Source organism: Neomonachus schauinslandi, chromosome 3 (assembly GCF_002201575.2).
Source record: "Neomonachus schauinslandi chromosome 3, ASM220157v2, whole genome shotgun sequence".
NCBI classification, from domain to species: domain Eukaryota; kingdom Metazoa; phylum Chordata; class Mammalia; order Carnivora; family Phocidae; genus Neomonachus; species Neomonachus schauinslandi.
This window is the reverse complement of record NC_058405.1, coordinates 158,404,545-158,692,902: the sequence shown is the minus strand read 5'-3', so window position 1 is coordinate 158,692,902 and position 288,358 is coordinate 158,404,545. Positions and strand designations below refer to the sequence as shown.

Genomic DNA, 288,358 nt, shown 5'->3' with positions numbered 1-288,358 from the left:
CATATTTAAAAGAATAAGTAGAACAGAAGAGAAAGAAAGAGGAGGAGAGAACAGGAAATATCAGACTGTATCACAGTGGTAAGTGTTCTGGGTAATTTAGGTTCAGTATGCGTGTGTGCGTGCACGTGCGTGTGTGTGCATGCATGCGTGTGTGTGTGTATTGGGTCCCATCATGAAATAGATTTTATCGACATGGTGAAACAGTTTGAAAGCTGGCCTAAAGCACCCCTTCCTGTTGGCTGTAGGAACGGCATCAGGGAGGCAGTTGTTCTTACGTTGGCCAGCTCTCATACAGTATGGAAGTCTGCCTTCGACTCGTATCCAATTTTCCCCGGTTGCATCTTCCATTAGACCCAGGAATGGCTCTACTCCTTCCTTCCACAGCTCTTCAGAACTTTGAGCAGGGCCAGCCCCCTGGATGGGCTGCACTGGGGTCCTAATCCCGGCTGCCTAAATCAGCTGAAGATGGGTTTGCCGAGGGTCAGTGTGGGGAGCTGTTATGTGCGACAGTAGCTGCCAGAGGGTTGGGGCAGGGCAGGGGAGGAAATCCAAAGCCCCAGCTCGGAGACTGCGGGGAGGGGACGGAGGGGGGGTGAATTCTGTCCTGGCTGACCAATAGCTGTGTTTTTGTTTTGTTTTGTTTCCAGCATTCACACATGCAGCCCTTCCTCGCTGGAGAACTTCCTGTATCTTGACTGTACCTCAGCTCTTTCGTTCCTCAGACCAAGCATTTTGCGTTTCTTCCATTGTTTTTAATGATATTGTTCTCAATCACTGTTCTGGTTGACTTGATACTCTGGTAAGTCCTATCAAAGGACCCTCAACTGCTTATCTATCTGTGGAATGAATGATCACTCCAAGGAAGGCAGGCATGTATGACTTCTTCCTCTCTGACTCCCTGACTGCTTTATAGTGTGCTCTCACATGCTGCATTTCAGCACACACTCATTGAGAATTTTTTATGTGTATTTTATGTGCTAGATACTAGGAAAATAGAAATGCAAAGACAGGGACCATCTTCCCACAAGAAGCCAATGGTCTGGCAGGGAGACTGGCCTATAATCAGACCTTTGATTCAGATTTGGAAGTTCAATGCTAGAAGTCTGTACTAGGTACCAGGAAGGAGAGACAGCATCTGGCAAGTGGGAAGTGCTCATGAATTCTGATGCTGAGGGAACTAATTCTGTAGGGAATCCAGGCTCACTCAGGGAGATTTCCTAGGGAGGATGATACCTGAGTAGGGATTGCTTCTAATCTGTGGTGGCATGGGAAACCACCCATGCTTGTAAATTAGGCTCGATAAAGCTCTGATTGAGAACCAAAGAGCCTTTCTTACAGCCTGAACTCTTCTGGGGTTTAGTGCTGCAGCTTTGCAATGGTTATTTTAGATTCTTAGTGGTATTTTCTGCTTCCTTCTAGATTCAAAGCTATATTCCACAGTGCTTAAGTTGCCTGAAGAATATCCTTTAGGGAAGTGGGAACATTTATATAACTAGGTTACAAATGCATTGGATGAATCAGGCTTGTGTAAGTTTCACCCCAAATCCTAGTATATCTGTATTCCTGAGGGCCTCAGAAACTGGAGATCTGTACATGCCATAGCTTCTGCTCACATCTTCATCTTCTCTTAGCTTTTCTCTCACCCCCTTCTCCCTTTGATGTGCAGTGACTCAGCTGTCATATAGAATAGCAGCAGTGAGGCTTGATAAAAAGGTGCAGCAATCCACAGTTTGGCTATTGTGGACATTGCTGCTATAAACATCGGGGTGCACGTACCCCTTCGGATCCCTACTTTTGTATCTTTGGGGTAAATACCCAGTAGTGCAATTGCTGGATCATATGATAGCTCTATTTTCAACTTTTTGAGGAACCTCCATACTGTTTTCCAGAGTGGCTGCACCAGCTTGCATTCCCACCAACAGTGTAGGAGGGTTCCCCTTTCTCCGCATCCCCGCCAACATCTGTCACAGGAAACAAACTGAGGGTTGCTGGAGTGGGGGGTGGGGTGGGAGGGATGGGGTGACTGGGTGATAGACACTGGGGAGGGTATGTGCTCTGGTAAGAGCTGTGAATTGTGCAAGAATCTCAGATCTGTACCTCTGAAACAAATAATGCAATATATGTTAAGAGAAAAAAAAAAAGAAGGTAGCAGGATGGGAAGAATGAAGGGGGGGAAATCGGAGGGGTAGATGAACCATGAGAGACGATGGACTCTGAAAAACAAACTGAGGGTTCTAGAGGGGAGGGGGGTGGGAGGATGGGTTAGCCTGGTGACGGGTATTGAGGAGGGCACGTTCTGCATGGAGCACTGGGTGTTATGCACAAACAATGAATCATGGAACACTACATCTAAAACTAATGATGTAATGTATGGGGATTAACATAACAATTAAAAAATTAAAAAAAAAAGGTGCAGCAATCACACTGTCTGGGGAATCCTGGTGAGCACAGGGCTCTGCAGATATTTGGAACTTCAGGTTGGTGAATCACTGAATTTGTATTAAATATAATGACTTTCCACTTACCTTAACACATACCAAGTAGTGGAAGGCATTCTCCAGTTATTAACATGCCATCCTCATGCTCTAGAATAAAATGGATAGGTCCTAGAGAGGAAAACAAGAGAATCACAACTTTATATGATTTGAGATTGGCAGTTCAGCTTTGTGGAATGTTCCAGAAATCACTGATATCCTCTTGAGTATACAAGAGACGAAGAGTAGAATTACTCCCAGAAAAGAGTAGGAAGCTATGAATTTCTTGTTTTTCATAATAAATGAGGCAGCTAGAAAGCTATCTTAATGCTTAAGTTCTTTTTCTGTAGCTCTTTCTTAGGAGTAATGATAGACCACTTTTTGTGGTTGTTTTTGTGCACAATTCTCAGTTTTTAAGATTGGTCATCAATAGCTGTTCACTGGATACTCTCTGAATAGGTTAAGATTTTTTTTTTTTATTCCTTTCTGATACCTTTTGGCCAGATTCTTCATTTTACATTAATGACATCAATGATTAACTGCTTTGCAAAATTTAGTTTTAAGTCCACTTTCTCACATTCTTCATCCAAACACTGATCCATCTTCAAATCCTGCCATTCATTTCTTCTCCCACAGCATTTCCAGGATCCAGCTCTCTTCTTTCAATAGCCATCCTCTTGTCTGAGCCTTAATTTCCTTGCATCCCAACTGCAGCAGTTGTTCAAATTCCAGAGGCTTCTCTGACCATTTCCATCTTCAATCCACCCCATAAAAGTAGCAGAGGCTGCCTTCTAAGGAAACATCCCTCGGATTATGACTCCCATAACAGAAACCTAGTGGTTTCCCTTCAGTATACTGAACCTCACTCTTTTCTTTTCAATATTTCACTTAATATTACCTCCTTTATGAAGCTCTTAAGTTCCTAATTTTAGTTGAACTACTAAAATAGAACATATGCCTCATGCCTTTTTAATTATGTTCTTTTCTGGAAAATGGCACAGCAGCAGCCAATGTGCTGCAAAGATAAACCTGGGTGTGTGGCAGATGCAGGGGCAGGGCTGGAAGTAGGTGGCCAGACGGAAGCTGGAAATGGTCCCACTGCTGCAGGTGAGAAGTGGTGAGGGTAACTCCACAGCAGCAGGACGGGAGGAACTTTAAAGAAAGGAGCCTCCTTTTCTTTCTATGATGTCTATGTTTCTGCTTAGCACAGGATCTGTGTTTAACCAGACATCAATCAGAAAATGATTCCTGCCACTTTGTTGGTCTACTGGTGTAGAATGCTCTGCTGGGTGACACTTGGCATAGAGAGGTAGGAAGACCTGGAGGTTCCTCTGGATTAGAGGCCACAGAATGAGCAGGAGGCATTCTTTACAGTGAGTGATGATGGGAGCAGCCCCTGGGGAAACACAATGACAAATGGACTGGGTGTCTGTAGGAACTGAGAATAATCTGTGGAGTGCAAGCGGGCCATGAATCAGACATCCACAGAGCTGTGGGAGATAATAAAGACACCAGAGACATAGACATGGTATAGAATTGGGGCAGAGAAAGAAGATAAGGACAGTCTTTAGCTAAAATGGGCTGAAGACTCGCCAATTCTTGGATGAGGAATTAACTGAAAATTAATATCAAAGCACCACTGCATATAATTTTTATTTTATTCACTATAATGACATCTTTTTAAAAAAATATTTTATTTATTTATTCATCAGAGAGAGAGCACGAGCAGGGGGAGCGGCAGGCAGAGGGAGAGGGAGAAGCAGGCTCTCCGCCAAGCAGGGAGCCCGATGCAGGGCTCGATCCCAGGACTCCAGGTCATGATATAAATGTTAATTTTTAAGGCTTTTGCCAATTGCAAAGCACAGGTGGGTGCTATTAATTCTGCTTTCGGGGCAGACGTGTTTGCTGACAGGGCTCTGGCCTCAACAGTCTGAGTTAGACTGACTATAGCATTCCCAGCTTTTCTTATTCCTTTTTCCATGAAGCTCTTGTCATCAGTAAACCAGCTGTCATTTGTATTTTCAGTAGGGGCATCTTTTAAATCTGGTTGACTAGCATAAACAAAATCGATAACCTCTAAACAGTTATGCTCTATACATGTACAATGGTCAGGTCCAGGCATGAAGGTAGGTTTAAAGTCTGACAGGTTTCAAGTATTATTTCAGGCATATCTATAAGCATTGCCTGGTGCTTAATAAGTTGGCCTCCTATCATCTATTGGTGGCCTTTGGTCTCTAAGACATTCTGCACCTGATGTGAAGTCATTACAGACAGGGACTGTCCCATTGTGAGATTTGAGGCTCCTACCAAGAGGGCTGTTGTATGCTTGGCTAAAGCCTCTACTTATAACTGTACGTCCATAGAGGTGGCTTCTAGGATAAATATAACTATGAGGGATGATGCCATCAAGAAGCCCTCTTTGAGGTCTAGCCTTAATATCTTAATTAATGAGGAATGACTGGCAAGTGGGGGAAGACTTGTCAAGAGATAAGGGCATCCCCACGTCATCAGCCAGTCCATTCACAAGGAAAGTGGGGTCATCCATTATCTACACAAGTCCATAGTTAACCCTCTGGAATGGGGTATGCCCTGGCTTTTAGGGAATGATTTTGTCATCCCAGCCACATGGAATTGGTCAAAGTGATAGCTGAGTTACACAATCGTTGGGGAATCAATCCCATTTTCCAGCTGTTTAAATAATCATGTGTCCATGGGTTCCTGTTATTATCCCCACAGAATAAAAAGCACGAAGATTGTCTATATGAACTATTGTGCAATTTCTCGGAAGTTTACCTCAAGTTGTCTAGCTTAGGTAAACAACAAACATTTAAAGACAATCAGATCTTAAGATAAAGTTTGCTTAATCTAGGAGAGCAAACATTAGAGAACCAGCAGTGTTTCAAAAAAGAGTACAAAACTATAATCAGCTTTTAGTTCATTTAGTCCCATGTTACTATTCTTAGTTAAAATGCAACTTTAGTTAGTCTGTGTTTCCTCCAGCAACCTGATTTGGAGGAGGCCTATTTAGATAATTATCATCCAATGTCAGGAGAGTTTACTAGCTGACCCATTCAGGCAAACACATTCTGCAAGAGGCCCTTAGGTCAGGGTCCTGGTGTAGAGCAATGAAGGCCCAGGTACAAGCAATGAAGGTACCCTAGGTCCATTTGCCCTATTTCCTGCAGAGATCTAACTGATAGATCCCACTGAGGCCATGCGGTGTTATAGGAGCTCAGTCCTTTCCTAAGTTTTGCAAATGCAAATTGTTTCCAGTGGGTTAAAAGGCACCCCAAAGGAGAGTCCTTGGGAACTGAAGAAGCCTACTGAGGCCATGCTTCCAGAAAAGTAAAGAAGGTCCGTTACCAAATTCCCCCCAACTCTCGGGTGGCGTCCCATGCAGGATATGTCAGAGGTTCCCATGTGTCCCTCAAACAAGACATCGCTAATGATCACAATCCTGACTTCCTGTGAAGGCATTCCTGCTGTAAAAGGCCCTGGAGAGATGCCAGCATCCCTCCCCTACCCCACCGCACCCTAGGCTGTGCCGTGCCATCATATGCCCTGAAGGTTGCATACTATCCTGCCATTTTAACCCATGGAAAATACTAGAAAAGTTTTCCAAGGGGGAAATTACCTAATTTTGTAGCCTAAATAGTAGAGGGCCTTGACGAAAAACAGTAAAGATGGAAATCCATCATGACCTAAGCTACATTCCAACACATGTGGTCTTTACAGCCAACTTCCCTAGGAAACGGTCCCCGGTTGGGCTTTTATTCCATTGGGTACTGGTTTCGGCCGGCCCCCGGTGGAGGTCCCTCGGCCAGAAGTGGCTAGACCAGGGATGTGAAGGGGATCACATTAGATCAGTCAGGAGGAAACCTCATATGGAATCTTAAGATTGGCAGCTATGCTAGTCACTTAGGTGGCTGTCCTGTGCCCAAGACAGACAACTTTGCATAAGGACAGGAATAAAGAGAGGGCATCAAGTTTCTGGGTCTTATTACCATCCCGGCCAGGGTACTAACTTCCAGCCAAAAGGCAGGCTTTCTCCTCCCCATAGAGTAGCCATGGGCTAGAGGATTGCAGCAAGAGCAATCTATATGAAAGTGTTCCAATAACTCTTTGAAGAGCCCCAGAAATGAGAGTAAAGGAAGAGAAGAGAAAAAACTCACCAATTCTGCACCAAAGCTCAGATTCCAGATGTAAAGACTCAAAGCCCCATGTTGGGTGCCATATGATGTGGTTTTGGAAAGTAGGTGAGGTTCAGTGGGGTGGAGTCCAGAGCCAACGACCAAGAAAGAATTCTTGAGACATCTTTGGTGCAAAATGGTGGTTTATTAAAGCACGGGGACAGGACCCATGGGCAGAAAGAGCTGCTGCACCGGGGTGGTTGATTATATACTATGGGGTTGGAGGAGGTAAGGAAAAACAGAGGTTTCCAAAAGAACTTTCATATGCTAAAGAAGACTCACAGGATAACAGAGGCCTTGCCATTGTCAAGTTAAGGTTGTTTACCCCTCTAGTAAGGCATTAAGATAGTTGGGAACTTCCTGGAGGAACATTATACTCTGCCCACTTCAAGTATCTGTTGATGGGCTGCAAGTTATAAAGACATTTAATTATATTTACATTCCCTGCTGGAAGCTATTGCTAAGGCTTTTGTAAGTAAACTGAGGGAGACTCAGGTTTTGCAGGATTGTAATCTCTACAGGTTAACTATTTGTTTTTCCTTTAGGACAGCCAGGAGTGCCTGAGGAATGTCATATATACCCCATGGGGGCAGGGTTGGTGGGGTGTCAGCTTCTGCTTTGTCCTCAGATTGCGTTCTGTTCCCTCATCAGCCACACCTAGATAATCATGGTAGGTTGGTTGGTAGGAGATGGTATGTCACAGTCTCAGGTGTACAAGGGCACTGGGGGAAAACTAATTCCTAATTATATTTGTGCAAACTCTCTGGGGCCCCTGAAGAAATCCTTGTAAAATCTGAAATTAAGCCAAATATCTTGTTAGTAAAATCTCAATAACTGAAGCATTATATACAGTCATTAATATTTATTTTTATTTTATTTTTTTTATTTCATTTTTAAGTAGGCTCCACACTCAGCATGGAGCTCAATGTGGGGCTTGAACTCAGTACTCTGAGATCAAGACCTGAGCTGAGATCAAGAGTCAGATGCTCAACTGACTGAGTCACCCAGGTGCCCCCAGCCATTCATATTTATGAGGATGTTTTTATAATAAAAATTTAAGTAAATGGCAATGGAGAAAATACTCTAAAATTGAATGTGTAACCAGAAACAAATGAACCTAGCTGTATATAAAATTGATATTACCAAAAAACATTAATCCAAGTAAACTTTGAACTTGATATTTGGGCTATACATTCTCACTGGGAAAGACTGTTAGAATAAAAAGAAAGCTTAACTGTGTTTAGTAAGTTTGGATATGGCAGTGTTGAGTGTAGTGATTCTGAAACCATTTTGAGTGTATTGCATGATTGAACAAATGAATAAGTACATGTATATTGCTGCAAACTAGGGTTTTCACTGTGGGCAAAGGTAGATGCAAATATGGAATGGCGAAAAGTGAGGAAGAATCCTGTGGTGTCAGATTGGAATTAGAGGTATCAGTATGGCCTCATTTCTTTAAAAAATATATATATTTCCTAGCTCTGTTCACTGAAAAAGCCTAAGAGCAAAGATAGACCAGTAGCATCAGATCTGGTTTCTAAACACTATTTCCCACTAAACGTAATCAGGGCTCCTTGGAGAAAAGGCCAGTTCCAGGCTGATTATATACTCAGAAGTTGGGAAGGTGAGGACAAAGGCGGTGTCCAGAAGGACTGTCATATTCTAAAGACTCTCAGGATACTGGGGGCCTGGTTATTGGCAAGCTAAGGCTGTTTTTCCCTCTAATGAGGCACTAACATGAAGACAGTTGGGAGTTTCTTGGAGGAATGTTATATTCCTCGTATCACATGTCCTTGTCAATGGGCGGCAGTTTCAAAAGAAATTCAATTTTATTTTATTAGAAGATTTTATTTATTTATTTGACACAGAGAGAGACAGCGAGAGAGGGAACACAAGCAAGGGGAGTGGGAGAGGGAGAAGTAGGCTTCCCGCTGAGCAGGGAGCCCAATGTGGGGCTCGATCCCAGGACCCTGGGATCATGACCTGAGCCGAAGGCAGACGCTTAATGACTGAGCCACCCAGGCACCAGAAATTCAATTTTATTTACATTTCCTTCCGCCTCAGCCTCCCTCAATTTCATGGAGGGGAGGGTGATGTTACGGCTCCAGAAAACTGAGTTACGGGTCTCTGGAAGTTAGGCTATTGATAAGAAAGCTTTTCCTTGTAAATCACTAAGACATTTGCAAACTGAGGGAGACTCCTGTCCTGCAGGACTGTGATCTCTATCAGTTAACCATTGTTAACCATTTGTTCTTCCTTTAGTGCAGCCAGGAGTGCCTGAGGAGTCATACATGTCCCCCCTTGAGGGTGGGGGGTTGGGGTATCAGCTTCTGCTTTGTCCTCAGCTAGGCTTCTGCTCCCTCATCAAGAAGGCTACAGGAACTAGCTTGGAGGGGCTCCTACTGGCCACATTTAGGACAATTTGAGCATCAAAAATAATGGCCAGAATGGATTTTGACACATTAATTAAAAAAAAAAGACTCTGAGTCCACACTGACACAAAAAAATTTTAAAGCTCTTTATAGAAGAATGTCAAGTAATAAATATAAAGTGCATAAGAGGGTTAGAAGAATTGCCAGGCAAGACTCATCAGTGACATGAAAACTAATGAATGAGGGGCGCCGGGGTGTCTCAGTCAGTTGAGCCTCTTGATGAGGGAGTAGAAGGCAAGCTGAGGACAAAGCAGAAGCTGATACCCCAACCCCCCACCCTCAAGGTGGGACATGTATGACATTCCTCAGGCGCTCTTGGCTGCCCTAAAGCTAAGGAAAGGAAAAACAAATAATTAACTTATAGAGACCGCAATCCTGCAAGACAGGATTCTCCCTCAGTTTACAAATGTCTTAGCAATCTACAAGAATAAAGTACTTCTATCAATAACCTAGCTTCCAGAAGGAAATGTAGATACAATGAAATGTCCTTATAACCTGCAGCCCATTGACAGATACTTGAAGTGGGCAGAGTGTAATGTTCCTCCAGGAAACTCCCAACTATCTTACTGTTAATGTCTTGCTAGAAGGAAACAACCTTTTTTTTTTTTATTTTTTTAAAATTAACATATAATGTATTACTTGTTTCAGGGGTACAGGTCTATGATTCATCAGTCTTACACAATTCACAGTGCTCACCATAGTACATACCCTCCCCAGTGTCCATCACCCAGCCACCCCTTCCCTTCCACCCCTCTCCACTCCAGCAACCATCAGTTTGTTTCCTGAGATTAAGAGTCTCTTATGGTTTGTCTCCCTCTCTGGTTTCGTCTTGTTTCATTTTTCCCTCCCTTCCCCTAGATCCTCTGTCTTGTTTCTCAAATTTCTCATATCAGTGAGATCATATGATACTTGTCTTTCTCTGATTGACTTATTTCACTTAGCCTAATACCCTCTAGTTTCTTCCATGTTGTTGCAAATGGCAAGATTCCAATTTTTTGATGGCTGCATAATATTCCATTGTATATATATACCACATCTTTATCCATTCATCTGCTGATGGACATCTAGGCTCTTTCCATAGTTTGGCTATTGTGGACATTGCTGCTATAAACATTGGGGTGCAGGTGCCCCTTTGGATCACTACATTTGTATCTTTGGGGTAAATACCCAGTAGTGCAATTACTGGGTTGTAGGGTAGCTCTATTTTCAACTTTTTGAGGAACCTCCATACTGTGTTCCAGAGTGGCTGAACTAACTTGCATTCCCACCAACAGTGTAGGAGGGTTCCCCTTTCTCCACATCCTCACCAACATCTATCATTTCCTGACTTGTTAATTTGACTGGTGTGAGGTGGTATCTCATTGAGGTTTTGATTTGTATTTCCCTGATGCCGAGCGATGTTGAGCACTTTTTCATGTGTCTGTTGGCCATTTGGATGTCTTCTTTGGAGAAATGTTTGTTCATATCTTCTGCCCATTTCTTGATTGGATTAGTTGTTCTTTGGGTGTTGAGTTTGATAAATTCTTTATAGACTGGACACTAACGCTTTATCTGATAAAACATTTGCAAATATCTTCTCCCATTCTGTCAGTTGTCTTTTGGTTTTGTTGACTGTTTCCTTTGCTGTGCAAAAGCTTTTTATCTTGATGAAGACCCAATAGTTCATTTTTGCCCTTGCTTCCCTTGACTTTGGAGATGTTTCTAGGAAGAAGTTGCTGCAGCTGAGGTCGAAGAGGTTGCTGCCTATGTTCTCCTCAAAGATTTTGATGGATGCCTGTCTCACATTTAGGTCTTTCATCTATTTGAGTCTATTTTTGTGTGTGGTGTAAGGAAATGGTCCAGTTTCATTCTTCTGCATGTGGTTGTTCAATTTTCCCAACACCATTTGTTGAAGAGAGTGTCTTTCTTCCATTGAAGAGACTGTCTTTTTTCCATTAGACATTCTTTCCTGCTTTGTTGAAGATTAGTTGACCATAGAGTTGAGGGTCCATTTCTGGGCTCTCTATTCTATTCCATTGATCTATGTGTCTGTTTTTGTGCCAGTACCATACTGTCTTGATGATTACAGCTTTGTAGTAGAGCTTGAAGTCCGGAATTGTGATGCCGCCAGCTTTGCTTTTCTTTTCCAACATTCCTCTGGCTATTTGGGGTCTTTTCTGGTTCCATACAAATTTTAGGATTATTTGTTCCATTTCTTTGAAAAAAGTTTATAATATTTTGATAAGGATTGCATTAAATGTATAGATTGCTCTAGGTAGCATAGACATTTTCACAATATTTGTTCTTCCAATCCATGAGCATGGAACATTTTTCCATGTCTTTGTGTCTTCCTCAATTTCTTTCATGAGTATTCTATAGTTTTTCTGAGTACAGATTCTTTGCCTCTTCGGTTAGATTTATTCCTAGGTATCTTGTGGTTTTTGGTGCAGTTGTAAACGGGATCGACTCCTTAATTTCTCTTTCTTTTGTCTTGTTGTTGGTGTATAGAAATGCAACTGATTTCTGTGTATTAATTTTACATAGAAGGAAACAACCTTAACTTGACAATGGCAAGGCCTCCAGTTATCCTGTGAGTCTTCTTTAACATATGAAAATCCTTCTGAAACCTCCCTTTTCTTTAGTCCCCCAACTCCCAAGTAGATAACTAGCTACGCCTCACAAACACGGGGCAGCTTTTTCTGCCCATGGGTCCTGTCCCTGTGCTTTAATAAAACCACCATTTTGCACCAAAGACGTCTCAAGAATTCTTTCTTGGTCATTGGCTCCGGACCTCACCCCACCAAACCTCACCTACATTCCAAAACCCCATCACTCTGACTCTTGATTTTGGCCCAGGTTGTGATCTCAGGGTCCTGGGATAGAGCCCCCGCTCAGCGGGGAGTCTGTTTGTCTCCTTCTCCCTCTGCCCCTCCCCTCACTCCGTCCCTTTCTCTCTCTCTGAAATAATTAATTAAATTAATTAATTAATTAAATTAAAATGAGTGAAAGACTCCTGGGGAACGGAATATTCATTCAGCCTCAAATGAACACTTCCAGAAACCTTATTCATCTCAAAGGGGAAAGTCACCCTTACATACAATGAACCTGGAAGTACCACTTTAACCAGATCATCAAACTGAACATCACTGATAATGGGCCACACAAATGTCATGTGCCTCTAGGTGTGATGCCCTCAAAAGACACCCCTGCCAAAAATAGTTATCCTGAATCTACTCAGGAGGGAACAACCATCTAACCCAAACTAAGGGATGTTACGCTGAACAACTATCCTGGCTTTACAAAAATATTCATGCCATTAAAAAAAAAAAAAGTTTGGGAAACTGTTTTAAAGGAGTTAAAAGAGACATACAGTGCATAATCCTGCATTTAGCCCTGGACCAGAAAAAACAAATAAACAAACCTCAAGATATTATCAAGCCAATAGGAGAAATCTAAATAAGACTCATATATTACTATTATATCATAAATATTATTCTATCAATGTTAAGTTTTCCAAGAATGTTGGCTGTGACTATGAAGGATAATATTATAGGAATATGTGTGTATATATAGATATTTAACATTTTATTTCTTTCTTATGTTTTGCTATTTTTAAATCTTTTATTTTGAAAAACTTCAACCATTCAGAAGAATGAACACTGATAGAGGAGGGTGTGGGGGGGAACAGAGAGAGAGGGAGGGGAGCATAGATGAAGCAAAATATTAACAACTGGTGAATCCAGGGTAAGAGTGTCTATAGGTGTTCATTTTTCTAAATGATTGAAATTTTTCAAAATAAAAAATTTAAATAGTAAAACATAAGAGAAATATATTGAATAGTTAAAAAACATTTAAGAGGTAATTGGGAGGGTTTTCTGCAGGAAGTGAGGGTGAGGGAGAGATTAAAAATGCCACTTGGTTTTCTGCCTTATCTGAGTAGGTAAATGATAAGGTCATTGTTTAAGGTCAAAAACAGAGTAAAATTGGCTTAAGGAAGAAGATGGTTAGTTGAGTTTTGATCTTGTTGATTTTGAAGTGACTATGGCCCAACCAAATGAAATATCTTAGATATGAAAATGAGATCTTCAGGGGAAAGATCAGAGCTAGAGATGCATAGCGGGTAATTTTCAGTATGAAGAGGGTAGAGAAAAGATGAGAGGCAGTGAGAGCACCAATGAGACCTTGAAAAAGAAGGGCAAGCAATGGACTATGGGGATCCAATGGAACTCTAACATTTAATGTAGCTCTTGATCTAGGCTTCAAGGAGTCTGGAGACCCCCAGCATTGTGTTCACTGATATCCAATTCTTTTCCTCTCTGAGCATGTAGCTAACTACATTTTTCAGCTTCTCTTGCTTCTAAGTGACATTGTATGACAGGATCACAGTCATCTTTGATCCGCCCTGACCTCCCATCTGGAAGCCAAAGAATCCAAGATGGCTGAGCCACATAAAAGGAGGTGGATCCCTGAGTCACGCTCGGAGGAGACCTGTCTAGGAGAACATCCACATTAGACTTTGTCCAATCAAGAAATCAGCCTTGGTTGTGCTAATCTGTTAAGATTTGGGGGTTGTCTGTTGTAGCTGGTAGTGCTACTTACATAGAACATATGTCCTTTTTATCTGGGAGAAAGGTCTATGCCTTCAGACTCTCAAAGGGATCTGGGCTCCCAAAAGAATAACAGGCCCAGACAGAGATGGAGGAGCCCAGAGGGGAATTAAAGCAAGAGCAAAGAGGCCTAAGGAGAAACTGGAGAGAGTAGTGTCAGAGAAGCTAGGGTAGTAGAGTTGTGAGGACCGAATGGTCTGCAGTGTAGATGGCATTAGTGTAGAAAGGGCAGAAGAGTGTCTCTTTGATTGAAGAACTGTTGAGCCACTGGTGGTCTTGGCAGAAGCAGTACGTTGAGGCATAAATGGGAAGTAAGGAAGTAGAGAGGGTAGGCAATTGATACAAAAATTTGTCTCAGAAGGGAAGGAGACAGAAGCCATAGCTAAAGGTTAAAGGAGGATTAAGAGAGGGTCACTTTTAAGGATGGGACAGACTTGAATTTATGGACTGATGAGAATGAGGCAGTAAAGAGATGAAGTTAAAGGTATAGAACACAGAAGGGGTAATTATGGACAGTGAGTGGAACCAAAGGCACAATGTAAGGGTTGGCCCTGAAAAGGAGGGAGGACCCCTCACCTTCTGAGACTGTGTGTGTGCTGGGGGTGAGGAGAGGAAATGGGTGATGGTGGTAATGGAGACGTAGGAGGCAGCCATCATTTGAGAAGAAGGGGAGGAGTACTCTTGGGGGGACTAGAGGAAACTGGTATAATTTGGGGCTGGGCTTTGCCCCATCCTGATGTTCAATGTTTAACTGAACGTTATCTCTTACACCTGGGTTCTACAGCTCTAAAGCAAGAAAATGACAACACCTCATTTAGAAATGCATCAACTAGGACCCCAAAATCATGACTGGAAAGGAAACCCACCTGTGCAAATGCTGCATCCTGGCTTGACATGTGTATGACCGTTTCTCCATCCTCTGAACCACGTTCACTTTGAGTTTCCACATAAAAATGTGCCTGCCCTCCAAAGTGCACTTCCCCTGTTAAACACAGCGAGCAGATGAGGCTCTGGTTTTTAGAGATACTTAATTTAAATATATTCTAAACAGAATGCAGTGCTTTTTATTAACGTTAATATTATTTTCTTCCAGGTAATGGGGATAACATTTGGTTTCCTGTGTTGATTTCAAAGAATCATTATAATTTGGTGAAGTGTTCACAGGCAGCTGTTAATATACACAAGATACCTGAGGAGTTACATGTAATTAGAATGTCTCCTACATGTTTGGCTCCATTTCCCTACATACCCACAGCGGTGTGTTGCCAAGATTTACAACTAATTACTACTGGCTTGAGCCAACTCTGCTATCACATAAGAATAAAGAGTAAGATGGTCTTTCCTAAGAGTGAAGCCATTTCTACGATGAAACGGCCTGGGCGCAGAGCTGACTTCCCATAGCACGGAGAGACTTGTACTTCAACAGTGACACCCAGCCAGTCGCACACTGTTCGCTTCCCTGGAAAGATCAGACTCCCAACCACAATTCAGCACCCACTGAGAGAGGTGCCCTGAAAACCCCCAGGGACCTTATCTATGAAGAACACATGGTTCTATGGGAGCGAAGTGGGGGCATGGTGGGGAAGAAGTGGAGGATGAAAGCTTTTTTAAAAAACAAATTTCACCCAAGTAGGAAGTAAAAACTTCAGAAATCTATCATTAATCATAGGTATTAGAAAATCAAGTTTGTTTGCATTCAAGAAGCAGGAGATGGTGCAGAAAAGTATCAGGGCAATTGAAAAGACTTGGTGACGCATTTAGTGATCCACCTGTCAATATAAATTTTAGATCTATCTGGTATCAGAAAATATTTATATAGGGGCAGCCCTTGAATTCGTACCCTTGAGTGTCCAGAATGGGCATCCTGAAATGACTATGTTCATCCAGTTTTAGTTTTCTAGGTGACAGAAGTGTGGGAATTAGTAATAACTCCAACTGGAAGTGATGCTAAGGATTCTATCTTCAGGCCATCTCCCTTCTCTCTCCTGCTTCTGCCATGTGTATGGTGGCTATAATTTTCATTAATCATAGTACCAACTCCTTCTCTCTCTACTTTCTTTATTTCAGGTTTTGGTCTTAAAGCACTTGTATTTTTATTTAGAAATATTTAAAAAATAGATTTTCAGATATTATTCTCTCCTTTGGTGACTTAATTCACTCTCATGGCTTCTCCCAAACCTACAACTCCAGCTTCAGTGTCTCCCAAAGCACCAGAACTCCCTCCTAACTACTTGTGGGCAATGCCCCTGAATGCTCTGCCAGTCCCTTGAACCTTCATCTTCTGCTTACTTCTAAACAGGTTCATGATGTCTCCCCATGTCATTAATGATAACCATCTTTTTCCCAGTCAACCGACCTCTAATCTCAAGGTTTTCTTTGATCCTCCTTTGCTCTTCACACCCAGTCCCAGTCATCATCTCTACCTGACAGACGATAATGACCCTTATCTTGCTTCCCATGGACACTCCCTTCCCACCTTGCTCCAGTTGCACTGCCGAATTCACTAAAGGGAAATTTTGATCACATCACCCTCCTATTCAAAATTTCAAATGTTTTCCGTAGTCTACAGAACCAGTACTAACTTTTTGGCCAAGGAATCAAGGGTCTTCATAAAACCTCCCCCTCCTCTCTGAGTCTGATGTCCTGGATGGTCCATCTCTCTACTAATTTCCATGAGAAGAGTTAAGATGAGTTGAATGCACCCAAGTTCTATAGAATCAGCATTATTGATTAAAATCTTATCTATATATTAAAAACTCTGATGATGAAAAAGGACTTAAGAATTCACCTTCAATGATTTGATCAATGGATTGAAATGCACCCTCAATATTTCCTTGTTCTCAGTTTTTTTTTTCTTTTTTTTCCCAGGCCCAATGAATGATTTGTGTTGTATTGCATCTTGAGAGATAAATAAAAGGTATTACCAATGTAGTGCAATTCAAGATTTCTGACTTGGATCACCTCCACATCCCTCACTCTGAAAATCATACATGATGTTAACCATTACTTCTAGAATTCCCTAGGACAGCACCAATATTAGATATGACCTCCTAGTGCCTCACCGGGTACAGCTGCACTTCTCAGACCATGAACCCTGGCCTGGCACAGTTTAGAAAATATCACTACCATATCATGGAATCCCATATCAGCTGCTTATTTAACTTACCCATTAACTTCAACCTTCACTGAAATTGGGAATCCTTGATTTCCTTTTTTTTTTTTTTTAAGATTTATTTACTTATTTGAGAGAGAGACAGAGGGCAGGCAAGGGGTGGGGAGGGGCAGAAGGAGAGGGAGAGAGAGAATGTCCAGCAGACTTTCTGCTGAGTGCAGGGCCCCACCCACAACCCTGAGATCATGGCCTGAGCCAAAAAATCAAGAGTTGGACGCTTAACCAACCGAGCTACCCAGGCACTCCCCTCTTCTCCTGTTCTCACAACAACAAACAGGCTTGTTTTGGAGGTTTGGTATTAGATTAGTCTAATCCCTCCAGGCAAGCAGGTGTTTTTTAGAATTCTCCACCCACTCCCAGCCAGGAATTTGACAGGTATGTTAAAGGAGAATGATTTCAATACCCAGATACCTGCATAGCAACTTAACCTTTGTTCCTTATTTTAGTCAAGTTGTTCTCAAACTTAAGTTGCATAAACATTATGGAATAAGATCATATGTATGAAACCTTATTTTCTGTACTTTATAGACAACTTAAGGGATTTTTCAATGTTTTTTAAAACATTATTTTTCAGAAATAGAAACACATTCAAACAATTTAAAATGGAAAAAAATAAAATGTATTTGATGAAGAATCTTGCTCTTCTCCCTGTCTCTGTCTAGTTTCTACCTACTCCTATCAAAGCTGACTGCCATTGTTAGGTTGTGTGTTCTTCCAGAGTTTCTATATGCATATATAAGCAAAATGAATATTTTTATGAGCCTCCTTTGTACAAACATTCTTCTGCATTTTCCTTTCACTTACCATTATAACTTGGAGATCTTTATATATCTGCATATAGAGAACGTCTTTGTTCCTTTTTAAAATATATATAGCTACATAAAATTCCATTGTAGAGATGGATGGGCATGAGTTATTGCATTAGAAATATACATATAGAAATATATATTTTACTATTGCAAATGATGCTGCAGTAAATAACTTTGAAAACATTATTTTGAATGTGTTCAAGCTACATTGCAGGATAAATTCCCATAGTGGGGTTGCTGGGTCAGGAAGCGAAAGCATTTGGAATTCTAATAGATACTGCTAAATTTCCCTTCATAAAATTGTTCCAATCTATGCTTCCATCAGCAACATAGGAGACTACCTGTTTTTTCCCACAGCTTGCAACTGAATTTGTCAAACTTTTGTATTTTTGCCAATCTGATAGGTTAAAAATGGCATTCCTTTCATTGTAGCTTTTGATTTGAATTTCTCCTACTAATCAGACTTAGCATCTCTTCATTTATAAAAGGGCCATTTATATTTTCTTCCTGTGATCTGACTGCTTGCATCCTTTGTCCACTTTTTTATGGGCTTTTTCTTTATGACTTCTGGGAGATCTTTATATACTTAGGAAATTAGCTTGTTGTCTGTGTTGTGGTTTGCAAAAATTTTTCCAGTTGGTGCTTGTCTTTGAACTTTATTATATTTTTCTTTATGCAGAAGCGTGTTATTGTATGTAACTGAATTATTAATCTTTTCTTTTACGGAATTTAGAGTTTGAGTCATAGTTAGAAATACTATAAAGGAATTCTTCCATGATTTCTTCTTTTATTCTTTGGATTTCATTTCTACATTTAAATTTTAATCCTTTTTATCTTGGTTTCTCCTGGTGTCACGGGACAGTATGTTAAGGTTAATTTTGATCATTCTTGATTTTTCACTTGGAAGCTGACCCCAGGTGAGATGTCATTCTACTGTATTCATTTGTGAACAAATCTTCCGTTTCTGTCCTTAAGTAAAAGTGCCAAGGGCATCTAGCAGGCTGCTACCCAAGCCAACGTAATGCAAACAATTCCGATGACTGCTATTTCCCTCTTCAGTGGCATCAGGAATACACAAAAGGAATCACTGCAGCTTTACCGTGGAACCTGGCAAAAAGTGCAGAAAAGCCCTGGAAGAAAAAGGGACATTTCTCACATTTAGTGGTGAGTAAGCTGGTTTTACATGGAGCAAGAGAAAACTTAAGGGAGGTAAAGATGAGGGCAGGTGAAATATGGGGCAGGAGCTAAGAGAAACAAAGTTCAAATTTAAAAATGTAAAGGGCACGGATTTGAACTTTCTAAGGTCTGAACGTCAAATCTGGAACTTGGGGCTTTCTGTAACGGTTTCCCTTTAGGACAAGCAGAGCATTTCAGGAATATTTAAGGGCAGTAGGCACAATTATGGATCCGCTGTGGGCTGAGAGGACATATTTCCAGGTAGCAGTAAGAGAAAGAAAGGCAGACTGAAACTTTTAGAAGAAAGTATGCTTCGTGGTCTGTGTTGTATCTCTGCAGCAGCTGGGAAATGCCACACAAGAGAAAGAGGTTTCACAAACATATTGCTAATAATATGCTTTGGAACTTTCCAGAAAGAATCATCACCACCAAATGACCAGAGACTGACTGAATTCTGACTGAATGCCCATAATCACAGGCTCCACATCTTGGTTCACAATCTTTGCTTTGTTTGTGACCTGCCTGGCATAAGCATATGAATCAGCAGCCACAGTACAGTCTGATCCCCATAAATCACCTGCAGAAAAAAATAGAACCAAGTAACATTCCAGAAGGGAACAGAAACATACACTAGCAAGGTCCCCTTAGCCAGGGACAACATGCCTGGCTGTGATGTGTGTGGGGCTACCTGCAGGATAGAGCTTGGGCCTGGGTTTGAATATTGGCTCTGTCACCACTAACTCTACAGCCTCAGGCAATTTACCAGAACTCTCTTAAAATGGAGACATCTGTGTCAACTTAACAGGGTTCTTAGCTGCCTTAAATGGGCTTAGTACAAATAAATCATCTAAGGTTGTCAGGAGGGCTCCATGGGGTCATGTGTCTAAAGGCACCTGGCAAACTACCAGGGAAGAGCAGCTGCTACTATTATTAAGGTGCTGCGAGAATCTCCGACACTGTCGTCATCCTACCTGGTCCTGTGCGTACAGTCTCCTCTTCTCCTCCGTCACCGCCCCCGGGAACGTGCTGAGCCCTTATCACGTGGACCCCACCAGGCAATGCCGGGGCCTCAGAGGCATCAATGGAACTGAGAAGAAACAGAACCCCAAAGGTGCCAAGTGTTACATGGGATGATGTGGCCCTCTTCTGTGTGAATGGAAGCCCAAGAACCCACCGGAATTCATGGGAGTGCCCCCAGGCAAGTCCATAATGGGAAGTGGAAACCCCTGGTTTCATTGGATGCAGAGGATGAGGGGGGAAGGCGTCCTCCGGAGAGAGTGTGTCATTCTCACCTTCCACTGGGGGCCTATCCTCGAGTTTCCTAAACCAATACTCAGTCCGTGGCACTCCGAGGAATTCAGGCTCCTTGGAAGATGGACATTCAGAAAAACAGTGGAGAGAATTAAAGCTCTTTGGGGTCTCATGAGCTGACGGAGTTGTCTTCACCCTTTACATTCTCAGATAATAACCGCTGGTTCTTCAGATACCAGCTTTCTATCTTGGCAGGGGTCTACTTTTGTATCCACTCCCAAACCCACAGTTTTCTTTCTTTTAAATTTTGTTTTATCAAGCTAAATGTTGGGGTTGCTTTTTGTGAAATACTTCAGTCAGTGTATTGAGTTGAGTAGGCTGTTGATAGATAACTATGCCTTTAAGTGCCTGCCGGGTATAACTGGCCTTCCAGCTCTGCCCTTTGTGTAATTTTAGCATGTGGCCAGTGCTGGTTACCACAGCCAGGAAAGGTTCTCCTGCCAAGGCAGCATGTCATTACAAGATGCACCCTTTCTTGTGCCATATTTAACACCTGGATGATGCATGATGAGGTGTCCAACTGGGTCTTGGGGGTGCTGCTGGGGATCCACACACTATGCTTAAAAAAACAGCAGATGGGGGGTCCCCGGGTGACCCATTTGGTTAAGCATCTGACTCTGGATTTCAGCTCAGGTTGTGATCTCAGGGTCGTGAGATTTATCCCTCGTCGGACTCTGTACTGGATGTGGAGCCTGCTTAAGATTCTCTCTCCTTATCCCTCTCCCCCCCCCCCCTTCTCTCTCTCAAAAAAAAAAAAAAAAAAAGCAAATAGGAGCACCTAGGTGGTTCAGTCGGTTAAGCGTCCCACTTTCCCACTCTTGATATCAGCTTAGGTCTTGATCTCACGTTCAAGCTCTACATTGGGCTCCATGCTAGGCGTGGAGGCTACTCTAAAAAAAAAAAAAGAAAGGAAATTGACCCAGCAGGAGTGTTTATAAGATAGAATATCTGCTAAGAAATGCAAAGATCTTCCCCCATGTGATGGGGGACTTTCCAGGTGAGTTTATTTAGCTTAAACCAGATTTTTCTTTTCCTCATTGTCAATCTGTGTGAAGCTAAAGAGGGTAGGTGTGAGGAAGAGGAGAGCAGGAAGAGACTGGACCACGTTTATGATACACTATTAAGTGAAAGAAGAAATATTTATGATTATACATGCCATCTAATCCTCACTTTGTAAAAATATGTGTTTTATTTATTCATATATTTATATGTGCTCTAAAAATTCTTAAGAATGGAAGAAAATTTATTAAAATAAAAACAATCTAGAACTTGGAAAAAAAGCGAAAACATGACTATATATCCTTTCCATGTGATATGGAAACAGTCTAGCAGACCCACCCAAGGATTACCTGATTCTCCGCTGGGACACTCCTCTAAGGAACGTTATTATTTACTATTGAATAGGACCTAGACCCTGTGAGCTTGTATGATAACATTGGATTTTTTTTCCAGTAGCAAATCAAATCAGTTCTGCTCTCAGAGGTTACAGGTGTATTCTCTATAAGACGTTAACCAGTTTTGCATCTAAACTAACAATTTTCTGCCACTGTTTTGTCAGCGTCTGTACCCTCAGCCTCTCAAATCCACTTCCATTCAGTTTATCCTCTTGCTGCTTTCCTCATTAATGAGATTTGTATGAGAATCAAATTTTTAATATTTTAAAAATAGTTTGACAATGGCCGTGAGATTTAAATTTTCTCCTTGATATTGTTCTTATATATGTCAATCTCTTAAAGGCCATGTTTTACTTTTATATTAAGAAAGTGCAAATATGTATGTGTTTATGTGGACACACACATTCTATATTGATTTCTCAGTCTGTACTTTCCCTGGCCCTAGACCCACTGAAGGACCTACGTCCCCAGGACTTCTAAAAGCAGCTTTGCAGGTGGCAGGGTGAACTCTGACTCCAGGGGACATAGAAGAAAAGGTGTTCCCTGAAAACGACTGTTTGCTGGATAAGCACAGGTTAAAGTTGACGAAATCCATTTCCACAGTCAGCTAAGCTGGGCATAGGACTGACTTCTTCAGTGGGAGCTGAAGACAAGTGCAGGAATAGGCCCTGGCCCTTTATTTGTGGAAATTGGGGTCTGAGTCCCACGTGAGGGACCGGGAAGCACAGGAAGGTCTCAAATACGAGACCCAGGGGAGGGCAGAGAGGACCCCAGGAGGAAAGGGGCCGAAGCATGGGAAAGAGCCCGGAAGCAGCGGACTGGAGAGGGAGCCTGCACTGACACCCATCTTCCCCGGCCAGCCCCACCCCTGCACCTTGTAGGAGGGAAGGGAACTGGTTCAGTCTAGTCTTTTTTTTTGTTCTCACATTCAGATTTTATCTTTCATCTTCCCCTCCCAACCACTCCTCATTTCCAACCCAGAAACCACGAGCCAACAGGACTATGGTTGCTGGTGTTTGCTTAGAAAGGCAAATGAGAATTTATGGCAGTTTCCTACTTTCGTTGCTCTACTTTGCCTAATTTATTGACTGTTGGAAAGGATTCTCAGTGGAAAACCCAGATTAGAGTGCTGGTGATTTAAAGGCCGGCTTCCTGAAAAGACAGTGGCACAACTCAGTAAACCTAGGAGCAGAGGTGATGTCATCCATTGGGCTCTGATGGGTGGGACTGCAAGATTCCAGCTATGTAGGATGTGCATATTTAATTACAATAAAATATGGAGAGAAGGCCCCAGAGATACCACCTTGCCATGAGCCACTAGTAGATGACAAGAACTCATCACAAATCTGCCTTCTTGCTACACGTTGTCACCTTTGAAACCCCGTCACGGAAAAAGCCACATTCCTAAACTGGGAACATAAAATATGTGCAGGCAGAAGAGGTCTCTGCTGCCCCCTGTTGTTGGGTTCTTGTTAACCCTAAGCATTTTACTAAAAAGATTTTAAGAATATGCTATTCAGTTTCAGTATTTTTATTATATAAGAATTGTGGTCCTGGTCTGTCTCCCTTTCACCATGAAACTTCATTGAAATAATTAAATTTCTTTGTACTTCAGTCCCTCTCCTGTACAATTAGCTAACTACTCCTTTCAATGACATGATTTGTGATTTCAATGATCCTAGGTTTGCAGAGTGTTTGAAGAAAACAGTGCAATGTCTTGAAGTTCTCTAATGAAACAGATTAACATTTAACCTGTTGTTATTGTTTGCACCTAGGCATGCATGAAGTATTTGCTGAAAATTCTATTTTTATTATGTTAAATTTAATTCAAGATAAAAATAAAGCCATTAAAACAAACAGATCAAAGTGGACATCATAAACTTCATAATCTTGTACCTTTTTAGAGACAGTAATGAAAACAGAAACCAGGGCTTGTCCTGGCTTAAGGCTTGCATTTGTTGCTCCATCAAGAAAATAATAATTGCTGGTATTCCTTCTGTTAGCGGGGGGAAAAAAGAAGCATTTCATTTAAAGGTACCATATACTACAGAAATGATTTTGTACTTTATTAAATCCAGTAGTATTTTTATTATAAAAGTGCATTCTAAAGTTAAAGTGAAATTGAAAAATAGCCACACGTAATATCATGACTCTCTCATGATGTGGTCCCATCCAGATGTATCCTGGGACCCTGCCTTGGGAAAACAGTCTCCTGCTGTGCTAACAGAGCAGACCTCCTCCAGTTTATGGGAGGCACTGTGCCAAAGTTACGATGTGTGATTTACAGGCCAGAATGGTCTGAATCAGCAGGTAAATGTGACAATAAAGACAGATGGGTGTGTTGTGGGAAGAGCATGAGGGTGAGTTCAAAGAGTTGAAATATCTCAAGAGGGACAGAGGTGAACATGGGTATATGACTCAGGAGCATAGTGACATCACCAAATGATGTACAGATGACAAAAGGAACATTAGTACATGAAAGATGGCCAGAAAGTCATGTGATTATTTTCAACCCAATCCCGAAACACAGACATGCGAATAAATGGTATTCCTTTTGAAGTGGCTCCTTAAGAGAGATTACACATTTACCTCAATAGTGCTGGCCTCCTCAGGACATTTTGGGAACTCTTTTGGGGGGTGTCCTTGCAGAGCCTATGGCCCTTGTAGCGATAAATCTTTATCCTTTGAAGGTGGGTTTGAGTGGTAAGAAGTAAAAGACATTCAGAAGCCAGCTTGATGGGTAAGGCAGGAGTCAGACTGGCCATTACATTTTTTGGTCAAAAGTCAAGTGAGAAAGAGACATATTTTGTGTAGCCCATTAACCAAAAAATGTTCTGTTTTGTTTTCAGTTTCACCTCATAGGGGCCACTTTCCCAGGCTGGTCCTGTTGAAACTTTCCTTTCCAATTAATGTATCTGACAAGCTCAGTATAAAATTAGATATTTTATATTCAGTTGGCTCTTGATACCCTGCCCTCAGGGTCTTGTAATCCTCACGAATCTTCTCCTGAGGATTCCACTGTAGTTAAAAGTTTTTCCATAAAAGATTCCAAAGTATAAAAAAAAAAAAAAAGGAAATTCTCTCTTAAATCCTGAAAATATAAGTCCAGGACAGAAAGTCAAAAAGATATTAAAATAAATCTGCCCCTAAAATAAAACTCTCTGCTCCACCTACACCGCTGGTGAGCAACAGCCTTGCGCGCTGTGGACGGGCACAGACTCGCAGACCGGTAGCGGTGGGGAAAGGACTTTAGGGCAGCCCCTGGGGTGGAAACCCGGAGCGGCGGGGTGGCACCTGCGAACTGCAGCCCCCGGGGCGGAAACCCGGAGCAGCGGGGTCACTCAGGAGTGAACTGGGAGCCACTGGCGGTTTTAGAAGCACAAAGGGCAGAGACGTGCCCCGACCTGGAGGCAGGACTGGGAGTGCTGCGGAGGGGCGCACAACCCAGGACGCTGCAGTTTATAGCAGCATGGACAGAAACGGAGATGGTGTGGCCTGGAGAGCTCACTGAAGAACAGACTGTGGTCTCTCTGCTCTGAGGCAGAGGGTTGGAAACGGTCTCGTCTGCTCTGCTCATGGAAGAGACGTGGAAAGCTGCCAGGGAAAACTGCTGGAGAACAAAAGCCCCCCAAACTGATTCCCACTGAGCCCATCCCCCGCCACAGGGGTGCAGGGCAACTCCGCCCCAACAGGGTTGCCTGAGTAACAGCATGGCAGGCCCCTCGCCCAGAAGACAGGCTGGGAAAACAAAGAGGCCAGCAACCCTAAGGTCCCAAGAAAACAGGTGCATCTTGCTTGGGTTCTGGTCAATAATTTGGACTCTACACATTCCCTCAAACACCCATCAACAGAATGACTAGGAGGAGGAACCCCCAAAATAGAAAAGACTCAGAGATTATGACTTATGCTGCAGATTTACAAATGGATGCAGATATAACCAAGATGTCGGAGATGGAATTCAGGCTAGCAATTGTGAAGACAATGGCTAGAATGGAGAAATCAATTAATGGCAACATAGAGTCTCCAAGGGCAGAAATAAAAGGTGAATTGGCAGAACTTAAAATGCTATCAATGAGATCCAATCCAATCTAGATAATCTAACAGCTAGGGTAAGTGAGGCAGAAGAACGAATAAGCGACCTGGAAGACAATATAATAGATAAAAAGGGAAAAGAGGAGGCCAGGGAAAAACAACTCAGAATCCATGAAAATAGAATCAGAGAAATAAGTGACACCATGAGGCGTTCCAATGTCAGAATAATTGGAATCCCGAAGGGAGTGGAGAGAGAGAGAGGACTAGAAGATGTATTTGAGCAAATCGTAGCTGAGAACTTCCCTAATCTGGGGAATGAAACAAACATTCGAGTCCTAGAGGCAGAGAGGACCCCTCCTAAGATCAAGGAAAACAGGCCAATACCCCGGCATGTAATAGTAAAACTTGCAAATCTTAGAACCAAGGAAACCATCTTAAGGGCAGTTAGGGGGAAGAGATCCCTTACGTACAGAGGGAGGAACATCAGAATAACGTCAGACCTATCCACGGAGACCTGGCAAGCCAGAAAGGCCTGGCAAGACATATCAGGGTACTAAATGAGAAGAACATGCAGCCAAGAATACTTTATCCGGCAAGGCTTTCATTTAGAATGGATGGAGAGATGCAGAGCTTCCACGACCGGCAGAAGTTGAAAGAATATGTGACCACTAAGCCGGCCCTGCAAGAAATATTAAGGGGGGTTCTATAAAAGGAGAAAGACCCCAAGAGTGATATACAACAGAAATTTACAGGGACAATCTATAAAAACAACGTCTTCACAGGCAACATGATGACAATTAATTCATATCTTTCAATAATCACTCTCAACATGAATGGCCTAAACGCTCCCATAAAACGGCACAGGGTTGCAGATTGGATAAAAAGACAGGACCCATCCATATGCTGTCTACAAGAGACTCATTTTGAACCTAAAGATACATCCAGACTGAAAGTGAAGGGATGGAGATCCATCTTCCATGCCAGCGGACCTCAAAAGAAAGCTGGGGTAGCAATTCTTTTATCAGACAAATTAGATTTTAAACTAAAGTCTGTAATTAGAGACACAGAAGGGCACTATATCATTCTTAAAGGGTCTATCCAACAAGAAGATCTAACAATTGTAAATATCTATGCCCCCAACATGGGAGCAGCCATCTACATAAGCCAACCGTTAACCAAAATAAAGAGTCATATTGATAACAATACGTTAATTGTAGGAGACCTCAATACTCCACTCTCAGCAATGGACAGATCATCTAAGCAGAAAACCAACAAGGAAACAAGAGCTTTGAATGATACATTGGACCAGATGGACCTCATAGATATTTATAGAACATTCCACCCTAAAACAACAGAATACTCATTCTTCTTGAGCGTGCATGGAACTTTCTCCAGAATAGACCACATACTGGGTCACAAATCAGGTCTCAACCGATACCAAAAGATTGAGATTATTCCCTGCGTATTCTCAGACCACAATGCTCTAAAACTGGAACTCAATCACACAAAAAAATTTGGCAGAAATTCAAACACTTGGAAGCTAAAGACCACTCTGCTCAAGAATGTTTGGGTCAACCAGGAAATCAAAGAAGAACTTAAACAATTCATGGAAATCAATGAGAACGAAAACACATCGGTCCAAAACCTATGGGATACTGCAAAGGTGGTCCTAAGGGGGAAACACATAGCCATCCAAGCCTCACTCAAAAAAATAGAAAAATCCCGAATTCACCAACTAACTCTACACCTTAAAGAACTAGAGAAAAAGCAACAAACGATGCCTAAGCCACGCATTAGAAGAGAAATAATTAAAATTAGAGCAGAGATCAATGAATTAGAAATCAGAAACACAGTAGATCAGATCAACAAAACTAGAAGTTGGTTCTTTGAAAGAATTAATAAGATCAATAAACCACTGGCCAGACTTATCCAAAAGAAGAAAGGACCCAAATTAATAAAATTATGAATGAAAGGGGAGAGATCACGACTAACACCAAGAAAATAGAAACAATTATTAGAAATTATTATCAACAACTATATGCCAATAAACTGAGCAATCTGGATGAAATGGAGGCCTTCCTGGAAACCTATAAGCTGCCAAGACTGAAACAGGAAGAAATTGACAACCTGAATAGGCCAATAACCAGTAACGAGATTGAAGCAGTGATCAAAAACCTCCCAAAAAACAAGAGTCCAGGGCCTGATGGATTCCCTGGGGAATTCTACCAAACATTCAAAGAAGAAATAATACCTATTCTACTGAAGCTGTTTCAAAAAATAGAAACCGAAGGAAAACTTCCAAACTCGTTCTATGAGGCCAGCATTACCTTAATCCCCAAACCAGGCCAAGACCCCATCAAAAAGGAGAATTTCAGACCGATATCCCTGATGAATATGGATTCCAAAATCCTCAACAAAATCCTAGCTAATAGGATCCAACAATACATTAAAAGGATCATCCACCACGACCAAGTGGGATTTATCCCCGGGATGCAAGGGTGGTTCAACATTCACAAACCAATCAGTGTGATAGAACAAATTAATAAGAGGAGGGAGAAGAACCATATGGTCCTCTCAATTGATGCAGAAAAAGCATTCGACAAAATACAACATCCTTTCCTGATTAAAACTCTCCAGAGTATAGGGATAGAGGGAATATTGCTCAAGCTCATAAAATCCATCTATGAAAAACCCACAGCGAATATCATCCTCAATGGGGAAAAGCTGAGAGCCTTTCCCTTAAGATCATGAACACGTCAAGGATGCCCACTCTCGCCACTGTTGTTCAACATAGTACTAGAAGTCCTAGCAACAGCAATCAGACAACAAAAAGAAATAAAAGGTATTCAAATTGGCAAAGAAGAAGTCAAACTCTTTCTTTTCGCAGTTGACATGATACTTTATGTGGAAAACCCAAAAGACTCCACCCCCAAATTACTAGAACTCATCCAGCAATTCAGTAATGTGGCAGGATACAAAATCAATGCACAGAAATCAGTTGCTTTCTTATACACTAACAATGCAATGGTAGAAAGAGAAATTAGAGAATCGATTCCATTTACAATAGCACCAAAAACCATAAGATACCTTGGAATAAACCTAACCAAAGAGGTAAAGGATCTATACCCTACGAATTACAGAACACTCATGAAAGAAACTGAAGACACAAAAAGATGGAAAAATATTCCATGCTCATGGATCGGAAGAATAAACATTGTTAAAATGTCTATGCTACCCAGAGCAATCTATACCTTCAATGCCATCCCAATCAAAATTCCAATGACATTTTTCAAAGTGCTGGAACAAACAATCCTAAAATTTGTATGGAATCAGAAAAGACCCCGAATCGCCAAGGAAATGTTGAAAAAGAAAAACAAAGCTGGGGGTATCACGTTGCCCGATTTCAAGCTATATTACAAAGCTGTGATCACCAAGACAGCATGGTACTGGCACAAAAACAGACATATAGACCAATGGAACAGTATAGAGAACCCAGATATGGACCCTCAACTCTATGGTCAAATAATCTTTGACAAAGCAGGAAAAAACATGCAATGGAAAAAAGACAGTCTCTTCAATAAACGGTGCTGGGAAAATTGGACAGCCACAGGCAGAAGAATGAAACTCGACCATTCTCTAACACCGTTCACAAAGATAAACTCAAAGTGGATGAAAGACCTCAATGTGAGACAGGAATCCATCCAAATCCTAGAGGAGAACATAGGCAGTAACCTCTTTTGACATCGCCCACAGCAACTTCTTTCAAGATACATCTCCAAAAGCTAGTGAAACAAAAGCAAAAATGAACTTTTGGGACTTCATCAAGATAAAAAACTTCTGCACAGCAAAGGAAACAGTCAACAAAACAAAGAGGCAACCCACAGAATGGGAGAAGATATTTGCAAATGACACTACAGATAAAGGGCTGGTATCCAAGATCTATAAAGAACTTCTCAAACTCAACACCCAAAAAACAAATAATCAAGTCAAAAAGTGGGCAGAAGATATGAAAAGATACTTCTCTGAAGAAGACATACAAATGGCTAACAGACACATGAAAAAATGTTCATCATCATTAGCCATCAGGGAAATCCAAATCAAAACCACACTGAGATACCACCTTACACCAGTTAGAATGGCCAAAATGAACAGGGAAAGAAACAACAAATGCGGGAGAGGTTGTGGAGAAAGGGGAACCCTCTTACACTGTTGGTGGGAATTCAAGTTGGTACAGCCACTTTGGAAAACAGTGTGGAGGTGCCTCAAAAATTTAAAAATGGAGCTACCCTATGACCCAGCAATTGCACTACTGGGTATTTACCCCAAAGACACAGATGTAGTGAAAAGAAGGGCCATATGCACCCCAATGTTCACAGCAGCAATGTCTGCAATAGCCAAACTGCGGAAAGAGCCGAGATGCCCTTCAACAGATGAATGGATAAAGAAGATGTGGTCCATATATACAATGGAATATTACTCAGCCATCAAAAAAGATGAATACCCAACTTTTACATCAACATGGATGGGACTGGAGGAGATTATGCTAAGTGAAATAAGTCAAGCAGAGAAAGTCAATTATCATATGGTTTCACTTATTTGTGGAACATAAAGAATGGCATGGAGGACATTAGGAGAAGGAAGGGAAAATAAGGGGGGGGAATTGGAGGGAGAGATGAACCATGAGAGACTATGGACTCTGAGAAACAAACAGGGTTTTAGAGGGGAGGGGGGAGGGGGGATGGGTTAGCCTGGTGATGGGTATTGAGGAGGGCACGTACTGCATGGAGCACTGGGTGTTATACGAAAACAATGGATCGTGGATCACCACATCAAAAACTAATGATGTATTGTATGGTGACTAACATAACATAATAAAATTAAAAAACAAAAAAAACAAAAAAAACAAACAAAAAACCTCTATGCTCCATTACATCATAGTCTTGCTATATATAACGCTAATCATAAACTTATTTCAATCGCAAACGTTTTATCTCCCGATAATAGAGAGGAAGGACAAGTTGAGGTGCTTCACTCGTACTTTCTGATTACCTACGGTGTCTCATTTCTACCCACTATCCTCATGACGCATGTGCTCTCACTGCTATCCGCAGCAAGAGAAGAGCTAGTTCTGTATCCAGTGACGTAAATGAGGGTTCATCTTATCCCAATGCTCTGTGTTCAATATATTTATAAAACTGACATCAGCACTTAAAAGGGGGTTTGGCAGCCCGCCTTTTGAAACCACCTTGAGGATGCAGTTACCTATACTCCGAATGGGTTGGCGTCATAAGTTAAAAGTCTGCTCATAATATGGCTTCCTAAGGACCAAAAGACAGATGAATCCGCAACCTTGGGGCTTTTACTGTGAATGCTGAATTAAATAGAGGATGGCATTTCTTTTCACTCTGGGTAATTAGAGTAAAAAATGCCAGCAGGAGAGATGTCCTTGCAAATCCTAAAAATGTCTTACCGGAATCATGAATCCCTTTACTTATTTATACAACAGAAACTATGAAGACAAATAGTGAAAATCACTTCAATGCCACCCACTTCTAACTTCTGAGTTAGAGGGACTCAAATTATGATTTATGTATGAAGAATTCATTCTGAAATGATGCATGTGTAACTTGCATAAATAGACAAAAATGGTTAAACAGAGTAAGTAAGCAGAGTAAGTTGGCAGTGGGCAGGTGGGGATAGCAGGGTGGGTAGCGGGTGGGGGGGGTGCTATAGACTGAATGTTTATGTTCCCCTCTCCAATTCATATATTGAAATACTAACGCCCAAAGATGATGGTATTAGGAAGTAGGGCCCTTGGGAGGTGATTAGGCCATAAGGACGGAGCCCTCACGAACGGGATAAGTAATTTATAAAAGAGGTACTCATCCAGAGAAAGCCCTAGTCCCGTCCACCATGTGAGGACCCAGTGAGACGGCACCAGCCATGAACCAGGAGGAGGGCCTTGGTCAGAATGTGACATGCCAGCACCATCCTGGACTTCCAGCTTCCAGAACTGTGAGAAATAAATTTCCGTTGTTTATAAGCTCCAGCCTGCGGTGTTTTGTTATAACAACCTGAACTAAGATAGGGTAGGGGTGGGGCAGTGGGGAGACGGTGGGGTGTCGGGTAGGGCAGGAGGATGTGACTGATGGAGGGGACAGGCAACATCCCTGAGGCATGGAAATCTTCCTGGCCGGGCACTGTAAAATCCTTCCCACGGGGGCAGTAACAATGCAGGCGGCGCAGAGCTGACCGGTGACAGAACCCGAGGAGAGTGGGGGCGGAGGAGAGATGGCCTGCAGGGCACACGGTCCTGGCCTTCCATCTGGGGAAGCTGCACGCCAGGAAGGCGGCTGATGAGGGCTTCCAACTCTGAGGAGTTGGCTCTGAACGATGACCTGCAGGTACAAGGACTGAGACTACCCTCCCCCGCCTGGGGCCCTTGCAGACAGATGCAGCCTCTAACTCAGGCAGCTAGAATGCCAACGTCACGGGGTCCCCGAGGAGCCAGCAGAAACACAAGGCCACCACTCTCACGGAAGGGATTTAGACTGGGCTGCACACACAGCCCAACATTCTTTCATGCAGAGAGACACGGAGTTAACAAGGATAACTGTGCCCCTAGTGATAGAGCTATTTGCATGTGTGTTATGTACAGTCGCTACTTCATAGTTACTATTATAGATTGCAGTTGTTACGATCTAGAATTACCCTAAAAGGCTGAGTGAATTGTGTTGGACTCCTTTGCATTTGTTATGAGGCCAGTTACTCTCAATGAAACCGTTTGTTTGTCTTTCTAAGGTAACAAGTTGAAGAACCCCTTTGGGACCCATTAAATATAGATCTTTCTGGACAGGACAGATCCTAACAGACAACCACAGACAAGATTTGGGTCATGGGTGGGGGGGACCAGGGAGGCAGTCATTTAAGTGGCTTATGCCACAATGATGTGGAATTAAGGAATCCATCTGATTCAGCCATGTGAAAAACACAGATGGCTATATCAGGAAATAGTAAAAATATGAAATGATAGAATATCCTCACTGAAGTACCCATACCTAGGTGGTGGGTAAAGAGAACCTACTGCCATGTCCCTGAGGTCCTCAGATGATTTATGTTTGTGTCTTCGTGACTGGGAGCTTTGGGGTGGCATCTCCCAGGATGCCCTGTACCTGGCCAGGCTCGGGCCAGTACCTGGGTTCAGCCTGAAAGTGAGATACCTTCATTAATTCTGTAAGCCTGACAAAGCATAAGGCAAGTAGGGCAAGAGGGCTATGGTAGGCATATAATGCCCCCTTTCTCTTTCATAAATGTTGCGTATTTCTCATTTTTAAGTAACACACACTTGTAGTAGACCATCTCGTAAATACAGGAAATAGGAAAAAGAGTAAAAATAACTTAGAATCCCTGAAAAACTGAAGGAAACCATTAGAACCACTTCTTGCTCCTGGGACGAAGACAGTGCCCCCTCCCCAAGCTGTGAAGTCACTCTCCTGTCTTCTCCTCCCTGACTCCAGCAACAGTGCTCTTTTCTGTCTCTGGCCCTTGGCACACGCTGCGCCCCCTCCCCCTTCTTTACCTGGTTGCTCCCACTTACCCTTTGATTACCGCTAGGAGAAGTCTTCCCTAACCCCCCCTACCCCATTTATTTGGGTGCTTATTTGTTTGAAATCCATCTTCGTTGTCAGCCTGTAGGCTTTGTGAGGACAGTGTCCATGCCCTCCCCCCTCCTTTTGTTAGTAAAACATCGTATCCCCAGTGCCTAGCACGATACTTGTTTCCTTGTCTAAATTGACTAAACCCTTCCCACCTTTAAGGTTGGGTTTGAATTCCACAGCTCTTTCACCAGGCCTTCATCAATTCTCCCCTTTCTCTCAGTTCCTACTAAGTTTGTATCCAGTTCCATATGATTAGCCCTGCATCGTCTGTAATTGAATCATCATCCTAAGTGACACTGTAAGTAATTGCAGACCTGCCTGCTTGCCTTCCTCCTTCCTGTTTCATCGACATATATTAATTCACTCAGCAGAGGGAGCTCATGCTTTAATTTTGGGAAACTGGACAGAAAGCAAGGCTCTTGTAAAAAGAACCTGAAATAAACTTTGCAGCTCTCATTTTTTTTTTTAAAGATTTTATTTATTTATTTGACAGAGAGAGAGACAGGAGAGAGGGAACACAAGCAGGGGGAGTGGGAGAGGGAGAAGCAGGCTTCCCGCTGAGCATGGAGCCCGATGCGGGGCTCGACCCCAGGACCCCGGGATCATGACCTGAGCTGAAGGCAGACGCTTAACGATTGAGCCACCCAGGCGCCCTGCAGCTCTCATTTTATTTTTTATTTTTATTTATTTATTTATTTTTAAGATTTTATCCATTTATTTGAGAGAGAGAGTGAGAGAGAGAGAGCACAAGAGGGGGGAGCGGGAGAGGGAGAAGCAGACTCCCTGCCGAGCAGGGAGCCTGATGCGGGACTCGATCCCAGGACTCCAGGATCACGACCTGAGCCGAAGGCAGTCGCTTAACCAACTGAGCCACCCAGGCACCCTGCAGCTCTCATTTTAAATAAGGTTTCCTTTTAGTGCTTCTTGGAGCAAAGACCATTTGATTAAGGATAATTTAATTTTCATTTGCATAAATAGATGTGACTAATGAGTTCATTTGGGGGCAGAGTTTTTTTTCAATAAGGTTCTGTTTTGCTTACCAAATAATCTAACTTAGAACAAGTATCCCAGCTGAAGAGCTTAAGGATTCATCTAGAAAGACGACAATTATTTACATGTCCACATTTCTATGGCCTTTTATATTTTGCCCTGAACTCAGGACATAAACTTATTTGATTTGTTTTAACATGACTATGATTTGACATTGAACACTTGCCCTTTGAGATTATAAAAAAGATTTATTTAGCCTTCAAAGGATGTTTACTACACATGATCCAAGTTCAAAGGCAAAGTAAATAAAGATTGAGAAAATAAATTCATCTCTCAGATTAAAAGCCAGAACCACGAAGGGACTCTGCAGTATTGAAATCAGAGGTGAATCAATAACACTAACAGATGGGTGTGTGTTTGTGTGTGTAAGCTACAATTTTCCAGTTATCCAAAGAACTGTAATAATGACAGAAAACAGCATATTAGATAGAAGTTTCCCTAGTATCACCCCTGCTCTTGTTGTACAAATCTAATTAGTATATTTCTATAAGATAGAAAACACAATTTTTTAAAAAACCCTATTTTTTCTCATTATCAAACAGATTTGTTAATAGAAAATACAGGGGAAAGTGTGAATAAGGGGATAAATACACAAGGTATTTATTTTACTTAGTGCTTATAACTTTATATCTAGCTTTACAATTAATGTATGCAGCATCTGAAATGGGTATTTGTTTTCGTCTTTTCCTTCCTTCAAAATCCCCAAATACTCCTTAATTGAAATTAAACATTGCTATAACTGGGTTAATGCAAAAACAGTAGAATTTGGAAAGCATTCCTTACATTGTGGGGAAGAGTCCACTGATGATAAAGGAAAATATAAAGGTCAAATATCACACTTATATCACTTTATAACTATCTTTTAAAATATCTATCTTTCCCATAATACCATGAGTTCCTACGGAAGAAATCCTGTCGTTCTCAGTAGGCATGATTTACTGGCCTACAACCCAGGGCCTGGCACAGGGTAAATGCTGAATAATGATGACGTTCATAAAACAGAGCCATACGGACCTAGAGAATTGAGTCCTAAATTGTGGGAAAAAAAACCCAACAAAACATGGCTCTTGCTGTTGGATACCTTTGGGACAGTCACTGAAATTGGTCCTGCTGAGTGGGAGGAGGGACACTGAAGAAACAGCTGGTGGCTGGTGGGCCAGCAACAACGCTGCGGGTGATGTGGGAGACACTGTGGCAGCTGTTCTCATCTGCTGCTGGGGGACAAACAGCGTAAGGACTCTGCGAATAATGGAGGTGGCTAGCGACAGCTGACTGAGTTTCTGGATGAATCGACAAACGTTCGTGGAACCCCAGCTATCGGCAGAAAATGGAGTCTCAAGAGAGGATGAACCATCTTTACTAGGATTTCCTGAATCCAAGGACATCCTCTTTTCAAAAGATCAGATGTGGGTCAGCATCACAGGACCAAATATGTTCTCCTCCATCTGCATGATCCTGTGATTCAGTTAGTGTCAAATAGCCTTAGCTTTCTTTAGCAGAAACATCGGCAACATGAGGACTTTGTTATAATAAACGGAACATACCTTCTTTAATGCGAGTCACTGTAAACAATCCCTAAATCCTTGCAAGAGAGATAACCCTTGGATGGAAAACTTCTTTAAACTTTAAACTTTAAACTTCTTATCAGGCCCTAAAAGGTAGAATTATCATAAGAGGAAAAGAAGCAAGTTAGGTTTTGTGTTGCAAATAATGCTATGACCTAGAAGTGATTATTATAAGTCTAATAAGCAAAGTGAAATAAAATTATGACAAATAAGCCTCTTTGCCTCAGCAACCTCCCCCATATTTGCGTGGAATTTGACCCAAGCAGTAAACCCATCTGCAGGTTTCTTCACTCTAGAACCTGAGAGAACCATCTGTTTAACTATTTACTGATACTTTAAAGAATGGGAATTTTAACCTCAGAAAAAATCCAATTGCATTCCAGAGTAGGAAAGAGGTGCTCAATTGCTGTTGAGGAGCTAGAGATATTAGTTATATAACAAGTCGGCTATTAGTTGGGCAAAATGGTAGGTTTGACTCACCATGCATGTAGTTTCATTGGTGACTGGATGCTACAACTCACATCTTCTTTCATGAGCTTTGATTTTCAATATGGGATGTGGGAACTGTGGGTTCTTTGCTGCCCACCAAGAGAGGTGTTCCCCATCACACGAGGGGGGTACTTCATTCTTGGAAGGTCATTTAGGGTTTCTACAGTGATCCGGGCAGTCTTCTCCCAATGGACAGTCAGAAATTTCTTTTTGAGATCTTCTGCCATCCACTACAATAGATAAATGCAGACTTAATGCTGATCTCAATGACAAACACATAGACTTCATTATAGCTCACAAACTAAACAAGAATGAACAGAACCTACCAGGGTAACAAAACGAAGACAAAAAAAAAACAACAAAAAACGAAGACAGACACTTAGAGAACAGTGGCCTAATCAATTCATAATTAAATTCACTGCTTTGCGTATTTTTCCATCTCTTGTAGCTTAAAAAGAACTAAGTGAATTTTAATTAAATCTTAACTTATAAACAAATAAGAATCTTATGTGCCAGAGATGAGATTTCTAATGTGAACTTCTCAACCGAAGAAATAATTGTTGGCTAAGTTACAAATGATGATAGAACATCAACAGACAATGAACTACATGTGTACTGGAGTGTTTATGCGATTTATTATCAGACAAGCTTGTAGAGTGGAAAAACACGGAGTACACCAGCGAACACGAGACCCGGGTTCTAAGTCCAGCCTGGCTGCAAGCTAGCCAAGTAATTCAGGAAAACCCCAGAATCTCTCTAGGCCTGGCTTTGCTTTATCTACAATTACGGATTTGATTAGAAGCTCTTTTGGCTTTCAGAGGCTATTTGTTGAGGCAAAAAGCCTAGAATGTTGGACTTTTTAAAGCCGATGAGGAAGGTTTGTTGTTTCCATTGCAAAATTGAGGGGTTTAAAGCTATAGTTGAAAACTGAGACTTTTCTCAATTAGCACAGGTAGTTAATGGACAGACTTTCTTTAAAGTTTTCCTCCCATCCTTTTCTCTAAAAGCCGAGTCTCCACAAGTGATAGCTGACAGTAAGATGTACTAAACAAATAGAAAATAACTCTTTGTGAGGATAATTCGCAGCTAGTTGACTGTGCAGAATTGCATGACTTTTTTCTTTTCTTCCCCTTTCTCTTCTTTTCTTTTTAATGAACTTCTGTGCCCACTGGTTTGATCCAGTACAGGGATCATAGAATTTTCTAAGTCTAAAACTTCCTTTTCCACTCAGTCCAACTAAATTTGCCACTATTTTATGGTGCTCAGCAAAGAATATGGTATTCAAGGAAAAGCCCTTGGCTTCCCATTGCTCCTTCACACGAGGATTAGAACCACTGGCCTAGTGTTGCAGAAGAAAGTAACAGTGAGGCCCAGAAAAGGCAAGTGACCTGGTGAAGGTGCCACAGATGGTTAATGTGAACAGGACCATGACCCCGAGGGCATCAGGCTCCCTGCCCAGTGCCCTGAAACTGAAATGGCTCCATGCGTCCAGAAGAAACATGGTTTAAATCATTTCTGCCGGTTAATAATAAACAAGGGAACCATTTCTCAAGGGAGTTGAACTGTTTACTTTCCTTGGAATTAAATTTGATAATACCTTTGTAAAAACATTTTATGCAGAACTATTTTGTTCACTGTGGGAGCCATCGAAAGGGCAGATCTTTTGGTGAGAGTTCCGTGTCTTCATAAATCATTTCACACTGAGTAATTTCAACACTGAACAAAAATCATGGTAGAAGCTGCTTAACAGACTAAAGAGATGGAAATGGGAACGATAATTAAAGGCGGACTAGCTACACGAGAGGTTCTTTATCATAAGGGTTCTGTCATTGTTGCCTTCGGTTGTGTGTTCTGTTGGAAAGGATGACAGAGAGCTGGAAGTCCCTGGGGACGTAGTAAAAGCTCTGGTTAATGAAATAATTCACATGCTCCTCTCCACAGCTCAGGGCACTGGTTCCCTGAGGGGGAACCAAGGATCGCAGAGAGTCCCTGAGACCCTTCCAGGGGTCTCAAGGTCAAAACGACTTTATAATGCAACGTGTTATTTGCCTTCTTCCTTCTCATTCTCTCATGAGTTTACAGTGGAGCTTCCTAAAGGCTGAATCTTGTGTGGTATCATGTCTTGCTGAGTGTAGACACAGACATGTGAATTCAGCCATCTTCTCTTCAGCCAGTGTTGAAGAGATAGGCAAAAATTGTGAAACAATGCCACTCTTCTCAATGATTTTTCCTTGGAAAAATATAGTTATTTTTCATGAATAACATGTTATTTATGTTAATGTGCAGTGGGTTTACCCACGTTGTTTTCAAGTAAATAAATAAATGTTTAAAATATTTCCCAGTTTTAATTACAAATACTACAAACATCCATTGACCCACCTAAACAAAGGCTCTTTAGGATCTTCAGTAATTTTTAAAGGTACAGGGGGCCCTGAGACCAAAACCTTGAGAGTCACTGTACTAGGCCAATGGTGACGCAATGGTGAACACCACACTTGCCTCCCAGAGCTGACTTGAGCTCACAATCTCATCAGAAAATAGGCAATGCCATCGGGCAGAAAATACCCTATGGGAAAAGGCAGAGTTCTAGGGGGCACTGTGGGCCTCCTCCCAAACTAGGCAAGAAGGCTTCAGTGAAGGGTTTCTGAAAGAAATGGAGAAGACTTTTCTCAGTCCATGTCTTGGACCCACTCCTTCCATCTCTTAAGTATTCAGTGTCTCCCTTTTACCTGTATGCTTCCAAACAACAGTCAAACTTCATAACACAAGAGGCAAAACTCAAACGCTTCCATCCCAGGTCCCTTTCAGCTGCCGTGCTCTCTATTTCCTCTCCCTCAGCTAATTGTGTAAAGCACTCTGGCCTCCCTGACTCCACTTCCTCCCTTCCCACGCCTCCCGCAACACACTCCTTCCTGCTTTTGTGATAGTTGACATCACCACCTCTGTCACTGCTTTCTGTTCTCTTCCTATTTGATCTCGCAACAATACTTCATGCATTTGACCACTCTCCCCTTCTCAAAACGTCCTCTCTCAATGCTTCTGGAATTCCTGTCTTCTGATTGGTATGCCCTTTCTGACCTCTCATTCTCACTCTCTTGAGTCCACTCATCCTTCCACCTACTCATTAGCTGTTGGAAACCCCTAAGGACTTTGATCCAGGGCCTCTCTTCAGCTATGTACTCACCATTCCCCTGGCTTTGGGCCCAAATGGCTTGTAACTGTAAACACTCAATCTCGACCTCTCCTCTGAGCTTCCAACTACCTACCTGTCACTCCTCTTTGGATTTTTTAAAAAGGATGTGAAAATCCCTCAAAGGAGCTTCTGCTCCAGTATCTCATCTCTAACTTCACATCTCCCTGTGCAGACTGAAAGCCAGGGAGTCACTCCTGACCCCTCCTGCTCCTCTCTCACCCACTTACATCCAATCTGCCACCAATATCCCTCTTGATTTTGCCTCTTAACTATCTCTCCCATTTGTCGTCTCTCTCCATCTCCACTACTAGCACCCTAATCTGAGATAACCACCGTCCCTCTCCTGGGCTGCGGCCATACACACTCGTCACCCTGCATTCACTCATAACCCAATCTTCTCCATACAATCGCCAGAGGGATCTTTCAAAACTGTAAATATCCTTTATCAAAATCCTGTAATGGCTCTCCATTACGCGTACAAAAACTCCATGCCCTTTAGGTCTGTATTATAGGCGTATCAGGATCTGGCCTCCTCTTCCCTGCCCAGCCTCATGTTATGGGGTAGGAGTGGGGTTACAGCAGACCTTCCAACATGCCATGGCCTAGTCATTTGGAATTGCTTGTTTTTCCTGAAAGTTACGAGTTCTTCAAAGCCACAAGCCAATATGCATGATTTCTACTTTACCTAGAATTCCCTCTCTATGTCCCGTTCATTCCCCCTTCCCACCTCCTGATAACTACTATTTACAATTCAAGTTTCAGCTCAAGTTTGGCTCTCTGGAGAAGTCTCTCTCTTCTCTCCCTATCCCACCTCTTGCTCTCTGCTCTACTCCCAGATTCTGCATGCTCCACTGTTAATTGTTGCTGGCGCATCTGATCTCTGCATTTGACTGTGAGCTCCCAAGGGACGGGCAGTGTGTCATTTCTGTATCCCAAGTGCCCAGCTCAGTGCTGACATTTGGGAGGCTCTCAACAGAAGTTTGTGAAACAATTACAAGTAGGTCCATGGACGCCTGGAGGAACAAGTGAAAAAATAAAAAAGGGGCACCTGGCTGGCTCAGTCAGCGGAGACGGAGACTCTTGATCTTGGGGTCATGAGTTTGAGCTCCACCTTAGGTGTAGATTACTTAAAAATAAAATCTTAAAAAAAAATAAAAAAAAATAAAAGGAGGCAGTTAGATGCTTTAAAAACTCTACCAAACTCTCAGGAAGGTGAGATCTGGAGGTGGTAATTTCCCTCACCTGCCTAGTATTTGTATCCTGGATTTTCCTTGGATTTTTAATAAAGATGCTTGTGTACCAGAATCGACTGTGACTTTCCTGCTTTGGTCACAGAGGGAGAGTTGTGCTAGGTGAGAGTTCAGGGACAAGGTGGGTCCACCCAGGGGCAGGTCCTGGGAGAAAAAATGCCTTTCTCAGGTTACTGAGAGTGACAGTAGCGCAAAGTTGACCGTGGGGACAAACTGATGTTAAGCCAATGAACATTCTAAGTAAAATTTGCTATGAAAGATATTAAGTCTTTTTTCACCCTGGCTTTATTTTTAATGGATGAAAACTAAAAAAAACAAGTTATAAGGATGAGTGTGTTTTGCCTTGAAGATGTTTCACATTTTCCTTTTGACATTCAGGTTAAGATATCTGAGTAAAAGATGCTGGAAAGTATCAACTGGGGATGAGCTGATGGGACTGTTTATTCCCTCATCGTTGGCATGAAAAGAGAAAGAAGGGCGCCTGGGTGGCTCAGTTGGTTGAGCGACTGCCTTCGGCTCAGGTCATGATCCTGGAGTCCCGGGATCGAGTCCCGCATCGGGCTCCCTGCTCGGCGGGGAGTCTGCTTCTCCCTCTGACCCTCCCCACTCTCGTGCTCTCTCTCTCTCATTCTCGCTCTCAAATAAATAAATAAAATCTTTAAAAAAAAAAAAGAAAAGAGAAAGAAATCAGGAGAAAAAGAACATACCATTAGTTCAGGTGGAAACGTGTTCCTGGGTTGGGTCCAAGGGCAGAAATCCTTCTTTTTCATACAATTTGACACAAGCCTTAAGAAAAAACAATTAATGTTTTAGTCTTTTGGTAAAAACAAAGTCAAAGTTTGATAAGCATCGTGGGCATTAGCAGGCAGGTGTTGAATTCGTCTTGTTTGAAAGGCAGTGGGCTGGGGGCGAGGGCACGAGGTGGTGCAAGACAAGACCAGCTCCTGGTTTCACTCTGGCCGGAGGAGAAGGTGGGGATGGGAGGTGGGGGGGGAGAGGAACCTGAAGGCTGCTAAATCCCTGCTCCTGCCGGGCTCTGGGCCCAGCTGGAGAAAGATGAACTGCAATTAGGGGTAGCAGAAGCTGAGTGGCAAAAGAGTGAGTCAGAATAGGAAATGGCTTTCCACAACAGAGCTGGCCCTGGGGCACTGCCGGCTGCAGCTCTCTGTGCTGGCTGGGGGAGCTCCAGGGAAGCTCACCACTGAGAAGTGGATGTTCTAATAGGAATGAAACATGATTACTTGACACACGGCAGGAAGGTGATGTAGGGGAAATTATAGCTGAAGAATGAGTAATGGTTCGATTAAGCACTCTATTAGATTTTCTATAATGTTATTTTTTTAGTCATATAAACTGCCATCCTGGAGTTCATTCTTATTTATATACCCCTAAGCCTGTGTGGTGGCCAAGAGGTGGCTGTCTGGGGGATGGATGGAGCTTGGACATGTGAGCATCAGTGCAGGGCAGAGCTGGTCAGGAAGAGAAGAGAAGCGGATGTCTTCTGTTTGAACTCTTGCTTCAGCTCTTGCAAATGCGAGGGGCAGGTCTGCCCTTTCCTGCCAGCCCAGGCAATGATATTTGGTGGTCACCAATAAGCAGCCATGCCCATTTTAAAATTTCTCTTCTCCCCTTCCCAATCTATGCTGGAAACCAAGTGAAATTGGTTTTCGGAGGGAATGTGTTCCTTTTTTTAAAGATTTATTTATTTATTTGAGAGGCAGAGAGGGAGAGAGTATGCGAGTGAGTGGGGGTAGGGGCAGAGGGAGAAGGAGAGGAGAGAATCTCAAGCAGACTGCACTCAGTGCGGAACACAACGGGGGGCTCGATCTCATGACCCTGGGATCATGACCTGAGTCAAAACCAAGAGTCAGATGCTTAACTGACTGAGCCACCCAGGTGCCCCCAGATGGAATGCATTTGTAACTACTATATCATCCATAGGAATTTCATTTTGTTTAAACTTTTTCTGTTATAAAATTTACAATGCATGTTCATGTAAAAAAAGTCAAGTAGAGTTGCTATAAAATCGAGAAGATAATTTCATAATGCAATCATACAAAGAGAACTACTATTAATGTATTCCCTTCCATTTCTATTCTTGCTGTGTATATGTACACATACTGTGTATATTGACAAGTTTTTCCTTACAAATTTGGTGTCAGAGTGCTCAATTAAAAACTTTTTATTTAAATCATTTTTATTTTCAAATTCAATTATTACACAAAAAAGATTTTTCAAGATAGTTGAAGTTCCAATCATATGGGTATGATTGAACATGATTTATTTAAATGATCCCCTATTGTTGAACATTTATTTCTAATTTTTGTTATTACAAATAACATTGTGACGAGCATATATAGTAAATCTTTGACCTACCTCTAATTATTTCTCTGGGGTACATTCCTGGAAGTGGAAATACTGGTTCAAAAAGGGTATACATAGAAATTTTTAATTTTTAATTTTATAAAATTATTTAATTTATAATTAAATAATTATATAATGTATTAAATCATAATATTTAATAGATAATTAAATTAGTTAATTTCTAATTTCTAGAAAGCCATCTCTTGCCAAGACTGTTCTAAGAACAATTCCAAACATCAGTCATTAGGAAAAACTGGCATTGACTATGTAACAGCAATGTGCTTATCACAGTGTCTGGGACTTTACGTACATCACTCATGTGTGTCATCTAGTCTTCCCATCTAATACTTCCCTTGAAGGATTATCCCAAGTACACCGAGGAGGAAGTTAAACCCAAGCTGGAAAGTTTCAGGGCTGGGACTTGAGCAGGGTCCTGTCTTCCCAAAGTGACTTCCCAAAGTCACCATGCTGGAACCATCTTTGGCGAGTTGTCATTTCCTACAGGCCTGGCACGGGGATTCCTTCCTCCCAGGAAGACTTGGGTTTGTGGTGGTTGAGGGCCAATGGAAGGGAAGGGGTAGAAGCACTGGGAGAAGGACAAGTGCTTTTAGAACGTTCACGAGGTCCCCACCAGCCCTCCAAGCCCTGTTGGTCAGGTTCCTCCTTACAGACCAAATATGGAAAGTTGCAGATAAAAGAGGAGAAAGAAAGACACACTAGCTTTGTTCTCAGGCTTCTTTTCTTCTCGACCCAAGCAACATTTCCCTTCCCCATTCATTTGACAGCAAGATGAACTCTATTAAAGAAAAACAAGGATGGCAAAGCAGGATTCCTACAGTTGTAATATCAAAAGAGGTATTAATGATGATGATGATGATGATGATGGTGGGGGGGGGTAGCAGCTAATTGTAGTAGACATTTTATTTAGCACTCGGTATGTGCTCAGCCTGATTTGTACTTTACAGACATGATATAATTTAAATCCTCATGATCATAATCTTCTTTTACAGATAAGGAAACAGAGGCTTAGGAACGTTAAATAATTTATCAGGTTATATAGCTAAAGAATAGCAGAATTTGAAGCTATGCATTTTGATAACGAAGTTCATGCTTGTAAAACATAACTGTATTGCCTGTAATTGTTAACAACAACTATAATTTCCTGGCTGTCTACCACAGTCCAGCACTTCCCACTCATTAAGGCCTCTAATGCTCAAAACAACCGAGAGATAGGAGTGGGGAGCAGGCTGCCCAAGAGAAGACCGATCCCCGGCTGCCACTGAGACCCAGGGGCTGGCTCCCCTGAAGGAGTCTTCCTTCTGCCAAATCTATAACCCCTCCATCTATTTCAGCCTGGGAATCTGACACAGGTCTTTCCTCTGTGTTTATCTGATGACAGTGTTCTGGCTAATTAAATTGACTCAAGTAATCTTTAAATTCATGAGGAAACAAAATGAAATATAGGTGACAATGGAAGGTACCTAGATTCTAGAACACATAATTTCAAATAAATAATGAATGAATAAATGACTTGAAAAAGAAATGAACAAATATATAAATACATCTTACTGCAATTTGTCTTGCTTCCCCAGCTCAGGTAAATTGTAATACTAATATTTACAGCTGCAATGCACCATAACAGAAGTTTTACATGGATTATTCATGTCTATTTTGTTTACATAGTTCTCTAGTCTCCATTCCTCAGTCTTTTCTGTGGACATACTTCCTTGCATGTCCCCTTTGGCATCATCTTAACTCCTTTCTCATTTTCCACATCCTTTTTTTTTTTCCTTTTTAACAATTTAGGAATCCAAACATCTCTGGCTATACAATTTCTGCAGCTTATAAGGTATATTTTTGCAGGAGAAATCTGTATTTTTAAAATTAATAATTCCGTCTTGTCTCTCTTAGTTACTTATCATAGGTTTTTGGGGGCTGTGTGTGGAGGGAGTGGGCAGAGGAGGGTCTGACGCTAATGCTCTGTGGATGTTACATATGCTCAGTGGCTACTGATTCTGCACAACATGAAAGATGGAAATGGTTTCTCCTCTCTTCCTCATAGACCATTAGTACTAATCAGAGATGGAATCGGATTCAGAGAGGACAGGCATTTATTTTGCAAAAATGTTTTACTTTGGCTGTGATTCCATAAAATGTGCAGCTGAAATGGCAATGTGAGGAACAGACTCTTCTCTGCTTCTCCTCATCACAAAGCTAGACATTAGGAAGATGGCCTAATCCGTTTTCAGTCAGCATATGGTATTTTTATAACCTTTCCTTTTGAATAAGCCATTAAGGTGCTACCTGCCTGCGTTTCTGAAAGTTATCAGTGGCTACCCTCACTGAGATGGGCAAAATGGTAAACCTGAGTCTCTAATGCACAATATTGTGCTTTCCTTGAAAACCAATTCCACGTCATGGGTGTGATGCTTTGCTACTGAATGCAGAAGAGCAGGCTCAGCAGCTGCCAGTGGTTTCCCACTCCCAGGACTAAAACACTCTTCACAACGGGTCTCTGCCCAGGACTGCAGCAGACATTACCCAGGGAGAAGGAAATGCATGATCTTTCAACCCAAAGGCCACGTCTCTACCCTTGGCATGTCTCCCTTGTTCTAACTGGGACTCTCCTCCCCTACCTCCAAAATCATATATAAAATCCTGGTAGTTTTTCTAGATTGAACTAGTATCCTCAGAAGACATTTAGGACACAGTTCTGGAGTGCACTCCATGGAACTGTGCAGAGCAGGAAATCAGTGACGAGGAAGGGAAAGGACTGAGGAAACCCCTCGCAGGGTACAAGTCACATGCCAGAGATGAACAGTCTGCATGAGCGCAGGCGCTGACTGCTTCTGTTCCAGACTATCTTTCCAAGGATGTTGTTATGGCGAGCAGCCGTGTCTCTCTGTGAAGGAATTAGCAGGAATGCTTACGGTCCAGTATCCTAAAGAGAACATCACCTTGTGGGTAGCTTACGACCCATTATAAAAATTTGAGCTCCCTAATCTCAGGGTTCTTCTGCTGAAATGCAACCTACTGCACATCTGGTGTCACCTGGCCCACGTTGCCTTGTGGGAATTGGGGCTTGGGGAGCTAATAGGAAATGCTAAGACTCTAGCTATACTCTTCCCGTGAAGAATAAAGTCTTTGTCTCTGACTCAGGAGTCCTGTGTGTTCTGCTATCACCCATCGAACTGCACCAGCCCAACTTGTTAGCTTGTAAGTAAAATCTCAGACCCTTTAAAGTTCCTGACAGTCACTAGATGGTATTAAAAAATCATAGAACATTGGAAGGACTGACCCGATCAAAGAGGGAGTACTCTCACATGGTTGGGAAAGCATGTTTGGGAGCATGGCGCCTTGATCTAATCAGGATGTCACTGTCCTTTATAGTTATTTCTGTGTTCCTTTAGACCAGTGATTCTCACCTTTCTGGGAGGCAGTCACAGACTCTTGAGAATCTGATGATAGTTCTGTTCTGTGAATATACCCTCAAAGTCACATGTGAATACACACACACCTTGCGTAAAATTCTGCATATTCATGGGTCCCTTGATGACATGAATTGTCCCTGACTCAGAAATGCTGATTGGGACTGATTCTCCTTAAGCGTATGAACCATGGTCACACTACTCATAGCACAGAAGGCACTCAACTAATGCTTACAGAAGGGTTCGTGAATAAGTGTGAGAAAGAAGTAAGTACATTAGAAGACTAAAACCTTATCTGGATGATACTCCAAAATATGAAACCAAAGAGGACACTAGCTATATTGTGGGGGGGGGGGGCGTGCAGGGAAGTAATAATCATAGTAAAGGGGTGCTGGTAATTCTCCAGGAAAAATAGCAAAGAAAACGGTATCGGGAAAATAAGTAGATTCAGATGAGGAGGTTAAGAACACAGATTCTAGGGGCGCCTAGGTGGCTTAGTCATTAAGTGTCTGCCTTTGCCTTGGGTCATGACCCCAGGGTCCTGGGATCGAGCCCTGCGTCAGGCTCCCCGCTCAGCGGGGAGCCTGCTTCTCCCTCTCCCACTCCCACGCCCCCCTGCTTGTGTTTCCTCTCTCGCTGTGTCTCTCTCTGTCACATAAATACATAAAATCTTAACAAAAAAAAAAAAAAAAAAAGAACACAGATTCTGCAACCAGATTGCCTGGGTTCAAGTCCTGACCCTTCCACTTGCTAGTGGTGGGATCTTGGGCAATAGCTTGAGCACTCTGGACTTGCATTTTGTCTTCTGCACAATTGGCACACAGCCAGTACTACAGGAAGTACTCGGTACAAAGTAGCCACTTGGGGGTGTCTAGAAAGGAAAGCACAGACTGGGGTATTAAGAGAGAGGACTTGAAATTTTGGTGCAGTGAAGCTACTGCTGTCTACTAGACATCACCCAAACCCAGAGGGATGAGACCCACTAATGGTATCTGGCCATATTAAAAAAAAAAAAAAAAAAAACTAACAAAGAAGGCGGAGACCATATGATCGTAAAATATAAACATGAAAGGAAATCCAGGAACCTCAAAGGAAAGAAGAGGGTAGAGACTTTGAGGGCGAGAGCTTAAAGAGAAACAAACAAATGCACCCACAACTCTCTTCAGTGCTTGCTGAAGGTAACTATCTAGATTCACTACTTTTTTCCTTCCTGTTTTTTAACTGGACCCTCTGATCTTTGGTCTTCCTTGTTTTTTATATCAATCGCTAGGCCCCCAGTTTTTGGCTAAATGTTGAGACTCCTACTTCTGGCTTATTGAACCCAGCTTCCTTGGTCGGAAGTATCCTCGGCAGCCGCAATATGGGATCTCTTCATAACTCCAATCCCATCTTATCTGTTGAACCAACATCTAGCTCTCAGCAGGGTGGACAACACAGGTCACTCGGTCCAACCAAAGGTGTGGATGGGGCTTCCCTAAAGCAAATTAGAAAACTGAAACAGAGGAAGGATACAGCTGGGAAGGGGCCCTTCAATTACCCAGGTTTAAAAAATTCTACCATTTCTAAGGAAGAGGGGATTAAAAAGTTCTTGCCTGGCTCAGAAATGAGAGGAATAAATGAGGGGAATGGCTGTCAAGCTAACCACAGAGCCTGTGACAGAATGTTTGGGGGAGAACTTGTTTGGGTTTATAACAAGAGAAGGAGAATACCAGTGTTGTTACTCAGGGCCACAGGCTTATAAAAAGCCAAATTCAGACAGTACAGAACAGTGATGGACTTTTTCCCACTTACCAGAAACTGTAACAAGAAAATATAGCATAAAATGCACAGGAAGCGCTCAGAAATGTAATTTGGAGGATATAATTATAAATGAGGAAGAACTAAGGACTTGGGAAGGCACTGTAACCAGACTGCTCTCTGACCAGCAAAAACAAAGAAATGATGTGAGCAAATGATGGAAGTACTGGGGCAAACTGACAACAAAGGCAAAAGTGTGGTGCAGAGCAATGTCCAGTTGTCTAAGGGATGTATTTTGCAGAAAATACTGCCTAAAATGTATCAGAGACTCAATATACTGCTCAATGAAGATAGAATATTAACAGAAGTCAGAGAGAAGGCAGAACTTATTCCTATTTTTGCTTCCATATTTCTCACTGAAGGAATGTTTTGTAAATTAAAAGCGTCAGACAAGCATAGTTAAAAAAAGACTTGAAGCCCAGGATATGTGGAGATTATAAGAAAGGGCTTAGCCTTTAAATTTATTCAAATGGTCAGATCAGTCAAGGCGAATTATGTCCCATGACCTTAAAATAATTTGTGAATGAGATTGTGAAGCCATGGTCAGTAATCTTTTAGAAACATCACAGAAAACCAGAGCAGGGCTAGAGCACTGGAGACAGGTGACCATGGATCCTGGTTTCCAAAAAGATGGATTTAGGTGAGGTTGACTTTGCTCTTGGATAGCTTTCTGGATCTCTTTTGGAATGGAGTATTGATGAGAGGGCCTAGGGCAGCAGTCCCAAAGAGGAGACTGGGTACTCAGGAAAACTAGCCTCGATGCCTTTTGAGATGCGATTTCTAGACTGAGAAATTGATCTGTGCCGTAGACACAGTGCACGGGGATCTCACAAGCCACCTGATGGTGTCTGTGCTCCCTCTGTGGAGGGGATAGAGAAATCTAAATGCATGATACCACAGGAAGGTCTGTACTTGACTGAACAACAGGTCTATGTTAACAGTGTTGCTTAATTTTCTCAGAGTTCTTTGCTTGGCTTACTGTGTCTGATATTTTAATCAACAACTTATGTGCAGATCGAAGGCAATGTTCATCAGATTTTCAAATAATAGAATAAAAGTTAAAAAGTATCTTAATAGAACAGAATGAATATTTGAAACTTAATAAGAATTTAAAAGTTTCCAAAAGGCAGAGGGGGAAATACCACTTTAAAAGTCTTAAGGCATTTCAACTGAATGTAAGTTTATGAGTCATAAGTGATTTTTTCCAAATTCCTAACTAAAAACTACGATTTCCTAAGCATTAATAATACTTAAATAACAAGTGTAGCAGCAACAGCTACAACCAAAATAAAAACAACCCAAAGGTCATTGCTTCTTTTAGCTAGCTTTAAGTACATAATTAAAAGATTTCTCAAGTCCTAATATTTCCAGACACCCCCTTCCATTAACACTGCAATTGCATCAAAGTCACCCATGCACACGGATTCAATAAGCATATGCTTTCCAAACATACGTTACACTAAAATGATTAGGAACAATTGATATGGTGCCAAGAATGTAATAGTCATATGGAAAATTCACTTTATTTTCTGGCTGGCTGCCTCAGTTTCCCCTTCTGCTAAACAGGGATGGATAATCCTTGCCAACACTGCTTGAGAGGCATGGATCATAAAGATCAACAAATAAATGTCAAGTCCTTTGGCCCACTTCCCTGGAGGAAAATGTTCAAGGGTCTCTGGTCCTCTTGTTAAAGACAATATTCCTTCTACAGTGTAGGGGTTTGTGACTCACCCCCAAGCTTCCCATGGACCGCTCTGTGGAGGGCTCCAGATGGTTCCTTCGGAGTGTTGATGCTCCTTACCATGCCTGGGGTGCAGAATCCATACTGGGTGCCATGGCCATTAGCAAACTTCCTAAAAACAAAGAACACAGAGGATCCAGGCTAAAAGTGATGGGCCGAAAGCTCTCAGAAATGAGACAGAAGCTTCTGATTGGTAAAGGCAGAGGTAGGCACAGGCCTGTCAGGAATCCACTAGAAATGCTGTAATTGTTCACATTTAAGATGCTGACAGAAGCTTTCTGGGTAGAGACTCCATGGAGGCAGTTGGGAGAGGGAGCCCTCAAAGTCAATTCAGGGCATGGCTTCAAGAGCCCAGTTTGGATTCAACCAAGACCACAGACATTGAGATCATCTGTGTCTACTTTGTTGCCTCTCTCATTCTGCTACTGCTTGGGGGGAAAAAAAGAATTGGAATTGGAGGGATTTATTGTAAAGTCTTCTGTTCATAAAGAGAGCTCCAGCTTTTCGACTTTTCATTTCCTGTTCTGATGTTGGAGGGTTATCTGGTGTTCCATTCACTTTGGGACATTTTCACTAGTGCATCTTCAGTACATGAGTTAAAAAATCCTCTACAAAATCAGCCTTGAGATTAATGCACCTGTACCTCTGATGATCTGAGGAGTTTCTTGAAGCCAAAAGGACAAAAAGCCCCGTGATATTTCTTCCTTCTGGCCTCTGGCTCAGTGGCCTGCCAGCAACCTTTAGGTCAACCAATTCCTTATGGTCTGGGAAGGTATTTTTAGAACAGACATAATCCTCACTCCCAAGGGCTTTAGAACTCAGTTTAGGGAATATTCAACAAATATAGTCTTGATTAAAGACTATTACATAACATGCGAAATTCAAATATCCAAATCACAGAAGTATTTTTTTTTTTTCTGGTAGAATTTGTAGCATGACTATTTACACGGACCAAACATAGAATATGCCTCCTTATTTTTCTCATTTTATTACAGGAACCAAGATAAAGGTGAATTGTCCCCTTTCTGTGTGCATAGGACCCACAGCCCTCCTGAAGGGAGGATTCCTCCCTGAGGCAATGAGATGGTCCAAGGTGACACAGATGGGGTGTCACTCCCTCTGGACCACCTCCCCTCACATTTTTACAGAAGTATAACAAACTTCAAATGGTAATACAGAAATCTGGAGAAGGATAAAAGAACTTAAGAAAAGGGTAACTTTTCTTCCTATAAAAGGGACGAAAACCTTCACCTGCCATCTTGGTCCTCTAAAACCCTAACCCATGGCTCAGACCACTAAAGAAGCCCCCTAAATCCATAGTTATTCTGAACTTGTTAACATATACTCTTACTTGAACTAGGTGAATCCTGGTTTTGCTGCTTCTTGCACCTTCTGCAGTGGTGACCGTAGCTCCAAAGAGAGAGCAGAAGATGGGCCCCAGGCAGGCGGGGACGGAGACGTGGTTTCAGAGTTTGGACAATGAAGCTGAGCATTGCTCTCACTACAGCAGTGGTTTCCCAAAAAAAGGAAAAAAGAAAAATGCATTTAGGTGATTATAACAGCAATTACTTTGACATGAGTCTAACTAGTTGAGTACATATTAAAGCCGAGCTGTTACATAAATGATTTTGAATTTGAGTATGGCTACCTAAAAATAAATCTTTTATTACTTGGAATGAAGAAAGCCATTTCCTCCTCCAAATGATCTTGTTAAAAATGTATTTCAGGAGTTGAAATGATCTCTATTTATTCCTATGTCCTTTTCAGTTTACCGGCTGTTATGTTTGGTCAAATCATTAACTCGTTACCCTCCAATCTCGAGGTTATGTGTGATCTTATAAAGATCCAGAGGATATGAGGAAGAGTCAAAGCAGACCACCTCGAAGGCAAGTCATTCAATAACTTCACCAGAGTGTAAGCTCCATGAAGGCAGGTAACTGGTTCCCAGGGCCTAGGACAGGGGAGCTTAAAAATACTGGTGGGAGGAAGAATGAGGATAATTAAGCATTCCCCCAAATGGTCAGGCTGCTGAATGCACATGAAATTCACTGTACCTCTCAAGGGGAGAATGAGAGAACTTGAGTGTGCCCCTGACTGTGGCCATCTGCCTTCAGGAGGGCTGTGAGGAGGGTGGAGGGCAGAATTTTAGACTTCTCCTGGGGTCTGTTTCTGCACTGAGGAGTCTGCTCTCTGTTTTTCCTCTAATCAAATCCTGTCTGTCTATGCTCCCAATCCTCTTTTTCCCCATCTTCCTCTGCTACCCCCATTTTCTTCCTGCCTTAAGCCAAGTTGAACTTCAATCTCAATGTAGTTCTTAAACAATGCATAATTTTCCTGCCCTGGAATAAAATTTCTTCTAATAATCAGCAACAAAACTTTCTTTGGTCAGTGAAATGGAACTAAATCAGGCAGACACAATGCATTCAGGTGCATTTTTAGGTGTTAATGTATTTGCTTTTAAATTCTAAAACAAATGCTTGTTTTTTTTAAAAAAATCAAAAATACAAAAGTGTATAAGGCAGAAAATGAAAATACTCCTTCCATGGGGCGCCTGGGTGGCTCAGTCAGTTAAGCGACTGCCTTTGGCTCAGGTCATGATCTCAGGGTCCTGGGATCGAGCCCCACATCGGGCTCCCTGCTCAGCGGAAAGCCTGCTTCTCCCTTTCCCACTCCCCCTGCTTGTGTTCCCTCTCTCGCTGTCTTTCTCTCTGTCAAATAAATAAATAAAATAAAATAGTAAAAAAAAAAAAAAAAAAAAAAAAAGAAAATACTCCTTCCCAATATTCACTTTTCATAGTTAACGATTACCAGACTCCTCCATATATATACAGAATTTCCCTACACACATATGTTTACATACATGAATTTTTTTGTTGGTTTCTAAAAAGTGAAATCAACTATTCATACTATTTCAAATTCTGCTTTTTTTCAGGTTACTTAGGCTCTCTGTGCCTCAATTGCCTCGCCTGTGAAATGGACAAAGAGGCTGTACCTCTCTCGGGGTTGTTGTGAGGATTAAATCAGCTCATACATGCAAAGTACTTGGAACAGTGCCTGGCACCTAGTAAGTTTTCAATAAATGTTACTTTTTTTTTCTCTTTTTAAAAACATTTTTAATTTAAATTCAAGTCAGTTAACATATAGTATACTATCAGTTTCAGGGGTAGAATTTAGTGATTCATCAGTTGCCTATAACACCTAGTGCCCATCACATGATGTGCCCTCCTTAATGCCCATCACCCAGTTACCCCATCCCCCCACCTACCTCCCCTCCAGCAACCCTCAGTTTGTTCCCTATAGTTAAGAGTCTTTTATGGTTTGCCTCCCTGTCTTTATCTTATTTTATTTTTCCTTCCCGTCCCCTATGTTGTCTGTTTTGTTTCTTAAATTCCACATATGAGTGAAATCATATGGTATTTGTCTTTCTCCGACTTATTTTGCTTAGCATAATACCCTCTAGTTCCATCCACGTTGCTGCAAATGGCAAAATTTTCATTTTTTGATGGCTGAGTAATATTCCATTGTATATATACCACATCTTATTTAGCCATTCATCTGTCGATGGACATCTAGGTTCTTTCCATAGTTTGGCTATTGCGGACATTCCTGCTATAAACACTGGGGTGCAGGTGTCCCTTTGAATCACTAATTTTGTATTCTTCGGATAAATACCTAGTAGTGTGATCACTGGATCACACGGTAGTTCTATTTTTAACTTTTTGAGGAACCTCCATACTGTTTTCCAGAGTAGCTGCACCAGTTTGCATTCCCATCAACAATGTAAGAGGGTTCTCCTTCTTCTGCATCTTCACCAACATCTGTCGTTTCCTGACTTGTTAATTTTAGCCATTCTGACCGGTGTGAGGTGGTATCTCATTGTGGTTTTGATTTGTATTTCCCTGATGCTGAATGATGTGGAGCACTTTTTCATGTGTCTGTTAGCCTTTTCATTATTGCCATAAACTGTCCTCTATTAGTTCACATTAATTTGTTTTCCATTTTTCACTATTACAAACAATGCTGCAATGAAAACTCTTAGGCTTTAATGTGGCACATTGAGCAAGTATTTCTGCTGCACAAATTCTGAGAACTGGAATTTCTGGGTTGAAGGGTAAGCATGTTGCTAGGTCCAAATCACTCACCTTCCAAAATGTGTGTGCTAATATGGCAAATCATGTATGAGAGATTGTCTGTTCCCCCACAACCTTCACCAACACTGCGTATTATCCATGCTACCATTTTTCAAATATGTAGGGGAAGGGACAGTCCAAAATTGGCATTTCTTACTATTTTTAGGTTTCTTCCATCTTGCTATACATTTAGTGAATATTTGTATTTATTCTTCTGTCCTTTGACTATTTTCTATTAGGTTTTTGACTTACCAATTTGAAGAATTTAATTATATACAATGGATATTAACCATATTCTGCTATAAATGTCCAGATATTTTCTGCCAGCTTGTTAACTGTCCATTGGATTTCAAGTATCCTGCATCCTGGAGGATGGAGCTCCATCCTCCCAAGCCTCCTAGCTGGCATTTCTCTAGGCCATTCCATTGCTCTGTTGGAGCAATATCCATTGCACTTCTGAGTGGTACAGATGTGAAAAGACCAGTGGATCACATGTCACACTCTCACCCCGTTGCTGTAGGATAGCTGCCCTTACTTGGCTGTAAACTGGTGTGATGCGGTGTTTCATCGGGATCTCACGAGGGTGCATGTAATATTGCACAGGCCCTTAGGTGGTAAAAACCTTTACCCAGAATGCGTATCTCTTTCTGTTAAATCACTGCTCCTTGCAGCGTGGAGTTGTCAGTGTGCCCCCCAGGGGCTAACTGGTCTCCTGGGACCATGGTGCTAACTTGGGGGCTAGTCCTGGCTTGTGTTGGGGCAGGTTGCACATTCAGCTGTGGCAGCAGCTACGTGGAAGCATAGCACCCATCCCTGCTGTCATGACTCTTCCCATGCCCACTGTGTCAAGCAGTGGGGTGACCAATGGCAGAGAGGGCTGATGTCAAATGCCATTTTGTGTACATACTTGGTTGTTTAGTGCCTCTTTCGTGGTGGGAGATTTCAACAGGAACTGGGCTTTCTGGGTGGGACTGCTGAGAGGCCCAACTAACTCACTTTCCAAAATGTGTGTACGAGTCCAACAAAGCCTGCACGAGAGAGTCTGTTCCCCACAGCCTTCACCAACGTGGTCTCAGGCGGACATAGCAGCAAGTGCTTTCGATGCAACTTCATAATATCCAGCCAATTATTTTGGCGTAATATCTCATTCTGAAGAGTCAGATGAACTTATTTTGTGAATGGAAGAAAGTAAGTTTTCCACATTGTTTTTTCTAAATTTATGTAGCGAACAGTTTATATTTCTAATGTGCAATATGAACATTTTGACAAGTTGTGCCCATTCCCATATACCCATTCATGAGCCTCTTGTCCCCCATCTTCCAATCCTTCCCCTTCCAGGTCCTGCCCAGCTGGCCAAACCATTTGCTACTACACATACATGCCCTAACCTTGGGCCACTCTGTTTCCTACACAGAGTGGATAACCAGGTGCACTACCCAAAACTCTGCCCCTTGGGAGAATTTCCCCTCACCACCTCTGAGTGGGTCTGTAGTGCAGTCACTGCCCATATCTGGCTTGTATGCACATACTGATTTGTGAACCAAGCTTGGACTTTTTTCCAACCAACCCATTTGTGAACCAAGCTCAGACTTTCTCCTTCTTCAGCTTGTCATGATGGGCCTCTCGCCCCACCATCTAGCCATATGTATGACCTGCAGGAGGGATGCTGATATAACAGCAGGGGATAACTGGGTTCCTTCTGATCCTACTTGTGCTTGATTCTAGATGGACCACTTCCATCACACCTTCTTGCTTCTGGGATCGCTTGATTGCATTTTAACAACATCTTCAAGTTATTTGTGTGCATTTTAAAATTTAAGAAGCTCTACATAGTGGTAGACAAAAGGAGGGATGGAAGTGACAGCACTTCTCAGGCAGAGGAACAAGGCTCCAGAGTGAGAAACAGAATGGGGAATTCTGATGACAAAAATGGGGGATGTGAGACAACACTGGAGAGATGGTCTGGGGCCAGATCACAGAGAGAACGTATGCCACCTTAGAGACTTGGGATACTATTCTGGTGCAATGAATAGGAAGCCATTGAAGGGTTTTAAGCAAGGGTGTAACATAATCATATCGTGTGTGTGTGTGTTCCTAAACTTATACATAACATTCACTTTAATCTGAAGAATGGTTTGGAAGGGAAACAGAATGAATGCAGGACAGTAATAAGGAGACTACCACATAGGTTAGAAATAATGGTGGCTTGGAACTAACATATTAGCCATGGGAATAAAGAGAAGGAGGCACAGATGTAGGAGATTCCTCTGAGGTGGGACTGACAGGGCTTCATGCCTGAACAAGTGCATGCACCAAGAGAAGGGAGCATCTTGGATCACTCCCTCATTTCTGGCTTAGCATCTCGGGGATGGCTGTACTGACGAGGAGATCTGTTTGGGACCCATTAAGTTTGAGGTGTCTTTGAGACACATCCATGTGGCAATGAAAGGCAAACATGAAGAACTGCTGCCATCTTAACTTGGCCTTGGGACAAGAGTTCTTGAGTTGAGAGTGTGACAGGGAGAAGGTGCCATCCATTAATTTCTAGTATTTTATACTTCAGTGTAGATATTTTTTTTCCTGCCTTTAATGCAAATGGAATCTTCCAGTGATTTTTGTCCTGCTGCTTAGCCCCCATCGAGGTCTTGTCACTGAAGGCCATTGGGATAAATTTCTTATGATTATCACAACTTCTCAATCTTTCCCACATTTTGTTTCTCTCCACATATGCTTTTTTTTTTAAATTGAGATGTAATACACATACCATAAAATTCACTCTTTTAGAGCGTGCAATTCAGTGGTTTTTAGTATATTCACAGGTTGTGCAACCACCACTACTATCTAATTCCAGAACATTTTCATCACCCCAGAAAGAAACCCTGTAACCCATTAGCAATCACCTCCCCATTTCCCTCTCCCCCTCTCCCCTCAGCCCCTGGCAACCACTAATTGACTCTCTGTTACCATGAATCTGCTTATTCTCAATGTTTCACATAGATGGAATAATACAATGTCGCTTTTTGTGTCTGGCTACTTTCATTTAAAGTGTTTTCAGGGTTCATCCATGTTGTAGAAGATATCAGTATTTCATTCTTTTGTATAGCTGAATGATATTCCCTTGTATGGATATACCACGTTTTGTGTAACGTATTTTGTTATCAGTTGATACAGTTGGGTTGTTTCTACTTTCGGTTATTAAGAATAATGCTATGAACATTCGTGTATAAGTCTGTGTGTGCATATGTTTTCAAATTCTCTTGGGTATATACTTAGTGGTCATTTGGTAAGTCCATGTTTGACTTTTTGAGGAACTGCCAGTTTTTTTCCAGTGTCTGCACCATTTTTATTCTTCCCGGCAATGGATAAGGGTTCCAATTTCTCCACATCCTTACCAACACTTACTATTATCCATCATTTTGATTATAGCCATCCTAGCGGGAATGAAATGGTTTCCGTTGTGGTTTTCATTTGCATTTCCTTAATGACTATTGACTTCAAGCATCTTTTTATGTGCTTATTGGCCATTTATATATCTTCTTTGTGGAAATGTCTGTTCAATTCCTTTGCCCATTTTTAAATTGCATTATTTATCTTTTTATTGCTGAGTTTTAAGACTTTTAAAAATATATCCTGCATAATACATCTTTATTAGATATATGATTTGCAAATATTTTCTACTATTCTGTGGTTTGTCTTTCAATTTCTTGTAGTATCTTTTGAAGCACAAAAGTTTTCAGTTTTGATGAAGTCTAATTTATCCATTTTTTTTTTTCTTTAGTCCCACAGATGCTTGGATACAGTGCCTGGATCCATTTTGACAATAAAAGGAGGCTGATAGCAAATGGGGACATATGAGAAAATGACAACTTTACAGTTCACACTACTAATAAAATTATTTAGAAAATTGCCTTTCACTAGACAGTGTAATTTCTGTTGGTGGATACAAGCCAAATATGAATCACATACAAATCATCATCTTCTATTCCATTCAGCTGGATGGATTTAAGAAACAAAGTAATGGAGAATATCCATTCCATTTTCTAGAGGAAACCAGTTAGTATTTGTGCTATTTAAAATATGATTTCTAAATTGCTTAAGCATATCTATCAAAATCCAAATGGAACATTTAAAATCAGCATCATATAAAAGCAATACTCTGTGAAATGGTTTCTAAACTATGAACGTTTATCTTTCAGACCTAGCATCTTAAAGCATAAAGACCGGATAGACTGTGATGGTGGAAGAGTCATCCCATTTCCCCAGAAGTTTGTATTTGATTCATATGGGTACATTCCAAGGAACATAGGATCCAGGTTTGTCTTTTGGGATCTGGAATAAAAGAACAAATGTAGACGTTTGCAACTTGGAAAACATTTGTGACAGGTGAAAAATAGCATAATAAAAAAACCAAAACAAAACAGGATAAAAACCACCCAGAGGGCAACCAGGACAAAGCAAGGTCTCAGAATGACAGCATGAGCAGTATGGAAGAATCTGGGACAGGACTGTGAGGCAGGGCAGGGCAGCTTCAAGAGTCATCATTTCACACTTGAAGGGGGACAAATAAAAAGTGGAATTAGTCTCTGTGTTCCTCCATAGTGAAGAGATGATTCATGGGGCTTGGGACAAGCTGTAAGGGGTACCACACAGAGCCAGCACTGAGAGGAGGAGTAGGAGGGGCTCTCCCTTCAGTATAAGGAATACCTTGTATATAGTCAGAGGGGTCAATATCAACAGCATGACTTTCTCCCACAGTTAAAATCTCATCAGTGAATGTGACAAAGGGGAGCTGAGATGTTTGCTCTGCAGGGGTGTTGATGCATGAGGGATTCTGCTCTTGGGCTTGGGCCAGAAAGGGCCCTTCCCACTCTACAGTTCAAATCAGGAATTACACGTACTTTCTCAAATATCTGACTGGATAGAGTGGGACAGACTGTTGGTGTGGCCCATATTCTTGGCCTGGGTGTCTTAGGTTCAGGGAACAGTTCCTGAACTCCCATTCCTGACCAATATATCCTGGGAAGGGAACAAAACCAAGGAGGAACATGTAACTGATGAAAGAGCAATGAACCTTCATTTTCAAGTGGTGTAGAACTGAGCCCCTTTGTAGGGCAGGCAGGACCAGGCTGATGAAAAACTGCACTCTAAGGGTCAGTCTACTCTTCCCATGCTCAAATGCCCTCAGGATTCCTGTCACCTTTTCTTCCATGGAAAAACACCATGGTGAGTTAATAAAACTTGACTACAAGGACAGGGAACAAAAATTCAGAATTTTATGAGCAGGTCATACCATTTTTGTGAACTTATCTTCACAGGCCATTCTAATCTTCTCTGGGGTCAGGGGACTATTGAGCTTTAATGGTCCAAACAGGCCTCTCTCCTGTCGTGCTGCATTCACCGCATCATGAATGGCAAAAAACACTGAACATCCCAGGAATATCCCAGACTCTCCTAGACCCTTGAAGAGAAACAAGTCAACCAGATTATGACTCTCTCTTTGTATCTCTATGTGTATATATGTATATGTGCATCTATAGGTAAACATGTGTATAGATGCCTATATAAAATGTTATTACTTCTCAAGATTTATTTATTTTACAGAGAGAGTGAGTGTGCACATGTGTGTGGGGGGAGGGGCAGAGGGAGAGAATCCTCAAGCAGACTCTCCACTGGGAGTGGAGCCCAATGGGGGGCTCAATCCCACAACCCATGAGATCATAAACTAAGTCAGAACCAAGAGTCGGATGCCCAACCAACTGAGCCACCCAGGTGCCCCTATAAAATATTATTATACATGTAACTTTTTTCTTTTAAAAAAGTAATTTGATACTTTAACCTAGTATTCTCATTCTTAGGATTCCTGCCTAAGGAAATGATGCCAAATGGAGAAAGCAGACGTAGGTATGAGATGATTATTGCAAAACAAAAAATCAGATACAACCTGATGGTAACAGTAGTTCATGTTAGGCTCCAAAATTTGAAGTACTTAAAAAAAGTTGTAACAATGTTAAATTAATTTAAAATTAAAATGTTTAATAGGGCCTTTTCTTCTATAAGTCTGGTAAAAACCTCAAACAAGGGCGCCTGGGTGGCTCAGTTGGTTGAGCGACTGCCTTCAGCTCAGGTCATGATCCTGGAGTCCTGGGATCGAGTCCCACGTCGGGCTCCCTGCTCAGCAGGGAGTCTGCCTCTCTCTCTGACCCTCCCCCCTCTCATGCTCTCTATCTCATTCTCTCTCTCAAATAAATAAATAAAATCTTTAAAAAAAAAAAAAAAAAAAAAAAAAAAAAAAAAAAAAAACCTCAAACAACACAGAAATGAAGGCACCTCCCCCAGCCCCCTGCACAGATACCACAAATCACATAAACATTCATTTATTTATCAAGCACAGCTTACCTTCGATGAATACAGGGTATTGGAGCTTTGAGACGGAGGCAGTAGAGAAATGTGCAACTCTGCGGGGATGTCACAGATGGTGGGGATTTTATACTGGTTTGGGCCACGAGTATACAGGACACCCTGAGGAGAATAGTGCAGCTCCTCGATTGTATAAAGTCCCATGCCTTGAATAAATGCACCTTCAATCTGGGGGAGGCAGGAAGAAAAGAATTTCCATATATGAGAAAATACAACCAACAGGAGCATTTCAACTTCATGCTGTTTATTTGAATTTTTAAAACACAGCACAAGAAGTTTGCAGCATGTCCTGGAAGATGTCTCTGAAAGCTTACTTAGAAGTTTACCTCATTTTTGAACATCTTATTCGGTGCGCAGTTCAAAGTCAAAGAAGTTGACTTTGAATCTCAATTGGGCAGTGAAAGTCTAGCTCTAGAAGAGGCCTCAAATAGCCTGTGGCCCAAAGGCCCTCCTTCTTTTGGTCCATGAGCCAGAAGGAACCCTCTGACCGATCTGTCCGTAGCCCCCAGCACACTGACAGGGCTCAGAGCGTCCCCTCACCTCATCACAATCCTGGCTCGCAAGTGGGCGTGGCCTCTCATTCCTGTCCCCTTTCCTCACTTGTTAGTTACATGAACTGTGTTGTGTGCTCTCCAAGCTTCCTACACAGCTTTAAAACGCTCCAATTCTTAGATGTCAGCATGTGGGCAAAATTGGCTTTCCACACATCTTCTGACTTCTGGGTCTCCTCGGTGTGCCGTTTTCTCCACCCCACCCTCCGGCCTACCTTGTGTCTGTTTACGGGGAGATTCTTCTCTAACACAATGTTAGATGAATCTTCCTTTTAAAGGCCTAGACCATGCGCCAGGCGATGTCACCTCCACCTTCTAAGGCAGGCGCCTGTCTCTGGGGCGCCTCCACCGACCTGGCCCCTTCTGGTCTCTGCCTGCAGCCGCACCTTCCATTCCACTGACAGAGGCCACACGGGCACTCGCCACTGTCGGCACCCCCTCCGCCGCCCCCCCACTAGCCCTGAACACAGAGTAGGCTGAATTTCCTGTCTTTAGGTTCTCCCCTCTCCTCCCACCCAGAATGCCTTTTCCTGTTCATTCCCTAAACTGGGGCCTCCCTGAAGCCCGTTTTGACTTCTCCAACCTACCCATTCCTCCCACTCTCCAATGACACGTGTCATGATTGGAGAGTACCGCCAATTATGTTCTGAGCTGCGGGTAGTAAGCTGAATTGCCCACAGGTAGGAGACAGGTGAGGAACGTGAGTGAAGCTTCCAGGTGAGTCCTGACTCCTAGAATCACAGAGTACATGCTTCTCTTAAACAAGGGAGCCAACTGACTTTTCCTTGTGGAAATGCAGCGTCAGTGTTGGCAAATTTTCTGTGTTTCCAAGAAACACTAGCCAGTTGAATACTTAGGTAACACAGCTGGTGATTTTTTAGTCTTGTCAATTATTTCACATTTATTTATTTACTTTTATTCTATTTTATTATGTTAGGTTTTAAATTTAAATAAAAGATAACTGTGGGCAAAACAGGCTACCTATTATTAATGGCTACTGCTGTAATTGTTTGATGTTATCCCAACCTGACTTTAAACTCCTCGAAGCTAGAGCCCATCGTATGCCCAAGGCTTCACACTTAGCCTCCAGTCTACTTTTAATCCCAGAGGTGAGGGGCACATCTGACACCTCTAGGCTTGCTTCTTCTGCCTCCTTCAAGCTCCTCAGTCACAGACCGCATGTCTCTTCAGAAACCACTTAAAACTTCTTTGTTTCCTCCCCTTTTTTAAACAGTAAGAGATTTGAGTTCTGTGGCTGGCCTGACGAATGGATTCTGACTTAATAGGGGTAGAAAACTACGATGACGAATAAGCCGGGTAGAATGTTTTGCCTACAGACCCCCACAGCGGTTCTGGCTTTCACAAATGGGGTTGAGGCAAAGCAGGTACACATACCTGGCCTATGTCAAGGGCTAGGTTTATGCTGCAGCCAACATCCATGACGATGTCTGTTCTGATGTTCTGGTAATAAAAAAGAGCAAAAATGTTTATTTTACTGAGTCCAACGTAGGAGAGAAGGCTGAGAAACAGTTCCTGCCAGGATGCCATTGGTATAGGACTTTCCTGGGGCCACAATACATTTCAGGAGAAAGAATCAACAAAGAATTTTATTGGGTCACCAGTCTATCTATAACTTTCAAAATTATACACATACTCAACCAGCTTAAGCACCGATTTTTTTTTTTCCTTCAGGAACAACAAGAGAGAAAAATATTTGACTTTGTTCCGGCTGAGTGACGTAACTTATTGAGTTCAACCCAGCGCAGCAGACATAATCTATGACACAGAAAATGTTTACAGTCCTCGTGATCCTTGTTGAAAAACCCTGTGGCTACCATACAACCCAACATCCAGAGTCCAGCTGGCTGGGTGACATTGACTGAAGCACAGAACTCAGGGTGCATCAGCCAAAAAGTCTCCGAAACTGTTATCTGCTATTGTAGATTCTTCATTTTGAGAGCAGAGGAAAGATAAATCTAAAGCACAACTTGGTGACCAAAAGTTCCTGATAAGCTACAAATGAGGACTATGGCAGGCCCAGCCAGGTTACTGGCAACACCTTTGCTCTCCAGCAAGTCTGTACCTTCTTTTACTTGACATAATGACGTCTGCCATGACAAATAGATTCTATTTATAACTATTAATGGAACAAAGGAAACCCAAGAGTTTTCTTATTTGATTTGGGACTTTCATCTAACATTTTTCTTAAGAAAATTAGAGAGTGATCCAGAATGTTTTATTACAATAAAATAATAAAACACCTTTCTTCTTTAAGGACATGATGAAATGTAAAGTTCTCTGTGACACCGTTCAGCAAGGCTGGCCTTCCGGCAGACCCATGGCCTCCATTACTGGTGAGGGGAGGTGCTCTCAAGTCTGCAGTGTTAGTAAAAGTTTTGTTTTTAGAGCCATGGACTTACTGTTTGTCACTGTGTTTTGTTAGGGCTGAAGAGAGCAGTTCTAGTTGTGGTAGCCAGCCTCCAAGATGGCCTATGACGATCCCTGCATGCTGGGTTCACGTCCTGATGGATTCCCCTCCCACACTCTACCAGCGTTAGTTTGTGCGACGGACAGGATATGTGGAAGTGCTAGCACATCACCCCGGTGTTAGGGTGTAAAGGACTGTGGCTACTGTCTGGGTGCTCTCTCATTTGCTCACACTCTCTTCTTCCTTTGCATCAGTCCCTCTGGGCTTGGGGGCAGCCTGCGTGTCCTGAGGACACTGAGACATCCCATAGAGAGGTCCTTGTGCTAAAGAATGGAAACTTCTGACCAACTGCCAGTGAGAAACTGAGGCCTCCTGCCAACAAGCAGGTGATGGAGCTTGGATCAGATTTTCCAGCCACTATTGAGCTTTGGGAGGACTGTGGCCCTCTTTGACAGCTTGATGGCAACCTTGTGAAAAATCCTGAGTCTGAATCACCCAGATAAGCCACTCCCAGATTTCTGGCCCTCAGAATGCTGTCGGTTAATAAATATTTGTTATTTTCAGCTGCCAAACTTGAGAGTAATTTGTTACCCAGCAATAGATAAGTAATATATAGATGTAGGTTCAAAGTGAGGGAAATTCTGTAGGAATAAGAACAATTCTAGGGGCGCCTGGGTGGCTCAGTTGGTTAAGCGACTGCCTTCGGCTCAGGTCATGATCCTGGAGTCCTGGGATCGAGTCCCACGTTGGGCTCCCAGCTCAGCAGGGAGCCTGCTTCTCCTTCTGATCCTCTCCCCTATCATGCTGTTTCTCACTCTCTCTCTCTCCCTCAAATAAATAAAATCTTAAAAAAAAAAAAAAAGAACAATTCTAACAACATAAGGAGAATGACTGAGAAACAGGCCTCCAGGGAGGGCCCCGGGTGGCATGTTACATTATAGCCCTTTACTTAGGGGTATACCTAACCTGAGCTACAGATCTAGCTTTTTTGAATGCATCTGATAAAAAGACTGTTTAGCACATCTCTTAAGATTGTTCAACTAAGTCATAAGAACACACTTTAGAATTTCATACCAATTATTCATACTAACTATTACCTTGTTCTTAGATCTTAACAAGGCCAAGGCATATACAGATAAAGAAAACCCAAGTGATTAGGTTTTCACCAAATTTTTCTTTGAGGGAGAAGGTGATGTAGAAATTAGTTAGCCTGAGAGAACTTTCTACTGAACTAAAAGATGACAGCTACTCTAGCATGAAAACCATGCTTAGAATGATCATTGTTGTGTCCCAGTCCAAGATTCCCCAAAAGTGGTCTGGTCTGGGTTGGAGTCTGAACAAACCAGATACTTTACCAGGCAGGTTCAATAAAGGTATATACAGTTTCAAAGATTAGGCTGACTATAGTTTTAAAAAACATACATGCCAGAGACCTATTAAATGAAAACTTACATCTTATCATAATCCAAGATACAGTCACAAAGTATGTTGGGAAATATAAAGACCTAGAGCTTGCTTCTGGGTAGGTTTTGGGACAGATTATCACATGACAGTTGTGAGGGTATCACAGTCCCATTGAATGTATTAATGATCATTTATTATTATAAACAGTGGCCAGTAAGTAGCTTCATTGTAGCTGGGTCCCACAAGGACCGAGATACAAGAGGAGAAACTCTCCTTGAAACAGAAGTGCATGTGTGTGTGAGAGAGAGAGAGAGAGAGAAACTGTGTGCATATCTCCTCACTGCATCCCTTAAAAGCATAGGGATGCCCTTAAACTATCTAAAAAGCAGGATCTAGCTAGATAAAAGATATCAAAAGCTGGCCACTAGCTTCCCCGGATTGGCCCTTGGTGCTTGTTAGCAGGTTATGGATGCTTACAAAATCCTTCAAAAATGTCATATGATGGCATTTTATGTAAGAGTTCAGGACTGCTGGTTAGACCAACGGTCTACATGAAAACTCTCTTTAAGCTCTGTTTCTTCCTTGAAGTGGTTTCTTTCCTGATTCCATTTAAAAGGGCCAGGAAAATAAAGAAGAGAGGCCGCCGGTCATTTTCCATGGAAGCAACCACAATACCAAGGCAATTGCTGAGCTTCTAATTTTTTCTGGTAACAGAGAAACTATCCTTAGCCAAATACATGGTGCTTCTACAGTGCTCAGACAGATGTCATGTGCGGAATTTAGGTGTATCTGGGGTACAACTGGAAGACCTTTCCAGTTGGTACTGACCTTATGAGCACCTGTCAGGCAGTCTATTTCAACTTCGGAACAGGCAGCTCCATAAACAAAATATTCAAAAGGATGGCCTTCGCCTGTCTCCCAGTTCATGCTTGACTCATAGCCCCTGGAAGAAACAGAATTCTTGAGGAGCGTTGTTAAGTGACTCAGTCCCCTAACTGCAGACCCTGATGATTAAACAGACCCATAAGAGGCTGTGTTCAGTTTGCATGTACAGCAAACCAGCGGAACACACTTGTACAATGATGTGCCAGCATGTCGTGCGTGCAATAAATCTGTTGAACAAATGTATACTTCTTTCTTATTAAATTTGCTTTGTCTGATAAAAACATTCAATTGCTCCTCACCAATGAATGACTCCTTATGCCTGGAAGTTAGGTGCTCACTCTGTGATTACCCAATCTATTACTTTTCGTTAATATTGAATCATGTCATCCTACTGTCGTCAGACTTGGGGAATTTCACCTGCATTTTAGACCAAACACTATTTCAAAGCTGCACATTCGCCTGTTCGTCTGTCTTTCCGGCTCCAGGATTCAGCCTTCTGTTTGCAAGACCAGGCCCCTGGCTCTCATTCTTTGCTACTTCTCTGGTTTCCACGCCTGCTCTGTTCCTCACTCTTCCTCAAGGACCAAATGGATGTCACCATAGAAGAGGCGCGTGCAGGCCAGCAGCTTGCCCGCACTTTCTCCCCTTCTCTCCTCTGCTTCCCCGGCCTGGAGGTGGCCGTTAAAAACGCTTCTCACACTTACTCCTGATAGCCGACCAGTGCCCTGAGACTCCCTGGAGAACTAGCAGCATGACAAATCAGTTGAGACTTTCTGATTCACCCTGTTCTCTGATGGCTTTCATTTTCCATTAAAATAATCTGATAATTATTTTCCAAAGTAGGTGAGTGACAATTGTTCAGCGTCTTGACAACACGTGCTTATTGTCAGCTTTCTTCTTTTTTGCCAATCTAGAAGGTGTGAAATGGTGTTTATCTTATTATGGGTTTAATTTGCATCCCTTTACCTTTGTCTCTTAAGGATACACTAAGTTTTCAACAAAACCTCAGCTACTGCTGTGGGTTCCAAGCACTAACCTCAGAGAACCCTCCAGTACCGCCCAGTAGGATTCGAATCATCAGCTCAAGCCGTATTTTATTTTATGTGCCTATTTTTCCCAACAGAAGCCTCTCTGGGCATTTGGATTAAATAGAAGCTAAATGTTGTATATAACAGTGGGTTAATAGAAGGTCACCCAAATCAACTTTTTTCCAAAATTGCAAATGGAAGTGAAACTCTTCCTCAAGCAACAGCTGCTATTTTTCATAGCATGTGATCAAAAGGACTCTTTACCTGAAGTATCCAGTAGCTGAAAGACTAATGCTTTCATCAAAAGCAGCTTGTGCCTGGGAAATAAGAGGAAAGATGATGTGATGATGATGTTTCAAGAAAGAATCACTTGCGGCTTCAATCTTGGTTTCGCTCTAGGTGAAATGCAGCTATCAGTACTAATAACCAAGAAGAACCAAGATTAAGGTATTCCCTTCTGCATTCTCTGCCCTCGCGAGCACTCGCTGTCGCTGCCGTGAGTAATGGCATGTGTTCGGGGCCTGTGATGTCCCGTGACTGCCCAGGTATGTTACACCCGTAGTCGGGACTAGAACAGCCCACAGGCCTTCTGCTGATGAAGAACCTCACTCGGTCTTCTGAAAAGACAGCCTATCCACCGGGAATGTTTCAGGAGACAATGAGGTGGTTGTTGTTTTAGTACCAGGTATTCATTGGTCTTGGGAAAGTGGCATAATTTTGGTACATTGTACCACTGACATGGTAAGTTCTCCTGACTCTGCACTGCACGTAGTTGACTAATAGACAGAAAAATGGGGGTTAGGTCCACGTCCCCAAGTCCGAGAAAGGAAAAGGTGAGGAGTGCAGCAGAAGAAAGCACGCTGAATGGTAGCATCTCTGAGGGCAGAGGCCCGGCTGTCTTGCACGGTATCCCTCTTCAGTCAGGCTCTCTCTGCCTTTTGTTGGCTCGGAAAGCACAGGGCAGAGGGCAGAAATAAAGATGCCCCAAAAGGATTGAGAGCTCCCATAAATATGAATTATAGAATGAGTCCTAACTCTGTGGAAGAGCAGGACCCATTTCTAAGGAGGATTCCCCAAATGCTATTTCCCCCGACCGATGCTTTTAATGCGACATCCTCAGTCAGCCTGACACACACTCTCAGCTTTTACTGACATCCATTCCACACCATCTGGTACTTTATAACCTATTACTTTAAAAGTATGCTAGTTGACTGCAGAATGTGCGTTTTCTCTTCCAACGGGGTTGTAAGTACATCGAAGGAAGCAGTTGAAATTTCCACTGCATTTAATGCCTACTACTGGTTGAATACATATCCAGTGGCTTGGTTTCCTATTTCTACATGAGTGCTTATGTGATTTTTTACTTTTATAGAAGGATTGTAGTGTTGGCTTTCCGTTTAGGAACGGTGGAACCCAAAGGAGGAGAACAAAGAGATTTACAGCTATTATCTAGAAAATACCTGGGATCCATCGGAAGAAACATTAATTTGTTCTGGCTTAAAAACAAGGGCTTTGGGTAGAAAAACAATCTTTCTCTCTAATGGAGAATTTTCCCAGATGCAAGAGTTCCTCTACCATATTATGATAATGTTTCCACGTGCAGAGAGCCAAAAGGCCTCTACTTACCGTTATGTAACTGTAGTACCTTTTAAAGTGCCATTTCAACTGATATTTAATTCACACATTTTTCCTCCCTCCTTTTTTCCCCAACATAAAACACAAAAGTAACAGTGATTCTCACCCAATCCTTCCAAGTGCCTTGAGGATTCTTGCTGATGATGGGTTCAAGGCGTTTTAGAAGAGTCTGACAAGCATCCTAGGGATTATTTTTTAATTAAAATCATTATCATAATTTCAGGCAAACACTAATTTCAAAACCACAACATATGTGTCATTACAGAGTTTGTTTAGGAGGCCCACAGGCCCTCAAAAACAAAGAGAAGGTAGAGACCGACCCTTTAAGAGGTGATGTGAAAGGTTTCCCAGGGGTGGGGTTGAAGTGTGAGCTGGTCTTAACGATGAACCGTCTAGGTTGGGGGGCCTGTAATCCATGCTAAGAGGTCAGGACTTAACAGAAAAACTGATGGCAAACCCCCAACCGCTGTTTTTAAACACGGCATGGTCAGATTTATTTTGTGGGAAAGCTCACTCTGTCAACATGAAGCCAGAGTGAAAGGCAATAAAACTCCGGTGGAGAGACAGAGCCTTGTAATGGTCCTGGCAAGAGGTGTGAGTCTGAATCCAAGCAGCGATATTCCCGGAACGTGGATGTCAAAAGACACAGAGATATTTCTGAGTGGAAGGGAAGGATCCATGAGATGTCAGGAGTGAGGGAGGAAAGGAGATGGATTTCCAGCCCAGGAGAGCAGCTGGTTATTGTACCATGTACTGAACCTGATGCTGGGGGAAAGCACGTTTTTCACCAGGAGGGTGTGAGAAGGAGGTAAGAACTGGATTAAACCTCAACATCTTCTGAGCTCCACCCACGTTCCTGGCCTGGTGGGGCTAATGATTTGGATGCCGTGGCAATGATTTTTACCTTTACTGCCAGCCCGTTGAGATCGGCCACCACGGAACCTCCAGAGATGTTTGTATTAGGGACAGTTTCTGTGCTTGTCCCATGCAGGTGGATATTAGACATTGGCATCCTTAATTCACGACTAACCACCTGAATTTTAGAGGAGAGATTCTTTCCACGTTACTTTGCTTAGTCACAGACTTGTGCACATACCCACAGAGTGGCCCACGTGTGAGCCCCCATACACGCAACAGGGACAGGCGGGTAGAACTGTGAATTCCTCCAGCCACAAAAAGTTCTTTTCTAAAGACCCTGTATAGCTAGTCTGGACCCTAAACCTTGAGCACACATTCTTGTTTCTTTGACTTTCTTACGTGCAATAGCATCAGGAAGAGGAGGCAAAGCCCCAAGCCAACACAGGAGATGCTTCACGTCTTCATGAAATCAACACCTTGAGGCCTTTCCTATCACCTCACTCTGCAAAATTCTAGCAAAGTCCCTATAATCAGAAAAATGCAAATCAAGGCAATAATGAGATATTATCCTTCACAACTATTAAATTATCTAAGGTTTTTAAAAAAGCCGTAACGGATAAAGTTGGTTAGTGGTGTAATGAAAAGCATACTTTCTGGAAAACAATTTGGTAATAAGTGTCTGTGATTTAAGGTACACTCTATGACCCAGCAATTTCATTTCAGGAAATCTATTTTAAGAAAATAATCATTAATTTGATGACAGGCTTACATACAAAAATATTAATTGAAGTATTCAACAACTGGGGATGGTTAAATAAATTATACATACATCCACAAGCAGCCATTAAAAAGCGTGATTGCAAAGAATTCTTAGCCACAGGAGGAAGTGCTCACTCTATATCAGATAGATAGGTGAAAAAAAAAAAAACAAAACAGAAACAAGCACAGGGGAAAAAAGAGAGAGAGAGAGGCAAACCAAGAAACAGACTCTTAACTATAGAGAACTGATGGTTATCAGAGGGGAGGAGGGGTGGGGGATGGGTTAAATAGATGACAGGGATTAAGGATGCACTTGTCCTGATGAGCACTGGGTGTTGTATGGAATTGTTGAATCACTATATTGTACACTTGAAACTAATATTACCCTGTATGTTAAACTGATATAACTGTATGTTAACTAACTGGAATTTAAATAAAACACACACAAAAAACCAGGATACAAAAAATTATATAAACAGCATGTTAGCAATTTATGAAAAAAGAAAGACAGAAAGACCTCAAAACAGTGCTTACTGCTAACTGGTGAAACTGTTCAGAGTCTTTTTAACAATTTTTTTTGCCCCTTCCAAATGTTTTAAAATCTTTAATATTATTATTATTTGCAAAATAGAAACAGTACCTAAAAATTAATCTAAAGTGAATGAGTCAAAAAACAGGTAGACTTTGATTAGAAATATCCAATGTGATTTATATTATCGATTACACCAAGTCCTAAAAAGGTCGAGAAATGATGCAATACATCAGCATCTACACATCTTCTTATTAGCCAGCAAAGGTTCAAAAAAGACAACTCGCTTGTTAATACTGGTGTCCGCCTCTTTGTATGGAATTGTTGAATCACTATATTGTACACTTGAAACTAATATTACCCTGTATGTTAAACTGATATAATTTGAGAGTCTCTTGGTTTTTACAAAACACCTACATTGGTACCTGTTTTCACTCACTGAAATAAATCTGAAGAGGATTTTCACTTTTAATAAAAAAGATGAAGAGCCAAGATAGCGTTCAGTGTTTGCTTGGCAGCGGACGGCTGCGGAAGCAGCGCTGACCCCCAGCAGGGAGAGCAGAACCCCAAGCTCCTGCCCCGGAGCCACACTCAGCATCTGGGCATCAAGCTGCCAGAGCTGTGAACTGCATCTGTCACCATCTGTGCTTTATCTCCATTTATGTTTACATCCATCAGCAAATCAGAAAATATTAAGAGAGGTTAATTTGGGGGGGGTCTGGAAAGGCTCAAAAATATTTTCATATAAAATTTTTTTTTCGATAGAGAGCACAGATAGGCAGAGCAGCAGGCAGAGGGAGAGGAAGAAGCAGGCTCCCCACCGAGCAAGGTGCCCGATGCGGGGCTCCATCCCAGGACCCTGGGCTCATGACTGAGCCACCCCTATTTTCATATAAATTAATGGTAATTACAACTTTGCTTTACTCCATTTTGGTTTACAAAAGGTTTCAAAGCAATACTTTGTTTGCAGATGGTGGGAGAGACCTGCTTACCCAAAGGAAAGCAACAAATAAAGACACAATCTTCTATAGCAATAAGACAACCTGAGACTCTTCTGCCACATTCTTTTAGGACATTCAGTTACAAAACCGGCTGGTTTATCCAGTTTCCGTTAACAGCTTAACAGTTTAAGCTGTCAAAGCTAAAATCTTGTATCTTTTTCATTTTGGAACACAAAATACACATGCTTGGTTTCTCTCTCATACACAGCTTACAAGCACACACCCAACTTAATCCAACTAGTTGCATACTTACCTGAATCATTTTAGTGTGGACCCCCTGACCCATTTCGATCCCACCGTGAGTCACCAGCACAGACCCATCCAGGTAAATGTGAACCAAGGCAGCAGCCTATCCAGAAAAGATGACAAGAGTTTCCATGATCTTTTGGACTGATATTATCACATGTCTCATCAGTTAAAACATTTTCCCTGGAGAGCAATGTATAGAATTGTCAAATCACTATATGGTACAGCTGAAGCTAATATAACACTGTATGTTAATTACACTGGAATTAAAATGAAAAACATGTAATAAGCTGTTCTAAGCTCAAAGACATACAGAACAGGGCAGAACCTGACCTACTCTGTCATTTGCCAACCCTTACTTTAGTAGTTTAATGTTAACCAGGTATCAGCATAAAAACTGTCCTCAAAAACCAAATATGTGCTTCACTGTCAGTCTATTCTAGAAGGTATTAAAAAGTACCAGATGAAAATAAATAAATAAAGAGAATAAAACATTTTCCCTGGAAATGATCCCCTCCTTTCCATCTCCTGCTGAAATACGCACACTTTTCCCAGTGCCCTGAGAACACTGAGCAGAGCCAGGCCAGTGCTGGGGCTTTGAGGCTGGGGCAGGACGACCCTCCGTAAACTGCTATTTCCTCATGAGGACATTTGAGGATCTCCCCAATCCAGAGTGGAACAACAATCTAGGTTTGGGGTTTGGTTTTTTTTTGGGGGGGGGGTCAGTTGTAAAATGCCAAGTTAAGTGCAGATAGGTTGGGGCAGGGGAGAATTGTTTACATGAACACATAATCCCATAGTGGTAGGTATGATAGAGAGAAGCAAAAACAAAAACCCAAATAAGATGGGACAGACAGACATTGTTTGCTGCAAAATGAGCCAAGCCTACCCCAAATAATCCTGGCACAGAATTATAGGGCTTTAGTTGGAAGGGAACTTGGAAGTAATCTTATCTAACTGTACAGCTCCCCACAGGGACCGAGAAAGAACCAAACTGCTAACACAGAATTAAAGGCTGCTATAATCAGAAACATCCAGACTCTAGCTAAAAATGTTTTATAATCAACACCAATGTGCCTTCTTGCAATTTTGTCCATGCTAGACTAAGGGGGATGAAGATATCCCAGGAGGCTGCAGAGAACAAGGATGGCCTTTTCACTTTGTATTTCTAGTGTAAGAGTAATATTAACAGCATGTGGTCCTGGTGAAAATGTCCCAGTGGTTGCACTGTGGTTTAGGAAGCCCTGCAAGGCACACTTCTGTAGCTGTTCAACTGGGAAATGCTAACCTCATAGGTGTGGTCTGGGCCAGCAAGGGGTGACTTAAAGCTCTGTCAGCTAGTTTCTTAATATCTAAGCTTGTAGGCAGCATGGCACAAAAACCTAGGATTTGTAAAGGCAGGGTCTTCAGAAAATTCTAGTAACAAGCGAATAGGTATACAATGAAGCAAAAATTTTAGTAAACCTTCATTACTCAGATTACCTATAAACAACCCTGGTCATAAGTGAAAGTCAATGAAATTGCATGACAATCACCAGATGCACCTAAGGAATGAACTACATTCCTTGATCGATTCTCTGATGACCAGAAGAACTTTTATTGCCACTTGTGGGCCCTGAGCCACACTTGGAGGACTGCCTCTTTATTGATACCCAAAGGTTTACATGACTCCAGTGAAACAGAAGCTTCTAAGACACTGACAGTGAAAATGGGCTCTAGTTACCTGGGTCAGCGGGTGTACCCTAGGGATGTATTGGTCAAATAGGGACATAGGAATAACCTTTCTCAGCCCAAAGGAGAATCTTAGAACCCTGAGGAAGGCATTGTTGCCATGATAATCACTTGGACTTGGAAGGATGCAGCAGAGTGTTTTACTGTTTGTTCACTCATCACTCCTGGAGATGCCATCTTGTGATCCCGACCATTTGTTCTCAAAATAGTAAAGCTAGGGAGTGGCATCCCCTACAGATAGCCTGGTGCTGGCTGCCCCAGCTGCTCATCAGATGCCGGGGGATGGGTGCAAGGGCTGCTCCAGGCTCCATTCTCTGCCACTTTATTGCTCTCTGCTAGAATGGAAGCCCCCTGAAAGGAAGGGCCATGTCCTAAGGCATCCTTGGAATGCAACATAGTATCTCCCACATAGTAAGCGCCCAGTAAAAGTCTACAGCGATTTGATCTGTTTCTGAAGCTTTTAAAGTCTGTATTTGGCCTCCTGTATTTGGCTCTGCAAGCAATTTAGAAGTTGCTTGTGGGAATTTGTAGCTGCCACACGCCCCAGAGCCACAATCCCAGTGGCTTGTGCAGTTCCTCCATGCGTGACCCTGCTGGCCACGGGGCTCTGCCCGCATGGGACTGCTGAGGAATTTGTTCCCTGTGCTGCTGCCATCCCCTCGGGGCACTGAAAATATCAAATCTGGTTCAGTTAAGTGGCACCACCGGAGGGTCCACTGTTACTGCCACAAAGGAAAATTCTGCAAAGCTTCATCTGTGAAATTGGCACGACTGGAGCATGAGAACAGATGGTTCTCCGACACAGATTGGGGACCTAGTCTGTGAAATCTAAATCATCCAGCAGGGGCTGCCGGGGTTGGTGAGCAGTTTGCTTTCGTTCCACGGATTCCCAAAATGTCTCAGCCACTGGAGCATTTGAATTTCCACCCTGTGTCAGGCGCCATGCTAAGGTACCGGGGATGCAGAGCTTAATTAGGTCTTGTCTGCTTTTCCGTGTCCCGGGGCTAGTCCTTAAATACATCGGAGGGGAGGTACGTGTGAGCCCCTCAGCTGTCGCAGGCACAGGGGCTGCCCCTGCTCAGGGAGACGGCACGGGAGGATGAAGACATGTGATCAGACAGTCTCAAAGTCCACTCTCACGTTCTGTGGCTCAATAGCTGGATATCCTTGGGCCAGAGAGTGAACGCCTATGGGCTTCAGGTTCTCCTTCTATAAAACAGAATCATACCTATCCAACGAAGGTGAAATGGGGCATTACGAATCCCCCAGCCTTGGGCCTTCTGATAACCTTCCTAGTTCCTTCCCTCCTCTGTTTGGTTTGCTTTAGGATCGCCTTTTGGCACACGGCTTCCACGGAGCAGCTTGCCCGATTGGACTCCTCGATTCGGCCCTACACCAATGTTTCCAGCATGGATGCTGGCCTCCGGGGAAGACGGGAAGGGCTGGTGGTCTGAGAATGAAGTCGTACTGCTGGCTGTGGTCTGGTTTCCTCCCGGCTGAGCTGAATCCCACCTCAGTTCCCACCAAATGGTGCCACAGAGGGGCAGCTTGATGGAGCTGAGAAAATACTGCTCCTGGAGCCTCTCAGACATGAATCTCCAGCCTTAGTCCCCCACTCTCTAGATGTGGGGCTTCAGGCAAATTATTTTAGCTCTTGAAACCTCAGTTTCCTCACCACTAAATGAGGCTACAAATCTTATAGGTTGTCCTGAGGGTTGAATGAGATAAAATCTAAAAGGGGTGCTCAGTAATTATCATTATTTCTTAGATAAAAAATTTTTGAGAAATTTCTGATATGGGAAATGGGCCAGGTCTGGTCTACTGTGGAGACCAGATGTTAGGTAAGGGCAGCAGTTAAATCGAGACAGCCTACCGCATCTACCACGGTTATGTCCTGGGGTTGCCAGGAGATCTGTAAACAACAGGGACTATTTTACCCAGGGATCCTGACTGGTCTGCTCAGGGACAGATGGACCAGACTCATGTCTTCGTTAGCTGCCCGCTAATCAGTCTAACCCTCAAACCAAGATTCACTGCTCACTAACACTTTCCTAGTGGTGGTTTTCTCCTCTCCCCTCCTTCTGAATGATCTTTATTCCTCTACCACAGCCTCTTGACTGTCTCTCTCATCTGGGTAAATTGCGTGCAGACGACTAAATGTCTCTGTGTTGTTTCTGCTGTCACAAACAGGCGAGGAATGGGACGGCTGCAAAAGAGACTACCACTTGTATTGTTACGATGCTCCTCTGAGCTACTACTGGTCTAAGCAAGCACGGAACATTCTCATGATCATACCACAGTTGAGCCAGGATGGTTAGGTGAATGGATCAGCATGCGAATGAAGGAAGAACCTTCCTGCCCATTTTTTTGGGGGGGGCCTCCTCTTCTCCCTCTACACACAGCATACTTACTAGTGCTCCTCACAGCTCCATTCCCATTTATCCCTAATCTGTCATTACTCAAAGCACCTGCCATTCCTTCTTCATAGTTCAGGGGAAGGTGTGAATTCTGCAAAGGGGGGTGACCACAGTTTTGAGGGCTCTGCCATCTTCTCTACATATACGTATGCATACGCAAACGTATGTGTAAGAATGTAGATAACGAGGGTCCCACATCACTGCTGTAGAGTGAGCTAGAATAGCACAGACCACCAGCTGTTCGGGTACGTTTCATTCAAGAATGAGGGGGCAGATGCATGCACCAAGTGGGATTTAGCAAACAAAAACAAGCAGGGAATTTATTTAATCAATTGAAGAAACTACAAGAACAAATTTCTTCACATTTTTAACAGCTAAGAAGGGAGCAAATTTCTAAAATTCTGTTTTTAAAAAAATTATTTAAATGAGTTACTCTTCTGGGTTTAGTTTATCCCACCCTCCAAAAGCCAAATGCTGTGCAGCTTCCCATTTCTATTTCACGGTCCAGTGACACTGCAGCACAGAGGGGCTGGAAGAGGAGTGCTGGCAGTCATCCATCTCACCATCTTACTTCATACTTGAGTGATCTGGGCCCAGAGCAAGTTGACTCAGTTGCTTAATGCCAGGACCAAAAGCAGATACCAGCTATCCCGATTTCCCAGCAAGAATGCTTGTCACTAATCCTGGGGATTCCTGCAAAGGAGCTCTTATCTCCTCTGGAGAAAAGCTAGCTTGACGGAGGACAGCTTTGGGGAAGGTTTACAAACCGGCATTGCAACCCTATGGCTAATCCACCTTCACAGAAAGTCTCCTCAACACCTTCTGATTGGTCTGTTTGGAGAACTGACCTGACCAAGAGCAACTGAGCCAAGGCCAACAGGAAACTTCAGGGGTACCATGGCCAACCCTTTCTTCTTCCAATAATTCTCTGAGTTGAATTTTTCCACGACCGCTTTCCTTAGGGAGTAGGAAGACATGGCCATACATTCTTTCCAACACTGAATCAGGTTCTTGGCATTAATCTCTTGTTTGTAGGGTGTCTGATCAATTTCCTTGTACATGTTTATCATTCGGACCTATAAAAGAAAAGGAGATCAAAACGGGAGGAGAGGCAACAGATGTAGTCTCTTCCATCCACTGTCCTCCTAGTCAAGTTCTGCTCATCCCATCAGGCCCAAACTGAGTTCCACTTACTCCTTGTTGAAGCCCTTCCTGAAGCCTTCTCTACCTGAATCCTCTATCTAATATGTTAGCACTTAACATGCTTTCTATGCTGCTCTGGTATAAGTTCAAAGGGAGGCATCCTTTCATTATATTTCTTATATAACTCAGTATAGTCCTGGTACACTGTAGATTCCTCTAATTCGAGTTGCATTTGTGAACATCTGTTGAAAGGTAATCCTGAATTTAACTTTCAGGCTACATGATCTACACAATTTGGATTGTTCAGATGCTGTGGCAAGATAAGACTGCTCATCCTAGTTATTGGTTATGTTTAAACAGATAACTAGGATGAAGAACAAATTAAGATTCTTTTTTTAAGATTTATTTATTTATTTATGAGAGAGAGAGAGAGAGAGAGCAAGCGAGCAAGCGAGCATGAGCAGGATGGGCAGAGGGAGGGAGAGAGAGAATCTCAAGCAGACTCCATGCTGAGTATGAAGCCTGACTTGGGGCTCGATCGCTTGACCCTGAGATCATGACCTGAGCTGAAACCAAGAGTCGGATGCTTAACCAACTGAGCCATCAGATGCCCCAGGGAAGGCGGTATTTTTTTAAGGGTGGCTGTTTTCTGCTCTGACTTCCCCAGGGGTGGAGGGAGGTCATTATCTAATTATCCCTATGCTATCAAAGGCGCCAGCACATCTGGGAAGGAGGCTGTGCTGAGACGACCAGAAGGGAGGAGCAGGGACCCCCAGGAGTTCAAGAGACATAAAGAAAATGGCTCCTGCCTAAGGCCACCGATTCTAATATTGAATGGAAAGAAAGAAGGCAGATGAAGTGGGGACTGGGGCTTTCCAAGGTTTGCTGCAGCATGAGGCAAAGAGGCATGAGGAAACCTGCCGGAGGTGCCAGCTGAGGGTGGCTGGAAATGTAACCCACCCTCACAGAGGCTGTCCATTTGTGAGAGAGCTAGCAGAAATGGAGCCCACAGAAACATACTTGAAAAGTGGCCGCATCTCAGCAAGGAAGGGCCGAGAGCTCGCTGGGCAGAGGCTGTTCCCTCTGGTCCTCCTCTCCCTCTCTGCCCCAACAGCACAGCAGAAGGCACAGAGCCGGGGGCAGGCGGGGGAAGCACGCCGTGTCTCCCCACCCTAACTTGGCTCCAGGATTCTGAGTGCAAGAGGCATGGGGGTGGGGGGGGGAACAGAGCTTGTTAATGAATGAAACTGGGACCGAGACTTCAGGAACAGAAAGGAAACTATTTTAGTAACTGAAATGACTGAAACTTTCTGACAGCTGCCTGAGACGTTCAGGAAGCAGAAAAAAGAAGGGCTTGACAGAACTCGTTGGCAGCAGTTATATCCCTGGCCGATGGAGACTTCTCAATGAATGAGCTGGAATCCAAAGCTCCCTCTTCAATATACTCTGTCTCCAGGATTTTTGGGAAAGAGCCTGAGTAGGATCACTGAACTTTGGAGTCCAGGCTCTGTCTTAACTAGTTAGCTGGGTTACCTCGGGCACATCATTTAGCCCCTCTGGATCCAAACTCTTCAACCTGAATGACCCCTGATGGTCCTCCCTGCTCTGGAGCCTGATGTCTTGTGTGTGAGAGACTAGTTTAGCCGTACCTTCTCAGGGGCCAAACCACACCGGGCTGCCACTTCGGTGATACAGGACTCAGTGATGAGCCCCGCCTGAGGAAAGCCAAAGCCACGCAAAGCTGTGTTGGATGGAAAGTTTGTTCTGCACACCCACGCCCGGCAGCGCAGGTTGGGAAACTTGTAAGCATTTTCCATTTTCAGAAGTCCCATTTCCATCACCTGGGAAATCCAGAGTTGGTGTGATCAGATTCTCATCCTTCCATACCTATTTTGCCCTCCTGAGACCTAAGACCAAAACCAGGCAGGAAATGACCAACCCTCTCTACATCACATCAAACATGCTAGAATAGATCCATGTCCTAAATTAAAAGAATTTTTGTTATGAAATAATTTTTAAGGATTTGAATAATTTTTCTTTTGAAATCATCCTTTTTTATTTTCATATTTTAGGGCTAATGCATTTTTCCCCCAGGTTTCAGACATCTGCCAAAGACTTTGAGGCATTCATAGGCTCTAAACACTGGGTCTACAGAATGTAATGAATAAAATATCCTACAGAGCATGAAAAAAAACATTTTGGTATTTGGTCTAATGCACTGGTTCTCAACCAGGGGTGATTTTGTCCTCTGTCTTCCCTGGTAATGTCCGGAGACACTTTTGGTTGTTGAGACTAGAAGGTACTGTGTCACTGACATCTAGTCATAGAGGCCAGGAATGCTGCCCGACAACCTACCATGCACAGGACAGCCCCACAGCAAAGAATGATCCAGGCCAGAATGTCAATAGAGCCGTGGGTGAGGTCTAATGCTTGCATTTGGGAAAAGAACTCTAAGTACGGGAAACATGGCGATAATATACAGACACAGACTGAGCCAGTATCTCTGGGCTCACTCTGGGGGCACCAGTAAGTAACACATGGCTATCCCTGCAATGTGGGTCTTTATTTATTTATTAAAATATTATTTAACTATTGAACAGCTTCTAAATTGTATCATTTTATGTAATACTTTCCAGAATGTGAACTTGCTTCTTAAAGCACTTACAAGTAATGACTCATCCAGGGAGGCGCCTCCATTGCTATAATGCTCCATATCCAGGGCCAAGATTCTGCCATCGTTCATGAACCCAGCCTAGGAAAAGAGAACTGATCTTTAATGCTGGTGCTGGGGACCATCTCTCTCTACATTTTACTTTGTCACTTGGAAGTCCTCCTCACATGGATAAAAAGCTTCATGAAATTGGATTTGGTGATGATTTCTTAGATATGACAAAAACACAGGCAACAACAACAACAAAAATAGATAAATTGGACTACAGCAAAATTTAAAACTTCCATATATCAAAGAACACAATCAACAGAGTGAAAAGGCAAACCAGAGAACGGGAGAAAATTTTTCAAATCACGTATCTAATAAGGGGTTAATTTCCAGTATGTATATGAACTCCTACAACAACAACAAAAAACCCAACCTGACTGAATAGACATTTCTCCAAAGACAGTATTCAAATGCCCAATCAGCACATGAAAAGATGCTCAACATCACTAGTCATTAGGGAAATGCCAATCAAAATCACAAGATACCACCTCACATCCATTAGAATTCTGGCTACTATAAAAACACAACCAAGCAACCAGCCAGGAACTGAAAATAGTAAGTGTAGGTGAGCATGTGGAGAAACTGGACTGCCTGTGCACTGTTGGTGGAAATGTGAAACGGTGGAGCTGCTGTGGAAAACAGTATGGCCGTTCCTCAAAAAATTAAAAATAGCAATATAATCCAGCAATCCCACTTTTGAGTATTTATCTGAAAGCACTAAAAGCAGGGTCCCAAAGAGCTATTGGTACAGCTATGTTCCCAGCAGCATTATTCCCAATAGCCAAGGGGTAGAAGCAACCCATATGTCCATCAATGGATGAATGGATCGAAAAAATGTGGTACATACAATGGAATAGTATTCAGCCTTAAAAAGGAAGGAAATTCTGACACCTGCTATAACATGGATGAACTCTGAGGACCTTATGTTAAGTGGAATAAGCCAGTCACAAAAGGATAAATACTGTTCGATTCCATTTATATCAGGCACCTAGTGTAGTCCAATTCCTAGCAAGTAGAATGGTGGCTTCTGAGGGGCTGCTGGGGTGGAAGAAACGGGGACATATTGCTTAGTGGGTGCCAAGTTTCAGTTTTACAAGATGAGAAGAATCCCAGAGATGGATGGTGATGATGGTTGCGCAACAATGTGAACATGCTTAATGCCACCAAACTACACTTAAACGTGGGTAAGATAGTAAATGTTATGTTGTGTGTATTCTGCCACAACTGAAAATAATTTAAAAAAGGAGAAAGTAAGTGTAGAGAAAGATATAAAAGCAAAACAAACGAAAACCCCTCCTGGAAAATTCATCACTATTGTTCTTACCAACCCTTTTCTTTCCTCCGAAAGCAAATCAACCACATAGTTCATAACCTCCCTTTCTTGCCACAAGTCCTTGAATTCTGGCTCCACGTTTCTACCTGAACTTTCTCCCCCGAGGCCACCTCATCTTCTAATCTCCGAATCTGGTGGCCTGCTCCAAATGGACTCAGCACATTTTTCTCAGAGGGCCCAATTTGATGAAAACTCTCAGCAGCATTTGGTGCTACTCGAGGTCTTTTACATAAATATCTTCTCTGTGATTCATATGTATCCAATATCCATGCTTTCCATCTGCACTCTGCTTCAGTATCTCTGAATTTATTAGAGTTCACTTTGTGATTTTTGTTGAATGGAACCAAATTCAAACCAAAGTCATAGTCAAGGGCACGGCCTATGAATTCCAGAAGTTTGAGTTCTGGCTCTGCCACTTAACTAGTTCTGTGATCTTAGGCAAGCTGTATAACCTACCTGCGAAATGGCAATAAAGAAAATAATGCATAGAAAATTACAGGTGAGTGACTGAAACACAGCAAGTGTTCTAAATATAAATTATTAATATTACTATTATAAATGTTATTAATATCCTCTCCTGTCTTTACATCAGAAAGCATCATTTTCTCACAATTATAATCACCACTATGCTTAAGGCTTCTGTAGCTGTAACAAGTCCTTTTAATAAGGTTCCATATTGGTGAAGTACAAGGAACCATATTGGTGAAGGAACAAGATCCATCATTGTTCTTCCAGATTGGTTCCTCCTTCCAACTTGGTGCTTTCTCCTAGAAACCTCCAAGTCATGTTTCTGGTTTTATTCTCCCTTGTTCTTTGCCAAGTTTGCCACCAACTCCTATTTTATTTTATACTACCATGGCTCTTGGACTCATTTCTTCTACATCTTACTATCACAGCTCAGACCCAAAATACTTCATGTCTGAATGCTTTAGCTGCTTCCTGATGGTTCGCCTGCCTCCGCCCTCTCTCCTCCCTGGGCCATCCTGCCCAATGCCATCATATTACCTTCCCCAATGCACCTGTGTTTGGTTATGACACTTGACTGATCAAGGATCTACACAGTCCTACTCTTTCTTACAAGATCAAATTTCAACCCCCATCCTGAAACTCTAGGCCTCTCTCAGTCTGGCATCACTTAACCTAACCAACCTTATTTTCCACCACCCCTCAGTAATTACTGTGTATTCTAATTCGCCCTCTCTCCTTACCACCACCCCCATCAAACATGCCATGTTGATCCCTCCTCTGTGTTTTTGCTCTTACTATGCCCACCACCCATATGTCTTCTTTCTGCCCATCTGTTCTTGAAGGCCCTTTATGTTTCACCTTCTCTAAGATGTCTCATGAACATACTGCAACTCATATTCCTCTCTCCTCATAGGTTTACCACGTGCATCTCATCTTTTAACCTGACATTATGTTTTCATGATGACTTCATATGTGTAAGTTTTATTTCCCCTCATTCCCTAAAATGTAATCTCTGTCAGAACAAAGTTCACTCTGATAAATCTTTGTTAAACCAAACCAAATTCAAAACATAGCTCAGAGTGAATGTGAATTGAAATAAATACATCCATTATCTCCTAAAAATATGTATGCAGGTACACCAGTTGTGGGGGAGATGATGCTGTGTTCAACAGATGTTGTTATCTTTCATCCTGGGCACATGGAAGACTACGTTGCCCAGCCACCCTCGTAGTTAGGTGACAAAGTCCTGGCTCAACACACGTGAACAGAAGCAAGGCCCACATTTAACATACCTGGTGCCTAAAACACCCCCCACACAACACTCCATGTTCTCCCTCTTCCCTTGTGTTCTGTCCTCTGCAGAAGACTCAGTGAAGGACTCAGAGTCCCTAAGGTGTGCTCTACAATAGAACTTTCCGAGATGATGGCAATGTTCTATATCTACATGTCCAATATGGCAGCCACTGGCCACATGTAGTTACTGAGCACTTGAAATACAGCTAATGCAACTGTGGAACTGAATTTTGTTTTATTTAATTTATTTAATTTAAATTTACACGTGAATAGCCATACGAGCCTTGTGACTTCCATACCACATGATGCAGTCTGAGGGGATGATGGTGGCAGTACTGGATGGAAAAAGTTTACGTCTCTGAATAATTTTTTGGAGCAGAGTCCTCTCCTCGCCCCTTCTCCACAACCCCTGCTGATTATACTGAGCTGTTACTTGAGCAAGAAATAACACAATACAGGTTAAAGCCCCTGAGAGTTTTTAGTTATTTATTATGGCAGTTAATCCATTCTGACAAGTTAATTTATTTCTTATAAAGCAAAAGAATAATTATTTTCTGCTATGGAAATTTTCCTAGGAATTTCTGGGACAGAGTTTTATAGGAATAACCTTTATATATTGAAAAATGAGGAAACTGTTGGCAAATAATTGCAATTTCACAGAACACTATTAGGAATTATTCTATTTTTAAGAAAATGTGGAAGTAGTCCGGTTATCAGATCTCCTTTCATAGATGTATATATACTCACATGTTTTCCAGTCATTCACTCTGTATCAGCCAAATCCAGTTAGTACTTTTTCACTATAGGGAAATGGTCCCAAGACCACATTATAGATTGGTTACAAATGCTATAGGGAAATGGTCCCAAGACCACATTATAGACTGGTTACAAATGGAGGAACTCAGGTGGTTTCTGATTACCAAGTGCTCCCTGAGTAAAGCAGATGTGAACCAGCCGATAATCAGTGAGCACAAGGAATAGAAAGTTAAACAGAAGCAGGGTTTGTTGATTTGCTCATTGTTAGTCCCCAGGAGAGAGCAGCCCAACGCTGCCCTCTGCAACCATGCAATGTTACCTTGATAACATAAATCCTTTCCATCCCCACTCTTCTTCTACTCACTTTGTACTTTCCAAGGTAAGGGTGGCGGCCTCCAGTGATTAACATGTCTTCTCCTCGCTCCAGAACACAGCGGACTGCACGACCGTGTCTAAAGCAGAAAAAAAGAAAGAGTGGTAAACTGTATACCAAAGAGCTACTATCTGGGGATTATATAACTCTCAGTGAGAGCTGGAGTGGATGCCAATCCACATACATTACAGTTCAACAGAACTACTGCCCCGGGGCTGTCCTGATCTCAGGCATGCACAGTGGCCTCCCCTCCCTTTGGGTCAGGGTACAATGCCTGGCATTCGCTACTTATGCAAGGGAGGGTCTTGGGTGTCAGGGGCTCTAGGGTATTGCTTTGGGAGTATTTCCCATTGTGATAACAACCTCTGCTATAGGGAAATGGAGGAACTCAGGTGGTTTCTGATTACCAAGTGCTCCCTGAAAGGACAGATCTGGAATGAAGGTCATTTTGCCTCATGGGATACAGGAACTGACTTATATTATTCAGCAAAGAAATCAAAGCCTTCTACATGTGCCTGCTCCAAAGACAATTTCCTATGGTAATGTTTTGAGATCCTTAAAGGGAAATGGCAATGTACATAAAGGTAAGCATCACAAAAGCAAAAATCTCCATTTAAATCAAGAAAATGTATGTATGAACACATTTATTTATTTATATATTTAATATCTATATTATATAGCATATATAATATAGCAATTGTTATATATAAATACACATAAAGGATTTTATATATTGTGTTATATATATTTATAAAAGATTGAACTTTTTTCAAACCATTGAACTGACCTATATACACATACAGGTGCTAAGGACAAGTAACCACCATCCATTTGGGACTTGTTTCTGTCTACTCTTCAGGTATTTTTACTGTGGCTTTCATTCTTTTCAGTAATTGAGTCTCACTTTGGTTCTTAGTATCTGGTATGACAATATAGGATTAAAAAGTTGTAATAAAATGGCAGCTTTGTGTATTTGTATACCATATGTGATTTTAAATAATCTTAACCCAAATTCCTTCTCCTGAACCCCAATATTGAGAATGCACAGCATGACTTCATTTTATTTTTAGTCTACTTAGCAGATTTTCTCCACTTACTTGTTGGCGGCAAACGCAGTGATGGCTGCCAGGAAGCCGGTTTTGAAAGCCTTCCCCCCGAAAGCCCCACCAACTCGCTTTACATGACACATGACCTTGTTAGCTGGGAGCTTCAGGGTCGAAGCAACAATGTCCTGTGAATGATAATAGTTCCCATTAATCTGATCCATCTGCAGCAAGGGAGTGGGGCAGCCTTTACACGTTTTGATTTCAAAATGTTGTACACAATACAGAAACTGTGTAGTTATACTAAATGACAGGACAGTTGCCAATAACCTAAGCATACATCCACAACTGATCTCAGTGGCATTTAGCTATTATGACACCGCAAGAACTATCATTAAGTAGTCCTTTCAGTATCAATGGGATATTTTTGTGCTAATAATTTTTTTTGAGAGAAGCATGAGGGGAGTGTGGGGGTGGGGGTGCAGAGGGAGAGAGAGGATCTTAAGCAGGCTCCACACCCAGCATGGAACCCAATGCAAGACTCAATCCCACAACCCTGAGATCGTGACCTGACCCGAAATCAAGAGTTGGCTGCATAACCGACTGAGCCACCCAGGCACCCCTGTGCTAATAAATTTTTGAGAAATTCCCCTAGGAACCATAACCAAAGTATCCTTTACATACTAATCCCTTGGGCTACGTTTCCTGAAGCAGCGAGATTTTGAGGCCTTGCACACGTCTCCCAGACTGGATCTTTTTCCCACATTCTGCTGCCTCCACTGGAGAAATTTCTCACCTCCCATCTGGATTATTGCTGAGTTGGCCTGTGGGTCTCCCTGGATGCAGGTTTTGCTCTTCCTTGCCATCCTAATGTTGGGAGGTCATTTAATCTTAACAACCCATGTTTCTGGATGTGGAGCCCCAGGGGGATGAAGCAATGGGCCCAAAATCACATAGGGAGTGAGTAGCAGACAGGACTGGAATGGGACTCACCCGACCCTTTTTAATGTTCCACCTTCTAAAAGGCCTCAGTCCGCACATTCCCACATTTCTACCTGCTCTGGTCATAACATCGGCTTGTATGACCTACTGAATCAACCCCTTTGCTTTGTTCCCCTTGCTTTCACCCTGATGTTTCAACTAGCCACTCCTGAATGCATCCCTGATGCCAGCCTGGGCAGTCTTTGTGCCAGTCCTCCTTTCTTACATGCATGCTGCCTGGTATACAGGACAGAGGCCATATGTGTTTACAGAAAGAATGAGTGAATGAATGAATGAATGAATGATAAAGGAGTGGCGTTTGATCTTGGTGTGGAATTGCCTAGAAATGGCCTCTCTTCTCACCATCTAGATAAACCTCATTCTCATTACAAATCCAAACTGAAGACTTCATCTTCATGGACTTTCTGGATGATTCTAGCCCTCAGCAAACCCTCCTTTCTCTTAATTCTTCCGTCTGAATAAATTCTGACTTAGCTGATTAAGTATTAAGTTCCATTCTGTCCAATACCATTTCCTAACTGCTTCATGAGAGTTAGGTACTTATAATCTTTGGAGGGCAGGCTTTCCTCTTTTTCCTTTCGTATTCTTAACAATGCCAAGAGTATAGCAAAAGAGATCTGCTGACTCCATAACTGGTTCTGAAGTTATAAATCCACAAACAAAAGGTGCCTACTTTCATAACATTATCTTAAAAGCTTTGAAATTGTACAGCTATTAATACCCAAATGGATAGGGCTGTTAGTACTCCAAATTCCTTCAGTTCCTGCAGTGACACTTTTGTCTCTAATTGCTCTTGGTATATTTTGCCAGCAGAAACCATTTAGCCACCTCTCCTCTGCAATGGCCCCATGTTACCTGTATGTATTTGGGAAATTGTGTAGAAACATAAACATCGATTTCTTGATCCTCTCCTTTGGGAACAACAAGCATGCTTTGGGTTTCCATATAAAAATGTTCTTGACCTCCCATATGTATTTCACCTGTTATAGGAGAGTACACAGAGTCAAGGAGGCTTTCAGATAGAACAGGTAGAATTCCCCAGCTGTTATCCCATTACTGAGAAATTCCACCAACAGTGCTATTGCTAGGACAGCAAGCTACACAGTTAAGGGCCATGAACACTTGGCTTTCATTATATCTGCAGATTTGAAGCAGAGTTCTGTATGGGTATCTGTCAGGTCTCCCAATATGGTAGGTCACAGAGTTCTAGGAAAAGGTGTGCGACATTCTAGAGTCAGTCAAAACACTATGGAAAGGAGATTTCTGGTCCAAGATGAGATGGAGTAATGCACTTCTCTTGTTTCCTTCTACTAAGTACAGCACACAACTTTATTTATTTTTATGCAAAAGAAATATAAGTCTCTGAAAGGTAGAGAGAAGGCAGACCAGCTAGGAAGTTTGGGATCCAAGGAAAGACACATGGTGAGTTTAGTGAGTTATGTTCTTTGTTGTTGCTGTTTGCTTCATATATCCCAGACTTGGTACCAGAGAAGCCAGCAATCCCAAAATATCAATAGGAAAAGACAGAAAGAAAGGCCCCAAGAAAAGCCTACTTTCTCCAGCGAAAGGACCAAGAGATGGGAAGCCTAGCAAGAAAATTTGTATAAAATAACCACACTACCCAGGGAAAAAACTGTGGCCCCATCCCTATCTGCAAAAGTTGGATGGAAAAATCTAGACTTCCACCCTTGTCAGGCTATAATGAGATGCCCTAAACCTTGCATTGTGGTGGTATCACTGGAAACCACACGAGGAACCTGGACTTCCACCTTCACCTAGCAATAACAAGGCAGAAACCCCTTTTCCTCACCAACATGGGGTCAGATGAGTTCTGGTAAAATAGAAGATTTAAATAAGATCCAGAGTCTTAAAACAGAATAGTCAAATGACCAGGATACAATTGAAAATCACTCATTATACCAAGAACTCAACTTGAATGAGAAAAGACAATCAACAGATGTCAACACCAAGATGACACAGATGCTGGAATTATCTAGCAAGGATTTTAAAGCAGCCATCATAAAAATACTTCAGTGAGCATTTACATAAACACTTAAAACAAATGGAAGAATGGAAAATTTCAGCAAAGAAACAGAAGATACAAAAAGAGCCAAATGGAAATTTTAGAACTAAGAAATACAACAACCAAAATTTAAGAGGCTCAATGGAAAAAGCTCAACAACAGAATAGAGACAACAGAGGAAATAATCAGTAATCAAGAATATAGAACAACAGAAATTGCCTAACCTGAACATCAGAAAAAAAGAGACTGAAAAGACAATGAGCAGAGCTTTAGGACCCTGTGTGAGTATAAAAAGACTGCACATTTGGGTCACTGACATCAAATACTTGAAGGAATAATGCCTGAAAATTTCTTAAACTTGGCAAAAGACACAAACCTACAGATTCGAGAAGCTGAGTGAATACTTGAAAATACGATAAATCCATAGAAATCCATGCCAAGACCCATCAGAGTCAAACTTCTGAAAAGTAAAAATAAGAAAATATCTTGGAAGCAGACAGAGGAAAACACTACCTCGCCTACAGGGGGGGAAGATTCTTCACAAGGCAGAGTTCTCATCAGAAACCATGGAGACTAGAGGAAAGGTACAACATCTTTCTTCAACTGCTAAATGACCTATAAACTCAGAAATCTATATCCAGCAAAAATATTCTTCAAGAATGAAAAAGAAATCAAGAAATTCTTAGATGAAGGAAACTAAGAATTTGTCTTAAACAGACCTATCCTAAAATAATGGCTAAAGACAGTTTTTGAAACAGACAAGAAATGATTTTTTTTAGAGGAATCTTGGAACCTCAGGAAGGAGAGAGAACAATGGAAAGACTACAAATACAGGTAAACACAACAGACTTTCCTCCTCCTCTTGAATTTTACAAATTGCATTGAAAGCAAAATTTTAACATTGTTTCATGTAGTACTCAGACTATAAAGAGGGAATTTTTTAAGACTATTACAAATGAGAGAGTAAAAGGATGTGAAGAAAGGCAAACTTCTATGCGCAAACTGATAAAATGTTGCTACCAGATATATTGTAATTTATATATTATATATTATATATATGTAAAATACACCTAGAACTACCAGCAGAAAAACTAGACAAAGAGATAGACTCAAAAATACTACAGATAGATCAAAATGGAGTGCTGAAAAATGTTCAACTAAGCCATTGGAAGATAGGGGGGAAAAAATTAAACAGACAAAAAAAACCAGAATACAATTATGACCAGCCATTATGTTAGTTAGGTGAAAGGCAGAACTTTAAAAAATTAAGAATGTATCCAATAACAGTGATTTTCAGATGGTTTAAGGGAGATTCCCAAAGAAATCTTTTGTATTGGAGTCTGGATTTCCTATCTTATCCAAAATCTGAATAAAGAAAAAACATAGAAAAATGAGATTATGTTTCATTTATAAAATATAAAAATTAAAATGTCAAAACCCAAATCTCAATTTTATTTTTTTAAAGATTTTATTTATTTATTTGAGAGAGTGAGAGAGAGAGAGCACGGGCAGGGTAAGGGGCAGAGAGAGAGAGAGAGAGCAGCCTCCCTGCAGAGCAGGGAGCCTGATGTGGGGCTCAATCCCGGGACTCTGGGATCATGACCTGAGCTGAAGGCAGATGCTTAACTGAGCCACCCCAGTGCCCCTCAAATCTCAATTTTAATGTAAAGTTTTATCAAAGACCGCACATTGAAAAATCCACTTGTCAGTGGGCTCAAATTCATGGTTTACCATATCAGTGTTCCCACCTATCCACTCAGAATTTATTTTGTTAAATACCTACTTCACTTAAAACATGAAAAGCTACAAACTATTAGAGCTCTTTCTGCTCACACCTGGAAAGCAGGCCAAGTTTTAGAACCCTGTTACATTGCACCGTCCATCCTGCAGCCCTCCGCCCGACAGGGCCCTCCCTCTCTTCCTCTCAGGGTATTGCTCTCAACTAATTTGATCAACTAATTTGATCAGCTAATCCCCGAGATAAAATGTTATTCCACTATGGGTTTAGGAGTGATTCCTCTGGGCACATTTCCATTTTAATAAGAAGCCCTTAAAGACTGAAAAACCATTAAGATATACAGGAGTCTATCTGTATTATGCCCAGTAGGACAGGATGTGGGGAAGATAATCTCGGTTTCAGAGCTCCTAGATCTCTTGCAAATCCTGCTGCACAGATTGCCTTCTGTGCTCTCCAGTGTAAAGCCCGTTCTGGCTAACGAATTTTAAAAGAGAGAAATGAGAAGTGGCATCACGTAGAGAGAGACGTTCGCCTCAGGGTTGGGAAATTAGATCAGTTTGATTCCTGCTCAATCACACGCCTCCCAGCCTCGGCTGGCTTATTTGCGAATGGGGGCTTTTAATGCCCTCCCAGTGCTATGACATCAGGGCTAGGAAGGGGCCAAATATATTTTCACACAGAATAAAAACAAACAATAATCTCACTCCCTTCAAGAACACAGTCTAAGACTTGATGTCGTTAGTGCTCCACATAGTTTATCTTTTAAATATTTGTTTTTCTCAGAGCAGCTATATTCCTGAGGGGCAAAGTACTGTTTTAACTATCATCTCCAGTTACCTCTTGCTGAAATAAGTGGCCAAAAATTCTTAACTCAAATGACAACTGCATTGTAAGAAAAAAAAAAAAAATACCTCACACTAGTGAGTCAAGAAGATGAAAACTTAAAAGTGGTATAAATGTCCCTTTTAAAGCATCCTGTATCACTTTCGTATTTATCAGTAGGGTAAGGGGCAGGATACAAATTAAAATTCAAGTAAGAGAGAGACTGAATAAATTCCTTAACTGAATTAAATGATTAAAGAAGATGTCAAGGGAAAGAAAAACAACTGAACTCACACAAAAACACACATGGCAAGAACAGAGGCAAGAACATACTATGGTCCAAGTGGAGGAACCCCTTTAAAAATGGGTATTTCCAAGATGCTCACACCTCATCTCTTATGCTAAAAATGCTCCCTCCTTGTCTCCCAGAAAACAGCCCCATCCTTCGAGGGTTTGCCCCATTTCACTAGTCCTAAGAATCACCTGGAGCTCTGTGAAAACTCGTCAAAAGCACATTCCTGTGCTACCCTGGGTCCCCCAATTCCAGAATTCCAGAAAGGAGGCAGCTCCAGGAATCCCCAGGCAGGTCTCATAAATGGCTCCCATTGGGAGGTGCTGGGAAACACCGGGTGTGCTAAATGAGCACCTGCCAGGGTGTTAGCTCAGTAGCAGACTGTGAAATCCTGCCTAGAGAACAACAGAAACATCTCAGCCTAGGAGAAATTACTGCTCACAGTTATGGGTCTCCCTACTATGGGCCAAGCTCTATGCCAAGCACACTTATGTTATCTCTTAGAATCTTCACAACGGATCTCTGAGATCAGGATTATTTTATTTATAATAATTTTAAAGCAGGGAGACAGGCCCTGCCAAGTCACACACTGATAAGACGGCGTGCCAAGGGAATACTGGAAGGGCGATGGCGCAAGGTGTCTTTTCTACAGCTTCCAGGTGACGTCATCCAGGCAGCCCGTGACCATGTTCTGGTTTAACACAGCTGTGGAGTTAAGAAACATGATGGGCTTTGAACTAAAGTGGCTGGGCTGTTATACCTGACAGACCTCTGGCTGTACGCTCGGGGATGGTATGCCTTACGACTCTTCTGAGCTTGGGATCAGGGTTGGAGAGAAAAATTAGGGTGATGGTAGCTTCAAACATGCACTAGACACCAACACCTGGAAATTCACTTAAAGACAGACAATGCCAAATGAGATAGTCTCTGCCCTGAGATGTGGGACAGAAAGCCCATGCCCACCCAGCAACACATCTGGGTAAAGTAGACCTTGCATGGCGAGCGTTAAGGATGGCTCTCTAGCATGGATGAGAGCAGAGCAGAGCGGGGAAAGTATGTGTTATTTAAGACCCATGGTACATTTTTTTTTTTCTGCTATAAAGGACATGACTGAGACAAGTGGCAAAACCTGAATAAGGTCTGTTGGTTAAGTAATTATATTATGTCAATGTGAATGTTCTGATTTTGATAACTCTTTAAGTAAGATAATGTTCTTGCTCTAAGGAAATACACACCAGTATTTAGGGGTAAACCAACATGTAACTTACTCTCCAATGGCTCAGAAAAAACGTGTGTGTGTGTGTGTGTGTACAGAAAGAGAGAATGACTAAGCAAGTGTAGCAAAGTGTTAATAATAGGGGAATCTGAATTGAGTAACTTGGAGTTTCTTTAATGTTTCTGCAACTTTTCTGTAAATTTAAAATGATTTCAAAATAAAAAGTTACAAAAATTTTATTGGAAAATTCAAATCAACTATTTTCTAAGAGAGAAATTTCATTTTAATTACACATATACATGATGGAAGGAAGTCTGGAAGGAAGGGAGGGAGAAGTCAGAGAAAGGATGGAAGAGAAAGAAACATGGGCTTTGGAAATGCTAAGAAAAGCTATCAATTTGATGACCAGCTTTATCACTTAGTAGCTGTTGTATGACTGTTCAAGCTCTGCAAGCACTCTGATCCTGTTTCCCAATCTGCAGGGTGGTTATGAGCCGGAAAAGAGATAACATCATATAAAAACGGGGGCCATGATGGGGCAGGTGGTCAGTGCACAGTATAGGGGGATGGGCCTCCCACTTCACCTCCCTGCTGTGCTCTACACACACACACACGCACACACATGCACACGCGCACGCACATGCACGCACACACACACGCACACACACACGCACACGCACACACATAACCCACAGAGGGAAATGCATGTGTGAATGAAGTGCCTGTTCTCGGCTGATTTCTAGGTGATTTCTGAAAGGCAAAGGTAGCATTAAACTAGACAAGCTCAGAAGCCTTCTGGGCTACTTCCCCCTCCTCACGTTTTTCCAGAAAGCTTTACCTTCTAGAATTTGATCAACCACTTTAAATGCTTCATCCACATTTCCATATTCCAGTTTCCTCTCTGGTTCGAAGAAGGAACTGTGCTGTATGGCTTCCTGGACAGAAGAGAAAAGTGAGGCTGTGTGGGCCAGAGATGCAGCCCTCTGGCCGTAGCCACCCTCAGAGGGGAATCATCTGAGTCGGGCCAACATTGCTCCTGCTCTGGAATCCCATGCTCTTCCATTCAGCACAATCCCAGTGAAGAGCTAAGAACCAGCCTTCAGAGAGACTCCTCACAGAGCCAATACAAATGTGCCCTTGAGTCAAAAGAGAGTACGCCCAGGAAAAACCCCAGCATGTAAGGTGGTCCCGGAATGGAACTAATATTTTTCCAGGAAGACTGTACTGTTCATTCCACAACCCACTGTATGAAGCCAAGGCCACACAGCACATGGGTTTAGAGCTTGGACTCTGGACCCAGTCAGCATTATGTTCATTCTCTCCATTTACTACCTGTTTGACTGGGGGCCTAGTATTTCTTCTGCCGAGCCTCATCTGTAAACGGAGATAGAGCTGTGCACACAGCTCCAAGAGCACTGTGGTGTGGATAAAATGAAACGAGACATGGCATGTAATAAATGCTCAGTAAGTGCTAGCTAGCCGAAGACATTCTGGTGGTAAGGATCATGGTGGACCTGCCAGCCAACCCCACGCCCCTCATTTGGGAGGACAAGCACAGCATTTATGCAGGGCAGTAGGGCAGCTGGGACTCCAGCCCCGGAGGTGAGATTCCATTACACGCCCAGTCTGGGTATGTCAAATCCACTTACACACTGGGTCCTATCGGCTTCCTCTGGGTGCCTAGTGAAGGGAGACTGCTGGGTACACATCATCAGGGATGTAGCTACAATCATGTAGGCTGGTTTCCTTAGCTATTCAAGGAATTTATCTTGCTGTAATCCCTGCGTCCCCTGGCAAATGTGCCATCCCAGCTCCTGCCACCATTACCTACCGTGGATTATTGGCCATCCATGAAAGTCCAGCCTGTTGGCAGTTAGGAATTATCCTAACTCTGGTTCCCTCTGGCCATGAGCAGATGTTCAGACCTCCTCCCAGCATACCTTACAGGACTGATGTATTGTGATCCTGCCATTTCCCCCAAAGAGTGGGTTCATTTGTTTTTACCACCAGCGGACCCAGGTTCCTTGATGAAGGGTTTGTTGTTTGCTTCTATTTCTGACTAGCTGTGTGACTGCGTGACCCATGTTCTTCTTTCCTCATCAGAATAAAGACAGTAAGAGTTTTTCCTCACAGGACTGTTTTGAGCATTTAGTGAGTTAATGTCTAAAACCTGCTTTGACCTGTAGTGAACTCTGTGTGTTAGCTATGGTCATGCTGTTGATCATGATGACTGATGGGAGATTCTGGTCAGGAGCATATTTTCCTCACCATGGTCATCAGCCTGATCCCTTGAGCCAAGAGTTTTGATAGAGTTTCCCCACTCAAACTGTTCAACATTCTAGAAAGCATTAGCTTGGTTAAACCTCAGTGCTGGTGACAGAGATACATTTATTTTTATCCTATTTAGATGGATAACACAGTTCCTTCTAGAATGAACTTATATGCCTTTCTTATTAATCTAAGATTCAGATATTCCAGGTTGAAAACAGTAGTTAGGATTTATAAATCCTATTTTTTAAAGTTTAATCGTTTTCCACTTCACTTGCTGCTTGCTTTTTGAGTAACTTTGAGACAATTTCCCAAATATTTCTTGGTCAAAAAAGTGATTTAAAAAAACTGTAATGTGTACAGAGCTGGGCATATTTCCCTGCTAAAGATTTTGATTAAATCCACCCTGATCCAGTTGACTGACCTTGGAGAGCTTGAACTCTGATAAAAATGTGAGGCAGCTCTCCTCCACGTGTCAAAGTTTGGTGTTTGATGCTGGTATTCTCTGGCAAACAACTGAGGATCTGCCAGGTGGAGTGAGGGCAGGCGAGGAGAAGGGTGGCAGCTGTTTACTCGTTTGGAAATTCATCTGGCTGGCAGGTGGGGGCAGGGAAGGGAAGACATTTAGCCACCAGTACTGGGGAAAGGACTGTAAACAAAATTTTGATGAAGTATCATGTAAATACTTTCTTATGAAGAAGTAATTAAGGAATAATTTCTTAGTTAGGAGTACCTCTAAAACAAAATGCTGGGGACTGAGTGTGTATAGCAGGCAAATGCATCAGGCAACATCTGACTAAGAAGGGAAGAGAACGCTGGAATCTGGAACCGGCCAGGAAAATTGGGGAAGCTTTGTCACTCCTTGATTCCAGCTTAACTTCTGTATGTTTGTCTTCTTGACAGGATTTTAATTTTAAAACACTGAGGACACTGTCCAGACACAAATGCTATGTTTCTAGGAATAAAGCAGCATGATAGGAAACACACCAAGGCCAGGTTCTTCTGGAGACACTAGTCTGAGCCAAGTCAGTTTCTCATTCTCTGCCGGAGGGGAGGGCACGCTAGTCACCTAGAGAACAGCTGATTCATTTCGTTGTGAAGGTAATGTATTCCCAGAGTACATGGAGTCTGTCTGTGCTGAATCTAATCTATTCATGCTGCTTTCCCAACGTGCATGCTCTCATTATTTAGTAAATTATAAGAACCAATGAAATGGATGCAGAAGAACACCCTATCATTTCATGGAGATGAGTCTTATAATCTCTGTAAATCTCTAACTTCTTTCTAAAAAACAGGATAGAAAATGCAATTCTCCAATTGGTGTAAGTGGCCAAAATACCTACAGGCCTCACAGGATTCTATTCCTCATACTCACTTAAGATATGCACTGAAGAATCTAAAGAGGGTCTCCAGGATTTGCTGCACAGAGCATCTTGCTGGTTCCTGCACACCCCCGAGAAAGTCCGGGTGCCGGTGAACTCAGGGACCCGGACACTGCTGCCTGCCCACATAGCACTCCTCCGACCAGTCCCCTTCAGGGATCAGATTTCTTTTTACGTCTCCATCCCCTCCCACCCCGCTGTGGCCCATACACTTCAAAGAAATCTGACCCCCAGCAGTAACCAACAGGTCCGCCATTCCTCTGGCTAATCATCCAATCAGAGACGGGTGTGTGACCTCAGTGGCCTGATAAGGCTGGATCTCAGGACTGGAGCTTGGAATGCTGGGACAGTGCTGCTCTCTCCTCCCCGGTCATGGACGAGAAGCTCCTGGCTGCCATCTTGTAACTGCAGGGGCTAAGGCATGGACTGTGGGCAGCAGAGAGGAGAGGCACAAAACCAGGTTCTGTGCCAACACTGATATAGTCCGGGGCCAACCAAGCCCCTACGTATTGCACATCACTTGGAGTCAGACTTTCTTTCCTGTCACTGTAGGCAAAGAGCATTTTAATGGCTCCACTGGGGAAATGTGCTCTTCTGACCCCGCCCTTGAACTCATTACCTCGATTGTCAGGATCAGTGGCTGCAAATCTTGGTAGACAACCTTCACTCGCTGGGCCGCTCGCTTTGCCTGGAGCTCGGACTCTGCAATCACGGCGCAGACGAGCTGGCCCACACAGGACACCTACAACACAGACAGGCTTCTGTCGTCAGGGAGCGCAGGCGCCAGGCCCCCGCCCTTCGTCCCTCTTCCTCCTCCCGCTAGCACAGCGCCGGACACACAGTAGAGAACCGCTTCACATGCGCAGTGCGGCTGTTACAAGGGGGCCCTGGGGAGAAAGCACGTTTGTCAGAGCTGGCCTGCTGGCCCCAGGGCTGGAGGAGGCCACTGACAAGACTTGCTCCCTGGCTGACCCTTGAGCTTGACCCAGGCACATGGAGGCTCCTCACCCCTTCCCTGTCCTTAGAATGTACGGTTTCCACACTAGGAACTGTTTCAAGGATGGAGCCTTGAGAGAGGAAGGTGTGGTACAGACCATCTGGATGGCCCAGTTAAGGCCCCCACACATACAAACTGGCAGATGGTGCAGAGATCTACTAGTCTTGTGGCTGCCCAAGATAAGCCTCAGAAGTTCCCTTTCTTGTCCAAACCACTCCCTACCAATCTGGAGGGGTCCGCCTCTTCGAGCGGTTTCTTTTTGCCGTGTGGGTGGGCACCAACACCCAGGCTCCAGGGGAGCTCAGGTCTTTGTGCTGCCATCCCTGGCAGAGTGGCTGACGAGGGGCAGGGGTGACTGTCACACAGCAGACTCAGCTCCAGGCCAGCACACTGGGGCTGGGGCGGGGGCCGAGAAGAGCCAGTCACTTGGCTTGACCTGTGGCTGCCACCAGGATCAGGGCCATCCTGGGAGGAAGCTTCTGGAAAGGGAGGACCCAAAGGTCATAGCCCATCTCATCAGAGACGACGGAGGGAGAAAAGGAAAACACAACACTGCTAGTGAGCAAATCTCTGTCCCAAACCTTGGTGGCGCCCAGGCTCGTCAGGAAGACACAGAGCTTGTAACTAGCCAAGACATAAGCAAGCAGAGAGCATCCGCTTCATCATTTCACCTGCAGGGGGCGCAGGGGCCTAAGGAGTTCACACAGGCAGAAAATTGATGGGAACAAAAAAATAAGGCTCCAGAAAGGGAAAACAGGACTAGAAGAATTCACCATGACTGCTCCGTTCTCTCTCACCTTATACCATGATCACAATTCAAATTTAATCACTCATTTTAAAACTGACTTTAAACTATTAAATCTTTTCTACGACGAGCACATAGTAGTTTTGTCATGAGAAAAAAGTGTGGTAGTAAAAAACTTAAATCTAGCATACGTGCGTGCACGCACACCCACATCCACACACAAAAGTATGTTTGCTGGGTGTGGACGGGTGGGGACAGTGGGGAGATAAGTGAAGAGGAAAGGTGAAATGTTGACAATTGTTGAAGCTGGCTGATGGGTCTATGGAGATTGACTGTACTATTCTCTATTTTTATATATGTTTAAAAGTTCTACAGTGAAAAGATTTTTTTAAAAAGACTTTATTTATTTATTTGACAGAGAGAGACAGCGAGAGAGGGAACACAAGCAGGGGGAGTAGGAGAGGGAGAAGCAGGCTTCCCGCTGAGCAGGGAGCCCGATGGGGCTCGATCCCAGAACCCTGGGATCATGACCAGAGCCGAAGGCAAATGCTTAATGATTGAGCCACCCTACAGTGAAAAGATTTTTTAAAGGCCTAACTTTAAAAAGGAATTAAACTAACAAAGGCATTCACGATGGTTCCACGCTCCACTCTGCACAGATGCCTGGGTTTGCCCCCGTGACCTGGCACACAGATGTGCCCCTGAGATGTTCATCATCAACATCTGCACACCTCCCAGCGGAAGTACTATCGTGCAGCTCAGAAAGGTTTTGCTTGTTTAATTAACATTTGGCAAAGGCCATAATTCTCACTGTCTTCCGCAAGCCCCACACAGCCCTGCCTTGGGAGAGTTTCAACCTCCAATTTACACTCAGTCATCAAGCTTTCATTTTTATCAACTAAATCAGCCAGCAAGAGCCAGAAGTAGGGACTCTGTTACAGGAGGAAGCTCTTTGGGGTCAACACTGAACTGAGAAGCCTGAGTTAGGCAGAAAACCTGCTGAACACTGCCCTTGTTGCATTTTCTGAAAACTTAAATCACAATAGCCAGATCATTTTGAATCATCTGAAACTTTTAAATGGCTACAGTGCTATCATTGTTCCTCTACCCTGCTACATGGGAAGCAGTGTGAGGACTATGCAAATGAATCAGACATAGGGTCTCACTCAAGGACTTTTATTAGGTAGGGGAGATACATAAGACAAAGGAATAAATAAGTAAGCTTAATACAAAGTAGAAGTGCATTAAAGGTCCACTTCACCTTCTCTGGACTTTAAGCTCTGTGAGGGTAAGGACCACCTGGGTCTTATTCAGCTATGGTGGCCAGCCACATTAGATGCTCACTTAAAAACGCCTCTTGAATACATGGCAGTATACATGAATGAGTCAGACCGAGTTCAGAGAGGGAGACGGAATTCTCGTGTTAAAGGATAAGAAAAGGGGCGCCTGGGTGGCTCAGTCGGTTAAGCTTCCAACTCTTGGTTTCGGCTCAGGTCCTGATCTCAGGGTCATGAGATTGAGCCCCATAATGAGCTCCATGCTGGGTGTGGAGTCTGCTTAAGATTCCTCTCTTTTCTCTCTCCCTCTGCCCCTTCCTCTCCAGTAGTAAGATTACTACTAGAAAATAGGAAAACACCAAGCATCCTTTATAGAGCTAGTCAACTTCTTTTCTTATGTGGAAAATGAATATATTTGAGTTCACTCACCATTAGAATATGGTGTTTCAAAGAATTATTGGAATCCTTTATGATGTGCCAAATTTGATGCCATCTTTAAGAAAACAGGCAATGCCATTAACTGAGGAAATTATTTTTGAAACAGAAAGCAAAAATGCCGTACCTCCTCTCTCCTCAGAAGTTCCTCCGGTTTGGTTAAAATGCAGAAGGAGTTTACGCCACGAAGATGTTCCTCAGTCACAATGTCCACCACACCAGGCAGGCTGAGAGCTTCTGACAGATCAATAGACCTAGATGAGAACACACAGAGCAGGTCCTCAGAGAAGCCCCCAGCCTGAAGACCATGGAGAACATGCTTAATTGGAGAATAAGATATTCGAGTGGTAAGATACACCCAGCTCTAATAGTTCTTGCCAGACTATGGTAACAAATTCCTGGAACAATAAAGCTATTACTTGAACTTGAATGAAGCTGACTTTGAGCAATGCAGGGGTTAGGGATACTGATCCCCTACACAGTTGAAAATCTGCATATAACCTTTATTCCTCCAAAACTTAACTACTAATAGCCTACTGTTGACCAGAAGCCTTATTAATAACATCAACAGTGAACGAACACATATTTTACATGTTATATGTCTTATATACTGTATTTTTTTACAATAAAGTAATCTGGAGAAAAGAAACTGTTTTCACAGTACTAGCATTAAAAAAACCCACACACAAGCGGACCTGTGCAGTTTAAACCCGTGTTGTTCAAGGGCCAACTGTATCTGGAGGGACAAATTGTAGTTAATCCTACATTTCGATCTAATTTCCCTCCCAATCTGCATTGGATATTGCCAACAAATAGCCTATCCTCTTTGTACCATTCCTTATCACTTATGTGAGTTGGACGAAAAGGCAATAATTAATGTCTAATTAGGAACTTCATCACTTACACAATCTTAGCACGAGCTCTTGAACTTGTTACAAAAGACAAGAAAAGTTCCCGGTCCACCGTAGGCATGTCATCACAGTAGATGGCCTCACCTGTGGCATGTTTAATACCAGACAGATGCATGATAGGATGGCCAACTGGGTCTTGAGGAAGCTGCTTTGAGTCTGCACTCTGTTTAATCAGTAACCAACACATCATTTTTATAATCATTTTTATAATATTATGCACATCTCCCATAAGAGGGTAGCTATGCAATTTACATCCAAACCAGAAGACTTTTGAAACTGAAAACAGTCACTGTTAACAATAATACCAGGACAATAAGCCTATTTCAGTAATACAGTAGGCAAACTGGGCTGTATAGTCATGATATTGTTCTTATTTTTTTCCTCCTTTTTCTAAATATAGAACAGAAATATGTCTAATGCAAATTCCATTTATGTAAGTAAATGAATATAAATATTTCTTCCTAAAAATGTAAAATTATATCCTCTTATTAATGCTCCCATATTTCTTTCAATTTTATTATCAAAATTATTTTACCGTTGTATCTAAGCAATGGCATATATAACATTTTTCAGAAGAGCATGATGGTATCATGACTTTGTTTTATAAAATATTGAGGGCATGCTGTCATGCTCTGTTCCAAGTGAGGAAGTTAAGAAATAATTGGTAAAACTCGTAACTTAGACAATCCTGATAAAGAATGAAGACAAAGGGACCTGTATTTTGAGGAATTATTTACTAATGTTACTCTTTCTTAGAGACCCATGGAATAAAATGTCTTGCTACTGGTTCTCTAAATACCTTAAATATGTTTCATTAACCAAAGTGGACATCAAGAAGCATGATGTCTTCCCCAGTATTTCAAATATGAGAGAGTTGTTAGCTTTCCTAGTTGGTTGGTTATCGGTAGAAGACCTGGATGTATGAAGAAAGAGGGGTTAAGGGACAAGACAGAGACCAAGCTCAGAGCCCAGCATGAAGGCTATGGCTGCTAAGGGGGCTGGTGATGAGAGTGTGGGTGGTGGAAATTCCAGGATAAAGATAACTGAAATACTTCTTCGATGCCCTCTGTTGCTCATGGGACTCAAGAAGAGTGGTCCTGGTTCACTGCCAACCTACTTGAAGGACTCAAAAAATAAATCTTTGGCTTGAGATAGACCAGAGGTTGTCTAGGCAGGGGGCAGGCCTAGAGCATCAAGAGGGCAAAGGAGAATTCATGTAATTTGAAAACATGTTCAGCATTTTTACTGCTTATTGGGAAAAAATAAAAACCTACTGTCCTCATAATATAAATGACAGTAAAATATCAGCCAAATGTTGACTGACAGCTATATGCAGAAAATAAAGTGATTTCTAAAATTAACTTGGTACATGACACATGTGTGGATGCTATGAACTTACTCCTTTCTCACACAAAATTTACTGTTTTACAGTAAGATATACACTTACCCATAGGCATTTTTTTAGTGTCCATATTTGTTTCATTTAAGTGTAAACTTCCATTTTGTAGTTACTAGAGCATAATGCACAACTAGAAAGCAGAAGATTATGAAGAAAAATAATTTAGGACTTGACCCAGGCACGGTTAAATAGACATTAGGCCATGAATGTAGGCAAAGAGGGAAACTGAGAGAAAATTTTACATATGGGGGTTCAGGCATGGAAGGGGAGCTGAAGCAGCTCCCACACACACCAGCCCCAGTGACACAGCTCATCACTCTGTCCTCAGGACCAAATGCTCTCAGCAGGCCTTTGGTCTCTCTCCTTTGAGAAGCTGAGATGGTGATCAAGAGAAAAAAAAATGTTACGAGGGCTCCATCAAGTAGGGTTTTTTGTGTTCCAGATGGTGAGGATCAACTCCCTCTGTAAATACCCGCAACGTGTCATGCTAGGATTCTGTGGCAGGCTCGCAACTTGAACATTTGAGTAAAAAATCACCCACATCTTTTTTTTTTTTTTTAATCCTAAGGGATTTTTTCCATCCTGAAGAGTAAAATTCCAGGTAATTCATAAGCTTAAATATTAAGGAAACACATCCGTAAGTACCTGTGAAGGCTCTGGGAGTTTTTCACAACATAATACTTTTTATCGTCAATAATGAAACACATCATAGCATTGAAAAAAAAAAAGCCTTTTGAAATCCTGCTGGGTGAGGCCTGAGAAAAGACTGAAGAAAAATCCCAAAATATATCTTATTCCTAGTCTATAATAAAAAATGCAGCTGATTATTTTAGCTGAAGATATACTTTTTTTTTTTTTTTTGGTAGTTAGTTGGGGTGAATCTACCGGTGAAAGAGGCTGTACCTGACTCCTTACTTCTGCTTGTTATGTGGCTGAAGGGACCACAGAGGAATGAATCTGTCTCTTCAAACTGGTGATCTCCTGAAACGGTGTCAAAATGCTTTCAAAGCAAATGAACTGATTTGGGGGGGAAATGTTTGTCATGAGTGCTGAAGATGCTCTAGCAATGCAGATATTTGTGTGTGTGTAAAAAAAACCACAGGAAAACAAAAAGAAAACTCATCTCTGTGGGAGATAAACTGCTTCCAAAATTCGGCCTTGCACTCTATAATAACAAGCTCCTTTTTTTGACTATCTACTGTGTGAAGATTGTCACTTTTCTTTGGATGATTTGAATGCCCATTAATTTGTTGTTGTTGTTCCTTTCGGAGGTTTATTCCATTGTGAAGGTAAGGTTAGGGTATTCATAAGCTGAAGGTTGCAGCTTCCATATTTTGCAGAACACCAGGAAAGATCGCAGCTTTTTAAAACTTTCAATATCATCACTTTCTTTCTTTTTTTTTTTTTTTAAGATTTTATTTATTTGACAGAGAGACAGCGAGAGAGGGAACACAAGCAGAGGGAGTGGGAGAGGGAGAAGCAGGCTTCCTGGCTAGCAGGGAGCCTGATGCGGGGCTCAATCCCAGAACCCTGGGATCATGACCTGAGCTGAAGGCAGACACTTAACGACTGAGCCACCCAGGAGCCCCAATATCATCACTTTCAATGGAGTTTGGTGTCCTTAAATTTTTGAACATCCTGAACCTAAAACCGCAAGAGATATATACCAACTGCAACGTTCATCATGATATACCATCAGCTTTTACAACTAAATCCAGCAATAGATTCAATGAACTGATGCTTTCAAAAGCCTCCTCATGTTCTTGACTGAATAAAACTCTCAAGGTAAAGTTTCTTGATAATAATTTCAAGGAAAAACACATCAAATCTTATCCAGTTTACCAACAGGATGACTTCAGAGGTATTTTTATGATGTTGTGGTGGAAAACTCCATTTGAAAGTCATGAGGAATTCTGTTCTAATAGCTTTCATTAGGAGAGCTTGAATAGCTCTTAGAACTTAGTTTGATTCAAACTCTAAATGTAACTCACAGAAAAGATACCTGGAGAATAGAGCCCGGGGAAGCAAGCTTGTTTTTTAATTTAAATTCAATTAGTCAACATATAGTACATCATTAGTCTCAGATGTAGTGTTCAACAATGTCTCCGTTGCATATAGAATTGTTTATTAAAAAAAAAAGTAAATCAGTAGCTCTTTTAAAAAACTATTACTGCATTTTCACCAACCTCTGAGGGCTGTGTTTCCTGCTCCTCTATAAATGAAATCAAAGCAGCCCCCCAGGCTTGACACAGAATGTGACTTTGGTTGCGCTCCGGCTTCCACAACGCCAAGGGCAGAAAGTGCATGGCAAGCTAGCCAGCTCATGCCTATCAGTGGTACAAGGCCACAGAGCAAAACACACAGACTTCAAGATCAAAGCAGACATTTTAATAAAAACTGCCATTGCTAGTTTTATTTTTCGTCATAATTTTTCGTTGAGTTTGAAATTGTAATTAACACTAAGGAAGGCTGAGTTCACCACAAGGGGAGCTAGAGCTTAGAAAGCTTGAGAATCACTGTGAGGTAAGTGGAGTGTCCAGGTGAAGGAGTTATAGGCCAGGCCCTTTGAATTAAAAAAAAAAATGCCACTCACCTGGTACCTGAAGGTACTGCAGTGATGTCTAGAATGAAGATCTTCTAAAGCACTCTCATAATTGTCTGCAAGGCTAGGATGGTGAACAGGGTCCTGAAAGGTAGAACCATTGTAGATATTTCAAATAGGCCCGAATGGTCTTGGTAGGGAGGCTACCATGGTTCTTAACAAGGAGCTCTACTCGGAAGTTTAACATTTAGCAAGTACTTGGCCCGCGCAGAACCCTGGGGGTAGCAACAGCTCCCTGACCAACAGGACACATGCTCTGGAAGGCCCATACCCACTACTACACATTATGAAGCACCAACTGAATATAGATCACTGACTTGCAACATCTTTCTGTTTCTTATGATCCTCTCATATGCTTTCCTAAATGATTTGAGGACTTACAAACTAGTAAAAGAATGCCTGGGTGATCACTACTATCACCAAGACAACTACAAAGCAGTCTTCCCATGTTCCTCTGAAGCACTAGGGACCTACTGAGCCCTTTTCCTGCGACAACACATTTCACAATAACCTATGGAGTGGCTGCCATTATCATCTTATAGGTGAGAGAAATGAAGCTGAATCCAAAGAGAGTCAAATGAGTGAGGGTGACCCAACAAGTGGGAGAGATGCTCTACTGAGAGGAAAGTATGTTCAAATCATGAACGTGGTCAGTTCCATTTACCATCCTCTTCAGAATCTGTGACACTTCCAGGTAGAACTTGAAGAGGAAGCTGATGATGAGAGTCCTCTTGAACTCCACCCTCCCGCCCGGAGCTGAGCCTGGAAGGGTAACTTCGTCCAGAACCAGCCTGCAAGCCGCAGCCAGCATCTCTTCATTCCAGGGCCTATGGGAATCAAAGAGAAGACTCATCACCTCACAGGCTCAGCTCGTGTGTGAGACAAATGATGACAGTGGAATGCAGGGAATAAGAAGAGTAAAAGTTCCACAGCTGGGCAACCCACGTTCGAATCACAGTCCTTCACTTTCAAGGCGTCTGGTCCAGGCCCACCACTTCCTCATCAGTAAAAGGAGAATGAGAGTAGAACTCACCTCCTGGAATGTCATGAGAAAGAAATGACAACTTGTGTTAAGTCCTTACCCCAGCAGTAGCCGACCCCTATATCACTAGAATATTTACTGCATGCCTGGTCCTGTTGTAATCACCTTGTATGTATTCACTCATTTAATCCTATGAGGTGGGGATGATGATCGCCCTTTGACAGATAAGGAAAGGCACTGTAAGGTTAAGTAAGCTGACTGAGATCACATAGTTAATCGGGGTTGACTGAGTTCATACTATTAACCATTCTTCTTTGTTTACCTTTGAAATGGTAACTGATAACCTAGTAAATGCTCCAGAAATATCAGCTATTAGTATTATCTATAGAAACAAAAGTCATGTAAGCAAATGGCTTTAGCCATTTATTATAAAACAAACTCCCACAGTCTATTTTTTATTGTGGTAAATTATTCTCTCATGGTAGAAAATGCATATTTTCGAGTGTAAGCAAACCAGCCTCTTTCACTGGAAGTCTGGGCAGAGGAAATTGTTCCATATACAGACTCTGTGTCTGGGGAAGGAGAAAATTTCTGCTCACCAGGGTAACCAGGTGTGACATTCAGTGTTGATGGACAGAGGTTAAAATGGCCCTGGCCAAGAGTACTTGCTCAACAAAATTCAGATTTCCATCTGGATATTATGCACAGCTAAAAAGAGAGTCCTGTGTATCTTACTCCGGTCCAATTTAAAGACTCATAAGGGGGGAAAGATGGTGGAGGAGTAGGGGACCGTATTTCAACTGGTCCCCGGAATTGAGCTGGATATCTACCAGACCACTCTGAGCACCCACGAAACCAGCCTGAGATGTAAGAAGATCTGGATCTCTACAAACAGAATATCGCAGGCCGTTGGTTTTGAGGTACAAATCGGAGAGCCGTGGTTCTGCCGGCAGATATCGGAGGATAAACGGCAGCAGGAGGGTGCCTGGACGTGGGGATCCTACAGCGCCGGTGAGTGACAGCCTCGCGCGCTGCGGACGGGCACAGACTCGCAGACCAGTAGCGTCGGGAAAGGACTTTAGGGCAGCCCCCGGGGTGGAGGACCAGACCGGCGGGGTCGCGCGCACGCGAACCACAGCTGCCTGGACAGAAACCTGGAGCTACGGTCGCGCGCACGCGAACTGCAGCCTCCGAGACGGAAGCCCAGTGCGCCAGGGTTGCGCCGGTGAACTGCAACCCCCGGGAGTGGAAACCCCGAGCGGCGGAGTCGCCCATACGCGAACTGCAGTCCCCAGGACAGGACCCCAAGCGGCGGAGTTGTGCGCACGTGCAAACTGGGAGCAGCTGGTGGTTTTAGAAGCACAAAGGGCAGAGACGAGCCCCGACCTGGAGGCAGGACTGGGAGTGCTGCGGAGGGGCGCACAACCCAGGACGCTGCAGTTTATAGCAGCACGGACAGAAACGGAGAGGGTGTGGCCTAGAGAGCTCACTGAAGAACAGACTGAGGTCTCTCTGCTCTGAGGCAGAGGGTTGGAAACGGTCTCTTCTGCTCTGACTTGCGGAAGAGACGCGGAAAGCCGCCAGGGAAAGGCGCCAGAGAACAAAAGCCCCAAAGGCTGATTCCCACTGAGCCCATCCCCCGCCACAGGGGGGCAGGGCAACTCCGCCCTAACAGCATTGCCTGAGTAACAGCACGGCAGGCCCCTCCCGCAGAAGACAGGCTGGGAAAACAAAGAGGCCAGCAACCCTAAGGTCCCAAGAAAACAGGTGCATCTTGCTTGGGTTCTGGTCAATAATTTGGACTCTATACATTCCCTCAAACACCCATCAACAGAATGACTAGGAGGAGGAGCCCCCAAAATAGAAAAGACTCAGAGATTATGACTTATGCTGCAGATTTACAAATGGATGCAGATATAACCAAGATGTCGGAGATGGAATTCAGGCTAGCAATTGTGAAGACAATGGCTAGAATGGAGAAATCAATTAATGGCAACATAGAGTCTCTAAGGGCAGAAATAAAAGGTGAATTGGCAGAACTTAAAAATGCTATCAATGAGATCCAATCCAATCTAGATAATCTAACAGCTAGGGTAACTGAGACAGAAGAGAGAATAAGTGATCTGGAAGACAGTATAATAGATAAAAAGGGAAAAGAGGAGGCCAGGGAAAAACAACTCAGAATCCATGAAAATAGAATCAGAGAAATAAGTGACACCATGAGGCGTTCCAATGTCAGAATAATTGGAATCCCGGAGGGAGTGGAGAGAGAGAGAGGACTAGAAGATGTATTTGAGCAAATCGTAGCTGAGAACTTCCCTAATCTGGGTAATGAAACAAACATTCGAGTCCTAGAGGCAGAGAGGACCCCTCCTAAGATCAAGGAAAACAGGCCAACACCTTGGCATGTGATAGTAAAACTTGCAAATCTTAGAACCAAGGAAACCATCTTAAGGGCAGTTAGGGGGAAGAGATTCCTTACGTACAGAGGGAGGAACATCAGAATAACGTCAGACCTATCCACGGAGACCTGGCAAGCCAGAAAGGCCTGGCAAGACATACTCAGAGTACTAAATGAGAAGAACATGCAGCCAAGAATACTTTATCTGGCAAGGCTTTCATTTAGAATGGATGGAGAGATGCAGAGCTTCCACGACCGGCAGAAGTTGAAAGAATATGTGACCACTAAGCCGGCCCTGCAAGAAATATTAAGGGGGGTTCTATAAAAGGAGAAAGACCCCAAGAGTGATATACAACAGAAATTTACAGGGACAATCTATAAAAACAACGTCTTCACAGGCAACATGATGACAATTAATTCATACCTTTCAATAATCACTCTCAACGTGAATGGCCTAAATGCTCCCATAAAACGGCACAGGGTTGCAGATTGGATAAAAAGACAGGACCCATCCATATGCTGTCTACAAGAGACTCATTTTGAACCTAAAGATACATCCAGACTGAAAGTGAAGGGATGGAGATCCATCTTCCATGCCAGCGGACCTCAAAAGAAAGCTGGGGTAGCAATTCTTTTATCAGACAAATTAGATTTTAAACTAAAGTCTGTAATAAGAGACACAGAAGGGCACTATATCATTCTTAAAGGGTCTATCCAACAAGAAGATCTAACAATTGTAAATATCTATGCCCCCAACATGGGAGCAGCCATCTACATAAGCCAACCGTTAACCAAAATAAAGAGTCATATTGATAACAATACGTTAATTGTAGGAGACCTCAATACTCCACTCTCAGCAATGGACAGATCATCTAAGCAGAAAACCAACAAGGAAACAAGAGCTTTGAATGATACATTGGACCAGATGGACCTCATAGATATTTATAGAACATTCCACCCTAAAACAACAGAATACTCATTCTTCTCGAGCGCGCATGGAACTTTCTCCAGAATAGACCACATACTGGGTCACAAATCAGGTCTCAACCGATACCAAAAGATTGAGATTATTCCCTGCGTATTCTCAGACCACAATGCTCTAAAACTGGAACTCAATCACACAAAAAAATTTGGCAGAAATTCAAACACTTGGAAGCTAAAGACCACTCTGCTCAAGAATGTTTGGGTCAACCAGGAAATCAAAGAAGAACTTAAACAATTCATGGAAATCAATGAGAACGAAAACACATCGGTCCAAAACCTATGGGATACTGCAAAGGTGGTCCTAAGGGGGAAACACATAGCCATCCAAGCCTCACTCAAAAAAATAGAAAAATCCCGAATTCACCAACTAACTCTACACCTTAAAGAACTAGAGAAAAAGCAACAAACGATGCCTAAGCCACGCATTAGAAGAGAAATAATTAAAATTAGAGCAGAGATCAATGAATTAGAAATCAGAAACACAGTAGATCAGATCAACAAAACTAGAAGTTGGTTCTTTGAAAGAATTAATAAGATCAATAAACCACTGGCCAGACTTATCCAAAAGAAGAAAGGACCCAAATTAATAAAATTATGAATGAAAGGGGAGAGATCACGACTAACACCAAGGAAATAGAAACAATTATTAGAAATTATTATCAACAACTATATGCCAATAAACTGAGCAATCTGGATGAAATGGAGGCCTTCCTGGAAACCTATAAGCTGCCAAGACTGAAACAGGAAGAAATTGACAACCTGAATAGGCCAATAACCAGTAATGAGATTTTGATCAAAGTGATCAAAAACCTCCCAAAAAACAAGAGTCCAGGGCCTGATGGATTCCCTGGGGAATTCTACCAAACATTCAAAGAAGAAATAATACCTATTCTACTGAAGCTGTTTCAAAAAATAGAAACCAAAGGAAAACTTCCAAACTCGTTCTATGAGGCCAGCATTACCTTAATCCCCAAACCAGGCCAAGACCCCATCAAAAAGGAGAATTTCAGACCGATATCCCTGATGAATATGGATTCCAAAATCCTCAACAAAATCCTAGCTAATAGGATCCAACAATACATTAAAAGGATCATCCACCACGACCAAGTGGGATTTATCCCCGGGATGCAAGGGTGGTTCAACATTCACAAACCAATCAGTGTGATAGAACAAATTAATAAGAGGAGGGAGAAGAACCATATGGTCCTCTCAATTGATGCAGAAAAAGCATTCGACAAAATACAACATCCTTTCCTGATTAAAACTCTCCAGAGTATAGGGATAGAGGGAACATTCCTCAAGCTCATAAAATCCATCTATGAAAAACCCACAGCGAATATCATCCTCAATGGGGAGAAGCTGAGAGCCTTTCCCTTAAGATCAGGAACACGTCAAGGGTGCCCACTCTCACCACTGTTGTTCAACATAGTACTAGAAGTCCTAGCAACAGCAATCAGACAACAAAAAGAAATAAAAGGTAATCAAATTGGCAAAGAAGAAGTCAAACTCTCTCTTTTCGCAGACGACATGATACTTTATGTGGAAAACCCAAAAGACTCCACCCCCAAATTACTAGAACTCATCCAGCAATTCAGTAACGTGGCAGGATACAAAATCAATGCACAGAAATCAGTTGCTTTCTTATACACTAACAACACAACTGTAGAAAGAGAAATTAGAGAAAATGCATATTTTCTTATTTTGCTTACTGTGTCTACTGTACTATTGGGAGGTGGGTTCTCTCTCTCTTTCCTTCTCCCTCTCCCTGCCCTCTCTGTCACACACACGCACGCACATGCACACACACAGACTACATGATGCCCACTTCAGAATTCACTCTAATCAGGACACATGGAAATAATCATGAAATCGTAATGGAATCCCATGCCATTAAATAGGAAGGTGGTAAGCATTTTTCTTCTCGTAACTGTATGACACCACACAAAGAGCTGCTGCGGTACTTGGGAGTCTGAGGACAGGATGCCGTACCTTCCGACGAGTTCCTGGCAGGAATTCTTTGCACAGACGGTGGTCGGCCCAACGCCTCCATATGAGATGGATAACTCTCTGATGATGCCACCCCCTTCTCCAAAAAAGACTCTCATTCCCGAATTGACGATGGCAAGCGCATTCTGTTGCCGCTGGGCTTGTCGGAAGCCTGACACAAATTCCCACTGAAGGCGAAAGTTAGGTAGCACATGCCAAAATACAGTGAGTGACAACGATGCACGGAACAGTTTATGTATGCTGCCTCTCAGTCCCTTGTCCCACTCTCTGTTATGGGCTGCACTGTGTCCCCTAAAATTGATATGTTAAAGTCCTAACCCCCAGTACTTCAGAACGTGACTGTATTTGGAGACTCTGTCTTTAAAGAGGTATTTACATTAAAATGAGGTAATTACGGGGCGCCTGGGTGGCTCAGTTGGTTAAGCCACTGCCTTTGGCTCAGGTCATGATCCTGGAGTCCTGGGATCGAGTCCCGCATCGGGCTCCCTGCTCGGCGGGGAGTCTGCTTCTCCCTCTGACCCTCCCCCCTCTCATGTGCTTTCTCTCTCTCATTCTCTCTCTCTCAAATAAATAAATAAAATCTTTAAAAAAAATGAGGTAATTACAGTGGGCTCTCATCTAACATGATGGGTGTCCTCATAAGCGTTAATTTGGACATAAACAGGGAAAACACAGGGAGAAGATGCTCATCTATGAGCCAAGGAGAGAAGCCTCTGAAGAAACCGATCTTGCTGACATCTTGATATCAGGCTTCTAGCCTTCCAAATTGTGAGAAAATAAAGTTCTATTGTTTAAGCCACTCAGCCTATGGTTCCTTATGATGGCAGCCCTAGCAAACTACTACACCCTTCAAGGCAGGCTTGATTATTCCCATTTTATAGATGAGGAATTTAAGCCTCAGAGTGCTTTGGTAGTAAGTTCAGGTCACAGATCCTGAAACCAGGATTCAGTCGAGTCTGAATTCACTTTGAGTCCAAAGTCCTTCTTTCCCCTAAGTTCTATTGGAAGTACATTTTTTTTAGCCTCTTTCAAACCCCAAGATAGAGGTAGAGCATATTTGCAAGTCTTCTTTATGGAAAAGCCCTATGTGTCAAAAAATTTATAAACATCTATAGGGAAGTAACTTCAGAGTTTGGGTTAGGTAGAGATAGAGACAGAAAGAGACAGAGAGGCAGACAGAGAATGGTAGAGACAAAGGTCTCTTGATTCTAGGAATGATCAGGGAGCACATAACACAAGTAAAAAGTAACTACTCACAAATACTGTAATCTCCCCTGTAAATAGTCAACACCTTTTCTTAACTCACCACGTGTTGGAATTAACAAGCTTCAGACTCACAGTAAAAGCATGAGACTGAAAGGACATTCTCACCTTCCTCGAGTGGGGTATGTTCACTGAGATTAAGATCTCTTCAGGCTTCAGATCTGCGCTGGGGCACCTTCTGAGAAACTCCTCGTTTAAAGGAACGTGTCGTTTTCCTTCTGTGGAAAGAAATGACACTTTCCCTGGAATCTGTTCTGTTAAACAATAAAACTTTGGAAACAATTCTACCAAATATCTGATGAAACTGGTTGTCTGGGAAAAGAAGTGTTCTTTCTATGCTTAGCAAATCTTTCCCCCTACAATGGCATCTTGTGGCTAGGACCCACCTGTGTTGTTGTTGTTGTTTGCTTCTTTGCTTGCTTATAAATAAAAATATCTAGCAGAGTGGCCCAGAGATCACATAGAACAGGACATGAACAGTCCTCTTCCCAAACAGCAAAATTCATTCTGAGCTTTGTAAGTAGGCAGTAGATATTAATATCCCTCTTGATATTCTGATCAAGTCACTCAACAAATATGTACTGTTTATAACCAGGAACCGTACTAGGTTCAGTAATGAATAAATAAATTGCCTTTAATAAATGTATACTAGTGAGGTGCTGCCTTATTATTTTTTATATCTTTCTCCAGCACCTAAAGAATTTCTGTTCTCCAATCAATACACTGGGGGAGGAACCACTTAAAGCTATAATGTAATATGACTTTCGGATGAAAGCTAATAAGCTTTTGATGTTTACATTCACATCACAAGATATGTTTCTCATCATATGATTGTTTTAAAGGGATGTTACTTGAACATACAACTCTGAATACTAACCTTCCTCCTTAAGGTAATTTTGTGGTTCAGATGATATGAAGAGTAGGTATTTAACAATGCCGGTAATAGAAGGCTAGTCCATATTTTTAAACGAAAATAAAAACAGATTTATAAGGGACCAATTAGCAATAACTATTAACCAAGTTGGAATAAGAGAAATATATTAGAAGCCCTGGACTTTGTTTCAAAAACAAAACTCATATAAACACAGAATGGAGCCCAACCATTTTCAACAAAAAAAGGTCTGTAGGCTTCCATCAATGAACAATTAAGTATGAGCGCACAACATGACAGGGGTGCCACAACCCTCCTGTACCACCTGGAGAAAGTCTTCAACAAAGGGGCTCTGTAGTTCTCAACAGACTTTAGTTCTCTCTACTACTCAGGTCACAGCAGGACACTAACCAACACAAGCATGGTCAATGTAGGGTGACCAGTACAGAAAAATACCTAGCACACGGCCTCAAAAAGAAAGTGACGAAGACACTGGAAGTGTATGGAATTAGGAACAGACTGGGCAAATTTCCAGCATCCAGAAAGGTGGAGAAAATTATTAATATTACAAAGAATAGTCATTTTCAAAACTGGACCTCCTGCCTCCCCAGAGGGAAAAATGGGTAAGAGGAGCAGGTTTAAAAATCTCCAAGGAGTTGTCACTTACTTTTTGATAGCAAGTTGAGGGTACAGTTGCCCACGGCCAGGAGGGGATTCAGATCTGAATCTAGGTGCCTGCTCACGATATGGCCCCCTAAAGACTTTTTAAAATAATGAGTTATTTTCAATACCTGTTATATAATTATAAAAACACAATTGATAAAGTAAGGATTAAGCGAGGTTTTGGAGAATTATTATTTTTTGTCTGTTCTAAAAGAACAAAAAATGTCATGATTCGTCAGAGATAGTCATGTAAGACATGTATGCCAGAGTTTACCATCATCAAATACATACAGCCATGTTCCTGATCTGAGATCCAGCCAGAGTTCTCAAATGCTTCAAGAGAGCTCGGTACATCTGTATCTTCTCCTCTGGGAGGTTCTGGATTACTTCACCCAAGATGTACTTCACCTGAGTCAGGCTGAGGCCAGCACCTAAGGTCAGCTCTGAAGTGAAATCATTTATAAATAATGCAGTGTGATCACTGCTGACCTGGAAATGTCATTAGACCAAAATTACAGACATGGGATCTTCTTCCTGGATACTTGCTGCTCTGCTTATTGATGGTAGTGGTGGTGGTGGCGATGGAGGCAGGGGTGGAGATTATGGAGGTGATGGTGGTGGTGGTGACGGAGGTGATGGAGATGGTGATAGAGGTGATGGGGGTGGTGGTGGTGATGGAGGTGGAGGTGATGGGTTGTGATGGAGTTGGTGATGAAGGTGTAGAGGTGATGGAGGTGATGATGGAGGTGGTGCTGGTGATGGTGGTGATGAAGGTAGAGGTGGTGGTAGTGATGAAGGTGATGTAGACTAAATGTTTTTACTATGCTGAATGCTTCACAGAATCTCCTTGAATCTTAAGAAATCTTTGAGAGAATAGCCCCATTTCACTGATGAAGAAACAGATTCAGAATTCAACTAAGTTCTCACAGCTAATATGCGAAATAGTCAAGAATTAGACCCCAGAGCTAGACTCCAAACCCACATTTATATTACTTCTCATCATTGTCAATAAATCAATTTCCTTTGTGGGAAGAGATGAGCCAGTCTGTAAGCTGCTCAATACATAAACCTGCTCTCTTTACTACTGTGCTTCTGGAGAGCAAAGACTGTGTTCTATTTATCTTTATCTTCTATCCAGGACTTAGCACAATACCCTTCATTGGATAGTTGCTATATTTCTCTGATACGGCAGACATAGAAAGTTTTTCAGTAGACTATTCAGACAATTAGTATTTCATGTAACTATAGAGAATTCTTCCCTGGGTCTCCTCCAGAGTGTTATCATTTTTATAAGGAGAGAATCTCTGTATATTATAATTAGGAATAATTCTTTTCTGCTTGTCTGCTGGACAAAGGACATAAATTGATTAATGAATGTGAACTAAGAAAACAGGGACCATAAGAACTCACCATTATGTGAACAGTTTGCAAAATTCAGTTCTTCAATTCCATCTGGAGAAATTATGACTGGGTGAAAGACACCCTTAAATTTCATATCAGGCCCTAAGGATTAGAAAAAAAAATTTTGAAGTTGTGATTAAAAGCGATTATCTTTGGGTGCCTGGGTGGCTCAATCAGTTAAGTGTCTGACTCTTGGCTCTGGTTCAGGTCACAATCTCAGGGTTGTGAGATTGAGCCCAGTGTGGGACTCCATGCCGGGCATGGAGCCTGCTGAAGGTTCTCTCTCTCCCTCTGCCCCTCCTCCCCTGCTCACACAGTCTCTCACTCTCTCTCTCTCTCTCAAAAAAAGTGATTATCTTTAAATACATAAAAATTACAGATCTTTCCATCGGTCTGCTCATTGCCAAATCACCCAGAGACAAGCCAGATGGACTTCCACTGAACTCGGAGGATACTTTGAACTGGTCAGCTTGAAGTCTTGGCTGACTAGTATGAGAGGACTTGTGGCATACTCAAAATTCTCTTTGGGAGGACACTGGGAGATTCCTCAAAGAAGTAGGCAGTCAAACTGAGTTCACAACAGACATAACAGAGAGACCCTGTAGCTGCAGTGTAAGAAAACCATTTCATATCTATCAGGATACCACCGAAAAAGGAAACAAAGAGCAACTTCAAATATGAGCCCAAGATCAATCGCCACATGGAAAGAAAGGACAGCTGACTAGAACTGCTACTTCTGAGTTGTTATGAAGCAGATCTCCTGGGTGCAACTCTACGCATTGCTCTGATTCCGGGCAATAGGAATTTACTTATGTCATGGAAGTTGTGAAAGTCTCTTGAGCAACCCCGAGGAAGTCAAGTCTAAACAGTTAAAAGTACTTTTTCAGACTGTTTTTCCTGAGAATATGTATATATGAGGTTCTTTCCTCCAAAGTCCTTTTCCTCAGTTCCCTTATAGGAGGTCCCTGGGGTTCTACATACCTACAGAGGTGTTCCCCATGACAACAGGGGCCTGAGGATAATTGAATTTAGCTTCTAGAAGTGCCGTCAGGGTCGTTGGAGAAATCCATGTCATTCTATCACCACTAAAAATCCTGGTCCTTTGTGGTTGTTTCTCAGCCATTATCTGTTAAAACAGCAAGAGGGATTCAAGATCATCTCATGACAACATTTTCACCTGTTTCTGCCCCATTTTGATAGGAAACAGAGAAAGGAAATGGAGATCTTTTTAAAAAATAAAATAAAAGTGACCTAAAAGTAAAGCTTTACTAAGGAATCAGAGTTCAGATTAAACATATAAAAATATTTTATTCCTTCTGGAGACTGTTCTCTTATATCTACCTTTGCTGCTTTTATATCTCAAAGGAATTCATTTTAATGTTTAAAAATATCTTAATATGCTTAATTTTGTCAAACCATTCTATGGAAGAATAAACTTAAAGTTGGAAGTAGGAAACATATCTACATTTATAAATGTTGTGATGTCATTTCATGACATTTTCTTATTGATACAATTTGCTGCTTTAACAGTCAACTATCCCCTCATGATGGCTCTACCCTCATTCACTCATCTCTGCCTTAGTCCCATACTATTTAGACCTTGGGTTAAGAATGGCAGATGGCATTTGCCAATCAATCAGCTTCTGAAAGGATCCATAAACAATACCCTTCCTAAACATCTCACCATGAATTCCTCTATAATGAGCTCAACTTTGCCTTACCATTAGCTCTGGAGGAAATATCAATTCTTGAGTTGGATCCAATGGCAGAAACTCCTCTTCTGAGAAGAGTTTTGGACTTGTCTTTAAAAAAAAAAGAAAGTAACAGGAGTTATTATCATCAGACAACTCTAACTACATTAAAACCTTTGTGGAATGAGGTCAGAAGAAGAAAGACACACAGCAGACAGAAAAAAAAGCCGACTGGCCAGCCACACTCTCTGGGTTCTAAGTCAAGGGCTCTAACACAGACCTGGTTACTAGCAACTCAGTGCAGACGCCAATGGTCCTCCAAAGCTCAACTTCCTGAGCAAACATTCTCTTTGCAGTCTGGGAAAACAGAGGAGGCACCAGCAGCTGAGAACAAGAGTGTTTCCCCAAATTGCCACCTATCACTTCTCCCTCTGCCAGTTCTTCCATTTCCCTAACGTCTTCACTTTGCTTCTAGCTCTTGAAAAAAGACTTGAAAAGCTTTTTAAAAAAAAAAACAAACAAAAAAACTAAGAGACATTAAGGGATCAATGTGTTTTCTCTCCTATGGATAGTTGTACTTGAACCAGAATAATATCTGGAATGAAGAATAAAGTTGTTAAGACAGATTTTTTTTTTTTTGGATGAAGATTGAGAATGGAGAGGGGGGGACATGTTGAAATCCATCAAATGAGTCAAGTTAGGCAGCCATTTATTCTTCCTGAAAGTAAGTTGGTTCTGTCCTTGTCCTGAGAAAGCCTTATAAAAAATTTACATTTCACTGACCTTATTTACTTCTTCATATTCTGGTAATTCATTTATTCCCTGATCCAGATAGCAAACCCCATTTTCTTTACTTTGACAGCAGCCAGAAGTCTAGTGGGTGAAAAAACAAATAATCGAGAATTTATTGCTGATTCTACTAAGTATTTTTTCAGTTTTCTTGAGGTATAGCTGACAAATAAAATTATATATTTAAAGCACACAATGTGGGGACTCCTGGGCGGCTCAGTCAGTTAAGCATCTGCCTTCAGCTCAGGTCATGATCTCGGGGTCCTGAGATCGAGCCCCACATCGGGCTCCCTGCTCAGTGAGAAGCCTGCTTCTCCCTCTGCCTGCCGCTCCCCCTGCTAGTGCTCTCTCTCTCTCTGACAAATAAATAAATATAATCTTTAAAAAAAAAATAAAGTGCACAGTGTGATTGTTTTATATATGCATACTTTGTTAAATGATTACCACAATCAGGTTAAGGAACACATCCATCATCTCACATAGTTACCATCCTTGTGTGTGTGTGTGTTGTGAGAACAATTAAGGTCTACTCTCTCAGCAAATTTCAAGTACACAACACAATGTTATTAACTATAGTTACCATGCTGTAAATTAGATTCCCAGAGCTTATTCATCTTATAACCGAAGTCCTGTGCCCTTTAACCAGCATCTCTCATTCTCCCAGTCCCTGCCGCTGGCAACCACCATTACACTCTGTTTCTATGAGTTCAACTTTTTTTCTTTTTTACATTCTGCATATAAGTGAGATCATACAGTATTTGTCTTCCTCTATCTGGCTAATTTCACTTAGCGTAATGTCCTCTAGATTCACCCATGCTGTTGCAAATGGCAGGATTTCCTACTTTCTCATGGCTGAATAATATTCCTCTGTGTGTGTGTGTGTGTGTGTGTGTTGTGTGTGTACATTCATCTGTTGATGGTATAACTTAGGTTATAAGTTATATATAAGTTATATATAAGTTATAACCTATTGAATAACTTAGGTTATTTCCACATAGTGAACAATGTTGCAATGAATATGGGAGTTCAGATATCTCTTCGAGGTACTAATTTCATTTCCTTCAGATATATACCCAGAAGTGGGATTGCTGGATCCTATGGTGGTTCTATGTTTAATTTTCTGAGGAAACTCCATACTGTTTTCCATAGTGGCTGCACCAATTTACATTCCCATGAACAGTATACAAGGATACCCTTTTCTTCATATCCTTGCCAACATTTAACTTTTGACATTTTGATAACAGCCATCCTAACAGGTGTGAGGTATCTCACTGTGGTTTTGATTTGCAATTCCCTGATGACTAGTGATGTCGGGTACTTTTCAAGTACCTGTTGACCATCTGTATGTCTTTTTAAAAAAAATGTCTATTCAGATCTTTTGCCCATTTTTAATCAAATTACTTTTTTTTTTTGCTACTGAGATACATTAGTTCCTTATATAATTGGATGTTAACTCCCTATGGTTAATGGTTTGCAAATATCTTCTCCCACTGTTTAGGTTGCCTTTTCATTTTATTGATTGTTTCCCTCACTATGCAGAAGATTTTTAGTTTGAGATAATACCACTTGTTTATTTTTCCTTTTGTTGCCTGTGCTTTGGGCTTCATATCCAAAAAATCATTGCCAAGACCAATGTCAAGGAATTTTCCCCCTATGTTTTATTCTAGGAGTTTTATGGTTTCAGGTCTTACATTTAAGTCTTTAATACATTTTGAGTTCATTTGTGAGTGGTGTAAAGTAGGGGTACAATTCATTCAGTTTTCCCCAAGCCATTTATTGAAGAGACTATCCTTTCCCGATTGTGTTCTTGGCACCCCTGTCAAACATTAGTTGACCGTATATGCATTGAGTTTGTATCTGGGCTTTCAATTCTGTTCCACTGGTCTGTGAGTCTGTTTTATGCCAGTGCCATATTGTTTCAATTGTTATAGCTTTGTGAAACAGTTTGAAATCAGGATGTGTGATGTATCCAGTTTGTTTTTTCTCAAAATTGCATTACCTATTTAGGGTCTTTTTTGGTTACAAGCAAATTTTAGGATTTTTTTTCTATTTCTGTGAAAAATGCTAATGGAATTTTGTTAGGGATTGCATTGAATCTGTAGATTATTTTGGTAGTATGGACATTTTAACAATATTAATTCTTCCAATCCATGATCATGGGATATCTTTCCATTTATTTCTGTCTTCCTCAATTTCTTTCAACAGTGTCTTATAGTTTTCAGTGTATAGATCTTTCACTTCCTTGGTTAAATTTATTCCTAAGTATTTAATTGTTTTCAATGCTATTATAAATAGGATTGTTTTCTTAATCTTTCTGATAGCTTGTTAGTATATAGCAACACAACTGAGTTTTAATATAATATCATCCTGCAACCTTACTGAATTCATTGATTAGTCCTAACAATTTTTTTGGTGGAGTCTTCAGGGTTTTCTATACATAAAATCATGTCATGTGCACAATTTTACTTCTTTTCCCCCAGTTTGGAGCCTTTTATTTCTTTTTTTGCCTAATTGTTTGGCTAGGACTTCTGGTACTATGTTGAACAGAAGTGGTGAGAGTGGGCATCCTTGTCTTGTTCCTGATCCATTTATTGTATTCTTCAGTTCCAGAATTTCTGTTTGCCTCTTTTTTATTATTTCTATCTCTCTGTTAAACTTCTCATTTAGTTCATGTATTGTTTTCCTGATCTTGTTGAATTATCTTTCCATGTTTTCTTGTTGCTCGTGGTTAGTAGGATCCATGTTCTATTGATGCCCTCTCAGAGCCCTGGCTGCTCTTCTCCCACCTTTTCCTGCCCCCAGCACTCCTCAGTATTCTGGATGGGGCGAGAAAGAAGTGGGCCTCTCTGGGAGTGTCCACACAGCTGGGGAAGCCAGATACCCACTCACATACTCTCATTCCCCCATGGGATAAATCATGAGCCAAGAAGGTCTGACTTGGCACTGAACTGTGCCACCTTGGGGGAAGGATGATGCACATAAAGTGAAACTGTTCCCTTCACTCTCTTCAATGCTTACAATCTTGGATTTATTGTTGTTGTTGTTCCACTGGTATAATGAGATTTCTCCACTGGACTCCTCGACTTCCATAAGTCACTCTTACACAGGAGTGATTGTGAAAATTGGTGTTCTTTGGGAAGAAGAGAGTAGAAAACTCCCATTTCACCATCTTGCTGATGTCACACCTCTATTGAGTCAAGCCTGGTACTGGTCCTCACCTAGGTGGAAAAGCAGCTGGTCCAGCCCAGGAAGGGCTGGTCTTCTGAGGTGAGTTGCTGAAGCTGGAGATGAAATGCAAATTCCAGGCAGGAAGCAAAGTCCCCTCTACTAACTATTAAATAAAACAGGTGACTGCCAGTTGAAACAGAATGCATAATCAATATTGCAAAATGTTATGAAAAAGAACCATGTGTATATAAACATATCCATACTAACTTCTAATAAAAAAAACTAAGCTTATGAGAAAATTTGAATAGTAGTGATTATTCAACAAGTTAAAATATGTAAAAATCTTACAACAAAGTCTGGCACTCAGCAATAAATATTAACAATATTAATAATATTTAATATATTATTAATGATATATATTAACAATTACTATGACTACCACTCAGCTCTTATTTATGACATATTGATTTCATAATTTAATGTCCAAAGGGCAATCTTCTGTCCCTCATTCCCAGGTTGTTTGTTCATTTATTCACGCAACACATAGTGACTGAGTGGCTACTCAATCGGTGCGTGGTGACCAGCCCTGGAGAAGCACAGCCTGCACTGTCAAGCAGCCCACTGTCTGATGGAGAGATGGGACAGCCAGTGGGAATGAAACCATGCTGTAACCACTGCTGTGACAGGGGCATGCACAGAGGGCTGCAGGGGGCAGGGCACCTGACACAAACGGATCAGGAAAAACCCTCGAAACAATGACCCACGGCCAATATCAAAGGGCTTATGTGCTCATTATGTGACTATCAGGGCAAGCTCAATGTTGAGATGAGAGTAAGCACCTGCCCGAGATCAAATAACAAACAGCAATCACAGAGCCCGAGATAAGAAGGGGCCTTGTATTCGTAACAATGGTTGTTCCCTTAATCACATCTGGTACTCCCTACCGCTTTGTTTCACTAGAACAAAATACACTCAAACACGTGCTCCTTTCAGGACGCCTGGGTGGCTCAGTTGGTTAAGCATCCAACTCTTGATTTTGGCTCAGGATGTGATCTCAGGGTTGTGGGACTAAGCCCCGCACAGGGCTCCACGCCCAGTCTGCTTAAGATTCTCTCTGCCTCTCCCTCTGTCCCTCCCCACTGCTGCACTCAATCTCTCTCTCTCTCTCAAATAAATAGGTAAGTCAATAAAATCTTCAAGAACTGTATTCCTTTCTACTCACGTTACAGAAAGTCTTGCATGCATCAATTATGGGCCTATATCCAGTGCAACGGCACAAGTTACCTGAAGGAGAAAAACTCAACTGTATGTTACTCAAGTAACGGAGAGAGAGGCACCGTCTGCCAAATGTATGATGGAAGTACGGACCCCATCCAAGAAGAAAGCCCCGTTTGACGTTTCAGTCTACATAATCTAAAAAGTCTGATCTTTTTCATCAGCAACTTGGGATATTAGGTTGAGAGTCCTGAAGTAGAGCTGAACCACTCAGTTATTTGTGTGTTCTCTCTCTAAGCCGCTTTGTATCTTCCGCTTATGATAGGTACTCAAAGAACACAATGATTTCAAGCTAAAAACTTGGTCTACAGGCACGTTCAAGAGCTAAGCTTCAGTCGACAGACCAAAGACCTTTTATAGAAGCAAAGGCAGTTATGAAACTTTGGAAACGACTGGGCACACAATTGATCTACAATAAATCATTAGGGCAGCGTTTCTCTCCCAGTGGTCCATAGCCCACATTCACCCCCCTCCCTCCAAATCTGGGGTCTTATTGAAAAAACAAAGCCACTGAAGCAAGCTATCTGGGGTTTAATCCCAGGAATCCTCACTCTTTACAAATTCCCCACAAATTTGAAAACCCTTTGTTCCCATTATAAACAGCCATGAGATCAAATGCCTAACAGGATCTAAAGGAAATCAGGCAAGAGACAGTTTATGTGCTGCATCTCTCCTTTATATTCCCATTTGCTCTGGTCTTCCATGTGTGTGGAAGAGCTAGACACACGAGCTTTAACCTCATGTTCTCTGGCAGGGAAATAGGGTCCTTGGGAGACAGATAGACAGAGCCATGGAGAGTTACACCAGGATTTGGTGAAATTACTTTAAAAAATTGTTTAGAATCTTATTAATGAAGACCTCCTCCATCCACACACACACTGAGCTTCTGAACTTGATAAAATCACTCTAGACTGGAGAAAGACAGTTATTTGAAATAAGTATCACCAGAAGATCTCAATCTCTTTTATTTCATGTTGAATTCATGACAAGTCCTCTAATAGCTACTATGATTCTGAAAGCACTCACTCCATAGGAGAGAGTGATGGGAGAGAGAGGTATGTGGAGAAAACTGGACCCTTTCCAAGAGTAAGTGAATAAGCTGGCTTTGCAATGTTTGTAAAAATAAGCAAGTAGGGGCTCCTGGATGGCTCAGTCAGTTAAGCATCTGCCTTCGGCTCAGGTCATGATCCCAGGGTCCTGGGATTGAGTGCCATGTTGGGCTCCCTGCTCAGCAGGGAGCCTGCTTCTCCTTCTCCCTCTGCTGCTCCCCCTGCTTGTGCTCTCTCTCTCTCTCTCAAATAAATAAATAAAATCTTAAAAAAATAAGCAAACAATAAAAAAGGAAGGAGACTTTAAAAAAAAAAAAAGATTTTATTTATTTATTTGAGAGAAAGAGCGAGACCGTCAGAGAGAGCACGAGCGGGGGGACAGGGAAGATGGACTGAGGCACCCAGGCAGGGAGGAGACTTTTATAAATTAAGAGAGACAAGGAATATATCAGCCAAGTGCGATGTGTGGATCTTGTTTGAATCCTAATTTGAACAAAGTAACTCTTCCACTTATTGGTGGTACAACTTGAAATAAATTATTCTCTCTAAACCTCAGTGTCTCCATCTACAACATGGGGACGGTAACAACGCCTATGTTACACAGATATCATAAAGAGTAAATGAGACAACCTTTATACAAGATTAATACAGCATGTGGCACACAGTGAGTGTCTAACTTCACCTTTTACCATCACCATTATTTAAAAACAAAAGCACACATACATATAACCTACCACCAAGGGCCTCAGTTAACTGCTCCAGAGAGGGCTCTGGATGGTTCCTCAGCAATGTGTAGATGGACATCACCATCCCAGGGGTGCAGAAGCCACACTGCGTGCCGTGACACTTGGCAATCCTCTCCTGGAAGCACAGCAAGTTTAGAAATGCAGAATCTTGGGTCCTATCCCAGACCCACCAAATCAGAACCTGCACTTTGACAAGATCCCCAGGCAACTTGTTTGCACAATAAAATTGGAGAAGAGGCCCTGGAAAATCCTTCCCATCTAGATGTCTCCTTTTCTCAGACTGGGTGGCTATGATTACTGGTCCTCACCTTTCATTAAAGGTTCTCAGCCTTTGGAATCACCAGGGGAACTTAAAAATTTCCAAGGCCCAAGAAGCAGCCCACACCAAGAGCACACACATATATTTTTTGGATTCCCCGGTGGTTTCAATATGTAGTCCGGAATGGGAATCACTGAAACAAAGCTTACCCCCTTTAGGTCCCTCTGAGAAGTGAAGCCAAGTGTGTGCACGTTGAAAAAACCAAACCAAACCAAGCCTAGCTGCCCACGATGGCCCTATCACTTCAGCACGTAGACGTTTGTTTACAAAGTGCAACCATTAATCCAGAAGACAGTCAAGAAGGAAACATTGCCTCTTTCTCTAGCAAACATTTTCCTTCCCAGCACTTTCTCTTTGGAGTCTAACTTCAAAGGTGCAACCCCATTTTGGAAGCTGTCTGCTGGCTACATTGCAACACCAGGAGCTCAGCAGCAGCTACTAAATGAAAGAATGTCTCACAGCTGGGAACAGTTACATGCCACAAGAGCGTCCAGGCAGAATTCATTCCCTCTAGGTAATGAGGTAAGGAACAGTCCCCGACATTCCTTCAAGTCCAGGGAAATGTGAAGTTTGGGTATTCTCTATGTTGTCTCTATCTTTTTTCTCTTCTATCCTCTCCTCATAAGTGACCTTCATTAACCTAGATAAAAACAAGTAGCAACAGCATTTTTATGGGCAACATATAAATAATTTAAAGAGCCAGGAGCCTGAGGTGCCCTTTCATTTGAGGTAAAGTTCTAACAAGGTACTACTGCCTTAAGGAGAAAAGCCTCCAGATTTATCAAAACTCCTATTATCTGTCTTCTGAACAAGTCCTATATTTAACAAATCTTTTTGGGAGCTGAGATTTTCATCCAGCTTTAAAGTCCGGTTATTTTCCACTTTGTAAAAAAAAAAAAAATTATAACCCTCAATGCATACAGCTCTTGTTTTTTGAGTTTGGAAGATGAAAGACGGATAGGCCCCATCCAATTAGAACAAAAAAACCCAAACACAGCAGCGTCAGGGTTTTCTTCCAAAAGAAAAAGTCTTCTAGTCTTCCAAAGGCATATTTCTAAGCAATCAGTTATAAAACACACCCACACCAGTTGTCACTCCCAGCCTCAAGCTCAGTTTCATGTACGGGCAGTGACCAAGCAGCAGGGCTCAGACTGTTCTACTGCATTAACCTCTGTGGCTTGTCATGCTTTTTGAAGCTCAGAAACCCTATGAGGAAGAAGCACAGCCTCACCTGAACAGGATGAATCCTGGTCTTGGTGCTTCCTATGCCTTCTACTGTGGTGACAGCAGCCCCGTGCAGAGAACAGATGGGGGTCAGACAGGCATTGGTGGCATGATGGCTTCCGAATGCAAAAGAGAAGCACAAAGTACACTGTACCCAGGGGGAAACAGGACTGAGCATTCACCCAGCACTTCCAATATGGCAGGTTTTGTATGATGCCTCAGGCTTTGCAAATACATCCTGTCCTCAGCTCATGCACATGTTTTAGAAGCAAAATATACAGGTTTCTAAACAGTATTGCATCTATACATATATACACACATGAAAGAAAGACTGGAAGAATATTATTCATTTATTAATTAAACGTAAATATTTATTGAGTGTCTACTATGTGCAAGGCAAAGTTTGAGGCACTAAGATTCATTGGTCAACAAGACAGATAAAATTCCTGCCCTTGTAGAGTATATATTTTAGTTGAGGGAAGACAGACAATACATATATACACAGACCATACATACATACATAAACTGAGATAGTAAGAAGTGCTATGAATAAATTGACACAGGCAAAGGGAATAAGGAGTTGCAGAGGTGAGGTGGGCATTGCTATTTATAAGGTGATCAAAGAGGGCTGATAAAGTAACATTTTTGCTGGAACATGAATAATTTGAAGGAGCCAGACATGAAGGTTTGGGAGCAAACATTCCAGGTAGAGGGACAACACATGCAAAAGCCCTGAGGTAGGAATGAGCTTGGGGTGTTTAGGGACAGAAAGAAGGCCAGTGAGGTTGGAGCATAATGAATATAGGAGAAATGGTAGAATTCCAGGTTGAGAGACACACAAGGTAGGTAATTGTAAGGCTTCATTTAGAAACTTGTAAGAGACCTTCACTCTCATTCTAAAAACCCAAACAAGCCATATAAGCTATATAATTATAGTTTTTAAAAAACTCATCAGATGCTGAGTATGTAAAGAAACTTAAATGACCTAAACCCTATTAAGTACAAACCCTTTAAAAGAGAGATGAGATATAGCTGTCCTCATCTCTGACGTGGATGGAGGAGAAGGAATCTGCCTTAGACAGGAGTAGGGAGAAACCACACCAATTTTCAACAAATTTTTAATGTGGGCTGATGTAACAAATTAAAATACAAAGCTAGACTGCACACTCCCCAAACTCTTCCCCACCAAACTTCACTGAGTGCTGAGGGTAATACCCTAAAACTAAGGGTAGGGAAGGAGTGCTACAAAAAAAAAAAAACCTCTCCAGGCACATGGACTCTTTGATGAGGAAGGTTGGGGGGAAAGCAGGAGAACAGAGCTGTAAGCACTCAGGCTTCACAGAGTGTAGGGCAGTTGCCATCCTTTAGAGGCTAAAGACAGGGAGGCATGGCTGCAAGAGATCTCCCAGAGCATGGAAGTGAGATGGGAGAGCAAAGAGAAATTCCTGGTGAACTAGAAAGTGGGCAGCCAGGCTGTACAGCAGGGAGGGATCACCCAGAGTTCAGGAAGCAGGTGACCTGGCTGTGGAATACAGGCAGATCTCTGAAATCTTACCACTGCTCAGATCCTTAGCCCTCATCTGAGATCTGCAGAATGATGTAAATGGTTTAAGATATGCATGGTTGGAGTCCAAGAGAGAGGAGTGGGGAGAGAGGAGAGAGAAGAGGAATGACAAAGGAAGGGAGGGAGAATAAAGGGAGGGAGAAGGAGGGAGGGAGGAGGGGAGGAAGCGAAAGAAAGAGAGTAAATATTTGAAGAGATGATGACTTGAGAAGTTTCCAAAGCTGATATAAGCCATCAACCCACAGATCCAAGAAATTGGTGAACCTGAAGAAGGATAAATATCAAACATAAAGAGAAGATGTTAAATGTAATGGGAAACGATTGGTGATTTTTAAGTAGGAGAGTGTTTTATACTTGAAAGGGATCTTTCTGACTGATGTATGGAATTCATCATATGGGCAGGGGGCAAGGCTGGGAGCAAGGACATCACTTACTAGGCTGTAACAGTAATATAAAAGTGTGATGATGCCATTATTCTTCACAGCTATTTCATCCCTTCCTTTCCTTCCCAGACAGCACAGGGAGTCAGACAGCCTTTCAATTTTCAAAAGGGGATTCTCTGACCATATGTTATCCTCATTGATGGTACTTTTTTTTTCTAACCCACTCACATTCCGGGGACCATGTCTATCTTGTTCATCATTGTACCCCCAACGCCTGCACAGTTCTTGTTGCATAGTAGGTGCTCCTCCATATTTCTCAAGTGAAGGAATAAAACAAAGTTCAAGACTTCAAAAATACAACCATGTCTGGATTTTGCGGTGAGCTACCTTATCCTCTTGACAGTGGGAGTATATCGCGATATCATCACTGTGCAGGCGCCACAGCCTCCTGTTCCACAGCCATACTTAGTTCCTGTGAGTCGAACTGGAAAGAGCATAGTTAAAGATAATGTGTTTTCTAAAATTCTTTCTAGAATAGCTCTGACCTTAGAGGACAACACCATCAAAAAGACTCTTGAATATATAGTTAAGTTCAAATGATGCCTTAGCTGCTATTATTTAGAATCTTGTGGATTCCTGATTTCCATTTGTGTATTATATTTGATCTCCCCCCTCTCAAAACAATTGGACATCATATTGCCAAAACAGGGCCAAACTTTAAAAAAGAGTCTGTACATACAAAGGCCTGAATATTTGAAAGCATGAGTACATTGCACATTTGTCTTCATCCTTATCTGCATCTTTGATGACATACAAAGAAAAATGTAGAATTGTAAATCATTCTTGGAATATTTGTGTGTTATTATCCATGTTGACTGTATTTCTCTGCTTCCTGGTGGCAGAAACTGTTACTTGTATGCTCATATCTCTTCTCTCATTCTTTTTTTGTAAAAGAAACTTCAATTTTTAGTCACATATGTGGTTGCCTAGAATAAAGAATACATTTTCTCAGCCTCTTCTGCAGCTGGGTGGGGTTAATGACAATGCTGTCCAATGGGAGGTAACATAGTGCTGTGTATGACCTTCAGAACAAAATGTCCTCAAAAGGAGAGGGGTGCCCCCTTCATCCCTTACCTCCTATTTTCTGGAGTTCAGATATGATGGCTACACTTCAGTTAGTCATCTCTGACCATGAGAAGAAAGGTGCATGCTGAGGAGGGTAGGGCAGCAAGACTCAGGAGCTTGGCTCCCTAATAAGGTTGTGACGCTGCTTTACTAGCCCTAATCCACCTACTTTTGGGATTCCTTTATGTGAGTGTGACAGCCATGAGAATGTGTTTCATAGACCTCCTTCAACATGGGAGGGTAAATGACCAAGAGACCCAGCTGCTGCATTTTGATTTCTATCACCCCAGTTTTCATTGAGGTCATGACTCCCATGGGTTGCTCCCCACCAGTGGTTTAGTTCTATGGAGAGACATGGAGTCCTTATCAGCCACCCCCAATGGCTTTGATGAATATGCCTTAGACTGCACAGCACCCTTGGACCATCCCACTCAGCTTCCTCATCCACTCTTCTTCACAGGTGGCACTCGCATTGTGGTTTAATGTCTCCCTGAGCCTTCTCTAGCTCCCTCACTATTTCCTTTCACTCAGGCATCTCTCCTAATACAACCCTTGCACATTTAATCCCATTTCTGGTGTCTGCTTCCAAGAGAACTGAAACTAACACAATGAGAAAGGAATAAACTTTTAACTTCTACCTTATTTACTGTGATTTGGGATTTTCTGTAACTCACAAGTAAACCAAATCTTAAATATTACACATTAGTACCATGGATAACCAGGAAATCAGTGTCCATTGTTTTTACGTCCAAAGATCTTGAATGACTTCCAGAACATTGTCATTGATGCCTTTTGAGTTGTGTACTCTTTGGGGAGTCTCACTCTCTCTAGAGGGAATAAAAATGTACAAATTCCCATTGTCACATAATTCTGCATATAAGTTAGTGGAGTCTATAGACATCAGGAAGCCTACTGGAGTTCATGCATAGCAGGTTAAGAATCCATTCTTTACATGACTTAAATTTACAAAGTTTTTCTAAGGTAACATTTTCAGGTTTAATTTCTCCATGGTTCTTTTACTTTCATTTCAGAAGATTTCTGTGCTCTTTTTTCCTAACGGGCATGATGATTAGTTCTTGAAGATAGAATGTCAATATTGTGACTCTTAATTCTAAAGGATGCTTAATTAAGCCCTTTTAAGATTTGCTTTAATTCCCACTGCTAGTTTCTCCATTTTATACAACGTATTTAGTGCCAAAACAGAGATTAGAAAGAATTTGGTTCTTCTGACCGCCACAACTGTGCACTGCCTACAAAACTAAAATGTAGGACTTTCTTTAAGAAGAACATAAAATCATAATGGTAGGGAATAGGACTCAGTGCAGCTCTAAAAAGATATTTGAAACATCACCTGATGAGGATATCAGCACTATACACACACACACGCACACACTCAAAGCAAAGAAAAGGATACGCTTCTTCCTCAGGTATGGTAACAGCATTGTTTCAGGATCAACATTTTTTTCTATTACCTGTACCAAAAGGAAAAGAAGAGAGTTATGTACATAAAGTTGAGAGAGCTGGTGTGATATTCACATGGGCAAGCTCATGCTAATTTGATGGCAGTGCACATTAATGAACTCTTCTACTCATATTTTCAATTTGATTTAATGTTTATGGAACACCTGTGATATACAAATCATCTCTCTTAAGAGTAAAGTTGAAATCTGGAGCGCCAACACCACTTTGCCGCTGTCCTTGGTCCTGAATTTCCACTGTTTTCTAATGCAGGCGTTGTTTCTACCAACAGGAACACTAGTGATGCCTGCCCAGCTTCTCCCAGAAAGTCTGAAACAGGTCAGTGAAAAGACATTAGTAGAACAGAATAGGGAAGAAAGAGGTAGGGGGTGGCTGCTGGAATAGAATATTGAGATACTGATATAATTTTTTAAAAAAAATCTTGTTTATCATGGCTGAAGAATTACAGTTTTTTTTTTTAAGATTTTATTTTTTGACAGAGAGAGAGAGAGAGAGAGAGAGCATGCACAAGCAGGGGGAGTGGGAGAGGGAGAAGCAGGCTTCCCGCCGAGCAGGGAGCCCGATGCAGGACTCGATCCCAGGACCCGGGACCATGACCCGAGCCGAAGGCAGACGCTTGATGACTGAGCCACCCAGGCATCCTGAATTACAGTTTTCAGGAAGAGAATACAACCAACCATGACCCCAGATCAAAGAAACACAAGAGAAGATAAAATGTATATGCCAAGTAATCCAAAGATGTGCAAGAAAGGATACACTTAAGAAGCGGGTTTGTGTGGGCAGCCCAGCAGCACAGCAATAGGACAGCAACACCCAATGGATGGCATGACCGAATGTCATGATTGGTTATGTTCCCCAAAGTGATCATGTTTTCTCTTTTTTGATTAAAACTCTGTATTTCTTTTAGTCACAGAACAAAGAGAACCATGATTTGCTTCACAATCTCAGAAGTAGAGTTCATCTTTCACCGTGTTATTCTGCTACTCTTTTGGGAAGTAGGTGAGGAGGGGACATATGCTTATTCTATGGATGCCTCCTCACCCTCAATTCTAAGTGGCCATATGCCAGGGAAAGTGAAACATATGCCAATTTCCAAGGTCAGATCTGTGCCCTAGAGGAGTCTGCAATATAGTGAGAGGTGCGATTGTCTGTGTGTGTTTCAGGGGGGTACACATACCCATACTGTAATACAAAAAAAAAAAAAAATTAAGTGCCCCTCCAGGCATCCCAAACTTAATAGGCCCTCAAATGAAACTATTTTATTTCCCAAACTTACTCTTTCCCTTCTTTTCACTAACTTGTTTAATAACCTCACCATCTGCTAAGTCATCCCAGCTTAAAAACCTGAGCTATTCTCAACTTTTTATTTCTTTCAATCCACCACAATCAGTGTCACCAAGTCCTGTCACTCATACTTTCAAAATGATTCTCTAAACACCCTGCACTTCTACTGTCACTCCTCAGGATCAACACTCACTACTTCTTGCCAGAACAATTATTAGAGCTGCCTAACATGTCTCCTGCCTCCATTCTTGGCACCCACAATACCACTCTTTATACCACTACTGGAATGACCTCTTTAAAATCCAAGCCTGATCACCATCTGTATCTGCTTTAATTCAACACTGCCTCCTGGCTGACAAACCACCATGCTGGGAATTCCTGAATCATTCAGGGTGCCTGTTAAAATGACATCCCTATGGAATCAGAATTTCTGGGAGAAAGACCAAGAAAAGGTGCATGATTAATGAGCACACTGAATGTGTCTTAGGGAAATTTATATTCTAGAGTTCCTGGAATACAAGAAGAAATTCAAACTCCTTGGCATAGCCTACAAGGCCTTTTTGACAGACTGCCCACCTTCTCCTGCCACTCAACCCGTGTATCTTTAACACTGGGTCACATGGGAGAACTGGCTGGGCTGGCAGGACTTTCACCCTTCACTACATTTTGGATATAGGATTCCTTCTAAAAGTCCTCCCTATCTTCTTGGCAGAATTTTGTACATCATTCAAAGCCCTGCTCAAGTGTTCTCTTCTGTGGGGTGCTACCATCTAATATACCTTTCCATCCTCTGCTCCAGGTAACCAGCTTCCTCTGTGCTCCCATGGCCAATGTCCACACATCTGTCATAGAACTTTGTGGACTCCATGTGACATTGTGACTTATAATTAGGAATACATATTTTATCTTCAGCCATTGTTCCTGGTACATAGCTCCTAAAATCCCTGGAATTTCTTGTGTTGAGTGTGATCAAGGTGTCTTTGTTATGTTAATGGTATAACTTTTGGAATTAACCTAACGGGGGCTGGTTGCCAGAAGAACCAACTATGTGATTAAAGGGTTGGAACTTTCGGTCCTGTCCCCTGACCTCCAGAAAGGGGAGAGGGACTGCAAGTTAAATCAGTTGCCAATGGCCAATGATTTAATAAGTCATGCCTGTATAATGAAGCCTCCATAAAAGCCCATAAAAGGATGGGCTTAGAGAGCTTCCAAGTTGGTGAACCAGAACACATCCATATACTACCTGTGCCATATCCCAATTCCATGGGGTCAGAAGCTCCTTTGTTCTGGACCTCATCCTATAGCTTCATCTGGCTGTTGATTCATAGCCTTTAATACCCTTTGTAATAAACCAGGAATCAAGTGAGTAAACTGCTTACCTGAGTTCTGTGAGCCACTCTAGCAAATTAATCAAACATAAGGAGGGGGTTGTGGAAATCCGGTTTATAGTCAGTCAGTCACAAGTAGGTAACAACCTGGACTTAGGATTGGCATTTGAAGGCAGGGAGGAGCCTTCTTGTGCGACTGAGCCTTTAATGGAACCTGATGCTATCTCTGGGTAGACAGTGTAAGAACTGAGTTGAATTGTAAAACACTCAGGAGTCAGGGAATTGTTTGGTGGTGTGGGGAGAAACCACCCACACACTGGAATTGAGTAGCAGCACTGTACCCTGCATCATAATTTTATTTGTGTCTGTATAAGCCTCTCTTGATCCTGGGAGACACCACCTTCTGTTATTCTTCTTTGTGTCAGCCACTGAGCTAGGTGCTGGGGATATATCATAGGAACATAATAAATGTTAATTAACTTTAATAAATAATCATGAGAACACTGAGGAGAGAGGAAGGATTTCTCACAGTCTTGGGGCATCTGAACAGAAGAAAAGAAAGAAAAACAGAGAAGTGCCAAGAATGATGGCAGAAACTGCTTCTTGTGTATCCCAGTATGCATTTCCCTTTCTTCCTTCCTGCTGCCTGGAAAAGGGATGAAATGGCTAGGACTCCAGCAGCTATCCTAGACCATAAGGCAATATATTAACAGCTGTAGAGGAAAAAGAAGAAATCTGGGTCTCAGATGACATCATGAAGCTTCTGGACCAGCCCCAAGATATCCTTTTATGTAAAGTAAAAATGATCTGTATCTTGTTTGAATCACTGTTTTTTGAGTTTGTGCCATTCACAGCTGAAAGTAATCCTAGTTAATACATACGATGGTAAATTTTACAGAAGCCCAATTTTAATGACGAAACAGGATCTGGGTAGCTTAGATAGTAAAGAAGAGCGTTTAGGCTTGAGGGATATTTGTATATTTTTGGAAGGAATGGAATGGAAGCAGGTCCATTGGAAGAAGCAGGCCTTGCTTGTTTGGGTACTTGTTCTAAGAGATGTCTCAAGAGATTGGAGTCTGGTTCAAAGTGCCCCTGGCTTGCAATGTGTTTATTTTTCTTAGTTGGTGGATGGCCTATTTGGAGGGGGAGGTAGGGGCAGAGATATGGCATGCACCCTGTCCTGGCAGTCTTGGAGTGAAACTGTGAGATCAGGGCCAAGCTGGTGGCTGGGGGCTGGGAAGGGAATGAGGAACAGAGTTATTCTCGCTGACTCTGGTTTGGGAAGATGATGCCAGTTCTTGGATCAGGGTCATGACATGTTCCTGGCTCAGTACAGCCTTGAGCATTGTAAGGATCTGTCCTTCTATATCTCCACCAGCCCTCTGTGAGATTTCAAGTTCATACTGCACAAGATTGAGAAATCACTTTCCTCTGTACCGGGCCAGTGACTAATACCTGAGGGGTCTTCACCACATCCAAGACAGAGGCAGAAAGAAGAAAGAGAAGGGAGATGAGGAGGGGTGAGAAAGTGTTGAAAGAATGGAAACTAAGAAAGGGAATGAGATATGTGTGAAAGGACAAGGCTGAGACATACCAGGAGAGGAAAGAAAGAGATGTATTTGTGGGACCCAGTAGAGAAGAGCAATAACCCCCAGCATCCTTACAACAGAGAAGGAGGACACTTCTGACTGAGCTTCTGGTGGCTTTAAAATGCATCTTAATTGTTGGTTCTCCCTGCCTAAGCCACCTCCACCCCCCTCCACTTTTCTCTGAATCATTATAACCACCCCAGAAATTTCCTTTCTCAGCTCTGCAGACCAAGAACCCAAAGAAAGACTAGCTAACGGACAGCTCATCCCAGTTTCCTATACTAATATAAAGACCCTACATTTTTTTGAGCAAATAATGCTCAATGACTAATTTTCAGCCCCCTTGGCACTTCCAGACAGGTCTGGCTCTGCACATGAAGCAGATTATTTTCTGGTGCAGATATTAATAATCATTTCTACATATTGAGTACTTGCTGCGTGCCAAGCACCTTGCTAACCGCTCTCCGTGGAATTTAATCTTTATCTCAGTTCCATGAGAGAAGTTACTGTTATTAGCCCCATTTTGCCGGGGGGAAAACTAAGGCTCAGAGATATTAAGCAACTTGCCTGAGGCCACAGAGTTGCCAAGTGGCAGAGTAGAGAGCACCTGTGCTCTCAAACCCAAACCCCCTCAAACCCATGACTAACTAGTTCCAAAAGCTCACATCTTTGCTTTCTACACCTCACTGCCCTGTAGAATAACGTGCTTTAGTTCCTGAGCTGTGTTACAGAGTTCATCTGGGGTATAACTTATTTATGGCTTCTTCCTCCCTCATACTCTACGTTAAGTTGGTCACCTGTTCTGGGGGCCCCTGGTGGAGCAAGTAAAATTTCCGAAATCTCTCTGCAACTAGCTATCTGACCAATATGCACTGGCCTTCCCTCCTGATGGCCTCAGACCCTGCCTGATGACACCTTTTGGTGACCTGAGGGGATTTTGCAAAAAAGCACAGACTGGAGGCTAATCACACCACCTAGAGTCTCCTAACTGGCTTCTATACAATTCTATACGTTACTCAGTGCTCACAAAATGAGTGTGGTCACCATCTGTCATCATACAGTGTTATTACAATATCACTGACTATATTGCCTATGCTGTACTTTTCATCTCTGTAACTTATTTATTTCTTAACTGGAAGTTTATACTTAATTTTCCTCACCTATTTTGCCCGTCCCTCCAGCCCCTTCCCCTCAGGCAACCACCAGTTTGTTCTCTACTTTATGATTCTGTTTCTGTTTGCTTTTTTTTTTTTTTTAAGATTCCACATGGTATTTGTCTTTCTCTATATGACTTATTTCAAAATAGCCAAAGCAATCTTGAGAAGAAAAAAGCAAAGCTGGAGATACCACAATCCAAGATTTCATGATATACCACAAAGGTGTAGCAATCAAATATAAGGTACCGGCACTAAATAGACACATAGGTAAATAGAACAGAATAGAGAGCCCAGAAATAAACTCATGCTTATATGATCAATGAAGCTAGGAGAAAGTGGGCGAGAATATATAATGGGGAAAAGACAGTCTTTTCAATAAATGGTATTGGGGAAACTGGACAGCTACATGCAAAAGAATGAAACTGGACCACTTGTTACACCATACACAAACATAAATTCAAAATGGATAAAAGACCTTAATGCAAAACCTGAAACCATAAAACTCCTAGAAGAAGACACAGGCTGTAATCTCTTGGACATCTGCCTCAGCAGCATTTTTCTAGATATGTCTCTTCAGGTAAGGAAAATAAAAGCAAAAATAAACTACTGAGATTACACCAAAAACAAACAAACAAACAAAAACCTTTTGCATAGCAAAGGAAACCATCAACAAAACACAAAGGCAACCGGGTGAATGAGAGAAGGTATTTGCAAATGGTATATCTGATAAGGGATTGCTATCCAAAATATATAAAGAACTTAATACAACTCAACACCAAAAGAACCCAAATAATTCAACTAAACAATGGGCAGAGGGCCTCAGAGGCAAATTTTTAATCCCAGAGGTCATGTTTGACCTTAAGAGCCCTCTTCCCTGGTGGTTTCTCTCCCTCACTTTTCTCAACAGCCCCTCATCCTCTGAACCAGAAACTTTATTCTATATATGTGGCAATCAGGATTGCTTGCCGGGACTGACACACACACCTAACAATCTGGAAGGGAGGAGGGGGAGAAGGAGGAGGAGGAGGAAAGGGGAAGAGTGGCATGATTTCTTTTAAAAGGGCAACTGCAAAAATTGAATCGATATCTTTAGAGTGTACTTTCCAAATGATCACAGGACATTTGACCCATAGATAAAAATGAGCCCACAGATAAGAACCAGCTTATCTATTTTTAAAAATCAATAGAGCACAAACTGTTGTTAGCCATTATGTTAAAAATCCAACTGGAGTTTGTTTGAGGGCAGGGAAGGGAGGATGAGGAAGAAGCTAGACTCAAAAACCAGTTTCCTCGTTTAACCAGAATCCTTACCATCACCTACAAAGCCCTAGCAATCTGGCCCCTGGCCACATTTCCAGCCCCACCACCCTCCTTGCTATCCCTTAGCATGCAGAAATCCCCATGTCTGAGGATCTTTGCATCCCCATTCCCTCCCTTGGGGATACTTCCCTCAGATGTTTGCTCCTCACTTCATATTTGTCATTGCTCAAATGTCCCTCTTTCAGAGAGCCCTAAACATCCATCCCACTTAAAATATCAGCTCCTGTTCACTCTGCTCTATGTTCTGTCCTAGCACTTATCACTGCCTGACATACATTTCCACTTGCTTATGTGCTTGCTGTCTGCCTCCCCAGCACAATGTAAACTCCATGCAAGCAGGGACTTTGTCATTTCTGTGTTCTGTTGCATCCCCTGAGAACACTGGAACACTGCCTTCTAGAGTAGACCCTTAACAAACAAATTAAATAATGCATTATCACTTGATCTAAGTAGCAGTATCCCTTTTTAACAGAGGACCTGGGGCTCTAAAAGTTTAGGGCATCACCGTAAGAGAGCTGGAATTGAATCCTTGTTTGTCTAAATAAAAAGGCCAGAGTTTTGTTTGCTATGCCATTCAGTCATGCAAAGAAAGAATGACATAATGCTAACACTTCATCCCACTGCCAATTTTCCCTCACAGTAGTCCTCTGAGGGGATCCTAAGAGCCCCCATTACAGATCAGGAATAACAAGCTCATGTTACCCAGTGTGGAACCCAGGCAACAGGGTCAAAGGAAGGTTTTGTGGGGCCTAGAACTTGTACCATTTGGGGGGAGGGGTCCTCTTTAAGAAAAATACTACAAAACCACAAGTGCAAAAATACCATCAGGGCCTTAAAACAGGCCTCCAGTGAGACCTCAGCTTCTTGGTGCGTCGCTGGCGCCAGTCAGTCGGGGAAAGTGTTTGGCTCCCCTAGACCCAGAAGCGGGGCTCTCGCTGGCTCTGAAGGTGTTGGCACTGTGGAAGGGCAGGGAGCATGGCCCCTGCTTGGTTGTCATCTCTTAAGGAAGCCCTTTTTCCTTCCTGCCTCAGTTTCTCCCTTGCAAAGTGGTGCCAATAGGCTGGGACAGCGTTGAGTGAACGCGGTTTATGGCCACGTTGGGTGTGAGGGGTGTTTTCAAGGACGCCCAGGGGCTTTGCAGCGCTCCAAGGTTGAGCACTGCCGGAACTCTCGCCGAGGCTCTGCAGAGCCAGCCCGGTTTCTGAGAGCACAGACGCCGCATCACAGCGGACGCAGGGAGGATCTCCAAGTCCCCAGAACCCGGCTCTGGGTTCAGCTCTGCCAGGAACTTGCTGTGACTGCAGCAAGTCACAGCTGCCTCACCCGAGAAACGATAAGAGTCGTTTGAATTCGTTCGTCCTTCTGGTCTAAGCCGCTCTCTGCTCATGCAGACACACGGGAGAGCCGAGAGCCCAGGCTCAGCCGTCTATAGACTGCTCCCCGTCTACCCGGACGTTCCGTTATCTACGGGTTTGAGGGGGAAGGTTGGGCAGCGCTGACCCCGACTAGGAAGAACAGCCATTTCTCCTCCTGTTTGCGGGGTGGGGCGGGTGAGGTCGGTGGTCAGCGGGTCTCGGAAGGAGAAGGAAAAGGAACCCCGGCGAATGGGGCCCGGAGCGCCAGGGCGGTCGGGAAAGCACACCCTGCACCTGCCGGGTGGGGGCGGAGGAGCACGCGGGGGCACAGCGGCCGGGAGGCCAGAAGCCGCCGCGAGCGCGCTCACCTTGCGGCCGTTCACGTAGAAGAGCAGCTCCGCCGCCCGGTCCATGCTGGCGGGGCACGGCCCCGCACCGGGCCCCGGGGTCGCCGACTGCGCTGCCGGCGGAGCCTACCCGGCAGTCAAGTCCCAGGGAGAGAGTTCCACTGAAGACCTAAAATTCCGTGCGCCTGGCGGGGAAAGCCTGCCTGGTTCCCAGAACGTCACGCGAGCGCTCCGGCCGCCGAGATCATTGGCGGGAGCTTCCCCTCCTCGCGCCGAATCCCCGCGTCCGCGCCGCGCTCTCCGCCTCTCGGCAGGTGCGGCAGGTCCTGCGGCGTCTCTTTGGGCGTCTTTCATTGGTGCGGGTTTTAAGTGGCTTTCCAGCCAGATGTGCAGTTCGGGAACAAGCCGTTTTTTGTGCCACTGCTCCCACCACGCTCCCACCACACCTGGTGCAGTCCTCATAAAACAATCCCATTCATTCCAACTTTGCAGGAAAGGAGCTTAAGGACAACCGGTGGTTTTACAACTTTGTCTTACAGTTTTAGAAATAACTATCCAAGTTTATTTTTTAAAATCAAGAGCTACCTTGATATAGAGATAAACCTTTTTTTTTTTTTTTTTAAAGCTTCATCACTATTCACAGTCTATCCAGTAAATAACAACAGTTTATCTGGTAAATATGAACAGAGATAGAAAAATCTTGGAAAACTTTTTTTTAAAGGCAACTTGGAAAATACTGAAAAGCATAAATATCTGTAAGCCTACAACTTAGAATTTACCAGTATTAATTTTTGGGTCTATCTTTACATTTTTGAAATCTGCCTGTAACTCCTTTTAAAAACTCAAATAGAACCAAACTAGTTATTTTCCAGACTTGTTTTCATTCAATATACCTAGAACACTGGGGCACCTGGGTGGCTTAGTTGGTTAAGCCTCCAATTCTTGATTTCAGCTCTCCTCATGATCTCAGGGTCATGAGATGGAGCCCCTGGTCTGGCTGGCCCTCAGCACAGAGTCCACTTGTCCCTCTCTCTCTGCTTCCCCCACTCGCTCTCTCTCTCTCTCAAATAAATAATAAAATATCGTTTAAAAAATATACCTAGAACACTTGCCCATGTCATTTCGTTTATGTGAACACAAAATTTTGTGAAAATTTCCAAAGTTAGTACATAAAAGTGAGGAGTACAACTAGCGTCGCCATATACCTCATTGAGCTCTGAAAATGGTCAACATTTTGCCATATTCACTTAACTTTTTCTGGAGTATTTTTTTTTTTAAGATTTTATTTATTTTACAGAGAGAGTGAGAGAGCACAAGCAGGGGGAGCAGTAGAAGGAGAGGGAGAAGCAGGCTCCCTGCTGAGCAGCGAGACCTGGAATCATGACCTGAGCCGAAGACAGATGCTTAACCATCTGAGCCACCCAGGCGCCCCTTCTGGAGTATTTTAAAGCCAATCTCAGGAATGTTACTTTATCCCTAAGTACTTTAGTATACATTTTTAAAAAAGACATTTCTTTACTCGAAATGCCATGCTCACACCTCACAAAATATTTTCTTAATATCCTGAAAATTTCCCAGCATCCAAAAAAGTCCTTTTACATTTGATTTCTTTGAATCAAACAAAGGCTACTCAATGTATTTTTTGTTCTCTCTTCAGTCTGTTTTAATCTACAACAGTCCCTTCACCCACTCCCCCTTTTTATGCTATTAACATGTCCAGTCAGTTGTCCTATAGAATGCACCACATTTTATAATGGCTGATTGCTTCTTCTGGTGTTTTTTGTTCTTCCAACCTACTTACTACGTATATACTGTGCCTGATGAGGAAAACAAAGGCAAGAGATACGTGGCCTAAATGAAATCTCCTTACAGCTTGCAGCACACTGATACCTGAAACACTCAGCCTGACATTCCTCAAGGAATCATGGCCGCCTTAATGCCTCAATGTTTATGTTTTATTGAAGACTAAAAGCAACCTTATCTTGACAGTAGCTAAATCTTCAAGGTTCTGTAAGACCTTGCTTTCAGCATATAGAAATTCCTTAAAAACTTAATGTTATCTCTCCCTCCCCTCCTTCCACAAACTTAAAAGTATATAGTCAGTCACACCTCACACTCGCAGGTGCAGCTCTCTCTGCCCATGGGTCTTTGTCCTTGTGATATAATAAAATCACCTTTTTGTACTAAAAACATCTCAAGAATTCTTTCCTGGTCATTGGCTACTGGACCCAAACTTCAAATCACATCATGCCTATCGCTCCAAAGCCTTGATTAAATTCCAGCTCAACTTTGGGGTTGGGGGAGGTAATGAGAAGACTTCATGGGTGATGCCGTACACTTGACATTGTAGCACATCAGGAGGCTTATGATGTCTGGTCGTCTCATTCTTAATGATGCTGAGATTGATCAGTGACTTCAATGGAACTTGTGTCCTTTTGATATGGTCACATTCATTTTTAATAATGTCCTTGTTTTCTGGTACAAGACATCCCAGGCTCACCTTGGTTATATACTGTCCCAAACTTGGAATTAGCCATTTCTCCAAAGAGCCCTGGTCTCTGTGATGGGAAATAGTATTTAGAAACCACAATCTAGATGCTAGAAGTACTCATTGCTAGTCAGTCATCATTGTTTCTAAACATTTTTAGTGGACAGAACTAGAAAATACGTAACTTTTTAAAAAGTGCAAAAAGCATGAGTTCACACTAATATTTCTAATTAAAATTTAAGATTGCAGAGTTTGATTCTGCAACCAAAGATTCTGAAGTTTCTGAAATCTAATTTCTTTAATCTGTCCTTAGAACTATTTCATAATAGCCACATCAATATTATAGCAGCAATGAGACTAGTAAATGAAAGTTTAAAATTTTGTTATAGTTCTTTTTACCCTTAGAGTATATCCTGATAAAGATACAAATTCAAAATACCTTTTGTAAGATTGGGTATCTCTGTCACCAACTTGATAGTTATTTTCATTCATTTCAGTTGGTTTTCAAGTTAGCTGTCCTCTAGTGATGTTACTTATTAGGTTGTTCCTTTTTTCCATTTTTGCTGTTACAAACCATACTATAGTGAAATTTTTAAAAAACATTTATTTTAGAGAGAGAAAAGGTGGGAGGAGGGGCAGAGGGAGTGGGAGAGAGAATCCCAAGCAGGAATCAGCTGGGTAATAAAAAGGAAGAGGCTGGGATTATTAGAACCCAGAATCTTGGCGGCTGAGGAGAGGGTCCTGCTCAGCCACTGTTTAATACCTCAGGAGCTAGGAAAGGGCTTCTAGGAGTCAGAACGCAGATCTCAAAGAAGGCTCGTGGCACATATGGCTGGGACACCTCAGGAGCCTGAAGGAGGCTCCCTGAGGAGCTAGGCCTGAGGCCCGTGAGGGGCACAGCCCAAGTAGTGCTGGTACCGCCATGGGGGCCTTATGAGGCCGGTTCTAGGAATGCTAAATTGACTGGTGACAAACCAACTGCTGCCCCCGAGGGAATCACCATTGCTGAGGGGATGTTGACAGGGAACACAAGCAAAAAAGGAACAAGTTTTTTGTCCCTCTTTCTGATTTTGTCTCTATCACCCCTTGCTGACAGAAGCTTAAAAAGTCAGCTAGCAAAGAAAAAAAAAATGTGATTTGTAGAGTTCCAGAATCACACAGCAAATTGTAGAGAGGTGGGCTTGGAGGTGAGAGACAATGGCTGGCACATACTAAAAAGTGGAATTTATTCCATGAAAGTAAGAATGTTTCAGTATCAACAAATCAGTGAATATAGTTTGTTATATGAACATACCTAAGGAGAATAATCATATCCCTTTGTGCTCTTAAGCTATTATGTTTCAGCTTCAAATCCACATGTCTCACTCCACTTAAGGCCAGGCCTTTACAAAACCCCATTTTTCCCTTTGCCAGGCTCCCTTTCAGTCTCTGGCAATAGAAGTAGATAGAAGCAAACTGCAAGTATGGTGGAGGAAAAAGAAATTTGCTCCTTCCTGTTTGCTACTTGTTCCTGTCAGCAACATCACAGAAATGGCTCACCCTTGCAGGAACAACGGACTTCAGAAGCAACAGAGGGTTCCAGTCTGCAGCTTTTCCACACTATCAGACCAGTCTTGTCCTAGCCCGTCAGGGAAACAGCACTAACCTGTTGCACACCTTCCCTAGAGTCCTGGAACTCTTCCTCCAAGCCTTTAGGTTTCAGTAATTCCATTCTTTTTTCTTTGCATCCCCAGCCCCAAAGTACTTCCCATAGTTACCTCCTCTATGACACTCCAGTGGTCCCTTGTTTAGTTCTGTACTATATGGCTAACAATTTATAAAATAATTGTGGTTTCTATCTCTTGGCTGGACCCTAACTCATACAGTCTCTATCAATGTCAAAAGTCACTTGACAAAAATTCAACACTCATTCATGATTTTTTAAAGAAGCACTCAATAAAATAATTGATAGACAATACTTTAATGTGATTATAAATTATACATAACCAGCTCAAAACCCAGCATCTTACTTATTAGGGTAAAACCAAAGGCATTCCCATGAAAATCAGGAACAATAGGATAAGGATACCTATTCTTCTCACTACAATTTAACATTTTACTTAAGGTAGCAGCCATACAATTAATTAGACAAAAGAAAGCAATGAGATGCGTTAAGATTTGGAAGGGGAAAAAAAAAAGAGGTAAAGTTAACTTAGTTTTCAGGACATATGTCTGGAAAATACTACAAATAATGAATGTTCAGTAATTAACATACAGAAATCAATAATGAACACATATATGCAAATAATTAGAAGAGAGAATCAAAGGGAAGATCCCATTTTTATTACCAAGAAAAAAAAAAATTCCTAGGCATAAATTTATTAAGAAATATGTAAAAGCTCTAGGAGAGGGAAACTTTGATACTCCCCCTAAAGTCTACGGAGTATGGTAGTGGGGCATAAACAGACACACAGACCAATACAACAGAAAATTGAGAAATAAATTTAAGTGCACGTGGAAATACAACATAAAAAAGGGTAGCATTTCAAATCAGTAATGGAGAACATGGACCTTCTCATTAATGGGGGAGTCATTTGGAAAAAGGTTGAAGTTGCATTCATATCTCATATCATAGAAAAAAATTCCACATGAATCAGAAATTTAAATGTAAAACAAAATGAAACCATGGGTAAATGTCTTTATAATCTGGAAGAAGGAAAATTCTTTCTTACTGTGACCAAATTCCACCAGCAATAAAAGGTTGATAAATTTGACTACATAAACTGAAAAATAATTTACATGGGAAGGGAAAAAAAGAAAAAACTCATAGAAAGGAGGAAAAATAGAAATAAGCAATAGGGACAAAAATATAATACTGGAGACTGCCTCTAGGAGGTCCATAGTCTCCAAGTAATAGGTGTATAGGAAAGAGAACAAAGATTTTCAGGGCGCCAGGCTCTTAATCTTTGTGTAAACTGTTCCTTTAATAAGGCCTCCACTCAACCCACATTGTTGATATTATGAGTAAGTTCCGTGGGACTCTGTATTCCTACAGCAATTCCTCAGAGTTTGGTCCTAGGACAGTCTGCCCCAGAATGATCTGAAGTGTTTGTTAAAAACACTAGTTCACCCTTTCAGTTGTCAGATATTCTCTAAGTAAGCTTTTCCATCTAGGCAGAATAGAATTTGACTTGTCATTTGAATACAGTAAATTATGTTCATTGATCTCAGACATCAATAGGATTTATTACTTTCTATTACTACTATAGTAAGGGTTCTTTAAAATAAAGTTATAAAAACCAAATTTAAAAGAGCCTGAAAGGTTAAGCCCCTCAGCCAAGTCATCAGATTACAGAGAATGGAAATAATACAGAAATTGACATCTAACAGGTAATTTTGAAAGTGTAAGAATGAAGGGTGACAGAAAACTGGCCAAGGCAGGAGGCAACTTTTAAAATCTTCTAGGTGATCAAATATATTGGATGGTTTAAAAATAAAACAAGATAGCTTGGTATACAACAAGATAACCAAGGCAAAAATATTTATAACACATTTTATTTGGTTAAAAGGTTAACAGCTTTTGCTTAGTTAAAGGCTGTTAGGTTGAAAGAAGTTCACAAAAACAGCAACATAAGTTATAGGATGACCAAAATGATTTTAGAAGTTTAATATTACAAAATAGCTATTTTATACACATATATGTAAACATAAGAATAAATTAATACTCATGAAAAGGTGGGCGGGGAAGCCTTCTTCACGCATTTCATCTTTTGGATCCTTGTTATATCCCTGTTTTGACTTGGTATGGTTTGAGAATTCAAAAAAAACAGAATCCATACATTCACCTCATCTTCTCATCTTCCTGCAGAGTAGAAAAAAGGGAAGATGAACAATATTAACAACTCAAAGCTGATGCTTTTGATGTGAAGCATGGAGAAGAAAACTCCTGTATCATATATCTGGAATACTCTATGATAGTAGGAATTATAAAATAAGGTTTAAGAAAAACTGACCAACTTAGATTTCACACATTACATGTTTTACTATGTGTTTCTTTTTTATTATGAACTTCAGCATACATAGAAGAATATATGAAAATGTACAACTTAAAAACAATAAATAAATGTTGATGTACCTACCACCCAGGTTAAGAAATAAAATATTACCACACCTCAGAAGCCTCCAGTGCGCCCCTTTCTGATCACATCCCTTTCGTCCCCCAAGAAGTAATCACTATCCTGAACTGTGTTCATCTCTTCCTTGCTTTTCTTCACAGTAAAGGTGTTTTTTTTCCAACACCTTTATTCACTTCTAAGTCTCTCCTTCACTGAAACATTAAACATTCTTATTTTACATTCTGTATCTAATTCTGCTATCAGTTGTTTCTGCTAGTACCTTGTTCCTTGTGTATGTAGTGTTTACTGTGAGCTAACTGTTCATTTCCCTTGGAATTTTATCTGTAGAAAATTTGTTGAGGACTGAGATGAGGGAGAGCTCTAGAAAATATTTGCATTTCCTTCTAATGGACAACAGGGGGCACTACAAGTCATGGGCTAATACTAAATCCTCAGCTTGAGGTTTTCTGTGACTTCCAGATATTATGAATTCCAGCTGCAATGCATGAGAGTTTGATTTTGATTATGAATTCTCAGAAGATTTTTTTCCTCCTCAGTTCAGTACCAGAGTTATTTCTTGGGGCTTAAAAAAGCTGGTGGGAAGGTTATTTTTAGTTTGCCTCCTACTGAGAAAGTAGCTCAACTTTATTGAAGGTGATCTACTATTGGACTTTTCATTTTAGCTAAACCCTAGGATATGCCTTCTGTCCCCAGCCCCATAAAGCTGTGAATCCAACACTTAGGTTCACCTAGTTTGGTAAATATGTTCGGGCAAAAGCCAGAGTCCACCTACCTCTCTGGGTTCCTGCTCTCATTCAGTCTCTGATGCGAGCTCTCTTTCTTCTTCTCTTCTAGCTAATAGATATGTTCAAGGGGGTTTTTTGTTTGGCTTTTGTTTTGTTTTTTAATATTTTACCCAGTAATTTTATTTTATTTTTAGTTTGATCATACACCTAGTATATCATGTTGCAAAAAGTGGAGCTGTATTTATTCTTTACATTACACATGTTTTTTAGATGACATACATATACATGGTCCCAAATTACAAAGGTATAAATGGTTAGCTATCGAGTAGGTCTCTTTCCCTCCTCTGTACCCCTCTCCAGAGCCAATGATACCACTGCCTTGGGTAATTAGATAGAATTTAATTAATTCTTTAGAAGAGCTACCTATTCTAAATACAGCAAAATGCTGCAATGAAATAGTATTCTATTTTAGTTTAGATCTGTATGCCTATTGGGCATACAGATTATTTGGTAAATGGTTTAGTTGGTAAATTTTTTTTTTTTTTATTTTTTTTAAGATTTATTTGAGAGAGGGAGAATGAGAGAGAGAGAGCACATGAGAGGGGGGAGGGTCAGAGGGAGAAGCAGACTCCCCGCCGAGCAAGGAGCCCGACGTGGGACTCGATCCCGGGACTCCAGGATCATGACCTGAGCCGAAGGCAGTCGCTTAACCAACTGAGCCACCCAGGCGCCCTAGTTGGTAAATTTTTTAAAAGCAAGTATCACAATGAACATTAGTATAAATACTAAGAATGATGACAAACCAGCTGCCTTTTTTTTTTCTTTTTGGATGACATCCAGCAGATATATCACAGCTTCTGATAGGCCCCAGTGAGAAGAGATCCTGAATGAAACTGCTTGCAAAGTATTATAGAATGATCATTTTAGGCACTGAGGATAGGGGTGGCAGAAGTTAACAAGAAGGTAATACAAATATATTTTTTAAAGTCTTTATCTTTTAAGTCCCAAAGCACTGAATATGACAAAGGGGGACATTTTCAATAGTAAAAGTCCTAATCTACAATGTGGATTAATCATGAATATTACTCTATGAGTATATAGTAATTATGATATTTATGTACCAAATAGCAGAGCAACTACCTTTATGAAGCAAAAACTACAGGAGATGCATGGAGACAGATAGGAACACAATAATAAGAGATTTTAATATACAACACTCTCAGTGCAAGATAGATGAAGTGGGCAAAAAAATAAGGAGAGAGAAGATCTAAAGGATATAGGGGTAAATCTTATGAATATATATCAAACTCTATACTCTGATAAAAGAGGGTACATATTCTTCTCAAGTACTCACAGCATAGTTACAAAAGCAAATTCAACAGCACATTATGAAAAACATATACCATGACCAAGTGAGATTTATTCCAGGAATGCAAGTTCAGTTCAATATTAGAAAACCTATTATCATACACCATGTTAATAAATCTAAGGAAATAAAGCATATAAATTTTTCATGGATACTGAAAAAGTCCTTGACATGATGCAACACTCATCCATGATTAAAACACTCAATAGACACTGGGGGACATTTTCTTAATATTATAAATGGTATATACTTACTTTAATACTAAAGTCATTATCTTGTTTAACGGGGAGACAACAGAGTGGAAATACCACTCAAGTCAGGAACAAGGCAAGAATGCCCACTATTCCTATTAATATGTGAAACTGTACTTGAGGTATTAGCCAATGCCATGAAACAAGAGAAATCAATCAGAGGCATATGAATGGGTAAAGAAGTAAAACTAACTCTATTTTCAGATGGTATCATGGTATTCCTCCTCCATTAAGTTTTATTTGAGAGAATCAATGAGACAGATAATAAAAGAAATTTAGTTAAGTAGCAAGTTATAAACTTACACAGAATTCAACACCTTTCATACTCACAAATAAATACTGAGCATGATTTACATGTCCAAGTTACATGTGCATTTGCAACCAAGAAGACTAAATACCTACAAATCAATTTAACAAGAAATGTGTAAAACCCGTTTGAAGAAAATTTTAAAACACTTCTAAAAGTTACAAAAGAAGACTTGAATAAATACAAAGACATCTCCTGTTCTTACATAGCACAACTCAATACAAAGATGTTAGTTCTCCCTAAATTAAGGTATAAATTGAATGCAATTCCAATAAAAATACCAGCAAGCTAGACCAGTCATTTTGAACTCAAAGCAATTTCGCCTCCTGTGTGACATTTTGCAACATTTAGAGATATTTTTGATTGTTTTAAGTGGATGGGTGCTACTGACATTTACTGGGTGGAGGGCAGGGATACTGCTAAATATCTTACAATGCACGGAACAGCCTGCCACAACAAAGAAATATCTAGCTCAAAATGTCAACAGTTCTGAGTTTGAGAAACCCTGAGCTTGCCAAGTAAATACTAAAGTTCATATGTTAAAAAAAGAAAAATAAAATAAAATAATTAAAAAAAAAAAAGTTCATATGTAAAAACACCTAAGGAAACAATGGAAAAGAAAAACTATGAGAAGGCAGTAGCCTTACCAGACATTAAAACATCATATACAGCCTCTATACTAGACAGGTAGATCACTGCAATAGAATAAAAAGTCCAGCATTAGATGTACCCCCCCCAAATACATACAGAAATTTAGAATATGACATGGTTGACATCTCCAATCTTTGGGATAAAGATGCATTTGTAAATAAATGAATGGTGCAAGTACAGATGGGTAGCCTTTAGAAGAAAGACAAAATTAGATCCATATCTTATACCTCACACTAAAAAAAAATTCTAAATGGACTAGGGATTTATGTAAGAAATAAAACTATAAAAATACTAGAAAAAAATATGATGAATTCCTCTTTAACCATGGTATAGGGAAAGACCTTCTAACTGTGATTTAAAATTCAAAGAGAATGAAAGATTAAGAAATTTAACTATGTAAAAATAATTAAAAAAACAAAGTAAAAAAATAATTGATAAACTCAAAAAAATACTGGCTACATATACTACAAGGGCTAATATCCCTAATACATAAAGAATTCATCAAAAACTAATGATGTAATGTATAGTGATTAACATAACATAATAAAAAAAAAAAAGAAAAAAAAAGAATTCTTAATAACTGGGGGACAAAAAGACCAGAAATACAATGAAAAAATAGAAAAAAGATATGAACAGATTAAAAAATGGTATAAATACCCCCAAGCACGAGGAAAGCTTTTAAATTCACTTAATAGAGAAATGCCAAGTAAAACAACACCAATATACCACTTCTCACTTACCAGAGTGGCAAAAATTTTAAAATATGACAACATATTCTTGTTGATTACAATGTGGGTAAAGGGTGCCACACTCTGCTGGTGGGAATGCAAATTTGTACGAGCCTCTGGAGGGAGGTGTGGCAAGACCTAACAGAACTACATATGTCCTTATTTTTCACCCGGGCAATCCCCTTTTAGGAATTTACTCTGAAGATCCATTTCCAACAATATGAAAAGATATATGCACAATACTACTCAATGTAGTTATTATTTATAATGGTAAAAGATTGGAAACAACCTAAATGTGCATATATAGGAATGTGATTGAATAAAAGGATAGTATATCTATACATAATTATTATCCAGCTGTAAAAAAAAGGAGGAGGAAAATCTCTACAAATTGATATTGATTTCCAGAATACACTATTAAACAAAAGTAAACAAAGCCCAACAGAATAGCTACGGTATGCTGCCTTTATGTAAAAGGGGGATATACATATATTTGCTTATTTATGCTAAAGAAATACAGGAAGGATAAGCCAGAAACTAAAGAAACTGGTTACCCCCAGGAGGTAGGTGAAAATAGGATAGAAAGAGGGGGTAATAGGAATGGGGTAGCTGGGATAAAAGTAGTTGCTGTTCTCTGCATATACCATTTTGTATAACTTTGATTTGTATAATCCAAATGTTTCACATACCTCAGAGTAAACAACAAAACCTACCAAGATATAGAAGGAGAAAACAATACAAACAATAACAAATGTACTTAAATGAATTACAAATGAATAACATAACTACTCTGGAAGGGGGTTGGTAAGGAAAGAACTAACCTAAGACAAAAAGAACCATATCTAAATGTTATAATCTAGTTATAGTAAGCATGCTTCTCACAGGGATAGTAGTTAGCAATTCTGAAACTACTTTATGTGTATGCTAGAAATGAACAAACAAATAAATATATTTTAGATAATGAGAGCCAGGCTTCTCACTGATAAAGAAATTATGAATAAGCAAAGTAAAAATGAACTCTGTGGTGTTGAACTGGAATCAGAGGCTATCAATATATAAACTCACGGTTTTTTACTTTATATACAGATAGAGAAATATAAAAGTGTGTTTATGTGTGGATTAGTACACATACATATGTTTCCTAGCTCTGTCTGCTGAGAGGGCCTAACAGCAATGCGCCCTGTGGTGGCCAGACCCTAAGGGGGATCCCTCCCACCACACTCATGATGACGTTCATGCCCTTGTGTAACTGCCTCTTTAAGGAACTGTGACTTGCAACTAACCAATAGAATATGGCAAAGGTGATGGAATGTCTGACTTCTAAGATTGCATTTCATTTTATGATACTCTATCTGCTAAAGGATTTGCCCTAGAGACTCTGCAGCTAGCTTTGAAATAAGTAGCCATTTTGGGAGGCCCATTTGGCAAGGAGCTGAGAGTGGCCTCGAGGAGTTGAGGACAGCTTCTAGCCAACAGCAAGAAGCTGGGGCCCTCAGTCCTCTAACTACAAGGAAATAAATTTGCCAACATTCTGCATGACCTTGAGAGCAGATTCACCTACAGTAGGGCCTCTAGATGAGAACCATCTTGGACAACAACTTAATTACAGTTTTGTGAGACACTAAGTAGAGCACCTAAGTCAGTGCTCTAGTCCAGATTCCTGGCCCACAGAAATGGAGAGATAAGAAATGGATGCTGTTTTAGGCTACTAGGTTTATGGTAACATTGCTGTGCAGCAATAGCTAACTAATACCACACACATAGCAAGAATACCTAGGTTTCTAAACAAAATTCTTCAAAAGTACCTGATTTGGGGGCTGGGGCAGGAAAAACACTAAGATAAGCCTGGAACATCTTGTGTCAGAAAGTAAGGAAGTGCTCAAAATATGATGAGGCCTTGCTGAAAGAATACAGAAGGAAGCCACCCTGAAAGAACTCCTAATAGCCACACTGGAATAATCTGGGCAATGCAATAACTATTGATAGTATTAAATTTTCACTTACAGAATAAGTATCCATAAGTCCATACTGATATAAATCAATCAATCAATCAATAAATAAGGGAAGGAGAGAGGGAGAAGGACAGCTCTTCCTTACAGAATTCCAGAAGGAAAGAGGGAAACAGAAAACCACTATTAGGCAGAAATATAACTGTTGCGGGCAAGGTCCATCAATGGATGCTAAAATCAGTAGGCGAAAGTGGGAGGAAAAATAGAATGCACAGATTCAAAGCATCTCCCCCAGTGTTCATTAACTATAAAGGAAAAGATAGTGATTTACAGATTTATAGTGAAAAAACCCAGCAAACACCACCTCAATCAAGGGACCAAAGTTAACATTACCGAAACATACTGACATGATAAACCCCTTAAAATGATGCAATGAGAGAAGGACATACCATTTCTGCAGAATTCTTGCCAAAAATGCTTAACTGCATTGTAATCATGAGAAAACATCAGACAAACCAAACTGAGGGACAGTCTACAAAATAACTGACCAATAGTCTTCAAAAGTGTCAAAGTCATAAAAGGAAAGGAAGGAATGAGAAACTGTTATAGGCTAGAGGAGGCTAAGGAGAAACAAGGTGGGATCCTGGATAGGATTCTAAAACAGCAAAGGGTGTTAATGGACATCTATAGTTTGTTAACAGTATTGTACCAATGCTAATTTTCTAATTTTGATCATTGTACTGTGGATAAGGTGTTAAAATTAGGGAAAGCTGGGGAAGGAACCTCTGGGCTATTTTTATAACTCTTTGATAAGTCTAAAATTAGTTTAAAATAAGAAAGTTTAACTTGCAACTCAGTTAAAAAAAAAAAAAAAGACAACCCAATTGAAAAAAGGGAAAAAGATCTGAATAGACTTTTCTTTTTTTTAATTTAATTTTTTTTAAGTAGGCTTCCTGCCAGCGTGAAGTCCAATGGAAGACTTGAACTCACAACCCTGAGATCATGACCTGAGCTGAGATCAAGAGAATTATTATATGATCTCACTCATATGTGGAATTTAAGAAACAAAACAGAGGATCATAGGGGAAGGGAGGGAAAAATAAAACAAGATGAAATCTGAGAGGGAGACAAACCATAAGAGACTCATAACCACAGGAAACAAACTGAGGGTTGCTGGAGGGAAGGGGGTAGGAGGATGCTGTAACTGGGTGATGGACATTACGGAGGGCAAGTGATGTAATGAGCACTGGGTATATAAGAGTGATAAATCACTGAACTCTACCTCTGAAATTAATAATATACTATATGTTAATTAAATTTAAATTAAAAAAAAACCCCAATAAAAAAAATCAAGTGGAGGAAAAAAGAAGAGCAAGGAAATAACTTTGCTATGATTACAACTTCAGATGCGCTTTATCTTAAATTATGCTTGATACTCAATCCACAGTACTTGGAATAATTGCGTTTTAAATTTTTCCCTCTGTCAGAAATGATATTAAGGTGTTGTGGCCCTTTTATATAACGCAATAACTTTCTGTAATATGAGTAATTTCACCCTCTAATTTGTGTTCAGTACAGATATTTGAGTATTCATGTTAATTATTATGTTTAATAATATAAAAAGCTAATCCATGTGGTAGTTGCTATAGCTCTAGAGAAAATAAAAAGAGTGGGACACCTAACCGACTGAGCCACCCAGGTGCCCCTGAATACACTTCTCTTTGACGAAGATACACAGATGGTCAATAAGCACATGAAAAGATGCTCAACATCATCAGTCATCAGAGAAATACAAATCAAAACCTTTCTATGACACTACTTTACACCCACTACTATGGTTAGAATCATCAAAAAGCCAAATAAGAAGTGTGTTGGTAAGGAAATGGAGAAATCAGAACCCTCATACATCACTGGTGGTAATGTAAAATGGTGCAGCAGCTTTGGAAAATAGTCTAGCAGTTCCTCAAATGATTAAACAGAGTTACCATATGACTCAGGAATTCTACAAGTAGGCATATACCCAAGAGAAAAGAAAACATATATAGACACAAAGACTTGCAAATGATATTTATAGCAGCATTATTCATAATAACCAAAAGATGGAGAAAACCAAATGTCCGTCGACAGACAAATGGGTAAACAAAATGTGGTATTATCCATATGACAGACTATTATTCAGTCCTAAAAAGAAATGAAATACTGATACATACTATGAAACGGGATAAACCTGGAAACACTATGCTAAGTGCAAGAAGCCACATACTACGTGATACCATTCATATGAAAAATCCAGAATAGGGAAATCTATTGAGATAGGAAGTAGGTGAATGGTTGCCTAGGGCTGGGGGTGGGGTGGGTAGGGTGGGGAGGGGGCGGTATGGGAATGATAGATAAAGGGCATGGGGTTTCTTTTTGAGGTGAAGAAATGTTCTAAAATTGATTGTGATGATGGTATGTGTATCTGTGAATATACTAAAAACACACTGAATTGTACACTTTAAATGATGATATGTATGGTATGTGAATTATAGCTCGACAAAGTTGTTTTTTAAAAAACTGTTTGATCCTTTATTTCACTTTTGTTTCTCTCTCACCCTCCCTTGTATTGCTACAATGTGTTGGTTATTGGGGTTTTTTTTAAGACTTTATTTTTTTAGAGCAGTTTTAGGTTTACAATAATATAGAGAGGAAGGTAGAGATTTGCCATATGCCCTCTGCCCTTACCTACGCATAGCCGTCCCCATTGTCAACATTATCACAAGCATTGTAATATATTTTACTCACGATGAATCTACACTAACACATCATAATCAGTTGAAGCCTATAGTTTATCTTAGGGTTCCCTCTTGGTGTTGTACATTCTAAGGGTTTGGAAAAATGTATAATGACAAATATCTATCATTATAATATCATACAGAGTATTTTCACTGCCCTAAAAATCTTCTGTGCTCCACCTGTTCATCTGTCTCCCCTGCCCCCTCCCTGACAACCACTGATCTTTTTACTGTCTTCATAGCTTTGCCTCTTCCAGAATGTCATATAGTTGGAATTATACAGTAAGTAGCCTTCTCAGATTGGCTTCTTTCACTTAGTTAAATGCATTTGTGACTCTTCCTTGTCTTTTCATGCCTTGATACCTCATTTCTTTTTAGCACTGAGTAATATTCCACTGTCTAGATATACCACAGTTTATTTCCCCATTCACCTACTGAAGGACATCTTGGTTGCTTCCTAGTTTGGCGATGTGAATAAAGCTGCCATAAATATCCATGTGCAGATTTTTGTGTAGACATAAGTTTCAACCCCTTTGGGTAAATACCAAGGAGTGTGATTGCTGGGTCATACAGAAAAGTATATGTTAAGTTTTCTAAGAAACCACCAAGCTGTCTTGCAAAATGGCTGTACCCTTTGGCTTTCCCACCAGCAGTGAATGAGAGCTTTTGCTCCACACCTGTCATTGTTTCAAAATACCTGTCAGAACCATCAACTTGGCCTTTCATTTTATAAAAGAAGTAAATACTGAAACAATGCAAAGGATGAGAAAATTTAAGGATAGTTTTCTCTATCTTTTTGAATATATGATCCCAAATATGATTGGGTTCAGCAAAACAGGCTACTTCATTTATCCTTTTAAAAGAGTGAGATTTTCCATAAAACACATGTAAAAGGCATTTGGATATATTTTGAGATAATTAAAGAAATTTGAATAGGGACTGGCTATTAGATGACAGTAAAAAATGTTGCTAATTCATATAGATAATTGCTGTGATCACTATTAATCTAGTTTTGTTAAGAAGTTCCTTTTTTAAGAGAGATACACAGAAGTGTTTTTGGAATTAAATGACCCAATATTAGGGATTTGCTTTAAAAATACTACAACAAAAAAGGAGAGATGAAATAAATAAGGCAAAATACTGATAACAATTGAAGCTGAGGGATGGTGGATAAGAAGGTGGAGTACTATTTTCCCTTTGTTGGGGTATGTTTTATATATTTAAAAAAAATAGACAAATCTCTCTGTCTGTCTGTCTGTCTGTCTATCTATCTGTCTGTCTCTCTATCTATCTGACAGAGAGACAGACAAACAGAGCACGGTGGGGGCAGAGGGAGAAGCAGGCTCCCCACTGAGCAGGGATCCCAGGACCTGGGATCATGACCTGAGCCGAAGGTAGATGCTTAACCAACTGAGCCACCCAGGCGACCCTATTTATTTTAGAGAGAGATATTTTAGAGAGAGAGAGCATGTACACGCATGGGGGTGGGTAAGGGCAGAGGGAGAAGGAGAGAGAGAATCTCAAGCAGACTCCCTGATGAGCATGGAGCCCAACTCGGGGCTTGATCTCACAACCCTGAGATCATGACCTGAGATAAAATCAAGAGTTGGACGCTTAACTGACTCAGCCACCCAGGCGCCCTGTTTGAAATTCAAAAAAAGAAAGAAAAAGACTATTACTCTTTAAGGCTAAAGAACAAATAAGCTACTTTGAATTCTTCTAGGGAACACAAATGAAGATAACAGACATGGAAATAGTGGTTTGCAAATCATAGGGAACAAAGTTTTTTTTTACAAAGTCTGTTCAAAGAATAAAAGAAGACATTTCTTCAAATCTTACCCAGATCATACTGTGATTATTATATGTCAAAAATATATTGATATTCAGAAATGTTCAAATACTAATTCAGGCAGGAATTTCTTTTAAAGCATATAGTTTATAATATCACACTGAAATCACTTTAATATCACTGAAATACTTACCTTTTGAGATTTGGCTCCTTTAAAGAGAGAGGAGTACACCTTCTTCTTCGGCTTGGTGCCTCTAAAGATGGATTTTCTGACTTATTTTCAGCTTTAGCAGCATTATTTGAAACAAAACTGGTATTTGTCAAGTCCTGTAGTGTTCTACCACCTGCAAAGAATATTATTTTCACAAATATTTATAAACATATGTAAAGAGAAATGGGATATCCTCATATAGAAATAGATATGGGATATTTAGTGGTTTGCAAATTACTGGCAGCAAATTTTTAAACTTAGCAATAATCAAGTTATAATTTTAAATATTACAATAATAGCACTGAAATTATTTGTGAATCAGTTTTTTTCCCCAGCAATGAGAAGAGACTTAAAATTTGAAACAACCTACCAAAGTATACCATAACATTTTTATTCTGAAATCACATATAGGCTGATAAAAATCCTTCACGGGTCAACTCTATTCACAGAATCATACAAATTACTACACATTCATTCAACATTTGTATCAACTGCTTACTCTGTGAAAGGTATCATGAGAAATAGAGAGAAGCAAGATGGCTCACCAGTCCTCTATCATGGACTGTAACTCTAGATTTTTGCACTTCTTTTTAGTATTCCTTTTACCCGGAATGGCCTTATCCATCAAAATCCTAGTGTTCTCTAACTTGAAAAGATATCTGTACCCCCATGTTCACAGCAGCATTATGTACAAAAGCCAAGACATAGAAACAACCTAAGTGTCCATCGATGGATGAATGGATAAAGTTGTGGGGGGGTGTGCCTATGTTAATATTATATGCATATTACTCAGTTATTAAAAAATGAGGAAATCCTACCATTTGAGATAACACATATGGACCTTGAAGGCATTACGCTAAGTGAAATAAGTCATACACAGAAAAACAAATAGTGTAGGATCTCACATCAGGAATTAAAAAAAAAAAAAAAATCAAAACAAAAAACCAAAACCCAAACCCAGAAAAAGAGATCAGACTTGTGGTTACCAGAGGTGGCAGAGGGTGGAGAGAGGGGGAAAAAGAGGAAGGTAGTCAAAAGGTACAAACTTCCAGTTATAAGATAAATAAGGACTAAGGTTAAGAGGGGGCGCCTGGGTGGCTCAGTTGGTTGAGCATCCAACTCTTGATCTCGGCTCAGGTTGTGATCTCAGAATTGTGAAATCAAGCCCCAAATTGGGCTCCACACGTGGAGCCTGCTTAGGATTGTCTCTCTCTCTTTTTTTTAAAGATTTTATTTATTTATTTCACAGAGAAAGTCTCTCCCTCTTCCCCTGCTCTTCAACCCCACCCCTCCCTCTCTAAAAAAAAAAAAAGTTAAGAGAGTAAACCCCAAGAGTTCTTATCACAAGGAGAAAACTTTTTTTCTTTTTTCTTTTCTGTTTACTTTATCCATCTGACATGATGGATGTTAGCTGAACCTACTGTGATAACCATTTCATAATACATGTAAATCCAACCATCAAGCTGTATGCCTTAAAGTTATACAGTAATATAAATTATTTAATAAAATGGGGAAAAAAATTCTAGTATTCTGCATACATATATATTCAAATGTTAGTCTCCCAGTAGAAAATTTTGATTGATATGGGAATGTCCAATGTCACAAAATTTCTAATAATGAAGGAACATCCTTAGCATCCAATGTTTAAGGGGAAAAAATGGGATAACTAATGTTATATATAGCATGCCTTCAGATATATATTTTTAAATTCCATAGATTCAACTCTGTATGCACATGCCAAAATGTTGACTGCAGTTCTTTGGGTGATTGTTTTTCCTCCTATTTTCTGATTTTCTACTTTCAATTTTCTGCAATGAGTATTCTTTTAATAACTGGGGGAAAATAAAAAGTAAACACTAAAGATAAAAATCCTACCTATCCTTTACGGCCTAAAATGCTACCTATTTCATGATGTCTTTGCAGGTTCCTCTTGTCCAAACCCCTCCCCATATATCTGTTAGCACATGTGTGCTTTTATTAGAGCATTCACCACATTTACCACTGTATTTCTTATTTGTTATTTTTAGATACATGTATTCTGAGGAAAGGATTTGGTATTACTTTTTTTTTTTTAAAGATTTGTCAGAGAGAGAGAGAGAGCACAAGCAGGGGGAGCGGTAGGCAGAGGGAGAAGCAGGATCCCCACTGAGCAAGGAGCCTGATATGGGTGGGACTCAATCCTAGGACCCTGGGATCATAACCTGAGCTGAAGGCAGATGCTTAACTGACTGAGCCACCCAGGTGTCCCAGGATTTGGTATTACTTATTTTTTAATCCTCTAAAACACCAAATCAGACAACTTTGTGGTAAAGGCCAAATCTGTTTTTTAGGTTATAAATATCCAAGACACTACTCTGTTATCTTCCTAAAATATTAAACTTTCTTTAAATTCCTTTATATTGTTTCTACAGTTCAGGCTACACAATTAAATACTGTTCCTAACTCCATAAAAATAGCAGTTACAATAGAAAATACTGGTTAAGTGAAAAAAGACAATACTTTTAAAACTTGGTCACTTCAGCTATTGACCTACCTATTCCTGATTTTTGTGTTCTCTGGTTGAATTTCATCCCTTTCATCTTCTCATGTTCATCATCACTTACTTGAAAGATTGGTGAGCTCTCCATGGCAAAATTTTCTTTTATCATCAGATTTTTACTAGGAGAAATACTCAGAGGTACTGACTCCTCATGCATACTCTTAAAGGAAGAATCTTGTATGTTAGGTGAATATACCTGAGATAAAGATTGAAACACCTCTTTGTAAAAGTCTGGCTTCATTTTGACAACTCTCTCATTTTCTGAATTTTTTTCCTCACCAGCTTGTCCAGATTCAACTGATATTCCCTGGTCAGTGTCAGATATTATCTGCATTACCTTATGGCCATCTGAAGAAGGATAGACGGTCTTCCTTTTCTTTGATTTAGATGCCGTTTTGTTTACTTTTCTGCCCTGGCACTCTCTTTCTTTTATCACTTCCACAGAAGGGATAGCTCTTTTTTCATTCAGAGTTGTGGAGCTTTCCTTCAGATTCTCCTGTAGGTCCCTATGCTTACCAGGATCAGAATCTGCTTCATTAGTAATATATTTTAAACCTGATTCTAGGGAGACAGACGTCTGTAAAGAATCTGATAACTGCGAAATAGATTTGTTTTTACCTTTTGCAAAAATCTTTGCCTTGCCTGATGATTCTTTCCCATGCTTTTTAACTAGTTTGTAAGGATTTGAAATTTGATCACAATTTTCCTTTTCATTACTATCAATTTCCATAGAGTATCCACTGATGATACCTTGGCATTCAAGTCTTTGTTTAGATATATTTACTTGAAAAGCAAGATCTTTTGTACAGCTTTCTTGATCATGCACATCTTTATCATTATCCCCATATATTTGGTACTTTTCAGAAATTATTTCTGTCTTCCGATTTACTTTCTGCCTAAGTTTCTTATTTATTTTTGATTCATTTTGCTGGGCAGGTTGCGTTTCAGTCACATGCTTTTTCAAACCCAACACATTCTGTGTCTCATAATCATACAAATTTCCATTATTGTGGGTGGAAAGATAAGCTGTTTGTAATTCACTTGTGACTTCTAATTTTTCAGAAATGGTTTCTTCACCTGTTTGGGTTAGAGAAAAGAAGTTACCTTCTTCTGGGTCATACACACCTTTTTTTTTAAACTCATTTACTTGGTTCATTTCCACAATTATTTCTGTCTTCCGACTTACTTTCTGCCTGAGCCTCTTATTTATTTTTGATTCATTTTGCTTTGTAGGTAGCATATCAGTAACATGTTTTTTCACCCCCAAAATGTTTTGAGTCTCATAATGACATAAGTTCCTAACACCTCTGGTGGAAGGATCAGCTACCTGAGACTCATTTGTGTCTTCTAGGTTTTCGGGGATGATTTCTTTTTCCTTTTGTGTTAGAGAATGTAAATTATCTTTTTCTGGGTCATGTATGCCTTTGTCATCATTCTCATATACTTGGTTGATTTTAGAAATTATTTCTGTCTTCCGACACACCTTTTGCCTAAGCTTCTTATCTATTTTTGATTCATTTTGACAAGCAGGTTGCATATCATGGATATGCTTTTCTATTCCCAGAACATTTTGAGTTTCATAATCAAATAGGCTTCCACCATCTTTGGTAGAAAGGGCAGGTATTTGGAATTCACTTGGGCCTTTTATATTTTCAGGGATGATTTCTTTATCCTTCTGGGTTAGGAAGAAAGAACTACCCTTTTCTGGGAAATATACATTCTTGTCATTATCTAAATGATTCACTTCAGAAATTATTTCTGTCTTCCGATTTACTTTCTGCCTAAGATTCTTATGAACTTTTGATTCATTTTGCTGAACAGGGTACACATCAGTGATCTGCTTTTGCAAATCCAACACATTTTGGATCTCACAATCACACAGGTTTCCATTATCAATGGTGGAAAGAGCAGGTTTTTGAAACTCATCTGAAACTTTAAGGTTTCCAGAGATGGCTTCTTTATCCTCATGGGTTTGGAAGGAAAAGTTACCTTTTCCTGGGCCATGCACATCTTTAGCAGTATCCCCATATGCTTTGTTTGTTTCAGAAATTATTTCTGTCTTCCGATTTACTTTCTGTCTAAGCTTCTCATTTATTTTTGATTCATTCTGCTGAGCAGGCTGCGTATCAGTGACATGCTTTTTCAAATCTGACATATTCTGGGCCTCATAATCACATAAACTTTCATTACCTTTGGTGGAAAGATCAGCTGTTTGAAATTCACTTGTGACTTCTAGGTTTTCAGAAGTGCTTTCTTTATTCTTTTGGTTTGAGAATAAGTTACCTTTTTCTAACTTAGGAATCACAAATGTCTGTCTAGAAGCTTTACTTTTATGATAAGCTAAAGAACTCTGACCCATATCAAATTTACTCTCCTGCTGGAATTTATCTGAACTTTGGGAGAAAGAGTATGCTTCCTCTTGCTCATTTGTTACATGTATTCTTTTCTTTCTTTTATTACACTGTGTACTTTGTCTGTCGTCTTGATCAAAGCCATTATGAAGGGTTACTTTCTTCAGTATGTTCAACTGAATCAGCTGCTCAGTACTGAAAATAAAATCTGGATCTTCTGAATCCCCTTTGCCATTTAAGACAACTGATCTTTTTTCTGGTCCATTTTCAACCTTTTCGTCAATATTGATATCTGAACTATTTTTAAATTGTCTCTTTGATCTTTCTCTCTTTTTTTCAGAGCTTGAATCTTTCACTTTTCTGAAAGTTTTTATTTCACAATCATTTGATTTTTTATTGTTTTTATTTTTAGTCCCTGTTGAAACTGTAACAATTTTGCTTACTTCACTAGCAGTTAAATCCATGTCAGCATCATACACAGTCTTCTGCAACTGAAAGTCATCACTACCCTCAAATGGATTCATGTACTCTGCAGTAGGTTCACTTGTAGACTCCGATGAGTCAGGAAGGCACTGTATGTTTCCTTGCATTTTAATATTCTTTTCATTAGTATGATCATTTATTTCATTATTCCAATTTAATTCTGGACTTGAAATGTGTTGTTGATCTAAGTCTGTCGCATGAGAACTGTCAACAGAAGGATTATTTTTTTCCTGAGATGATTCATGTTTTTTCCTTTCCGTTACATTACTGAGAGATGGTTTCTCCTTTCCGTGGCTGATTGACTGGGCATTTTTCATCTCACTCATTGGGGAACTCATGCAATTTTGGTCTGAATGGAAATGACTTTCTATAAAATAAAGGGAAAGAAAATTCGGAAATAAGTAATGACAAGGAATTTGTTATTTTAAACAAGTAAGATTAAAAATCAAGCTGTTTCACAGAAAGGATTCTGACAATGTGTTCTGTTCAGACACTTAGAAAGAATCTACGCTGATAAAAATAAAGTAGAATGATCAATGTATTCAGACATTTTACATGTGTATCTATGGAAAATATATACTAAGAATTCACTCTGCCTTGGCCCCAACAGTAGAGTATAGCTGACAGTAGAGCCATTAACATATATTTCTAAGTGGGAGAAGGCCAGCAACTGAACCCAAATAACAGTGATGACTCTGATAAGGATTACTATCAAAAGGCTATCAGCAGGCAGCTAAAGTTTATATAAATTATATATACACACATATATTTTTATAAAGGAAAAACAATTCTAAGCTCTAAATGAAATGTACTTATGGCTCCATAATCCAAGGGGCAAATCTATGATAAATACATCAGCCAGACTCCCCTGAAGGATTATTATTTTAGAAATAACCATGTAAATAAAACATAAGTGTCATCATTTTCTCTGGCTCAACCATTATCCAGGCTCAAGTTTTTGCTTTGGCTATAGATTTGGTGACATAAAATCTATTTAGGCCCCCAATTTTTTTGTCTATGAAAAGAAGATGAAACTAAATAAATATATCGTATTTTTCAATTTGTAAGCTAATAAGATAACAAGAAAAGCTCTTTAGGTGTACTCATTTCTAAATACTGCTCGCAGAATAACAGCATTAGACCACTGTGGACCAGACATTTGTCAGCATGTTTACTTAAAAATTAAATTTTTTAACAGCAGTTTTATATAGTGGAAGTTAGCAAGTCTATAACATAAGAGATCTAACTTATTAACTGTTTATACACCATGGGCCTCAAAAAAAAATCTGATGAATGTAACTTTTTAATACTAATATTCAAAACTAATTTTAAAAATTTCACCTTTGGGAAGGATATCAACAATAGAAAAAATATCCCGGAATCATCTAAACCACACATATCGTGATTATTTTCTCTAAGAAATAACAATTAAAAGTTATACTGACTTGATAAAGGTTGTCTTGTTGATACTGAAGAGGGAATATCAGGTGATATCTTTGATATAACATTGTCATCATCTTTATCTTTATCATCATCATCATCATTTGAAGTTAATGGAACCCTAAAGGCAAGTGGAAATTAATGAGGAATTTTGTATTTTACAAAAATTATTTAGAAAATTACATGGATAGTTCTTTTTATATTCCATTTATTTAAGATCCAACTACAAACCCATTCTGGTATCTTTTTATGTTCAATGAAGACAATTATAGGTAGGAAAGAGATAGTTTCTAATAGTTTAGAACCTGAAATAAAACAGGAATGCTTCTTACCCGCATATCCCCAGTGGCCTCAAAAAGATATAACTGATATAATCACTGGTTGGGCCATTAGGATAATAATACTAATAAAATGAATTAACTTCAAACATACTTATAAATACTCATATACAGTATTTATACCTTTCTTACAATTAATTTTATGGAATACCAAAACTGTCTCTAGTTTGAAACAAGTACAATTGTATGTAAAGTTACATGTGAAGTAAAGTTTGCTATGTTTACAAAAGGCATACATGTAAACTAAAGCCATATTCTTGAAGTAGGTAAATCTATTTGGTGGGTGGGTGGGGGGATGGACACAGAAACCCACAGAAATAATTAAACTGACCTTGAATTCAAAGAATGAGGGTTAATATCCCTCAATGATAAAGATTTTGCCCTGAATGCCAAACATATCACAGATACTTAAAAATTATTGATAATGATAACAATAAATATTGACAAATATTTGTTAAAAATTTAAAGGCAACTATTAGTAGAATAGCCATTGGGAGGAAATTTCTATGTCACTTGAAGAAACAGTTAACAAAAATAAACACATAGGAGAGAGATTCTGCTTCTGATAATGGACAAAGAGCTATTTTTGAATCAGCCCTATCAAACATAATGATGATAAATTCTGGATAAAATATTTTTAAATTACCTGAAGTAACTGGAGAGTAAACGAAAAGCAAGTAAATAATAAAGGGTTAGTTAACACTTAAAAAAAGGTGAGTTTACAACCTCAGCCATGCCACATTTTTAAAAAGTTAGAAATCAATATTCTTACTGATTTAAGGTAAGAGTTAAGGACAATTAAAACAGCTGCAAAAGTATGTTTGATGGGGGGAAATAACAGGAGAGGTAGAGAGGGGAGTCCCAAATTTTGTGTGTAAACTCCCCGGCCCCCCCCCCCCCCCCCACGTCTCTGGCTAACCCACAGATCATATATATGTGAGGAAGATTCCAACCAGCCCAGCTAAGGATAAAAGAACCAAAAGGAGATTTCATATGTTGCCCCCTACAGGGAAATAATAAGTTTGAGTTCAGATAAGGTAACTGCCTACTAAAATAAAAACATCAGGGGTGCCTGGGTGGCTTAGGTCATGATCTCAGGGTACTGGGATCAAGCCCCACATTGGGCTCCCTGCTCAGCAGGGAGTCTGCTTCTCCCCCTCTCTCTGCCCCTCTCCCTGCTTGTGTGCTCTCTTTCTCACTCTCTCTCAAATAAATAAAATCTTTAAATAATAAATAAATAAAATAAAAACATCAAGCTTGTTGGAGGAACACACCTGAATCCAGACTTTCTACAACATTCACTCACAATATCCAGGATACAATCCAATATTATTCAAAATATAAAGTGTTAGGAAAAAGTGTTCAAACTTAAGAGAAAAAGATAACCAACAGAGAATGCTCCTGATATAAAATGCTCATGAAAATATGCTCAATATGAAAATATTGAGCATGAAAGTATTCTCAATATCATTAATCATCAGGGAAATCCAAATCAAAACCACAGTGAAATACCACTTCATACCAACTAGATGACTATCATCAAAAGGATAGATCATAACAAGTGTTGGTGAGGATGCAAAGAAACTAGGACCTAATACTTTGCTGATAGAAATGTAAAACAATGCAGCAGCTTTGTAAAACGGTTTGGCGGTTCCTCCCAAAGTTAAACATACAGTTTTATGACTCAGCAATTCTACTTGTAGGCATAAACTGAAAACTATGTCCACACAAAAGCTTTTACATGAATGTTCAAAGCACCATTGCTCATAATAGCCAAAAAGTAAAATAGCCAAATGTTCATTACCTGATGAATGGATAAACAAAATATGGTATATGCAAACAACAGAAAATTATTCAGTCATAAAAAGGAATGAAGTACTAATACATGCTATAAAATGGATGAAACTTGAAAATGTTATGCTCTGTGAAGGAAGCCATACAGAAAAGGCCACTTATTGTGTGATTCCATTCATATGGAATGTCCAAAATAGGCAAATCCATAGAGACAGAAAGCAGATTAATGATTGCCAGGGGATGGAGAAGAGGAGAAGGGAAGTGATTGTGAATGAATATAGGCTTTCTTTCTGAAGTGATGGAAATATTCTGGAATTAGTGGTGAGGATTGCACAATTTTGTGAATATATTGAAATCCACTGTACACTTTAAAAGGATGCACTTCATGTTATGACAAACTTTGTTATGTGAATTATACCTCAAATTTAAAAAATAAGTGGAAGAAAGGAAATAAAGAGCAGAAACCAATGAAATATGAAATGGAAGAAAAATTGACAATACTATAGCCAGCTTGATAAATTTAAAAAAAAGGAGATACAAATTACCAATATCAGGGATGAGAGAAAGAACCCCACTACAGATGTCACAGGCATTGAAAGAATAATAACAGCATATTATAAACAACTTTATATACCAATAAATATGACTGCCTAGAAGAAATGGATGATTTTCTGGAAAAACAAGTATTTTCTAAATTGATTGAAAAGAAACAATCCGAAAAGCCCCATATTTATTTAAGAAATGAAATTAATAATTAAAAACTCAGGCCCAAATTACTTCTCGTTAATTCTTTCAAACACATGAGGAAGAAATGCCAGTTGCACAAACTCTTTCATAAAATGGATAAAGAGGGAATACTTCTTATCTTGTTTTACAAAGCCAGCACAACTCTTATTAAAACTCATCAAAGAGGGGTGCCTGAGTGGCTCAGTCGGTTGGGCATCTGCCTTCAGCTCAGGTCATGTTCCCAGGGACCTGGTATGGAGTCCCACGTTGGGCTCCCTGCTCAGCTGGGAGTCTCCCTCTGCCCCTCCCTCCCACTCATGCACACACACTCTCTGTCTCACAAAAATAAATAAAATCTTAAAAAAAAAAAACTCATCAAAATATGGTAAGATTATAGACCAATATCCCTTAAAAACACAGACAAAAAATTTTTTTAAAAGTTACCAATTCATAACATTAATATATAGTAAGAATAATACACTATGACCAAGTGGAATTTATTTGAGAGATATAAATTTGGTTTAACGCAAATTGAAGTCACCACATTAACAGACAGGTGAAGTATATCTCAATTTTTTTAAAAAGTAAGTAAAATAAAGGAAATAATAAAGAGCAGACACCAATGAAATATGAAATAGAAGAAAAACTGAGAAAAAACATTGATGAAACCAGATATAAAGGGGAAAGTCATGATTCTCTCCACAGATACAAAAGAAAAATTTTATGAAATTCAATACAAATTCATTATAAAAACACTGAGCAAACCAGAATAAGAAATGAATGTCTTTCTTCAACTTGCAAAAAGGTGCTAACTTTTCAAAAGAAAAGACAGAAGCCACAGACAATAAAATAATACCTTTAAATTTCTAAAAGTAATTCCCAACCTAAAATTTTATAATTGCAAACATACTCTTTAGAATTGAAGATGAAATAAGTATGCTCCCAGAAAAACAAAAGCTGAATGAATGCATTGCCAGGACCTGCATTGAAAAAAATAATGAAGAATTTCTTTCAGCAGAAGGAAAATTATCTTTAAAAGAAATATCAAAATGAAGGAAGCTTATTTGTGAATTTTACCTCAATAAAGCAGGGGAAAACAACTGTGAATGGGTATGCAATTAAAAAATGCAGGAAGCAGGGCGCCTGGGGGGCTCAGTTGGTTAAGCATCTGCCTTCGGCTTGGTCCTGATCCCAAAGTCCTGGGATAGAGCCCAGGGTCAGGCTCCCTGCTCAGCAGGGAGTCTGCTTCTCCCTCTGACCCTCCCCCTTCTTGTGCGCGTGGGCGCTCTGTTTCTCTCTCACTCTCTTTCAAATAAATAAAATCTTTTAAAAAAATGCAGGAAGCAATATGAAAAAACAGAAAACTTAAGTAGGTAATTTAAATGAATCTTGACTACACAAACAATGAAAGTAGTAATTTGTGGGATTAAAATACATGTATTAAAGAGTTAAAAAAATCTAAGGGTGAATGTTGCTATCACTAGAGTAGGAACAGTAGAAGAAAACAAGTTAATAGATAAAAAAAATTAAATAATGGAAAATATTTTATTTAGAGAAAAAAGAATATAAAACAAGTTGCTCAAATAGAAAATAATGAGATGGCACATATAAATCCAATTATACTGTCAATGATATTAAATGCAAACATACTAAATATTCTAATTAAAAGAGATGTTACAATGAATTCATTTTTTTAAAAAAGAACTTATATGCATTTTAAATATAACAGAGTTTGAAAGTAAAGTTATAGAAAAAGATAAACCAGGGAAATGTTATATCAGACAAGTAGACTTTAAAGCAAGAATCATTTCTAGAAATAATTCATACTGGTAAACAAGTCATCAGGAAAACAAATCAATCCTAAACTTATATGCATCTACTAACAACTTTAAAATACATAAGGTAAAAACTGACAAACTAAAAGGGAAATAGATGATTCCATAATCATAGTGGGAGACTTTAATGCATTTCTCTCAGTAGCTGATAGAATAAATAGACAAGGGAAGCAAGAAGCATATGGAAGTTCTGAACAATATAATCAATAAACTTGACACAACTGACATATATAAAGTATTGCATCCAACAACCACAAAATACACATTCTTTTTATGTGCACCCAAAATATTTACCAAATTAGACCAAGTTGTGTCCTAATGCAAGTGTTAATATATTTCAAAAGACTAAAATCATTGATCTATGTTTTGTAACTAATGGAAATCAGCTAGAAATCAAAAACAAAAAGTAATTAGAAAAAAAATACCCAGCTGATTAGAAATGTAATATGCTTGTTAATGATCCAAGGGTCAAAGAATGTATCAGAACAGAAAGTAGAAAATATTCTGAACTCCAAGGTAATAAGGATATGACATATCAAAAATTGTGGGGTGCAGCTAAAGCAGTACTTACACAAAAATAAGCCTTAAATACATATTTTTTTAAAAAGTCTGAGATTTAATAATCTAAACTAGCTTGAGAAACAAATAATAACAGGAATAATAGAAGTTTTAAATTGAAAAGAAAGAAAAAGCAAAACAGAAAGAGAAAGAATAAGGAGCAGACTAAACGCAAAAGGAAACAAATATACTAAAAAGAAAGATCTACATAGCCCAAAAGACAATTCATTTAGCGAAGATAAATAAAATTGATAACTCTCTAGAGCAAAAACTAATCAAGAAAAAATTTATAAAACCCAAAGAGTCAATATTAAGAAAAAGAGAACATCACTGCATACCCTACAAACATTAAACATGTAACTAGAGCTGTTATGAACAACTATATGCCAATAATTTGATATTTTAGATGAAATGGACAAACATTACGAAAAATTAACAAACCAGACATAAGAAAAAATAGAAAATCTGAATATTCCTGTATCTATTAAAATGGGATGTCATCAAAAACCTTTCCACAAGAAAACCGCAGGCCCAGATGACTTCTCCCAAACATTTAAAGGAAAAAAAATATTTACGTAAGTACTTTTGGAAAACAAAAAATAAGTGCACTTATCAATTCATTTAGCATGACCAGCATAATATAAATACCAGAACTTGACAAATTATTACAATAAAGAAATATAAAGCATCTTGATTATTAACATACAAGGAAAAATCCTTTAAAAAATTAGCAAGTAAAATTTAGTGATATATCAAGGATGTATCATCCGGAGCAGTTCATTGCAGAATCGTAATGGTGATTTAACATTCAAATATCAAATTCATTACATCAATAGAAAAAATCTTAAAAATAATTATATTAATAGAAAAAAGAAAAAAGTAATGTATTCTTTTTTTTTTTTTAAAGTAATGTATTCTTGATAGTGACATAAAAAGCATTTGATAAAATTAAAAAGCCATTCATGAAAACCAGGAGTACAAAGGAACTTCTTTATCTCTTAAGGAGAATCTACAAGCAAACATATTAAATAATGGGAACACAATAAGAATGTCCATCATTAGTACTTTTATTAATTATTGAACAAAAAGTAGTCACTGCAACAAGATAAAAAAAAATTAAAGGCCTACAAACTGAAGGGGAGAAGGAGAAACTGTCCCTATTTGTAAATAATAAAATTATATTCATAGAAAATGAAAAAAAAACTACAGATAAACTATTAAAATTAATAACAAGGTCACTGGAAACAAGGTCAATATTCAAAAATTTTATTTCTATATACTAGCATCAAGAAGAAAATGAAATTTAAAAACAGTAACATTCTGAATACCACTAAATATCTGATAAGTAGGAAAAATCTAAGATGTGCAATAACTATTCAAGAAAGTATAAAACTGAGAGAAAATACATAATATCTAAATAAATGATGATATACCATGTTCATAGAACACTCAGTTTTATTAAATGTCCATTTTCCCCAAACTGAACTATATTCCATGTAATCCCAATCAAAATTCCAAAAGAGAGAGAGAGAGAAAGAGTGTGTGTAAGTGCGTGTGTGTATGTAAACTGGCAAGTTGATATAAAATTCACTTGGAATTCAAAGGGGCCAAAAGAGCCAAGATATTATTTAAGAACAAAAACACAAATAAATAAAATAGAGACCCACACTATCAATATTGACTTATTATAAAGCTAGTAATTAAGATGATGTAGTATTGACAACTCATGTAATAGAACAGTGAGTTCAGAAACAGATCCATATACACATCCAGTCATACAAAGTCAACAGGATTTCCACATGAAACAAATAAATTATGACCCTTCCCTTACATCATATCCAAAATTCTAGGTAGACTAAAGATCTAAATGTAAAAGGGAAAATACTAAAGCTTGCTATTGATTGATTGATTTATATTCTTCACAGTATAATTAAACTTCTAAAAAAAAATGTAAGGGAATGCCTCATGGCCTTCCAACTGGTAAAGATTTTCTTAAAAGGCCACAGAAAGTAGTAACCATGGGGGGGGGGGGGGCGATAAATAGATGAAGATATACAAATATATAAATTAGATTTTTATAGAGAACTTCTCTTCATCTAAAGATACCATTGAGAGAGTGACAAGGCAAGTCATACAGTAAAAGATTTGTAATGTACAAAGAATTTACACACAATGTATAGAAAGAACTGCAAATTTGTAAAAAAAAAAAAAAATAGACAACCTAATAGAAAATAAACACATATAAACAGGTGCTTAACTTCCTTAATTATCACAGAAATTAAAATTAAAACCCCAATGTAATACCCCTCAATATGGCTAAAAAGACAGTAACAAGTGTTGTTGGAGATACAGAAAAGCAGGAATTCTCATATATTGCAGTATGCAAGATAATAAAGATAGAAATAGTTATCAGATTTACCCAGCAAAAGACATAATGCCAGTGGGGACATAGGGGAAAAGAAAGAAAAGAACCAAAGAGTAGCAGGATACTACAGATGCTCGTGGTTACTAAATTGATGGGTAAGTCTTCTTGCAGCCCTGGAGATACAACCTATAGCATGAAACTACAGACCATCTCATTCCTACCTCATTTGGCAACTATACGTTGATGAAGACCAAACACTGTATAACACACACAAACACTGAATGTGCTACATAAAAATCTAAACACTCTGAATGAGTATAATTCAAACCCATGAAACTAAAGGTTCACCTTTGCCTCTTTCTTCTATAGAGTCTATGGGAAAGCTGAATATTATTTTAGCTCTATTAGGTTATGCCTTTAATTTCTTTTACTGGTACAATGTTAACAAGTACTTTTCATTATTTATTTTAAAATGTTTTTCTATGTTTCGAGAATAAGACTAAATAAAAACTATTCTAAGTTTTACCTAGGTAGAAGTGTGCAAGTATTTAACCAAGTTTGAAGCAATTACCTTGCAAATGGAAGACGCATCAACTTGCACTGTTTACTGACCCGTTTCTTCTTGCTAGTTGGCAGTAGAAAGGGACTTTGATGAAACTATTTTTGAAAAGGATAAAGAAAATGAAAAGAAAAAATAATTTCTAATCTCATTAAATGTTTGTTATTAAAGCACCAAATTATACAAGTATACCAATAGTAATAGAACAATTCTTGCATTAGTCTTCACTAGTCGAATGAGAATAATGTGATAAGGTTAAACATAGTTCATCCTTTATCATGCCCCCAAAGATAATCATTACTAATATTCTGGTATATAAACTCCCAAACTGTCTTCTCTGCATATGAATAAATACATGTGTGTATACCTGTACATATGATATCTCTACATAAATATGCAGTATGTTCATGTCTACATTATGTATTATGGAACATATTATTACATTTTCTAAGCTATATTTTTTAATGATCTTTTTTAATTAAAAGTCTGGGTGAAAAAAAAAAGTCTGGGTGATTTTAGTATATCTTTTAAGTTTTTGCTTATCTATATTTTCTAAATTTTCTCACACATTTTTTGAACATGTTTTAATTATTTAATAAAGACCATAAAATTAGGCAACCCACAACCATGTTTTTCTATTACAGTACTAACTGTAACAGAAACAGGAGTATGGCCAAATTGACAAGCTAATTTTAAAATTCACATGGAAATGCAAAGGACCCAGAATAATTAAAACAACTTTGAAAAAGAAGAGCAAAGTTGGAGGGCTATGATAATTGAGACAGTATAGTACTAGCATACAGACAAACAGATCAATGAAATACAACAGAGTCCAGAAACAGACCCACACACATTTGGTCAATTAATTTTTGACAAAGGTGCAAAAGCCAAATGGGGAGCCTAGACTTCCATATTCACCAGGCTATTAACAAGGCCAACTCTGCTCCAAACAAGTGGTACTGTCCGAAAAGGTCAAGAAGAGAGGGAGGACAGCCCAGTGGTAATGAGGACACCCCCTATACCAACTATGTCTGTGGAGAACACATGGGGACTCTAGACTTCCATTCTTACTTGGTAATAACAAGGAGCCCCTCTTCCTCTCCTCTATGGTGGTGACAGAAGAGGTCTAGTAGAAAGTCAGGATTTTCACCACTCTTCAGTTGTAACAACCTCCCCCTTCGTAATTCCTGCAATCCTGCTGTCAGTGGAGGCCAGAAAGTCATGAGGCACCCTCTGTCCCAGTCAGGGTGGTGTCAGCCTGAACTCCCAGCTCCATCCATCAATTAGGAGACACCCCTCCAGAGTGACAATAGAAGTTGAGTAGAAAACCTAAACTTTGACCCCCTCCAACTTGGCAGTACGTGGCACTTTACCACTGGCATGATGTCAAGAGGGACCTGCTAAAATAGAAGGTTTAAATAAGATCTGGAGATTCTTAATATACTACCCAAATGTCCAAGATATAACACAAAATAACTTACCATACCAAGAATTAGAAAAAGGCCTAAATTTGGAAAATACTAAATGTGAACATGAAAAGACAAGACACCAACACCAAGATGACACAGATGCTGGAAAAGAACCAAAAGAACCTTGTTACCTAACAAGGATTTTAAAGCAGCCATCATAAAAATGCTTTAATAAGCAATCACTAACATGCTTAAATGAAAAAATAGAAAATCTCAGCAAAGAAACAACGTCTCAGCAAATAAAGAGAAGACATAAAGAAGAACCAAATGGGAATTTAGAACTGAAAAATAAAATAACCAAAGTAAAATAAATTAAAAACTCAAAGGACTCGGACGCCTGGGTGGCTCAGTCGTTAAGCGTCTGCGTTCGGCTCAGTTCATGATCCCAGGGTCCTGGGATCGGGTCCCACATCAGGCTCCCTGCTCGGCAGGAAGCCTGCTTCTCCCTCTCCCACTCCCCCTGCTTGTGTTCCTGCTCTCGCTATCTCTCTCTCTGTCAAATAAATAAATAAAATATTAAAAAAAAAACAAAACTCAATGGACTCAAAAACAAAGGTGGGGGGGAATCTGTGAACTTAAAGCAACAGAAAGCACTAATCTGAGCAAGAGAGAAGAGACTGAAAAATAATTAAGAGGTTCAGGGATTTATGGGACCATAACAAAAGATCCAACACTCACGTCACTGAAGTCCCAGAAGGAGATAAAGAGGGGAGACCTGAAGAAGTTTTAGAGAAATAACGGCTGAAAATGCCCCAAACTTGGCAAAAGAAACCAATCTGCATATTCAAGCTGAGTGAACCCCAAAAAGGATAAACTCCAAGAAATCCATGCCAGGATATATATCAGGGTCAAATTTCCCAAAACTAAAGACAAAAATCTTCCGAGCAGTGTCAAAAAAATGGTACCTTCCTACAGAATTAGGAATAAAAAAATAAAGCAAGCATCCAACTCAGTTGAAGAAGTAACAATAAAATAAACCACAGGAGGGCGCCTGGGTGGCTCAGTCGTTAGGCATCTGCCTTCGGCTCAGGTCTCCATCCCAGGGTGCTGGGATCCAGTCCCACGTGGGGCTCCCTGCTCTGTGGAAAGCCTGCTTCTCCCTCTCCAACTCCCCCTGCTTGTGTTCCCTCTCTCGCTGTGTCTCTCTCTGTCAAATAAATAAATAAAATCTTTAAAAAAATAAAATAAAATAAATCACGGGAAAGAAGAAATGACTCGTTACTAAAGATAAAAGCAAAAATTAAGTTTGAAACACCAAAATAGTATAATTAAAAATTAAAAAAAAACAAAATCAAACCCAGAAAACCGTTCTTTTAAAGGAAAAAATAAAACCCAAAACATAACTACCTAACCTACTGGGGGCAAAAAACCAAGGAAAAGCCTAAATACAAAAAAATCAGTCAACTGGGAAAATAAAACACAGACAACATTTAAAAATGACAGAGTATTTTGGCCAACTCTGTGCAAATCAATTTGAAAACATGAATGAAATAACAATTTTCTAAGGAAATATAATTCAGTAAAACTGACCACAAAGGGAGAAATTTTCCCAAGAAAACCAATATCCATAGGAGAAATAAAGTGAACAAAGAACACCATGCCTACCAAGAAAGACCCAGGTTTCACAGAGAAATTCTACAAAGCATTTAAAGAAAAAATAATTCTAATACTGTATCATTTTTCTAGATCACAGGAAAAGGAAACATCCAAATTCTTTTTATGAGTTCAGTATTTATAATATTTTTATCAATGTCTAAAGCCTGGGTGGCTCAGTCGGTTAAGTGGCTGCCTTCAGCTCAGGTCATGATCCCAGGGTCCTGGGATTGAGCCCCGCGTCGGGCTCCCTGCTCAGCGAAGAGCCTGCTTCTCCCTCTCCCTCTGCCTGCCGCTCAGCCTACTTGTGCTCTCTAGCTCTCAAAAAAAAAAAAAAAACCTTAAAAAAAATTAAAAAAAAAAAAAAACAAGACTGTATAAAAAGAAAACCTTACTTATGAATAGCAGTTAAAAAATTCCTAACAAAATGCTGGCAAAAGGAATTTCGGAACACAATTAACAAATTATTTTTGAAATTTATTCCAGAATTGCAAAATTAGGAAAGCTACTAAAATAAGTCATCATATTAATACACCTAAAAAGAAAGACCAGGGGTGCCTGGGTGGCTCAGTCGTTAGGTGTCTGCCTTCGGCGCAGGTCATGATCCTGGGGTCCTGGGATCGAGCCCCACATGGGCTCCCTGCTCAGCAGGAAACCTGCTTCTCCCTCTGCCACTCCCCCTGCTTGTGTTCCCTCTCTCGCAGTGTCTCACGCTGTCAAATAAATACATAAAATCTTTAAAAAAATAATAATAATAAAATAAAATAAAAAGACCATATGATTATCACCATAGATACTAAGAAAGTAACGTAAAATACATTATTTATTATTTTTTTATTTAAAAAGCTAAATAACAGAAGTATTATAAGTTAAATATGCATATTAACCTTAAAAAAACAGGATCATTCTTAATGGGGAAACACTATCCAACATTTTATTAAAATTTATTGCTTTCTAGGTTCTAGACATTGGTGTGGTATAGACAAAAATCCTATACTTAAGAACTTTATGTTCTGGTGAGATGAATAATAAAATTAATGAGTAAAATTGTATCTAATATAGTGTTAAGTGATAAGGAGAAAAATTAAGGCAAGAAAAGCAGAATATGAAATGTTGGGGCAGGGGTGGGGAAGGATTCAGATTTATATAGGGCTGCCAGAGAAGACTTGACTGAAGTCACTTTTGAGTCAAGATTTGAAGTAAGGGAGTAGGCCATGTGAAGGAAGAACAAGTCCAAAGGCCCTGAGATGGCAGCTTGCCTGTGTTTGAGGAGTGAGGACTGAAGATGTTAAAGAGTGGAAGGAGCTGAGTAGTCAATGAGGTGAGAGAAAGAACACAAGTTTCTTTTTTTTTTTAAAGATTTTATTTATTTATTTGATAGAGAGAGAGAGAGAGAAACCGCACGAGAGGAGAGAGGGTCAGAGGGAGAAGCAGGCTCCGCGCTGAGCCGGGAGCCTGATGTGGGACTCGATCCCAGGATTCTGGCATCATGACCTGAGCTGAAGGCAGTCGCTTAACCAACTGAGCCACCCAGGCACCCAGAACACGAGTTTCAATTTTCAGACAATAACGGGCAATAGATGACAGGGGAAGCCACTGGAGAGTTTTCAGCAGAGACTAATGTTTTAATTGGCTCTCTCTGGCTGCTATGCTGAGAGGAGAATATAGGGGCAAGGGTAGGAGCAAGAAGCCCAAGTTGGGATGCCACTCCAAGAACTCGGGTAAGAGAAAACAGTGGCTTGGATGGGGGTGGTGAAAGTCAGGGTTATGAGAAGTGGTAAAACTCTGGACTGATTTTTAGGGCAGTACTAAAAGGATTTGCTAAAGGATCCGATATGGGGTGTGAGGAAAAAATAGGAAAACAAAATTGCAATTACCTGAGATGAAGACCCCAAAAGGAACTGGTTTGGTGGCAAATGTAAAATTTAAGATGCTTCTTAGACATCCAAAGACAAATGCCAAATAGGTAGTAGGCTAGGTATCTGGCCAGGCTACAGGTGCAAATTTGGGAGTCATGAGTATTTAACAACAATTAAATCCATGAGAATGGATGAATCATTTAGGGAACAAGTGTAGATAGAAGAGAGAAGGAGAAGAACTGAGTTCTGGGGTACCCAAAATTTAGCAGTTGGAGAAATAAAGAGAAACCAACAAACAGACTGAAAAAGAACAATCAGAGAGGTAGGAAGAAACTTAGGAGAGTGCAGTATTGTAAAAGTCACATGAAGGCCAACATAAGGACCAAGAAATATCTAGAGGTTTTGGTAATGTGGAGATCAATTTTCAGAAGAGCACTTCTAGTGGAGTGGTGGTGAAACCCCAATTGGTATGGGTTCAAGAAAAACTGGAGACAGTGTAAACAATTCTCTCAAAGAGTTTTGCTATAAAGGAGAAAAATGAGAGTAGTTGGGGGTGGGGGATCTGAATAAAAGGTTGCATTTTTATGTTTTTAAAGATGGGAGACAGGAGATAATGTTTTTGCATCCTAATGGGAATAATCCAGAAGGGAGGGAAAAATTAATAATGCAAGAGGAAAAAGCATTCTACACTAATGTCAAGCCAATAGCAAGAGACAACCCAAGTGTCCAACCCAGAGCCTAAGTTAAATAGATTAGAAATCCATTCTAGATCTATCCTAAGCAGCACTAAAAAAAGAAATGAGGAAGCATTCCTTGTAATCAAATGGAGAGATCTTCAAAATATGTCACATTAAAAAAAGTCATAGTATAATTAGGGATAGTATAGTACGTTTTGTGTAAGAAAGAAAATAAAGAAAATATTTATATTTTTGTTTTAATATAAAGAAACAAAGCAGTTACCCATATGAGGTGTGGGGAGAAGAAAGGATAAAGAAAAAAGTAGCTGAAAGCAGAACAGAAGCACGTATGAGCTTTCTTTCTATACTTTATTATATTGTTCTGATATTAGAATGTCTACATTCCCCAAAATCCTCTCCCCCAACTAAAAAGAAAAGGAACTGCAAAACTCGAAACTTGATATGCAAAAGTTAATCTGTTAAATAGTAAGTCCAAGAAAGCAGACACCAAAGTTGTATGCTGTCCCTTCATCCTCCAGCTTCTGCATCTACTCTCTTTTACTTCTCCTAAATCCAGATACTAATCTCAGCCCTCTTCGAGATCTCCAAAGAGAACCACACAAAAAGCATCTGGGAACAATGTTGACTTCACTAAAGACTTTTTTAAAGAACCAGTGGAAGGAAGGAGCTTTATATCACATAACTCAACAACAAACAGTTGAGCAATGTTTTTAGGGCTAAGTTTTTACGGCTAACTGTTCTCCACAGTTCTTCCAGGTCTTGCTAATTAATTAGCTTCTTTCTCTTACTCTCCAAGTCAACTCCTGTACTAACTACTCTACACTCCCCACTGCCATGTCTGATTCTAGCCTTAGTAATTTATTCAGGGCAATTCGATTTAGCCCTGCAAGCTGATCAGCAAAACAGAGCTCCCTCCCTGACTTTCCCTACCCACCCACCCACCCAGTGAATGGCATCTCTTCTCCTTAAAGGGTACTAAATGTATAAGACCCATCTCTGCTCACTGGCTGTACTAGATATCAAATTTAAAATAATGCTAGGAGCTACATGTCCTGTGAACATTATTCTACAGGGATATTTATATAAATCCTTTCTTTATCCAAATGTGGATTAAGTTAGGTGATAAAGTACGTACTCTTTGGCTAGCTTTTATAAAACTGACAAAGGAGCTCAACATTGATCACATAGGTTGAAAGAGTTCCTATCTTTATACTACAAAGACTGTGTATTTACAAGCCCTAAAAATGACTTTTAAAAGTTTTTAAAGGAGAGATTTGCAGCAAATTTAGAAAACACAGGAAGATATACATGCAATAATAAAAAAGGAATAACAACTAACATTTATTGCATTCTTCCTATTGCCAGGACACTTGCTCGCCACATCTAACAATTACAGTAATTCTTTGTAAATATACTACCATTATCTACACCAGGCATAAGAGGACACTAAGGTTCAAAGAGTTAAAGGCCAAGGTCACAGGACCGGGAAGTAACAGAGCTGGGATCTAAATATAGGCAATTCCATTTAAAAGCTGCCCTGTAAAGCACTAAACTGCCTTCAGAATCTATCAAGAAATTTACCTAAAATTGGGACTTCACTAACTTTTCTTCAGTTTATTTATTATGTATATTTTGCCTTCTCATTAGTTATTAATTCCCAGCATTTATTTTCCCTATTTAGATAATTGAGTTAATTTCATAATATATTTGGCCCTTTTCCAAACTTCCTGATTTTTCTAGTGATTTGATTTTCCTCGTGATAGATTATAAGAGCTATTTAACTATTAATATTAATGCTTTATCTCCTATTTGTTTAATTTTCCCAGTCTGCCACTAGCCTTTAATTTTTATGATTTTTAGCCTTCTAAAATTTTTTTTTGTGTGTGAGAAAATCCATCAATAGCTTCCTTTATGGCTCCTATCTTTCTTTGTTTCTAGTATAGAAAGGCCTCTCCTATCTAACATGAATTTATTTGTAATTTCTTCTTACTTTATATATTCTTTTTTATTTAAATCCATCTAAAATTTATTTTAGAGAATGGTGTATAGTAGGATCCTCCTCTATTTTTTCCCCCAGTTTTTCAATTGTGCCCATCCTTTTTTTAATAATACAAATTCTTTCCTAATTTGAAATACTACCTTTCTATGAATGTCTTCTTTGTTTTTTAGTGGTTTAGGGGCCATTATGTTCCACTGAACTGTCTAATCCTGTGTTCTAATCAAAACCTAATTTTTTTATAAAAATTTCAATAACCAATTATACCAAATGATGTGCTATTAGCCAGTTAAAACTGATATTGTCATCATTTCTTTGCACAAAGTTTAAAATACGAATCTCCAACCTTGATGCTACTGAATCTCAATTATTCTTAGTAATGCTTAAAAATTACACTACTTACACATAAACTCTACTTACCTCAGAAAGAGTGCTCATTTCAATTGCAGTTATCAAGTTATTGTTCATGAGTGCTTCTATTTCTATAAGCTTCTTATTCTGTATGTGTAAAATAAAGACCTCTTTTAATCAATTAAGATTCATACATTCATGGGGATATCATCAGCTGAGAAGACTTAAAAAATAATTGAGATCATATTGAGCTAAAAAGGTACATTCTATTGTTCATATAGCCACACACACACACACACACACACACACCCCTTGATTGCTTTTGAGTTCTCAATCATAAATTTTCCTACAAACATTTCTCTATCTTCTCATAACAATAATACATCCCATGGAAAGTGAACATAGTTTGTCAGACAATTTAACACTCATGAATAGATCAATTTTTCCACTATAAATTAATTTCTGCTCATTTCAGTGTTAGAGCTATAGTTGCAGCCTAGCTGACCATTGGCTCTTCCTGACCTGTCTGTGGACAGAGTTGGAAGTTGGAAGGGAAAGCAATGACTACAATCTTCATTCTATTTGGTGTGTAGCCAGGGGAAAACTGGGGTTAAAAGAGAATACAAACACTCTGGGAATTCCCCTCTTTTCATTGGAAAAATTATGTCCATCTTCTTAAAATGTATTAATGCACCAAGGTTTGCGAATGATAAACAATCGAATGTTGATCACGCTATTATTATACTGGTTTGCAGGGCCCCAAGTGCACATTCAGAATGTAGACTGAAGACACCTATTTTACTACCCATTAACAGTTTGTTCATTAACATGGCGTACACTCAATAATTTTTTACAATGACTGGAGATTTGAAAAACCTTTTTAGAGCTTCTATAATAATATAGTTAATAATTATTCTATAATTCAGAATTCAAACACAATATAGTTTCCATACCAAATTATTTAGTTTTAGGCGAAGAAATGTGTTCTCAAAATTCAGTTTCTCCACTTCTTTTTGCAATAGCGTCTTTTCAGTTGTAATTCTTCGAGAATTCTCTTTCTCTCTACTAAGAGCCTGAGCTAATGCCCTGTTGTTGTGCTTTAAAGAAATTTTGAAAATAGAAGAATTGTCTGTAAAAAAATTTTAGAAGTTAATATTGAACTTATATCTTCATAAGTTTTCATACCCTTAATGAAACTATTTTAGGCAAAATATATCGTAAGTTTTAACTAAAGGTTGGAAAACAATAGAATAACAGTATAGATGTAGTTTTGAAAAAAATGTATCCAGAGTTTGGATCAGCAGAAATAAAAGCTAGACAGAAGATGAAGAATAAAAGAGCTGTGAGGAATGCAGACTGTTGTGAATAGAGTTAGGAATAAAAGACGTCTAGGATAGACATAGTATCCTAGATAATTAGACCAGTCACAAAAACTCAATCCTGATACCTGTTGCCCTACCTGTCTTCCTACTCTGACTAGGAAGTAGAATGGAGAAGCTGATTCTGAAGCTCTAACTGGCGATAGCCCATAGGTACTAGGGTAGCCAATCTGTCAAAATTTTAAAGCCGGTTTCTGTGACTCCAGAAAATTAACAAATTAAAATTAACAAATCAGTTAATGCTCCTAAAGTCCATTTTTCAAAGTTTTTAGTGAAAGGGAGCATACTTACTATAAGGTTGGACAGATCATCTAAACCCTGTGGGATCTTCTATCTCCCCCCTAAATATCCAACTCTTACTTATAGGCATTTACTGCAATCTAAACTTGACCCCTTCTCTTTACAAGTACTATGTAAATATAATTTAAATCAGAAATGTTTCCGTGTTGTTAGCAGAGAAATTTATATGTGAATTCCTTGGGAGAGTTCACCTTAAATATAGTGTGTTCCCTCAGTACACAGAAAGCATACTTACATTTTCATAAAGTTTATTTAAATGCCACTATTCAATAACATATCCCACTGAGTAGAAATACAGTATCTATAAGATACATTTATAAAAGTAATAATATTTTTTAAATATTCAGGGAATGTTTGGGCATCTAAAAAACAGGGTCCAAAAAAGTACTTTATCTTTGGCATAGAGAAAGTAGTTCCAGACAGCCACCTTTGACATAGCAAACGAAAATAGATTAGAACTGGTTTTGGATTTCCAGAGCTAAAGGATAGTAATATTTTCCTGTTGCACTCCTCAAACACAGTATGTTCCTTCATAATAGTGGGTGTACAACAGTCCTGCCAAACAGAACAGGAAATAGCCACTGTATGATGGGGTCTAATATACCACATGCCCCTAGACACCTGGGTAGGAGGAACATTAAGATTTAAAGATACTCAGAAGTCTCAGCTATTTCACGGGGCACACAAAATTATCCTTCACAGGGGCTATATCAACAGGAAACCTCTCCCCCTCCTGCTAAGATGGATACAAACCACTGAGATAATTTTCAGAAGTGATGAGAATTTATCTTGGCAGTTTTTCCCACTTCCCTTTTTTTTTTTCTCTTCTAAAATCTTAGTTCCAGAATCCATGAAACCATATCTCCAAAATGCTCAGTACTCTCATGAGCTTTGGCTATAGAAAATCACCCACTACAATACTCTACCTGGGCCAACCACATCTAGATCATCCATCATCCTATTTGCTACAGCATGCAAGAACAATCTGTCACTTTTTTTAGCTCTTTTCCAGAAATGTCACATTGGTATTTTCTTAGCTGCTTTAGGCTACCCCAGCCTTACTGCTGAAAATTCTGCTGTCACCACTGAGGGTAAATCATCATAACCACTCAACTAATAGGAGTTGAAGGATTGAACGAACAAACCGTATCAGTTAACAAAAATAGTCATTTTAGTCATTTCTATACTTGATAAAATAAAGTACCAAATATTATATCAATTCTCCAAGGGAAAGTAAAAATGTGAGCATACTTTAATGGTACTTACTTAATATTTTTGTTTTGATTTTTGAAGCAAGAGAAACATTCAGTTTCCCCGTCTTTGAAATTCTTTTGTCTTTCACATGTCTCTTAATTCCTGAAGTAAAAAGTGAGCCAGTGTCCATCACTGGGTGCTCCATCACTGAAATAAAAACAAAAAAGAAAGAAATCAGAGTATTGATTAATAAAAGAAAAAAAGGATAACTGATAAATACATTCTAAAAGGTAACGATCATGACTTAGGTGATATCATTTGTTTGTATATAAGTATCTGCAAAACCCTTTGTATAAATCTGAAAGTAAGCATATAGTCAAAAGTGGCTTAAAGTAGTATCCAAAAAAGGTAAATGACTGTTCTTTCATTTAAAACCTATATTATTATATCTATGCATCAGGAGCTAGGTTAGGCACTGGGATCGAAAACAGGATATGGTTGTGTGGGAACACATAGTCATGGAATGCAGGGTCCACTGTGGGTACAGATCCTATTTCGATACAATGTAAGAAGTGTAGCCTTAGAGAATGCACAGAACAGATAAACCTAATCTTATGGGGTCGTGGGGCTAGCTGGTTTGGAGGAGTAAGCGGGAAATCTTGCATGTGTCTATTTGTCCATTAGAATTACTCTTAAAGTCTATGGGACCACTATGGGACCACTCTAAAGTCTAATAGTGGAAAGAAGATAATCACATTATACTATGACAAGAATAACTGATATAATACACAATGCATAAAAGTAATTAACTCTGCCTGGGCAGAGGAAAAGGATCAGAAAAGGTTTTACTGAGAAGGTACAGTTGATGCTGAGCTATGTAGACAAGACTAACCTCTCAAAACTCCCATCCCTTCCCCAAGCCTCCTTGCCTCCAGCTTCAGAGATCTAGAAGAAACACTACTATCGGGGTGCCTGGGTGGCTCAGTCGTTAGGCATCTGCCTTCAGCTCATGTCATGATCCCAGAGTCCTGGGATCGAGCCCCGTGTCGGGCTCCCTGCTCCGTGGGAGGCCTGCTTCTCCCTCTCCCACTCCCCCTGCTTGTGTTCCCTCTCTGGCTGTGTCTCTCTGTCAAATAAATAAATAAATAAATAAAAATCTTAAAAAAAAAAAAAGAAACCCTATTACCTGTGTCTGCCTACCTCCTAATACTCAGCCTCTCCCCACTACCTGCCTTAAGTCCACAGGACTAATCTCACTATCCTCTTTGTATCAATCACAGAATCTCCAGGCTCCCAGGCCACTTCCTCTCCCTCATCCTAATCCTCCTCCAGCTCTGCAGTAGGCTAAAAAAATGGGTCTCCCAAAGACATCAGGTACCAATCCCTGTCATTCTAAACCTTATGTGGAAAAGGGGTCTTTACAGATGTGATTAAGTTGAGGATCTTGTGATGTCCTGCATTGTATCTAGTTAGGCCCCCAAATGCCCTCATTAGTGTCCCATATACTAAGTAGTACTACTTGAATAACTAAACAGGGCATATCAAACTTAACCTGCCCAAACCTGTTTCACTCAGAGCCTTCTCTATGTCAGTTAATGGCAACTCCATCCTAGTTGCTCTGGCCAAAAATCTCTCATATCCCAATCAACCTTCATAGTACATTAGAATCTGACCGCTTCTCAGTACCTCCACTACTATCAGCCTAGATCAAGGTGCTGACATGTCTCACCTGAATTCTTGTAATAGCCTCTTATCCTCTTATTTCCACTGCTGCCCTCGCTACAGTGTATTTATTAGTCTATACAATCTAAAACTCTCCAATGGTTCCCATTTCTCTCAGAATAAAAACTGAAGTTCTTCAATGGTTAAGAAGTCCCTCCACCATCTGCTCTTCTTCCCATTTCTCCAATTTGAACTCTTCCTTCTGTCCCTTAGCCCATTCCTTCCAGGCCACACTGGCCACCAAGCTCTAAATGCTTGGCCAATGGCAGCCATTCTTCAGCCTCAGGTCCTTTGTATTGGTCATTCTCTCTACTGAGAAGAAAGCTCTTCCTCCAGATAGAAATGGCTCATTTGCTCTCCTCCAAGTGTTTGCTCAAATGTCACCTTCTCAGTGAGGCCTTTCAAAACTGTAGCTCCTTTCCTCAGCATGTCTGATTACTCTTACCCTTCTCTATTTTTTCCATAGCATTTAAATCACTAATATACTACAGAATTTACTTATTTCCTATCAACTAGAATTTAAGTTCCAGAAAGTCATGGATTTTTCTCTGTTTTATTCACTGACATATTTCCCAGCTCACAGACCAGTGCCTGACAAATAATATAAACACAATAAATATTTCTTGAATGAATAAATAAGTCTTAATAATAAAGAATTTGTCAGGTATCAAGATTAGAAAGGGTTTTCCAGGAAGAAGGAATGGCATGTGTAAATGCATGAAAATGGAACATTTAAGAAGATACCAGTGATCTCTTGATGCTAGAAGGTTACTGCCCTGTTTCTCTTAACAGCAAACTCCTTTAAAGAGCTGTCCATTCTTGCTGTCTCCAATTCATCCCCTCCCATTCCCTCTTGATCTACTCTCATCAAGTTGTTGCTCTCACCACTATACATTATGGAAATTGATCATTAAAGCACTAAATTGCATTGTTGCTAAATCAGATATAGCAGTCAAGATCCAGTTCTCACCTGATCTATGATTTTAATCATAGTATTTGACATCAGGTCATTCTCTCTGAAATACCTTTAGTGGGTTTCCAAAATACCACATTCTTCTGGATTTTTTCTGCCTCACTGACCACTTCTTCTAAGTCTCTTCCACTGATTATTCTTTATCTCCCTAACCTCTTACCACCGGAGTGCACCAGATCTCAATCCTTGGGTCTCATCTATTTTCTATGTACATATACCCCTGTGAGGGTATCCTCTAGTGCTCTGGCTTTTAAATCTAAATGCCAATGACTTGCAAATTTATATCCCAAATCAACTCCAGACTTATTTATCCAACTGCCTACTCCTCATCTTGGATGCCTAATATGTACCTCAAACTTAACATGTCCTAAACTCACCCCACCCAAACCTGCTCCACTGTGTCCTCTCCATCTCATTTAACAGCAACTCCATCCTTCCACTTGCTCAGCTTGGGAACATCTTTCTCTCACATTCCACATCCACTCTACCATCAGTCATGCTGGCCTGACTTTCACAACATGTCCACATGGGCCCCCTATATTGTCACTCTGATCCAAGTTGCCATTCTCTCTCATGTACATTATTGCTATAACTACCTAAATGGTGTCCCTGTTTCCACATTCTTCCCCACTATCAATTCTCAACTTAGTAACCAAAATGATCCCTTTAAAACTTAAGTAAGTTCATGTCACTCCTCTGTTAAAAACTCTCTAGTGGCTTTCCATCTCACTGGAGTAGAGTCATAATCCTTGCAATGGCCTATAAGGTACTACACAATTTGACACTTCTCCCCTTCCCCAATTCCCCATCCAGTACCTCTCTGACCTCTTCACCACTTCCTTTGCTCACTAAGCTCCAGCCACACTAGCTACCTTAGCATATTCCCACTGCAGAACCTTTATATTCCTTTTCTTTTCCCTTTGTATCAACTCTTCTCCAAATAATCACAGGGTTTACTGTCTTCAAGTCTTTACTCAGATGTCACTTTCTTAGCCTTTCCAGACCAAACTATTTAAAAGAGCACACCTGACTCCATTTCACTTCCTATTATGTATTTTTTTGCCATCGATTTATCAGTGTCTAATATAAGATCACATAATTTCCTTATTTAATTGTCTTCTCCTACTAAAATGTGTTTCACGAGGGCATGGATTTTTGTCAAGTTTGTTTGCTGCTGTACCCTTAGCCAAGAGTGCCTGGCACATAGTAGCTACTGGGTAAACATTCGTTGAAGAAAACAACTATGGATAAATGGAAGAAGTCTCAAATACTAAGAACTGAGCAATACTGGAATGAGTCTCCTTTGCAAATGTTGAGCAGATGTTGGGAGATGTCAAGCAAATAATGGGAAGATGGTTTTAAAAGAATTTTCTGCAATGGGGAAGAAGTTTAACTAGGAACCTTACAACACTGAGGCTCAATGTTTCTTCTAAAAGTTTTGCCAAAAAGAAAAAAAAGTAAAATTAAAGATCACCACCTATTCCATGGATAGAACATAGAAACATACAGAAACGCCAGACAAATGGTTGCATCTCAAACCCCTGAAGGGATGCTAACATAGAAATCTCGTCCATCTCCCAAAAAAAATCCAGTCAGAAAGATCAAATCTCATTTTGCTAATTAGGAAACCACTGCTGAACTGTCCTCCCCAATAAGTTGGTTCTTAGTTCCTTAACTTAATAAATGGCACTAGCAATCACCCACCCAAATGCTCAAGCTAGAAATCAGTCTTCCTTTTAACACTGCCCTGTCACCCTCCACATTAACAACCTCACCAAGTAACATTTCAGGAACATAAGCCAAGCCACTGGAGTACCATTCAAGGCTGACTTACCATACAGAGTGAGGTATATTAAACATAGGTTGGGATTGTACTGGGAATCCCAGTTTCAACATTTCATAGCTATGTTATCTTAACAACTCTAAGTCTCAACTTTCAGACTTATAAAGTTAGAGAAAGTAAGGGCATCTCATTGTAGGGACTAACTGAACCAATGATGTACAGTGCCTAGTACAGGACTTGGCACATAGCACTCACTAATATGAGTTATTTATTATTTATTCTGCAGCTCTTGTCTGGCCATCATCCCGGCTAACTCTAAATCAGAAATACTAAATTCCAAATCCGGTTCTCCTGAATTGGATCCGTCACCTAGAAAAATCATCGTCCCTATTCCCTACCGAAATCCTACCCGCGCATCAAGACCCAATTCAAGTTCTAAGTTTTTCCCAGTCTTCTATCACCCCTTCGCCTTCAGCCGACCTTCCTTCTAACGAGAGCTCCAAAGGAGAGGGCTCCTTCAAGAACTCGGGTAAGCAGTCTCTAACGTTCATCCAGCAGATATTTATTAAGGGCTCACAATGAGGTAGAAAATGTTCTTGAAGAGCAGGGAGCAGTGCAGTCACAGACAGAAATCCCTTCTTTCAAGGAGCTGACCTAACTGGCCGCTCGCCCCCCTCACCCAGCCGGGCGCAAAATCAAAGGGACGAGAAGCAGCCGGTTAAATCCAAACCAGGGGCTCCCCCAACGATCCCCTCGGAACGGGGAGAAAAGGCCGCAGCCCCAGATACCCGAGGGCAGGGGGGTGGGCGGGACCACGGGCCGCGCGGGACTCGCTGGACAGAAGACTCTGAAGAGTAGTGCCGGGAGCTTCGGCCGGGAAAGGCACGGATCTCCTCAGACAGCGGGGCGGCCACGCCAAAGACCCCTCACTTACCGCTCTTTCAGCATGGGGGCGACGACCACCCACCTTCTGGAGCTCGGCGCCGGGAGCTAGGGCTTGGGTTTAAATTCCGCAGCCGTTAGCGGTTGACACATGAGCCAATCAGATCCCGAGGAGGCCGCGCAAAGGAGGGCGGTCTCCAGGAAGTGGGAGGTGGAAGGGGCGGGACCTCGAGCTGAGGGACAGAGGGGGCGTGGGCAGGAGAGCCTGGGGGAAAGTCGGGGAAAGAGAAATTGGCGGCTTGGGCCTTGAACAGGTGGCGTTGTACTGCCTTCTGATGCCTTGACCCAAAAAGGAAACGTTCCTTTAACAAAAATACCTTTATTAGATTTCTAAAAGCCTTGACAGTCATCTTAGCATTATGATGCCAAGATCTTTATTTAGTTTTCACTTAAAAGCACACCCCATTTTTCTTTCAACTTCCTCAAGGAAAAGCAGCAATGAAATTTCTTTGAAAACCCTGGATCTCATTTAGTTCTTATACAAATGGTTTGGTTCAGCTAAATGTATAAGAATGGTATTTTCCATTATACACAACTACATTAAAAAAATATGTTATTCTTTTTATGTTCCAAGTCAATTAGCTTAGTTTTCCTCTTACAAGTGACTTTAATAATCTATGGAAAAACTTGGAAAACCTATACTGAGAATAAAATTTCCTCTTTGTATGACATTAGACTGAAAAAACTGAAACTGAAAATAGCTTATTAAATCTAGATTTTAATAATTGGTTATATAGTGATGAAGTCGACTTCATATTCATGTCAATGTTTTGTTCATTTAGGGACATTTGAGAATCACAAATTTCCATTTTACTTTAAAGAATCTAGAAAAATTATGTAATTCATGATTCTGAGTTAGATCTTTTAGTCTAGTGTATTTCAAAATCGGTGACCAAAGACATCTGGCTACATGAATCTTGTGTAAGTAGAAGAGTATTTATTGATTGGCCAGCTGCTAAAATTATAGTTTATGGTTCAGTAAAATCTTCCATAAAAGTGGTTTAGAATGTAATATACTGGTTTAGAAATTTCTGGTTTATCTAGGGATTAACTAGCACTATATCTTGTTTACCCAGCCTGACACATTAAATGCTCAATATATGGTATATGTTTTTTAAATGAACCATGTCATGGCTCTGCCATTTAGTGCTTATTTAATCTTAGCCAAGTCACATAATCTCTTTGAGCTTCTGTTTCGTCATTTGTAATATGGAGGTTAATAACAACATCCAATATATTTTTATGATGGTTCCAATCAGCAGACTATTTTATTCAAATACACTAATATTGCTTTCCTCTTGACTTATTTTGTAGCTACAACCTCAAAACCAAAACAAATAGAAAAGGGAGGGCAGTCAGAGGTAAAAAAAATGTTACAAACCTTTTCGAGACATAAATACCAATACCTCCTTTTAAAAAAAAAAAAAGGATGATTATCTTATTTCAAAGCAGTTAAGAGAATTTAATGAATCAATGCTTCGTAAATTATAAAAAGCTCTTGAAAATGTAAATTATTTTCATATGCAACCATAAACTTAAAAGGTATCATTAACTGAACTGAATTTAACCTGATCTGAGCTTGCTTTTAGGTCTTTTGCCTCTTGGTAGAATGGATAGAGGCAGGAGCCCTGAACTAGGAGTGTGAAGATACAGTTAGTTTTATCTTGAACATACATTAGCTGTGTGTTCTTTGTTTTCGGCTCCTTATCTGTAAAGTAAACCAGTTAAATTAAATGAGCTCATAGTTCTGTTATGATACTCTCCTGCACAAGGCACTGATTTTGCTCCTCTCCCTCCATTTTCCTTTATTCCTACATTCATTGGTTGTCTGATTTTCTCCACCTAAGGGTAGATTCCAGCCAATTAAAATTTGATTGTCCTGTCCCCCACTGACACACCATAAAATCATCTAAGATAAAACGGTCCTTGAACAGGAGCTGAGTAGAAGACACACTGCAAATCAATAAACCAATAAAACAAAATAGAAATAGTGTACTTACATTTTATTAAACTGTCAGATCTGATCATCTGTATCAATCTGGCAGGTTGAATTACACCAAGAAATAGTAGCCTAGGCTGGCGGAAGCAGAAAAGGACATGGGGTGGTTTAAAGCCCTTCTGGAGAGGCTAGAGACGTGGACTTGAAAACAGGAACAAGAGGGCCTTGGCAACAGACAAAGACCCAGCCGCGTCATGCTCCCAGCAGAGCTTGCGGGGGTACCGCTGATCTTCCATGGCCATCAGTGGCCCTGCCTGCTACCACTGGGACCTCAGCTGCTGCCACCTCTGGAAAAAGTGAGCATGACTGTGCTACACGCTCCCCATCCCTTCTGCCTGGACCCACTAGCTCTGGTTGCTAGGCCTGAGTTGGGTGTGTCTGACCGCTCAAGCCCAGATCATAGGCTACAGACTCTAGCTGGAAGGGAGCGCTGAACATTCAGCCTGGGGCTGGCTTTTTTAGTTTCTTAGTGAGAGGCCATCTCTGCCTCCCAACTAGTCTCAGGAAGGGGCCCTGAGCTGAGCAGCCAAAAGAATGACAAAGGTTCATTTCAGTATTTTATGCTACTGGATTACAATAATTATTTCTATTTTCTTCACTGAAAAGACTTCCTGCTGCGCCGGCTTAGGGACAGGTAATAATCATAACAGCGGCAGGTAACATTTATCAAGCTTTTTCCATGTCCTAGGCGTTGTGTGAAGCCCTTTATATGCCTTTTCAATTCTCACAGTGATCCTATGTGGTAGGTACGATTATTTCCTTTTTATAGTTGAGGAAATGGAGACACAAAAATACATTAGTAACTTCTGCAAAGTTCAGTAGGTGGTACAGCTGGAATTTGAACCGAGGTGGTCTGACCTGGGCCATTCTGAGATAGTGGAAGAGGTGACTGGTCATTTGTCACCTCAGTTTCAAGGCATGGCATTCAGCCTGTAGACTTACCTGTGTTACCTGCTTACCAGCTTCCTCTTTTTTCTTCAGTAAACTTTTTTTTTTAAGTCCCTTTTGCACCTGGCGTTATGCTAGGGGTGAAGATGGATGAGGCAACCCCTCTCTCCTTAAGGGATAAGGCAGACAAGTGAACAATCCATTCCCATACATTATGATAAGTAGAGATTTAAGATGATTCTACACTGTTTCTCTGGTTTCAGCAGGGGCAGGGAATATGTAACAGGGATGCTAAGCATTCTTATTTCTGACTTGGTGTATGTGAGTGTGGCAGGGAGGCTTCTCTGGGGGAGGGATAAAATCACTGGGGTCTTGGTCTAACCAGCTGTCTGTCTGGATGACCTTCAGCAGTTCTCACTGGGGCTCTTTCACAGCCTCTCCCTTAGTCCACATGCTGGACTATCTTGAGAGACAGGGGTTGGGTCTACTTCCCAATCTATCCTATGCCTCCACACGTTTTTCCAAAAAGGTTCAAACATTTCTTTACTCAAGATTTCCTGTGGTGAAATCCATACCACACAAACTGGAGGCGTGGGGAGGGCTTGAAAAGTCAGCTGTCATGCTCACTAGCTTTACTAACAGACTAACAGTAACATGCCCCATCCAACAGTTCAGAGCCCTGAAGCCCACCTCTCCAGAGTTCTCTCCACATGGACATTCCCCTAGCTGCTGGAGAGGGTCCCAAGAGACTTCCCTCCATACCCTTCCTCAACACACCCATTCTTCCTTCTATTCCTCACTGCAAATGCAAAGGAACGGTGGTTGTGGACAATAATGAGTGTCAGCAGCTAACAGTAATAGAAATCGCTGGGGTTAAGTTCTGGGGGGAGGGTGTGTAGAAGCACAAGGAGCGTAGAAGGCAGAACCCTGGTGAACACCAACATGGAGAAAGATGAAAGGGCAGTCAGGGCAGCAGTGAGGGGTAGGAGGAGACACAAGCTTCCTGGAGGCCAAGGGAAGAGCTCATTCCAGAGGGGACAGGCAGCCTTGTCTTACCCTGCAGGAAGACAAGAGTGAGAACAGTCCTGCGGGCGAACAGTCAGGAAGTCATTCATTTCCCAGCAGAGATGATGCACAGATGAGGGCAACAATTCTTTGTGGATAAAAAGAGAAGTGACAAAAGCAGCTGGGGAATCCAGGGCGGAGGGAGGAGCTGGTAGAGAGGGAGAGTGAATGACATGGGAAAGAGGTGGTGAGGGGTGGATCCAGAGGTTGGGACAAGGGTTAAGCCACGGGCTGATGGGTCACCTCTTGGTCTGAGGCAGGCAGAGGTGACTTAGGCATCATTTGTTGCTTTTTCTCTAGTTCTTTAAGGTGTAAAGTTAGTTGGTGAATTCGGGATTTTTCTATTTTTTTGAGTGAGGCTTGGATGGCTATGTATTTCCCCCTTAGGACCGCCTTTGCAGTATCCCACAGGTTTTGGACCAATGTGTTTTTTTCTCATTGGTTTCCGTGAATTGTTTAAGTTCTTCTTTGATTTCCTGGTTGACCCAAACATTCTTGAGCAGAGTGGTCTTTAGCTTCCAAGTGTCTGAATTTCTTCCAAATTTTTTCTTGTGATTGAGTTCCAGTTTTAAAGCATTATGGTCTGAGAATATGCAGGGAATACTCTCAATCTTTTGGTATCAGTCGAGACTTGATTTGTGACCCAGTATGTGGTCTATTCTGGAGAAAGTTCCGTGTGCGCTCGAGAAGAATGACTAGAGAAAAAGCAACAAATGATGCCTAAGCCACGCATTAGAAGAGAAATAATTAAGATTAAGATCAATGAATTAGAAACCAGAAACACAGTAGATCAGATCAACAAAACTAAAAGCTGGTTCTTTGAAAGAATTAATAAGATCGATAAACCACTGGCCAGACTTATCCAAAAGAAAAGAGAAAGGACCCAAATTAATAAAATTATGAATGAAAGAGGAGAGAACGACTAACACCAAGGAAATAGAAACAATTATTAGAAATTATTATCAACAACTATATGCCAATAAATTAAGCAATCTGGAAGAAATGGATGCCTTCCTGGAAACCTATAAACTGCCAAGACTGAAACAGGAAGAAATTGACAACCTGAATAGGCCAATAACCAGTAATGAGATGGAAGTAGTGATCAAAAACCTCCCAAAAAACAAGAGTCCAGGGCCTGATGGATTCCCTGAGGAAGTCTACCAAACATTCAAAGAAGAAATAATACCTATTCTCCTGAAGCTGTTTCAAAAAATAGAAACAGAAGGAAAGCTTCCAGACTCATTCTATGAGGCCAGCATTACCTTAATCCCCAAACCAGGCAAAGACCCCATCAAAAAGGAGAATTTCAGACTGATATCCCTGTTGAATATGGATTCCAAAATTCTCAACAAAATCCTAGCTAACAGGATCCAACAATGCATTAAAAGAATCACCCACTACGACCAAGTGGGATTTATCCCTGGGAGGCAAGGGTGGTTCAACATTTGCAAATCAGTCAATGTGATAGAACACATTAATAAGAGGAGGGAGAAGAACCATATGGTCCTCTCAATTGATGCAGAAAAAGCATTCGACAAAATACAATATCCTTTCCTGATTAAAACTCTTCAGAGTATAGGGATAGAGGGAATATTGCTCAAGTTCATAAAATCCATCTATGAAAAACCCACAGCGAATATCATCCTCAACGGGGAAAAGCTGAGAGCCTTTCCCTTAAGATCAGGAACACGTCAAGAATGCCCACTCTTGCCACTCTTGTTCAACATAGTACTAGAAGTCCTAGCAACAGCAATCAGACAACAAAAAGAAATAAAAGGTAATCAAATTGGCAAAGAAGAAGTCAAATTCTCTCTCTTAGCAGATGACAAGATACTTTATGTGGAAAATCCAAAAGACTCCAACCCCAAATTACTAGAACTCATCCAGCAATTCAGTAATGTGGCAGGATACAAAATCAATGCACAGAAATCAGTCACTTTCTTATACACTAACAATGCAACTGTAGAAAGAGAAATTAGAGAAATGATTCCATTTACAATAGCACCATAAACCATAAGATATCTCAGAATAAACCTAAGGTAAAGGATCTATACTCTAGGAACTATGATCACTCATGAAAGAAATTGAAGAAGACACAAAAAGATGGAAAAACATCCCATGCTCATGTATTGGAAGAATAAACATTGTTAAAATGTCTATGCTACCCAGAGCAATCTATACCTTCAATGCCATCCTGATCAAAATTCCAATGACATTTTTCAAAGTGCTGGAATAAATAATCCTAAAATTTGTATGGAATCAGAAAAGACACTGAATCGCCAAGGAAATGTTGAAAAAGAAAAACAAAGCTGGGGAATCACGCTGCCTGATTTCAAGCTATATTACAAAACACTGATCACCAAGACAGCATGGTACTGGCACAAAAACAGACATATAGACCAATGGAACAGAATAGAGAGCCCACATGTAGACCCTCAACTCTATGGTCAAATAATCTTCGACAAAGCAGGAAAAAATATGCATTGGAAAAAAGACAGTCTTTTCAATAAATGGTGCTGGGAAAATTGGACAGCTATATACAGAAGAATGAAGCTCAACCATTCTCTAACACCATACACAAAGATAAACTCAAAATGGATGAAAGACCTCAATGTGAGACAGGAATCCATCCAAATCCTAGAGGAGAACATAGGCAGTAACCTCTTCGACATCGGCCACAGCAACTTCTTTCAAGATACATCTCCAAAGGCAAGTGAAACAAAAGCAAAAATGAACTTTTGGGACTTCATCAAGATAAAAAGCTTCTGCACAGCAAAGGAAACAGTCAACAAAAGAAAGAAGAAACCCACAGAATGGGAGAAGATATTTGCAAATGACACTACAAAGGGCTTATATCGAAGATCTATAAAGAACTTCTCAAACTCAACACCCAAAAAACAAATAATCAAGTCAAAAAATGGGCAGAAGACATGAACAAACTCAACACCCAAAAAACAAATAATCAAGTCAAAAAATGGGCAGAAGACATGAACTTCTCCAAAGAAGACATACAAACGGCTAACAGACACATGAAAAAATGTTCATCATTAGCCATCAGGGAAATTCAAATCAAAACCACATTGAGATACCACCTTACACCAGTTAGAATGGCAAAAATTGACACGGCAAGAAACAACAAATGTTGGAGAGGTTGTGGAGAAAGGGGAACCCTCTTACACTGCTGGTGGGAATTCAAGTTGGTACAGCCACTTTGGAAAACAGTGTGGAGGTGCCTCAAAAATTTAAAAATGGAGCTACCCTATGACCCAGCAATTGCACTACTGGGTATTTACCCCAAAGACACAGATGTAGTGAAAAGAAGGGCCATATGCACCCCAATGTTCACAGCAGCAATGTCCGCAATAGCCAACTGTGGAAAGAGCCGAGATGCCCTTCAACAGATGAATGGATAAAGAAGATGTGGTCCACATATACAATGGAATATTACTCAGCCATCAGAAAGGATGAATACCCAATTTTTACATCAACATGGATGGAACTGGAGGAGATTATGCTAAGTGAAATAAGTCCAGCAGAGAGAGTCAGTTATCATATGGTTTCACTTATTTGTGGAACATAAGGAATAGCATGGAGGACATTAGGAGAAGGAAGGGAAAAAGGAAGGGGGGGAAATCAGAGGGGGAGACGAACCATGAGAGACTATGGACTCCGAGAAACAAACAGGTTTTAGAGGGGAGGGGGGTGGGGGGATGGGCTAGCCCAGTGATGGGTATTAAGGAGGGCATGTACTGCATGGAGCACTCGGTGTTATACGAAAACAATGAATCATGGAACACTAAATCAAAAACTAATGATGTACTGTATGGTGACTAACATAACATAATAAAATTAAATTAAATTGAAAAAAAAAGAAGAGGTGAAATACCAGATGTTGTAGACACAGATGAGTTTGCAAACAGAAGTGTTCTGTAAGCTTTCAAATTCATACCAATGTAGGACTATGAACGATCATTTTATTTAAAACATTTGTTTCCTTTTGAAAAAGCCATCTCTACATTTAAAACATTTTGGTACTTTTCCTATAAGTAGTTTCTCTAACAGAATGAAAGGAAATCATTAGTTTGTGCCTAAGACTCTCAGCTGTTATATCAACCACTACACAAAGGAAGGGCCTCTTAGGATACAGTTAGTCATAGAAAGAAAAAGCACGGGTTTCAAACTGACTAAAGCACCACAGAATTTAAAAGGGAAAAGATAAATACAATTGCAGATTCCTCCCAATGTAAAAATTTTGACAATGAATATAAATAAGCCCAAAGAAATATGCTCACCAAATCAAATTTTATTCAGCCAAGGCAGTATCAGTAAGTAGCGAAATCTTTATCTTAACAGTTGGTTGTAGACAATATTGTGATGTTCACCCTTAAAGCAAATATGAAATGCTTTTCTCACTAAGAGGATACCTAGTAATTTTTTAAACTCACAAAATATCATGTATCTTCTCCATCATCTTAATTTTATTAAGATAGATGACATAGATGGTTTTCTTAAGATCATATTTGCCAGTTTTTTTAAGTAATGAACCATATAAAGAGTGACAGAAATTATTTAGAAAAAAGGATAAACAACTAATAGGTCCTATGAGGTTACACTGCTGGAAATTTGGTGCTGTCAAAGAATTTTAGACACCAGTACATCTGACACATCATTGTAGCAATACAAGGTGGTCCATGTTCATTGCCACAATAATAGCAGAGGAGAGAGTGATTCCTGTTTGGTTGTAGATCCAGGAGGCCAATACAGGACAGTTCATGTGACTTAGGGGGTTGCGGTAGGCTGAAAAGTTCCTAATCCCTGGAACTTGTGAAAATTACTTTATAGGGCAAAACCACGGATATTACCTTATTTTGAAAAAAGAATCTTTGAAGATTTAATTATGCTAAGGATTTTGAGATGAAGATGTTATCCTCGATTATCCAGCTGGGCTCTAAATGTCATCACAAGTGTTCTTAAGAGAGAGGCAGAGTGAAATCTGATGCACAGACTCACAAGAGAAGGATGGAGCAGAGAGAGATGCAGTCACACACTCCGGAAATGTCAACAGTCACCAGAAGCTGGAAGAGGCAAGGATCAAATTCCCCCTGGAGCCTTCAGAGGGGGTGCAGCCATGCCGTTACCTTGATTGCAGGTTTCCGGCCACCAGAATCTTCGGAGAATATATTTCTGTCGTTCAAAGCCACCCAGTTTGTGGGATTCCGTTGCAGTAGCCTCAGGAAACTAGTACAGCGGTTGTAAAGGACACGTAGGGTTTCACCAGGTGAGAGCTGCATTGTGCGGAAAGGGGCATTTTATATTGAGAGAAAGGCAGGACAAAGGCAATAAAATGTCAAAAAATGAGTAAGTTTCTAATGAATTGCTCAGATATAATGTAAATATTAAGGGCTGGGTAGGAAAGGAGGGAGTAATTTCAGAATTGCTAACCCATAACTGAAAACTTAACTAACGAGAGTTGAATATTTGTTTACTGTTCTTGTTTTAACCTTTTGCTTAAGGCGATGTGGTCAAATACTGTGATCTAAATTTGCTTGGATTCATTAATTTTCTCCTCTCTCTTCAGGGTGACTGACTACATTATTCATTTGAATTATGCTTAGGTTTGCTTATGTCTATTTGTATATAGTTTTAGTTTTTTCCCTATCTTTATATGCGTGTATGTTTACACTCACAGATGCATTTTAGTATGTGAAACATTAACTAGTTTCAAAGTCAGAACTTCATGAATACATGCATTCAAAAGTATCACTCTTCCTTTCTTCTAGCCCTTTCTCACTCCTACTTCCGTACTGCCTGCTCAGTTTACTATGGCTGCTGTAGCAAATCACCACCAATTCACTAGTTTCAAACAACAGAAAGTTGTCTTCTGACGGTTCTGGAGGTCGGAAGTCTGAGACAAGTCTTATGGAGCTAAAATGAGTATGTCAGCGAAGGCGTGCTCCTTCTGGAAGCTCATGGGGAAAAATCTGTTCCCTTGCCTTTTCCAGCGTCCAGAGCTGCATTCCTTAAGTTCTTCAATGCAGGATACCCTCCTCCTTTTTCAAAACCAGTAGCATCACATCTTGTGATTCCGCTTTCCCTGTTTCCATCACGCAGCCTTCTCTTCCGCTTGTAGTCAAATCTCCCTCTGCCTGCCTCTTATCAGGATACTTGTGATTACGTTTTAGGATCCACCCTGAAAATCCCGGATAATCTCTCCATCTCAAGATACTTATTTTTTTTAAAGAATTTATTTATTTGTCAGAGAGAGAGACAGCGAGAGAGAGAACACAAGCAAGGGGAGTGGGAGAGGGAGAAGCAGGCTTCCCGTGGAGCAGGGAGCCCGATGCGGGGCTCGATCCCAGGAGCTTGGGATCATGACCTGAGCCGAAGGCAGATGCTTAACGACTGAGCCAACCAAGCGCCCCAAGATATTTAATTGAATGACATCTACAAAGAGTTTTTCCATATGAGGTAACATTCACAGGTTCCAGGGATTAGCCCCTGGATAATCTGGGTGGCCATTATTAAGCCAACTGTAGATAACTAATCTTAATAGTTTTTTATGATTCCTATGCCTCTATTTGTACAATTGATTAGATATATGTAGGTTTTCTCATTCCCCATTCTTTTTTATACAAAAAGTGACATACTGTAAAAATTCTTGCATTTTTGTCTTTTTCACTTAACACAATATCCTGGAAATCACTCTATATTAGTTCATTGAAAATGACCTCATTCTTTTCCATAACTTCATACTACTCCATTATATGGATGTACCATAGTTTATCCACACACTCTCTTATGTATAGGAATTTAGTTTTTTTTCTGATGCTTTGAAATTACAATACTACAATCACTTTGTGTGTAGAACATTCATACCTTTGGAGGTACATCATTAGGGTAGATCTATTATGCATTTCGTGTATGAGTGAGTTTGAATATATTTCCATATTTGTGAGAAATATGTGAAAAAGGTGTGTGTATGTATATGTCTCACAGCTAGGAATTTCTGTTTTTTGTTCAAAAAATGCTTAAACACAGTCAAATTTATCAATTTTATTTTTTGTTGTGTCTGAATTTTGAGTCATAAAGTCTTTTCCTACATCCAGGTTATAGAGAAAATCACACATGGTTACTTCTAGTACTTACATGATTTCATCTTTGACATTTATATCCCTGGTCCTGTTGGAGTTTATTCTTGATTATAGTGTGACACTTGGCTTTAATTTTATCTTTCTCCAAATAGCAAACCAGTTGTCCCACTGGTTAAAATGTCCACCTTTTATGTTTGTTAAAATATGTTAAAATGTCATTTCCCAAGTAATTTGAGATACCATGGTTATCACATACTAAATTGCCATATGTATTTGGATCTGTTTCTATAAATTTCTATTTCATTCCATTCGTCTATTTGTCAGTTTATGCACCAGTACCATGAGTAGATGAAAAACCAGACTTAGAGTATATTTTAATGAGTACTAGGGCCAGTCTCCTCTCATAAACTTTTTTTTTTCATAGTTACTGATAGCAGAGTATATTTCTTTTTTTTTTTAAAGATTTTATTTATTTGCGAGAGAGAGAATGAGAGACAGAGAGCATGAGAGGGAGGAGGGTCAGAGGGAGAAGCAGACTCCCTGCCGAGCAGGGAGCCCAATGCGGGGCTCAATCCCAGGACCCTGGGATCATGACCTGAGCTGAAGGCAGCCACTTAACAGACTGAGCCACCCAGGCACCCCTCCTCTCGTAAACTTTTATTTTAAGTATTTTTCTGGCTATTTTTGCATGTTTATTTTTCCAAGTGAATTTTAGTATCAACTTTTCCAGCTCCATAAAAATCTTGTATTTTTGTTGGTACTTGTTAAATTTATAAATTAACTTAGAGAAAACTGGTATCTTTATGACATTATGGAATGTCTTTGCATTCATTCAAGTCCATTTTTATATCTTTCAGGGGATCCTTAAAATTTTTCTTGTATAAGGTCTGCACATTTCTTGATGACTTTATTCTGAAATATTTTATCTTCTTTGTTACTACTGTATTCTCTATTTTCAGGGTGTATAGTAAATATATCCCTAAGATCTACCTTATTGATTATGCTTTTTACTTATCTATTTATTTTCCTTTCTTATTTTTTATTTACTTCATCTGTATTGAAAGTAGTATATTTAAGTTTCCTACTATTAGTGTATTTCTACCATGTTTCTTTGCATGCCCTGAGATTTTTGCTTTATACATGTGTTACTGAGTTGTTTGGTGAATATAATTCATAACTGTTATATATTCATTGTGAATTGTGACATTAAAACGTGTCTTTCTTTGTCTCATCTAATGCACTTTGACTTAAAATTCTACTTTGATATCAGGATCACAGTGCCTGCTTTCTTGTTTCCACTTACCTAGTAAACTTTTGCCCATTCCTTCAGTTTTAGACTTTCTGAACCATTTTGATTTCAACAGGTTTCTTATTTTCAGCTGCTTTCTTTGTGAACCAAATTGAAAAATATTTTTCATTTAATAAATTAAACCTATTCATATTGATTGATCTGACATATGCTTTGTCCTACTGTCATTTTATGTTAAATTATTTTATATATTAACATTGGTATAATTGTTGGGTTTCTTTCTGTGTATGATGCATTTTCTTTGCTCTTTTAATTTTTAAAATTTCTTTTTGTATTTAGAAAAGTTTGTAGTGTTGTTCTAGTGATTATCTTTTATTTATACCTTTTATAAAGCCCTTAGTTCTTTCAGTTCTTTCTTGTTTAACCTCTCCTTACCTGATTTGCCAATTTTAATATTATCCTTTAACCCCCGTTTATTGCCTATATCAAAATCAATGAACCCATCAATGAACTTACTCTTTCTTTTTTCTCTCTGGTATCTCCCATTTTACCTACATTATTTCTACTTTGTTTGAACCTATAACACATTATTCTTTGAGTTTTGTTCTCACCTTTGTGTAATTTTAGATCTATAATTAAATATAGTAAATGACCACCATCAGTCTTTTTGTTTGTTTACTTCAGAGGTAGAATTTAGTGATTTGTTGGTTGCATAGAACACCCAGTGCTGATTACATCAAGTGCCCTCCTAACGCCCATCACCCAATAACCCCATCATCCTACCCACCTCCCCTCTAGCAACCCTCAGTTTGTTTCCTAGAGTTCAGCGTCTCTTATGGTTTGCCTCCCTCTCAATTTTCATCTTATTTTATTCTTTCTTCCCTTCCCCTATGTTCATCTGTTTTGTTTCTTAAATTCCACACGAGTGAAACCATATGGTCTTTATCTTTCTCTGACTGACTTATTTCAGTAACTAGCATAATCCCCTCTAACTCCACCCATGTCATGGCAAATGGCAAGATTTCATTCTTTTTGATGGCTGAGTAATATTCTAGTGTGTGTGTGTGTGTGTGTGTGTATGAACATATACACCATACTTATACACCATATACACCACAACTTCTTTATCCATTCATCTGTTGACCATCAGTCTTTTAATGAAGTTTTGCCACTTGGTTGAATGGAAAACATCTTTTCACAGATTCTTCAAGGAGGGCTCATGTATACAAAATTCCCTGAATTTTTCCTGTTTAAAGTTCATTTCCTCTTGTTTTAATACTTGAAAAACAAGTTGACTGAATATTCTTGACTCACACTTTTTTTCCTTGAGGTTTTAAAAAGTGCTATTCTGTTGTTGCCTTTCATGGGTGTTGTTTTTGAGCTGTCTGGTGCCAGTTTAATTCTTTCATTCTTGTAATTTCTTGATCTTTTTTGCTTGGGAATTTTTATCTTTGAAGCCCAATAATTTTATTCGTCTATGTCTTGAAATTGATAATTCTGGTTTAATTTTCCCATATAATTGATGGGTCCTTTTGTATATAGATTTCTATCTTCTTTTATAGTTCTGTTCCAGTGTCATTTTGTTTGTCTTCTCCAGGGAATACCATTATTTGTATGCTGCTTCCTCATCTTTCATTTCTCTCTGACCCTAAGTACTTCTAATTTTGTATCTCATTTTCATTATCTTGGTTATTTGCCTGACTTTTTTCAACGTCCCTTATTATATTTTCACTGGACTTTATTTTCTCCAAAAACTTTGCAATTTATATTTCATTTCTGTGATAATTTTGGTCTTTTTCTTCTTGGGTTCAATCTTTTCATTTCATTTCTTCCTTTATAAAATATCCATTTCTATTTTTTTAATTATTGAATTTTGGGTTCAAAGTGTTTTTTCATATCCCCAAAAGAGTCTTTGTGGATATTTAATTCACTTTGGAGTTTGTGTTGCCGTTTTCTTCTGCTTTGGTGCTGTTTTTATTTTATTTATTTATTTTTAAAAAGATTTTTATTTATTTATTTGAGAAAGAGAGAGCATGAGCAGGGCAGAGAGGAGCAGAAGGAGAGGGAGAAGCAGACTCCCCACTGAGCAGGGAGCCTGATGTGGGGCTTGATCCCAGGACCCTGGGATCATGACCTAAGCCAAAGGCAGACACTTAACCATCTGAGCCACCCAGGTGCCCCGTTTATTATTTATTTTAAAGATTTTATTTATCTGTCACAGAGAGAGAGAAAGAGAGAGAGCACAAGCAGGGGGAGCAGCAGGGAGAGAGAGAAGCAGGGTTCCTGCTCAGGATGTAGGACTTGATCCCAGGACCCCGGGATCATGACCTGAGCCGAAGGCAGACACAACCAACTGAGCCACCCAAGCACCCCTATTTTTTTTTTTTTTTTTGTGAGGGGGACTTTTTAATCAGAGCTGAAGTGGTCTTGTTTTCTGTTTTTTTCTTATAATAGCTTTGTATATATTTACTCTGTTTTCACCTATTCATTTCAAAGATTTTGGATGATTTGTAAGATTTCAAGTTCAAGGGTGCCCTCTTCTGAAGTGAAATACAGTTTCTTAACGGATGGTGTGTGTGTGTGTGTGTGTGTGATATGGACTAACGATTGCATATTTTCACAGCTTTATCTTTCTCCCTACTTGATCCTAAACTTTCCTTTTCCTTCTTTTTCTCTTCACCAAGCTTCAAAGGATGTGTCTCCATTCCTTTCTTACCTTCTATACCTCTAGAAGCAATGGTTTTCAAACACTGTCATCTTGAATCATGTGCATTTACAAAATTTTTAATATATAGTAAGTATTCTGATCTACCAGAATTCTTTACCACTATTTTAGCACATGAGTAGACTTCTCTTTCCGTGGTTATTTTAGATCAATTATAGGCCCGTCAGCAGCTCTCCTTTTCTCCCATGTATTCTTTCCAGACTGTCCTGATTTCTCTGTGCAAGTCTGTGGTAGGACCAAGGGACACAGTTTGCTGAGGTTTGGTTTGTTTTTCTATTTATGGATAATTTGAACTATGGGTGTTCTCTTTTAGTTTTACAGATGGCATGAGGTTTGTGTGGTTTTATTTGTTCTTTTTATTGTTCTGTATTACGTATTTTGGAGAAGGAACTGGAGAATTCAGATTTACACAGCTCTGGCTGCTATTATCTTGGCTACTCCAAAATCCTACACTAGTATTATTTTGATGGAAGTGCACACTTACACCAGGCATTTTAAAAAGGGAAACACTGAAATCCACCTGGAGTAAGTAAATAAAGGATTCCCCCTTCCTAAACCTTATCCTGGGCTGGAGGGAGGGAACTGTTTATGGTTTGGGAATCTTTTTCCAAAGGATGTACATGAAGCAATTTGCTTCTCCTCAACCACGACAAGTCTCCATCTCTCCCATCCCAGGGAGAGCCAGAAGAGAAGGGTGGTCTTAAGTCTGATCAGGTCTATGACTAACAGGCTCTGATTTATATAGTGCTTCCTCTTTTCCTTCCCTTCAAGCTCCTATGCATCAGAGCTGGGGTTATCCTTACTTCTGGGAGAGGTGGTAGAGAATATAGTCAGTTAAGGGCTTTCCTGATGCTTGGCCTCCTTATAAGGCTTCCCCTCTATTCAATCTACCATACAACTGGGGAAGAGCCAGAGGGTGAGGTCACCCCAGTGCTGCTGAGCTAAATATCTGGGCTTTGGCTTGAACCTTGCACTTGTTCTCATCCTGGCTCAGATCCCTGTTTACCTTAATCACCCTTGCAGTCTCAACTCCTCAAGCTGTCCACTGCCAAATGGGCTCCCATTCCCAGATTGCTACTATGTCCACTAGTCTGAACCCATCCCTGACTCTTCTCATTCCTCTTAAACATTTCCATTGAGCCTCTTACAATTTCCTTTGTAAATGTTCCCATCATTTCTCTCATCTTTTTTCTTTTCTTTTTTTTTTTTTTTTTTTAAGATTTTATCCATTTATTTGAGAAAGAGTGCACACACAAGAGAGAGCACGAGTGGTGGGGGGTGGGAGAGAGGGAGAGGGAGAAGTAGACTCCTCACTGAGCAGGGAGCCTGACATGGGGCTTAAAGCCAGGACCCTGGGATTACGACCTGAGCTGAAGGCAGACACTTAACCAACTGAGCCACCCAGGTGCCCCCTTTTTTCTTTTTTTTTAATTGGAACTTGTCTGTTCCTAGAGGGCCTGCCTCCTCTAGAGCCCTCTCAAGTAGTGACTGCTTTTCCTTCCACTCTCTGCATACATCAGGGTCAGGAGGTGGGGTTGCTGTCTTCTTTTCTCCCATTACTGTTAACAAACATTTTTCCCTCCTTCCTTTCTCTAAGTCCTAGCTAATCTGAACTGTGTGCCCTCGGGATATAGTATCTCTCCTTGTCTCCTCAATTTACTCTTCTAAGGTTCTTCTAATCATCCATTGTTGATGACATTAGCTTCTGTTTCATCTTCTTTATTTCCTTCCACTCTTGTTGACTTTACTGCTTATAGGGATAACTCATCTAAAAATAATCATTCCTAAACTCCTTACCTCATTAGCTTTTCTTCCACCCCTTCTCAGCCTGGAACCTTGGCATTACATTCATTGTAATGATAATACCTCTGAAATCTTGAAATCGAGTATGATACTTTCTGACAAGACAAGGCTGTCCACTCTCACCACTTTTATTCAACACAGTATGGGAAGTCCTGGCTGCAGCAATCAGACATCCAAATTGGTGAGGAAGAAGTAAAACCGGCACTATTCACAGATGACATGATACCATATATAGAGAAAACCCTAAAGGCTTCACTAAAGAATTATTAGAACTGATAAATGAGGTCAGTAAAGTTGCAGGATACAAAATTAATATACAGAAATCTGTTGTGCTTCTCTACACTAATAATGAAGTAGCATAAAGGGAAATTAAGAAAACAATACCATTTATAATTGCATCAACAAGAACAAAATACCTAAAAATATTAACCAAGGAGGTGAAAGACCTATACTCTGAAAACTGTAAGACACTGAAGAAAGAAATTAAAGACGACACAAATAAATGGAAAGATATACCATGTTCATGGATTTGAAAAAGTAAAATTGTTAGCGCATCCATACTACCCAAAGCAATCTATAAATTCAATGCAATCCCTATCAGAATAGCAATAGCAATCTTCACAGAACTAGAACAAATAATCCTAAAATTTGTATGGAACCACAAAGGGCCTTGAATAGCCAAAGCTGTTTCTCAAGCTTCTTGAGAAGGAAGAACAAAGCTGGAGAGATCACAAGCCCAGATTTCAAGATATACTACAAAGCTGTAGTAATCAAAACAGCATGGCACTGGCACAAAAACAGACATATAGATCAATAGGATGAATAGAGAGCTTAAAAATAAACCCATGTCTGGGCGCCTGGGTGGCTCAGTTGGTTAAGTGACTGTCTTCGGCTCAGGTCATGATCCTGGAATCCCGGGATTGAGTCCCACATCAGGCTCCCTGCTCAGCAGGGAGTCTGCTTCTCTCTCTGACCCTCCCCCTTCTCATGTGCTCTCTCTCTCTCTCATTCTCTCTCTTCCAAATAAATAAATAAAATCTTTAAAAAAAAATAAATAAACCCATGTCTATATGGTCAATTAATCTATGACAAAGGACACAAGACTATACAATGGGGAAAAGACAGCCTCTTCAACAAATGGTGTTGGGAAAACTGGACAGCAACAATCGAAAGAATGAAACTGAACCACTTTTTTACACCGTACACAAAAATAAACTCAAAATGGATTAAAACCTAATGTGAGACCTGAAACCATAAAACTCCTAAAAGAAAACATAGGCAGTAATCTCTTGGACATCTGCCTTAAAAATATGTTTATGGATATGTCTCCTCAGGTAAGGGAAAAAAAGGTAAAAATAAACTACTGGGACTGTACCAAAATCAAAAGCTTTTGTGCAGCAAAGGGAACGATTAACAAAACAAAACGGCAACCCAGTGAATGGAAGAAGATATTTGCAAATGATGTATCTCAAAAGGGGTTGATATCCAAAATATATAAAGAACTTATACATTAAAAAAATAAATAAAACAATAAAAAGAATGAGATTTCCAATTTAGGAACATTAAAAAAAAAAACCCAAAACAACAAAACAGCAAAAGAAAAAACTTACACTATTCAAACCCAAAAAAAAAAAAAAAAATTCAATTAAAAAATGGGCAAAGGAAAAACAGACATTTTTCCAAAGAAAACCTACAGATGGCCAACAGATACATGAAAAGATGCTCAACATCTCTGTATGTATATGTGTGTGTATGTATAAATACATATGCACACACCCACATATGCACACAATGGAACATTACTCAGCCATAAAAATGAATGAAATCTTGCCAGTTGTGACAACATGGATGGATCTAGAGGTTACTATGCTAGGTGAAATAAGTCAGACGGAGAAAGAAAAATACCATCCGATTTCCCTTACATGTGGAATCTAAAAAATAAACAAAAACAAATGAACAAATAAACAGACTCTTAAACACAGAGAACAAACTCGTGGTTGCCAGAGGGAAAGTGGGTGGAGGGATGGGCAAAATAGAGGAAGGGCATCAAGAAGTACAAACTTACAGTATAAAATAAATAAGTTGAAGAGATGAAAAGTATAGCATAGGGAATACAGTCAATAATATTGTAATAACATTGTATGGTGACAGATGGTGACTGTACTTATCTTGGTGAGCACTGAGTAATGTATAGAATTGTCTAATCAGTATGTTGTACACCTGAAATGTAACACTGTACATCAACTATACTTCAATAAAATAAAGTTTTAAAAGTATGATATTCTCGGGGCACCTGGGTGGCTCAGTCAATTAAGCGTTCTACTCTTAATTTCAGGTCAGGTCATGACCTCAGGGTCATGAGATGGAGCCCTGTGTCGGGCTCTGCACTGGATGTGGAGCCTGCTTGAGATTCCCTTTCTCCCTTTGTCCCTCCTTGCTCCCTCTCTCTTCCTCTCTCCCTCTCACACACACACACAAGTACGATATTCTCTAACCACTGCCTGCAATCTTCCAGCTCACTTAACTCCAATACTCCTATTTAAATAATTTCTCAACTTCACTAAGATCTCCAATCCATTAACCTCACTACTTTTTTCACTATCCATCACCACCTCTATATAGTTACTTCTCTCCTTCCCAGCTTAGAGTCCCTGGTCCATCAGGGGAATCAATCACTTATAAACATCCTCAACTCTCTTGCCCCTCTCTCCTTATATTTCAACCCTAGCTGAGTCCCATTGTCAGCTCCTACAATGAAGCTGTTGAATATTCCTGGATAAAAGTCACATAACTGGGATGACTGACTTGTCATCCATGTTATAACGATTATAATCTCAAATAGGCTCTCATTCCTTCTTGGCAATCCTAGAACGTTTCTATAGCAAGTTTGATTTTTTAATTTCTCAAGATAAATAGTTTGTATTTTATCCTTCTCCCTCAAACCTTGTTCACACCTCATCTTCTTTACTCTTAGCCTCTGACCTTGCTTTAGATTTAATAGAGAAAATAGAAGTCCTTCAATCAGAATTACCTCATTTTCCTCATTTATCAGAATACCCTCATTACTGTGAAATTTACCTAGTTATCAGAACTTTATCTTCTCTGTTTTATCTCCTATCTCTGCTCTTGTCTAATAGAAATTCCTCCACTTGTGGAATATTACTTAGTCATTAAAAGAATGAAATCTTACCATTTGGGGGTGCCTGGGTGGCTCAGTCAGTTAAGTGTCTGCCTTCAGCTTGGGTCATGATCCCAGGGTCCTGGGATCGAGTCCCACATCAGGCTCCTTGCTCAGCGGGGAGCCTGCTCCTCCCCTACCTGACACTCCCTCTGCTTGTGCTTGCTCTCTCCCTCTCTCTCTCTGTGTCAAATAAATAAATAAATAAAATAAAATAAAAAAATATCTTACCATTTGCAATGACATGGATGGAGCTAGAGAGTATTATGTTAAGGGAAATAAGTCAGAGAAAGATAAATACCGTATGATTTCACTCATGAGTAGAATTTAAGAAACAAAACAAATGAGCAAAGGGAAAAAGAGAGAGAGAGAGAGAAACCAATAAACAAACTCCTAACTACAGAGAACAAACTGATGGTCACCAGAGGGGAGGTGCGTGGGGGATGGGTGAAATATGTAATGGGAGTTAAGGAGGGCACTTGCTGTGATGAGCACCGGGTGTTGTATGGAATTGTTGAATCACTATATTATACCCCTGAAACTAATATAACACTGTATGTTAACTAACTGGAATTAAAATAAAACTTAAAAAAAAAAAAAAAGGAAATTCCTCCACTTGTGCTCTGGCTCCAGTACCCTTTTGCCTTCTCAAGTATCTTATTCCTTCAGTGGTCCCCACTCTCTCTCCTGCATCACCAATCTCTTCCTTTCCACTGAATCCTTCCCATCAGCATAATCTGCTCTAGTAAATTTCATCCTAGAGCTTCTTTCTCTAATCCCATATCCCACCTTAACTACAGCCCCACTTCTCTCTCGTTCTCTTTACTATAGGTCTTCTCTACAGCTTTATAACCAGTTTCCCATCTCACATTCACTCATCAGCCCAGTTTTATCTGGGCTTGCATCTTCATCACAGTACTGAAACTGCTTTTGTCAGGGTCACCAAGAATGCCCATATTATCCAATCTAATGGACTCTTGATCTCTGAGCAGTGTTTGACAGAAATGACATTTTCCTCTCTGTAGCTGCAAACTCTCCTCCCCTCTGGCTTTGCCTTTTAAGCTTGAACTCTAAATATTGGAGACAGCACTCCATGCTACTTCTTATTTGCCTGTTCTTTGCATAGGTGATTTTATCCAGTCCCATGGCTTTAAATGCTGACGCCTTCTAAACTCACACCTTTAGCACAGAACTTCACTCCCGAGTTCCAGATTTACTCAGTTGCTATTCAATCTCTACTTGGATGTCTATTAAACATCTCAATCATTATAGTCCTAAATACAGCTTCTAATCTCTCTTGTAAGTTACCATTTCAGTAAATGGCACAATCATCCAGTTGTTCAAGCCAACAATTAGAAGTGATCCTGCAATTTCCCTTTCCCTTATTTCCCATATGTGGCAGCCATGAAAACACACCGCTCAGATCTCTGATCACAGGGAGCATTACGGGCTGATGGCCCCAGTTGCTGTGCTCTGAAATCTATCACCATGATCCAGGCTGCATTTCCCATGGATTACTCCCAGCCAGTGACTGAGTGAGGCAGGGTCAGTAAAGGAGGCCCATTCCTGGAAGACATAGGACTCCTCTGATGGGGGACATTGGCTTGAGGAGTCCCCATTGACTTTCTTGAAAGATTCTTAGAATTGCATCATATCTACAACTTTTCCTACCCATTTTTCTCCTGTCCTCCATGAGAGTTGAATCAGCATCCAGTCTAAAGGTTTTCTCAGTCCGCTTCAGAGCCCTCCCTGTTTTTCCTTCACAGGTGTCTTCCCCAATAAGTCTTTTGCACACTTAATCTAACCTTATGGTCTGTTTCTCAAAGAACCTGAACTAACACACCACAGCTGAACTGTCAGCAATTTTATGTTATTTCTGTTTCCTAAATATATCTCTTGCAGCCATTCATTCCTCTCTATTGCCACCATCACTGAGTAGAAGCCATGCCATTTCTCCCCTGGATTATTGCAACAGCTGCCTACTCTCCAATCCAGTCAACACAGTAGCCAGAGTGATTTTTTTTTTTTTTATAGTAAATCAATCATGCCACTTCCCTGCTTAAAACCTTTCGATGGTTTTCCATTATGATGCCTAGGGTAAAATTTAAACTCCCACAACTGCCACAAGATACTTTAAAACCTGGCTCCTGCCTATCTTTTTAGCTTCATCTCATATCACCTTCCTCCTTAGCCCCGATGATCACCAAGCTCCAGCCATACTAGTCTCCTTTCTCTTCCTACAAATTGTCAAATGCTTTCCTGCCTTGGGGCCTTTCCGCTTGCTCGCTCTTCTTCATAAATTACTCTTCCCCCATCTCTTCAGAGAGTGGGCTCATTTTCATCCTTAGTGCTCAACTTAAATGCCCCCTCATCAGCAGGGCCCTCTCCGCCCAACATTATCCTATTTCCTCTCAAGTAGTTACCACTCTCCGTAACCACTTCCCTTAGTGTGTTTCTCCCACTTGAACAGGAGTAGGCAAATTATGACCCATAGGCAGCAAATTGTTTTTGTAGGGCCCAGGATCTAAGAATGGTTTTTACGTATTTAAGTGTTTGAAAAAATTTTTTTAAGAATATTTCACAACACATGAAAATTATGTGAAATTCAAATTCCAGTGTCCATAAATAGAGTTGGAACACAGTCACTTTCATTTAGGCATTATCTATGACTGTTCTAACACCACAACAGCGAAGCTGAGTAGCTGCATATGGCCCACAAAGCCTAGAACATTTACAGAAAAAGTTTTCTTTTTTAAACTTTTATTTATTAAGTAATCTCTACCCCCAACATGGGGCTCAAACTCACAACGCCGAGACGAAGAATCACATGCTCTAGCGACCGAGCCCGCCAGGCACACCCAGGAAGGTTCACTGCACCAGACTGTGAGTGCCATGGGTCGGGGGCATTGATGGTCCTGTTCAGTCCTTCACTCCTAGTGCCTGGTCCACAGCTAGTGGACTTATCCAAGTGCATGCGGTATAGTACTAAATCTTGGCATTGAGCAGCTCCGTTTGGAGCGAAGTGCCCTCACCTGGCAGTGAGAAGACATAACTCTTCCTAACTCTTACCACTTAACTGACCCCGAACAATCGCAACTTCGGTGTTGTTTCTTTTCTTCACGTGTGAAAGCAGCCTCTGCACGGACGCGACATTCCTCTGGGGTCAGGCCGGCGTCTCTCGGCCAAGTCTTGCCTTTTCCTGCAGGTACGGAGCCCTCCCACTCACACCCCACCGGAGCCCGCCGGCTGAGGCGGCCTGAGGGGCGGGACCAGCCCGGGGGCGGGGCGGGGCGCGTCTGGGGCGGGGCCTCCCTCTTTCCGGCTGTAGTCGCCGCCGGGCCGGGCCGCACGGGGGCGCCGCTGGGGCCGCGCCGCTCCACGAGTTGCCGAGCAGCCGAGGAGGCCCTCACTTCCGCGTCGGGCCCCGCGGCGTCCGGCGGCCGCGCGGAGGGCCCGGCGGGCCTCAGGTCAGTCGGGGAGGCCGCCTACCCGGCCCCGCCCGTGCAGAGGACCTGGGCGCCGGGTGGGCCGCGGGCCCGGGAGGCGGCGGGGCGCCCCGAGGAAGGGCCCGGATCGCGCCGATATCACGGGCGCCCCGGGCTGCAGGCTCGGGCTTCGGGCCGATTCGGGGGCCCCCGGGCAGCGGGGAGACCCTGGCGGGCCTTTGAGGTGTCCCAGCCCCTCCCCCTTTCGTCCCGCATCGTGGGAGGAGTGCGAGTGCCCGGAGCAGCGTTTCTCAAAGTGGGGTTCGCGGGCGTACTCCCGACTCTATCTCAGACTTTCTGAACCGGACTCTGTGCTGTGGCCCGGGAATCTGAATTTACAGCAAGCGACTCTGATGGTTTTGATGCAGGGGGTCACAGAACCGCACTTTGGGGGCACTTCCCCAGAGGGCAGGGCATTTCCGACACGGCAGGGAGTCTAAGTGGGTGCATTTGAGGGTGGGGCCTCGTGACTGGCCTTGAAATGGTGATGGATAGTTCTCTGCCATAGGAGAAACTGACTGAGGCAGGGGTATCTCTTAAATCCTTGCACTCAGGGTGCTGCTGTGTTCCTTTTGTCACAACAGAAGTCTTCAGATGGACGGATGCTTAGTGAATGAAGTGCCCGGGTCAGGGGCCTTAGGGATGAAACAGTGCTGAAGTAGGCAGTGTGGGGTGCAGCAGAAAACTCGGAGCTGGTCCTGCTGACCTGGATTGGGGCCGACTCCACCACTTAACCAGAGGGGCAGCCGTAGTGTGGACGCTGCTCACATCACTCGATTTCTTTCTCCAGTGTCCTCATCTGTCAATAGGGACAGTTAATTCCTATCCAGTAGGGCTTTTGTGTGAATTAGGTAATGTCTGCCAAGTGTCTCCTGCAGTAACTGGCACCTAATAAGTATTGAGTAAATGGGAGTTATTAAGAGTAATGTAGATTCTGCCTTCCTAGGGCTTTTGGTCCCCCAAATTAGGGATTAAATAAATGAGATAAAACGTGCAGAGAGGTACAAAGTATATTTGGTGGACTGTGCACAGATTCTAACTGGGGGTGCTTGGGAAGGTCACGCAAGTAGTGAGATTTGCCTGTGGCTTTGAAGAAGAGACAGATTCCAGGGAGCTGGTAATTGGGGCAGCATGAGCCCGGTCCATCCCATGCTTCAGAGGTGGTTCTCTCACATGGATCATTGCCCGGTTGCTCCTAGGACTTTGAGGCAGCCAAAGAAGTCACATTGATAGGTGGTTTTTAAAAGCTGGACCATTGGTCCATAAGAGTTTCTGTCTGCTGACCATGTTTGACACACATTGTTTTCGTCAGACACCAGCGGTCTCCTTTTCCCAATTCATTGGAGATTGGCTAAATTGGAGCATCTACAAAATGATGCTTGTTGATCGCGTAGTAAAAGTGAGTTGCCATGAATATAGTTGAGCCTCTTGACAGCCATTTTACATTTGCTGTGAAATGTGCAGTTACATCAGGAGTACCTTTTTCATCACAGTATTGTTTTAGGTTCCATAGAAACACCAGAGTCACCTGTGGTTCATCCATCTCCAGAGAGGATTAAGAAGTCAAATCCTTAAAACTTCTCTAAAGCTTCAGGCATTTTTGACTGGAGAAGCCAGATGATTTACAGGTGTTATCTGTTGCTCTTCTGGACCAGTCTGGCTACTGGTATACATAAAATTCTGATCTCAGTTGATAAATTATGTATTCCTTAGTTACCTAACCTAGGAACTACAATTACCATTGTTAATAATTTCTGCTGTTATGTCTCCTTAAATCTCCAGAGCCAATATCAGTCCCTCTGTATACACTTTATGGTAAAATTTATATCATTATAGATAACATTTATCATTTATCGAGTACTTACTCTGAGCCAGAGACTGTTCTATATGTTCTGTCAGCTTATCTTAGCTTTTTATATGTTCTGTCAGTTATTCCTCTGATAGTCCGTTGAGGTAGGCACCATCCCTGGCTCCATTTTATAGATGAGGAAACCGGCAGTGGCAGATAAGTATTTGCCCCTCCCAGTAAGTGGTAGAGCCTCGTAGCCTAATCCCATGCTACATGCTGCCCCCCTCTGCAGTCTAGATAGCTCCCTCAGACTTACTATAGTTTTAAAAGATATGTGAATATCAAAGATCATAAGCAAACTTCACCTTTGCTTTATATGTGACAGACAATGCACTATTTTGTTTAATTCCTTATACAATCATTTCAATAGCTGTGATTTGGTTGGTGATAGTTTATCATTTACAAATACTCTGAGCCAAAGTTTTCCAGCTTCCCAGCATATCTCAAACTTCTTTCATATTTTATAAAGTCCTTCAGTATTGTCAGTGCTGAGGAATTTAAGTCACATTAAAATGTATTTATTATCTACTTAGTGTACTGTTGGAAATGTCAGCAGTGACTGTTCTTTGTTTTCACAGAGGTGGACCAGGACCACCCTTATTTTGCACTTTCTGAAAGCGTTTGAAGGCAAAAATTAAGGTGTTGCTGGGAACAATGGAAGGTGACAAGGCAGAAGAAAAGGTGTTAGATATTCTTCGACTGAATGTGGGTGGCTGTATTTACACAGCCAGACGTGAGTCCTTGTGCCGCTTTAAAGACTCGATGCTGGCATCCATGTTCAGTGGTCGTTTTCCTCTAAAAACAGATGAATCGGGTAAATATCTAAAGTCCGTAAGCATGATCATAAATACTCATTACAATAGTCTAGTTTAAATTCCCTCTGGTTTTCATAATTGCAATAGAATGCATTCGACCAGTGTACTAATTATTGAGACCATTAGGGCTGAGTGGAGATTTATTAAATACATGGAGAAATGAAATACCAGTTTCCAGAATCTGTGATGCTGTCACTACAAGTTGACAAGACAACGAACGCGTGTAAAGGCCTACCATGACCTCATTATGGTGACAGATTATATTTGGAAAGTTGTTCCATCCATGCAACTCCATGGATAAAGGCATGGAGGCTTCTGTCTGTGTTCTTCAGGTGAACACACTGATTTCTCTGGAGAAAGCAGCCGCCCTCCTCGCTCCCAGGGCAGTCGGCAGCAGTGAGCTTTAGTGTGAAACCTGCCACCTCATCTAGCTGCGTAGCCTTGTGTGGGCTCACGTGCACACAGAAAATGTCAGTCACCTAGTGGCAGAGGACTAAACACTGGTGTTCCAGAAGAAGCGGGGTAGGGATCTGTGCTGCTGTCCCTGCTTGGAGTGCTCCAGTGTTGACTGAACCTACTACTGGTTGTAGAGAAACCTCAGCAAGGCCAGTAAGGCATTTTGCACCTCTTCGGTGTTCTGGGGCCCGAACAACCCACTCTGGCTTCTGTGTCAGAAGAGAGGGAGTGAGGAGTCTTGAGCATGAGGGGCTGTTAGTAACCCTGGGTCTTGAGAGAGTGCTTTGCCAGCTGAAGGGCAGTTGAATGAATGGGAAACACCAATGGCTGGCGCCCAGGGCTTGATGGCCATGTGGGCAGGAAGGTTGTTGGTGGAAAGATGGTAAGCAGGGACTGCGTTTTTGCTCTGTCCCCAAGTTTTAGTTAATCGCTTCTAAGTTAATCAAGGGAGAAAAGGAATTATTGAGTAACCTCACACCAACTTGGCTAAATTGTCATAAAGTAGCACCAGCGTAGCATTAGGAGCTCTGGGTTTATATGTCAGTGACACTCCCAGTCGACTTCCAGCCAAACATGACGTATTAAATGGGCATGCCATCATTAGGGAGGCACTCCATACATCTTTCCTGGCTGGGCAGGGCTGAGGTTAGGGGCGAGCTTACATTTCAGGGGCAGTCTGGGATCTCCGTGGCTTTTGAAGGGCCACAGTGGGAATATGGTCATTGCATCCAAAATCCCAAATGGACCTCGGAACACACGTTCCTGTATGGTAGGTGAGAAAACAGGATCACCAAATTTGACTAAACCCATTTGAACAGTAGCTATTAACTTTCTTGTGAGAAAGAAACGTTTCTAATCGTAGAGGTCTTCAGTCTGATTTTAGTTTGACATGTTGAAATTTTATCTATGGTCATATGTATCTATGCAATGATTTTTGAACTGAATGTTTTCTAGGGGCTTGTGTTATTGACCGTGATGGACATCTGTTTAAATACCTTTTGGATTATCTTCATGGAGAAGTTCACGTTCCCACAGATGAGCAAACCCGTGGTGCTCTGCAGGAAGAGGCTGATTACTTTGGCATCCCTTACCCATATAGCCTGTCTGACCACTTGGCCAATGAAATGGAGACATATTCTTTAAGGTCAAATATAGAACTTAAAAAGGTCTTGGCATTTTCTTAAGTTTTAAAAAATATATATGTATACATATATCTACATGCTAATACACAAAGCAGTGTGTGTTATTTTGCATAGCCTGTGTTGCCACATAAGCCAAACATGGGAAAGTTTTACTTTTTCTAACTTTTGAAGACACTTTTCTTAATTACTACTAATTTTTTTAAGGCCAAAATCCTATGTTCTAGGGAAGTGTATTACATTGCCACTCAGAGGGTTATGGAGTCTTTATCTCTCATTGAAGATTAATGTCTTTTGATGGCTTTTTAGATAGAAATATTCTGCTCTTTAGGTTCTTTGTAAATTAACAGCAATACTGTAGTATATAAGGGTATAGGGTTTTATTTTAATTTACTGAAATGACTTTTTAAAAGAATGGTCGTGATAAAGAAATGACTGTATAAAATCTCCTACCTGATTTAGTGAGTGTAGCAGTTTGTTACTAAGTTAAAACATCGGTTTGATTAATTCACTTTGAGATCAATAAATCTTTTTTAAAAGATGCTTCTCCTTTAAATCACATTTTAAAGATCTTTACATGACTTGGAAAGCTTCATTACCTGTTTTCGTCTTATCGATAAGTATTATATTTGCTTTTAGCACCTTTAGGGATCTAAAAGGAAAATATTTTCCTAGATAATTAATAATAGTGAGAACTGATCTGAATTGATTTGATTTGGACATTGGCTTAGGAGAGCAAGCCGATGGTATGGTTATTAGGAGTGTAGTGTGAAGAGAAAGTTGATTTGGTTCCAGATCCCCTTCAGGATTTTCATGGTTGTATGGGTTCTGCTACTGAAGTTATTTAGAAATTGAGTCGTCAGTTATTTGGTGCTGTTTGCCACATCTGCAGATTGGGGCTAAAACACCTGACTGGAAAGTTGGGGTGGGTTAACATTCATCTTCTGAAGTCTCAACTCTGTAGTCTTTTATTTCTGTTTTGTATGCAAAGAGGACACAGCATGTGCACATTCACCATGTCAGCCAACACATATTTATCTCAGATGTCTTAGGTGCATAGAGCACTGCTCTATGGACTGTGTGGGACACAAAGAAATACAACTGCAGTTAGACAGCAATATTACATGAAAATGTAAGACATGTTAGTGTCCTATTTTCATTCACTTGAGTCAGTAAATATTATGCATCTCCTTTGTGTCAGGCACTGTTCCAGGCCCTCGGGATACTAACAAAAGTGCTGGTCCTCAGGGCGCTCGCAGGAATGAGGCCCTTGCCACTCCCCTGGGTGAAGCCCTACTGCTCTGTGTCCCTTAGCACTTCACCGGCTCACCTGGTAGCACTTACACTGTGTCCTGACGGCTTGTCGACTGTCTGTCTTTTACCTTAGCTATAAACTCAAGCAGGGCTGGGACGCTGTATCCAGGACCTTAGACACCGCTCACCACATTCGTACCTTCTTAATAGTCAAGTGGATGAATGAATAGGTAGATAAATGCCAAAGGAGTTCTTATAGTTTGCATTGAGTTCGTATATTCATATCTTTCAGTGGAAAAGAACAAGTTAATCTGGTTAATTCATGATTGGACGTGGAGTTAAAAATAAGCATCAACCATGAGGCTTAGTCAGTAGAAGGTGAAAAGAAGATTGAGTCAAATGGGAAATTGGGGGAAAATAAAGGGAAAAGAGAAAGGTCTTTTAGTCATACGAAGATTTTAAAATTAAAAATAATGTTGGTAGTGAGGCTAAAGGAGGAGGAAGGAAAATACAATTTCTATGTGGGAAAGGATTCTGTAGAGGAAAAGGTGTTGGGTTTTTGGGTGATGCCTTTTGTGATTTGCCCCACCCCCACCCCAAGTTCAACAAAAGCATGTTTGGTTTTTCAAGGCATAAAGACTAGGCCGAAATTTATAATCTTTTATTTCCCTTATGACCAACTGGTAATAGAGCAAATTCATTTTTACTTTACTCCAGAATTAAATTCAAATTTTGTATATTTTTTTGCTCCAGGCTCTAACAGACTTCTGTGATTCATATGGTTTAGTTTGCAATAAGCCAACAGTTTGGGTTCTTCACTATCTTAACACATCTGGTGCAAGCTGTGAGAGTAGAATTATTGGTGTATATTCCACAAAAACTGATGGAACAGATGCTATTGATAAGCAGCTGGGAGGAAGAATTCACAGTAAAAGCATTTTTAAAAGGTATGTCCATATTTAAATATGAAAAGGAACAAAATAAAGTCTTGGTGTCTTGTAAGAGGTGTTACTGAATGGAGTATGTGGTTGACTAGAGAAGATCATCAACACCTGGCAACAAGCAGCATGAGCCCTCATGGCTGGCGAGCCCGGCCCACTTCATGACGTATATGTAAGCTATAGGACATCCACGGTGGTCTAGTATATTGCCTCTCAACTGGGAGTGGGCATCAGAAGCCCCTGAGAGACTTGAGAAAAAAAGGAAAGAAAGAAAAGCAAAGCCACCTGCCTGGCTGTCTCCTCTGGACCATCGTCCAGGAGCAGAAGCACTGCTCAGAAGTCAGCAGGCCCACCAAGTGACCCAGGACTGGCCTGTGCCTTGGTGTCCTGTTCTGAGAAATGATGAAGAACTTCCCTGGTCCCTCCCAGCCTTAAAATTCTATGACTCGAACATGTCAAATTCTTAACGGTTATTCTCTTAATACTTTTTCTGTAAATTTACTTAACATTGGTCAATTCACTTAGCAGTCCTTTTGTTTTTTTAATTCTCTGGATGGTTGGATTGGGTCACATATTAGTGACCAATGAATGACCACATGAACTTGCTTATTAGGTGATTAAATATGTCATCGTTTTCTGAATTCTTTACAGGATGTTTATATAAGATATGGGAGTGCCTGGCATAATGCTATGAAAGTTTTAGTCAAAGGCGGATCTTTTAAAATTTTCCTGGGGTTAGGTAATTTTTTTAAAAACTTATTTTTAAAAATTTGTTGATTTGTCTGCACAGTCTATATTGTGGAATTAATAAGTCCTTCACCACAGTAAAAAGAGATCAGATGTAGGTCAGCATGAGTATAGTATATTATACTCATAGTATATGATACATAGTATATTATCTATATGCTTAAGGAAGGGTCACAGAAGAACAACTATTCAACACCAATATATTTTTCCCCTTAATTAACAAGCACTTGGTGAGTATCTATTAGTTATACGTGTGTGTGTGTGTGTGTGTGTGTGTGTGTGTGTGTACACATTCATACTTAGGTAGTATGTTTTCATCACCTTTTGCAATATTTCTAGAGAGGCGGGAAATAATGTTCAGTACATTTGGAGCTATTATTCAGTAGCTGAACTGAAGAAAATGATGGATGCCTTTGATGCCTGGGAAGGAAAAGGTATAGTACAATTCTTTTATTTCATGGCAGAAGGTAGACTTTTCCTTAATAAAACAAAGTAAGCACAAATGCTGCATTTCTCTCTCTTTTAGAAAGTATTTCTTTGTATAGGTCAAGTATTTCTTTGTGTATTTGCCACCTCATAATATCATTGATTGAGGCAGTTTACTTAAAAATCTTTAGACCTGGGGCGCCTGGGTGGCTCAGGCATTAAGCGTCTGCCTTCAGCTCAGGTCATGATCCTGGGGTCCTGGGATCGAGCCCCACATCGGGCTCCCTGCTCGGCGGGAAGCCTGCTTCTCCCTCTCCCACTCCCCCTGCTTGTGTTCCCTCTCTCGCTGTGTCTCTCTCTGTCAAATAAATAAATAAAATCTTAAAAAAAAAAATCTTTAGACCCCTTGGGGTGCCTGGGTGCCTCAGTCGGTTAAGCTTCTGACTCTTGGTTTCAGCTCGGTCCTGGTCTCAGGGTCATGAGATCTAGCCCCTCGTCAGGCTCCATGCTTAGCACAGTCTGCTTGGGACAGTCTCTCCCTTTCCCTCTGCCCCTTCCGCCTGCTCTCTCTCTCTAAAATAAATAAATAAATCTTAAAAAAAAATTCTTTAGATCCCTGAGTTGCTAGCTATTACTAATAGTTTATAATCCAGTAACCTAAAAAATAGTTTGTAATTTCAGCATCTGTTAGCTAAGCTTATTTAGTTCAATTAAACAGCAGTTTATTTGGCACCTACTGTGTGCCTAGCATTGTTCCTAGGAAGTATACCTTTAATTTAAGCATACAGTGTACAATCAAAAGAAAAAAGGAGGGGTGCCTGGCTGGCTCAGTTGGCAGAGTATGCAACTCCTGATCTTGGGGTTGTGAGTCAAGCCCCATGTTACGTATAGAGATTACTTAAAAGTAAAATCTTAAAAAAAGGAAAAATCTAAAAAAAGAGAGAAAATGAAAATAATGCCACAGATGTCTGAAGAACGCTTAGGAAACAATCATCTTTAAATGCACACTTTGAAGTTTGACCATTTTTACCAACTGCTCATATCATTTGATAATAATAATGCTGTTTAGGATCCAGTGTGAAAAGTGGTTTACATTCAGTACCTCTTAGTCTTAAAACAATTCTGGACGCTGTTTATCACTTTACTGATGAGAAAACTGAGTCTCAGAGAGGCCATGCCACTTGTAAGGATCACGGAGGGTTAACTGTTCTATGCCTAAGTTGTTTTTTTTTTTTTCTTAATTAACAAGTACGTATTGAGAGTCTCTTCCGTGCAAACCCTATAAGAAGTCCTAAAGTTGGGTCCACAGATAAATAAGACACATCTTGGTCCTCAAATGATCTTAAAAGCTGGTAGAGACAGACATTGCAAGTCACATGAGATTGAATAAAAGGAGAGGAGGAGGCTTTTAAAAACTCTCCCATCACCTGTTTCCCTTTCAGGCGAGGTGCTAGTACCAACCCTCTTCCTTTCCTTGACTTTGTCCCCCTCCCTTTTCCTCCTTTATTTTTTTTTTCTAAATCAGACCCCTCAAACAGATAGAAAACAAGTGCTATTCTCTTTAAGTTTTTCATTTTAGATTTAATTGACTTTAAGACACTTAGGCTTAAGTTAAGGAACAAACCCCCCGGTGTTCTCTGTGTCTCCTGTTGTGGCTCTGGACTGGGAGACGACCCCGGAGGTTTTGTGGGGGGGCCCTGTCTGGGCTTCTTTCTCCACTGACCCAGGAAGCCGAAGTGGAGAGCTGGTATTACTGGCTCACAGAGTGGAAGACTGATTTTAACTTTTTTGAGAGCCATGTAATGAAGTATCATTGGTATTTAACACCGTTCTGGAAGGCCTGTGCAAAGCCATCAGACGGGAAACAGAAAGAGAAAGAATTATTAGAAGGAAGAAGACAGTTATTATTTGGGGACAGTATGTCTTTTTAGAAAACCCAAAGGAATTAACTAAAGGTATTTTAAATGATGAGTTGAGTAGACCAAACTAGCTGGATACAATATGACTAAACAAAGACCAGCTTACTTATGATAGATTAGTTAGAACTTACAGGAGAAAATCCCATTCACAATAGCAATAAACAACAAAATCACTAGGACTGACCTATCAAGAAATGCTTTTGTGGAGTCTTTTGTGAAGAAAACTGCTAAAATATATTTATCCATCCATCAATTCATCCATCCATCTATAAAAAAAAAGAAGACAAAGATTATGGTGAGACATACCATGCTCCCGAATGGGAAAGCTATTCAGACAGATTTTATAATATTCATTATAAAGACGTCAGTTCTTCTCAGATTAAGTTACAGGTTTAATGCAATTCCTACCAAAATATCAGTGGAACTCTTTGGGAATCTTGAGGAAATGATTCCAAAATTCCTTTGAAAGAATAAGCCAGTGAAATAGGAACATTTTGGGAAGTAGCAGTCATTAGAGGAATGAGTTTATAACTGTGTGATAGTAAAAATACTATATAGAGATTTGTAATAAGAAGAACCATATGTTTCTGGTACAATAATAGATGCAGAGATCAGAAGTAAATCCCAGTGAACTTACAAGAATAAAAATACTATGTGATAAGGAGTATTAAATATCAGTATAAAAAGATAGATGTTTTAATAAGTAATTGAGAAATATACCTGGGAGAAAACAACTTTAGCCTCATGTCATTTATCAAAATAATCCCAGGTGAATTTATGGATGAAAAATGAAGCTATAATAAACTATAGTGAAACTTAAGCAAATAACTGATTTCTTAATAGGAAAATAAATCATAAAGACGAAAATGGATAAATTTGATTACATCATATTTAATATATTAACTTTAAAACAAAAATGCATAATAAAATTAAAAGGCTAATAAAAACTTAGATAAAAATATTATATTTAGAGACAAGAGTATCCCTAAAATAGAGATTTATTTAAGTTGATTAGAAAATCAATTCAACCCCTATTGTAAATAAGTGTGCAAGGTTCATGACCACAGAATTTCCAGGAAAGTAGATAAACATGTGGCAAGAGGTTCAAACTCATTATTTATTAATGAAATACATATTAAATGAGAATTTTTTCATACCAGATTAGTAAAGATCTCTCATGAATTCTTGGCAGGAGTAAAAGTTAATATTACTTTATTGGGAAATAATTTATCATTACATACCCATAACATCAAAATTGTTCATTTCCTTTGACCCGATAACTCTACTTCTAAGTATCTACCCTAAGGTCATAATCAAATGCAGACAAACATTTATGAACAGATTGTTCAATTAAGCATTATTCATAATAGAGAAAAAAATAAAGGCAATATAAATGTCTATAATAGAGAATTAAATACATATTGGTACATCTATGGGAAATAGTTGAGCATAGCTATTAAAATTATTTTGAATAATTTTTTACATAGATGAATGCCCATGATAAAATAAGCTGTCATGGAATGATCAAAAGCAGGAAACAAAATTAAATATAAAATGTTTTCAATTATGTGCCTATGATATAAATAAGAAAAAGACGAATCAGATTCATCAAAGTGTCATGAACCATGATTCCTAGTTTTAGGATTAGAATTGATCTTGATTTTTTTTAGGATTTTATTTATTTATTTGAGAGAGAGAGAGAGATTGAGAGAATGAGTGGGGGGAGTGGCAGAGGGAGAAGTAGACTCCTTGCAGAGCAAGGAGCCCAACATGGGACTCGATCCCAGGACCCTGGGATCATGACCTGAGCTGAAGGCAGACGCTTAACCGGCTGAGCCACCCAGGCGCCTGATCTTGATTTTTTTATATGTACTCTTCTATATTATCCAAATTTTGTACAATGAAACTGAGTTACTTTATAGGCAGGAAAAAAATAAAAGTTTTTAAAATAAATTATGGTGTATCCATATAATGGAATACTACTCAGCAATAAAAAAATGATCATTAATGTGTATATCAACACGGATGAATCTTCAAAGCATCATGCTAAAGAAGCCAGACACAAAAGGCTCTCTACTCTATGATTCCATTTATATGCCACCCCTGAAAAGGCAAAACAAGGGAATGGAGGGGAGGGCATTGATTGCAAAGGGGTACAAGGGAACTTCTGGGGTGATAGAAATGTTCTACGTCTTGACTGTGGCTATGATTACATGACTTGTATACATTTGTCAAAACCCATTGAACTGAGTACTTTAAAAGGGAGAATTTTATTTTGTGTAAATTATATCTCAATAAACCTGACTTAAAAAAAGTCTTAATGGATGAGATTTGGGAATGTTTTTATAGCTTAAGTAGGTTTGGGATCAAGCAGTTCCAGAAAATTATTGTCTTAAAATGAGGTCCATAGGCTTCTGTGAGTATTGGGTATGTCTATTATAATAATTTATATGCCCAGCTTGCTAAGTTGGTTAATATTTATCACTAAATCTTTAATGATTAAACAACAAGACACCAGGGGTGCCTGGGTGGCACAGTCAGTTGAGCATTGGACTCTTGGTTTTGGTTCAGGTTACTTTTTTAAAAAATGTACTTTTACTTTTTAAAAAAGTTACTTTTTAAAAAAATGCCCATTTTTAATTCAACGTTATTTTTTAAGCCTTTTAAAATGCAAAATGCATCTATATATACTTTTTTTGTGATTCTTTTTTTTAAATTGAGGTGAAATTCACATAACATAAAATCAAAGTATACACTTCAGTGGCATTTACTATGTTAACAGTGTTGTATAACCACCATCTCTATCTAGTTGCAAAACATTTTCATCACCCCCCAAGGAAAGCCAGTACCTATAAGCAGTTACTGCCCATTCTCTTCTGTCTTCAGCCTCCGGCAACCACCCATCTGTTTTCTGTCTCAATGCATTTGCCTATTCTGGATATTTCCTGTGATTGAAATCATACAATATATGACCTTTTGTGTTTGACTTTTTTCACTCAGCATAATGTTTTTGAGGTTCATAAAAATACTTTTCCAACTTTCATTCAGAAACTTAGCTCATTTAAAAATTAAAATGAGTTTGACCACAATCTTGGCCTAACACATTAACTCAGATTATTCTTGTTTGAAAAGGTGCTTATAGGGTAGTGATCGCTCATATTTATATAGTGGTTGCCTTTTACAGAGTGGTTCACAAAATATACCTGACTTGATGATTACTGCAGCCCAATGAGGTGGCTAGGGCGGGAGTTAGATAACCCTCACTGTCCAACCCTTACACGACTGTCAACACTATGATTTATAAAATAAAGGCACCTAACGTCTCTTAAGTGTTCAAGTGCCAGGAAGTATACTAAGCATTTTGCGTTTATTTACTCATTTAATCATCACAATCAACCTATGAAGTATATACCATTATTGTCATTTCATAGATGAGAAAATTTAGGCACAGAAAAGTTAACTAACTTTCCCAAGGTTGCATGATCAGTGAGTGATAGATGTGGCATTCAGACCCAGGCAGTCTTGGCTCCAGAGCTTGTGCCTTTAACAACAGCACACACTCTTCTGCCCGGGACCCATATGACGACCTACTGATGATCAGTGGTGGAGCTGGGGCTGGTAGGCGGCAATTCCTAGACCTGGCTTATGAGCTGGGCCGCTATTACCTTGGCTCTTCTCGGGAACACTTGCTGTGTACACCTACCTTCTTCAGATGGGAGGCATGAATTTCAAACTCTTTTCTGCCTAGTCTTCGACAAAACAGTGCTGCCCAACCTTTTGCCGTGGACAGTGGCTCTCTTAATTATGCCTTTTTATCTTCCAGGTGTTAGCTACTGGCGGGTGCCTCATGAGCTGATAGAATGTTGGACCCTGGAAGAGCGGCCCTTACTTGGAAGCCTCCGTCACATGGCCCCAGTTCGAAAGAGGTTATCTGTGCTCTGTTGATATTGTTTTTTGTTCTTTTAATGTGACCTGTAGTTTTACTGCCTTTATTGGGGAAATGAATAATGTTGACCATACTAAATTTATTAATCACCGAGGTAAGTATTCTGCCTTACCATCAAAATTAAACTGTGATAAATTCAAAGTTACCAAAACCATGTAAAAACGGAAAATAATTCTCTAAAACTGAGTTATAGTATGTTCTTTTTGGGAGAGTGTGTTTTTAAGAATACTAGTGGATACAGTGAGAATGCTGTGGTATTTTTCCCTATAAAAGTGAAGTCCTAGGCTTTATTGGCAGTAGTCAAAAACTTATTTAATAGACTTAATATTTGAAATCTCCTGTGACTTATTTTGAATTCCTTTCTCCTTCCTATTACCACAAATAGCATTTTTATTTAATGGTATTTCTTATACTTTATGAAATTATTAGCATTAAATTCACTACATCTGTGCTTTTCACTTTAAATACATTTAAATACATTTAAAATCATATTTATTTTTCACTGGGTATTATTCATGGTTTTCAGATGTTCCGATTTCTTTATCATTTGTCCTCGAATTTGATTCACTGCTCCTGTGGAATCTCTGATTGCTTTCTTTTTTTTGCCCTTTGGCTCTTCCACAGAAATGCAGAGAATTTTATTCAGTTTTTAGTGGTTCATTATCTCTTGTTAAAACAGATCTTTTTTCTTAAAGGCCCTTAATTTATTATCATTATTTTGCTTTTTTTTTTTTTTAAGATTTTATTTATTTATTTGAGAGAGAGAGAGCGAGCACATGGGGGGGGGAGGGTCAGAGGGAGAAGCAGACTCCCTGCTGAGCAGGGAGCCCGATGTGCGACTCGATCCCGGGACTCCAGGATCATGACCTGAGCCGAAGGCAGCCGCTTAGCCAACTGAGCCACCCAGGCGCCCTATCATTATTTTGCTTTTTGAGCTTGCAGTTAACAAATACTGTTTGGGTCTCACAGTGGTTCTCAAATGGGGGCAGTTTTGTCCCACAGGGCATATTCGGCAATGTTTTGAGACACTGTGGGGTGGGAGATGCTACTGGCACCCAGTAAGTAGTGGCCAGGGACGCTGCCAAACGTCATAGAGTGCACGGGCAGCACCCACACCAAAGATTTATCCCGCCATAAATGGCAATAATGCTAAGGTTGGGAAACCTTGGTCAAGAGTCTAGTGGAAGATGTGGACTGAAAAAACAGGCAGGAATGGTCTTAGGGAGATTCTCCTCTGTGTTGTCTTTTCTTTGGTTTATTAAGCATTATTTTTGATTCATGGATAAGATAATGATGACTTAGAAGCAACTGCAAGGTCCCAAAGAATCATTTGAGTCACTTGAGAAAATTTAGTTATGTTCAGTAGTTTTAGGGTTGAATATATTATATTTGCATTCTCTACGACATGTCGGTGTTCAGATCACCATGCCATTTTGATGAGAGGGAGAAGACTTGGGGGAACTTTCTGTTCAGGAGATGATCTTTGTGAAGTGAAACTGATGCAAGCAGTAGGAGTAGGCAGGGTTTCAGCAGTGGTTGTTTGACAGTTTTAAGGTCATTTCAAACAATATTCCCTGTGATTTGTCCTTCATTTTGTTAATGTGGTATATCACATTGACTGGCTTACAGATGTTGAGCCATCCTTGCATCCCTGCAATAAATCCTACTTGATCATGGTGTATAATCCTTTTAATGTACTGTTCAATATGGTTTGCTAATATTTTGTTGAGTATTATTGCATTTATGTTCACCAGGCATATTGGCCTGTAATTTTCTTTTCTTGTGGCGTTCTTATCTGGTTTTGGTATCAGGGTTCTCGTGGCCTCGTAAAAAGAATTAGGAAGAGTTCCCTCATCTCCTGTTATTTGGAAAAGTTTGAGAAGGATTGGTATTAAATCTCCTTCAAATGTTTGGTAGAATTTACCTGGACTTTTGTTTGTTGGGAGTTTTTGCTTTTAAAATAAGCTCTAGGCCCTATGTGGGGCTTGAACTCATGACTCCAAGATCAGGAGTCACATGCTCCACTGACTGAGCCAGCCAGGTGCCCTGGTTGCTTTTTGATTACTGATTCAATCTCCTTAGTAATCGGTCTGTTTAGATTGTCAATTCCATCATGAGTCAGTCTTGGTAGGTTGTATGTTTCTAGAAACTTTAAAAAATTCATTCATTCATTCATTTCCTTTTTTTAAAAAACACTGAAGTGTAGTTGACATACAATGTTATATTAGTTTCCGATGTACAACATAGTGAATCAACAATTCTATACATTATGCATTGCTCACCATGTTAAGTGTCGTTACCATCTGTCACCATACAATATTATATAGTATTATTGACTGTATTCCCTATGCTGTACTTTTCATCCCCATGACTTATTTATTTTATAACTAGAAGTTTGTACCTCTTAATCCCTTAGGAATTCGTCCATCTCTTCTAGGCTGTCCAATTTGTTGGTGTGTAATTATTCGTAATAAGCTCTTTTGACCCTTTGTATCTCCATGGTATCAGTTGTAACATCTCCTCTTCATTTCTGATTTTATTTATTTGAGTCCTCTCTCTTTTTTCTTGGCTGGTCAATTTTATCTTTTTAAAGAACCAGCTTTTAGTTTCATTGATCTTTTCTATTGCTTTATGGTCTCTATTTCATATACTTCTGCTCTAATTTTTATTTCCTTCCTTCTACTAATGATGTGTAGTTGTCACTCAGCTATTCTTTAGGATTTTATTTTTTAAGAGGAAATTGTTCCATATATAGATGTAGACTCAGTATATCTGTGGGAGGAGGTAAATTCAAGATTTTCCTACATCACCATCATGAGCTGAAACAAATCTATCATATGGTTTTGATAGCACATCAAAAATCATATGATCATCTCAATAGATACAGAAAAAGCATTTGACAAAATTCAACAACAATTTATGATAAAAACTCTCAACAAAGTGGGAACAGAGGGACTACATTTCAACATAATAAAGCCATATATGAACAGCCCACAGCTAGCAACATACTCAGTGGTGAAAAGCTGAGAGCTTTTCCCCTAAGGTCAGGAACAAGACAAGTATACCCACTCTTGCCACTTTTATTCAACATAGTGCTGGAAGTCCTAGCCAGAGCATTTAGGCAAGAAAAAGAAATAAAGGGCATCCAGATTAGAAAGGAAGAAGTAAAACTGGCACTATTTGCAGTTGGCATGATATTATACATAGAAAACCTTAAAACTCCATCAATACTGTTAGAACTAACAAACAAATTCAGTAAATTTGCAGGATACAAAATTAATACATCAAAATCTTGTTTCTATACACTAATGATGAATTATCAGAAAGATAAATTAAGAAAACAATCCATTTGCAATTGCACCAAAAAGAATAAAACATCTAGGAATAAATTTAGCCAAGGAGGTGAAAGACCTGTTTTTGAAAACTCTAAGATGTGAGAGAAATTGAAGAAAACATAAATAAATGGGAAGATATTCTGTCCTCATGGATTGGAAGAATATTGAAAAAATGTCCGTACTATCCAAAGCAATCTACAGATTCAGTGCATTCCCTATCAAAATTCCAATGGCATTTTTTTTTTATGGAAATAGAACAAACAGTCCTCAAATTTGTATGGAACCACAGAAGATCGTGAAGAGCCAAAGCAATCCTGAGAAAGAAGATTTGACAAAGCTGGAAACCTCATGGTCCCTGATTTCAAATTAGCATAGTCCCCCCCTTATCCACACAGGATATGTTCCAAGACCCCCAGTGGATGCCTGAAACCACAATAGTGCTGAACTGTATATGTACTGTGTTTAGTTTATAAATCAGGCACAGTAAGAGATTAATAGCAATAACTAATAAAATAGAACAGTTATAACAGTATATTGTAATGTTATCTGAATGTGGTCTCTTAAAATATTGTACATCCTTCTTGTGATGATGTAAGATGATAAAATGCCTATATGATGAGATAAAGTGAAGTGAATGACATAGACATAGCATTAGGCTAGTAGTCATAGTATGAATGACATTGTGACACAGCGTTAGGCTACTACTGATATTCTGATGATAGTCAGAAGGAGGATCATCTGCTTCCAGACCATGGTTGACTGTGGGTGATTTAAACTGCAGAAAGGGCAGACTACTGTATATTACAAAACTATAATAATTAAAACAGTATGGTATTGGCATAAAACCAGACACATAGATCAGAAGAACAGAATAGAAAGCCCAGAAATAAAGCCACACATATATAGTCATCTAGTTTACAACAAAAAGAGCCAAGAATACACAGTGGGGAAAGGACAGTCTCTTTAATACATGGTGTTGGGAAAATTGGATATCCACATGCAAAAGAATGAAACTGGATCCCTATCTTGCACGATACACAAAAGTTAACTCAAAGTAGATTAAAGACTTGAAGGTAAGATCTGAAGTCCTAAAACTCCTGGAAGAAAACAGAGTAAGTTCCTTGACATAGGCCTTGGCAATGATTTTTTTGTATCTGACACCAAAAGCAAAAGCAACAAAGGCAAAAATAAACAAGTGGGACTATACCAAACTGAAAAAATCTGCATGGCAAAGGAAACCATCCAAATAAAAAGACTTTCTGCTGAATGGGAGAAAATATTTGCAAATCATATATCTGATAAGGAGCTAGTATCTAAAATATATAAGGAACTCCTACAACTCAATAGCAAAAAAAAAAAGTGATTAAAAAATGAGCAGAAAATCTGAATAGACATTTTTCTGAAGAAGACAAGAAGGCTGACAGGTACAAGAAAAGATGCTCAACATCAGTAATCAGGGAAATGCAAATCAAAACCACAATGAGATATCACCTCAGAGCTGTTAGGATGGCTATTACCAAAAAGACAGGAGATAACAAATGTTGGCAAGGATGTGGAGAAAAGGGAATCCTTGTGCACTTACGGTGGGAATGTAAACTGGTGCAGCCACTGTGGAAAACAGTATAGAGGTTCTCCAAAAAATTAAAGGTAGAACTACCATATGATCCAGCAATTTCACTTCTGGGTATTTATCCCAAAAAAATGCAAAGAGTAATTTGAAAAGATATATGCACCCCCATGTTCACTGCAATATTGTTTACAATGGAAAAATTCAAGTGTCAATTGATGGATGAATGGATAAAGAAGAGGTGATACACACACACACACACACACAGTGTATTCTTCTTCAGCCATAAAAAAGAATGAAATCTTGCCATTTGTGACAACATGGATGGACCTTGAGGGCATTAAGTAAAATAAGTCAAAGACAAATACCATGTGACCTAATATGTGGAGCAAAAAAAAAAAAAAAAAAAAATCCAAGCTGATAGATACAAAGAACTGATTGGTGGTTGTCAGAGGCAAGGGGTGGGGGAGGGAAGAAATGGGTAAACTAGGGTGGGTTTTTTTGTTTAAATAAATCGAATTTTTTGAAAATTAAAAAAAAAATAAAACACTGCTCCGCCTTTAGACTTTTTATCATGAATGGCAAACTCAATTCAGGAATCTTTGAAGGTTTGTCCAGTACCGCTCAAATTCAAAAATTCAAATGGGTTTGACCATTCTAGCAGCTCCCAAACTGCCTTTTGTAGAATGCTAATTTTACTGGGTGCCAAATGTTGCATTACAGAATTATTGGGAAATACGGATCCAACAAAGTTAATCAAGTGTCTTTACTTGAGACCTCAGAACCTTTGTTAATATAGAGTGTAAAGTTTCAAGAGGAGAGTAAAATATGCAATAGCATTTCTCAAAGAGTTTATTGGACTGTGAAACACTCAGTAAACTTCCTCAGTAGATCTCTTAAAAAAACAAAACAACAACTTGGGATCATCCTGGTTATCCTCCGGATCACGTGAGGATTCTTAGGAACCAAGTGATGTAGTGTATAATTCCAGTGTAACATACTAAATTTTAATTTGTCGTTCATATTAACATTATCGTGATTTTAAGAGTTTGTATTCAAGCAGAAATAATCGTACGTATACTTGGTGATTTACTTATTGACCTTGGTGGGAGAGGAGATGAGGTAGTCTGATCCCTCCGAACCTGACTCAGATTCTTGATGAAAACGATTTTGCCCCTGAAGATAAAACTTTGGAGACGTTTCCACGGGTCACCCAACCTGTAAACGCTGACCATGACATGCTTCTGTATTCACAGGCGACTGATGGCGTTCAATGAAGAGGAAGACGAAGGTGTGAACTGTAAGACTGGTCCCAAGCCAGTCAGATTCCTGGGCCCTTCCACCAGCACCCAAATTAAAGTCAAGAACTCGGCGTCGGTCAGGGTGTCCCCGGCCAGCGCCCTCCAGTCTGCGGGCGGAAAGGCAGCGCTGCGCTCGGCGCCGCCGAAGCCTCCGTCCCCCGCGGGCACTGCGCTGCCGGGGCAGCCCCAGGCTCCTCGTGGGGCCGGGAGCGCTGAAAACGGAGCCGCGCACCCACCCCCCGCCAAGGTCCTGCTCTCGGACAAGAAGGCCACCCCGCCCCGAGTGATAAAACTGAAGCGGACTCCACTGTGCGCCGCCGGGCCGTCCCCGCCTGCCGCAGCCGCAGCCGCAGCCGCAACCGCAGCCAGGCCCGCGAGGCCCCCAGCGGCGGCCCCGGAAGCCCCCGGCGCGCACGCGCGGACTGAAAACGGGCGGGGCCAGGCTGATTGACGGAAGCGTGGGCTCCGGACATCCCGCTCGCCTCCCGGAGCGCCCGAGCCGTGCGCTGCAAATAGGTGGCGCTGTTTCTTGGTGCAGTAGGGGGTGGAAACTTGGGTTTCTCTTTAGGATCATTACGGGAAAAATGAATTGTGTCAAGTAGGAATGGAAGAGGGAGAGTTTACGTGGTTGGGCCTATCTTTACTTCTCCCGACTTTGAAACGGTTGTCTACTGACAGTTTGGATTTCAGGTTTTTAATTTTTTTTTTTTGATGGTTCATTGGTATTAAGGCAACAAAACAGTACAGTAAAATCATCACTAGAGAAGTCCACTTTGTTCCTGAGTAATTATAGACTTTAGGCACTTTTGTAGTGTTACTCATTGCTGCCCAGGGCCGAATGAGGTTAGATATTCCCGTCTGGTGAAATAGGGTGACGTTCGTGTATCCCTGTGCTGTGTCACAACCAAGAGATTTGAGAGAAAATGCAGACCCAGGTGAACTCCCTGCAGGTTTCTTTCAGTCTCAGAAGGCTTCGTGAAAAGAAATGAGGAGGAAAAAAAAAAAGACAGTAATCTAAGATCACACGTTCTCTGACTCAATTGAACTATTTTCTTTTCCTAGATTGTTTTTTTCTTACTCTTTTTTTTGCTAGCAGATTTATTTATACATCACAAGAAGATGTCTTGAGATGAGAACTATATAACATGTCTTCGGAATGAATTGTTAAAATATTTTATTTTAATTTGAATAGTGAAGTTCTGAAAGTACTTTGAAAAAGAAGTTAAGTGTTAACTTTTAACTAAAGTTACTACTTGTTTCTCAGGAATGACCACTGAGGAGTCATTCTGACTATACAATATGATTTTTATGCATAAAATTCCCACTTAACTTGAACTTAATATTTTTAAACAGAATATTTTGATTAATCCTCTATTTTTTCACAGCTATTCAGTTGTATGTGTTTACTCTTACGCGTTAAGTTTTATAATTGGATCCCATATTTCCACCTTCAGTAAGCAGTATGCCTTCAGTGTATTAAAAATAAGTTCATAAAGCAGGGTACTTTTTACTCAGTGCTTATCATTGTACTTGCATTACTTTGAAAGAGTAGAGTAAATATACTCAAAACATTACTTTTTACAAAATAAAGTAAAATTTTTCCATACAAAGTAACATTTTCCATGACTGTGCTTATTTTTAAGCCTTACAGCCCTTTGGGAGTCTGAGAGGTTGTTTGCTTATGTAGTTTATCTATTTCTGGTTACAAAATTGCTTTCTTGTCTAGGTAATATATGAAATAATTAAACCAATTTCAGATAGCTATCCAGATACCAGCAGCCTTTTAAAATAGGTGTTTTATTTGGCTAGAAAAAAGTGAATATTCAACTGATGGTTCATGAATGACATTTCCCTGTAGAATATAAAAAATATTTAGTCACCTTGAAAAATACTATTATAAAGAATGCAAGCATTCTGAAAATCAAAGATCACCGTGAATTTGGAGAACTGCCATTTCCGACGTTACTAGTATTGCTTGATCTAGGGCATTTTGAATTGCTGATTCGTATAAGAGTATTATTTTATACCAATGGTACCAATAGACTTGCTTGATGCAAAGTTGCCACGAAACCTTCAATCTGTAAGAAATGCAGTATCTATGAAGCACACAATAAAGCAAAGTGCAATTAAACGAGGTGTGCCTGTGCTCATGGGTGAGTCTGTGAACAGCCTGCTCTTCTTTGCCACTAACAGCGTAAAGGAAGTCTATTTAGCACATCTAGTCTTAATAAGCAGAAGAGTTTTTGAAATAGCTACCAGGCTGTGGTGCAGCTGAGGTGGAAAGGAACAAGTGGCCCCTTCTGGGGATCAGGAGTCAAAGTCGAATTCAGAATGCTCAAGTAACTTGAACATTACTTTAGTTGGAGTGGTTCCTTGGGGATTAGGTACTTTTGCATGAAAACACATTTCTCAAGATTCTGCAGACACAAAGGAATAGCTCATCATAACCCACTGTTCTTCCTGGAAAATGAAAAATAAGAAATGGGAAAGTGTGCTTTATAAATAACGGTTCAGTGTCCTTACTTTGGGAATGTAGGTTTGTGCAGTTGTTGGGTCAGAGGACACAACAGAAATTTTTAGTGGTGAGTGTAGGATATTTAGTTACTGCTCATATCAAAAAAAGATATTTGACTATGATGCCCTTTCAGGTAACCTTTGTTGGAAACTGGTTTGCCCAGATTAAAGCTGGTTAGTTATATCATGGAGAGCCTAAGGCTGACAGTTTATATTTCATATTTGTAAAAAGTAAGTTTTCGGTTCGATATTACCTTACACTACAGTTTTATAAAGTATTTTCATATATTCTATTTTATTGTGTTCATTTTGCTTCTTAGTTTCAGAACAACAACATAATGAAGGTCGTCTTTCCCAGTTCTTTCAAGATCAAGAAAAAAATGAGGTTGAACAAAATAAAGGCTGACACCCCCCATCTCAACCCCATGTTTTGGCCCATAATCTGATATCCACAGAATGACCAAAGGAAACAGTAGACGGAGGAAGTAGACTAAAAATGTGAATTTGTTTAATATTTAAAGTTTTTGAGCAGGAAAGTATTAAAGTATTAGATTACATGCTTTTCCTACTCGAGAGGGGACTCCGTTGCCTCTCTATGTGCAATGCCTGGTACATGGTAGTCCTTCAGTGAATTTCTGAACGGTTAAGGCAATCCCCTGCTCCGCACCCCCCCCCCGCCACAATTATTTTTAAAAGCGTGTCTGGTAGCAATCTTCAGGAGCTGTGGAAACTGATTTCCGACCTTGCAGAGTATATCCTGTCAGAACAAAAGAGGTGGAAGTAGAAGTTTTTTAGTAGGGTGATTATTGCTAATAACCAAAATTACCGTCAGTAATGGCCAGACCAGTTACAGGACTTGTCAAGCTGTTTAAAATAATCCAGAGCCACGGATCAGGAGATCTCAGGGAGGTCGATGCCAGCACTGGACTGACTTCTGAGAAAGGAAGCAAGCAGTCTGGCCTCTCTCCTCCTGCCTTATTGCTTCAGCTGGAATTGCTGATGCAATTTTTTTTCATTCACAGACTTGATCCTATTCAAGTGCTAACAGTGAAAAAATTGTTGACTCACTTCCCAGTCTGTGGTTAAATATAGTATAATTATCCAGCTATTCCTTGATTTTTAAAGAAGGAATTAACATACAAACATATTTGACTTTACCTGAGGAATTGTTCATAGAACACTTTTGATTTAAATAGCGTTTTGAATGGGCACAAAGACTTGTGGTGGTAAATTGTTCTGTAAAGGGGAGGATGCTAACATTTGTATGAATATGAGGTTACCTTAAAAAGGATTGCCTTCTACCTGCAATTCCTTTGGATGGCTTAATCTATAGCAGGTAGGACGTAGGTTAGATACTGTAGTGGAAAGTATGAATTTGATAAAATGAAGGGAAAGAACTTCTACTCTAGCAAACGGGAAGTATTTGCAAATTATTTACACATGTGTATTCATTCCTAAATTAACTAGAAACTTTCTTTTTTTTCCCCAAAACTTAAATTTTATTTTATTGTTATGTTGATCCCCATACATTACATCATTAGTTTTAGATAAAGTGTTCCATGATTCATTGTTTGTGCATAACACCCAGTGCTCCATGCAGGACGTGCCCTCCTCAATACCCATCACCAGGCTAACCCATCCTCCCACCCCCCTCCCCTCTAGAACCCTCACTTTGTTTTTCAGAGTCCATAGTCTCTCATGGTTCGTCTCCCCCCTCCGATTCCCCCCCCCCGCCTTCATTTAACTAGGAACTTTCTAATGATGGAAAATACTGTCATTTTGCCATATGTGGAAACTCCCTTGAAAACTGTCAGCAAGCTGCTGGTTGCTCCCTGAAGATTCGTTGTTCAGGGCTGCAGTTAGGAGGCAGGATTTCAAGCATGTAGTACAGCCACAAAAGGAAACATGAATAGCCAACAGGAAAAAAAGAATTGGTTTCAAGCTATTTTCAGAATTTCCTATTCATGGGAATTTGGTTGGTGGTGCAGCCTCAGAAGGGCCATTTTCACTTACCGTCCTGTCAGCCTCATGAGATACACATCGTTACACATTGTTACAGAAAAGCTAATTTTTCTTTGTTCACATGTGTTGCCTCAGACAGCCCGTAGACAGTTCATATTTGCCGGCTAGCCGGTTCCTGAGGTAAGCTGTAGCTAAGACAAATCGAGTTTTATAGCGACTGTCAGTCAGTATTCAGCCCGACTTGTTTATTTAACAATTTCTCATTCTATACTGTGGCTTCTCATGCTTTTCATTTCCTTCCTTTACCCTAAAGCCCTCATTACCTTAGTAACATTTTGCTCAGCTACAAGGGCCTGGAGCTTAGAAGAGAAACTTGTTTTAAACCGAGAGCACGTTACTGAAAGAAAAAGGTAGTGTATTTGCTGAAGTTGGGAAAAGGCAAATACCGCTTCTGTCTGCCAAGATCTCTTCAACCCTTGGACATTCTGCTTCAATAGCAGCTCTTTCAAGAACTCATCCCCTAACTTCTTGGTTTGGAAGATGTGGGAACTTAACTTTTATGTAGATGACAGGAATAGCCCAAGGACCTCAGGAGTGGTGCATTTAGACTTCAGCTGTGGGTCAGACAGTCTGGATTTTACTGGTAAGCTAGGCTGAACCAATCAAGAACCCAACATCGCTGGGGAAGCAAGACAACATGTGCCTTCTCACCAGCTCTGTCTGTTCCCTTTCTCCAAATCCCTTGTGCCCTCCAGATGAGGATTTTTTCAACATTGACAGTATTGACACTTTGGATAATTCCTTATGGTGGGTAACTGTGCGTGCACCATGGGATGTTGAGCAGCATCCCTGGCCAGTGACCCCTGGCCTAGTTGTTATAATCAAAATGTCTCCAGACTTTTCCAAGTGTCTCTTATGGGTGGGGGGTGGGCACACAGTTGATTATCCCCAGTTGAGAAGCATTGCTTTAGTTGGGTGACTTAACCTGAGCAAAATAATTCTTCTCCTAACTGGGGGCCATGGGTATGTGAGAAAATATATCCCTGGGGTCAATCACAGGCAGGATGGAGCCTTGGGGATTAAGGGAGGGGATGATACCAAAGAAAGGGTGTCCCAGGCCTGCCAATTAAAAAATATATCCTATTAGCCCCCACTTACATGTTTGGTTTTGGTATTGTAGCAGCCAAGGGCAAGCTGCCCCAGGATGGGTTACTTGGGCATGAAGATTATTTTGAGTTGAAAGTAATCAAAACCCAGCAGAGTCAGGAAAAGTTCTTTTCTTTCCCCTCAATGGCCTAAACAGAATGTAGATAGAGGACCTGCTCCAAAAAGAGAGCAATCACCATAGATAACTATAATAATATGAACCAGATACCCTAGGCAGGGAGGAACCTAGCAAGGTCTCTGATCAAAGTACTCTCTGTCCCATTGTTCCTGAATGGCTCAGCAAACATTTGTTTACCAAACATTTACTTTTTTCATCTTTCTGTGAATTGCATTCTTTCCCTTTGAAGTCCCAGGCCCCTTAGTTCAGGATGACATACACTCCTCATTTTGCCTGACTGTCTGGGGGATTCATGTCTGTGATTCCCCATATGGATGAAATTGAGATTTATTTTCTCCTGTTAGTCTGCCTCATGTCAGTTTGATTCTTAGTCCAGCTAGAAGGACTTTGAAAGGCAGAGGAAATTCTTTCTCCCTGACAGTATAATATTAGAAACATTTTTGTTTGCTGTTCTGACCAAGCAACTACCTGATAAAAATGAAGATGTACTCCCCTAGGCTCTTTATATATTGACTTATTTAGTACACCCACCTGATGATGTAGGTATATTATTATTATCCCCATTTTACCGCTGGGGAAACTGAGGCACAGAGGGATTTGGTAAGCTGCCTAGCAGCTAATAGGAGGAAAGGCAGGATTCACATGCCTGTCATCTTCCTGGAGTACAGGCCCTTACGCACTATGGTAGGCCTCCTCTTAGGGGACCTTGTGACTCCATTTCCAAAGATGAGCTAGACAGGACTTGTGCATGCTCCTTAGTTTTCTGTATTCTGCATCGTCATCTGTATGCTGCCTAGCTATTATTTATTTATCAAATTCTCTGGTAATGCTAAAAGTATGCCAATTATCAACTCTTTGCCTCTTGGTTCTGTTGGGGTGGCCTGTCCTTGGCCCCTACAGTTCCAAATCCACTCCTTATTGCCCTCCTTGTGATTCAGGAGCTCTATAAGCACTTCTCTTTAGCTCCCTCGCTTTGTCACTGGGGGACCCGGCAGAGGGAAGGGATGCATAATGTGCATCCCTGTGTTCTTGCTCCTGCGGTGCTTAGTTGGGGTGTGGGAACCCCAGAGGCCCTTGCCCCCAGTAAGTTTTGGCGGCAGCTTCCAGGCCTGTGGGTACCCCTGCTGGCTGCCCAGATAATTCAGCAGTACCCCTGCAGGTGGCTTCCTGACAGGTTTTGCTAGTACCCCAGCCAGATTCTCAGAGTTCAGCGTCACCCCAGCAGGTGGACCCCTGGCAGGTTGGCCAGCACCCTCTCTGGGGGAAACTCTCTGGCTCCCCAGTACCCCATGGGGCTTCTTGCTGGCCAGCACCTCCGTGAGCTTCTTGACCTTTAACGGGCTACAGATCCACCCTCCTCCAGGAGATCAGAATCTCAGCCTTGGGGGCGCAGGGGGAGTAGGGATGGGGGGCTCGCCCAAACTTGTTTTTTCCTTGGACACTCTGCCACCACTCCAGTGGTAACTGTCCCTGTATCTGCTGTTCTTGTATTCTTTAGTAGGTAATCCCTGTTACTAGTTATTTCTTCTCTCATTCATAAACACATACACACACACACATAAAAGAACATATATATGAAGTTTCCCCATATACACTTATAAAGCTTCCCCATTTAAATTACTTGGTGGTTACTGTCTCCTGATTGGAACCTGACCCATACAAAGTGCCAGGAATTATTCCAAGTCATTTGCAAAGATGAACTTATTCAATCCTTACAACAAACCTTCAAGGTAGGTGTGGTTATGAGACCACGGAGAAACTGAGGTAAGGAGATGTTTGGAAACACACCCAAGTTTACACAGCCAGGAAGTGGTGGGGCCCAGATGTGAATCCAGGCAGTCTGCCACCAAGGGCAGAACTTTAGTTGCTCTGTTCTCTTCCCATCTTCTCTAGAATTGGCTTCCTGGATTATTTTGCATAAAGCCATTTAGACTCCAGAATTTTCTAAGGGTATTGGAGTTGACCACTCTTTCCTATCTGCTCTCTTGTATGTATTGAGTTCCTACTGTGTGTCAGGCATTGGCAGAGGGGTAATAATATTATTAGCCAGCTTGTTACATAGTGATGGTGATTCATAGAAAGTGTCTTCTCACAAAGGACTAGAACAGGTAAATCTAATTCAAACTTAAGCATCTGAAGTTAAAAAAAAAATAGGATAGTTTTTTTTTTTAAAGATTTTTTAAATTTATTTATTTGAGAGAGAGCAAGCACATGAGAGGGGGGAGGGTCAGAGGGAGAAGCAGACTCCCTGCCGAGCAGGGAGCCCGATGCGGGAACTCGATCCAGGGACTCGATCCAGGGACTTGATCCAGGGACTCCAGGATCATGACCTGAGCCGAAGGTAGTCGCTTAACCAACTGAGCCACCCAGGCGCCCCAGGATAGTTTTGTTTTTGATGGGAGGTACTTTCTACACTCATTTTCTGTAGAAATTCTTTGGTCATTGTTGCACTCGTGGTTCTGAAATAATTTTTGTGTGTGTGAGAAATCTACATGTTTTCTCAAGTGGAGAAACAAATTTGCTTAGAATTTATTTATTCCCTAAAAATGGTGTGTGGCAATGTCACCTGTGAGATTTGAACTTAGTGGTGGCACCAAAAGTTCTTGTGAGCTGTGAGAAGAGGCAGAGTTCACAAACAAGGGGACTTCTGAAAAGCACTCCCCAAAATAATTTATAAGAAACTGCGTGATGAGAGCAACATTGTGCGCATCTCAGCAGGATGAGATCCAGACCAGAGTGCCTTTGCCCTAAGGGGCCACTGTAATGGGATGAAGCACTAGTTTGGGCTGATCCACAGCCAAGGACTGGGGACCTGGTTCTTGGAAACTAAGAATAGACAGAGAACTGTCTTGGGGTTTATAAAGCCTTGTTAGAAAAAGCAAAAGGATAAAAAAAAAGAAAAAACTCCTTGAAATAGCTTGCAATGAAGAGTATTAAAACTGTGCTCCAAATTCTGAGGTAAGAAGAGAATCCCTGGGACTTAGCAACACTTCATTTTTTTTTTTCTCACCAAATTGGAGCAGTTATGATGGCTCAGTACGTTTAGGAAAATGCTGGAGCAGTGTATGAGCCTGCTGAATGATTTGGATGGTGGTGAGGAGTTTGATTAGGAAATGTGGGAGCAGGTCACTGGTTCTTTCTCTTTTGCGCCATTTTTTGGTGCCTGGGGGAAATCTGGAGTCCTAGCCCAACTGTGCCAGAATTTTAGGTATGGCCTCTGAAGCCAGTGGAACAAATGTGCCATCACATACATAGTTCATGATGCTCTCATTAGCATGTCCTAGAGAAGTGAAGATCTTACCATCTCTAGACACAAGAGGGCACTCTAAACAGACAGGGTAGGGGGACAGTGCAAAAAGGGAAGGAGGAAGGGAAAGCCGCCGGAGGGTGAAGCTCTCAGTCAAAGGTGGTGTCGAATTTAGGCATCTGCCTGTCTGGTCACTCTCTCAGTTCCCCCTTCTCCATGGCCCCCTCCCGCATCCCAGTTGCCCCAGGAAAAAGAACTGACCGGGGCCTAGATTCCCTCGTCTCATGATTACATTGAAATCGAGGCTCAGTTCTAGGCTTTCAGAGTCACGGTTCCCAAATCTCTTAACTTTGGCAAAAATCTGCAGGTCGCTTTTGGTCTGGTAACTTTTCCCATTAACCTCATTTGGTGTCGCTTCCCTAGGAATATTTAATTAGAATCCCTTTTTCTGATGCCAGCAGAATTGAACTACTTGTGAACTGAGATTTAAAGTGGCTATGTTATGTTTCTAGTTTCTTCCCTCGGACTCCTGTACATCTTTTATTGAGGGTGAATTTTGCATGACTTGTGTTTAACTCTCTAAGCCTTGCTGTATTCAGCACCCCTCGGAGAGGCTCATTGGGACAGAGCTGAAGTAGGCAGAGGTTCTCAAACGGAATATAAATTCGCAATGTAATGGGAACCCAACAGGGAGGTTTGAATTTCACAGATGGAGTCCTGGTACAATGTAGGTGAGTTTTGAAGTTATTCAATCTTCATGGGTATTAAAATGTTTTAACCTCTACTAGAGAAATGTCTAAGAGTGAGGAATCTATTCTTCCAGCTCTTGTGCATTAACTATAGACAGGAGAGTGCTTGTGCCTGTGGGTTTTTTTTTTAAAGGAATTTGAAACATTTTCAAGGAATGGCGGTCTCCTACCCAGCTAAGATCACAATGGTTGCACGTGAATAGATGTAGTATGGTATTTAAATGGCCTGACTTGGCACTATAATATTGAAATTACCGTTTCAAACATGCAAATTAGTAAAGGCTCACATGCCCGAGGCCTCATAAGAAAGGCAAAATCTAGGAAAAACCAAAATTAGGTCTGAACACTTTTTAGCACTCTTTTTGGTTTCTTTTCTGTGACCTGGGCGCATTTGTAATGTGCTTGGAAATGTGTTCTTGCCAGTGAGGCAGTCCAGGCTGAGAGTGGTTGGGGCGGACGCCAACGAAGGAAGATGCACCCCTGAGCTGGAAAACCCGGTGTTTTTCTGTTGCAAGAATTATTTGACTCATCTTTAAAGCTGTCACATATACACTGACATTTTTCAGTGGCAGGCCAAATCTTGCTACACAAAATTTGTGCAAAGTCCTTCTGTCTTGTAAAATATAAATTCAGGGCCTCAGATGGAGTAAACAGGGATTGCAGTCCTGCACATTTATCTTTCTTATTTGAACGAACAACTCTTCCTTCCTTCCTGGAATGTGACTTAACATTTAAAATTCCTATTAAATCTCTGGGTACACCCAGAGACCTCAGAAAGCTCTCTAAGGAGAAAGCAAACATCCTCCTGCGCTTGGCAAAAGAAACGGATGCTTGCGTGGCGAGTAGGCTGAGCTGCTCGGGGCCGCTGTGTGCAAGAGAACCACTGAAGCTGGTTGCCAGAAAAAATGTTAATGTTGAGCTGAAAATCAGCATGTGCACTTGAAAGAGGCCAACCAATCTGTAGGACACAGGGAAGGTGATGGAGGCAGGGCCCACACTGAGCTGCCCTGCAGTCAAAGATAGGGGATTTGGGGTTCTTTGGGGCTTGGGCTCCCCAGCATCCATTCTCCCTTCCTGAGGAAACCATAGCCCTTCCCACAGGGCCCCTGTGCTTCTGGGGAGCTGGCCACACCCCAGCTCCAGGGCTGGGATCTGATCAGTCTACACTAATTAGTACATCTTATCTGCTGCTCCCGCCCCCATTTTGGTGATTGGTGTAGTGACAAGCCTGCCAGCAATCTGGGCCAATGATTTTCAAGAGCCTCGCAGAGAGTGTTTTTGCAGGGACTTCTGACAAGGACACTTGCTCCACGGGGATGCTACCTGGAGAGCCTCTCTTTTCTTCTGGACAGTGCAGGGGATGGACTTGAATCCGAGAAGCAAGGTAGCTATTTGCCATCACTCTGAACACAATGTCAGCCTAAGGAGGAAGGAGAGCTGAGCTAATCAAGAGAAATGAGCTGGAGTCCTGACCAAATTGGACCCAAGGCGTACTTTGTTGCTGGACTTTTCAGTCACTGAACCAATAAATTGTCTTTATTGTTTAAACGAGCCTGGGCTGAGCTTTATGTTTCTTGCAACCAAGATTTCCGAACTCCCACATGGTGTCTAGGATGGTTGGGGTGCATACCCACCTATATGTGGGCAACGTACTGGCCAGAGCCATTGTGAGGCCTTGTTTTTTTCTGAAGAAGTACTTGTCCCAAGAGCAAGAGTATTGCGGAGAGCTCTGTGCCACAATCGCTCGAGTTTCCGCGGAAGTCCTACACTGAACAGTAAAGTGGGCATCGGTAAGAAAAGCAAGCCAGGTGTCAAATGCAGCATATTTTAATTTGTTTCAAATAAAGCAATATATGTATATATATTTTTTTCAGAAAAACACCAGATGTTAAATTCTACAAAAGCGCATGTGTCTTCAGCAGATCACGTTTGTCTGATCAGCAAGAATTTTTCTTTTCCCACATTAACTCTCTAAAGACAAGCGGTGGACTGACATCACCATTACGACACAGGCTGCTACCCAGCCTCTGCTCTCTGGCCACACCTTGCTTTTCCTCACAAACGAGTAAATACCGCCTGGCTAAAATGCTGCAATGTCTCGATGAGAAAAAGCGTCAACAGATCAAGCAAAGCCATGAAAGTTATGAAAGCAAGCTAGAGCTGATTACGAGAGTTAGTAAAAATGATTAAGAGAGGGTGACACAACCATACAGGGTTTGTATACTCTGATTGACTCTCTTTTGGCAGCGAATTGGGTCAGCACCTCGGGCAGGGAACCAAAACTGAGAGAAAACTGCTTTTTCTTTTCCTTCCCTCCTAGCTCAGGCCACCAATGTCACAGCCGGGACTGAGAGGACCGCAGCATCCGTGGAAACTTCTATTCTCGTGGGGCAGAGATTGCACTGTGAAACCCTAGCGACGTTACCCCGGAAAGGCCTGGCCTCCGAGCTGTCTCCGGTGTGCCTTCGCCGGGGCTTCTCCGAATGGGCTGCGGCCTCGGGGGTCTTTGTCCCCAAGGGGGCTTCTTGGCTTTTGGCGCCGCCTTTGTTTTTGGGACGGTAGCCATTGTGTGGCTGTCTTCTGTGTTCGTGGCGGTTGCTGCCCTTTGTCATCGGATCGGCTTCATTTCCACTGCCCTGCGGCTTGGCAGACCCGTTTAGCCTGTTGTTATGGTACTGGGGATTAAATCTTCGTCTTTGGCTAGAAGACCCATTCTGCCAAAACAAGAAAAGAGATAGGTATTAGAGGCCAATGAACCCCAGGGGACATCAGGGAAACCAAACCTCTAAGCCACAGGTAAGCTTTTGCATACCCTAGAGGAATATGTCAACATGCCAATGGGGTCAAGCTGATACAATCCTCAAGCTTAAAAGAACAGTGGACTGTCTTGTAAGCGGAACTCCAAGGAAATCACCGAGAGGAGGAGAGGTTTCAGAAGTCTAAGAGAGACAATTCCAGAACCAAATAAACCCCATAAAGTACGCCTAAAATATAATGGAATGAAACGTTAACACAGAGGCAGGGCAATGATGATTCTCTACCATGAAAATTTCTTGGACCTTCTAAATAGATTATGTATATGAATTCTCGTTATATATATAAGAAAAATGTAAAATTCTGCTTAAAATTTAGCTTGTGAGTTCTCTTCTCTAAAGCAGTTTTTCTACTTTCATCTCAAAACAAATACCATAGCTTAGAAATATTATCTTGGTAAATACAAGGATGGGGTCTATCTGGTAGATCCTGGCAGGACATAGAGGTGACGTTATTTTCCTACAGGTGATTAGTTCTTCTTCTAAACTTTTTGTAGTTCTCAGCCAACACGAGTTCTGAAGCATCACCCTGGAAAACTGGCAACCTTCAACAAATCAGCAGCCAAGAACATAAATGGAAGAGTAGAGAGGAAGCAATGGTCCGCATGTCTGTCCCTGTACAAGGGAAGGATATCTGAACCCCTTGAGGTCCACAAGAGTCAACATTCACAGAGTGCTTGAAGCGTGCCAGGCCTCCCGCAAGGGACCATCTCGTGCGTCATCACACTCACCCTTTAAGATAGTTGCTATTATTTGCTTCATTTTATAGATGAGGATAATGAACTTAAGGGACTTGCCCAAGGTCTACAGTTAGAAAATGACAGAGCCATTCTCACTTCGCGCATGGTCTCCTGACAAGATTCATAAATAGGTTGTTCCATGAACAGAGATCTTTATTGAAAATCAAATTTCTATTATTAAAATGTGTGATTTTATGACTTACAAACATATAAAGTTCTAAATTGGTGCTTTGTGACTGGACAGTAGAGGTTTAGGGCAAACCCACCCCTAATCATTCAGGCCCCAGGGCAAGAGTACAAAGGTAGGCCCATAAACCGCATGACTGAATACTGTCTCTTCCCTGCTCTGACTCCTTCCCACATTGTGAGTGGGCCTTGCACACATGAATATGGACCCCCTAGCCTGCACACTTAAGCTTCATCCTCACCCCCCACAAATAATCCTCCCTCTGGACCTAGGGATGTGCACACTGGCAGTATGGTTGGCTCTCAGGGTGCTATATCCAGGGAAGTGGCCCAAACAGACCCTGAGAGTAGGCTTTGGGCCATCTGGGACTAGAATTCCAGGATCTGGAGTATTTGGAGCACTTTCCAGAAGGGAAAGTACAGATTCTGAGTAATGACATCTCAGTCTTGCTCCATCTGGAGGGCTGTGGCTGGGAGAGGGCCAGGAGGGGTTACTCCAAAGCGAAGGGCCTGCCCCAAGGGCCCTTCTTGTCTGGGTCTGCAGCACTCTGGCTTCCATATGGAAGTATATTTCTGTTTCAATGAGCCATTGCCTGAAATGCTTTATTGGAAATGGTAACCGTGAGCTGGAAAAGTATCTATGTAGATCGCATTTAATTTGGCTTCTTTTGTTTTTAGAGAAGTGAAAGGGAAACCCGGCCTAAATTTTAGACTTACTTTTCGTATGGGGTTTAATAATGACCAAAGAACAAAAGCTGTGAAGATGTGTTTAGATGACAAGTAAAACAGATCCGATTATGATCTTTAGCCCATGAATATATGAAATGCTCCTTGTCAAAGTGCTGTTTTAATGTTGGGAAAGACATCTGGGCCCAGAGAAATGCCTGTCTGTGTCATTCATAACCCTAGACCACAGAATCCAACAGGGCACTTGCTAGAAAACCAGGATTTTGGAATGCTTTAAAAACGTCTCTTTATTTGAGCTCTCTTTCTTAGAGACCATGAAAGGTGTCTTTATAGCATGCCCAACATCTGTATCATCAAGTCCCATGTCTTGTTCGTCCTCTGACGATAAGGGGGAAATCACTTCTCAGGCATATAGTGGAGGAACAGAAGGAAAGAAGGTGACCTTTGGACACTCATATTTTTAGGTGCTATGGCAGAGAGGAATTAATAATGTCACTTTGAAATATATTCTCTTTACCAAAAGCCCAAAAGAAGAGAGGGAAGTTTGAACTAAGTTTGGCCTCTTACTGATAAACTACACATAAATGGGAATTCAAGGGTCCAAGAGATGCCAGATTTCCTTTCACCAACAAAGCCAGTGGCCAGGTATGGAATCTTGTTCCCACGTCCGTGTGAGTCCCTTCTGCACACGGGCCAGTTACCGGGGCTTGGGGGCGGGGGGTGGCCTCAAAGGCACAAGAAGAGCTGGCTCCTCCAGGCGGACGCTGCTAATGCCAAAGTGTATGAAGGCCACCTCGTCCACCTGGGAAAGGGCCTGTGAAACGGGGATGGATGGACCAGGGGGCTTCCGTGAGGCCGGCTGGCAGACAGAGGCCTCCGACGTCAGGCAGGTAGTTTCCTCCCAGCACCGGGGTCTGCAGGACCCCCGGAGGCAGCGCACCCCGGCCTTCCCACACGGGCTCACCTGCTTATTAGCTGGCACGGCCTGGTGAGAGCTGTCGGCAGTACTGGGAAGGTTGCTCGCCATTTTTGGGTTTGTGGCTTTACCCTCCGAGGGCTTGTTGTGATTGGACGATTTTCGGGTAAAGTGACTCTGTTTCCCAGAGGTCGCTGCATGGGCGTTCAGCAGGGGCAGCAGGGAGCTGCAGGGAGTTCTTGAGGAATAGTTGTTCTTTGGGTGTGTAACTGCAACAAGAAAGCGCGTGGCATTACGGGCCGTGCCATGAACCCTCCTGCCTCAGTAACCCCTTAGCAGATGGGAGACACTGGCAGGAGCTTCAAAAAACACTGTTTTGTTTGTTTTTAGTTTTTTTTTTAAAGATGTCATTCGAAAGGGCACTTTCGTGTTTGGGAGACCAGCAGGGTTCTGTGAGAGTCACTGGACTGTGATTACAGCATAATCATCCAAGTCGGGAAACAAGAAGACGTATCTGAGCGACTGTAATATTATTCCTTAGGTGAGGAACCACAGAAGGAAGAGAGAATGAAATCTCGACGTACCCTCTCATGCCCGTGCACGAGTGTATTCTGCCTCTCGGGTTCCCCGTTCCCAAGCCCGGGCCTGCCGTCAGCTCGCTAGACCAGTGGGTGCTGCGGAGACGCAGGAGGACCGGGAGGCATGAGGACACGTGCGTGTTCTGCTGGGCGTCAGGGATTTTGTCACCCGGGGTCATGCATATTCTACAACGATGGAGCCAGGCCTGCCGGCCCCAAACATGCCCTAAAGCACTGTTCGGATTCCACGAGAGCCACATTATCTGCTTTTTCTCAACGCCATTTTCTACAGCTCCGCTGCAGATGGGCACCGATCCCAATGCCAACGTCAATGCGACTAATCACACAGATCCCAGCGGGCTGGTCTGTTCAATGTTGATGATCCCCATCCCTGCTGGTTTTGAAAGAGGTGGTCTGGGATGGGATGATTTCTGTGTGATGTTGCCGAATCAGGGCTGGAGGGAACCACTCAAGGATGAAGTTATGACCTCCCTCTCACCGCTCACCGGAATTTGACTGCCATGCTCGACAGTCAGACCTTTGAATCTTAAAATTGTCACCAAATTTTAAAAGCAATTTTCTCTGCTACCTGTGTTGGATCAGACTTCATCCTAAGGTTCTTCCAGAGGATTAGCAGTGACTAGTAAGGATCATAGAACATTAGAAATGGAAAGGACAGGGATGCATCTCTAGTCCCCGCATTTATAGGTAAGATGTGACAGCCCACTGGGGACTGTCCAAACATGGCCAGGGGGGATTTCAGTGACTCTAGTGTTCACTAGATTCAGTTTCATGGGGGGGCGGTCATTATTTCCCACATCTCAGAGATGACTCTTTTTGGTTCATTAGCTGTGGGTTTTCAGTGTGCTCTCAACAAAGCTGAGCCGGTAGGACGACTCTCTCCAACAGGGGAGGTTGTCTCCCATGTGGACCCTTGGTGTTTGGCACGGGATGGTTCGTCCCACTAGATGGCACTGGGAGTGCTCTAGAGGAAAGCGGTTGAAGCTGCACCCATCACGCCTCCTCAGCCAGTAACAGTCACTTGGCAACAGGGTCTCATTCATCACCAGGCTGAAATGGAAACTTGCACGGACAGTTAAATGTCCAACTGTGAACCGGACTGTGCTTTTTTAGAAATGGGGCAAACGCTGGGGTTTGAGAATGATAAACGGGTTGATTATGACATAAGGGAGGGAACACATAAGGAAAAAAAAAGGAAAATAATTGAAAAGAAATGCCATCAGGGGGCGCCCAGCTGGCTCGGTTGGTAGAGCATGTGAATCCTGCTCTCGGGGTTGTGAGTTCAAGCCCCATGTTATATGTAAAGATTACTTAAAAATAAAATCTTAAAAAAAAAAAAAGAAATGCAGTCAGAAAATCAGATAACTGCCAAAGATACGTGAACAAGGATGCTCACAGCGGTGTTATTTTAATGGTGAGAAAGTTGTGAGCAACCTAAATGTCCACAATCAGGCGACTGGTTACGTCAGTTATATTTATATAAATTATGAGTTAAATACGTTGACATGGAAAAATCTCAACCGTATGCTGTGAAATTATAAAAGCTAATCATATTACTATGTATTACGTAGTATAGTATAATAAATTGTAACGTAGTATCATGATAGATGTAATATATAACTTACACAAATGAAACGTGCATAAAAAGTGCGAGGGATACATAAAAGTAATGTCATGTTCTATTTAATACACTTCTCTAATTTTTAGATCAAGCTTCTCTTTTTTTATACTCAGGAAAAAACACATTTCCGACTTTGGAAAAAAAAAAAAAGTGCAGCCAAATCTCAAATTTTCAGCTGACTCTGAGGCTGTGGGTAATCCACGTCCCTCACCAGTCCTTCTTTTCCTCCTTGGGCCCGTCCTTAAAGTCATTTCACTGTTCATTCCCCCCCTCCCCCGATGGGTGGGCTGGAGTAGGAGAAAAAAAGATCAGCCAGTTTTGTTGCACATTAACTGCTCTAATTAAGGCTTAATAGCGAACAAAACTGAAGCTAATGGTTGAAGTGAAGTCTTTCATTATCTGCAGACTTCCCTCGGCAAGCACAGAGAACCGACCAGGGGAGAGGCTCAGGGCACCGCTGAGCAGCACGCATACAACAGCTGGGCCCTTTATGACTCAAGAGCCGAATGTTCCCAGACTTGTTAGGGAGACTGGCTCTCAGTGTAACAGGTCTCTGTGGAACCAGGCTATTGGAAATCAGAGAGGCAGTTTATCTGGCGGTGCTTAAGAAAAGTTTGCCGAAGATACAGACTAGTTGACCAGTTCTGTTCTGCTTCATAAATCCTGGGGATTTACCGATGGGCAGTGGCATTTGAAGACTCTAAGTTCAAATCTTGACATTTCTAGTGACTTGTGTCGTGACCTTAGATCATTAAATCTCTTCAGACTTCGCTTTAGCCCCGCTGGGGGACCGCACACCTGACGTTTCCCATGTCAACTCCAAATAGCACCGAGCTTACTCACACAGAATTATTTAGCAAGTATGCAAAACTCACTTTCTCCGCAGAGCATGATTTGGGCCTTTAGCTGTTCAATGTCACAGGAGAACCGGGCAGCTTTCCCGAGCTCTTCATCATATTTACGCTCGCTGACAAAGTGCTGCAGGAAAGAGAAGTGAAACAGGAGCCCCACGGTTACGGGAGTGACTGAGGCACACAGCAGATCCATTCACTCTGCTCTTCGGTGCCACTGACCCTGCTAAGCAGGAGCCCAGTCATGCCCGCTCTGTCCCCTGTGTGGCTGTTAAATCGGGCCTGGTTTGACCTGCCTGGAGCACGATCACCTTCTCCTTCTGGGAATATGTGAGGGGCTTGTCTTTCCCCTGCCCAAGACCTGGAGAAAACTGTGATCGGGCAAAATGTGTGTCTGGACTCACTTGCTTAACCTTGGGCACCCCTCTACCTCCTTCTAGCATGTTCTGTCCTGTTACAGATTTTGGGGTTGCATTCTGGCAGTCTTCCTAATTTGGCCAATGGCAATGGCTTGCTAAGGTATTACCCCCTCGAAAGAAGATGTGTTACCCTTCCCGATCCTAATAGGGAAGCAGAAACGCCCAAAAAGCCTTTAGTAACTGGAAAACATGATCTTGAATGGAGGAATTTCAAGTGCTGTTAAAGGAAGTGGAACAGAGATTATTTTTCATTGAAAATTAAGATCTGTGTGTAGATGACAGAGTGAGAAATACAGAAATAACTATGACTCGGTCCGTCCTGAATTTGCTACGGAGTTTACCGCACAGCAGGGGAAATGGATACCACTAAACACAATATAAGGTAGAATGTGGTAGGTGCTTGAGGAATATAAAAGGGGAAGAATTATTTCCTACTAAGGGGACTAGAGAAAGTGTTATGTGAGAAGGAGCATTCGTGCTGGAACATTAAAGAAATATATATTGATCACTTACCAGACGTGGACCAAATTCTTAACAGATAATCTCATTTTCATCTGATCACAGTATTATGAAGTCAGTACTGTCATTATCTCTACTTTATAGAGGGGGAATTGAGGTTCTAGGAATCTGATTGGAGAGTAATTTCCCCAAGGAGCTGGACTGTTTCACTCCAAAGCCTGCGTCATTAACCATCTTATGATGAGTGGGGTCTGAATAGGCAGGAAGGAAGCTTGGAGAATGAGCAGATGTCAACAGACCCGGAAGCGGGCAACTTCATATTCCTCACTTGATGTTCTAGCCAGGCGGGGCACGGAGGTTGGAACATATATAACGGAGTCCAGTTGTGGATTCTATTCTGAGGGGAAGGGTAGGCCATACTGGGGGAGATCAGATCTGCTCTGGACTATGACTCTGGCCTTAGGGTGGATGACCAGGCTGGAGGGAGACAGGGGAGGCAGAAAGACCAGGCAGGAGGACATTGCAAGGGACTGGCTGGCAGCAACAAAGACCAGATGAGAAGGGAAAGACCATTAGGACTTCTCAGGATCCTCAGAGGAGGTCCTTATCCCCAAGGGGCTCCCTTTCATGCCTAACCAGGGCAGAGGGGACTGAAGTTACTTGCCACTTTCGACCACACCCAACCACTTTTATGCCTGGATGAGCAGACAGTCCTACTTAGAAAGCAAGTAGCAACTGTGTCCTGAAAGCGCTCTAGACCCTAGAAGCTGGGTAGACACTGAGCGTGTGTGTATATGTCTGTATGTTTAGTGTACTGGGGAAAAAGAAGAGGATAAGGGAAAATGTATAAACTGTAACTCCCTGTTTTGTCGTAGATACTTGTTTTTGCCCTTCTGGTAACCATTTCTTTTTCTAATAACTGTATCCCAATGCAGTTTCAAAGATCCAGTATTGGTGGGTCTGTTAGTCAAGGCCTCCCTTGGCCCAATGGTGTCTATGATCCAAGTGAAGGCCAATCAGAATCTCCTTCTTTGGGATGTGACTCGGGTGGGGTGGCACAAAGGGAGATGACATCTGAAGGTCCCCCATTCTAATGGTGCCCTGAAGAGAGTCTGGGAATTACATCTGTCTATGTTCCCCAGGTGGCTGCCTGGGTTTCTGCCTAAGTGTAGCCTGGAGTCTTCAGATCACTTTGGTGAGCTACACTCATATTCGTTCAAATTCCACTTGTTCTTGAGGTTAGCCAGGGTCAGCTTCTATTGCTTGCAACTGTAGAGATCCAATAAATACATATCTGTGGGTGGTATTCTTAATAAAAGGGCAAGTCAGCTAGAAAAGGGTACCGGAAAGAAGTCGCTGTATATTGTGCTAGCTTTAGAATCCTTACTGTTCTACTAGGTTCATACTCACTGTGTGTTCACATGTACGAGTGTTTATATACATACACCTACATTACATATGGTGAAAATAATATCCCCCATTCCAGCTATAATACATGGTTGAATACAGTTTATTTGGGTCAGTCTCCACTGAGTAAGAAAATAGCTCATTCTTCTCCTCTGTAATAATATATCCCTTCAAACCATAGTATCCTTAAGTACAGTGATTAGTTGGTTCTTCGCCCTTCTGTATTCTCTAGTTCAACACTGTGAAAGAGAGAGCTGGGTGCATGATGTTAGATCCTCAGAGAGCAGCACTCTATGGATGCAAAACAAACAGAATGGGGCTCAGATCTCTGGCTCAGGGTTCAGGCTGTGATATTTTAGAACTGACCTTAATTTCTGCCCTGAGTTCAGCCAGCTGCATCTCTGCCATCTGACTGGCCAGATCGGTCAGTCTCTTTAGTTCTTCTGCTTTCTTCTGACGAGCAGTCAGGATCTCCACTGCCAAATAAGAAAGAATAATACGTTAGGGCCAGAGATCTAAACATATTAAATGACCTAATTTCTTGGAATCGGTTCTCCCTCCACACACTGATCGCTCTGTTGGACCACGACTATGTTTTCCAAGTTGGTTACTGAGGCGGGTTTGCCCTCGGTGCTCATGACCGATCACTCGCTTCTGTATGTCCTTATCCACCAATCCCCAAATCAAACACAGTCCCTTCGGATTCACCGTACACCCAGTCTTTTTTGTTTTCCTCACTGGCGTCTGATCTCATTTCCTTAATTTGGACTTTTCAACTTGTGCATTACTCCAAACAAGTATCACCAAAAAAAAGACGCTTGGTAAAATCCTGTCTGAATGATATCGCAAAGATAGGGAGTCCGCCAAGCAAAGACCACTCTTCTGTATGTGCTGTACTATTAAATTCTAACAGCATCAGACCCTCTGAACTTTAACACTTACTCATTTAGAGCAACTAGCTGTGTTACTGGAATATGACATAAAATTTTTACTTTATTAGCTTTTTGTGGGCTAAAAAATGCCTCTGCTTTTGATACTCTGCAGATCTGTTTCCATTTTTGCAACCAAAGAGAAGTTCCAGACCAGAGTGCCTTGTCTTTGTTTTAAGTGTCCCCCATGGAAAAATTTCAAGGGTGAGTCAAAGCCCGCTTGGACTGGATTTGTGTATACTCTTTAGCATCTGCACATGCAGAGAAGACACCAGGGAGTTTTCTGGTGCCACATTTCACACGTCTGTCTGATGACCTAAAGGTTCAAGCAAATGTAGTAGTCCACAGGTGAATTTGTGTGCGTGTGTGTTTCCCAAAAGATCATAAAGCTCAAAAGCAATACTAACACATACAGTGAGATTTAAATATGAAATTTCATCTTCCAAAAGATAGCTTTTTGTTCTCTAATTTTAAGTCACATATGACCTGCCTTCATTTCTTTTGGACAGCATTTTGAGTTATGAGAAAAAACCAGTCCATCCAACGAAGATGCTATGCATGTTGGATTCACATTCCTTTCTTGGCTGAACAAAGGTCAATTGCTTTATTAGACCAGATTCACAGCACACATGCAGAGCTAAACAATGATTTCTGACTGTAAGGGTTCTTAATTTATAAATGTCAAAAACAGTCACTTCAAACCTCCCCCCCCCAAAAAAAGTTCAAAAGCAATCAAGAGTTAAGATTTCCTGCACACTATAAACCATTCTGCAGACAGGCTGAGAAACATCATCTTTCTATGCTGATACCAATGTTGAGATGTCAACAGAATAAGTAATCTATGACTCATAAAGCCTAACTGTTTACTAAACTACTCTAATCATGCTTTGATTATTTACCAGGACTCCCCTTGCCTCCCATTTACAATTCCTTGTAGCTGAGCAGAGGCTGCTTTGTGCCTTCGTCTTACAGAATACAGAGGGGCTGGTGGAAAACGTGTCCCATGATGGTTGTGAAAAGAATCTCCATCTGAACACAGACACTATATTACTGAATGATGTCCCAGCTACCCAGCCAGATAAGAGGTCACAAAAAGCTGGCCTATTATCACGTGTGGCCATAGAGTACATACGTTTTGTTTGGTCCACATACTACTTTTACAAATTAATTGTCCACATTTGAAAATTAGGAGATTCCACTCGGAAGCTGGATTTCTGGCTTCTCTTAAAATACTGGAATTTCTGGCCACAGTTGGCCAACAGTCCCATGTGGCAACAACTGGCTACCCCTGAGTTGTTGCCCTTCATGGATGGAGCATGGCACCCAGAGTGCCATGGTCACTCCCTGCCCTGCTCGGCTCATTAATGTTTCCAGCCTGGCCCCTGTAGGCAACTCCAATCATGGCAGAGTTCTTTGTGTTAAAGTTCTTTGTGTCCACAATGCCTACGGCCTGGTACAAAGTGGGTGCCCAATATGTACGTTTGCTGAATGAGGACTGAATGAATGCGTCAGTCCATTATTTAAAAGGAATATGCCAGGCGCCTAGGTGGAGCAGTCGGGTGAGTGTCTGACTCTTGGTTTTGGCTCAGGTCATCATCTCAGGGTTGTGAGATGGAGCCCCGTGTCGGGCTCTGCGCTTGGCACAGGGTCTGCTTAAGACTCTCCCTCTCCCTCTGCCCTTCCTCTCCATGCTCTCTCTCTCTCTCTCTCTCTCTCAAATAAATAGATCTTTTTTTAAAAAAAAGGAATACACAAAGAAGGACAGAAGTTCCTTTTCTAGAAGGACCACTGAAGCATATTTAGCACTTATACCTTTGATTATATGTTTGCCATTATAATTCAACATAGGAACGGGACTAAAGTCTGCAGGATGAATAAATGATTCTTGAGCAGGAAGCTGAAACAAAGTACTTTGCTCTTGCAAACATAAAAAAGAAATTCCGAAGGCCTAGACTTGGTGAGCAGATAGTAAAGGGGTCAGCAGACCATGAATGACTACTCAGTTAAACAGATCTGACTTTTCTTAATGGATCATTTGTGGGACTGGTAACAATTAGGGATAATTGTACTTTTTGAGAAGAACTTGGGCATTCACACAAAAGATTTTGTAGAAATAGATATAAATGGGCCCTAAAATAGGAATGCAGGTGCAAGATCACCAATAAATTCTGAGTTTACCCTCATGCAAATGTGCATGAAAATGAATACTTTTGCATCAGCAAGCACTGGGATGAGTTTTACATATAGTCACATTAACATTTCAAAGCCTTTCATTATGAAAAAGCCTTAAAACTGGAGCTCTAAAGCCAATATTCTGTGGGGACACTAACATTTTCACCTCAAAAACATCAATCACAGAAACAAAAAGCAAAAACAAAACCAGATCAGATCCTAAGATTCATTGATCCTAAAATTTAAAACAGAATAATAAGTTATGTTTTGAAAGCACCATCCTTTTGGAAATCTGTAGAGGGAGACAGTTTCATACAGCTTTCATTTTCACTGCATTCAGGACTTCATTAATATTATTGAGCTACTTTTATAAACAGTATCTGGTATGCTGAAATCCATTTTCTCAATAGGATTTTGAAATTCCTTCAAGTTTTTGGAACACATTGGAAGCTTGCTCGTGTTGCAAGAACCATGGAAAATTTTAGGGCTTCTCAAATAATACTCCTTAGCAGAGGGTGGACTTGAAATCCTGGGGGGAGGAGCTGGGACACAAAGCTTGTTTCAAGCACAAAGATTCTTTGAAATCCTTTTTATGCTTGTGAGCTCTGCATTTTACCTCACAACATATCTGCGTTTCTGTTACTATGTTTTCTTCCCATATCTTCAATAAATTTGATACTCCAAGAACACACCTATTTTGGCCTTCAGTTCCCTCAAACAGAGTCTGAGACCATAGCACTGCAACATGCTTTGTTTCTTCATCTGTCAACGTAATAATCATATTACCTTGTAGGGTTATTGTGGAACTAAATGAAATAACCTACGTGACGTGTTTAGTATCATACACTAAAAAATGCTAACCTCACACATTAATAAAGTGAGATATGTTCATCTAGAATATACTTCCTTTTTTTTTTTTTTTGCAATTACTAATATTGGATCCCACAGCCTACAGACACTGAGTTAATTACAATAATTCATTTAACAAATATTATGAAGTACCTACAGTCTTCTCGGCACTATGTTAGGTGCCGTGACAGACAGAGGAGCTTATGTTATAATTGAGGAAATAGGTCTGTAACATGTACAGCAAATAGAAAATGTGGAATGTACTCTGGAGATCATAGATGAGCACGCTCAAGATGGTGGTTGGAAATTCTTAGTGGAGGGAAATTCAGTGGCTCTTTCTACCTGTGGAGACACACGCCTGTGTCACCTGAGAGATGCTGCATAGCTCCTTTGGCCTCCATTTTCTGGCGGTCCTCTGACAGAGGAGGCTGGACTGACCCCTTCGCAGGTGAGTGCTTTTCCCTTTTTGTACACATACTGTGTCAGGCACTGCCTAAGAGCCTGGCATATATTTCCACCTTCTATCTTTACAATAACCATTTGAGATAGATACTATTCTTATTCCCCCTCTTCTGATAAGTAACCTTGGACTTTGAGAAGTTTAACAAAATGGGTCAAGGTCACACAGCTGGTAAATGGGTGGAACTTGGATTTGAATTCAGTCCTGCTAGCCCCCAGTGCATGCAAAACGGCTTCCCTGGGGCTCTGGGCAGTTCTAAAACCAGGAGCCGTGGACCAATGACTGAGGTTAGGCAGACCAATCTCGCCCTTTCAGCTAGGCTAAAGCTCCCTGTGTGCAGGTCCCAAAGTGTGCTGTTCGCTGTTTAACCCAGTTTGAGACAGTTGGTAACACATAAGCAAGCACACAGTACGTGTTTATTGATTGAGTGGATTTTAAAAATGGGGATGCTCTCCAGAGATGCTCCAAATCCCACAGGTCTTGGCACCTAATATTATTGTCTCAAGAAGATAGAATGAGCATGTGAGATCTGAGGTCTATTGATAACCTTTTAGGAAGTGATGTGCTGGTAACTTTACATTTTGGTACCAGAGACACTCTTGTGTCTGTGTTGGCTGTTAACATTTTTATCAGCAGGACATGAAACTGACAACAAAGAATAAGCTACACCTGAGAAACAGGGAAAAGCCCAGATCATGTGGTAAGCAACTTTTCTGAAGGAATCAACAAACTTCGTAAGAATACAATAATTTCACAGACAGAGGGATTGTGTAACTACCTAAATATTCCACAGCCGAACCCTGAATCACGTTTCATTTTATTTAATAAAACTTGCTGAATCTGAGGTTCTCACACATTGCTTAAAGTCATTTAAAAAATTTGTGTAACAAAAATACCGATCGCTATTTTTCATAAAGTGACTACTGAATTACAGCCAAGGGCCAGGCAAGAAAAATAGAAAAAGAATGAAGAATCTGGTCGATCCTTCGTTCTGGTAAAAAGAAAGGCACAGTGGTCAAAGGGGAAGGAATTAGCTGGTTGGGGTGCAGACTGCCATTCATCCAATTAATGAGATAAAATCTGGGTGAGGATGGAGAATTTAAAATGCGCAGGAGATAAGAATTTTAAGACTAGATCCCAGCTGAAAAATATGGTCTTAGGGAAGGTTCCGTCAACGACAGCGACAGCAGACTGCATTTGATCCTAAGAGAGGGCTCAGCAGCCCCGCTGTGGCCTGGTGTTGCAGCTGACGGGGCAATCTGGTCTCACGTACAATGTTCCACCCATGAACCCCAGCCTATTCGAGAGAGTTTAAATCTGTCCTACTATCTGTTGAATAGCTTTACGACCGCTGGACAAATTTAGAACCAAAAATAAGTTTAAAGATAATACAGTAAATCCAACCCAGGGTATACTAATATTTTAAGATTGTCTGAGGGTGTTTATTATTTAAACAGGGTATTTGGGACATTAAACAGTCTCATTTGTGATTTCAACTTAAAACATGTAATTGATTTTCTTTTGAGGTGTTAAGTTGGCAGCTGTCAGCAGATTTGACTGAATTTGTAAACAGAATCGGGAGTGTTTTAAGAAAACTTCACTTAGTACATCTCTAAGTTTGAATTATTAATCTTATAAGAGCTGCTTAAAAGCTTGGAACATGTTGCTCTTAGGCTGGTGAGTTTGCCTTGTCAGGCATCTGAAGCGCTCGGAAAAAAAAATCAGACGCGTTAAATTTATAGATGTGATTCAAAATGTTAAAGGGATTTTAAGTAAAGTTTCAAATGGACTGTTTTTTTTAAGGGAATGTAATTTGTTAAACTTGAGTTAGTTGAACCTAAGAAAGAACAAGTGAAAAGGATCGTATGAGTAACATAGCAAGATACGTAAGTTGTGAAAGCATACAACTGATGTTTTATAAATTTAATTCTAAACTCAATGTCATTTTAAACCCCGTTAACTATAAGTAACCCTTTATATGCCCCCAATTTTCAATAACTCAGTTGACACCTATTCTTTGCTGAGTACCCGCTCTGCTGTGCGCTCAGTGGGGCCTGCTACTTCTATCCTCGGGCCACGTGAGGCTCCCAAGGTTTCCAGGGGCTAAGTGACTTGCCTGAGGTCACAGAGCTCATGAGCCAGGATTTCGGTGTGAATTTTAGGACCTCACTCAGAGTCCATATCACTGCCAGTCGACCTATGGGTTGCTTCTGACCAGGAGGCTCCTAACCGAACAACCATGTGTTACTTACTGGCTTCTTCTTTAACTTTATCCATTTCTGCCATTAATGAAACTTCTTTGTCAATGATGCTGGGAAGGGAAAAACAAAAACAAAAGCAAAGAATGCTTAATCAAAGAGAAACTTTTAATAAGCACTGGAAGCAAAAGAAAAATTATTGTCATTAAACAAAATACAGAATTGCCATAAATATTTCTATGTTACAATGCCAGCAGCACCCTCTGCCTTTCCAAAAATGAGGCTACACGGAAGGGATGCTCCCAAGTATTGCACAGTGACATCTGCTGATTAAATCACTGTCAGCAAATCTAAAAAAAAAAGCCTTTCAGAATTGTGCTGCTTTGAATTTAAGTTTGGGAGTATTTTTGCCCTGTGGATTCCAAAGTTCCACCACTATATGAAGAGTATTTGAAAAGCCGGCACTCAGGTGATCAAGGGCTGTGGGTCACAAATGCCTCTGTGCCTCGCTCCCCCAGACACTGGCTGGGGGGCAGGGAGGTGGGCCCATCTCTGGTGCAGGTGGCCCCGGGACCTACTTTGGGAAATAGGGCCTGGGTCAATCCATCCATGTGTTCTATAATATGAGTCTATGCCTTCTCGTTCCCCCAAAGAAGCATTCCAACTTCAAATTAACTTTTTTTCCCCCCACTATATTACTTTTTTGGTTAGTTCTTTGAAAAAGTGTAACCTTCATAAAGTAAATAATGATCTGCCCAAAAGTTCACTTCTCTCCCATCCTGACTCCTAGTTCCCCTCACAACGAACACAGCATCAGAATTCCTTTATCCGGGTGACTCTCGAACAATACCTTGAACGGTGCACGTCCTCTTATACGCATTTTTTTGGGTAAACACAATACAGTACCATAAATGTATTGTCTTTATGATTTTCTTAATAACATTTTCACTTCTCTAGCTTCCTTTATTGTAAGAACACACTATATAATACATACAACAAACAAAATGTGTGTTAATCGACCCTTTATGGTATCAGTAAGGCTTCTGGTCAGTAGGAGGCTATAAGTTAAGTTTTGGGGGAGTCAAAAGTTATATGCAGACTTTAGGCTGCGCGGGGGGGTGGGCACCCCAGTCCCCTCCCCTCCACTGCTCAAGGGTCAGCTGTATATCCTTGAACAGATTTTTAGGTATATATAAACATAGATGTGAGGTGTTCTTAAATTTTTATTTCAACCATAACTATTTCAATATATATCTCAAAAAGATAAGGACTTTTGGGATTATAACCACAGTATTACTAGAATACCTAAAAACATTAACAATAATTTAATGTTATCTGGTATCTATTCAGTGTTCAAATTTCCCTAATTGTCCCATACATATTTTTTAAAATTTTTTATTAACATATAATGTATTATTTGTTTCAGAGGTACAGGTCTGTGATTCATCAGTCTTACACAATTCACAGCGCTCACCATAGCACATACCCTCCCCCAATGTCCATCGTCCAGCCACCCCATCCCTCCCACCCCCCTCCACTCCAGCAACCCTCAGTTTGTTTCCTGAGATAAAGAGTCTCTTATGGTTTGTCTCCCCCTCTGGTTTTGACTTGTTTCATTTTTTCCCCTCCCTTCCCCTATGATCCTCTGTCTTGTTTCCCATACATATTTTTTAACAATTTGTTTGAACCAGGATCTAAATAAGTACCATCCACTGCAATTGGTTGATTGTCTATGAAATCTCTTTTCATCTCTTACCCGCCTTTGCAACTCATTTACTGAAGAAACCAGGTTGTTTGTCCTATTAAGTTGTCCAAGGTCTGAGTTTTGCTGACTGCATCTTCATGGTATTACTTAACTCATTCTTTTAATTTTCCTATGAATTTGTTATGAGATATAAAAATCTGATTAGATTCAGATTTGTTTTTATTTCAGGAAGGATACCTTATGTTATCTACTTCCATCAACAGACATATAATGACACAACACAGTTATAAATATTCCTCTTAGAAAAAAAATCAAACCTGAATGCATTCAAATTTATAGGACATACAAAGGACACCTCTATTTTTTATGATTATTAGCAGTCATTGATGATGGTTGCCTAGTTAAATAGGGTTTTAAGAAGAATGGGGATATTCAAATTCTATTACTCCTTCTTCATTTATTTACTTTGAAGTCTTCCACAAAGAGAAACTTACCCTTATCAACTATTTGGGTTAATATGTAGAGTACAATTTACATAGGTAAGCAGGATAAATGCTGGTAAATCCGTTTTCAAAACGATAATTGGTTCCTTAGCATCCCTCCAAAGTAACCAATGAGATTTTTTTGCTTGTTTGTAGTTTATGAACTCATAATTAACGTGCTTCCATACACGGCAGCAAGCATCCATAGTTATTACCTCTCTGTTCCAACAGATGTACTTTCTTTTCCTCCATCAGGTGTACTTCTAAAAACTTAAAGTGTATTGAAAATTTCTTTCCTCTTAAGAGGAGTATTTTGTAATATTCATCAGGGTAAGAATCTTTGGGCTATGTCTATAGGAGCATCCAGATGATGGAACCTGAACACCTGGGAGAGTCAGTACTGTGCACTGAGACACTCAGCTCGTTCCAACCAGGAAATCCTAATGGAAAGAACTGACGTGTCCAGTGAATGGCAAACTCTCCAGAACTGGGCACTAAGCCTAATCCATCAAGTGCAGATATCAACTGTCCCCATGACGCATATGGCTTAAGGTCACTGGATATGATCACTTTGGTGTGACAGCACATCAGGAGACCTGTACCTTATTTATTGGCATTAAATAGGTATGATGTCAATGTGGTTTTTTTTTTTTTTTTTTGATGTCAGTGTGTTTTAAATATAGGAAATACAAAAGAAGGAAGTCTTTATCCCATCTCTGTTGCAGTGTATTTGGCTCCCTTCCCTGGAGGTGTCCACTATCACCAGCTTCTTGCATTTCTTTCCAGAAACCATCTATTCATAAACCAGCATATGTTTCTTAATCATATGAAATGCTGAGTTAAGTCATGCTTGTGCCTCTGTGATTAGGAGGTATATTTACCTTCTCTGTCAAGTTCACACATGTAGCCAATAGGGGCCAAGCAATTTTTTGTTTTTGTGTTTAACAACCCTCCCAGAGAGGGCAGTTCTATGTTAGTTTAGGAAAATGAGGCTAATTGATGAGCTGTTAGAGATAAGGTGAGAACCTAGAAATCTGGAGTCAGAAGCCCCAATTACAACAATACGTTTCAGCTACTCTGTGTGAGGACATGTTTTGAATTTTTATCCCTTATAGAAAGAGAGGCAGAAGAGAGAGGGAGGAGTCAGCATGAAGGCTGGGAACTGTGCAGGGTGAGACAAAGGCGAGAGGACCTGCCGAACTTACTGGGGAAAAAGCGAAAAACCAGACAGGGGAGAAAATGATGATGGCAAGAAGAAACTCCCCCCCCCGCCCCCAAACAACTGGTAGGCTTCTAATTAGAGTCTCTGGGACCTGAAAGCATGTAAGGTACGTAGCTAAAGGAAATTCATGCACAGGATACAAGAGTGGGTGTGGTCAGCCTTCCCGAGTGGCAGCCTCCCATAGTCCTCCTACCCACCCAGTTCCCAAACAAGGCCCAGAGCCTGGAGGCTGGGAGCCCTGCACCCTGTGTGTGTGTTGGGAGGGGAGAATGGTGGAGGAAGGGGCCTTTGCTAATTTCTTTACCAGCTGCAAGATCGGGATAAATTCTTGTGATTAAATTTGTTCACATAATTATGTGCCCAGAGAGTTTACAAGATGGACATTTGGGGTATAATACATATCCCCAGGTCCAACACATCCTCAACAAAGCTGGATATTCATACAGTGGTTAGTTTTAGGCCTTCCGGGCGAGCAACAGGAGGGATGAAGGTTTTCACAATAAATTGTTAATCTGCCCACTTGAGGATGTGAAGGAGCCTGTGAAGTCGGCATCAAACCATGCTTCCATTCCTCTGGGTATTTCAAGTAAAGATTGTACTCAAGAGTCTTAGTAATGCAAGCACGGCTATGTACGACTACTTTCAAAACTCGAGTGCATAAAGGCAAGCCAGGGATCTCTGCTGAGTCCGGACCCTGCGCAGAACCGATGAACTGACTGCAAACCAGGGTTCAGTGCCAGCCTGAAGCAGCTCCCTCCGAGCCTCCCTCCGGAATCTCAAGAAGGTACACCTGAGGGTTTCTTTGGGCTTCACTTTCAAAGCGGCAGGACTGTGGAAGGGAAGAATACTGTGGGAAGTAGATACAGAGGATGAAGAGGAGGTACTAGTAAAGGTCAGACAGTGAGGAGCCAGACCAAAGGAGGGGTCAAAGAGGAAAGACTGCATCTAAGACCTTCCAAGGCCTGGTCTCACAACCAGCTCCACGAGCACGTTCGTCAGCTCCATGCGCGTTAAGTCCTACTGGATCTTCTTAGAGGTCCTGGGGCAGATACATACACTGAGTGCACCTCATGAAAAACTCTGCAGGCTGGCAAGGACAGAAGGTGCTGGGCAAAACCCTGGGATGGAGGAGTTAGCAGATATGGAGGGCAGGAAGTCTTGAGAGGAATGACATCAGAGAATTGAAAAGGCAAGGAGAAATCACAGGCAGTGTCGCAGACCACATTCCTACTGAGGAGCTTAAAGGTCACGTGTTTGCTTTTTAGGGACACCTGTGCAGACAGATGTCAGCCCTGAGTTGCTTCAAAATGAGAGCTGATCATAACTAACACATCCTGAGTGCTTACTGTGTGCTAGGCACATTAGGTAGAGCACCGGCACCTTATTGCAATGACCTTGTTTAAGCTTCATGAAACTCCAGAAGGTATGAGCTCTACTCTCTCTTCACCACAGGGCCTTAGCACATGCCCTTCTCTCTGCTGGAAGACAACCCTCCTCCCCAGCCCTGCCTTTCTTCTTTCATTAACTGTGAGTCTTCCTTCAGGTCTCCACTAAATCATCACTTTTTCAGGGAAACCCTGAGTTTTAAAAAACTTCTGTTCAACTTAATGGTCTGAGACTATTGCAGGTTGCTCAACAAGAAACTGCTCAATAGTAACGATAGCCAAATTATGGAAAGACCCCAAATGTCCATTGAGGGATGAATGGATAAAGAGATATGGTGTGTGTGTATATATTCCATATATATATATATATATATATATGGAATATTATCCAGCCATCAAAAAGAATGAAATCTTACCATTTGCAACAACATGGATGGAGCTACAGAGTATAATGCTAACCGAAATAAGTTAGGCAGAGAAAGACAAGTACCATATGATTTCACTCATATGTGGAATTTAAGAAACAAAACAGACGACCATAGAGGAAGAGGAAAAAAAAAAAGAGAAGGGGAAACAAACCATAAGAGACTCTTAACTATAGAGAACAAACTGAGGGTTGCTGGAGGGGAGCTGGACGGGGGGATGGGCTAAGTGGGTGATGGGCACTTGTGAGGAGCACTCGGTGTTATACGTAAGTGATGAATCACTAAATTCTCCTGAAACCAATATTACACTATATGTCAACTAACTAGAATTTAAATGAAAACTTGAAACATAAAAAGAAGAAAAAGAAACTGCTCAATAGTGACGTGCAGGGGAGACAACGTATTCATTTTTCTGTGGGATAACAATAATGACACTTCTTAATTGGTATACTGTAGTGCTTGCATATAAATCGTGTTTAAGCAAAAATTTATATAATTTCTGCCACTGATGGAATCTAATCATTTGAGACATAAGCTTATGAATAAAAGTGCAATGGTAATCACCAAACCACATAGGGTTTGGCTCAGAATCAAAACAGGTAGTTGATGATTCTGCACGCAAACTAGGGTGGCAATAAATTATTGAAATTTGTGTTTTCCCCCACTGATCATCAGCAATTCTTGGTTTTGAACATTTTTGCTTTGAAACAGTAATCCTCTGTACTTGACAGAAATACAGAACTCTTTATCTACTCTTTCGCTGACCACTATAAGTTTCTCTTTTTTTAAAATTTAAGGTTATTTATTTACTTATTTGAGAGCTAGAGAAAGCATGCGCAGGAGCAGGGGGAGAGGGCCAGAGGGGGAGGGGCAAAGGGGGAGGGAGAGGGACAAGCCAGCTTCCTGCTGAACACGTGGGGCTCTATCTCAGGACCCCGAGATCCAGACCTGAGCCAAAATCAAGAGTCTGAGGCTCAACCAACTGAACCACCCAGGTGACCCCCACTAGACATTCTTTAAATAGTTGGATAAAGTCCTCCGGAGGGCACCAGACTTAAGACACATCGAAAATGTTCTACATAAACCGAGCTCACATAAAACCTATGCTGACCTCACATGTTTCAGATATGCCCTCTATCCTTCCAAAAACACATCTTCTCATTTTACCTAAACTGTCTGGATAGTAAAATTTTATTCTGTTGCCATAAAAAAGCTTTTATTATTAAAGCAATAAGGTGTAAGGAGGAGATTACCATGGCAAAGCCTTTACGGTTTATTATATAGTTAATCACAGAGATAAAGTGTCATTTTATAAAAATGTTGCCACTGTCTTGATTCTTTTCTACAGAGGACTTATAATAACAATAATAAAAAGAATCAGAAAGGCACTTTAGCAAGAAGAGATTTATCATTTTCTGCTCTGGGAAAGATTCTTCTTTAAACCCGGAGACTAAGACACTGAGTGACAAAACCACTTCCTTTTGAAGCTGGGGCGAGCCACGTCGAGTCTGTCCTTCATAAATAAAGATGCTGGGATAGGGAGCAGCCACGGGACTGTCAGTGGTTGATAAGCTGGCGAGCAGAACCTGCTGGTGGGTACTGAGGAATGAAAGCAGAATTTCAAAGGGAATTTCAAGAAATCAAACTGCCGGGGCAGCCTGATTCGATGTTAAAGAGTTAACACTAGACCACATTTCATCTCGGTGAGTTTGCCTCAGGGAGGCTGCAGTGAGAGAAATTGCCCGGGACCATCTGATCCCAGACAATTTGGCTTCAGGACCCTCTTGTGGATGAAGTGCTTCAGTTCAGAGCCTTCTTAGCTCCTCAGCTGCCAAGCAGAACAAAGCAGGTGGAGTGGAGGGGCCGAGGCCGCAGCGGGATGGGCGCCGAGCATGCTCTGTCCCCCAGCCCCAGCCCGACAGACAGAAAGAGAGCGTGGCAATGGCTGGGGAGACAGGATGCCAATGACCTCGAGGGTGAAGTTTCAGTCTTTGTGGCCTGTACCAAACAGCATAAAGAGTAATGTAAAAACATGGCCCCTGCTGTGGGCTGCACTCCTGCCTATGGCATCAGGGGGAAGGCCTGTGAACGCCCAGAGGAGTACCAGCTTCAGTGTCCAGGGGCCACCATGTGGGCCGAGGTGAGGAGCCAGGGCTGACGGAGGAGGCAGCTTGTACTGCCCACCAGGTGGATGGCAGGGAAACTCCCTTTATTGGACGTTTAAGGGGTACTATGCTGTTACCATGGGTGCCATTTCCAGTCCAGCTCCCCAAGTGTTACCAGGAATTCCCGGGCCCAGGGTAAAACCCGTTTCTCAACTACTGCTGTCGTCAACAGAGCTTCTGTCCTGGGCTGACAGGCACAGAGGCGGTGAGGCCGCGGTGGTTTTCTACCACCTGCAACAGGTGCCTGCAAATGGCACCCATGATCTCGCATGCTGCCAAGTCCCCGTTCCTCCTTTCTCTGCTCTGCTTCCTGAAGGGTTGCAGAATACGCCCCCTCCCCCCAAATACAGCAGTATGGTGTACTGACTATTGTGAACTCCAGGCACTTGAAAAACAGCCAATGCAGGGAGAGGCGGTATCTAAACTTCCCTCATCTGACTAAAGACAGAGCCTCCAAGGAACTCAATTGTCATAAATCCCCTCCTGGCGACTTTTGCCAACCAGGTAGGACTGTTGACTCCTGTCACAGGAGCCCAGAAGGTGACACCACACCCAGACACACTTTGTCACAAATGATCATACCTCCCGTCTGTTCTTCTAAGGGCCCATTCATCTTTCCTAGAATCATTTACTCTCCCCTGAGAGGCCTATATCCCCCCACCCCTGTCCCTGTCAAAATGGTATGTAGTTCTGAATTCTGAGCCACCTCGGGAGCTTCCTCCCTTTTCCCTGGGTATCTCCCATGTAGACATGAGGTACACACGTTAATAAACTTCTGTTCTGTCTTATTACAGGGGTCTCAGCCAAAGCCCCGGAGGGTAGAGGGAAAGTTCTTTTTCCCTCCATTCCCATCTTGTCCCTCTCCTGTACCCTGTATGCTGGTCACTGGTATCATGTGATTTGTGTGACTCCTTTTCCTTCCCATGTGATCACATCCTCTAAAGTCTACCCCAGACATGTCTCTCCTGCCCTTCTCTACAGCCCCTGTGGCCGGTTTCACTCCATGCTCATTATTAAGTAGTTGGCTATGTTTCATTCTTCAGTTTTGTTGCGAATCCTTGGTCTGTCGCCTTCTACTCTGTACCTTTTTCCATTTGATTTTACAACCACCTGCCTTCTTTTTTTTATAATTGGAACTCTTCTTTTCCAAATGCAGCAGTGGTGATAAATTGATCTTTCTAAACATCTCCTGATTTCCATACTGTTATCTGGTAAACACGGCAAAACCCAACATACGTGTCCACGGCACGTAGACTGGGGTTGGGACACAGCCCTTTGAAGAGGTGCCTAGTAATCGGGACTATCGGGGAAAGGAAGTGGCGGTGCCTCTAAGCATGAATCACACTCAAAATATAAAGCAATTAAAAGCCCTCTGGCTGTCCACGAATGCAATAAGTGCACTCAATGTGCCAATCAGGCTGAGCCCGTTTTATTTCTCTTTCTTTTATCTGAGGTAATATTATCTGTTAATGTTAATATGACTTAGTTGCGTATTTTATATTGGAATCCTATAGTGATTTAAATCACGGTCAATGAATATTTCATCACACTGTCTGAGGTGCACTTCTGGAATGAGACACGTGCAGATTTAGCATAAGGACCGACTCCCGATACTTATAAAATCCAGGAGTTCCTCAAAAAGCAAATAGTTAATTGAAAAAAAAAATCCCCAAGGATTCTTTCTCTTCTTGGAGTCTTAAAAACGGTATCAGAGTTGCAAAATCCTATAAATTCTACCAGTCTCACAATACCACAAGCTCAGCTGAAAAATCGACCCTCCTTGTATACCTCCGTTTAGAATTCTACATAGGATTTCACTTAGTAGTATAATTTCTTGTCTTTACTAAGTACTTCTTCTTCTCTCAACTGATGGATTGCCCCGAGTTTGTACCAGGCCAAGCCTTTTGTTCACATACAGAGTCTGCCCCAAATTCTCCAAGAACTGAACCCAAAGAAAAATACTGAAACAAGTAATCTTCAAGCAATGTCTAGAGGTTTGTCTACAAGTTTGCCTGACTTGGACTCAGAACCTTGGGTAGAAGTTAAAAAGAGACATCGTCCATCTCCAGTGAAATTGAAGGAATCATCATCTCTACCTGAAGAGGCATCAGATCAGCTGTATCCTTCAGATGAACAAGAGCAAGAAGAACTTGATTTTTTATTTGATGAAGAGACAGAACAAATAGAAGGACGAAAAAACACATTTACTGATTGGTCTGATAATGATTCAGATTATGAAACTGATGACCAGGATTTAAACAAGATTTTTTTTTTTTAAAGACTTTATTTATTTATTTGAGACAGAGAGAATGAGAGACAGAGAGCATGAGAGGGAGGAGGGTCAGAGGGAGAAGCAGACTCCCTGCCAAGCAGGGAGCCCGATGCGGGACTCGATCCTGGGACTCCAGGATCATGACCTGAGCCGAAGGCAGTTGCTTAACCAACTGAGCCACCCAGGCGCCCTTAAACAAGATTTTGATTGTAACTCAAGACACCACCTTACATGAGAAAACATCCTGGAGGAGATCGAACAGGCAACCACATGTCTCGGGCAAAAATTACATCTGAACTTGCTAAAGTCATTAATGATGGCTTATACTACTATGAACAGGATCTATGGATGGAGGAAGATGAAAACAAACACACAGCCATAAAGGTAATATTTTCTGGGTAATATTTCTGCTGATACTAGTTTTTTTATTATGTTGCTCCCTGTATTTTCCTAAACTTGAGGCTTTATTTTATTAAATTTTGAATATAAATAAATTTAATTTTGAAAAATAATAAAAAAAAAGTTTTGTTTTGTTTCTTTCCATGGAGATCACTATCCAGAGAAAGTAACTTACCTGTATTTCAGTTTCTATAGCTTAAACATTATATCATTTACTCCCACCCCCTTAAAAAAAAAAAAAACCCAAACTAAGACTACCACTATGGAAAAGAAGGCAGACTTGTATCTGTGGATGTTTAACTGTCTTACAGCACAAGGGGGCCATTTAAGGTACTGAGTTAACATTCTTCACAGTTTTATTTCATTTTACATGCTCATTAAAAAAGCTGGAAAATATAGAAAGCAGTATAAAATAAAACCAATTTCAAAATGAAACAAGGCAAAGTATCTCTTCGTTTCATACCCCAAATAGAGTCAAGCACTCAGAACACCAGGGCATTTCTCTCTACTTTGAGCGGGGAGGGGAGGCGTCCATGCAGAAGCCATCACGGTTGTTGAACACAAGGAAGAGCAACAGAAGCTGGAAGAGACTGATGTGGCACCAGGAGTCCCAGCAATGCTGGCCCACGTCTCGCTGAGCTCCTGGCCTCGGGGAGGCTGCTCCTGGCCTCCTGATGGCGCTTGTGTGAGAAGGGGCGGGTGGGCGCCTGAGTTTCCTGGTTTGGGCCCTGAGGCTCTTCCCCACCCAGCATCTCCAGGCTCGCTGCCACTGCTCCTCCTCAGCACCTGCCTTAGTCCGCCTGTACCTTTTCCCATTCGATTGTACAACCACCTGCTTCCCAAGTTGGGGGGGGGGGTGGCGCAAATGAAATCTTAAACTTTATGTACTTACTCTTTACTTTAGAAAGCAGACTTTCCTAATTTCTGGGATACAGATTAATAGTGGTATACATATATGACTTATACATAAGATTTTGGTTTGAGAGGGATGTGTTCACAATCCATTTATTCATGGCATGAGACCCAGGAAGCGTACTCTTCCCAGAGCACACTGTGGTCTCTCTGCTTCAGGTTCCTCGTGTTGTTCCTTCTGCAGGGAACCCTCTCTCTCTTCTCAGCCTGGCAATTCCTAGCCTTACTTCGAGTGCCAGTCCAATGTCACCTCTGTGATGGACCCTTCTCCGGCCAGCCATCAACCCTCCCCGGCGCGCATTCCCTTTCCCGGTGTTCGCCATACTGCACCACACGGCTTGTTTCTGTCCACTCCCACTAGACCTTGGATTTTGTTTGGAAGGACACCATCTTTTATCCCTCAGTATTTCTAGCAGTGTCTCCTCAAGCGTGGTCCTTAGACCACGTACACTGGCACCCACTGTATTCATGACACGCAGGTTCCTGGGCTCCCCCCTCACCCACAGAATTAGAGCCTCTGGGAATGGTGTGCAGGTGCTCCCTGTGCCTTCCAAAGTCTGAGAAGCACTGGCTCATGACACGTTTGTCTCCCTATTGGAGGGTTGAATGAAGAATGGGGAAGAGAAGGCAGAGAGAGGGCATGGAAAGATGTGAGAGGGGAAGGGGAGTTGATCTGGTGGCCATGGTGGCCATTCAGAATCAGGGTCCTTTTGCCTTACTTCACCCTCCATCAAGCAACGAACAGTAAAACCATCCTTATCGCATAGCTGGGATCCACTGCATGCTAAACAGAAAGGTGGAAAAAGAGAACTTCTTCCCATTGTCTTGGTACAGAGAGAACGAAATTGACTAAATACTTATCTGGAAGGAAAGAGAACCAACGTGGATGGGCCAGGCTAGAGATTCTCTAGAATAATCTGAGAAATGCATATCTTGTACTAAACTCTTCATAAAACCCCTTGATGGTACTACCCCGTTTTGTAGCTGAGTAGGGGTTAAGAAACTCAACCATCTTCAGAGCTAGAATATGTGGAGCTGAGATTTAAATCCTATTCTAACTCTACACAGCATGCCTCCTAATTAAGTGATTAATAAACCTTGGAAGATGTGACTTTTGTTAGAATATGGCTTTCAGTCACTGGAAGAACAGTGTAACTGACATAATAAGGAATTCTGTTATACTGACTGCAGGCACAGCCTATTATATGATTTCTTGCTGTCCTAGCTGACAAATTGCCCAAAATGACTCCTTAGTCTCCCCCTAAGAGACTACAGAGTCGTCTCCCTCTGTATCAGTGTCATAAACAGAAATAAATCCTAAGATCCATTGTGATCTAGGATATCCCAGTTTGGAAACTATAACGTATTTTATATTTACACTAATATATAGGAACAAATTTGTCTTATTTTCCCGCTGAAAATGGATTATACTATAAATTAAAACACACACACACACACACACACAAAACACATCCTCTCCACCTGGAATTTGCTTCATTCCTTTTTATATTTCTATTCTATCATGAAAACTAACCCTATTCAGGAGCATGTTTTCCAAGCTGATGGGATTGGTAGCGTACCTTTGCTGAAAAGATTCAGAGATCTTTTCAGATTTCAAGCTGAAATCACAATCAACTTCTTGTCCTCCAGCTCTTACTGTGGGTCTAGGATTCCACAAAGAAGGCTGCAGTAAAAGGAAAGCTGACCTCCAGCGCCAAGTGTGTGGCGGACATAACATATGGAGGTAATCATACACGGAGCTCAGAAAGGCTATTAATACAAGGTGCTTTTTATGCTGGTTTCCTGGGGACTATACCCAACTGAAAAGGCCAGTTCTGTACTTTTTGTATTTATCAACCTGCTCTTCCTTCATGTCGACTGATTCACTCAGCCCTTGCAGCGGCCCTGGGGAAACATCTAATGCACAGAAAAACCTCGGGGAGGAGAGAAAATAGGAAAAGAGAAGCTTCCACCTCCAAAGAGTGAAATACACCTATTCAGAATGACACATATTCACAAACGAGGCAAGATTTGAAATACAGTGTACCACAGGGACTCGCCTTAGTCACAAAGTCACAGGAACCTTGAGTTTCTCCGTGGTTTATGGTATTTACCCTTTTCACAATTCAGAATGGATCTGGAGCTTATTTCTATTTATTGGACTGGTGCAGAGTAAGGAAAAGGAGTCATTTTGCTCAATTTGTCAGCGAGGACAGTGACAGAAACCATACATAGGGCTCTCCTGAGGCATAAATATATTTATTAGCTTCTTCTATCATTGCCTCTTGATATCCTTTGCAGGTGTATGTTCATCTCCATACTGTGAGTTCTTTTAATACTTTGGCATAATCTCGAATGTTGGGTGTGGGGAGAAGGTACAGGTTTGTTTAATTTCCGTCGTATAGTTCTTTGTACAAGTCACAAGCAGGTGGGCGCTTAGAAAAACTATCTGATGAGAAGGAAAGAGATCAGTCAGAAAGTTTTTGCTGGTGCAGCTTTTGATCAATGGGAAGATTACATTTATTTCCAAAGCAGAAGGACACGGAGACCTTTTATTAAATTTTGTTTAAAAACCGTAGAAAAGGACAATGGAAGCTTCTGATTTTGTCTTCATTACACATTTAATCTAAGGAGCTGGCAAAATCTATCAACCATTGAACACGTTGCTGCTATTTAACAGGGAACCAGAGTCTGTGCGGCATTACGTAACAATGCCAAGTGGCTGCAAAGGTTCCCCACGTCAGCTCTCCCACAGGTAATTCCATTACGAGCATCCCCTGGCGAACGGCCTAGAGAAGAGCATCATTCTGTTAATGGACAACACACTCTTCCAGAACTCTTGACGTTCACGGGTGCACGAGGGATGAGTACCAATTCAGCCACCGTTTTAAAATGGAGTCTATGCTCATTATCTGGGCTTATGTCAATGTCTTCCATGTGACTGAACTCAAAAACCAAGTTTGCTTGTTGTCACGGCATCTACTCTGATTCTAGAAACCGCTTCAACTAAGACGTATTTCAACTCACCCATCAAGGTATACATAGCGCCGCAGTTTCCGTGATTCAGCTAATTAGATGGTCACCAAATATTTGCTCCACCACGACTGCACCCTAAGGGGCAGAGAGACCTGTTTTCCTTCAGCTTAAGTAGCTCAAGGGCCGGCACGGCTGCAGATGTCACCGGCGTGACAGTGGCTGGACACGGGCCATGTGAGCCCAGGAGCACCAAGGAATATTGCCACCTGGCCGAAGCCAAAGAGAAATAATAATCCTCTAAACAGACACTTAATGAAACAGCTCCCTACTGTATCTTTACATACCTCATCCTAATCTTAGTCCCCACTGTGACATTTGGTTTTATGGCAAAATGAGAAAAAGACTCAGGGAGAGATGGAATGGCTAATGAGAGTGCCCGCCTGCTATTAGCAACAATCTCCGGTTCTTCATTTTTCCATTTTCTCCTCAGGACAGAGTTGAATTCTGTAATGCAAAATAGACAAAAACGCCAAGCCCTCAATTTGCTACACTTCAATATAATTGTTTTTCTGGTCTTGAGGAGACAAAAGTGTAATGTAATGTAGCTAGAAAGTTTATGTTTAAAATTTCCTGCAACTGGACCATTTCCTTACACCACACACAAAAATAGACTCCAAATGGTTGAAAGACCTAAATGTGAGACAGGAGTCCATCAAAATCCTAAAGGAGAACACAGGCAGCAACCTTTTTGACCTCAGCTGCAGCAACTTCTTCCTAGAAACATCACCAAAGGCAAGGGAAGCAAGAGCAAAAATGAACTATTGGGACTTCATCAAGATAAAAAGCTTTTGCACAGCAAAAGAAACAGTCAACAAAACCAAAAGACAACCGACAGAATGGGAGAAGATATTTGCAAATGACATATCAGATAAAGGGCCAGTATCCAAAATCTATAAAGAACTTATCAAACTCAACACCCAAAGAACAAAGAATCCAATCAAGAAATGGGCAGAAGACATGAACAGACATTTTTCCAAAGAAGACATCCAAATGGCCAACAGACACATGAAAAAGTGCTCAACATCACTCGGCATCAGGGAAATCCAAATCAAAACTTCAATGAGATACCACCCCACACCAGTCAGAATGGCTAAAATTAACAAGTCAGGAAATGACAGATGTTGGCGGGGATGCAGAGAAAGGGGAACCCTCCTACACTGTTGGTGGGAATGCAAGCTGGTGCAACCACTGTGGAAAACAGTATGGAGGTTCCTCAAAAAGTTGAAAATAGAGCTACCGTACGATCCAGCAATTGCACTACTGGGTATTTACCCCAAAGATACAAATGTAGGGATCCAAAGGGGTACATGCACCCCAACGTTTATAGCAGCAATGTCCACAATAGCCAAACTGTGGAAAGAGCCAAGATGTCCATCGACAGATGAATGGATAAAGAAGATGTGGTATATATATACAATGGAATATTATGCAGCCATCAAAAGGAATGAGATCTTGCCATTTGCAATGACGTGGATGGAACTGGAGGGTGTTATGCTGAGCGAAATAAGTCAATCAGAGAAAGACATGTATCATAGGACCTCACTGATATGAGGAATTCTTAATCTCAGGAAACAAACTGAGGGTTGCTGGAGTGGGTGGGGGGTGGGAGGGATGGGGTGGCTGGGTGATAGACACTGGGGAGGGTATGTGCTATGGTGAGTGCTGTGAATTGTGCAAGACTGTTGAATTACAGATCTGTACCTCTGAAACAAATAATACATTATATGTTTTAAAAAAAAGAAGAAGAAGAAGATAGCAGGAGGGGAAGAATGAAGGGGGGTAAATCGGAGGGGGAGATGAACCATGAGAGACTATGGACTCTGAGAAACAAACTGAGGGTTCTAGAGCGGAGGGGGGTGGGGGGATGGGTTAGCCTGGTGATGGGTATTAAAGAGGGCACGTTCTGCATGGAGCACTGGGTGTTATACACAAACAATGAATCATGGAACACTACATCAAAAACTAACGATGTAATGTATGGTAATTAACATAACAATAAAAAATTAAAAAAAAATTTAAATTAAAAAAATTAAATTTCCTGCGGCACTGATAAGAAAGCACCATCTTTCAGTCAATGTTAAGTTATTCACTAAGAGAACAAATAAAAAACTCCAAGAGCACAGGAAAACTGGGCTTTTAGCATCAAATGGAAAGCCACGAATTAACCAAAAGTCAGCTAAAAGTTTGGGGAGAGCTGGGGAGAACGAACCCAGGAGGAAAGAATCCTGCTATGTGATAAACCTGCAAGGAAAGAAAAATTGTCTCATTTGGACTCGAATTGGAAGTCATTCCAAGCTGTATGTTCCAGGATTTGTACATGATTTGGGCGCCCAAGGAGCAGCAGACTGTGAGTGTGGGACACAGGGCTGCCTCGCTTGTTCTGGAAGGTCCCACTGGCAATTTCCGCTTCGGGAAGCCTTCTCAGAAAAAGGACACAATGTTTAAAATGTCACAGGGATGCTTATCTGGTCGGTGTGTGGGGCCACCCTGCTGACTACCCTGGTGGTCTGTGTGTGGTTTTGCTTGGCTACCACTGAAGCTTCCACGGCAGACGAGAGGCCCACTTCGGAGTGAGATTTGAGGGATGCCGGAAGATAGACTTCATCTCGGAATAGCTTTTTCTGCAGCCTGAAATTCTCACTTGTAGGGTTATTCTTTTGGCTGATGGAGAGGGTCTCAACACTCTGTTAACATAAGAATTAAATATATCACTTTGGGAAGGAGAACCCACGGTCATCAGAAGGATGAGGTTATCAGTGACACAAGAATGAGTGTCAATCGTTACTAAGAAAAAAAGGAAAGTGATATGGGGACCCAGTACAAGTTTATCTTGTAGTGAGTGGTGATGTGGGGAGGAGCCCCTGGCCTGCAGGGAGCACCTGTCTTTGCTGTGGGGGAGGATACTCCAAGGCGTAGAGAAAGAGGAAAGCAAGGGCTGGGGGCGTGGGGGCAAGCAGGGCCTGGAACTCCTGACCTACTCCAAATTCTGCTGAAGTAAGACCTGGCGTTGCTTCAGGAAAAAATAAACATGAGGTATAAGGACGCATGCTTGGACTGATTTCCCTTTCCTACCTGAAAGCAAAGCAGCCTAAAAATATTGTCCCTCCCAGCCTCCATTCTCTAGGACCCTGTTACCCCATCCCCAGCACAAGCTCTACACTCTGGCTCATTACCATCTTCCATTTCCTTTAGGAGTGCTTTTAATTAGGTGTTAAATTGACAATAGCGCCTCGCAATTTTTACAGCCCTGTTTTGGAATACTTCCTCCCCCAGCATAGGGCACAGCTATCAAGTATTATTCTCCTTCCTTGATGTTTTTTGAATTTAATGTTTATTGTTCATTTTAAGCCGGCACCATCAACTTGGACACACACACACACACACACACACACACATTTGTGATGAGAAGCTAGACTAGTCTGCACACAAAGCAATTATATCTGGCAGCTAGGATTCCAAAGGATGAATATTTTCCAGTTGTGGTAGGGGGCCAATCATATAGGAGGGAAACCAGCTGTTTCATGTTACTTCCTGATGTGACTTTTCACACAGACACTCATGTTGCAAAATTTATTTTCTGTTAAGACCGTGTGAGAGCATCATGTCATCTTTGCTGCCCTCTTGGATCCCCAATTCTTTATGGGAAAACGAGAATGATCCATGTAACGGTCATTCAGCCTTATGTAACTGTGTCCTGGTCGCAGGCCAACTTAGAGCTACTTCATGGTTTTCTTCAGTAATTGTATTGAACAAAGCGTTCTTCACGGCCAGGCTGGCTCCAAAAGCATTGGGTTCATTTTATTCAGATGCGTGCTCACTGGGGACTGGGCATGTGCAAGCAAGTGCTTTCTCCCAGTCTCCCCAAATCATCGTTCCCGTGAATCCGAGCACGCTTTTGGAGAACTTGATCAGGCAGGATTCACCTCCTGAAGCCCGATAGCAAAGTGAATGTTTAGAATGTCTTACCTAAGAGTTTCTGTTTATTTCTAAGCTCCACGCAGTGCCCGTCGAAGGCTCTGGTGAGGGCGTCGCATGGCCCGAAGCAAGGACAGAGGAGCCAGAAGTGCAATGTGGCTTGTGCACCGGGTGGGTTCAAGTCTGTCTCCGAACCATCACTCATCTGGGAAATCTCGAGGCCTTGTCCCACATCTTCCACATCTGGATATGCCTTACAATGTAATCCTGAGGGTCTGACTCTATTAAATGAATGACGCTGCATTCAAAATTTTCTCTAATGCCTGGAGTCCGAGATTTCACCCCCAAGAGGAAAGCTTCATTTTTGAAAACATGCAAGCTGCCTTCTTCAATTCTGTGACCCGTTATTTTTTAAGAGCAGCCCAATCCCTGAAATTCATCCATTTCTCCCCCTCAGAAAATGAGAGGAGGACTTTATCCAAGTACATCAATCATCTCGCTGGCTAGGCTGCAGGCTTGTTTGGAACAGAGAGGTAATGTTTTTCCGTTTGGCAGAAATGCCTGCTAATGGTCGATGAGAAAGAATTCCTTTTGTTTTATGTTTAAGTTAACATCTATGTACTTACTTTGGCATCATTTTTATTAAAGGTTAGATCGGAAAGCAAGCACTGGTGTTTACGCATTTTTGTAGTAACAGCACATAGAAAATGGTTCATCTCTATTTCTTCTTCTTCCGTTTGGAGGAAAAGTGCCATTTGTTAGGAGGTGACTTTTAAACAGCAGTGCTGCCTGGCAGAGTTCATTCAGAAGCGATCCTACCCAGCAGTTTAAAACAAAATGTGACCCACAAGCCAAGAAAAGATACACAACTTCCCTGGATGCTGACTGCCCTGGCCCCACACTTCCAGGTCTTGAGGAGTGAAACACAGAGAGTCGGTTATAAATCTCAAGATGTCTCGTGACCCATGTGGTGCTCATTTTACTAAGGAAATAAAACAAAAAAAGTACTCCAAGCAGCTGGAGGAGAGGGGTAACTTGAGGTCAGTGCTACACTTTGTCAATTAGTGTGTGAGTCACTCGGAGGGAAGGGATCATACAGAGGCCCCAGAGGAGGAGTTTACTCTAAAATGCCACACAAAAGAGTAAGACAGAGTGGTCTTCTCTGAGCAGTTTACTAATGCCTCCAGAGACTAGGAAACTACGACCCCCACGAACTGAATCTGGCCCACTCTCTCTCTGCATTTCGTGTCATAACAGAACTGAGTAGTTGCACAGAGACATGGCCGACTGTAAAGCTCAAAATATTTACTAGCTGGCGCTTTATAGATAAAGTTTGCTGACTCTGGCTCTGGAGAACAGGCCTGGAAGTTGAGTGTGCTTATATATATATATTAGGGTAATTTAAGGATAGATTTAAAAAATCATAGTACTATAAAATTTAAAAATCAGTAAAACTAGTAACACCTTTTGTTTGTATAGCACCTTAATCTTCTCTAAGGACTTTCAAACATATTCCTCCAGTTTACTTTGAACAATTAGTTTATCGTCTGATCAGACAGAGAAGAGTTCCACTAAGGTGGAGATGACATGACTGGGTGGAGGGGAAATGATCCCTCACTGAATGATCAGTGATGGAGTTGGTTTTCTTTCAAGTCTCTGATACATTATGCACATTGGGATCTTATATGTAGCAGATGGTTTAAAATTCAAGACTTCCAGATTACGTTAAGCGTAATCCTTGGTTTTACACAATTCTATAATCTGCTAAGAAGCACATCTGTGTCAAAGAAAGGACTTGGAAAGGAAAGCTATGCAGAACGTGGGATCAAATTCTAGAATCATGGAGAGCCAATGAGGTACAGAGAACACATGTGAGCCTGGGTACTGCGGATATGCTTTTCTTGTCTTTATATTTTTTCTCTTTAGCACCCTGATTTTCCTTCAGGAAACCACAGCTCTTCAACTCTCAGTCCATGGGATTCAGGTGGGGCTCACCCGACCACTAACTCTGTGGTGGGCACATGGCCCTGGCCTGGCTAGTGGGGAGACTGTCCCTCTTGCCACAGTGACCAGTTTAGGGACAGATACATGACCCAGCCCAACCAATGCGAATTAGCCCTTGGACTTTTGCTGGAACTGGTGGAGACAAAGCTCCCTCTCAGATCACAGGGACTAAGGATTATGCAAGCTGGGAGCTGCTAGGGGGTCACCTTTGCTACCACATGGGAGAGATCATACCTAAGAATGAAGCCAAGAATCAGCAGAGCCAGGAGATTGTAGGAGACGCTGAGAGAGGAAAGGGGGGAGAGAAGGAGAAAAGGAGACAGGGAGGGAGGGAGAGAGAAACTGAATTCTCAGAACACAATTTGGGCTTAGAACCAAATTTGCCTAAAGGAATCTCCTGGATTTTTCATGTACGTCAGCCAATAAATTATCCTTTGTCGTGAACTAGTGTGACTTGGGTTTCTGTCACATGAAACTGGAAGAGTCTTGACTGATACACTGAGAACTTTTTCTACTGACAGTAACTTAACCTTTACCAGTAGATACCTCATTTCAGTCGTGCAGTACACGTGAGCAAATATACAGAGCTCAAAGAAATATCTCCCATCAACATCAGCTGCAGAGCAGGGCAGGGCAGGACCAAAACCACACCAGTGTATCATTTCTTAATTCCAGTCTCAAGATACCCAAGAATGGGATTCTATCACTAAGCTTGCCTAAGATGTTTCTGAGTTTTGTTAAGGGAGTCTTTCTTATTTTATAATGATAAGGCTGGAAAATATTTTTTTCTCAGTGGCGTTCATGATATTAGCCTTCCAGGGATTTGTCAAAAATATCATTTGTTGAGGTTGTGTTCTACATCATTCATATACTTTGGGGCCAACTTCAAACTCCAATGAATTATGTGTATCGGGTTTCTTCCTATTCAAACATTTTCCCTTCTTTTTTATTCCCAAGATATAGGCCTCTGCCTGCAGGACTTAAAAAAATTTGCTGAGGAGTTGTTCTGTGATGTTTATGTATTAAATAAACAACATTTCCCATCAGATGCTTTTACCTGTAGGAACAGCTCAAATGCCGTCAGTTTATAGTTTCTAAGTCGAACTACTCACCAGTTGTGTAATTCAGCAAAGGCAGCTTTGATCTTCTTCACCGAACTATCCACTTCTTCCTTGATCATGACACGATATCTCGTTAGAGATACAGTGCAGCGTTGCAAATCCTTCACCGATTTCTCAATGTTTGGGCCTAAAAGTAATGTCATGAAAAAAATGTTAAATTGAACACTTTATCTTTTTCTATCTGAGCTAAACAACAACAACAAAAGCAGCTAACTCCCCTACCCCTAATAAAAAGAGAGAGATTTATCTTTTGTTTCTCAATGAAAAAAGAAAAAAGTTCTGTCAAGAAGATGTTTCCGTGTTTACAACCCAGACTTTTAAAAAAACCCCAGCGGGTGACTGGTGCTGTGGTTTGACTAGTGGGTGCTGCAGGCGGGCCCTTCTGGGCACACGTGCCTGCCTCCCTTGTGCTTTGGAAAGGGGCTCTGATCATTATGTTCTATTACAGATGACAGTTTCTTAGAATCTGATTACGTCTGAAGACCATTCATGCCGCTGGCTCTCACCACTCTGTGTGGTTAAAAGCCAGCAGGGCTTTTGGAGGAGGAAAAGGACACGGGGATTGGGAGAGGTACAAATGAGCTCTGGAGGGGAGGGAGCCGGGTATGCTGGCTCTGGTTCCCATCAGTCCCGAGCCAGGCCTGTAAGTAGAGCGGCAGCCCTCAGAGCTGCTCAACGGCTGCCAATCTCGCCTGATTTCCTGAAACTGTCACCAAGGTACACGGATAGGGCAGAGCAAATGGGCAAATTGTACCGATCCCAATAAGGCCACGTTTCTTAGAAGAAAGAACTCTCCCTCAAGAGAAGTAAGAAGGTCTATCAAACCAAAGCCAAGGAAATCAGATACAACTGAGGCTGAATGAGAAGAATATCATTTCATCCTCTGGGAATCAGAAAGGAAGTGATTTAGCCCCTTTCGTGTTTAATACCAGTTATGTGTAAAGTATAACAAAGTCCAAAATACAATAAAAACACAGTGTGTCAATGATAAAATCCTCTTTTGGGGTTATACTGTCTGCAAGTTCTAACACAGAACTGAATTTACATGAGGAAGGTCATATCAGCCTCTAGATTCATCTTCATTCAGTGCAAGTTAAGAACTTGCGTGTGTGCCAGGGAAACATTCGGCAGTCACATTACCAAAAGGGCTCCCGCATTAACGTTTGCTTCATAAAATATGAAGGTAGAAAGGATTCATGGTGCAAATCTATCCATGCCTACGAAGAGAAGAATGACCACAGAGGGGCAGAGAAAGGGGATGTAATTCCTCTTAAACATCTGAGACCTTCGATGAACATGGGAGGAATCACATCTACTTTTTAAACTATGTGCGTCACAGAAAGAAATGCAATTGCATGGGCATCTCTCTGCACTAAGCAGCATCCTTTGGAAAATTCTTTCATTCTGGCACTTCTCTGAGTGTGCAAAATGTGTTGAGTCATTTGTGCAAAAGAAATCACTTTACCTCTTTTCTTTGCCAACTCATCTGGCTTTATTTCAAGATGAGCTGCAGGGGTATTGGACTTAACAGGAGATGTTTTTGCCTTAGGCTTGCTTGGGTTACAAGGCTGCTCAGCTGACCACTGTAGGCCATCTGACCTCTCTGGTGTTCCATGTATAGGTTTGGGATTCCCATCTAAGGATAGTTTCTGTTGCAGTGGTCTGTTGCCTTCTGTAAGAAAACACCAAATAATGACTGTGAAGTGATAAACTAAAAACAGTGATGAGAAAGTGATGGGGGAATGCCAAGATTTTTGTTTTTGTTTACATGTTGGCAATGATGCCCTGTTGCAAACAGTGAGGAGACTGCTTTAAAAGAATCTCTAGAAGATTTGAGGATATCCTAGAAATACTGCCTTGAGCTGGGAGTTGGAAGACCTGGGTGGGTGTTTCGGCTCTGGTAATTACTCATACGGTGGCCCTGGGCAAGCCACTTAACATCTCGGAGCCTTGGTTTCCTCACTCGTAATGAAGGTTATTAGGAGATGAAGAGGTTTTTGGGTTTTTTTCCCCTCATTCAGTAAAGGTGTAAGCATCTTTAAGTAGGATTTCATATTGAGGCTATAAAAATGCAGGCTTCCTATCTCCAAGTGCTACATTAATGTCTTGTGGTATTTTATTCTGAATTAATGAAGGCAGAAGAGTGATTGGAGATAGGGCAAGAATGAAGTGACAACAGGTACTATAATCATTTCACTTAATTTATGGAGGGATTAAATCGGGAAACATAATATCTCTACCATATTTAAAATCTAGGGAGTCAAATTGTCTCTAGAGCTTTAATAGATGTGGCAATAAATTAGCAGCACATTGCTCTCAGCATCTTTTAAAGGTAGGGTTCTATTTAGTTATTGCTGGAGTGAATTAAATGGCATCTTAGTGGCCGGAAAAGGAAATGTATCACCCTTAACATCTTACTCACAACCAGAGAGAGCTTTGGGTATAAAAAAAGTGAAGCCAGAGTGCTTTTGAAGGCCAGGTTCCTGGAGAAAGCTGAGTGTAGTAGAGAGAATGCAGGTATGGATCCAGGAGACCCATGTTCTGAGCTTCCCTGTGTCCTGGATGAGCCTGTAGGAATGACTCCACTTCTCTGGTTGACTATGGCTCACACTCAAACAGAGCACAGCACAACCTCTATGAATCCCAGCCCCTTTGCGCCCTGTCTCACTTCTCTCTACTCCAATGGCACCTCATAAAAACTTACTGCATTATATTTTAACACAGGGCTTATGTGTCTGCCCCTCATCCCTGCCTTGAGGAGGCTAGGACTCCCTTGAAGTCTAATACTGAAATCAGATTCATTTTTGAAGCCCTAGTACTTGGGTCTGGCTCAATAGCTATCTGTAAAATTGTGACTGAATTAAAGTACCCTTAAAATGATTTCATAGGAAAAAGACACAACAAAACAAAGAACCTTTCCTAACACTTGCCACAAACATTTGGAGACTATACTTGGAAGGTGCAAAAGACTATCATCTGGGTCCTAGTCAGTTTGATTTTAGACATTTAAGAGAAGTGTAAATTTTACTTTGGTTGAATCCATCATTCATAACTTATATATCAAGAAAGCACAGGGGTGCCTGGGTGGCTGTCAGTTGAACGTCTGACTCAGGTCATAATCTCAGGGTCATGAGATTGAGCCCTGCATCAGGCTCCATGCTCAGCGGGGAGTCTGCTTGAATTCTCTCTCTCCCTCTCCCCCTGCCCCTCCCTGCCATGGTCTCGCTCTCTAAAATAAATAAATAAATCTTAAAAAAAAAAAAAAAGCACAGAATCCATCTTATGGGCTGAATGATGAGTACTCTCTAAAGGGCAATTACAATACACAATGAAATACTCAACAAAGGTAGTGAACAAATTAAGTACTGAAAATAGCATTTCCTCCAGTGGTGAAACAGATTTAAATGGTAGTATGCAATTTTATCTTTAAGTATACTAAAGTGGAATTTCAGTGTAGGGCAGTGGTTATCAAGGTTTATTGTACTTGCGTTCTCCCTTAGTACTTGTTACAAATGTAAATTTCCAGAAAACACCTCCAGGGATTTTGATTCAGCAGTGGGCCCAGGATTCTACTTGCCAGGTGATTCTGTTGAGGTGAAGATGGATGGCACCACCCACCTAAAGAAACTCTACTGCATATGAGGAAAAACTAATTGTCTGATGAGTCTGTAAATGTTTTGTTAAAATAGTGATTAAGTGCAGGCTGGCTCCAACTCACTCCCTCTCTAAATCTTAGTGAAGATTCAGCCTTGATGAAATATTATAAATTGAGAATCTAAAATATAGCTCATTGTGCACAGTGTAGTAAATTAGTCTTATTCTTGAAAATAAGGGGATTTATATTATAGCCTAATGGAAATAACGACCTTAGAATGAAGGGAAAGCATTATTCTGTTGGATGCATAAGAATTTTAAATGGAAGGCAAGCATGCAAATGAGCATGGGTTCATTAACCTAGAGCTGAAAATATTTTATTTGTGTCTCAGACAACTGGTATGTGGGTTACTGGTTCATTTCATCATTCATCCAACAAAAATTCATTGAGAAATATGAATAGCAGGGTTTTTTTTAGGGGCCTGAAAAGCTGTCTTATTGGTAGAAATCACTGAACACTGGAAAGATCTGAAATTCTCAAAGATGGTTTGGATATATTTGCACATTGGCTGTCTCCAAATATAGTAAAACTCTGGAGCTCTTTCAGATGAAAGCTGGTGGTAAGTTATTCAGCTATAACAGAATTAGGTTCATCTTAACCACAGATCCTGATGTTTCTAGCAACAGAATAATGGGGGTTCTTTCCTGGATACTGCGATTTCCCTCTAACATTATGGCCAGAAGTACCATCAGTTCTCTATCTGGAATCTACTTATAAACTTCAACAGACTGTAGCTGACTCAGAGTTGATTCCTATCTCTGTTCAATAAGGTAGCCACTAGCTCTAAGTGGTTATTCAACATTTGAAATGTGGCTTGACTAAATTGAGATGTGCTGTAAGGGTAAAATACACACTGAGATTTGAAGCCTTAGTCCAAAAAAAAAAAAAAAAAAGAATTAAAAATATTACTTCGACAATTTAAAAAATATTGATATGTCAAAATAATGATATTTTGTGTATATTAAGTTAGATAAAATATATTACCCAATCTAAATTCACCTGTTTCTTTTTACTTTTTTAATGTGGCTACTAGAGATTTTATTTATTTATTTATTTATTTTGCTACTAGAAATTTTAAAATTACATATGTAGCTCACATTATATTTCTATTGGGTAACACTAATATAAAGCAGAAGGAGCATGAGATTATTGATCTAAAATCTGCCATCACTACTAATTTATATTCTAGACTAAGAGAGTTCTGATTTTAGTGAAACCTTAAAATATCCTCTGCGATTTCTACATGAGAAAAGTGGTGACAGAGTGATGTAGGTCTTGTTCATCACTGTATGCTTGGTGCCTAGTAAGTACATGATGAACACTGAATGAATGAATGAATGAATGAGCATTATTCTGGTACTTTCCATGTCTGGGGCCCTTCTAGTTATAGGGAGCCTAGTTTGATATGAATCTCTGGCTGTGTCTTTATCCAATATTCATCAAATACTTGAATCAAAGTAGTTACATCTTGGAAAGAAAAGTTATCTCTGGAAACACCCAATCTGCCCAGATCTCAATAAATACTATATATATTTTAATCTAATCCTAAAAATGGCTCCTAGAAGCTTATATGTTTTTGAATTTAACTATTACCTGAGCCTTCCCTTTATTAAAAATACTTATCAAATCCCAACATAGATGGTATACATCTTCCTGAGTATCATTCTGATTTCTGATTCAATCTAACTCAACAGATACATATGGAGTGCCTGGTATGTGCAAGCCCTGGCTTATTCATGGGAGATAAATGGGACATAGTCTCCCTGCCCTTAACAACTAATATGTAAAATGTGAAAAAGTAACATAAGACCATAACAGTACATCTGAGTTCACCTTTCCCCACTGAATTATGTTGGCACCTTTGTTGAAAATCAATTGACTATATATGTGTGTTCTATTTTTGGACTACATTCTATTCCACTCATGTAGTTGTCTATCCTCACCCCTAACACCACACTGTCTTTTTTACTGTAACTATTTAATGAGTCTTAATATCAGGTAATATATGTCCTCCAACTTTGCTCTTCTTTGTCAAGATTGTTTGGGCTAACTTAGGTCCTTTGCATTTCAATGTAAATTTAAGAATCAGCTTATTTCTACAAAAACAATCAGTGTATTTCTACAAAAAATCTGATGGGAGTTTGGGCTTGAGTTGAATCTATAAGTCAATCTGGAGATATTTAGTATCTTAACAATATTGCATCTTTTGATCTTTGAACATGATACATCATGCCATTTATTTAGCTTTTCTTTAATTGGTCTCAGCATTGTTTTATAGTTCTTAGTGTCTTGTGCATCTTTAGTTAAATTTATTCCTGGGTATTTTAGGTATCTTAGGCTACTGTATATAATATTTTTAAAAACTTCATTTCCCAATTGTTGGCTGCAAAAATACAACTGATTTTTTATATATTGAACTTTATACTTACTTACCTTGCTAATTTCCTTATTAGTTTTTTTTTTTTGTCTTTTATAGGTTTCTTAAAATTTTCTATATAGGCAATAATGACATCTGTAAATGCAGTTTAGTGTCTTTCTTTCCGGTCTTTCCTTGCCTTATTAAACTGGTTAGGAACCCTAGTACAATGCAGAATAGGTGTCCCTGCATTGTTCTTGATCTTAGGGAAACTGTATCCAATATTTATTATTAAATATGATCTTAACTGTGGAGCAGATTTTTCATATGTTTATTAGGAAATTCTCTTATATTCCTAGTTTTCTGGGACTTTTTATTATTTGGCCAAGTGATTTTATTTTGTCTCACTTATTGAGATGATCATATTGTTTTTCTCCTTTATTTTAATAATATAGCAAACTACATTAATCGGTTTTTACGTTAAGCCAATGTTGCATTCTTGGGAAAAAGCACACTTGATCATAGTGTATTACCTTTTTTATATATTGCTTACTTCAACTTGCTAATATTTTGTTGAAGATTTTGCTTCTTCATTCATGAACAATATTGTTCTGCTTCTAATGACTAATCTTTCTCTTCATTATAGGTCACATTTGATTGCTTCTTGTGTGGATTTATTTTACACAACAAAACATAAACTGTGGTGGTTGTTTTTTGTTAACATTACCAAAGAAAACAAATCTTCCTCTTGGGAGAAATATAGGACTAGGTTTCAAAGATTTTCATAATATATGTATAGCCATGTATGTGTTCAGACTTGAAAGTTTCTGAAAACTCTTTTTTCTTGTTAGATTTTACTCTTCAGTGAAGCTTTATGTATTTATAAGTAGACTGAAGGAAGTATACTCGGAATTCAAATCTAAGTTTAAGAAATGTGTTACATATAAGAGTAGGTCTAAAAAAATTATTTTAACCCATTGAGTTAAGATCCTACTATACACCGTAAAGCACAGCTCCTGTACATAGTAAAGCAGTTGTCTGATGATGATTAACACAGTATTATAAAGTAGTTCTACTTAGAAAAAACTGAAAAAGAAACAAAGTACAATTTTGTTATAAAATTATGCCTAAAATTGCTAATGTCTATGTTACTGAAAGCATGTTACATTCACTTAAAAGTAATTAAGTCAATATGTTAGTGTTTTATGGTAACTGTTAATAATAATAATAGTTCTTTGATCATAATCTTAGTGTTCTTAAATATTCACAAAAAGAGATATGCAAATGGAAAAGAAACATCTTAAAGTGTTCCATCACCCTACTAATCAGTTTTACAAATAAAAACAATGAGATTAGTACAATCTTTCTGGACTGCAATATATTAAGAATTTCAAAAATAATCATACTCTCTGAACCCCAAAATTCCATTTCTAAGAAAATACGCCAAGGAAATCATTATAGTTGTTTATAAAGATTTATATATAAGAAATGTTCACTACAGCATTATTTACAAGAGCAAACAAATGGAAACAATCCACATGGACAAAAGTTTGGGAATAAAAAGAAGTATGTCAAATTCATAAGAACACAATGTGGCCATTAAAATCATGTTTTTAAAGAAATGAGATAATGTTTATCATGTCATGTTAAGTAAAAAGAATACAAAAGTTCACATACTAAATAATATTTGTTTTTAAAAATCCTATATATCTGTGCAGTTAAGAAATTCTGAAATGAAATTTAACAGTGGTTGTTTCAGGGAGGTAGGATTTTTTTTCCCCTTAAACCTTACTTCAGTTTTCAAAAAAAAATTTTTTTTTTAAAGATTTTATTTATTTGTTTGACGGAGAGAGACACAGCGAGAGAGGGAACACAAGCAGGGGGAGCGGGAGAGGGAGAAGCAGGCTTCCCGCTGAGCAGGGAGCCCGATGCGGGGCTCGATCCCAGGACCCTGGGATCATGACCTGAGCCGAAGGCAGACGCTTAATGACTGAGCCACCCAGATGCCCCTCAAATTTCTTCATTAGTATTTTCTTCTAAAACCAGAAATACAAAATTCATAATTGTCTTTAAAAAGTAGCACAGTGACTTCACAAAATTTAACCTACACTTCTTTACATATTCTATCACTAATACTTCCATGGAGAAAGGCTTGTTTGTCCGAGCGCCTCTCATGTCCAGTTACTGTTTTAGGCACCAGAACTACAAGGGTGATCAAAGACAGATGTGCTCTCAGTCTTTCCAGAACTTGCTGGGTATTAGGAAGACATATAAATCAAACTGCCACACAAACAAATGTAGAATTGCAGCTGTGATAAGTGTTATGAAAGAAAAGTGCACAGTGTTCTGAAGTCTGTCACTGGCGTAGCTGACTTCATACAAGTAACCCCCCAGCCAACACCTCTGCTCACCCGAAAGCCTGTGAACTAACCAGGTTAAGGAGGCAGCAAAGTGCAGGCCAGGCAGAGATGGCTTTGGGGGCAGGAGGGGGCACTGTGTGCCAGTTATCAAGTTACTGTCTCTTAGCTCAAATCTCCCCTTCTTTGCCTCACTTTGTGGTGCTGGAGCTGGTCCCTGTAAATGATTCTCTTTTGCCAGCCAGCGGGATGTTAGCTTTATCAGGGGAGGGCGATAACGTGACCATGCGTGCTAAGAGGGCAGGCATACTCTTCTCTTCCAGGTCTGGTTCTTTATTATGCTTATTCATCACAGGAGCTCCGGGCGGCACCCCTGCCGCGTTCTCCGTGTCCCGTGGCTCTGAGCAGGGCCAGTCTCCCTACACCCTCTGGCAGTGGTACCGTTCTACAGAACAGCCCGGTCCAGGCTCTGCAAGTTTTTGTTGTTGTTGTTGTTTTGCCACCATAAGGCTGCATGTTCCTCTGATGGCCATATACCTTTGATGGGAGCAGAATCTCAGTGTTAGATTGGAGGGCTCTCTTTATTGTCCAACCTTCCTAGAGATAGTAACTACTCTCTTGCGTGTCTAGATCCCTTTTAGTAATTAACCACCTCCTGGTATTTCTAGTGTTTTAGTTATTCTCTGTATTACTTTCCTCCCATTCAAATAAACCATGTGGGTTCTGTCTCCAGACTTGAACCTGACTGATACCTACAGCCAGCATGAGGGACTGAGAGGGGACCAGGATGGCTGGAGTAGAGACAGCAAGAAAGAGTAGGTCATACAGTGAGGCTGGAACTGGAACAGGGGCCAGACCATGCTGAGCCTACAGGCCATGGTGAGACTTTTGGTTTTTATCTTAAGAGTTCAGAGTTGTGGTTTTGAAAAGATTTCGGGATACAGAATGACTTAGAGGGGAACAATGTAAATGCTAGGAGATTAATCAGTGAACCCCTATAGCAACACAGGCAAGAAAGGACGATGGCTTTGGTGGGAAGGCACAGGTAGAAACACAGTGAGACTGGATGGATTCTAGGAATATTTGGAAAAGAAAATCGACAGGACTTGTTGATGGATTGGATGTGGGAGTTGAGAGAGGGGAAGATGTCAGGACTGATGCCTAGATTTCTGGCTTGCACATCAAATAGATAGTACACTAGGATCATGAACACTTTAAGAAAGAGGAGCCTGGGAGGGAGATCATGAGTTTGCTTTAAGCATGTCGTTGAAGACTTTGAACTGTTAAAGTGAAAATGTCAAGCAAGAGCCTGGAAAACAGAGTTGCCTGGACTGGGAAGATGAATTTGTGAGCCAGCTTATATAATTAAAACTCGGGCATGGTTGAAATGATCTAAGAAGATGGTACGGTTTTATATGAGAAAGGACTTGGAACCAACCAAGCCTTGACGAACTTCTCCGATTAACAGCCAAGTAGAGAAGAGTGACCCTCAAAGGAAACAGAGGCTAACAATGAAGATGGAGGGAAAATCAGGAGAGTGTCATGTCATAGGCACCAAAAAGAAGAGACAGAGTAATTAAGGATAGAGTGATCAACAGCACTGAAGTTGCAGAAAGAAAAAAAGACAAAGGATTGCAAAGTGTCTGCTAGATTCAATACATGGAGGCCACTGATTAACTTAGTGGGAGCAACGTCTTTGGAGTGATGGGGCTGTAAGCCATAATGAATAGGTTGATAAGCGAGAGACAGAGGTGAAGAAATGGAGAGAGTGAGTAAAGATAATTCTTTCAGATGTTACAGAATAATGGTCTAGTGATGAAGCCCCAAGAAAACTCTTCACATGACTGTGATGGTGCCCCTGGATTTGCATGTTCCATCATTCTTCTGTCGCTGCTCGACAGGGCAATGAACAAAGTCAGAGGAACCCGTAACTTTGAAACAGAGACCCAAACAGACAGGTTTATTTCAAAGACA

The 288,358-nt window shown here is 40.8% G+C and overlaps 4 protein-coding genes and 1 long non-coding RNA gene across 7 annotated transcripts in view; 2 read left to right on the top strand and 3 right to left on the bottom strand.

Moving 5' to 3' along the window:
* The first annotated feature begins 17,197 nt into the window (after nucleotides 1-17,197).
* Nucleotides 17,198-19,266, top strand: LOC110592347. The gene is made up of 3 exons (XR_002481097.1): nucleotides 17,198-17,229; nucleotides 18,723-18,827; nucleotides 19,253-19,266. It is a non-coding gene; the product is annotated as an uncharacterized LOC110592347 (long non-coding RNA).
* Nucleotides 19,267-57,864: 38,598 nt separating this feature from the next.
* LOC110592052 (aldehyde oxidase) lies at nucleotides 57,865-131,951 on the bottom strand. The gene is made up of 36 exons (XM_044913618.1): nucleotides 131,815-131,951; nucleotides 129,958-130,060; nucleotides 129,687-129,744; nucleotides 127,535-127,631; nucleotides 125,208-125,316; nucleotides 123,646-123,772; nucleotides 121,810-121,871; nucleotides 117,414-117,503; nucleotides 116,661-116,741; nucleotides 115,921-116,065; nucleotides 114,949-115,041; nucleotides 113,830-113,981; nucleotides 113,543-113,636; nucleotides 112,113-112,222; nucleotides 110,724-110,908; nucleotides 105,032-105,194; nucleotides 104,359-104,451; nucleotides 100,360-100,529; nucleotides 99,583-99,709; nucleotides 96,621-96,743; nucleotides 93,190-93,286; nucleotides 87,116-87,240; nucleotides 85,313-85,446; nucleotides 84,207-84,294; nucleotides 79,939-80,025; nucleotides 78,923-79,114; nucleotides 76,979-77,206; nucleotides 71,990-72,085; nucleotides 69,494-69,622; nucleotides 68,696-68,770; nucleotides 67,219-67,271; nucleotides 65,870-65,984; nucleotides 62,605-62,670; nucleotides 60,638-60,826; nucleotides 59,532-59,699; nucleotides 57,865-58,570 (listed from the first exon to the last, which is right to left on the bottom strand). The coding sequence occupies exons 1-36, from the start codon at nucleotides 131,949-131,951 to the stop codon at nucleotides 58,520-58,522; spliced, it is 4,212 nt and encodes a 1,403-aa protein (XP_044769553.1). The 3' UTR covers nucleotides 57,865-58,519.
* Nucleotides 131,952-143,829: 11,878 nt separating this feature from the next.
* Nucleotides 143,830-186,804, bottom strand: SGO2 (shugoshin 2). Its single transcript, XM_044913376.1, is given in 11 exon segments — nucleotides 143,830-144,460; nucleotides 155,468-155,618; nucleotides 158,019-159,064; nucleotides 159,359-161,225; nucleotides 162,200-162,235; nucleotides 162,238-162,419; nucleotides 170,486-170,571; nucleotides 178,509-178,586; nucleotides 179,393-179,568; nucleotides 181,385-181,519; nucleotides 186,725-186,804. Coding segments are annotated over 10 exon segments (3,771 nt in total). The 5' UTR covers nucleotides 181,518-181,519; nucleotides 186,725-186,804; the 3' UTR covers nucleotides 143,830-144,444.
* A 23,298-nt stretch (nucleotides 186,805-210,102) lies between these two features.
* Nucleotides 210,103-231,556, top strand: KCTD18 (potassium channel tetramerization domain containing 18). The gene is made up of 7 exons (XM_021702913.2): nucleotides 210,103-210,197; nucleotides 212,643-212,878; nucleotides 214,290-214,501; nucleotides 216,482-216,675; nucleotides 217,756-217,850; nucleotides 223,585-223,687; nucleotides 229,866-231,556. The coding sequence occupies exons 2-7, from the start codon at nucleotides 212,719-212,721 to the stop codon at nucleotides 230,359-230,361; spliced, it is 1,260 nt and encodes a 419-aa protein (XP_021558588.1). The 5' UTR covers nucleotides 210,103-210,197; nucleotides 212,643-212,718; the 3' UTR covers nucleotides 230,362-231,556.
* A 9,607-nt stretch (nucleotides 231,557-241,163) lies between these two features.
* Nucleotides 241,164-288,358, bottom strand: part of SPATS2L (spermatogenesis associated serine rich 2 like) — a 163,422-nt gene continuing 116,227 nt past the window's right edge. For 2 of the 3 annotated variants that reach the window (XM_021702865.1, XM_021702863.1), the window contains 7 exons: nucleotides 279,482-279,688; nucleotides 278,008-278,143; nucleotides 257,028-257,086; nucleotides 250,732-250,841; nucleotides 248,105-248,207; nucleotides 245,058-245,278; nucleotides 241,164-242,381 (listed from right to left, as the gene is read on the bottom strand). In XM_021702865.1, coding sequence (XP_021558540.1) covers nucleotides 241,989-242,381; nucleotides 245,058-245,278; nucleotides 248,105-248,207; nucleotides 250,732-250,841; nucleotides 257,028-257,086; nucleotides 278,008-278,143; nucleotides 279,482-279,688 — 1,229 coding nt within the window. In that variant the 3' untranslated portion in view covers nucleotides 241,164-241,988. The remainder of the gene's footprint in view (nucleotides 242,382-245,057; nucleotides 245,279-248,104; nucleotides 248,208-250,731; nucleotides 250,842-257,027; nucleotides 257,087-278,007; nucleotides 278,144-279,481; nucleotides 279,689-288,358) is intronic. The other variant, XM_021702864.1, reaches the window with a different exon arrangement.

What these genes read in the sequence shown, in the direction of transcription:
- LOC110592052 (XM_044913618.1), bottom strand. Translation starts at nt 131,951, where the DNA reads ATGGCTGAAGATAAAATATGTATTCCTAATTATAAGTCACAATGTCAC. An exon ending in TATTTCCTCCAGAGCTAATG is followed by an intron (nt 116,066 to 116,660) that starts GTAAGGCAAAGT and finishes CTGTTTTAACAG; the next exon opens with ATAATGGCTGAGAAACAACC. An exon ending in CACTGATCCTGACAATCGAG is followed by an intron (nt 93,287 to 96,620) that starts GTAATGAGTTCA and finishes TCTTCTGTCCAG; the next exon opens with GAAGCCATACAGCACAGTTC.
- KCTD18 (XM_021702913.2), top strand. Translation starts at nt 212,719, where the DNA reads ATGGAAGGTGACAAGGCAGAAGAAAAGGTGTTAGATATTCTTCGACTG. An exon ending in TCTAAAAACAGATGAATCGG is followed by an intron (nt 212,879 to 214,289) that starts GTAAATATCTAA and finishes AATGTTTTCTAG; the next exon opens with GGGCTTGTGTTATTGACCGT. An exon ending in CAAATATAGAACTTAAAAAG is followed by an intron (nt 214,502 to 216,481) that starts GTCTTGGCATTT and finishes TTTTTGCTCCAG; the next exon opens with GCTCTAACAGACTTCTGTGA.